Raw genomic sequence first — 288,358 nt, forward strand, 5'->3', positions numbered from 1 at the left:
GCTATGTAAGATGCTTATATAGGCTACCATAGCGTCTAGGAATAAAATTGAAGTCCACATAGGCTGGAGTGGACAAACAGGAAATTCATGTGTTCAGTCACTATTTGTTAAGTGCCTACTACGCGCCAGATGCTAGCGGTCTGAAGGATCCCCCTCCAGGAAGGTCTGTTCCTGCCGTCCCATTGAGATCATCTGAGTAAGGTCACTCTCAATACCTCCTTGCCCAACATAACGGGAAGCATGCATTTGATAAAGTTGAGCACTCCTTCCTTTGGGGAACTTTCTTTTCTAGAATGCTCTTACCTGGTGGGTAGTACTTTTTTTTTAAGGTTTATTTATTTTTGAGAGAGAGAGTGTGCAAGGGGGGAGGGTCAGAAAGAGGAGCACAGAGAATGCAGAGCAGGCTCTGAGCTGTCAGCACAGAGCCTGATGAGGGGCTAGAACTCACCAACTGTGAGATGATGACCTGAGCTGAAGTTGGACGCTTAGCCAACTGAGCCACCCAGGTGCCCGTGGTGGGTAGTGCTTTTCAGCTTCCTCTGAACCCTTCTGGGCCTCTGCTCCATCTCTAAATGATTGACAACTGCAGCTATTGCTATTTGACATGATCAGTGCCTGTATTTGTTTACTTGTTTAGCACTCCCTCCCTTTACCCCTGTCTTCCTTGTCCTTAGAGTATTGCCTGGCACACACCAGCTCAGTAAATCTTGGTTGACTTTATTTAAAAAGAGAGGGAGAGAGAGAGAGAGAGACAGCTCACTGTTTGAGGCGTCAGTTACATATATAGGTAATTATAATACAACAATTGCAGTAAATTGCAGCTACTCGGGGAAACGCTCTCTGAGCTGCGGCTAAACGGAGGCTTCGGTGTGGAGCTAGGTGAGGGTTTGCAGTTCAAGGGAGCATGCGGGAAGCAGGACCAGCGTGGTCCATCGGGAGGGAAAGCGCGGGAAGGTAGGCACGGCAGCCACGCGGGCCACATGTTTCTTATTAAAATTTGTATTTAATTCTTATGTTCTTCTCGAATCTATTTCGGGTGGTGTCCACTGACATGAACTGTAGACGCCACCATGAGAAGTTCACGGGCGCACCTCGCGAAGCCCTCTGAGCTGAGCACGTGTTAAGTCCCCGAGGCCAGTGCGTGCGCAGGCGCATGCGCGTCACACGCGCCGGCTTCGGCTTTGCCTTCTCCCGCCGCCAGCCGCTGCCCTCTCTGCAGAAGACAAGGTCTTCTGCAAGAAGACTTTCATGCTGCTAATTCAACAGCTCTGACATTCTAACCAGTCGCCTCCTTTCCCTTGCCCGCAAACATTTCACCGTTAAACTGCTCTCCGTCTCTGTGAGTTAAGGATGAGGAACGAAAAAGAAAGAGGTAGAAACAACCTGGCCTCTCTAGTCACTTTGTTTGAAAGATCAATCAGTTCCCTATGAGAAATTTTCTGGGATGGGAACCAACGTAGCTGACATCCAAAAGCAGCGTCTCCACTACGGGCTCTGACGGCGATGCCCCATTAGCTGTCAGCAGTAATCACCCTTACATCCTCTTTCCAGGCCTCCCGCTATGAGGGGACGCCATTAGACTCTCCCTGTCTAGTTGCAAAGCACTCGACGACAGACACACAAACAGACCAAGCCGAGCGGCGCTGCGAGCACGTCCCTGGCACAGGGGCCTCTCCGGCAGGTGTGCGCTAACTCACCTGCGCGGCACTTGGCACCGGCCATCGGGACCCGTCCCCGGGCACCCCCTTGAGGAATTTGTCTCCACCTAGATGTGAACAGGACAGCAAGCCGCTGCTGCAAAGGCGGGGGTCTCTCGATTAGCTAATGGCAGGAGTATCTGCGACCTCGGCTTCTGTGTAGGAGGCTGGCCAGCATTCTGAAGGAAGGCTTCCCTGCCCTGGCCCTTTTCAGGAATGCGCTGGTTCGAAAAACACACATAGACATGCACACGAGGTTTGATTCTGATGCTTTTTGCTTCTCCCCTTTAAATATTTCAGTGACCTAGCAAAGTATTCATTCATAATGAACCCCCTCAAGGAAGAACAGAAAAGCTCAGAACATATCGGGTTAACTATTTTTCCTCAGGCTTTTGATTTATGGAATGTATCTCCACTCGTCATTTTCAAATGAGAGCGGCTATGGCTTTGCACTGAGCCTTGAGCATTAACTCCTTATTAAAAAGGACTTGCAGGTACCCCTGGGCTCAAGGAGGGCCCCGGGCCAGGGTAATTAAAACATAGCCTTGAACAACATGGCCATATACTATGTGTCCCCGTGATGAGAGATTATCAATTTCTTTTAATTAAGAGAAAGGTGCCCACTTCTAAAATAAGAAATTGCCTCAGACCCCACGTTTTATCAAGAGGATGACTGTCAAAGGGGTTAATTTTCATCTGGAAAACTCCTATTCATTCTTCAATGCCCTTTTCTGTTTGCGAAGAACTAGGTCTCATTTGTGAAGTCTTGCCGGGACAGAGTTTGTCACTTTCAGTTTTACTCCTATTAAATCCCTCTCATAAATGTCTTTGCAATTTTCACCAACTGTGTAGACATATTCTCCCTCTCCCTCCAAATACTCTCTTTCTCATTTGTTTTGAAAGAGGCAACACTTCCAGTCCTTCTTGCGCCTCTCATCTTTGAAACATGAAAACAGAGCAAGTGCTTCACAAAGAACAGTCTAAGGGTGATGATTACTGGGGCCATGAAAGGGAGCGGCGGGGCTGGGAGGAAAAGGAGAAAGCATCACCCGATAAAGCCTTGCAGCTGTTTCTAGCATCAACAAATTGTCGTGTGGAAGTGGGTGAAAAGCGACAATCATTCGTTTCTCTAATAGAAAGCCAAAAATAAAGATTCTTTTGTAATGTTGAAACTATTTATCCTGAAACGTGGGCTCAAGGTTATGTTGGCAATGCCGTGCCAACCACAGACAGCACGCGTATGAGCACAGTCTGGCTCACAGGTTGCAGCCTGAAGGCACTAACTCACTGTTCCGGCTTCACCCTCGCTCAGCCCCTTGATTGCTAGCGCCACGTGTGGGCACCACGGAGCAGAGAGGACGAAGGTGCCTGGGAAAGACAGTGTGCCCTGCCACCCCAAGCCCACCCAGCCACTGTCGGGCTTGGGATCTGTCTGATCTTGCCTACCTCCCCGGCCCGTTTCTCTGCATGGAAATGTCTTCCCAATCTAAAATCCCGCTTGTGAGACAAGGTCCAAATGTCCCCGACAGCTCTTTGTCCTCTGCGTTCTTTTAGGAACTTTGTTAAGATTCACTGGCATCAGGGGCACCTGGGTGGCTCAGTAGGTTAAGCATCCAACTCGATTTCGGCTCTGGTCATGATCTTGGGGTTTGTGGGTTCGACCCCTTGCATTGGGCTCTGAGTTGACAGTGTGGAGCCCGCTTGGGATTCTCTCCCTCTCTCCCTCTGCCCCTCCCCCACTTGCGCTTGCTCACTCTTTCTCTCTCAAAATAAATAAATAAACTTAAAACAAAGAGATTCAACATCCTCAAATATCGGCATGCATCCAAATCACCCGGAGGGCGTGTTAAAACAGACTTCTGGGCTCCATCCCTAGAGTTTCTGATTCAGTTGGTCTGCGGTGGGGCCCACAAATCTACATTCTAACCAGTTGCCAGGTGCTGCTGGTCTGGGGACCGCAGGCTCATATTTGGCGCTGTGCATAGCTTATCTGTGGATCTCCAGAACAGGCACGGTCAATAACCCTTTTATTAATGGTAGTAATAACAGTCACTTGGACTTCCTTACCAAGCTGATCTAATGAACATCTGCCTGATGTCAGTGGGAAGAAGTGGGTTATCCACACACCCCCTCACATAAAACTTTCATAAACTTGTGGAACTAAAGAGCTTGAAGTGTCCTTCAAGATTGTCTAGTTCAATCTGAACATTTTATAAATGAAGACGCTGAGGCTGTCTGTCTTAGCTCGGCTTTTGCCTTTCCAGTGACGCTCTAATTTCCGAGGTCTGCCTTCTTATACCAGCTAAATCTCTCTTTTTCCCTCTAAAACACAGAAAAGCCGTGATAAGTTTTGGAGGTTTCCTGCTGGGATATGTGGAGTGGTTTAAAATGATAAACGTGACACAGAGCAAAATATGTTGTGACATTTGTTGCATCAGCTATATATTTACATTTTTTCCCTTGTCACTAATTTCACATGCCTAGGAACCATTCCAAATCTGGACCACAGAAAGTGAAAAATATACCTAATTACTTCTGCTTAAGCTATTTACATTTGTCTTTCAACAGTGCAACATTCTCCTTGCAAAAATGAGGATGACACAAAAGATACTTGCAAACCCTATTAGCGGGTCCCGTTGACCTCCAACTCTAAAATAAACTAGATGGCATATTTTAATATAGGTCTCTTATTAAAAATTTTCAAATGCAACAACAACCATTAACATGTCCATGGTTCAGTCTGTCTCCCCCAAATGGTCTTGTGATATCGATCCTCATCCCCACCCTGACTCTCACCATTAACTTTCATGCTGCTAATTCAACAGCTCTGACAGCTATTTATCTAGTGTCTATGGTACGCTGGGCTCTGTTTTAGGTATTACAGATCTAGTAGCCAAACAAGATAGGTTTAAGGTCTTGCCTTTGAGAAGCTCTGGTCTGGTGTGGGCTGGTGTAGTGTGATAAGCACTCTGAAAAAACCAAGCAGAGATGGTAATAAAGGGGGCAGGCCATTTTACATAGAGGGTCAAAGAGATGACATTTGAGCCTGGCCTGACCTGACCTGTAGGAGGTGGAGAAGGCACGTGGAAACCTTGGCTGAGGGAACAAGAGCAAGTACGATAACCCTGAGGTGGGAATTAACCTGTCATTTTCAAGGAATGGCAAGAAAGCCAGTGTGGATGGAGAAGAGGGAGGGAGGAGGAGGAAGAAGGCACCTCTGTGGAAGGGCCAGGAAGGATCAAGTCATAGGGTAAAATAAGGTAGGCCAGAGTCCTCACGGAAATGGCGAGCCTTTGAAGGGTTCTAGCAGGAAAGTCATGTAAACTAACTTGTTTTATAAAGTTCCCTCTCGTGGCTGAGTGGAGGGAGCATCGACTAGACGAGATACCAGTGATGGGAAAGGGTATCAGGAGGGAGGTTAGCCAGGAGGCTGCTGTGGTAACCCTGGAGGGAGAAGACGGTGGCATGAACTAAGTGCCAGAGTGGGAGACATGACTGACAGTGACCGGTGGGTGATGTATTTTGAAGGCATTTCAGCTGGAGAGAAAGGTCAGAGCACTGGATTGATCTACAGTGGAGAGAAGCTGGTTTCAGGACCGGGGTAAAGAAGGAAATGGGGTAAGAGCTTTGTGGGTGCCAGGGAAGAGAGGTTGAAATGAAAGGCCAGCGTTTCAAGTTGGGAGCAAACCACGAGCTGCCAGATGGGCTGATGGACTGAGAACAATGCAGGGATCAACTGTGGGATTAACGTAAGTGATGAAGATGAATGGCAAATATAATAAGAGTGAAGGATAACAGACGATAGCCAGAGAGTAGACTAGTACGGTTTGATTTTAGAGGTGTGACAGTTCAGAGTAGCTGGTTCTGTCTTTATTTGTAAATGTCCACACCCCACTCTATACAGTAGTTTATGTAGAAAGAAAGGCCACCTAGATCCCCGTTGGTGTAAAGTTTGTGCCTCCTGACCTGTGCTTCACTTCTCACTCCCCAGTTTTAAACTCCTGACCTGAGGTTATCCGTCTTTTGGCTCATCACCCATTTATGCCTCCATCCAAGCACCTTCAGTTTGGTGGCTGGTGAGTTTCTTTCTAGTCTGGGAGCCTAAGTCTCCTTGTTAACTGCTATGCTCTTTCCTCTATGGTGCTCTGACCTCTCTCTGGCTTGACCGGATCCCCAGTACCCCTCATTCCCAGGTTATCTCCCACAGGCCTACCTCTGATGGGACTCCTATGCAGATAACCACAGGGTACAGTGTGTGACTACAGTCATGGACTGTAGATGCGGATTGCAGGGCAAAGCCACTAGAGAACAGGAAGGTAAGAACTTGTGGAGCTAGGAGCATGGATGAATGTGATTTTCGGGTTAGCACCACTACTATAGTGGGCCTTCCTCACTTCCTCTCAACGCTCCAATCTTTCCCTGGGAAGTTTCTTTTTCTTAGAAAGATGATTATCAAACATGTCTCTTCTTCAATCTTCAAGAACTCCTGCTTCTTCTGATTCTCAGCTGATAACTTCACATATTATGTAATGGGAGGAAGTAGAAAATCAGAGACAACTACCTCATCTTGTCAACGGCAAATCTATCAATGGACCTTAATCTTTGGGCACTTCCTCTCTCCTCCGTCCTCTAACGATGTTGCTAAACGTACATCCACCACCACTCATACTGCTCTTGTCCTCACCTTCCTTCACAATCAAACTAGATAGTCCACACTCATCCCCCTTTCTCCACCCCCGCTCACCCCTTTTCCATCCCCACTCACCCCTTCTGCACTCCCCACTCACCCCTTCTCCACCCCTCATTCACCCCTCACTCCACTGCAGTCCTGCTTCTGACCCCACAGGACATTGAATGTATGTAAACCTCCAATATAGAGCCAACTTTTAGGCTCTTAATTTTATGCAGGGTTTCTCTTAGTGTTTAATTCACTCCTTCTTGGGACTTCTGGTGTAGCTGAGAGGGAGTAAGCTCACTATAGTCTATCTTTCCTACTAACTATGACTAAAGTCTCCATTCCAAATGCAAAATGCAAGTGTGTAAGGACTCTGAAAAAGAAACAAAAGTAAACAGACCAGGGAGAGGAGTCAAAACAAACAAAAAGGATCCATATGGACAGTGAGTGTGTCTTTTGTTGTTATTTCCTCTTTCCCTTCATGGACTTGAACCAAAGACAGTCCTCCAGTGGGCCTGACACAGCAGCACCATGGATATGTCACATTCTGAGATAAATTTTGTCTTTCTGGCCAAAACACTGAGATATAGCCTTTTGTGAGCCAAACAATATGGGGGGAATTTTTTTTCTCTGATGGTTTCACGAGGCTGGGCTCTGGTGGAGTCCGTGTGTGGGCCGCACAATATGTGTGAACTCTGATAGAAGCCATGTCCTCTGGATTGAGGAATTGGGCAAAGGGGCCCCTGCAGTCAGGAGAGTACTGAGGGGAACTCTGTTTTCTTTATCTTTTTCTCCCCAATTTGTCTGGGGTAGCTACAGTCATGGGAATTATGCAGTGATAGTGCGGGCAGCTAAAACTCCAAGATAAACTCCACCTTTGTGGCCAGAGAACCAGAGTAAGGGGTACCTTCCAAATGGAGAGTATGAGAGAAATTCTGAGGATGAGAGATTTGGAGAAGGGTTTCTCCTAATTCTGTGAATGAATAACTTTCAGGTTTGCTCTTGAGCTGTAATTAGGAGAGACCCAAAGGAGCACAGCAAAAGCTCTGAGAACTGAGCTTTGATGGAAACCATCACCCAGGTCTCAGACTACCTGTGCGGCACATGCTCACAGCAGACCCAAAGTAGCATATCAACAGCTTTGACAACTTAGCTGGTATTGGAACCATCACTCCCAGAAGGTGCGACAGAAATTGCAATCTGAAAGCAACTGGCTTGAAGGCTTCTCAAACAAACAGATAATAAACATTCCTCAAAAAATCTTAAAGGATTTTAACAGGATCTAGAATCTAAACACCATCTTAAAAGTGTCCATGATACAATAAAAAATATTCAATTTACAGAGAACTAGGAAAGTGTGAGTAATTCCAAAGGGAATCAACAAGTGCCAACTGCGATGACCCAGATGTTAGAATTATCAGATAAAGATTTGCAAGCAGCTATTATATGTATGTTCCACAAGGTCAAGACAAACACTCTTGAAATCAATGAAAAGATAGAGTTCTCAGAAGAGAAATAGAAATTGCAAATTAAAAATTTAGAAATGAAAATGATATGAGAAATAAATGTGTATTACTTGTGAAAATCCTCTCCTTTTGCCTTCTACTATGTGACCCCTTTCACAGTTCCATCTAATCTGAGAAATCCCTCTCTGTATTCCTCTTCCACCGTCTTTCTTCTTCCACCTCTTCTCTTCTTCCACCGTCTTTCACTTGCAAACTTGGCTTTCTTTTCTTTTAACTACATATTTTCATACATAAAGCTTGTGCACAACTTTTCTACTCTTACTGTTTCTTCCTCTTCACCCATCATCCATTTTTTATACTCGTGTTTTCAGGCTTTTGCTTTCAACATTCCACAGAAATTGCTCCCATTTAGGTCATCAGTGAAACTCCTCATGGCTAAACATAACAGACAATTTTCAGTCCACTTTATCTACACTCTTGTCTGAATACGGGCCACCGTGCTCGGCAGAGTAGATGCTTAATATATTTGTTGTTTCATCGCTTCCCAACCTTTTGGCTAAGATCAAGTGTAATATATTGGTTGTTTGAATAAGTGAATGACTGCTTCCTTAGCTCCCATATGAATAGACTTTGCTATTTTTTAAAATCTCTTTGGCCATTTTTCTAAGTTTCCTATATGTGTTCCTCTTCCTTTTCCCACCCGTTGGTTGCTGGGATTCATCAGAGTTTTACCCTCAGCCTCTGATCTTTCCTGTTGACGCATGCTTCTGGAGATCACCTATTCTCTTAGTGAACACACCAATTATTTATCTGTAGCTCTAAACTTCTCCCAGGCTCCAACTGATTGTTTTCACTTCTAAGTCTCACAAATACAACACGACCCTCCCCCCAAAATCGAATTTTTCTCCAGGCTTCTAACATAGTTTGTAGCGCTATCATCCTCCTGGAACCCAAGGAGGAAAGCTGAGAGAACATCCTTTCTCTCACCCTGGCCCTGTCTAATCACAATATTTGCCAGTTTTCCTTCCTAAGTGTTTCTTGAGTCCGTTCACTCTGCTCTATACCCATTATTATCGCTTAATTCAGTCTTAATCCATTTTTGACCTGCAAAATTGCAATATACGCTTAATGAATGCTTTGGCTCCATTCTTTCTCCCTACAGTTCCAAACAGCTGCTAGAAAGAGTCCTTAACAACATAAATATGATCATCTTTCCTTTTCCTAAAACCCATAAATAGGTGTTCTTCCAGTAGAGCAGTCCCCCATCTGGTGGCCTTTCCAGGTTCCTGTCTTACCTCTTTCTGACTCACACCTTAAATCTACAATAGCCAAATGCTTATAGCTATCAAAATAACCTATTTTTATGATTTTACAAACATTTGTTTTTCTCTATCTGTTGTATGTAATAGCCTTCCCCCATCTCAAATTGCAAATAATAAATGTAACAATAATAATGATGTTTATTGAGCACTGGCTGTATGTTTGGACTTGTACCTTGCTCTTTCATGTACCATGATGGCATCTAATCCTCAGTATTACCTCGAATGGGTATTGCAAAATTATTATTATCATCATTTTGGAGATTAGAAAACCGAGGTATAGAGAGGTTTCAGTGACTTGCACAAGAAAATAATTGACCCAGGATCTAAATCCAGGAATTTTAACTACAGTCAATTGTAACTACATGCTTACCTATGCCCAAAGTGCTTCTGTCCAACTTCCTACACTCAGCTAAGACTCACCTACAAGAAGACTTTCTTGAATAAGAAACACCATCAATGTTCTAACCTTTGTTAGAAGCCTGCTAGTCTCTCAGAGCACTCTACACAACTCTTATAATAGGGACCATCTTCCAGAGCTATCATTTGATGTGTCTTTTGCTCCTACTAGAATTAACTCCTCGGTGGCATGGATTATGTTTTATCTTTGTATCTGTATTGCAAAATACTCCATACAGTAGACCCTCTGTAAGTAGTTGCTCAACTAAATGTGAATGGTTGTCAGTAGTCCAGCCCTCTATGTGTAGGTAGTGACTGGACCGCTCTGCTTCAATCTCCTCAGTACTCAAGAACAACTTGGATCAACTGAAATTCATACATTCTCTCTACTCTTGCCCAAGATTGTTCTGAATGCTGTGACCTATTTCTTGATTAATGTACAAATATCTATCCAGATAACCAAATCAGAAACCTGAGAAGCATCCAAGATTTGTCTCTCTGTCATGCCCAATAACTAATCAGTCACAATTGCCTTTATTTATATCTTATGTATGTCTCTTAATCCTTCCCCTCGATCTCATTGTTCTGTGCTTCTCTCCATTCTGGCAATTATTACAAAATATTGTGGCTACTTATGTGCATATCATCATCTCCCTCCCTGCCACTGGTCTGAAAACTTGTTGAGGAAAAGGATAATCTTTTCATTTTCATACCCCCCTAAGTTCTGCCTCCTCTTGAGTGGTAAGTTGGGGCATGGATCAAGAGCCTAGTAGGTATTAGCTTATACTTTGCAGTAACCTAAAGAAGAAATTTCTCTTACCAGGGATTATGCTTATGATAGCCATTAAAACTGTTCATAAATATTGCAGTTCTCCTTTTAGGTATACTGTAGGGTTGCATATCCCTGCCCATTTTGAAGTCAGATGAGCATGACTAGCTTTAGCCAATGAAATAGAGGTGACTGGATAATCTCTGGACAGAAGTTTTAAGGGATAGCACATGATTCACTACATCCTCTTCCCTTCTCCACAGGGAGCAGGAAAGTACATAGGAATGCAAACATTGTCACATGAAATGTGAGTAAGACATAAATCTTTGCTATATTAAGCCATGGAGGCTTAAGGATTATTTGTTACTGCAACATAACTTAGCATATCCTGACCAACATGGTATCCTTGGGTACAAGCATTTTTCTCTTCTGGAGGAGTGGCGTTCAGGGCAAATCGTGCTGCTGTCCCTTTCTTGTCTCATAGATGTTTTTATCCAGATGAATTCAGGTTAAAATTAGCATCAAGGGAAACCTTGGAATGGAACACAAGTCCCAACTTGGCAATATTCAACCTAAGAATTATGTGTAGAATGAAAAGGGTAATCGTATTTGCTTTGAAGGATAATTATGAGCTAATTGTATGTAAGAATGGAGTAACCACTTCTTTTCTTAAAAGTCTTCTTTTCTCTCTACTGGGTGTGCAGCACACAGGAAGATCCAGTCAGGGATAATACGCCTCCCGGAGCACTGCTGTGACCAAAGAATTAATGCCACAAATATTTGATTGGGATTACTTAATTAGGACATTATGTGAAAAGTTTGTCCCCAAAATAGCTCAACATGGGAAACAGGATAACATTATAACCACACTTATTAAGCATTTAGAGTTTGCAGTGCAGCATTAGTTATGAATAGTCTACATCCTAAGAGAAAACTCTGTAGGTATTAATATTTTCAATCACCAGTGCCTCCTTGCTAGACGCACATAGCCTAGTCTGAGAAACTATTCATTTCCCATATTGTCCACCTTTCCTCTGCAGGGGACCAAATGTTCAGATAATCCCAGAGGGTTTTTTTTTTTTTAAGTTTATTTATTTATTTTGAGAGAGCAAGAGAACAAGAGCAGGGGAGGGGCAGAGAGAGAGAGAGAGAGTGAGAGAGAGAATCCCAAGCAGGCCCTGCACTGTCAGCACAGAACCCGATGTGGGGCTCGAACCCTCCAACAGCGAGATCATGACCTGAGCCGAAATCAAGACTTGGTTCCTTAACTGACTGAGCCACCCAGGGGCCCTGAAACAATCCCAGAATTTTAAGGCATTTCTTAAAGCCATTATGAACTCACTTCTCATTTTACTGAATTTCTTCTGATGTAGACATTCTGTTTCCCACAGCTTCTCATCCTTCCATACTTTTTTAAACGCTCTTTCATTTTTATTTCAGTCCTCCAAACATCGCCCATTTCTGTTCTTTATTTGCTGTTTCCTTGGTCTTGCTCCCATTTTTTTCAGGGTGGAGCTGGTTTTCACTCCTAAGAAAACGATCATGGATCAGAAAAGGCTTGACTTTGCGGTTCAGTCCAAATAAACTCTTGCCCTCGGAAAGCAAACCAAACTCTACAGCGCTTCCTGTTTGGGAATCCCAGAACACACCCAAATCTAGTGCCACCTTCTCCATGAAGCCTTCCTTGATTTCCTTCAGACAAAGCTACCTCTTGTATAAAGCAGCATTTCCCTCTGTTCTCTATAACACCACATCGTTGTATTTGCACTTACCCTCTCTGTCTCCTGCACCACACATGAACCTCCCGAGAAGCAGACAACTTGTTTTATTCACCTTTACACCTCTGGTCCCTCACCAAGCCTGACACCTTATTTTTAGGATACAGACCATTTAGTCACACCTGACGCTATAGGATGGAAGTCTCAAATTGTAGCTTTTGGGTTGGACGAGACCCACAAGCATGTTCTGTTTGGCTCACAAAGAGTTGCCCAGCACAAGTCTTAAATATTTTTAATTTATTGCCGATCTTAAGAATAGAGAAACGTATCATTTAAAAAATCTGCATTTCTAGCTCAGTCTTTAAAAACAACAACAACAACAACAATTAGGAGATTGGGCAATGGCGAGCTCAGGTTCCAACGTAGGAGCAACCACTGTAGCTGAGGGGCTGCTACCCTCCTTGGAGGGACCTCCAAGGGAGGACCTTGGAGGACCTCCCACCCTCCTTGGGACCACGGCTCTGGTCTCCAGGTGACCACAGCTTGCCAAGAATGTCATAAGCAGCCCAGAAGCCATCAGAATAGCACCGGAATGACAGGCTCCACAGGGACACTTTTTAGGTCAGTGGTTTCAGGACTGAGCACTCTCCTGATTGTCAGGCCAGAGATGAGGAATTAATGCTGACACAGGTGGGAACCCCTGGCCCGGGAAGCCCTGGACTTGCTTCCTGTCACCCTCGGGGTGATACTGCTTTGGTAATGACCGCTTCAAACTAGAGCACGCTCTCTGTTCTGCTGCTCTGGAAAACCTACTCAGAGTCCAGCCTCCAGTTTTAAGATGTGAGGATTTACATAATGAGAAGGCAAAATGGTAACCCAGTCACTTTTTAATCCAGATGCTTTCTGAAGCCTAGGGCCTCGGTGAATTTTGGGGTTTGACCCCGGGTCCTCACTCCTGTCGAAGCATTCAGTGTCTATCCATCTTTTTAAATTCCTTTTCTGGCTCTTCTCTCCTCCCTGCCACACTTCATAGCTAAATGCATTTCTGTTCTTCTCATGCTAGTGCTCTCAAGTAATGTCTTGATCAGCCTCATATTTTAATCTTGTCTTTTTTTTTTTTGTCTCTACCCATCTTTTATATCGTAAAGCATGTGGAGTTACACAAAGTAGAAAAAGTAGGACCACGAAAAATTAATACCTTTTTAGACTATGAAAGTAAGACACGACTTTTGGTAGACTTTCTAGAAAATAAAGCAAAGCATATGAAAGACAAAATGATCCAATCTTCTCTCTTTTCAAAGCTGTGACAATGTGCTTCCTAATGGAAATGTATTGCAAGTATAATTTGAAGTCCTGCTGTAGTCACTTAACTCTGTCTTATAATATTTTCTCCAAAATTATCTGAAAACATTATTTTTAGTGGAAAGGTAGTATTCCATCAAGAGACGTATAAAACTTACTCAGCCTTTCCCCTATACACATCAACATTGTATCTGGTTTATTTTTCACTTTATAAAAAAATTTCACCCTATATTTAGCTAGTTTCTTGGAGGAGATTTCCCAAAGTGGAATTTGTGGCTTAAAAATTAAGAATGATAAAAAAAATCTTATGAAATAGATTGCTAAATTGCTTTTAGAAAGTCCGTCCTTTTACAGTCTTGCTCGTTGTCTATCAGACAATGGCTATCTTGCCAGCATTATGAAATTAAAAAAAAATTAATAACCAGATAGTTGTAAAAGTGTTTTAATTTGTATTTGATTTTGCTGAGTATGAATATTTCCAAATACTTATTGTCCACCGTATTAATTATTTTGTTTCTTAATTGTTAATGTTCATTGCCCACTTTTCTGTTGGCTCATTGACAATTTTTCTGATCCCAACAACTTCTTATATATTTATGATAATAGTCCTGTGCTCTGTTATACTTACTGCAAATATTTCTCCCGATGTGCCAATGGCCTTTTTACTTTTTAGGACAATTTTGCGTACGTAAGTTAATTTTTTAAACTTAGCATGTCCCATCAACTTTCCTTTTCCTTCCTTTTATACTTAAAAGTTCTTTACAAAATGGTAATTACATGAGAGGACAGAGGTGTTATTGTGGTGATCGTTCCTCAATATCTATGGTTATCAAATAATCACCATGTACTCCTTAAACTTACATATGGTATATGTCAAGATCTCAATAAACCTTGGGAAAAAAAGGAAATAATTTTATTTTATTTTTTTAGCGTTTATTTATTTTTGAGAGAGACAGAGCATGAGCGGGAGCGGGGGGAGGGCGGGGGGGAGAGTGAGGGAGACACAGAATCTGAAGCAGGCTCCAGGCTCTGAGCTGTCAGCACAGAGCCTGATCCAGGGCTTGAACCCACAGACCACGAGATCATGACGGACTGCAAGATCATGACCTGAGCCGAAGTCGGTCATTCAACCACTGAACCACCCAGGCGCCTCCCCAAGAAAGTAATTTTTAAAAAGCCCTTTACATTCCTGAGATCAATTAGTCACATGTGTTTTCTAGCCTTTTGGTTTTAGGTTTTAAGCTTAATTTGACCAATCTGCTTCATACTTATTATGGGTCATGGTGCCCACTGGGTAGTAACTAAAATGACCAGCTGCCAAAGGCCAGTGTGAGAGCAAACACAATGCTTGGTGTAGAGTAAGTGACCAAAAAAGGCCACCAAGATCCTTCCAAATAGTTATTCTTATTTATTTTTATTTTTTGAATGTTTATTTATTTTTGAGAGAGAGACAGACAGATTGTGAGCAGGGGAGGGGCAGAGAGAGAGGGAGACACAGAATCTGAAGCAGGTCCAGGCTCTGAGCTGTCGGCACAGACCCCGACGTGGGGCTCGAACTCGCACACCATGAGATCGTGACCTGAGCCAAAATTAAGAGTCAGAGGCTTAACCAACTGAGCCACTCAGGCGTGATCCCAAGTAGTTATTTTTAAACAGCATTTGGTATGTGATGCTTTCTTATTGTGAAAGAAGCTATACAAGACTGCACATGCACTTTGCCGATTTTTCTATAATTCTTCTCTACTGCTGCTGCTTTATTAGTCTTGCTTTATACCAAGTCAAAAAGCTCTCTGAATCATTTTTTGGGAAATGTTCTTAATTAGTTTTCTATTCTTTCATATTAACTCAATAATTTTATTAATTTCTCCGTACCCCGCATCCCACTGGAGTCTTTGTTGTAATTTTGTTAAGTCTAAAAATTAATTTGTTATTTAAAAAGTTAATTTGTAAAGATAGGACATCTTTATCATCTTGATTTGCCCATAAGGGAAAAAAATAACAGCTAGCCTTCGTGAGGGCTTTACCATATGCCACTGGCCAATCGGGGTATTTTCACCTGTCAACCCATATAATCTGCACAGTGGTTTTCAGAAGAAGGTGCACGTTTACAAGTGAGGGGACTCAAGCACAGGCTGGAAAGCAATCCTTTAAACAAAATCACTGGTGGTAATGGACATTAACTAAATTTATCCTGGTGACGTTTCACAATATATACATATACCAACTCGTTAGGTTGCACACTACAAGTATTACAATGTGATATGTCAATTATATGCCAATGAGACTGGGAGAAAAATAAGGCATCAGAAAAAATTTTAAGTGTTTAAAAGTTTACAAAACCACTAGCCAGGTTTTTCTCCAGTACGATGATCACCGTTCACTCTCTCCACCTCTTTCCTGCTTTCTTATCCTTACATTTTTTCCATTTCCCATTCCATTCCGAACTCTCTCTGTACCTGCTCTGCTTCCTCCTTTTACTCCTATATAATTGGTAGTATTATGCTGTTCTGAAGCCTAAACTTAGTTGATTTGAATTGTTATGCTTCATTAAGGAAACAGTATGAGACCTCAGTCGACCTTTGTTGTTAGCCAGGGTCTCATACCCCACCCAATCCCCGAAGGAAGGTAGGAGTGACTTCAGAGGTATACACTGGAGATAAGTAGAAAGCCAGAACCTCTAAGATACGGGGAAGGGAAAAGAGGCAGAAGGGAGGTTTCAGGATGAAATTCCACCCCCACATTTAACTTCAAGAACCTGAGAATACGTTTACTTTGAAATTATTGAGCACCTACTGGATGCCAGGAAAAGAATCCTGAAACTTTATCTTTCATCCATTATGGGCGATGTATCTATTGGGGTTTTGCAAGTTTGTGGAAGAAAACTTCCAGGATCCTAAAGAGCCCCAGGCCATGCCAGGGAGGAGTGGGGAATTGTCTCCACCTTGCCCCTACAGAAGAAAACAGCATTCACTTCACTGCTTATCCTAGAGCAGAAAAGGGCTTGAATTTGTGATTGATCTGACAGGATGACAACGCAGTTCAATTAATGTAGATTCTTGAAACACTTCCAGGTTGATGTATCTATTCACAGCCCTCCATGGATTGGACTTTCATCCCCGGAGGGCTTCTTACAATTCAGTTTTGGCCCTTGAGACCAGGACCAGATCTAAGCCTGGCTGGGGGTACCTGAGGCCCAGCATGGCCCAGTGTAACATGCAGGCTTGTGGCCATATGGCATCCCCCGAGCCTGCCATTCTCTGATCTGTGCCAGAATGGGCATATGCGGGGATATTCCAGGATTTGAAGGGAGACTCAAAATGTCATAGAGCCAGTATGAGGTTAACCTTTCATTTCTCTTCTTTATGGCATGAGTAGAAGTGGAACCAAGAGGAAGCAGAAAATGCCATTATTTTTTTTTAATTTTTAAGTTTTTTAAGTTTTTAAGTTTTTTATTTTATTTTTGAGAGAGAGAGAGAGAGAGAGAGAGAGAGAGAGATAGCATGAGCAGGGGAGGGGCAGAGAGAGAGAGGGAGACACAGGGCCCAAAGCAGGCTCCAGGCTCTGAGCTGTCAGCGCAGCGACTGACGCAGGGCTGGAACTCACGAACCATGAGATCAGGACCTGAGCCCAAGTTGGCACTCAACCAACTGAACCACCCAGGCGCCTCTCCATCATTATTATTATTTTTAAATGTGTGTTTATGTTTGAGAGAGACAGCAGGAGCAGGGGAGGTGCAGAGAGAGAAGAGGACAGGAGACAGAGGATCTGAAGGGGGCTCTAGCAGAGAGCCAGATACCGGGCTTGAACTCAGGAACGGTGAGATCATGACCTGAGCCAAAGTCAGATGCTCAACTGATGCAGCCACCCAGGCTCCCCATGAAAATGCCATTATTGATTTTAAGGCATGACAGGTTGAGGTTAGGACACATAATATAAAACTTCTGGGCTCTCTGAGGTATGGCCTGTTTGTACGTATAAAATAGGTTTTTTAAAATGTCCCAAGATGAGAGACCTGCCATGGTTATGGATTTCACCCACTTGGCCTCACATATTTTGAGGAGAGAAATATCTAGAATCTGGCCGACTAGTGATTTCTTTTTTGAGGGAGTGCTTGGTTGGACGGTCAGATGGGAGGCCCACAGGAACAAGTCACTGCTTCTGGATTTGTGCTATTATCAAATATATATATATATATATATATATATATATATATATATATATATATATATATAATTTTCCCTGTGTTGCTATTTGGACTCCACAAGACTGAATGGCAGTTTGGCTCAATTAATTTTAGATGCTGCCTATTATGTAAGAGCGAAGTAAGCTTCCCAGAAAGAGCCACACCTTCCAATAAGCATCCTGACAAGCATATTGGGAAGAAGAAGGGAGAAATTGCATAGGGGTGTAGGGGCGGGGAGGCTGCCAGATGGTGGGGGCAGAAGGAGGCAATGCCTTGAAGGCCAAGTTAAAGGAAGAGCTTTGAGAGAAATTCCCATCTGTGGGGAGGGGGAGGGAGTGGCAGCACAGAGGAGTAGTAAGAAAAGAGAGCTTACAGAAGAATATCAGAATATCAGAAAACAGGAGGTCATTTTCAATCTGGACCTCCCACCTAAGGGACTAAGAAAGAAACTGTAAACACGAGAATGTACATCAAGGACATGTACATTTGTTTCATTCACAAATGAAGGGTGACTGTCCTCTGAGAGTTCACTTAGTGGCCTTGAGAAGGGAACTTTTTTAGTATCAAAATTGTGCCCATTTACCAGTGTTCACAAGTTGCTGTGAAATGCTGACAACTTGTTTCAATATTGTTTGTTTTTACTATTAAAGCCTCTGATGCATTTTAATGAAATCCACTTCATAAAACACAAAGGCATGTCTCTTCTCTTACTGAAAGAAAAATACTAGTGAAGCTCTTGGCCGTGTTCTTTCCGTATAATGGAATCTGAGATACAAATGCAATATTTAACACATCTGAAATTTAGAATGCCCGTTTTAACGTTCGCATGCACATCACTCCATGTGCGTTCCTCATTTTGCTAATTTTGACCAAAGAATTACTTACCGGTTGAACTAAACTCTTAATGAACGAATTTACAATTAAGATCTTCCTCATACGATGAAATTGTTACAAAGACTATGTAAGTACGAGGCTCCATTTAGATTTCATTAACAAAATGCTTGGAATAGGAAGATAAGGAAAGAGCAACATTCGAGTCTTCTAATGCATAAAGCAAAGCAGTATTAATTTAAAAGCGGAAGGGATACAAAGACAATGGAAACCAGCAAAGAGTTCTGTCTCTAGGCATGGGAAGGGGTTTGTGTGTATGTAGTGCGGACAGACACAAATGCGTAAATGGACGTGCACAGTGCAAGAAGCACTCATCACAAATAAATTTGCTTGGATTCAACGGTGGAGCCGAGACCCTTGGTCAATGTTGAGACCGCGCCACCTTCTGGTTGCCATGTGCATGGCAGGCACTCATATTTACAGACCTAGCATTTCTGTTTTATGCAAAACTTATATTGAAGGGAGGCTGCAGATACGTTACTTGTGCTGTGCACTCCGTCCCCTGGGAACCGTATTGGAATGAGAACACGATCCATAAATGTACTCCAGTGACTGCTCTGCTTGAAAATCTGAGTTTGCCTTTTAAGCCTGATCAACTGTAATGGTGTATGATAGGCCAGACAGAGCACAGGCACTAACGGCAAGCGCGAGCAGGAGGCTTCGGTTGCTTCGGTTGCCCGTCTTTTCCTGTCTTGTCCCTGGTTGCCACTTTGGGAACTTCCTAGCGTCGCAGAAATGGAGCCCCAGGAAACGCGGCAAGGCCTCTGCTGGTCAGGGAAAGCAGATGAGGGCTGTGCCGCGGTGCCTGCAAAACTGCGAAACAACAAGTAAACAGGGGCGCTAATTTCCGGACAACTGCTGACACACAGTTGTGGCCAAATGGTGATTTGGGGAATTACGTCCTGCTGAAATTCCTTCTTCGTTTCAGTTGGATCGTTTATGGTGTCATGGCCTTGGGAGTCTTGGCTGGAGAGGTGAGCTCACCAATGATACACCTTTGCCACCGCGCCAGGGCATCCTGACAAGAGGACTTTGGGAGGACACGTGACCACCCATTTTATGCGTGGATCTGCCATAGCCGCATATGAAGCTCCGCTGTTGGAAAAGATAGTCACAAAGGAAAGGTGGTGTTTTTCCCACGTGCTTTAATTAAGGAGTCTATATGTCTTCATCAAAATTAGGCCTAAAACCTTAAATGCTTGAGGTTAAATGCTTAAATGCTAGGAACTTTGTGAAAGCTTCTATAGAGGCAAATATATTTATATAGACAAAATAAGCCTAGTTGAATAATTGTTCCTTACATTTTATCAATGTAGACTTCTAAGATTCCTTGGGCAGGCAACCCTATGCCACCCCACCTCCCATCCTCTCCCATCTCCTGCTCACCACTCTGCACACGCACGCACACACACACACACACACACACACACACACTTAGCCCCGAGAATAAAACAGAGAGGTGGTAATACTTTTACCAACAGAAAGAAGTAAAATTCGTAATGATCCGGATGGCTTCTTCAACTTTCTATTTCACGTTGCCTATGTTGACAAAAACTGTAATAGTTTTGCAAATTGAACCACTTCTGAATCTACAAATAAAATGATCGAGAAAGGAGTGGTTAGAAAAAAAGAAAATGCAGGTTTAATTTTTCAAAACGAGATTTAGCTGTTGTGGTGGTAACTCATGGTCCTAAATTAATACTGGGATTTGCTCTATTTAAAGTTTGATTATGAAGGTTAAAGTCTTCTGAGATGGGTGTTTTAGAGGGTACCCCAACCAAAAGAACAGTGAGGTGAAAGTGTGAGATTGAACAGATGATGCAGTCAGAGCCCCCTGGAAGTCATGAACTTAGAAGCTCGCCATTTGGCAACTAGCAGCAGAGTAATTGATTCAGGGAAGTGTCATACGGGATGCTGAAAGTGGTGGGTGAAAGTATGAAGAGGATTATTATATGATATCATAGTATCTCTCTACAAAATTTATTAGAAAGGATGAAATAGGAACTTGAAAGTGGAGGAATGTGGTAAATCTCCCCTTGGCCAAGTGATCAAAGTTAACACCACCAGCAGATCTCGTCTGTGTTTCCCGGTATGAAGCACTGAGAAGAATTTAGCACCCCTTCCATGACATTGCCACAAAAGCTCAAAATCCAAAACTAAGTTCAGGACGAAACCTCAAGGCAACCCTAAATGAGGGACATTCTGTATGATAATTGGCTTCACTCACAAAACGTCAGGGCTATGAAATACAAAGAAAGACTCAAATGCTGTTCCAGGTTAAAGAAAACTGGAGACAGGATGGCTTGAACAAAGCATGTGGCTTTGGATTCTCTCTCTTACAAAAGGCGTGGAGTCAATTGGCAAAATATTCTATAGCTTAGCTAATAGCACTGTCTTGGGGTTAGTCTGTCTCCTGATCTTGTGGATTGTAGTGTGGCTACCTAAGACAACTTCTTGCTTTTAGGAAATACATCTCTGCAATTTCTCTTAAATGACTCAGTTAAAAAGATGGCAAGTGCTAATATCTAGACAATTTGTATATGAGAAGTCTTTGCATTTTCCCTTCAGTCTTTCTGCAAGTCTGACATTTAAAACAAACAACTTTTAAAAATCAACAAAATATGGACAAAAATGCCATTTCTTCCAGCTCATGCAGTACCAAATAACAAGTAACTCTAACTTTTCTAACCAAAAAGCAAGTTGTTTTAGTCTCAAGTACACTCAACTTCAGGCACTGAAGGTGGAATTTGGAAAGCAGATCTTTTCAGAGGACCCTCTTTGCACAACCAGCTGCAAATCAGCTTCCTGGCCTATTTGAGCCCCATACTTTCTCTTCTCTTCTTGCCAACACTGTTCCTTCTTTCATTCAAAGGACTTTTATGGCACAGCCTGACCCTGTAAACTGCTGGCTATTCGGAGAGGAGCCAGACTCAGCTTCCAGTCTATGGCACACAGAGAGAATTCCAGTGGACTATATTTCAAAGTGCCACCACAGTGGAAAAACAAGGGGAGAAAATGGTACCATGGACAATTTCAAGGAGGAGGCCCGAGTTGCAGGCCCCAGTCACAGGGAGATTGAAGACATTGAGGGGGAGCAGGGGTGCAGTTGTAGAGGGGTCTTTCCAGGACCCGTTATTATGGGACGTCAGCTCAGTGGTGAGGGGTGTGACTGCCCCCCAGGCAGGGGCTGGAGCACATCACGTTTGTCCCGCTAGAGCATTTGAGTTCTATATCTTGGTGGTGGAAAACCACTGAAAGATCATGCTTAGATTTATATGTTCAAAGGGCCCTTGTTTCTCAGGCTCCCTTTGTAATTCTTTCACTGGTCAATTGACTTTTCCTCAGTGAATGACTGTTTGAAGTCAGATGCCGTACTGGTTTGAGGTACACATGACCAAAAAAAAAATATAATTTTTGCTCTAACAGAGTGTCTCCATTCTGCAGTCTCTGTGGCTTTTTTCTTTCTGCTTTCTACCACTTAAATGTGAGCCATATTAAAGACCACTGTAAGTCGTACTTGGTCTGCCCTGTATTTATTTGTGCTTCTTAACCTCTCCCTGGAACTCCTAAACCTGCTCTCCTTATTAAGCTAGAAGGAGAAAGTACTCGAAACACACCACAGTGCAATAGAAGGCAAACTTTGCCTTTCCCTAACCAAAGTAGCCAGTTTAAACTATACTCAAAGCTTTATGCCCAATTCTAGCAGGTAATATTAAAATTATAGGATTCCTCGAAACTCATCTTTTTAATCCATTTACTTAACAATATTCCTGTCATCTTAACATTTATAAGATAAAATAATTGTATCATTTGTATAATTCTGAAACGTAGTTAGCCATTATTTTCAATTATTTTTTTCGCAATATAGCATGATCATTTATATTTCATGCTTAGTACACTAATTAGGTTAATAGCCTCTAGTGCTAAGCACTGTAGTATTTTATTTCATGGTGTTTGAAAGCTATCTTGTATGGAATATAATTTTCACTGTTTAAATTCACATATTATCATTTTTTGAAGTATATTTTCATTGTGAGAATCAGCAAGGGGAAAATACTCAAGGTAGCCTAGATTTTCTCAAAGAAAATAATATGTCATTCAACCAAAGCACCTACTGTGTACCTAGCATTTGGTTAGGAGCTCTCAGAGGACACTGAAGAAAGAAAAGCGGACAGGGAGGGGGAGCATAGCAGGGACTTCTTTAGAAAAATTCATTTGGCAGTTAAGGAAATAACAGGTTTCTCTAGTACATACTTCCATAAGCTTCACAGGCAAAATTTGAATTTCAATCCTCAAGCTGCTACTTTCTAGCAACACAAATACAGGCACCGTGACCACTCTAAGACTCAGCTTCCTTGCAGTAAAATGCAGCTAATAGTGACACATCGGTGTCTCTTTCTCTTCTTCCCTTCACTCTTAGACTCCAACACATGGCCCCCCTTAAGGGGTAAGTCCATGTTGTGGTCTCTGTCTACATTGTGGTCAACATGGCGACGCCTACGGCCCTCACACCTCTTGCTCATATGGCAGCTCCTGGACATTACACTCAGACTCATGTCAAATCCATTCCACAGTTCTTTGAGCTTCAGTTCCTTCAGGAAAGAGAGACTAAGGAGTAGAAAAGCAAGTGCATGGATTGATTTGAAATGTAGGGTATATATGGATCTTGTAATGAACTAAATAACGATTTGGGTTTTTTAATTTTTTTTTTTAGATTTTTTTATTTTTAAGTAATCTCTACACCCAACACAGGGCTTGAATTTACAATCCTGAGATTAAGAATCATATGCTCTTCCAACTGAACCACCCAGGCACCCCTGACTTGCAGGTTTTTAATAATTAGAACATTTGTGCTACTATTCTTCCCTTTTCTTGTCTCCCCCCCCCCATATATTCTATCCGGTTAGTTACCTTTTTAAATAGACGCCCGTAATTTTTATTCATTTATTCTTTGCATTTCCACCGCTACTCCCTTTCCCCGGGCCCCACTGCCGTCCTTCCAGACTGTTGGCAAAAGTTTTCTCATCTGTGGCTAGCATCCCCCTCTCTGGTCCATTCTATCCTTGGCAGCCCAGACTTTTCTGCTTGAAACTGTATCTCTCTTATGCTCCAGAATGCCCTATCATTTAAAGTGCTCTCTAATCTGAAACCAGTTGACTCCTCATATTCCTTATATTTCAGCAAAAACAAACAGCTTGCTTAGTTGTCCTTGTATGATTTCCATCGATGTTGTGTCCTCCACCTGCAAAAATCTTCCCTCCCTGTCCTACCCGTTCCAACTCAACACGGACAAATCCAACCTCCCTCAAGCCTCAACTCAAATATTACCTCCTCCCTGAGGTCTTTGTAATTGTCCCTACTCCAACATAATCTTAGCCCTTTTAATCTTCATACACTTCATATCGAAGAACCTGCTCTTGCATAAAACCTATAAAAATCCCAACGTACTGCACCTCTTTTGGGAAACCGTCACTTCTTCCCCTGCAAATGGGGTGTTAATGCAGGTGAAATCACTACTGTATAAGCTATAGGTCTTAACCAGCTTTGTATTTTCAAGGTATTTAGCATAATGTCTTTATACTAACATTTATTCAATAAGTAAATGGCTTTTAATCACAGCGTTTATCTGTTTATTTATTCAACAAATATTTATTGAACACCTGCTAGGTATGAAGTGTTGTCCTAAGTATGGGATTCACCGATAAGCCAAACAGACCCAAGTCCCTGTCCACAAGGAGCGTGAAGTCTAGTGTTTGAGAAGGATGTGGGAGGGGACTGACAGTAGGTCATGAAGTAAGAAAAACATACAGCATTTTAGAAAGCGACAAGTTCTGTGAAAAGGAAGTTAGAGGAGTTTCGTAGGCCCCAGACGTCAAGTGGGTGGTGGTGAGGATTGTGGTTTAAATAAGCTTGCCTCACTAAGCTCCGCGAGAAAACTGAGCAAAAACTGGAAGGAGGGAAGCCACTGAGTCTTTCAGAGACTGAGAGGAAGCGCCTTCCGGCAGAGGGAAAAGCGAGTGGAAAACCCTAAGAGGGGAGCCTATCTGGCATGTTTCGGCACCACAACAGGGCAGAGCAGCCGGGAGACATGTGAGAAGGGGACAGGAGCAGGGGCTGAGATTAGAGAGGGAGTGTGGGCAGGGAAGGGAGATCATATAAGGACTCCGGCTCTTCCCCTGGGAGAAACCTGAAGCCGCTGAAGGACTTCGAGCCAAGGAGTGGTGCAGTCTAGTCCAGCCTTTATCATATTTTACCCTCATTACTTTTTCACCTTTTGTGCATAAAGATGTTGACTTAAGATAGATGCATCTAACAGAGTCCAAATATTATAAGCATGTGCCATCAGTGGACACCAGAGCATGGGAAAGAGTCCATTCTCCAACATGCTGGCTCAGAGACCGGGGAGATGAAAAGGTGGCAGGAAAGGGGGCACAGTGACCTAACTGCAGTTCAGTCGGTGGACTGCTTCTTTCCCTTTAGTCCACATATGCTAACCAGAAGCCTTTAGTCTTTCTGAAATTTTATTTAAAATTTCAGGTATTCTACACCTGAATAGGCTTGTCAGTGCATGAAGCAACAGTAATGGTTAAGTTACTAAGTATTCCACGCAATTGTCAAATAAGCCATTGGTTTTAAGTCCAGTTTTGGAAACATCATTTTCATTTCATTTTACTGGCAAAGAGGGCAAATTTAAATTGGGTCTACGGAGGGGCGCCTGGGTGGCTGAGTCAGTTAAGCATCCGACTTTGGCTCAGGTCATGATCTCACCCTTAGTGGGTTTGAGCTCCCCGTCGGGCTCTGTGCCGACAGCTCGGAGCCTGGAGCTGCTTCGAGTTCTGTGTCTCTCACTCTGCCCCTCCCCTGCTCAGACTCTATCTCTGTCCCCTAAAAGTAAACATTAAAAAATAATAATAATAAATAAGTTGAGCCTACTGAATTTGTCTTGCTTTCCCACTGTATCCTCTCGTGTAACTACTAATGAGGAGTGAATTGACTAAAAACTGGTCATCCCAAGGAAAAAGTTCGGAAGGGGTGACAGTGCCTCATACACTGGGTCCAGGGTGGCAGATGTGGGGGCAGGACTCACTCTGGTCCCTTGCCACGGGTCACAGGTCATTCCCGAGGTGCTGAGGAAAGAGTCCTGATGAGGCCTCCTCACGAAGAACCCAAAGTGTCCTGGCGTCTTGTTCAGCTCAACTTTGTGCCTGAGTGACCTTGCCAGAGTGTGCCATGGGTGTAGAGCCATCAGCTCTACTGTATTACGGAGGGGATGGCGGAGGCTGATTTGGGACTGGTGCCTCCCTTCCCATTACTGTACTCATGGTCACTGACCACTTGTGGATTCACGCCTCTAAATTAGAGGAAAGGTCCAACCTTAATACAGAGTTTCCTCAATCACAGCAGAGAAACGGGCTTCAGTGGCCCGGGTCTAGCATCAGACTATTGGCATCTGGTGTAGCCTGAGTACCCTGGGCCCTCTGCCCTTCCCTTCCTGTGCTGTGTGACCTTGGGAAAGCTGTCCAGCCTCCCTGAGCTTCCGCTTCTATATTTGTCAGTTGGTTGACAAAACTGACTTTGTAATATCGTTGTCAGAGTTTCAGGAATAATCTTTGATTGTGGACCTGGAGAACGGTAGCTCTACAATAAATGCCAATTCATAATCTCAAATGGATCTAACGTTACATCGAATATACCTCTTCCCATTCACGTATTTTAGCAATTTGCCTTTCACCCGCATAAGAGACTCGTGACTTTTCCTGTGTTTCGATGGGACTGGCGCTATTGAGTCCACATACATTTTAGAAAACTTGATTTTCAAGGTAATTCTTCTACCGGGCTGCTAACAATGAAGTGGAAATGGCTGTTTGTTTAGCTATAAAGAATATTCCCGGAGGGAGTATTGTGAAATATCAGATGGGCAGAAGGAATCGGCGAGTGAATTTTACAGTTCTTTTTTTATCCCCAAAGACTTTCCGAGAGAGAGATACATTTTGCACACCGAGGGTTTTAGTCCATCCCTGTACCAATATTTTGGGAGATCTGTTATATGTCAGGCTCTGAGGGTAGCAAGGGACGGGGCTTTAGCTCCTAGCCTAGAAAAAGTTTCCAGTCTGGTAGATAAAACACTTTCTATTGTATTCTATTACAAGGTGATGAGTTCTAGCACGGTGTAGCCATACCTGAGGGCCGAGGGATGATTTTGACGGTCTCTTGCTGTCTAGTCTGGCTGAATGCTTTGGTGATGAGAAATGAGGGACCAGGATATTGTGACTTTAGGAGGCCATTCCCTGCCAAGACGGGACTGGGTTCTGGGTGCTAATGGGGGAAGAGTAACCGGGGTACAACAACCGTTGGGCACTTGCATTTTTCCAAGTGTTAGTGGTACCAGCATTTCCATTTTTTGGTGCGTTGTTCACTCCTTAACGATGATGAAAACTGTCCACTCTCCATAGGCTACTCTTTTCCCAACCGTGGAAATTGTGACCGTCAATTCCCATCTGCGCACACAGAAGAAACACAGGCAGGTAACCCAGAACATCGACGCTCTGATACTCGTGTGTCCTCCCTGTCGGAAACAGGGTCCAGGCTGCAACGCAGACGGAGTCTAAGGGACTTAAAACGACAGGGGCGTGGGAAGCCACCGCCGAAGGCGGCTCTGACACAGGGATGGGCCTTTCTCGTCCTGCCCAAACCCGAGCCGTTCTCAAGCTGTTTAACTTGCGGTTCTTTTCTCCGGTTGCCTTTTCTTTGAAAACTAATTGTAGATGTGAAATGGCCATGTTTAAATAATTCATAAAAAAAAATAATAAATCCAGAGGAAAGTGGCAGAGGTGCGGAGGAACCTGGTGAAGTACAAAGGAGGGGTCGAGCCCGGCGCAGTTTTCCAAGAGGCTCTCCTCACTCTGGAGTGCTTAATGAGGCCCGCCTGCCCGCGTGGCCCTGGGTTGGTTTTGTTCTTTCAAGAGAGCTGTTGACCTCACCCTGCATTAGAACGCACGGAGCGGTCGCTTCTCACGATTCGTGAAAACATTTGTAAATGCTGTTATTTGGGCATGGGGGAAAAAAATCGGTACCTTCTGACTGAGGGAAACTCATACATTTATAATTGTATTTTTTAATGTCGAGGAACAGCCTTTTAGCCCTAGCAATTATGCAAACCAGTTAGACAACATTGTTTAATGTAGGCAACTAAATGCCCAGAAGATCCTTCGCTAGAAAAACAAGAGCTTCTGCAACTTTTGGAGGCTTCTTCCAGCCAGACAATTAATGGAACTAACTCAACGGTGCCTTTGTAAGGTTTATAGCTCCTGGAACTACGGCCGTGCCTACAGAACTATTTTAAATGTTACACCCTTGAAACTTCTAGATCAATTAGTTTGTGATAGAAGGCAATCTCTAGGTCTAAAACTACTTTTTTTATGCTGATATATCATTTTCAGTAATAGGCTTTTTCTTTTTTCTTATCTTTTTCTTTCTTTCCTTTTTTTCTTTTTTTTTTTTTTTTTTTTTTTTTTTTCTGTAGAGCTAATTAGTAACTCCTGCCCTGGAGGAGCTGCTGCACATTGGTTAGACTTTCATCCCCAAACTTCGAGGGAATTTCCACCATGTTCTTCATAGCCCCTCATCAGATGTGGGGAGGGGGGTAGCTAGAATAGTAGGAAAAAAGTGGGTATTAGTGCTATGAAGAGATGACTCAGGTCTCTCTATTCTGTTACACCTGCTAAACACGTCAAGGTTTTAGAACCAGTGCTGTTCAAATATGCACTGTGTCAACTATTCTATATGCCCACTGTAGTTTCTCTTTTAAAAGTACCCTGGCATTTCCTCTGTCACATAATACCAAATATGCTTCTGCCCAATGGTTTGTGATTGAAAAAGTGGTCTTCAAAGTTGCCATTCAAAAATATCCATGTGGCTCCTCGAATCCTACCGCGTCTCTTGTTTTCCCAAGTCTCAGCCTAGGAAACGTTTGTCACTTAATTACTGCTGAGGATCACAGATGATGGTTTATAGGTTTAGGCAAATAGTGGGCAGCACTTTGTTAACCAACGGAAGAGCACGCTGGTACTTGATAATTATCCTACGGAGCTCAATTGGCCCTTAACGGCACCTACCCCCCCAGCATCGGGGAGCCTGTTTCAAAACAAAAGCTCCTTCTTGTTAATTAACCTGTGTGCACTTGTTACAAATGAAACCTATTTGTTTCCAGCTAATACATTTGCCGCTACTTTAAATATTCATTTATTATTATGCTTGTTAAGTGAAAGGTGGAGAAGAATGGCTTGGATGACTTCCATCAGTAGGCACTGAGCTTTAAGAGATCAGCAAATAGACTAATATGTCAATTATGTTGCCCTGTGCTCTGTGGGCCCCCAAATCTGCTTAAGAAAGATGAGCTTCTCTCAACCATGAAAACCAGATAGGGGCAATTGAGAAGCAAGGCACCCACAACAGTAATCTGTGAATTTTCATTAGAGGAGAATTTTCCTGAATGTGAAATGCAATTCATGTGAAGCTTGGTTCCATTTCTCAATCTATGTCGTGACTGTTTGGTGTCTGGGTGGACAAAAAACTGGATACATGCAACAGATATATCTTGATTTTCCCTTCCCCCAAATGAAATGATAAACCAAAATTATGAGGAATTTGCTTGCTTTTATGCAAAACTAATTTGAGAATCATAAGGAAATATAGGTACATACCATAATATGTCAGAAGTGTGGTAATTGAAAAAGCAGTAGAAACAAACAAACATGCATTCATTTAGCATATTTTATATAAAATCTAGAATAAAATGGTGATCCTTAGAAAGCCTGCCAAAATGATCACTTAAAGTTTGGGTGATCCTGTAATTGGTTTTAGGTATTTGTTATTGTTCTCCAAAACTCATGTTGGAAAATTTTCTAAAACACATTATTCTCAAAGTAAGAGTAACCTACGTTACAAATTATTTAAAGAGATGAAAAAATAATATTTTATGCCAATGTCAGGAAGAACTTTTAACTTTGATTTGGATGAAATATTGAAATGTCATGGCTTTAAAATTTGCCCTTCGGAATATTTTCTTTTTGTTTTTGTTGCATCAAAAATCACACTTGTGTGACTTCAGTTAGGTTCTCTTAACTGCATAACAGAGTTCAAAATACACTTGAATATTGATGGAAGCAACATTCCCACAGCCACCAATCAATTACTTTGATTCTTCCTTTTTAAAATTGGTCCAATAATGCATTTGAGAATAGGTCAATACTGCCTGCTACATGGAGTAATGTCTAATTTGTTTCTATTCATCATGATCATGTAGTTAAGAACAATATGCTTAAAATCCCCAGTTGTCACTGGGAAGAATGATATGTAAAATTGACAAAAGAATTTATAAAATTGCTATATGGGTATAATGTTTTTAAGAGATGTGGGGCACCGAGGTGGCTCAATCATTTAAGTGTCTGATTCTTGGTTTCAGCTCAGGTCATGATTTCATGGTTCGTGGGATTGAGCCCCATGTTGGGCTCTGCGCTGACAGAGCAGAGCCTACTTGGGATTTTCTCTCTCTCTCTCTCCTTCTGCCCCCACCCTGCTCTCTCTCTCTCTCTCTCTCAAAATAAAATAAACTTTAAAGAGATAGAGAAAGTGAGAGAGAGAGATGTAACATATCCCTGCATCATCTTTTTCCCATCACCAGGTAATATTCTGGGTATATTATACATTTACATTAACTTGATGGGTCAGCACACCTGAACACCCACATTCTCTGTTTACCAACTCAAAAGGGACCACTTCTCTATGCCCAGAAGGAATGTTTCTTGCTGCTCCCTGCAGCATCATTCAGAAAAATTAGAGAAAACAAACCTTTCACTCTCACCTTACCAAATCACTTCTCTTCTCAATACAAATTCTTCAGCAGCAGCACCAGCAAATATTTATGAGTACCTGTATGCGGCAAGGGATATGAAGATGGTACCAGAAGGATTGTGAGAACATCCACTACCATCACACTATAAGTTTCGCTCTCACCAACTAGGGATGGTTATCAGGGGACCACAAGAAGGGGAAGCATGGAAGTTCATCCTCTGGCTAAAGTCCTCTGTGTACTTCACCCATTAAAAGAATGTAAATTCACAGCACCTGGGTGGCTCAGTTAGTTAAGCATCCAACTCTTTATGTTGGCTCAGATCATGATCTCAAGGTTCCATGAGTTCGAGCCCTGCATCAGTCTCTGTGCTAAGTTGAGTGTGGAGTCTGCTTGGGATTCTCTCTCTCTATCCCTCCCCCATGCTACTCTCTTCCTCTCTCTCTCTCTCTCTCGCTTTCTTAAAATAAACATTTTTTAAAAAGACTGTAAATTCATTATGTAACACACCAAAGGAAAAAATACTGACCTGAAACTCTGGAAAACTCCACATGTGGCCCTTGTGAAGTAACAAGCACCTTGTGCCTGAGTTTATCATCTATTCCTTCTTAGAACTGAAGAACCAAAGGAAAGAAAACAACAAGCTATTTTCATTTGCATCCTGGTATACGTTGGACTCACATGGGGGATGCTTAACGCTTAGAACACTAGGGCTGTGTTTAGTGTGCTATAATCAATATAAAATACCTCATCCTTCTATCATTAAGTGGGTATTTGGAAAAAGTTGTTACATCCTCAGGCATTGCTTTAGTGCTAGGGAAGAACTTAAAAATTCATAGTGATCACTTACCTGGACTCTTATATCACCTATTGTCTACATCATTCTGATTAACCACACATATGCTGCCTTGAACTGCCAGGCACAATTGGATTTTTCTACTTACATAATAAATGTTGCAAATATATATTACTTATGCACATGTCTGGTTAGTCATTAATAGAAAGAAACTATATCAATCCAGCGCTCACTATAAACCAAGCAATCATATACTACTATTTATAAGACAATTATAACGCGTAAGTACTCATGTCTTTTATTAATATTGTTGCTACTGATCTAAGCCTATTTGAGCATTCACAATTATTTGGTTCTTTGGGTAGATACATATAGCTTCTAATAGTTAGAAGTAGGTGATGGTTAAAATTCTTCCCCCCCTCAAAACTTTGCTACCTAATGGTTTGTTACAATAAAAGCAATTGTGAGAATTAATTCTGCAACACATATATCTATCAGTAAGCAGGGACAAGAAAAAGACATACAATCTGCTCTGTAAAAAAACCTCACATAACTTGTGGAGATAAATGTGCGCCTACCAATTCGAGTCACACATATTATGCCTTTTACCCAATGGAACAGACAAAATGTGTTATAGGATTTAGGTGGAAGAGAATCCACTATGGATGGTGGTGGAGAACTGCAACACAGAAGAAGATAAACTTGACCAGACTCCCAAGAAAAGGCAGGTCTGAGAGGAACGGAGGGGGACCAAGGACATCCTAAGCAGGCAAGAACCAACAAAAGTTTAAAGGTGGAAACCCTGTAGTCAGTCTTACATATTTATGGAATTGCACTTCTCCTAATTCCAGCCGTCAAAGTTGGAACAACATTTTGAACATGAGGAAAATTATCATCAAATTATAGGTGTCTTAGCAGCCATACCACCAGAATTAATCTATTCTAATAGGCCACTCAGGCATAAAGATTGTGGATTTTCTACTTTTTATAGGCAACTTGACTTTCAGTTAGAATATTTTATAACCTATTCCCTAAAACATGAAGGGCTGTGAAAACACTACCTGTAATCCCATTAGCAGTGCAGAGCGTTATTGCTGTTAACAAAGCCAAGAAAGCAACAGTCTTCCCCATGTTCATTCATTCGCACATTCATTCAGTCAGTCATTCATTCAGCGATCTCGATTAAGTACCTACTGGGTCTCAAGCATTGTGCTGAATTGTAAGCAGTTACAGTGAGTTGAGAGAAATTCTGCTTTGTATCATCACCTGGTAACTGACGACATTAGTTGAGTAAGGCGACTGTCCAAAGCTATGACCAGGGAGAGGTGGGCAATGGTGGCAGGAAGGAGGAAATAGCAGCAACAGACTGAAGCACTACCCCCTACTGAGGCCCTCACCTGCAAAAGCTCGTAGCTGTTTTCCCGTTGCTAATCTGGAAGGCTAAGACTGCTTTTAAGGGTACCTAGAGTCCAGGCTTGTTTTGATAATTCCTAAAAGGTAGGCCTACCTAGGACTCTCCAGTAGGTTTTAAAATGCGATTCCAGTGTACAAAGTAGGAGGCCAATGAGGTGACTCCGTTTGCACATATTATTTGCTCTCATTTTCCAAGGGCATCCGGAGAATTGGCAAGGATTTCCAGCTGTTTTCCTGTCTGCACCATGCGGAAAGTTGAGCGTCCAGGCTTCGAGGGACTTTGCCAGGGTACCTATATGCTTAGGTTTGCCTGGGACAGTCCAGATTCTGTCAACTTTCCAAGTGTGTAACTATTAACAGCATCTAACTTCCTTCTTTAAAATGTCCCATCAACACAATAAATTATGTGGTCACTTTTAATACTATCTGACTTCAACCTTGAATAATAGGTCTCTAAGTCCACCAACAATTTGGGAAATAAGACTTCTGATACGTTAAAATACTTCCAACCAAGGAAAACTGCTATAGGGTTTTCCTGAGCTAGTTACATGATACTAAAAAAGTTTGGTCAATAGAGCCAGATGGTTGACAAATCAGGGAGACAAATTGCTATGACCTGGTGGTCAAGGGCATAGACTTGAGCCAGGCAGCCCAGTTCTGCCACTTCCTATCAATGTGACCTTATCCTCACTGGTTTTGGTTTCCTTACTTCAGAGTAGAGATGTTAACAGTATCTATTTCGTAGGTTTGCAATGAGGATTATATTAATTAATATATTAAAAGTGCCTAGAACAGTGCCTGAATAAAGTTTGCTCTCATTACTACCTCATCCAAAAAGGTAGGCACAGGAATGCAGATATCTCTTCAAGATATGATTTCATTTATTTCCTTTCGATATGCCTAGAATATGGAATTGCTGGGTCATAAGGTAGTTCCATTTTTAATTTTTTGAGGAACCCCCCCCACACTGTGTTGCATAATGGCTACATCAATTTACCTTCCCATCACCAACACACAGGGGTTCCCTCTTCTTCACATTCTCATCAACATTTGTGATCCTTTTTTGTTTTTCCATGCTGTCTTACCTTTAAATGTAAAGACTTCCAATCACATCACCGAAAAACCATTTTACCCACCACTCTGTTTGGCCACCAGTCTCTCGTCTCTCTCTCTCCAGCAATGGTGAGGTAGATACCATTTCCATGGGGGGAGGGAAATCCATGGTTCGTTGCCTTTGCCAACAACAGAAACATTGGACAGCCAAGTGACAAAGCAGTTGCCACTGGCATCTTTCATGTGAACTGCATCAAAAGAAGCAAGGTGTCTCTCTGTTGGTGATCACACCAATTCTTCCCAGGTTAGCACCTCCAGTCATCATACACAGACACAGATTACCAGTGTCAAACTTGATGAACTCAGCAATCTTTCCCTCCTCTAAATCAATCTGAGTGGTCTCATTCGCCTTGATGAGGGGATCAGGATAGCAGATGGTATGAACATCATGGGTCACCAGATTCCTTTTGCCCCCCAACAAAGGTATTTCTCCTTTGCACAATTTATACTTGAACGGCAAAACCAACACTTGGTGTCGTGGATCAGATGGAAATTCTCCCCGGTCTTGACAATGCTGATGATGCCCATAAAACTAGCAGGGTAGGATCTATCAGTTCAGAATTTGCCAACAGTCATAATAAATAATACAATTCTGCATAAAGATCTTCTTTACTTCATCTCCTGTTAGGACATACTTAAGTCTATTCCCTAGGAAAATGATGAGAGCTTATGGAACCAGTAGATAGACAAGGGGCAAACACACTGGTCAGTTTATCTAGTGTCCAATGCTTTAGAGCTGCTACACACTTCAGATGCTTCTTGGGACCATGAGCCCCAGCTGTGCTAGGCGTAGAGAGAGCTGTTATCATTTGTCTGTTTGAAGATAGCCATTCTAACAGGTGTGAGATGATCTCTTATTGTGGTTTTGATTTGCATTTCCCTGATGATTAGTGACATTGAGCACATTTTCATATATATACCTGTTGGCCATTTATGTCTTCTTTCGAGAAATGTCCATTCAGGTCCTTTGCCCATTCTTCAATCAGATTATTTTTATTTTTATTTTATTTTATTTATTTTATTTTATTTTATTTTATTTTATTTTATTTTTTTGCCACTGAGGTTGTACATTCATTGCAGGATTATTCACAATAGCCAAGATATGGAAACAAATTAAATGTCCATTGGCAGATGAACAGATAAAGAAAATGTGGTACATACATACAGTGGAATATTGTTTAGCTATAGAGGGTCAGGAAATCCTGTCATTTGCCACAACATGGTTGAAATTGGAGGACATCATCCTAAGTGAAAGAAGCCAGACCTAGAAAGACAAATACTGCATGATTTTACTTGTAGAATATAAAATAGTCAAAGTCATAGAAACAGAGGGTACAGTGGTGGTTGCCAGAGGCTGAGGGGAGGGAGACATGGGGAGATTTTGATCAAAGAGTACAGGTTTCAAGTACACAAGATGAATAAGTTCTGGAGATCTGCTATACAGCATGGTTATTACAGTTAAAAAAAAAACTATCATATACTTGAATTTTGCTAAAGAGGATAGATCTTAAGAGTTCTCTACACATACACACACAAGAAAAGAAAGCAAGAAAAGAAAATAGTAGCTATGTGAGGTGATAGATATGTTAATCAGCTTGATTGTGGTAATCATTCCACAATGTAAATGTTTATCAAAACACCAAGTTGTACGCCTTAAATATATACAATGTTTATTGGTCAATTATACCTAAATAAAACTTTAAAGAAAGGTAAGCATAGATGAGTTAACAGCTCTTGTATAGATGAGGCCTTAATTGAGAAATGTCAACCACTACTCAATAGCCTATAAAGCAAACTTACTCATCTTTGAAACCAATAGCAAGTTGCTATAAAACTTTAATGAATATATTTGGGCTATATAATAAAATAAAACCACAATTTTTATTTACAATAACACTTTGAGCTCACTTGAAGTGAAACTGTCTTTTATCTCACTGACCCTACAGAAATTTACTATGTTCCATTTTATTCCTCTCAAGATAGAAAGCATTCTGGTATCAATATATTATAGTATCTGAAATTTTTTTATCTTCTAATATTATAATATTGTAAGCCCCCATTCTTATGTCTCCCCAGCTCTGTGTAAAATGTATCGTATATATTTTTTGATTTGGATATGCCTTTAAACCAGATAAATTTCATTGTATACATTAGAGGCAATATAGGTTTAACATGGAAAAGAATCACTGATAATAATAGGATACATTAAGTTGGCAACAGTTGACTGTTGCCCTATTGAACTGGGATTAAGCTATCAGACAGTCCTCAAAAGTAAATACCTTGATAGAATGATCACAATGGAATTTAGAAATTAAATACAAAAGACTATGTTAATGTCGTATAAATGGGAACATGAGAAAATATCAAAGTTGAAGTTTTTGTTGGAAGATGAATTTGAAATGATCTCTTATGCATATGCAACTTTTAATACATACTCTCTGAGGTACATTTACACTCACATTTAGAAGTCTAATTAGTAATAAAAAGGAAAGAGTTCGTAATGATAGCACCCTGCTCTTAGGGTCCCTATTATAGATTCTGAAAACAAATTCATTAATATCTTAATATATGTGATGTCATTTTCTACACTTACATTCTTTCAGTCCCAAAGATGTAAGCTTCCCCCCACCCCCTTTTTTTTCCCTTTACATTGAATCTGTAAATTTCAAGCCTGGGGATCTTGTTACTTTCAAAGCCAGACTTTTGACATTTTTTTCCTGCAAAACAAAAGATTTGGGGGCGGTGGGGGGGGCGGATAGCCATCTTGCCCTGAAATATGTGCTTTTTCTAATGTGTGCTGTTTCTTGGAAAGGCTAACAGGCGTTTGGATAGTGAACCATCAAAAAAACACCACTTCTAAGGCTTCTCTTTTAGGCTATTATGGGTAGAATGCCTCTTAACCCTTGAGGCAACTCAACAATTGAGTTAAGGAGATTTTCATGTATCGGTTTTGCCTGTCACATGGTTGACTTAACTTCAGGATATACTTTGCTGCTGAAGGTTCATTTCCCTCCATTTGTTAAGTGGCTAATTATAAAGGTTCACAAAAGAATTGACACAAGGGAAAGAGAGGGGCCTGGCTTCTCTCCGCAGCCCCAAGAGGCCTGTACAAGTGTCATTTGTAAAAACAGAGCACAAATTAAGCAATGGCCATAATAAGCTGCCAGTAGCTGGGGTATAATGAAAGGGGAATTCTTATGTCGATGCAAAGCAGGCACTAAACTGTTAGGGTTTTTGTTTATTTTTTTACATTGACAACTAAGCCCAAATATAAGTCATCCTGTTTAAGCTTCTACTGCAAAAATAAAATTTTAAAGCTGAGTTGACCATAACAAGCTAAATAAAAAGACGATTTTAGACCTGCAGCTAGGATTTACAGGTTTATTTTCTCTCTATCATGTATTGAAAGTACTTTTGAATCCCAGTAAAAATTGCTTTTATTTCCTGAATAAACACATATTTTAAATAAAGTTATTAGAAATAATAACCAGAAATAGGAGTGTGACATGACATCTGTATTAAGAAACATTCTCCATCAGATAACAGTCGGCTTTCCTATTTACACCCAATACCATGAATTCTAAATACCAGCCTTTTTAACGTTTGAAAAAGCATAAACAACAAAGAAAACTCCCTTTACTTAGGCATATGAGAGCTAATGAAACAGACTGGAAATTGCTGCATTGTTTCTACCTTTCATCAAAACATCCCTATGCATAGTATTCGCATCATTATGTAAGACATTTGCAAATATGTATAATGCTTTTGCCTATGGGAAAACTCTCCTGCTCTAATGTATTCCTGAAAGATGAATGAACAATTCTTTAGGTATGATAAAAAGAGTCAGAGGGCTGGATAGAGCAGTGATATTAAAGCTACAAGCTCATCATTTAATTTTCTTTCTTTTTAATGTCAGCTGCTAACACTGCAGGTCTCTGTTTTACTTAATTTTTTCCCCTGCAAACTCACCACTTCTTTTCCAATTCCTTCTCTGATTCAAGATCAGCAACCCCCAATTTGCTGAAGGCTGCCTGCTTTGATACTTCAGCAGGGATCTTGTGAAGCTAGAAGTATTCTCTGGCTTCAGATCTCTGATCTGGATTTTCGCCTGATTTGGGATTTTCAGGAGCATCTGAAACAATTGTGGAAACTGGGGCATCAGCAGATATCCATCTCATTACCAGCTGAATTTAGTAATCAGACCAGGAGCTGATTCTTAGGGCGTATGGGGGCTCCACTTAGACTGAAATTGTAAAAATGTGAAAAGAATTTTCATCAGATTTTTGAAAGGAGATGGATGGGTAATAATGGTACTAACAGACTGGAGGAAATTAGAACATAAATACCAGCAGAGGTGGAGCCCCAACACAGGAGCACGCGTGAGAGGTTCTGCACTTGGGGACATCAAGTATCTGATGGGTACAAAGCCAAGAAGATATGATTGGGCTAAAGGTCTGTGTATAGTCATTAAATTTCCCAAGAACAGTAGAGTTTTATTTTTTGAGAGAAACTGAGCAAAAAGTCTCCATAATTCAGGTACAATAGGCCCAAAAGGGGTTAGGCTCAAGATGTGGGGCTGAAAACAGAGTGATTTGATTAAGAGAAGTAGGTTAGAAGAGTCCTTACCACCAATCAGAAAAAAGAAAAATAGAAAGACTCTTCTTTGGGGAAATTGAACTGACTTTAAAGAGAGCTTTTGATAAAAAAGGTGACTTTGCTTCCTGATGAGTCCGCAGTGAAATCTTTCAGTGGAAAAGTCCCATCCACACATATAGAGCCTCTGATTTGCTCTTAATGCTTCATTCATCAACATTGACAGACAATAAGGGATCATCAGGCATCTTAGTAAAGCCTCCAATATGAGAAAGAGGATAAAAAATAATCACACAAACAAAGGAATCCAGAGCTGATGGACAATTCAGGTTATAGAAGAAAGTTAAAAATAATAGTAATATCCTTAGAGAGTCCAGAAAAGATATTGTGTTCATAAAACAAGAACTGGGTGTTTTGAAAAAGAACAAAGAACAAGAAAGAGCTCTTTTAAATGAAGAATAGAGGGGCACCTGGGTTGCTCAGTCAGTTAAGTGACCGACTTAGGCTCAAGTCGTGATCTCACAGTTTGTGGTTCGAGCCCTGCGTTGGGCTCTGTGCTGGACACTTGCTTGGAGCCTGGAGCCTGCTTCCAATTCTATGTCTCCTTCTCTCTCTGCCCCTCCCCTGCTTATGCTCTGTCTCACTCTGTCTCTCAAAAATAAATAAATGTAAAAAAAAATTTTAATAAATGAAGAATAGAAAAGCCAAAATAAAAATGTAATAGAAAGGCTGATAAAGAAAATTCCCCAGAATATATGTCAAAAAGACAAAGAAATGGAAAATGGTAGAATAAAAAAGAAATTAGCCAATCGAGAAGATATAACCTTTATTAAGAACAGGTCTACAGAGAATAGAGAGAATGGAGGAAAGAAAATTATCTAAAAAATAACATAAGAAAAGCATTCAGAACTGAGGGCATTTATCCTCAGGTTATAAGAATATTGTAAGTACTCAGCCCAATAAATGAAAAAACAAAACAAAACAATGACAACAACAACAAAGTAAACCAAGTCACGTCAGCATGAATTTTCACAACATTAAGGATAAACACAAAATCTTAAATAGTTCAAGAAATAAAGAAGGAAAGGAAAATAGGACAAATAGATTAAGAAAAATACAAAAGACAAAACAATAGATCACATATAAAAAACACAGAAACAGAATGGCATCAGATTTCTCAAAAACAACATTGAAAACTAGAAGTGGAAAAATTGCTTCCAAAACTCTAAGGCAAATGACTTTAAACCCCAAATTTTACATTCTGAATATTCTTAATTGGCTCTGAGAATAGAATAAATTTATATTTAGAGACCAGGAATCCAAAAATTTTACCTACCATCAGCTGTTTTTAGGAGACTACTGCAAGTTATAATCCAGAAAAAGTAAGAAATGAATCAAGAGAGGAGATGCAGAATATAAACACTCATAATACTAGGGTAAAAAAGTCCTGGTTTGTTTGGAACAGTCTTGGTTAAGTCCAATTGTTTTGGCATAATTATTAATAGCACTCCTTTTATTCTTAAAGGTGTCCTAGCTATTTCTAAAGGGTGGATATCTCTATTCATATTTCATGACATTGAAGACTTTTAACCAAAATTTCTCCATTTTGGTTCAATGTCAAAAACCATGATGAAATCAGTGGATTAATTTATATACAATCTGAGAAATAGATCAGAAAATATACATGATTATCTCGAAGCTATGAAATAATTATGAGCAAACCTTTCATTAACAGGTGCAACTTTCTTCCAGGTAAAGTTAGTAATTAAACAAAAGCAGAATATATATATAAATAAGGTTCCAACACTCATAAATTTCATTCAGATGTTTTACTCATTTTTGCTACTCATATAGGTCAATAGAAAATGCTTAACAAAGGTTGCTTTCATCATAAAAGGCATCTGTAAGGATGACCATGAGATGCTAGTGTATGGATCCCATTGACGTAATCTCAGTTTCTTTGATTCACCATCAGTTGTCTTTATAGTTGAAATATGGATCTCGGGTGCCTGGGTGGCTCAGTCAGTTAAACGTCTGACTTTTGATGTCGGCTCAGGTTGTGATCTCCTGGTCATAACATTGAGCCCCTCGTCGGGCTCTGTGCTGATTGGAGCCTGCTTGGGGTTTTCTTTCTTCCCCTCCTGTCCCTCCCCCGCTCGTGCCAGCACTTTCTCTCTCTCAAAATAAATGAACAAACATTCAAAAACCAATATGGATCTCTTTATTTTGAGCCTAAAAATGAAAATGTCTAAAGTGTATATACATTTTTTTAAGATTATCTGAACATAAAAATTAACTAGTTCACAGATTGCCGAACACGGGGCACTAAGTGCTACCCACACACACCTAGAGATGGTTAAATTCTCGGGCTTCAGAAGGGCCAAAGCTCTGACTAGCTGTGTGGCTTTGGGGACAGTTACACAATCCCTCTATGCCTTAGTTTCCTCACCTATAAAATGTCCAACACCTCACAATTTGGTGTGCTTCGGATCAAATACCGTTTTATGTTTTGTTATAGGGATGTTTCCCAAATATTGTTGCATTCATTACTAAGTCTTTGTCAGAGTTGTCTTAACAATGTTGGTAAGTTAGGTCTTCTTTCCCCCAAAACATTGGAGAAAGCTATACTATGTAGCTTAAAATATGAGTGCATAGTGCACCATTATCCTACTCAACAGAAATGAATATAGAAGGGAAGATACTCACCTATGTGACTGTCACCCACAACTCCCTTTTCTTTTTCACCTGGAAGTATGAACAGGAAACCATGAACAGCTGGCCAAAGAGTTCACTAGGCTGCTTAGAGAAGTCATGGATGGAGTCCGGGTCTTTTTCTATGGATACAGTTAAGTACAGCACCCAAGAAGCCAAGAAGATAGAAAACATGAGAAATATCTTACCTGGCACACCATGATTCTAGCTGGTACCTGTTGTTCCTGAAGCCATGACAACGTGAGCCAGATAATAGGTGAAAGCTGGCAAGTTTCTTAATAAAGATGAAATGATAACTCACTTTCTAAATACTTATCAGTGTCTTCAAAACGTATAAGCTGTCTGATAATTTAAGCATAATTGTGTTGACATCATTTCTTCTAAGATTTGAGGATAAAAATATATGGTGTGTTGTTTTCTTTTTTTTTCTTTCTTTCTTTTTATATACATGAAGCAAGTGATGAGTAAAGAATTGAAGTTTTCTGGTGAATGAAACAGCCAGACCACTTTTCATGACAAAGTTGGTAATTAGAAGGCCAATTTAATGGTGAATCAGGCAGAAATATTCAAACCATGACAAATGACTTTAATAATGCAGCTTGCAATGCTTGAACAGAAATAAATTTCACTTCCTCAAACTCTCGCCTTTTCTGCCTGCCTGGAAGATAGAACTGTCCAGGAGGTATTTTGTACCCTTTATTCAGTAAAGCTTTTACTAGATTTTAAGCGACCAAATAGCTTGCAAATGCAAAACATCATTCAACTTCTTATGATTTTTTTTTTTTCCTGAAGGTAGACCGTGTTCAGAATTCTGAGTAAGTCAAGATTTATTTTTCTTCTGTTCTGCTTAGCCCTGCAATAGTGTTTTATTGTTGCCGCTCTGACTTGAGGTATTAAAGGGAGCTACATTGGCCTCAAAATTGAAAGCTAATTTTGGTGTTTGTCATAAGTTTGTTAAGACCACATGCATTCCACAGTTTGAAAAATTTCATTATTCTGTCCATGCTGGGGCTTCGTAATTGGATAGTAAGGATGTTCAAAGACTAATTTAGTGAATTGCACAATATTTTAAATGGAATTATGCAGGTTTATGGGTCCTCAGGGGATTCAGCTAGGAGCCTCTCGAGAAAATCTGTTTATCAGTAAATGATATTAGCAGCTTTCACCTAGCTTTTGTCTTCATTAAATTGCTGCTCTCCCAATTGAGGGTCACATCTGAGGCCTGCTTTGATAATTTGTCATTATTGTCTTGTTTATTGGAGCATAAAGTTGATACAGGCCAGGCTGTGCTGTTTATATACAATGTGCAAAGAAGTTTCTATTAACAATTTCACCAGTGCTAAATCAAAGTGGAATTTTTCAGGGTTCAAGAAAGGGGATCATTTGTAGCATTCCAATTTCCTCTAAAACTCTCTGAGTACATGCCATGCCCCCTTCTCTAATATGTATAACACATAATGGCTTGGCTAGAGCCAATCCTTTGCGGACTTTGTAAAAAATTCATTCTTATCTTTAAAAATAAGTGTTGAAAGTTGAAAGTCTTTCTATAGTATTGAGCCATCCTGCAAAACCCAATCCATGCCACAGACATCTCTTAAAGTATGGCATTCTCACATAGTGACCATTAACTATTTATCTTAATAGACTTGTGGTTATATGGAGATATTAAAATTGGTAAGAAACACGATGAAGCATACTTTCCACTGAACTTTCGAGTTCTAAATCCGGCAATAGAAGGGGCAATCCTGGAGAGCTTGTTCGGGGCATATTTGAACGTATCACTGAGTACGTCTAAAATCAGTTGGCTGCTGATTATGCTTTCTGCCATGAGGTATTCTTTGCCAGTGATGATATGGGATCTGGAACTGGGGAACAGGGCAAATAGACTCCATTTTCAACCAGGTCTGTGATTCAAGACATTTTTTTCCCTGGGAGATTTGCATATTTCATGACTGGCTCTGCTTCTTCTCAGCAAAATCATTTGGGGGACCTTGGTCTTCCCTATGTATATGATCTGGGGTTGTTCTGTCCACTGGTGGGTTCAGACACATCTCCCTCTCCCCCGACCATCTCCCATTCCTCCAGCCTCTATTCTCAGTCCCTATGCCCCCAGCAGCAATACTATTTATGTCTCTACAAGAGACTAGGCCCAGCAGGAAGGAGAACGGAAGGTTAGTGGCCAGTGTGCACCATACTTTTGTGGCTCAGCCAGCGAGAAAGGAACTCCCAGTCCCCTGCAACACGAAGGGCAAATTCTCTGTTGGAGTTCACACAGGTTAGCAGCAGATCCCACGGTTTGATCATACACATCCAGCGTCCCCATTGCCTGAACCACCTTTGGCCCTGCTCTCCCTGGGAGGGAGGTTCAGAAGGCCAGTGCTCATTCAGGGACCTAACTATATTTTAACACAAAGTGCGCAGGGGTTTTGGGGATGGAAGGAAGGAAAAGACCAACCCTTCAAGGGTAAGGACAAGTAGAAATAGTAAGTTCCACCCTCTTAAGGGCTCAGAATGATTGCTTAGGCCTTCCTTATGTAAGTTCTCAGGCCAGGAGCCTAGCCAACCTCATTTTTATATACTATTACCTAGCACATCCACAGCTTTCAAAGATTTATGGTTATTATCGCCATCCACTCACCCACATAATCACCAGCCTTTCACTTTAAAATGGTTAAAAATTGTTTCATGGATTGCAGATCATTAATGTAAATTAGACTATTTCTATATTTGATTTCTTAATTTTTAACAGGAAAAGAACAGCTCTCACACATACACTCTTTTTTTTTCACTTGAAAATTTTAAATGGCTCTCCAGACACCTCTTTCAATAACTCTTACCCTCCAAAGCTAGGCTGCCTTTTAATTTCACTTTAAAATAGCTACATTGGGACCATAATATGATTAGAACTAATGAATATTGTGGAGAGAAGCAAGAAAAATTTTATTTAAAATCTTTAAAAAGTATAAATACTTCATGTGAGTAAGGACCTGTGGTTTATCCCGGCTCGGTCAAGGACTCAATTTTGATTCTCAGGAACAGTCATCGGAGCTCATCAGGTTTCACCTTGTTCATCCTCCAAAGGATCATGACTCCAAAGCTTCCTCACTGGATGGTAGGAAGCAGTTGTGTTAAAATAAGTTAACATCTCATAATAATAATGATAATAGTAAAATTGTCTAAGTGAAAAGGCAATAGAAACTACTTATATAGTGGATCTAATAAAACCTTGCTCATTTTCCCTTTAAGGAGCTCTGGACACAGAGAGCATTAGCAGGATGCTACCAAATAGACATTGTATAAAATTGCCAACTTGTTAACGAATGTTCTAATTTTACCTAAAAAGTTCATTCTTTGGAAGGAATTCTGTAGTCTTGACTAGTTTCTTTCCTTTACACTGATTTCTCAAGCTTAACAAGCAGGCATCTGGAATTTGCTTAGTAGTCTCTGAAATTTAAGACTTGGATATCAAAATCTGCACTGCTTAAGGAAGTCGAAATGAACTGTTGTTGCCAAAACATAGTTCCACCTTCCTGAGACCTTTGCAACCCTTAGCCACTCCTCCATCCATTGTAACTTTCCCACCATGCAGGTTTTTTCTTAAGGCTTGGGCACTGTTGCCACTCTATTGTGCCATTGTTACGAGACAAGAGGCACTTAAAAATTTTTTCTTAATATTTATTTATTCTTGGGAGACGGCGGGGGTGGGGGGGGGAGCAGAGAGAGAGAGAGGGAGACAGAATCCGAAGCAGGCCCCTAAGTGGGGCTCGAACTCGCTGACCGCAAGATCATGACCCCAGCCGAAGTCGGATATTTAACCAACTGAGCCACCCAGGCGAGAGGCACTTTTTCATCACCTAAGCAGCTTGAGTCTGATTTCTCCATAGAACACTTTAAGAACGCTTGGTGACTTATTTTGGACAGAGGCAGCTAAAACTGTATTCATCAAAGCAGCAAGGTTAGCCCCACCTGCAGAGTTTGGAGACACAGCAGCGTGGAAGAACCCTGAACACTGCCGTTAGCCAAGGACCCGAGGCTACTTTCGATTCTGCAACCTGGGGCAAGTGTCCTCAAGACTTGGCTTAGTCCCCTCTGCTGAGGAGTGATGGCGGGGAGAAGAGGCTTTGGCCTACTGAGTACTCATGACAGCCTGTGGACCACCTCAGGGGTTCAGAGAGAAGAGCTGGTATTTTCCCCATTGTTCAGACCGGGCAGATGTGCTCGGCTCCGTCACAGTCCAGGGATCAAAGCTGGGATTCCAGCGCAATGGCCGGAAGCACACAACTTTGTAGGAATACTGTAGCCTCGAGAGAAGACTAGAAGTAGGCTTGTCAGCAGAAACAAACGAATCTATGTTCATTTTTCTTCTTCTAGCTTCGGTATTCTTATTTTCTGCTTAGGCTTGAGCTTATTTAATTCTGCTATGGAATTTTAAAAGCTAGGCATTTCTCTGGCAGTTCTCATATTTGGTGAGAAATGATGAATATACAGAATGCTTTTGGCTTTAAAAGCATTAGCTATTTGGAAGTGGCAGTATATATTGATAGATAGAATCCCAAACTGGGGCCAAAGAAGATCTAAAAGTTCTATTCCTTGACCCATAAAACCGAAAACTAGTTCCTACCTCATTCTCTCAAGGCTCATTGCAACTGAAGGACTTATCAGTCGCTGTATTGAACAGCAAACAAAAAAAAGTTTTGGAGAAAAGAGGTTTATGTTCAGCTTCTAAGCAAAAATAAAACAACACTATAATTTGATTTAGTTATCAAATTCAGAAATATAGACATTTCTACTTCAATGCAAGTAAGCACAACTTTGAAGAATTACTTGCCCATCGATATGATCATGTTCTGAAATGGAATTTACTTAATTTAGGAAAGAAATTTTTGCAGACACTGTTTTATGTATGTTTCTTTGTTGTGAATATGTATCAGCTTGATTTTTCAGGAAATTGACCATTGAAACATTTCTTTCCAAGTAAGTGCTTGTAAGCCCTAGAATATGGGGTCTTTATTCCCTGAAGAAGCAGAAAATGCCTCAATGAATTCTTCCCTTACCCTTTGAATCAGCTTGCACTTTAAAATGTTGTGCTTTTTTATTTTAGTTGGGAATCTATTTATATTCTTGTTAATGGGAAGATATTAGGGACTTTTGTTACAAACGCACCAGTGCTGTGTGTTAAGGGCTGGAAGCAGGGGCAGGGAGATAAAGGGAAGATGAGAAACAGAAAACACGGACAAAAAGAGCCAAGAATTATAAGATGGCTGATAATGTTACAGAAAGTTCAAAAAATAAGGAAAATAATAGATGGATAAGTAAATAACGACATAGGTTCTATTGTTCTATTGAGCATTTTGATTATGTAGCTTTTTAAGTTACTTATGTTAGCCTAAAAATGATAAGGAACTACAGTTCATATGCATTTTTTTCTATACCCAGATAAACCATATTCACGAGAATTCTTATTGGCCATGGATATATCTGGTCCTAGAACAAGAGGAAGTCTTGTTAAGCATTCCCCAGAGAGAAGAGGTCTTTCCAGGGCTACTAATGCTCTCTCCTGCAGGGTAAAGTGCCTTCTCAACTGGATGCCCACGCAATGACATTGCTTCCCTGGTGAGTTTCCCCTCTATGACAGCTTGCAACTCCTGAGAACTGCTTTGTTACAAGACTGTCATGCTTCCCCCCAATTTTCACAGTTGTGGGGGCATTTCTTAAAATCATGTTATCCCTGAAAGCCGACCAAGCAATCTGTGGGAGAGAAGGGCAAAGGGAGGTAAGCATGCCTTTTCCCTCCCTTGAATTTCTCTACACTTGTCTGGGACTTTTCCAAAACTACCCCATGGTGGCAGTTCACCCTAAAGTTTTACTTTTGTGTATTGCTGCCATCCAAATTATATTTATATTTTTATAGTCAGTTCCCTGTGCTAGGCATGGCTGATATTTTTCAGGACAGCGTGTATTTGAAATTGGACAAATTAATGTTTGGCCAAGTTATGCTCCATGGAAACACCACTCCCATGAAACGCACCTGGAACAAAAGAAATATTTGGACATATAATTTTAATAAATGCTGCATACTATCTATCCCTCTTGGTTAGCTGCAATGCACATTAGTATATCAAAGCTCTGAGAAGTCCTGTAGAAACGATACATTTCACTGCATTTAACCCAGTTCCCAATGAACTTAACATCCCTTTTTGGAGTAGCACCTGTGTATGTGCTATATAATTGGTTTGGAGAGGTATACCATTCAGCAAAGAACAGCTGAGGTACTCCAGACATGAAAAGAACTAACAGTTAATGAAATAGGACCAAGATCAAACAGGGATGATAAGAAGTATGATCAATCCATTTTCTTTTGTTTTTTTAATGTTTATTTATTTTTGAGAGACAGAGCATGAGCTGGGGAGGGGCAGAGAGAGAGGAAGACACAGAATCTGAAGTAGGCCCCAGGTTCCAAGCTGTCAGCACAGGGCCCGACACAGGGCTCGAACTCATGAACCATGAGATCATGACATGAGCCGAAGTCCAATGCTTAACCAACTGAGCCACCCAGGCGCCTCTGATGATTCCATTTTCTAATCCCACTTAATAGCCTGCTCCCTATCTATTCAGAGTTGGCCAACAGAAGAAGTTGATATCCCTAGCATTGTTGCCTAGAAACACTGGCACAAAATTAGCAACCAAAATTAAACTTAAATACGCTTTTGAACTGTCTGCCTGTGTAAGCCGAAACACCACTAGAATGTGCTTCAATTACTTAACCCTTAGATCAGCCAGTAGAATTTATTATATCATCATTTTTAACACCCAAATTACTATTCATATTTTTAAAGCCGGTGATGAAAGATGTTTCTGAAGCTGTGAGGTTGATTCATCACACAGTGTATCCCAAATTGACCTTCATCTTAGGGTTCATACTCCATGCTTCAGTTTCTTCAAAGAACACAATTATAAAAGTGCAACCCCCAAATCAATGAGATGACATATTAGTTAAAAATATTCAAGTCTCTCTGACAAGGGAGACTCTTCTGGCAGCTGTTTTCTAAATAGTACAGAGAAATTATCATAATAGTTATACCTTCCATACACCACACCCCCAGCAAGTTGGAGAGGTTGCCACAAACGTAGATACATTTAGTCCTGCATTACAGTTGAAGACCTGACCATGCAATGACTTTATACACTGTGAGACTGAATTTTCTTTCTTTTTACAAGCTACCTTGCCTAGTGAAATTGGACAATTTATCACACAATTGCCTGCAGCAAATTTAGTATATGCAAGTGATTAGTTTGTCTCTTCCCCAAGCAGCTTTGATGCAGTTGGGTAAGAGTGGCAGCAGAAACAGAAGGTCACTTATAACACACATTCTCTAGGGAACCACTAATGGGCTATTGACCCTTTCCCACATCAGGTCGATGTGTCATATTTGATTCTGGTTCCTTGAGATATAATTTCCAAGTGGTGATGGTTCAAAGTCCACACAAGATGGGTTGTCATATCAAGTTTTAAGCATGGCATTATTCACGCCCATGAAAGGCAGGTGCCAGCTGATTGGATTGGAGATAATTTTACCATTTCCATCTAGCCAAAGGCAAAGCAAAAATACACTATTTACAACATTGGTTAAGTTTAAATAACCACGTATGAATTATATTTTCATTCTTGGGTTACCTGGGTGGCTCAGTCAGTTGAGCATCCAACTCTTGCTTTCAGCTCAGGTCATGATCTCACAGTTCATGGGTTCAAGCCCCATGTCAGACTCTGTGCTAATAGTGAAGAGCCTGCTTGGGATTCTCTCTCTCTCCCTCTCTCTCTGCCCCTCCCCTGCTCATGCTTTCTCTCTCTCAAAACATATAAATAAACTAAAAAAGAATCACTCTTGTACTTAACATCTTTCCCCCCCTCTCCCTTTAGCCTATTTCCATGAGGTTTGGGAAAGCAAGTCAACATTTTTGGTAAGGTGTGTCACTGGTCTATTATTTATTTATTTCTAACGTTTATTTATTATTTATAGACAGAGACAGAGCATGAGCATGGGAGGGACAGAGAGAGAGGAAGACACAAAGTCCGAAGCAGGCTCCAGGCTCTGAGCTGTCAGCACAGAGCCCTACATGGAGCTCGAACTCACAAACCGCGAGATCATGACCTGAGCTGAAGTCTGATGCTTAACTGACTGAGCCCCCCAGGGGCCCCACTGGTCTATTATTTAAAGAAAATTTAATGAGTCCCTTTTTTTTTGGCAACTAATGGATTTTATTGCACTGCCATGAAAAAAAAATTTTCTGTGAAGGATTTAAAACTATTTCAGATAAAATATTAGGTTCAGTCAACAATCCCTAATGTAAGAGAATTGGTGCAGACAATCAGAAAGGTCAAATGGACAAGTGAGCCTTACTTTTTAAATTTAAAATGTGACTTTTTTTTTAATCCAGAATAGAATTACCTCTATGCATTCCAAGATCACATATTAAAGTTGATAGGTGTTTGAACAGCATAGTCAAACCAACACGTTATCTATGTACATCGTTTTTCTCCAACCGTAGAGAAGAGACCAAAGAACACTCAGAGGTGGGAGGAAGCCAGCATGGTGATGAAATGCTTTTCTTAGCTCAACGGTACGTTGGCAACTAAAGAACTGTTGTTGGGGAAGAGTGGGGGCTTTTTGAGGTGGAATAGTAGAGGTGGGTGAAAAGAAAGAGCTGGAGAACTACAGACGACAACACAGCGGGTGGAAGGAAGGTCCTCTCTGTCCAAAAAGGGTGCAGTTTTTCCTTGATCCCCACCCTGTGCTGCATGTGGAAGCAGATTTCTCTCCCGCTCACCTTGTATATCTTACAGCCTAGACTCCGGACGCACAGGCAGGAGGGTGTGGACATGGGAAAACAGCAACAGGAGGTGGAAATTGAAAGTTTCCTTGAATTTTCAAGACCTCAGGCCCCGGTAGTAGATTTAGAAAGCAGGTATATAACAAGCTTTCAATTTCTGGTGGCAGTAAACTTAGTTTGAAATCATCGATTTAGAAAGAGGGAGGTTTGAGCTCTCTAAGACCCACTAAATTACTGAGCCAGGCCAATTTATGATCTTCCGTGTGTTGCTGCAAAGAAAATTTTCCCTGCAGGTAAACTGTCTATCTGGAGCCAGAGTTATTAGAAGCAATTTTATGAGTGGGATCATTAATTATGACCTATGAAATTTTAATAAGTACCTTCTTCGGATCTTCTGTAGGAGCTGAGATCAAAGTGGCTCCAAACCATTGACACAAACTTGGTCATCAGGAAGTCTGGCAAGCTTGCAAGGATTTGGGATCTCTATGCATTCTTCTATTTTCTTTGCTGAGGTTTTGTTAAAGGCATATATACATACATATGGATGTGCACACACACACACATGCGCGTGCACACACACACACACAAAACCCACATACCCATGCATATATTGCAGCTTCAACAGATTTTTATTTACTTAATCCTGGTGGTCATAACTGACTTCATTCTTAAAATGTATTTGTATTTCTTAAGTACTACTTTTCTTTTTTAACTATAACTAAGAGAATCTATGGTGTGGTTGGAACATAAATGAACGTGAAGTAACGTACATTTATCCCCGGTCTGTCATATAACAGAAATATTCCCTTGGGCAACTGACTTAACTGAACTGGGCTTCTGTGTCTTACTCGTGTGAACCACTCGTGTGGCATGAGAGCTAGTGGGAAAACAGTGCTACATGTTTATTAATATGTTTGTCTTTCAAATCTAAAATTCAATGGATACATGTTTCTCTAGATTCCAGTAAAATGAGGGCAATAACAGTACCTGCTTTAACCTTCACCTGCTGTGAAGACAGAAAGAAGATAATCCTTGTAAGGCACCTCAAGGGGTATCTAGCACACAGCACATCCCACGGGTGTTCATTCTTCTTTTATTATCTTTATTATCTCTGCTACATGGGAGGGAACAAAGGCATTTTAAAGAATATCTGGTTCAAAAAAAGCTCTGAAAAGTGGAATAAGTGAAATTAAAGATCCATCATCTGGGGCATTGGGTGTTCCTAAAGCTGTTTAGTGACTGATATATGCTGTAGGTGTTATAAGTGTGTAATATCTTCCTCCCATTTCTCCAAAATTAATATTTTTTGTTGCACACATGGATAATGAAAACCCTCAATTAAAGAGTAAGGAGAGGAAAGGAAAAGAAAGAAAAGAGAAAAGAACAGAGAAGAGAAGAGAAAAGAAAAAAGAAAAGGAAAGGAAAGAAAGGAAAGGAAAGGAAAGGAAAGGAAAGGAAAGGAAAGGAAAGGGAAAGGGAAGGGAAGGGAAGGAAAGGAAAGGAAAGAAAAGAAAAAAGAAGAAAAGAAAAAAGAAGAGAAGAGAAGAGAAGAGAAGAAAAGAAAAGAAAAGAAAAGAAAAGAAAAGAAAAGAAAAGAAAAGAAAAGAAAAGAAAAGAGGTGCTCCTGGATGCTTTTCTTAGAGCCCTACTAAAATTGACTATACGATATAAGGTCTTAGTAGAGAAATCAAAATCATGGGACTCACCTGGCTAGTTCTCTATGAGACAAGGCTGGTCAGATCAACAGTCCAACAGATCACTTTCTTCTATATATGATAGAAGCAAGCAGAAATGATTTTGCTGTTTATGTCATTCCTGAGTCTAGCTTAGAAAATTGTACATTTCCTGCTATGTATCTGGAAAAAGTTTTATATGCTGAACTTTTGCTAAAGTTACAAATTACTATCAAAACCAGTTGGCTGTCTGGTTAAAATTATTTTAGTTTTTTAATGAATAGCTTACCGGTCAAAGCATTATTTTGTAATTAGCTCTCATGTCTCAGCAGTATGTCCAATGGATGACTAGTATATCCTGTTAGGCTGGGCTTTCCTTGGCAGACTAGCTCAAATTCTAGCTGTACCCGTGCCATCATGTTCAATCCTGTCTTCTCTAGACCCTTCTGCTGGCATTGCCAATGACCTCCATCTGCAGGATAGAGTCCCTTGAGTTCCACAGTCATCCTGATCTGGTCAGAAGGTCAGCACCAGTCTTCAGCCCACAATGGCAAGGTAGGGGTCCTGCTGACCTAAATCTCATCTCTGTTATTCCTTCCCTGCTTCCCTCACCCTTGGCCTAGACTGCAGACTGGATTTCTGCCTTCATTTCCCTCTAATCCTCCAGGTGCAGCTGGAACTGGAACTCTGTTCTATTCCCTGAGCTGCATGGATGAATCTCGTATCCTGGCCAGGAACTGAGCTGATGCTGAGCGGACACAGCAGCCACCTGGCAGCCTTTGGTACCAGCTGCTCCTTGATGGCACGTGCCTTATCCAGGTATTCATGTCTGGACTTAACCCAACTCCAGACCAGGCTCCAGAATGCCACCCCATTTGCAAGAATCAGTCTCTAGAACTGGTTTCATTTCTCCAAACTCTTTTCTTACCTGGCCCAGGCTCTTCCTCACCACCAGGGCTACTGACACCTCTGTAGGCTCTTGAGTCAGATAAGTAAGGTTATTACATCTGTCAGCCATTCCTCCTTCTCCACACTACCTTAATTACCGCCAGCAGGGATTAGGATGGCACTAACTTGAGCTCTCTTTCCTTTCTGCAATGCTAACATAACAGTTTTCAAGAACTCACTCTGGTACGCTTCTCACCCTCCACGCCTACTTCTGTTTGTGAGCACAGTCACTCTGTGGGCCTACCAAGGGTCACTGTCACTCCTGATCATGTTCTTATGACCCTGTCCCATACCCCTCACGGCCTCTTGGAAATGCACTCCAGGGAAGATGGCAAGTAAAGTAGGTTGTAAGTTGTGGCATTTCAGTGATTTCTTGGATAAATTGAATCAATGAATATTCCAGGGATGATATTTTATAACTGTCTCTATTTTCACGTAAAGGAAGGGTCTTTGGCTTGCTTACTTTGCAGGCTATTGAATGGACCAAATGAGATTAAGTACATGAAACCACTTGTCAACTCTCAAGTGCCATGCAGATGCAGTTACTCAATATAGTTGAGCTATATCCATTCATTACTAATTTTAGTTTCCAATATGGTATTGGATTTATTTATTCTGCTTATGTAGTAGATACAAATTTTTCAGAAGGTAGACGTCCATAAAAAGAGATTGTTACTTTCTAAAACTCAATCTAATCTCTGCTTTGAACCTCATTCCCCCAGGTAACAGAGTACTTAATTTTTGTCAAACACCGCTAAATTGGTGTTTTCTGACATTTCAAGATTTCCCCAGGCTCCATTTATGTTCTGGTAAACATCACAGCTGGGCTACAGGGAAAGAAGTAGGAGACAGACTCCTGGTTTTCAGCTGACATCACCCTTGTTTCAGCACCCCCTGCTGATGCCCGAGTTCCCATCAGCCTCCAGCGCCCCTTGCGTTCTCTGCTTCCAGTCCACAGTCCTTCTCTCAGGCACTCGTTCCTCTTTTGGAGTCAGAGAAGCATTTGGATTCCCTCACTCAGCACTGCTAGAGATTGGAGAAACTGACCCGCTATGCTGAAAACCACCACATAGCTCTTTCCACCACCCTTGTGCTCCACAAGATGGAAGCAAACAGGCTAAATCTTTGCTTTTCTGACTTGCCTCCATCTCCACAGACAAAAGAAATTTTTAGCAAGAGTAACATGAACTTACAGAAAACTCACCCAGCATTCTTCCCAAATCTATTGTTTGGCTAAGCGAAACTTCAGCTCTCGTATTCCAATGCTCAAGCTTTTGAGCCTAAAATTCCTTCCTCAACCAATAGCTTCTATTAAAACTTACAAAACTCTATCTGAAGAGTTTATGCTTTCTTGTTCCTTTTCTCAAAGCAGTTTTCTCCAGATGCTGCCTGTAAGGAGGGAACAAGTCCTAAGGTAAAAAAAAAAAAAGTTCTATATCTGGACTGTATGGGGATGACATAGGGATATATATTTTCAAAACTCATTGAACTCTTTACTTAACATATGTGCATTTTCTTACATGTAAATTATACTCGATCAGGTTGATTAAAAATATTTAAATACATGTGTGCACACATACATACACACTCACACATAGGACAATATTGAAATATTTCCCCCATTACACTGATCCGTTTTGCCTTCTTTCCTAATAAGCACATCCTAACTATATTGTGGAGATTGAAATATGCCTTTTTAAATTTGAAGATTTTTTTCCTTATGACATTCCTTTAGTTCTTAATCTTTCTTACTTTAGCATGCATCAAACTTACTCTCCTTGTTCCTTATTTTTCCTTTTTATAATTTTGATTTTATTGGCTTATGCCAGCTACTTTCTTTCTGCTCTGTATATGAATGAAATACATGTTGTTGTAGTTTGTTCCATAGACATTTGTGCTGAGCTAGGTGAGTGAGGGCATACTCCAGGGACAACTCAGATATTCTTAATGATTAAGATCCTTAGACTGAAGAGGCACCTGGGTGGCTCAGTCTGTTAAGCTTCTGACTTTGGCTCAGGTCATGATCTCACAGCTTGTGAGTTCAAGCTCCCCATCAGGCTCTAGGCTGACAGCTCATAGCCTGGAGTCTGCTTCAGATCCTATCTCTGACTCCCTCTGCCCCTGTCCCACTCACACATTCTCTCTCTCTCTCTCTCAAATATAAATAAACTTAAAAAAAAAAAAAGATTCTTGGGCTGAAGATGCCTAACCCTGAACAGGCATCAGACATTTTCTATAGCATGACTGTTCTTTGCATTGATGCCTTTTTTTCCCCAATAAAAATTTATTAATAACCCACATTTTTGCAAGAGTCATTAATGAGATGTTAATTTTTTTATTCCCCAAATGACTTGACTGCTAAGAACATGAAACATTAAAACAGTCTGCCTATATTTCTGGTTTGTCGTAAAAGTGTTGAACACCTATGTGTGTTCATGATTGAAATGATGGATTCTTAGATTGTACTTTTTTAAAAACATTCCTAAGACATTTTTATTTGAGTATTTATAAAATGGCACAAATGGCACAGTCTCATAAACCATCTGTTTACCACCTATCGGGACTCAAGCCCAAGATAGGCCTCTTCTTTCCAGCACTTTTTTTCCAATAAATAATTTGTCATGATGGTCTTGTTCTGTCTGAGGGGCACTTTGTTTAAGTCAATTCAATGCTCCTCCATTACTCTACATAACACAGTTAGAGGCATCAAGTTGGTTGAATATCTGTAAAGATCAAGACTACAAGATTTCTTGTGATCATTTGTATGCACTCAGTCATTTAGCAGGTTGATTTCAAAGACAATGGTAAAGAATCAATCCCAGACTCAATTCAAAACTATGGTTATGTGCTGCTTTGGGCTTCTTTTTTATGATACAAAAAAAGACTGCCTTTAAGAGTATACACACCTCCAAAGAATCGATGTCCTTGTGCAAATATGATGCTACTCTTTGCATTCCTGTATGGCTGGAGGCCTTTCTGCACCATGCATTAATGGACTTAGTTCTTTTGTTGACTGTTCCCATTGGTTTTTACAACCCAAACTTTGGGTGTCCTTTACGAAAGTACCTTTCCTTTTTTACACAGCATTTGCATCAAGACTGCTCTTTCCATTGCTCTGATCGTCCAGCCATCTCTTGTGCTGCTACAGTAATTACAATAAGCAACTTTTCAGTTTTCTCCCATTCATCATCATGAATATTAAATTTCCTATAACTATTCCTTTTCCAGAAAATACGCTGCTTTTTTTGTCAGACACTCAAAAGAGTTATTACCGTTACGAGGTCATTATTGATTTCTAAAGTGATCAGAAGGAATTTCCCCCAGTTTTATTGAAAAATAATTGACCTATACCACAACATGCATTTAAGGCATACAGCGTGATGGTTTGATTTACATATATTGTGAAATGATTCCTATAACAGGATCAGCTAATATCCAACATCTCCTATAGATACAATATAAAGAAAAGAAAGTAGAAGAGAAAAAAAATTCTCCACCTACTCTATTTTTTAATTCTACAATTTTAAGTTGGGTAAAATTGTACCAATATGTCATCACAAAAAAGTGTTTTTCCCTTTCACATATAATTTTGTGAGTTCTCAATGCATCGATATTATGTAGATTATAGCATAGATATTTATTTAAATAAATTAATCATTGAAAAGTCATTATATATCTTTGTCTTTGTTTCTAGTTCTTTTGCAATAACACTGATGCCAGTGAATGTCAGTCATTCTCTAGGGAGTTTGAGAGGATCCAGGGATCTGTAGGTAATTGATAACATCAGAAAATGTGAGTACATAAATTGTACACCAAATTTGACTTTAAAAATGGTGACAACGTGTAAAACTGATATCATTATCACTAAAGTCATTTATTTATTTTTTAAGTTTTTAAGTTTATTTCTTTACTTTGAGAGAGAGTATGAGCACATGAATGGGGGAGGGGCAGAGAGAGAGGGAGCAAGAGAATCCCAAGCAGACTCCACGCTATCAGAGCAGAGCCCAACTCAGGGCTCGACTCACAAACCATGAGATCATGCCCTGAGCCAAAATTAAGAGTCAGATGCTTAACCAACTGAGCCACCCAGGCGCCCCACCAAAATCTTTTATTAAATAGCCAATTGAGCATGACATCTGGCTTTTATCCTCCAAGAGAAATTTTTGCCAATAAGCAACTGTTCACTTGATTACCTTCGGCAATCACAAGTCCCTGGTGATTACAGAGGAGTGTCTGAATTTGATGAATTACATTTGGACTTCCGGCATTATATGTCATTGGCACATGCAATATTAGTGGCTTTCTTTTGCCACTTTCAAGTCTAAATTACTTTTATAAAGAATCAAATGATTTCTATTGAACTTGATATATCACCTGGAAAAAGTTACTCTCAAAATACAATTTGCTGTTTTATATCATTATGGATAGTGATGTATATAATTGCTACTACCATATTATATTGAGGTCCTAGGTCAATCAGAATTAACTAATTCAACAGCATCCCATAATCGGTATTTCATTTCCTTATTATATATAATTTTGTGAAAATGAGGGAAAGCACAAAACCCAGCTGGCATTGAGACATAGGGGTTGGTGGGTGGTAGTATGAGGGTCAACAGAGTCACAGCCAAATTCCATTTCTCCACATAGAGTAAAACTTTATCTCTATGATAACCACATTATGATTTTGAAAACTCTTGAATTATTTTCTATGTAGCTTTAAAATATTCTCAAGCCAAGGTTAAAACAATAATAGGCTTAATTGGTAGGTTCACCTTATAATTAATCTAAATATTCCACATTCCAGAGAACCAAATTTTATGATTGGTTTTCACTTCATATTAGTAAGGATACAGATTGGAGCAAAAAGAGTCCTCATATCACAGAACATAATTCTCCCTCTTCTATAATGTTTTAGATGCCCATCTCCTTAGAAAAACTTAAGTTAATTATATTTCTTGGCAGGATGGACCCTAAAGATTGCTTCCGGTCTTAAATTCTCAAGATTATTGATGAAGAATTAAAAAAAAATTAACGTTTATTTCTTCTTGAGAGACAACAAGAGATAGAGCATGAGTGGGGGGAGGAGTAGAGACAAAGGGAGACACAGAATCCAAAGCAGGCCCCAGGCTCTGAGCTGTCAGTACAGAGCCGGATGTGGGGCTTGAACTCACAGACTACGAGATCATGACCCGAGCTGAAGTCAGGTGCTTAACCAACTAATCCACCCAAGAGCCCCTGAAATTTTTTTTTAATTCCAATTCATTTCAATAAATTTCAAATCATACATTATAAACAAAAGAGTGCTTTGCTATATTCAAATATATACAGAATATTTGATGTGGTTTCCATTATGGAATCCATTATCCTGGTTGAATATTAAAATTTATCTCCTCTACACGGGATTTGTATTCATTCTAACATCCTTCATTCTTTGGAGATTGATAGAAATCTTCTGAGGCTTTTTTTCAGGTAGATATTTTTAAGGTAAAAAAGGAAAAAGACTTCAAATACAGCTTTGGCTTGAAATAAAAACCTTACGGTTTTCATAGTCAAACAAACTTCAAAAATGGAAGTCCTAGAAGAAAGAAGATTTGAAATTTGGCCAGTTGGTTTAACTGTGAGATCACAACATTACTTTTAAGGCTCACTGAAACACTGGGTCATTCTGTGGTACTCCCAAAGAAAGGAAAAGAGAAATTGGTTTATGCATGGCCAATGCACTCCCAAAGAGTTCATTGCAAAGTAATGCATATTGAAAAAGACAGTTTAAAGTTCCCACACACTAATGGGTCTGATGGGCTCTGAATTAGCTGGCACCTTTTTCGAAAAAGATCTGGGCGTCATTATGAACAGCTCAATTAAGATGTCTGCTCAATGGGCTACATTGGGCCAAAAAAAGCAAATAGACTGCTGGATGAATTAATAAAGGGAGAGATAATGTGAAAATATTATAATGGCCTTGCATAAACCTTGATGAGTGGGGGTAGTTTCAGTGCCTCCTGCCTAAATTTAGATGAGTAAATCAGCTTCTCCCATCATGGATCACTTGACTCATTTCCAGAGGAACTCTCTGGGTACAGTTTTTCTGACTCTGGGAGTCAGTAGGCAGGTGCCTGTAACATCAGAAACATCATTCTTACCACATCTGTTTGGCTGCTGATGCCTTTGGATGGGGTCTCCTCACCTTTTTTCTTCTGACTCAGCATAGGCAAACTTCCTGCCTGTTTACAGAGTGCCATGAAAGTTGGGAAGAGGAAATGTGATGGTACACGGAAGTCTAACATCCCAGGAGCAACATATTAATAAACACTTCACGGATTTATAACCTTGTGTAGAAATGGGTTCAAAAAGTTTTTGGATGCTCGAGAGGTTTCCCCAAATTTGATAAAACAGCCCACTGCAAGCTATAATAATCCCATTTCACCTAAGCCATACCTTTCCTTTCCAATGGTCCATGCCTCAGAATAGGGAAGACAAATAGATCTGCATAATTAGGATCCTCAAGTCATTTCCTCTGTGAGAAAATTCACCTTTCTTTGAAAAAGCTACAAGAATTTAAAAGAAGACAAAATCAATCTCATGTCCATTCAGGTTTCCTACTCCAATCCTCTCCAATGGTCATACACATTTATGATGACTATATTATTTGTGTGTATGTGTGTGTGTGTGTGTTGTGTGCATGAGTATTTGTGTATTCTTAGTTTTATTAATGACTCTTCTCAGCAGCTCAGTTAAGAAATGAATTTCTATAGGAAATGTTGAAAACAGATACATGGCAGTTGCCCCCAGTTATCAAATGAGCTGGAAACAAATTCTCCCATCAGGTTATGTACAGAGCTTGAAACATTTTTAATCAAAACCATTTAGCCCCTGAAATAAAAAATATATATATAGCAAACTAACATCTCTTATGATCCTAAAACAATCCTGAAAATCTTAAAGCCTGAAAACAACAAAGTCCTAGAAAAGTTAGATAATCTAACTGGGTCATTTGAACTTCTTTTTGGCCTCCAAGGAGAGATTAGTACCAGTCTCTAAACTTTCACACTAATGCTCAATCCACTAGACCAGTACTGTTACAGGTACCGTTTGTTACAGGTACAGAAATGGAGAATAAAAGCATAAAAACTTTTATAACAATTTGGCATCACCATGACAACCAAGAACATGATTTTGTATTTTAGCAAAATGTCAGTCTGTGATAGTTTGAGAATTAAAAACAAACAGATAAATAAACTGTCCTCCACCATGGATACTTTAAAGGCTGGAGTACTCGACTATGTTAAATCATAGCCACTGAAGGAGTAATTTAGCATTTCAGTCAGGATCTCTGCACTTTCAGGTTTAGCCTCTGAAGCTCCACGTAAGAGAGAAAATAAGCAAATCGACATGAAATCAAAACACATCCACATGGGAATGCTGAGACTCACCCTCCACACTTTGACATATTAATATGTTTCAACTTCCTATTTCCCTCTAGTGGCTCTTGGTTCAGAAAATTGAGGAGGGCCTGAGAGACTGAACACAAGCAAAAAGCAAGATCAACTAAGTGCCGTCGCCTTCCTTTTAAGTTGGTGAATAAAAACCTTGAATTCTTTTTGGTATTCTTGTTTGATTTGAGGTTAGTTTCTGATTTTTTTTACTTGTGAATTACCTGCCTTATTTGAGTATCATCAGTAGTGTCGTTTAAAAGACTGTAGTGTAATATATTTGCATATTGGTTTCTTAAGATTTACAATCATAACCATCAGGTTCACAAACAGGGGAAAAAGGGTAGAGTATCCTAGAGATCTAAGAAATAAAATAATGATTCTTTTGTTGATAGTTTATAATTCTCTCTTTGAAGGAGGGACATGCTGCTGGTTATTCCTATCAGATATCAAAGAGTTAATAGCCACTTTTTGGAGAAATGTTGACCAACATGAATGCAGAGTTGGGTCTAAGTGTGATCCTTCAGAGCATATTGATAAAGGAAATGCAGAACAGCATTGATTTCACTGCTGCCAAAGTGCCCAGGCTTCGATCTACGACCATATTGACCCCATTCCCAGAACAAAATGTAACAAAATTTACACAATAGCAGCATCAAATAGCCTCAGTTATGCTGTCTAGGATGATCACTGAGAAGTCGATTTTCAAGTTGTATCAATATTTTTGTTGAAAATGCTGTGGTTCCTGTTGAAATTGGGAGAATAGTACAGATGCATTTGATAAACAGCTTTTATTTTCTCTTGGGTAACAATGCCACACATATCCTCCCAGTACAGTTAGAGTAAAAAGATTTTAAGAGTTCCCGTTGGGGGAGGGGGGAGATAATGATGTTGAAACCCATTATAATTCTTAAATTAATACTATATATTTCACATGTTGATATTTAGTGACCTGGAAAGATGTTTATTAAATGTTAATAAGAGACAGGTTGTATAATGTGATTCTATTTTGCTACCATATATGTATTGGGGAAAACAATCCAAAAGATATATACTTCAGAAATTTAATCATGGTGTTATCTGAGTGATAGTATTATTATTGTTTCTTTTTCTTTATGTTTGTCTGTGTTTTCTCATATAGGTTTCCCCCCAGTATCTGAAAGTAGAGCGTTCCTATGAAACCTTTGGTAAGCCAAAATGTCATAAAGCAAAGAAGCAATTGCCTTTATATGGAAAAGTTTTTGAGCATCCTCATACCCCAAAAATAACCTCTCTTAGACTTTCCTGATACCTTAGGACACATCTTGCTAGCAGATCCACATAATAAATTGAGAAAAAGCACAGATGCTCACAGACACAGCTCAGAGCTCTTGATTCTGAGATGCTGAGATACCGAGTGTAGTTCCCAAGGAAGGAGCTCGGCAGGTCTGCTTTCTGCTGCCTGGGGAGGGCACTGCCTCTATGACAGCTCACTGGAAAACAAACACTGAATGCTTTTTAAATTTTTTTGTGTGTGTGTCTTTTTTGTAAAAAAAAAAAAAAGTGAAAATCCTCTTTGGGTTCCTCATGATTAGCGAAAACAGGTACTAAAGAAGTTTTTTCAAAAAGCAAAGTTGTATAAAGGGCAGTTTTGAAAAGCGAGTGATACCTGTATTTTTATCATAGGCATGAACTTCCCATTTTCCTTTTGAAAAAAAGAAAGAAAAGGAAATACTTTCATCCACTTTGGGGATGGAAGAATGATCTACATAATCTGCTGTTACTATTTCTCCAAGTAGAAGCTCATCCCAAATACTCAAAATTGTGTTAAGGTGTTATAATGACGGTACCCTCTGCCCCCCCCGCTCCCGCCAAAATGGGAAACTTGCTTCCTTTCCTTTCCCAGGTCACCGAAACTTTGCAAATATCAGCAGAAGCAAGTATAGGATTCAGTAACTAAATTACTGGAAGAATATAAAATAAACAAAAATATATGTGTAAAAGTGTATAGAATTGTCTCAAAGTAAGTAGAAATCTCTATTCTTGAATGCATATAAAAATGGAAAATCTGGAGAGCTGGAGGAGTGTTTTCAGTCAACTAAGTAGCAGAGTTACAAGTTTTAGAAACTGAAAGACCTGGGTGTGATTTATGTCACCATCACTTATGAACAGGTTTCTTAACAGCTCAGTCTGTTGTCTCTTCTGTAAAATGAGGATGATAGTAATAACCACCTCATAGAGATTTTAAAAAACTGTATCAGAATCTGTGCTGGAAGTTTAGCACATTGCCTTACGCATGTTGAGCCTTCAGTAAATCATCTCCATAAAAAAATTATTATTATTAGAAGAAAGTTTACATCTTATCCCCTCCAGATTCTCCCATGACCAGCACTATGCTCATCCCTCTGTCCCTTCCTTGGTCTTCCTCCCACGTCGGACCATATAACAAGTTCTATCTCTGCACCATAGCATTTGTACAGAGAGGGAAAGCCATTTCTCCCCCTCTACCAACATTTCCTTTGGGGAAAATTGAAGGCAATAAATTCCACATCCATTATAAGCAAATGTCACTGGGCCCAGTATACTCAGAGGAAAGAAAGAGAGCACAATATCAGAATTTTTGAAACATTAAATCTAATAGCCATGTTGATTGGGAATAGTGGAGTGATTTGTATGATCTGCTCTAAACATTCCTGAAAAGCAAAATCTCCTCCAAAAATCAGAGGAAGTAATAAAAAGACCACTGGACAAAGCAAGCAAGAGCACTGTGAATTTTACTTAAACTGGTTTGGTCATGCATAGATAGCTCTTAGATGCTTTTGGTAGGCAAGAGGAGCCCTCAAAGAAATCTGAGGTGGGTGAGGATTCCATTGCTGCACCAGCACACACAGCTTTACTGAGGAAACCCACCCCAAGCCCAATTCTGCTGCACATACAGACATATGTCAAATAAGCATTGATTAGCAAGTAAGCCTCAGTGTACCTCAGGCAATCTGTTCTGTGACCTCGGTATGCCTTCAGGCAATCGCGAGGTGTGACCGTGTTCTTGAAGCAGGTGCCCATTACTCTTATAGTTGGTATCAGGTGAGCAGCAGTCCTAAACCAGCACCTCAGGGCCACTTGGGGAATCATATCTTGTACCTGAAGATCTTAGCTACAGTCATTGTTGGAGTCTTTTTTTTCCTTTTTTTAAACTTTTTAATGTCTATTTATATTTGAGAGAGAGAGAGAGAGAGCAGCGGAGTGGCAGAGAGAGAGGGAGACACAGAATCTGAAGCAGGCTCCAGGCTCCGAGCTGTCATCACAGAGCCCAATGTGGGGCTCGAACCCACACACTGTGAGATCATGACCTGAGCTGAAGTCGGGCGCTTAACCAACTGAGCCACCCAGGTGCCCCTTTTGTTGGATTCTTAATCCATGTTCGTGCAAGAGGAACAGAGCAGGGGAAGGATATCTTGTAAATATTTTAGCCATTTTGCATGTTTTTCCTACTTCACGATGAGAACCCATTTCTGACGTTAAACATAGTAAATAACAAGCCATTAATTTCATTTAGAGCAACTCATTCTTGACATTCACTATGTTAATTAATATCACCCCAAGTGTCAGTTGGAATATGGGTCATTTTCTACACACTTTAAGGTAGCCGTCTCCCGAGTGTGGCCCACCTGATAAAATGTTAGCCACCATCTTTGGAGAATGGATTATTGATCAAAGCAACTCCCCATTCCTGGAATTAAACATTAAACTGGTTGGTACATACATAATACTCCACTCTTTCTATACTGAAGTATTAGCATATTGCATTAAAGGCATGGTAACAAAATAAAACCTAATGCATTTGAATTAATTAGAAATGAGTAGCTCTTGAGCACCTATATGTATGAAGTTTGCTAGACACTGGGGGAGAATAAAAAGGATAAGCAAGAACTTTGGTGTCTAGCCATTTATAACACCATCTTCAACAACTTTGACTCATTAATCTAGAGATAAATATCATTGAATTGCTCATCAGTTGTCTCCAGTCTCCTCTTAAATAGTCTTTTTGTCTGGATTCATTTTCTAGGATCTGATTTGTCATTTGGCCAGAATTCTCACTTTCCCAAGATACCAATAGATAAAGCCTACTTGTAAATTTATTGTTTGGTTGATATCACTTTACCTGTTCCCTAGAAAAAGAGATCAGCTGTCTCTCATCTCAATCCAAGGAGCCTATAGGAACTGAGACCTGTCCTTAAAAAAAAAAAAAAAAAAATACTGCTGGTATGTTCTGCCCCAGCCAAGATCAATTTTCTGGTTGCAATGGGCTAAAAAAAAACCTCAGTGTGCTAGCAGAACAATGACTTGTGTTGTATCTTTTCCTCGGTGTGAAGACTTACTAGTTTTGTGTGCATTTACTGCTCTCCTTGTTTTTATTACTTGTGGACATTTAAAAATTATAAAGCAAGAGTAAACACAATGTAGCCTCTTCATTTCACACATCGTTAGCATGTGTGTTAGGCTATCAGACTCTTAGCTACAACTATCTACTATTCGGTGACCACCTACCTTTTTAAAATTTTTATCTTAGAGAAGAAAGAGGAGGGGAAAGAGGCAGAGAAAGAGAGAGAGAGAGAGCATGGACCCAGGCACGGGGCTGTATCCCACAACCCTGGGATCATGATCTGAGCTGAAATCAAGAGTTGACAACCAACTGAGCCACCCAGGCGCCCCACTTATTATGATCTAGACATTTGCTAAGTACTGTACAGGCGTGTCATTTGACCTCCACACCCTTTGTGGAGGCTTTTATTATCCCTATTTTATAGATAAGATACTGAGATATAGGAAGACGATAGCAGTTGCCAAAGTTACACAGCTAGTGGGCAATGGAAGTGGACTTTAAGTCAGCTCTCTGTCTCCAGCCAGCACCCTAACTACCTTATGCTACCCTGTAACCAGTCCTTTCCCCATACTGCACTAGGCCATACACAGTCTTCTTAACTATTTACAACTTAGGGCAACCTCAAGCCAGAAACCTTTTCTTATCCTCAGCTCCAGGTTTATGACTTAGTAAACCATGAGTGAGTAAGGTGATACTTTCTGAAAACATTGCTTTTAAAGCAGGACTCTTTTCCTGCTTTTATTTTCATGATCATGTCAATAATCTTCCCCGTGAAAAGTCCAGTTTCTTTGAGTCATCAAATAAACAAAAACTTAACATTGCCAACCCCAACAGGCAATACCGCTTGCAGAGGAGGCATCTCTGTGGCCCCCTTCACAGCGGTCTGTGCAGAGGGTCCCGACACCCCTTGCAGAGATGCCAAAGCCCGAGCACTGTTACTTGTCCTTAATTGCTTCAATAGGAGAGGCAACCATGATGAGAAAGAAAGGGTATATTTACAGAGAAATAGAGCAATGGAGAAAGTTTCCAAAGTTTGGGGGGTTTTGTTTTGTTGCTTGAGAACTCTAAATATTTAAAGTATATCATGACTTTTTGGATTAAGTGCAGAACACACATCTTGCAACTCAGGGCCAACTCCAGGCAAAAACAGAAACTAGGCAAATGTCTCCTGGGACTCTCAAAATCTTTCTCTTGACTTCCATTCTACCCAGTTCTCCCTTTTCTAAAGCTCAAGTAATCCTCCCTATTTTTAAATTTAAAAAATATATTTAATTTGTTAAGTTTTGAACTTTAATTCCAGTGTAATTAACATATAGTGCTATGTTAGTGTCAGATATACAATATAGTGACTCAACAATTCTGTACGTTACTCAGCTCTCATCATGGTAAGTGTACTTTTAATCCCCTTTACCTGTCTCACCCTATTTCAAGTAGTCCCTCCCTATTAAACCTTACTCTTAAAAAGAAAGATATCAAATAGGTAATTAATAAATACTACTGTCCAGCATTAGCAAAAATATAGGAACCTAGAAATTCTCATAAAGAGTTTGGTAAAATTTTATATTGGTACATCCTTTGTGGTTATCACTTATCAACTGCCTTTAAAATGTATATACCTGTAAATTGAAGTATTCCAGGACTCTATCTTTAAAGAGTGTTAACGCAACATTCAAAACTATCGGAATATATCACAGAATTTTTTTTTAAAAAGCAGGCTAAATGAACAAGAAGATGAAATTGGTTAAATCAAATTATAGCTCAACCTTACATACTAAGTAACCATCACAATTATATTGGAGAAACACTTAATTTCCAATAAAACCTGATAAAAACAGATTATAAGTGACCTAGAAAAGTAAAATATTATCTGCATAAAATAAAGATTAAAGAGTGTACTCTCTTTAGAATTTAAACATTAACCATGTTTAGGTAATAGGAACGCAGATGACTTATTTTGTTCTTTGTTCATCTTTAGTCTGGAGTTTTTAAAGTGAAATGCACTTCCATTATGGTAAAAAAAAAAAAAAAAAGGAGGAAGGGTTCTATTTTGTTTTATTTTAAGAAGAAAAATCTGATATCCTGAGTGTTAATGTAAGAGACTCTATTACTTTGGTCCTTATTTGTGAAATGAAGGATTTTTTTTTTTTTTTAATCTGGAAAAGGAAAGCTTCAGCATTTGGGACTGTATGCAAAAGGATTTTCCTTAATAAGACATCCTTTCAAGGACGTATACTGGCAGCTGCTCAGAGGCTCAGTGGAGCCTCACAGGAGGCTAAGACTTGCTTCAAGGGCCTCCTTGCATTTGGAAGTCCCTGTGAAGCCATTTATATCTGCAACTCCAAACCCAGGATGCTGTGGGTTTCCCAATTTGTACTCAGTGATATATGGAATAGGTTTTTCTTCCCTGTAGATGATATACTGGCGACATGAGAAGATGAAATGATAGAGGATCTTTTGAAGGAAAAGAGCAAGTCCCCTCAAAGCGTGCTGCAATTCCTTAGGCGCCGGCGGCCCTGTCACACCAAATTCCCCGCCCGAACCGTGTGTGGTCCTGCACTCATGCCTTTGCTCAGGCTGGAATGTCTTTCCCACCTTCTTACCCTAGGGTAATTCTACTCCATCCAAGACCTAATCCAAACTTCTCCTCTCTTCTGGATACTACGTACTTCACAGCCCTCTCTTGTGTCCTTCACTATCTCCAGAGAGCAGAAACAGAATTATTTCTCTCTTCCATGAGCAGCTACATTACTTTTTATCATATTGCTAATATGGAATGAATCAGAAAGCATTGTGATATTGACTTGCCATTTTATTTCTCTTGGCCCCATTTTTTTTTCTTCTAATCTACTCCAACCATCAGGGGTCTTTAGCAGGACAGGAGGAGGGAGAAAAGAGCAATGAAGCTAATATGTATTCAGTCCCTACTGTTCATCAGGTGCCGTCTATAATAGGGGCTTTCCCGTACACTGCCTTATGCTATTATCAAGTCATCTAAACTGCATGAGGTATTGTCTTTACTGACTAATGGAGCAGGTAGGCTCTCAGAAAGGTTATGGACTTTGATCAAAGTGGCACAGCTGCTGATATGGACTGAATTGTCTCCCCCAACCGCCAAATCTGTATGTCAAAGCCCTACCCCCTAGTGTGGTGGTATTTGAAGATGGGGCCTTTGGGAGGTGATTAGGTTTAAGTGAGGTCATGAGGGTGGGGTCCTCACGATGGGATTAGTGCCCTTTTTAGAAGAGACACCAGAGAGCTCGCTCTGGCTCCTTTATGTGAGATCACCGAAAGAAGGCAGCCGTCTGCGAGGCAGGAAGAGAGCTGTCACCAGGACCGACCATATCAGCACTTCAATCTCTGATCCCAGACCTCCAGCCTCCAGAACTGTGAAAATGTAAATTTCTGTTGTTTAAGGCACCCAGTCTATAGCTTTTGTTATGGCAACCCAAGCAGACAAATATGCTGTTGAATATCAGAGCCAGCATTTAAATCCTGACTTATTTTTTCCTGTCATTCTACAGTGCCTCTCAATGTGAACTGTTTGTGGCACACTTTTATAACTCCAATACTGAGCAGAGTGACTGGAATATAGTAGACAGAAATCCAATGGACGGATGTTGGATGTTGAATGAATGACTGAATAATTGAATGGTTATACGTAGAAAGATAAGCATTGACTGCTGAAATTTCACAATCTAGACATATATCCATTCACAGAGTTTTAGTTTGAGGCACAGTATTTCGGATTACCACAGAGCAAATCTGTACCACTATCTTGGTGGCAAAGAATTTACTGGGGTGTTCTGGATTGCATACAGGATGCTGTGGGCATTTGTTGAACTATTTTGCTAAAGAAGATGAGAGGTGACTTGGGAATCAGTCAGAAATGCTGGGAAGCTACATTTATCTTTTGAGGTTCCTGGGTGTTTTTTTTAAGTTTATTTATTTATTTTGAGGGGGGGAGGGGCCAAGAGAGACAGAGAGAGAATCCCAAGCAGGCTCCACGGTGCCAGCATAGCCAACATGGGGCTCAAACTCATGACTTGAACCAATATCATGAGTCAGACACTTAACTGACTGAGCCACACAGGTGCCCCGAGGTTCCTGGTTTTTTTTTTTTTAATTTTTTAAAATGTTTATTTATTTTTGAGAGAGATACAGAGTGAGCAGGGGAGGAGCAGAGAAAGAGGAAAACACAGAAATGGAAGCAGGCACCAGGCTCTGGGCTGTCAGCACAGAGCCCGACGTGGGGCTTGAACCCACGAACTGGGAGATCATGACCTGAGCTGAAGTCGGAGGCTTAACTGACTGAGCCACCCAGGCACCCTTACCATTTTTTATTTTTGTATGAAATGAAAACTGAGAATATTAGAAAGTTTATCATTCATTGCATTAGTGATATATTGACACACATACTGGCCTATCCCCTATCTCACAAGCAGGGAGAGGTAGTGCTAACCCTCACCTGTAAGTTGTGGGGGGTGAGCAGCAGAGAATGGATCGTTAAAGTCCTTTCCTACTTTGACATTCAGCAACTCTACTCCTATGGTTGTAACAGTCACGGTGAGAGGAGAAGGCTCTCTCTCCCTACCATTTGTAGCATAATGAAATTCTACCCCATCTTCAAAACTCAATTCAAATATTTCCTTTTTCCTCCACACCATCCCACACTCCCTGAGTCATGTCCCTCAACTCTATTCCCCCAGGGAAGGGTCAGAATTAATCTCCCCTTCCGTGAGCATCCACAACACTTTGTTCATATCGCTGATAAAGAGTGGATCAGAGTGCATTATGAGAAGTGGCACCAGTCTATTTCTCCTTGCCCTACGCTTTCATCGGTTCCCTCCATGCTGGGAAGTCCTAGGGAAACTACCAGGAGGATACTCATCGTGAGTTTAACCACCCCAAGGCAGCAAATGAATGGTTCTCAGTCTGCTCTCTTAAACTGGAAAAGCACACAGTAGAATTTATCTCATGTTTTAAAAATAAAAATTGCCACAGTTTATGGTTTGTAAAGAATATTATTTTGAACTTTACACCATTCTTGATTGTAAAACACATAACTTTCTCTTCCCTGTTTAGAGTGATAAATCACACTGATTTCTTTTGTAATCACATCAAATCTTACTTTATTTTAATAGTGATTTTGACTCTGACACATTTGTTATCATGCTAGTCGTGTAACCATTAAGGAAACACAATTTCATAATCTTCTTCATGCCATTTGTTCAATGGTTATAATATTTAAAATACGGCCCTTGAAGAACAATCCAGAAAAAAATTTCAAAGGGTCACATGAGCTTTCCTGTCAGCTTCAAAACCTGCAAACTGAGAGTTAGCAATCCTCAATTCACACTTGGTGACCAGTGTTGTTAATGAACCATTGGGTGAATGTGAAAGTGGCAAGAAAAAACCCCCAGATCTCATACATCTTTTGTTCTCGCCTTTAAAAGTTCACTACCTTTGATGACTATTCATCTACTTCTATCTTGCTTCCCTCCTAAAATACAAATTGCTTACATACCTCAATCTTGTTGAGTTCCATAAATGTGTCAATGTGTGTGTGTGTGTGTGTACTGAAATCCTACCATATTAGCCTATATTTTTAAAAAGATATGAATGTTAAAAAAAGATATGAAAAGTAAAGTAGATATGAATCTCATAAAGAGCCATTAAGAGGCATAGCTAAAAGATTAAGGTAAATATATATTATGAGACATGGTAATAAGGTGGTCAGGCACTCTTGAAATTAAGTTGAAATGTAATATACGGAGATGAAAGGAAATTAAATATGAAGCCCTGAGATACTTATTAAGCCGTCAGTGGGAATCTGGTTGATGATGTCACAGCCAGGAGAGAAAAGACGACGCATGCAAAGTTGGACGAGATCCAGTTTGCGCTGTAGATTTATGCAGTTAATTTTGTCCCCTGACTGCATTCAGATGAGCATTTCTCCTCGACATACACCAAGAAAATTGCTGCATTATAGCTGTGTTAATGGTAATCAGCATGCTAATGAGCACCAGAAGGTCGTTACAGCAAAGAGAGGTTCAAAGATGTATAACCTAGAGGAAACAAGAACGTAATTCTTCAGGGAATGCAAGTGTCTTGTTTGTAGGTCATAGATTATTTGTTTTGGTCACTGCATTGCACAGGGAGTTTAATTTAAGCAGGAAAAAAAAATGAAGCTTTTTGAATTGTGAGAGCAGCCCAGCTTAATTAAGAAAAGTAACACCGGATAGCTTTGAATTTGTGGTAAAAATAGAATCTTTGGTAGACCTAAGACAGTACTTAATAGTGCTGTCCAACGTGGAATTCTATCTGTGGTTATGCAAAAGGTGAGATTTTATTTGTATTTATTTGTAAGCTAGAAGTTGCTTCACGGCTCTCTGGCAAGGACAGGGTCAAAATATCAGGGGTGACAAAGGTAACATTCAGAAATTAAGTCACGGTATTGTGCAAACAGTGTCAGGGTCTAAACCTTCTGAGAGAATTTAGAGATATTTCATTGTTTACTTCAGTTGCACATTTTGGCTTCAAAAGGTTAAGTATTTATTGATACTGACAAGGGAGAGTATTCAATCAGGAAATACTGCTGCTATAGCTTATTAAAAAGTTCAGGGACATAAATGATGTGCTGATTTTTAGGCTAAGCTAAATTCCTCCCAGCTAAGTTCCTCCCAGGATCTTCCTCCCACCAAAGATTTAGGGAATCACAGTAGGCACCAATTCCTACATAGTATCAGTAAAACAGAATCATAATATCACTTGCTTAAATCGTTATAGAGGTTCTGTGTTTTCGTTTAATGTGTACTTTTGAATAGACTGTTTTGCTAATATGCTCTTTGTGTAGGCTTGTAACCAAAGAATAATATCTTAGAAATGAACAATGGCAATAATTTGCATTTCCCCTGTTTGCTAGCACATGGAATTTGTCACAGGATTCAAATGAACGTTTTTGCCATCCCAAAAAGGACAAATAAAATAGCTTCTGATGATAGATAGATAGATAGATAGATGCACACACATGTATAGGACTGATTATAATGTAATGTAATCTACTATACTATAATATAATAATATACCATCATACTGTACTATACTAAACCACACTAAGGGCATTTTAAAATTTCCAACCTAATGACTCTCCAAATTAGAAGTTCCTACTTTTTATGGTTACCAGTTTCTTCAAATAAGTATCTTCTTTTGTGATATCAGGTAACTACCTTTCTTCTGAATTCTCAAGGTTAAACCTCAGGGGACCCAGTCCTCAAATTTTCTCCCTGCAAAGAAAAGCATATTTTGGATTAAAACCAATGTTTTAATTGTTTGAGTCTACCTTGTCACTTCAAAAAAAAAAATCTGATACATATCTTCTCATAAAGGTACTATCCCATCTATACAGAATAATTAAACTGGGGAAGAATAGGCTTATATGCCAATTGGGAAAGAAAAAGAAGAAGAAAATAAGAAAAGATGAATAACAGTTGCGGAGGGAAGGGGGTGGAAGGACGGAGAAGACAGAGAAGGAAGGGAGGAAGAGAAGGAGTGAGAGATTATGGCAGTATAGAAATACAGGATGAATAGGTAAGATACTTAATAATTTATCAGAATGGTGTTGGGAAAATGTAACTAAAAGACAAAAATTTTTTTCCAACACAGAAAACCTTTCCACAAAGGTAGGAAAGAAAAAAAACACTTTTATTACTGAATAAGCATTAAGCCACAATGTGATGAGCATCATAGGCAATCCACTGAAAGACTGCAGAAACAGAAAACAAACTGATCCCCTTATGTGGCCAAGCAGACACAACCCATTACATACATGTTCTCAAAATAAATAGTAACTAGTCCTTCAAGTCAGAGGACTTGACAGTGGCCGTTTGTCACAAGTAGTTCATCCTAACTTCACCTGGTAGTTGGGGTGACCATCCGTGTTGGCTAAGTGGCCTTATCTAGAGAAAAAAGAAACTTCTCATATCTCCGACAAGAAGTAGTTTTGGAACTTGGAACAAGGCGACTGTGGACATTACGCACAGACGCTGGGGGTTAGGGGTGCTGTCTTCCTTGATGCTTACATTTTAAATAGAGGACTCCTTAGTCCTTAAGAAAGACATTCCCTGTTCAGAAAGCTGACAAAAGTCCTATCCAGGTTTCAAAAAGGATTCTCATATATTTCAAACAGATGAGAAAGTATCTCCAATTACAAGTTTTCTAAGGAAAATGCTCTGAGAAAAAAGGGGAGGAGGGAAATCTCTTCCCTTATTTTCAACAGGAAAAATTAATCTTTTATCTTTAATAATAAAATAATAAATAATAAAATAATTTAAAAAATAATAAAATAAATCTCTTATCTTTCATTTGTATTATTTCTCCTTACCATGGGCACCACTCATTTTAACTACAAATCGACCCACTGGCTTCACTCTGAGGTTTGGGTGACTTGTCCTGATAGGACTGTGGGCAGGAGTCTGAACTGAAGCTGCTCACGTCCCCCAGGTCTGAGCTCTCATCGTCCGGGAGTTCGGATGTGGGAGTCCCCTAAGTCGCTCGCTCGGTGCTTCTCCCACTTTCACGCGCATACGTCTTGGCCCTGGAATCTCCGACTCGGCTCAGGGTTCCGCCCTTCCCGTGTGGTTCCAGGTGGGGCTGCAGCCACTGGCCCAAGGCCCATACTCTGAACGGCAGGCAACTCCATCCAGCTGTCCTCACAGGCATAAAACCCACCAATTACCAGACACGTGCCCTGGAGTAAATCGTTTAGCATCTTTAATTTCAGACAGAAAAGACCCACACTGAACAAATTCTTTACTGAGAAAGTTAAGAAATGGTTTCTTGGAGCAGGAGAGACTTGGGGGCTTTAAACAGTCATGACACACACACCTGGTTTCACCCTGCAAGACAGATCCGTCCCCTCCTTGAATACTTTCAGCTTCTGTTTCTCAGAGTAGCACATTCCACTGTTAGGAAGCCCACAATTTTACGTATGATGATGCAGCCTGCTCCCTTACAGTTTGACCCATTGGGTTGGCCACGTCCCCTGGAGCTACCTACAGTAAGATAAGATAGAAAGAGCTTAGCTCTCCATAACACTTTAGAATTATAAAGCAAATTTATGTTGATTTGCTGATTTTATCAACACACACGTGGCGGCTGTTTATTGTTGTCACTTTTTTTCTTTTTGCTACTGCCTTATATTCTACGGTGGAGCTCCCCCGGGTTTCCAGATCTTTCACCACCTTGATTTCCTTCACTTATACTCACTGTACTTTTTAGTCCCTATTTTAATTAGATACAAATTAATGGCAATTAAAGAATTAGGCCTTATCTCAGTAAATCCCTCCTAGCAAAGACTTTCTTGACACAAATGTTTCCTTTAGTTAATGCGCTCCATTAGTAATAAATATTTCTTCTTACAAATAGGAATAAACAGAATATTCTTATAGAAAAGAGCAGGCATCCTACGGGTTTGTTAAATGTTTTTCTCCTTCTTTTCCCAAGCAGATTTGTTGTAAACATGTTTGTATGTCGTATGCCATGCTATATGAGAGGAACCAAGACTTTAGGGAAGAAGAAACACCAGGCTTATGAAAAGCCTAACTGTCCCAGAGATCTGCTCCATGCCGTAGACCATGTGGCAGGGTTGCTGTGTTTATTGTCACTTCATCTCGGTTCAGACTGTCAGATACTCTTCTCTACCAAATGCAGCCTCCACAAATAAAAGGGAAGGGGAATGTGGCTTCCTGACATTAGAGGAGAGTGGAGGCTGGCTAGTCCTTGGCTGGCACCTACACATCTCTGCTATGTCTTGAATCCACCTTTTGGCTGGGAATCCTGCAGCTCATGAACCTGTGATTTATTCCTTTGGCTCCTGGAGACTCTGGGTCTCCACCATGTCTACTATCCGGTGTCTTGTCTCACGCAGAGACCTCTGTAGTGCTGTTCCCAAGACAGGCTATGTGTCGACTCAACTTCTACAATGCACGGAACTGCAGAAAAGCAACTGAGAAAGCTGAAAAAGAGCTAGCTAGATCTTCGTTCTGTCTGACCACACCCTCTCCCTCCACAGGGCTCTCTGCCGACTCCTTCCAGAATTCCAAACGGGCAGTGCAACACGGGCATCACTTGCTCACTGCTTCTCGTCAGCTATTTAACGCCAGTGTGACCTCCTCACACACCACAACACTACCGTTGCTTCCCCAAACCAACCCAAGAAGGGAAATCAGGACATAATCTCCTGGGGCCAAAAACGACAAGACAATTTTCCCCTACTTCCTTTTCCTGTCTGAACCTCATTTACGTGAAACTATGATCAGACTCGCTAAACCTATCTAATGACACACTTAAAGAGCAGAGAAAGAAATTCAGGTAATTTGTTCAGATGACTTGGTGCACGAGGCTGATCCTTGCTGCATAATCCTATTCTTTTAATGCAACAAGATGAATATTATGTTTTTTCTCTTTGTATTCTGGGAGAACACTGTTAGTTTTCTCTTTAGTGCCTCCTTCTTTCTTCCTTGCCGCAAGAACCTTGGTTTTCTATTAGGCAGTTAAATGTGTCGGGGGAAGTTGAACTCCTCCCTAATCTGTCTGCTGATTTTGATTCCTGGGACTGTGGCAGCCATTTTGAGACCATGAGGACACCTAGCCATAGGGCATACAGGTGATACTGAGAAACGTAGCACAGGTAAATGGGATAAAATGATTCCTTGCTATTGTCATTGAGCTCCTAAATTAACCAAACCGGGAAGTACCCTAGCTCAAAACTTTTATGTTGAGATAAGCCATTTTCATTTGGATTTTTGTTATCTAGAGCAGAATGTATCCAAATTGATGTCCTGCCTTTCTGTAACATTCTCTTCCAAGGCAGATAAATAACCTGGGCAAAATACTAAAGGAAAGGAAATAGTAAAAGAAACTGATGATATTAGTAAGATTAAGCCTGGGAACAGCAAGCATTTAGGTGTAGAGCTCTCTCTCCATTCGATTCTCACCACCATTTCCCTGGTTTAGGATGCCCCATCATTTCTCATAGCACGTTGCAATCATTAGTCTGACTGCTGCACATCTCTACCACTACCTTGAATCCATCCTTTCTAATGATTCTAGGGTCTCTTACTAAAACAAAAACTTCATATGACTCCCCTACTTAAAATGCTTCTGTGGTTCCCGATGGTCTCTGTGATGAAGTCCAAACTACACTTCTACAAAGCTCTTCTGACCTGGCCTCTGCCTACTTTCTCAGTGGTAGTTCTCTGGGAACCTCCCTATTCCCAGGACCACCTGCCTGAGAGCACTCAGAAATGGAGCACTAGATTTTGGGCGTGAGCTGAACCTTGCCTGAACCCCTCCTGTGGCAACTCTCACATGAAAAGCACTTCGTGTCTGTCTCTCCCATATAGGTTCTGGATTCATTAGGAAACAAAACCTTGGTGATTTTTCTATCTTCATCGCTGAGCGTAGCTTCTAAGATACAGAGAGGCAGCACAGCATAGCCCAAGTTCTGGCTGGGTTCAGATCTTGTTTCCATCACCTCCTCGTTGTATAACTTTGAGCAAATAATTAACCTCTCTGTGCTTTATTTTCCTTACCTCTTAAGTAGGGAAGATAATAATAGATATAATCAATAATAGTAATAAGAGCAATAGCACTTCTGTGTGTATTGAGTTGATTCATCTACAAATATTTAGAACAGAATCCAGCTCATAGTACACCTCCAGTAAATATTATTTTTGTAATTAGTATGGCACTTAATAAATATCTGCGGACTGTACTGAAGGCCTGCAGCTACTCTTCAGCTCCCCCTCTTCTCTAAGAAGCTAAATGGGTTTGCAAGTCACAGCTTATAAGGACAGTGAGCTCTGTTCCTAAACATATTTATACTATAGCCTATGATGCCACTTGTCCCACACAGAGCGTTTATCAAGGTGCCCAATGTTTGCAAGGACTATCGAGGCTGTGCCCACTACTGCTTCTCAAATATATTCAACAACAAACAATGAATGCAAACATTTAACCGGAGCCCCATTTCATCTCCTGCTTGATGCTTAGGGTTGAGATGATACGAGGGCCCCTGGAGAGCCCAGGAGGATTCAAAGGTGAGTTGACAGAAACACAATAGTGGAATCCTGCGCTCTGCATCCAAAAATAACACCATGAGCGGCGTAATCTTGGGAAGTCACTTAACCTAACTAAACCTCAGTTTCCATATGGAAAATGCAGGTGACAAAAACTGTTCCACCTACCTCGTTGAGCCGATAAAAGACATAGATGAAGTAAAGCATGTGAATATTCACTTGTCAAGCACCTGATACTTTATAAAAGCAAGAAACTTGCTAATTACCCCATCAAAACCCTTCTCTGAGCCCTGCAGTTTGTCTGATCCCTGGAGCCTTCCTGTAATACCCTCAAGGGACACCCCCAAGTATGAGACTTTGCATAGGACCTGACATTAATGTATTGTGTGTGCACGAATGTGTGTGTGTGTTTGTGAATGACTGACATGACCATCTACTCTTCATATTATACCTCACATCCTCAGAAATCAAATTACTTATTATATTCCTATCAGGAATAAAAGAGGAGAATTTATTCTAATGACTACCAGACAGTAGAGTAAAATTAGCTTCAGATGACTATGAAAGAGCATAATGTTCTAGTTTACCAGAAACCAAGGAAACCTAGTATATCCAGCAGCAATTTTTCTTCTTTCTTATTCTTTCTTTGTGGTGAAGCTGAGAATAATGCCCTTAGGTTTTTCTCACTATATATGTAGATGGGGAGCAGAAAGGAGCTGCAGTGATAGAGACTCAGAGACGGTGCAATTAAAAAGGCTGAGATAATTTGTTGGTCTTTTAACACAGCGTTTCTTTACTGTTGAAGTCACCTCAAATCAACAGTTTTAACATAATGTAATTCAAGAAAAATATTATTTCAGGAATAAGAAAATTTTATAGGAGGAAACATATTGGATGAAGTATCGCTTGTGGTATAATTTTAATTCTGAAAGATCTTGCTAAGAGGGCTTATTTAAATAGGTTCTCCCTGAGATGAATATTTAGGGGGAAAATTCCTACAGGATGATTTATAGCAAAATTATATGAACAGAATGAAGGACAGAAGAATTTTATTAGAAAAGGGTCTCATTTCCACAAAATATAAATTATACCTTTTAGAAAATATATTGAATTTTATTAATATTCTGTAGACAGCCTGAAGTGTTAATCTCCACCCCTACCTATAAGACTTTCATTATGATGTACAAGGTGTATTTACCCTTTAACCAAATAATTTTTGAGCAACTCGGTGGAGCCTCCAGTTTACATATCTTACAAAATATTTTCTTGGCAGTTACAAAATCTTATACTTTGTATTGTTGGCAACGTTTAATGATGAATATATGAGGCTATCCATTTTATATACATGTATGCATGCTTTTGGTGTTACCATGCAGGAACACAGATTAATGATAAACTCATTGTATTTGGTGACTGAGAGAGTATTTCTCCAATATCCACTGTTACTGTTGATACTGTTTTCCCCATTATTCTTAAGGAGAGATGAAATAAGTTCGAGTTTTTTCAATGCTAGGATTAAAATTCTGCCTGCTTCATCTTGAAATTTATAGTTACAAGAATTACTTAGGGTAGACCATTGAGTACTGTATTTCTTCCTGGCATTTGAAAGTGACCTCATTTAGACCCTGGTAACTAATATTTTTGATGAGGAAATTGACTCATTGTTATTCAAAGAACTTGGTGATAAATCCTTTTCCGGTCCCTATCAGTCTCAAAAATTGAGCCTTTCCTGGGGTGTGACTTTGTTGTAGCAAAGAAGAGTAAATTGACCATTGGTACAGTTTGAGGTTCAGCAAGGACAGCTGGAATTTAGATTTCATAGTATTCGAAAATGAAGATTGAGATCAAGGATGAGGACAAAGCCAGGAGATTAAAAAGACTAGACTAATTTTGAGTTCTAAATAAACGTTATTAAATATATTTCCCTTACACAAAAACACACAAAATGTAGCAATTGATATATTTAAACCCCCGATGGCATGTAAAAGAGAACACAGGCTCCCCGTCCTATTCAAAATGCCTCTAAAACATGCCATTGCAAAAATTATGGTTCTCTGTTTATAAAGTGGGAAGAAATTTCCTTAAAAAGCTGGACCTGAGTTAAAACCAGACACCAAACCTTCCTTCGCATCTTAAAAAAATATATATTTCACTGGTTTCTCACTGATTGCTAATTAAGGCCAGCTTCTATTCATATCTCCACGAAGAGGAAAATATTGAAGACAAGTCCCTTTAAAGTACCTGCGTATTTGAAACGATAATGCTCGGGCATTGCACCTAAGGTCTTACATAAATTTGAAGCCCCAGGGAACTTCCCAGGAGGGAAATCCTGTATTTATTATTGGTCAAAATAGCAAACATCTCCAGGTAATAAGATGGAAGTACAAGGGTATATTTTAGCACAAATATTTCTGGCTTACCCTTAGAATAAATGCTTAAATTCCAGAATCCATAGCCTCTTCCTATGGATAAAAAGAATTAAAATAAAACATTAGATATATCAAGATCTATGATTAGACCATATCAAGCTCTGCCTCTGAAAACAATTATCGGGATGGCACAGAGGAAAAAGTATTTTAGAATGGATGTTATCAGTCTATATGAAAATGCCAGCATCATTCTCTAACTATGGAATTTTAGAGCTGTAAGAATTTTGAAAAGACTACTCTATAATGCATGTTCTTCACATTTGAGGATACAGACTCAGAGCTGTGATGTGTCTAATGTCACACAGCCACTCAATGGCAAAGTCAGGACTTGAACTGGGGCCTACTCATATCCGTGTGTATCTTAACTTCCGCTGTTTTTCAGGACCACCTGGCTCAGGCAAAGTTCAACATGGTCAAATATATCAAATGTAGCCTTTGCTTTTAAGGGGGGGCGGGGGGGAACAAATTAAATCTATCTCCAATCAGCTAAATGGATAAATCTTCAATATATTTAAATCATTAGTTTGTATTATGGCCTCTTATTTTTTCTTGTAAATTTATTTTAGTTTTATTTGTTAATGTATTTACTTAACCCTCACCATATTCCAAAAAGAAATGAAAATGGCACAGAAGTTACCTATGCATGGGTTCTATACTCCTTTTCCTTCTTAGTCCCATTTGATGACCTGTCCTGGTGACCCATCACTTCCATGAATATTCTAAGATCCGTCCAAGACAACATGGAAAGGTGAAGTCACAGTTACCACATGATACGACTATTCAATAAATCAAACACCAACTGCTTGTTTCATTGATGTGGCTTATATCTCTGCAGAACTGACCCAATTAAGAAAATATGGATTATTCACTTATAAGGTTTATTACTAGGTATTACATAAAAACTGTGGGCCGTTATTTAAGTAGCATGATTTTCCCAAAGTCTGTAAGCAATTCTAAGCCCTAGGATAACCAGTCCTCAAGAAGCTTCTTACTCTGCCAGCTTATCATTCAATTGCATGCTTTGGTCACCCAAGCTATTGTCAACGAAAATTTGGAATATCAAAGGAAAACAGAGAAGAGATGAAATATTCTCTTTGGCAGCATTTGGTGACTTTAAAACAAAAAGTCAGCATCCCCTATGCTATGTAAGCTCAAAGCGTCACATTCGATGGCATCATTTCAAATGGCCTGAGTTGGATTCCTCGCTTTCCTTGATTTATCCCCCTGTTGGCCCCTGCAGGAGAGCATCATTTTTTTTCTCCTGCCTTCTGTCTTCTGTATTTCATTTCAGGTGTCTATCGAGGCAACGAAAGATAAAGCTCTCTGCTTTCCCTTGTACTAAAGTTCTATATGGAATCAGTTCACCTGTCTGTCACTCCTCATTAAATTCTTACCCTCTTCATTCACATCCTGATCTTTGCAAATGAACATTTGCTTAATAAATGTTCCCAAGACTAACAGTGCAGAGTGAAAATCCCACACAGCAGTAAATTATTAACTCAGTCACAGAGGGAGTGCCATATATGACTTTTCAGAATGAGTTATTATGTGGATCATCATGTAATTATGAATTTTTCAAGCCATGATAGAGGAAAATTGAATATTTAATATTTTATGGACATATTCTACACTGAGGACATCTTTCAAAATTTTATGATAATTTTTAGAGTGAGCGAAGAGCAGAACAAAAGTTACAAAATAATTGCAAACTTGAATATTTAATCACTAGGGACATTGTTGGTTATTTCTCAAATTATATAATGTAACCAAGGCTGTGAACTTTTAATCATAATGTATTCAAATGGGGAAAAAATTGCATTAAAATCAATCTATAAATATGTTTTGGTTGTTTAAGAAATAAGAATACAGAGCTTAATGTTGTCAAATTGAGACCTTAAGATATAAATATTCATGCAGGAGGTAATCTTGAGCGACTTGTTCTAGATGAGCTATTGTTGAACAAAAACTTTTTTAAATGAGCCATTTCAAAATGTTCCAAATCAAACCAAAGCGTAAACATTAAAATATTTTAAAACTCTTAGCTGAATATAAAATGGAAAAATGGAATTGGTGTTTATCAAAACGTGAAAAAAAAAAACTTCAAGGAATATGTTAGAGCGTTGGTGAAAAAAATTAAAGGAAAAATTAAAATAATAAGATTTTGATGTGAATTACCCTTTTATGTACACAATTCACGCGTTCCTAATATAGCATAATATGTAGCACTTCAATTATCACCCATGTTTTAACTTTGAAAATTAGAATATGTAGTAATTCCGAATTATTTCTTAATAGGTTCCTCTTGTTGCAGGAGAAGGTCATTTCCCAGTACCGGAATACTAATAAACTTTGAGGACGTTTGGACTCAGAAGTTCTCAACGCTGGCTGCACATTAGCATTGCTTAGTACTACTTCCCACAGATTGTAAAAGGTCCCGAAGTGAGGCTGGACTCTGATGGTGTTAAAGCTTTTCCAATTATTTTAGTTTTCAGCCATGGCTTAAAATCACTGATATCAATAGTGCTGCCACCCAGTTTCCAGAGGCCAAAACCTCATATACACTTTTAAAACCAAAAGACTCACCTTTTGAGTACATTGAGTAAATGAGCACCAGGGATACAGAGATGACTAGTAAATAGCCCTGGCCCTCAAGTTGCCTATAACCTAATGAAACACACACACATAAGGGCAATGCAGTGCAACTGCTGCTATTAGAAAGGTGTATGCCAAGTGACAGAGCAATGGAGAGAAAACCAACACTCAAGGCACCAAAATGGACTTTTGAAAACCTGAAATTTGGCTAAGAAAAAAGTATGACTGTATTGTTTCTTGCATTCATACATTCATTCACTTATTTAACACATATAATTCACTTATCCAACAAAAATTTATTAAATGACCACTATTTTTTATGTACTATCTTCTCCTCATGGACTATGGGTGCTTATTGAAAATTAAGAGACTGAGGGGCACTTGGGTGGCTCTGTCGGTTGAGCATCCGACTTTGGCTCAGGTCATGATCTCACGGTTTGTGAGTTCAAGCCCTGCGTCAGGCTCTGTGCTGACAGCTCAGATCCTGGAGCCTGCTTCACATTCTGTGTCTCCCTCTCTCTCTCTGCCCCTCCTCCACTTGTGCTCTGTCTCTCTCTGTCTCTCTCTGTCTCTCAAAAATAAATAAATAAATATTAAAAAAAAATTTTTTTAAGAAAATAAGGAGAATGTATCAGCTAGCTATTGCTGCATAACAAACTATAACAACATTTAAGTGACTTAAAACTGTAACTATTTATTTGTTCATGTTTCTGCAGACTGACAATTTAGGTGAGGGTCAGCAGTTTAATCATTAAAACATGTATGAGTTACTTCTTATGGTCTTTAAGAAAATGAGATTTCACAACAATGCCTGTAGGAGAAATTGAATGTTTACTGAAGTGAATTGATTCTTTAAAAAAAAAAATCAGATCTATACACCATGGAAGGCTTTAGGGAAAAAACACGAGTAGACGACCAAAGTTGAGATACCAATATTCTTCTCACTCTTTATCCATTAAACATTATTGTTTCACAGCCCTGTAAGTAAGAGGCAAGGATCTATTATTCTTTCTGCCTAAGACCTCCTTTCAATTGCAGATCCCTTCTTTTCTCCCTAGGACAATAAGACAGAAGCAGGATAAAAGAAACTTGCTAACTGATATTGGTCTCCAATTTCTACTAAACAGAATAGTGAAGGAGGAACAGGAGCCCAATGAGGTGTGGATTCTCAGTTTTTCCACTCTTGTATGGAGTTCTGACCCTTACACAAGTACACTGGAGATTGGGGAGGAGGTGGGGAAGTGCAAGACTTTGTACTTCAATACTGGCTTGCTGGGGACACAGTGCTGGACTTTTTTTTTTTTTAATTTTTATTTATTTTTGAGAGAGAGAGAGTGTGTGTGTTGGAGTGGCAGAGAGAGAGGGAGACACAGAATCTGAAGCAGTCTCCAGAATCTGAGCTCTCAGCACAGAGCCAGACGTGGGGCTCGGACCCACAAACCATGAGATCATGACCTGAACCAAAGTTGGATACTTAACCAACTGAGCCACTCAGGTGCCCCTACAGTGCTGAACTTTGAGGCTAGAGATTTTGTTTTTGTTTTTAGTATTTAGTCTTACTATCCTTTTTGTTTGTTTGCTCACTTATTTGTATGTTTGTTTTACAGATATGAAAACTGAACCTAGAAAAATTTTGCATATTATAGACTCACTTGTATGTTAGGAAGTTATTCAGAATAAGACAAGTACTAAGTACATTCCAGTAACTCCCCTAATCTTGGCTTTCTTTTTGGTTGGTTGGTTGGTTGGTTGGTTCACTGTTGAGTATGAGATTTGTGTTCTTAAATTTTTAAGTGTACATTAAAGTATCGTTAATCATAGCCACAATGTTGTATAGCAGATTGCTAGAATTTGTTCATCTTGCATAAATGAAACTGTACAACCATTGAGTAGAAATTCCCCATTTCTCCCTTCTCCAGTCCATGGAAACAATTATTCTGCCCTCTGCTTCTATGAATTTGACCTCATGTATGTGGAATCACATATATGTGGAATCACACAGTATTAGTCCTGTTACTGGCATATTTCACTTAACATAATGTCCTCAAGGTTCATCCATGTTATTACATATGGCAGAATTTCCTTCTTTTTTTAATTCCAAATAATAATTCATTGTACATATATAACACATTTTCTTTATCCATTCATCTATCAATAGACATTTAGGTCATTTCCATATCTTGCCTACTGTGACTAATGCTGCAGTGAACATGGGAATAGAGGTATCTCTTCAAAAGCCCAACTTAAATTCTTCTGAGTAAATACCCAAAAGTGAAATTGCTGGATCATATGGTAGTTCTATTTTTAATTTTTTGAGGAATCTTCATACTGTTTTCCATAGTGACTGCACCAATTTAAGTTACCACCAATAATGCACAGGGGTTCCCTTTTCTCCTTGCCAACACTATATTTTTAATCTGAACTCAAAACTATGGAAAACAATATACCTTGAAATAATCTCAGTGAAGAAAACTCCCAAACATCTTAAAAGAAAAAAAGAAAAGCTTGTATAACTGGTGTGAGAAATCATATGTCTAATGGGAAAACTAAAAAAATCACATACATAACAGTTCTCCCCAAATCTATTCTACATTTAATGCATTTCCAGTCCCAGTGGGAATTTTTAGGAAAACAAATTTAGAAAAAAAAAATTGACAAAATGTCCTGAAGTTCTTCTGGTAAAGTGTTTAAAATACTGCTAAAAGAAAAAGAAAACTGGGAATAGGAATATTTTCTTTCTTTTCTCTGTTTTATGAAAGCTTTTGTGCTTTTTAAAAACTTTTTATGATGAAAATTGTATTTTAATTTGTGAATATTTGATCTTTAGATATCCAAAATATTATTAAAGCCTTAATATATGTAGATCTACTGTTGAACTAAAAATAATATCTCCTATTCATTAATCTTTTAAAAATGGATTCGCTCAGTGCTAATCTTGAAACAGGGATTGTGCTAGGTTTGGAAGTTTCCAAGATTAATGAGATACAACCCCTGCTGTCAAGGGATTTCACAATCTTGTGAAAAGAGAGGGCTGTAAATATACAATTACCATGTGGTGTCCTCTGTGCTGGGCTAGAGACACTCACAGAGTCCTGTGGGAGCATATAGGAGGGAGCCCTGGGGACAGGACGTAGAGGGGGACTTAACAGCTAAGCAGACCAGTTAAAGGAGGGAACACTGACCAGTATGGCTGCAGAAGCAGGTGATCGCCACATCATACCAAGCACCCTGTACATTTTCTCCGTTTAAGCATCAGGCCTTGACTGAGGAGACTGACAGCCCATCAAGGTCCCTAATCCTCAACAGCTCTAGTTGGGATTACTGTCTACTCTAGTACAGATGTGCACAGGTGAGCACTCCTCAGGTGCATTTTCATCAAGCGCAGTTAGAGTTTGATCCAAAATAACATTTAAAACTTAGGGCATCAATCCTTTTTTTTTTCTTTTTAACTCAGTATTCACAGGTGAAGTCTTATTTTATAGAAGTGCTGACTCATTCACCTTTCTCTTAACTACCAGTCATCACATTGAAGACACCAAAGAACCGTCATGAGCCTTAACTGAGAAAGTGCCATAACAAGGTGAAATACTGCAAGGGCCAGTCCAAGCATCACTTCCGAGCTGTCACAAAGCATTCCCTTGCTCGCCTTGCCCAGGGCCATGAAGCATTTCGACCAGACCCGCAGGACTGAACACCACGGCAGAGAACCGACCGCGGCGCCTCAGGTTGGGATGTTCTTTCTCACAGGAATGGCCAACCCGTGGTGTACAGAGCAGCTTTTCTTCAGTGTAATGACTGAAGATCAGCAGTTGGATGGACAAGTGTTATAGAAGTAGGGGTGCTGGTTTTGAAAGGCAAGGAAACAGAAGAGCAAAGGAAAGTGTGCAGCAGGCAGCTGAACTCCCTCGCTAGGACCCAGGCCAGCAGGCATGGCCTGCATGGGCGTGAAGGCCCAGATTGGCTCAGAGACTAGCCATGTAAAGCACCGAGGTCTAAAAATAGATCTCCCTGCTCTGATAAAACGGGCTTCTTCATGACATACCCATCACACTGACTAACCTGCCTGGTTCCAGACTATTCCTCTAGGGTCATTTTCGAGGTGCTCTACGAATCCCCATGGTCACCAAAAAATCTGCCCTTCACCTGGACCTTGAAAACTTTGACACTAGTACTTTTCGGATTTATTGGAGTAAGAGGAGGCTTCCTAAAACCTAACTAAAGTCAAGAAGCCCTGTGGAGATTGTTACTCTTATTGTTTCTGCTGCTCGCATTGGATATTACCTTTGTATATTATGTGCTAGCACTAAATGCAGACCTGTCTTTCTCTTCAGTTTGTAAACTCAGCCTGAGTTCTTGACAGTGACCCCGGAAAACATTGTCTATATTTCTCCTGGGTCAGGCAAGTCTCCTGAGGATACAGAGAATGTACAAGGCAGAGTCCCTGCCTTAGTAGAGCATACAGATGAATAAAAAGGCAATAATTATATGTTTTATAAGTCTCATGTAACAGAGATATAAACAGGACAGTCTGAGGGTACCAAGAAGCAGCCCCTAACCCTGTTCTATGAGGTGAGGGGAGGTTTCCAAGAGGATGAGCTAGATTAGCCAGGTGAGAGGTGGAGGGGCCTTTATGACAGAGATTATAGCAAATGCAGTCTTGAGGGCAGAGACATGGTCTGTCCAGAGAATTTGAAACAGGTCAAAATGGTTGAATCACGAGACATGAGAAAGGGGGCAGTAAGACGTAAGAATGGAGAGATCAAGACAAGACCATGATACCATTTTACGAAGGCTGTATGATATCCTTAAGCCAGAGGGAAATTATCAGAGGTTCTAGGGAAAGGAGTGATGTGACCTTCAAAATTTAAGCTACTTCAGGGAATAGATTAGTGGCTGTCAGACATCCAGGGGATAAGGGTGGCTGAAATGGGTGAAGGTGGTCAAAAGGTACAAACTTCCACTGTTAAGATAAATAAATCCTGGGGATATAATGTATACTATGGTGACTATAGTTAATAATACTGTATCGTATATTTGAAAGTTGCTAAAAAAGGTTGTAACTATGTCAGGTGCTGGATGTTAACTAAACTTAACGTGGTAAGCATCTCTCAATGTATACATGTACCAAATCATTATGCTGTGCTCCTAAAACTAATGTTATACGTTAATTATAACTCAATAAAAAGAACTTGTTATTTCAGCCAGAAGTCGGATCTGAAAATATGATAAAAACAAATTGTTTAAATCAATGATCTGACTAATTTCCAGAATTCTCTTAGCTCAACATGGTGAAATTACCCATTTCCTGCCTTCAGTTCCACCTCAGACCTTCTGAGTCTCAATTACTTAACTCTCTTAGAGCAGAATGCTTTTTAAAAAATCAACATATCCGGCAAGCCCTCACTTGGGGAAATTAAGTCATGGTGCTTGGGCTTCAGCTTGAGCCCTGACACCACCATCTTCAGTGCATGTTAAAGCCAAGCAATCCACATTCTATTCACAGTTGATCATGAACTTCAGCAGTAGCTTTGGTCATTAAGAGACCTATCTAATTGTAATAGGTATAATGCCCACTTAGTGATAGCCAGTAAATTCACAGAGTGAGTCTCCACCTCCCCCTTTTTAACTCAGAGAACTGTAAAAGAAAACTTGTACCAGACATTTGTTATAAATGACAAGGATAACTTTATTTGATACTATTGCAATAGAGGCCAATACTATTGCAATAGGGAAAAGAGATTGAACTCAACTCTATTGAAATAAAAGATTGAAGATAAAGGAAGATACTTTTAACCCCAAAGTGGACTAATGGAAAAGTACTGGAGAACTTTTAGTGGGGAGCTTGGTCAATGTGGTTAGGCTATCTGTATTTGCTAATCGGCCCTTATTGAAGGGATGCATCTATCTTCCTACAGAGACTGGGAAACAGGGGTGCTATCTCCTTCGATGATTACGTTTCGGAGGGCTAGGCCTCAGTCCTTGAGAAACTTTTCTGGGTTGTAGAAGATTTACATCTCAAAGGGACATAGAAAGAATTTACAAGTTTTTGGTAATACTTTTTTTTCTTTGAGTATAGTGGACACACAATGTTACATTCGTAACAGGTGAACAACACGGTGATTCCACAAGTCTGTGCATTATGAGATGCTCTCCACAAGTGTAGCTACCATCTGTCACCACTATGCGACACATTACAATACCACTGAGTATTTCCTACACTGTACCTTTTATTCCCCTGACTTATTCATTCCATAACTGGAAACCTGTATCTCCCACTCCTCTGCCTCCCTTTTGCCCATCCCTCGACCGCCTCCTCACTGGCAACCATCTGTTTGTTCTCTGTATTTATAGGTCTGATTCTACTTTTGGTTTGTTTATTCATTTGTTCTGTTGTTTTTAGATTCCACATATAAACAACTGAAAGTTTTCTAAAGCAAATGTGCTAAGAAAAGGGAGGATGAGGACCTAAAATCAGGAAGAAGCCTATCTGAGTTGTAGTCAGGCTGAACAGAACATTAGGCTATCTTGGTCAAAAATCACTTCAAATTATGGGGGGCCTGGGTGGCTCAGTCTGTTGAGCATCTGACTTCAGATTGGGTCATGATATCACAGCTCCTGAGTTCAAGCCTTCCCCACTGATTCGGGCTCTGTGCTGACTGACACCCCAGAGCCTGGAGGCTGGAGTCTGGGGCCCAGATCCAGGAGCCCAGGGCCGCGTTCGGATTCTGCGTCTCTGTCTCTCTGCCCCTCCCATATTTGCACTCTGTCTCTCTCTCTCAAAAATAAATAAACATTAAAAAAAGTTTACAAATCACTTCAAATTTTATGAGCAAGGCTATTCTTAAGGCAGCATATTTAGAGGGAATTATTGTATTTCCTAGATGAGTAAAATAATTCCACCTGTCCAATTCTGGGATTATAACACAGTGTGAGCTGCAATGTCATTGCCAAGTCCTGCACTGCTCCAAGTGCTTTTTCCTTATGAGGAGCCTTGCCCCTGGCCTGGTTTCACATAACATATCCCTGGAAATGCAAAAAACACAGGTGACATTGGCTGATGTGCATGTGGACAAAGTTCCATCCTTTATTTTTTTAATAATTTTTTTATGTTTTATATTTGAGAGAGAGACAGAGAGCAAGTAGGGGAGGGGCAGAGAGACAGAGACCGAATCGGAAGCAGGCTCCAGGCCCCGAGCTGTCAGCACAGAGCCCGACGTGGGGCTCGAACTCACGAACCATGAGATCATGACCTGAGCTCAAGTCGATTGCTTAACCAACTGAGCCACCCAGGTGCCCCAAAAGTTCCACCCTTTAAAAAGAGGCTAGCCATTGACTTTTACCTTGGCAAGCATAAGCTATCTTTCCGATAAAGCCTATTAAAACATATATGACAAAATGTCTAATTGCCCCAAATCAGCTCCCTTCTTCCAAGACTTATTCATCCATTTATTCCTCAAACGTTTATGTGGCAGGACTTGTGCAAAGCAACAGATGAACCATGCACATTCTCCCAAAACAGACACAAACTGCACTATACCTACAGAACCACTAAGTTTCCCTGATCATAGCTAGCAAGATATTAATGCGATAATAAATGTTTATTAAATATTTCTGACGAGCCTTATGCAAAGTGCCTTTCATCATTTGTATCATCTCATGTTCGTAACACCTTATGAGCTCAGTGCTATTATTATCAGATACCTACTTTACAGATGAGGAATCTGAGTCTCAGAGTGGTCACATGAATTGTCCACGATTAAGGGGCTATTAATGGGTAGAATAGGGACTTGAACTCATGTCTGTCTGACTCTAAACCTGTGCTCCTGATCATTTATTATAATTCCCTGCTGAATGTGACACAGAGCATTACACGCTTCCTTCATGAATTCAATGTAAATTCAGCAAGTACATATTAAGAATTTAGAATTCACATTGTTAGTGGAAATGCCTCTGTTTCAGGGCAGAGAGGGCAAGAGATGATCTCTAAGATGCCAGTAGCACACAAGGCTTGATGCTAAAACTCAATCAAAGTGCTCCCATGGCACCAGCAGGGCACACAGTTTGGTGAAAAAGTAGATCCCTGCCCTGGAGAAGGCTACATTCATTAGTGCCACATGTCCCCAACTTCAGGCCATATTCATAATTTTTGCTATATCTACATCTCCCTGCACTTTTATTTATTTAATATTTATCTTTAAATAGACCCACTTGAAAAACTTGACAGCAAATGGAGGGGGGAAAGGCAGATTTAATTATTGCCATTGAATAAATGTAGCAATAGGAGAAGGTAAATATTCACCTGTGTACTAAGCTTATGTCAAGTGGCACTTTGGGAAGGACTCCCTGCCCTCCATCTTCCTTCGTTTTTCTCTTTCTCATCCCACTCTGGGGATCATTCTATAGAATCCAGGCCCTACTTCCACTCTGGGAAAATGCTCTAGATTGTTCTTGCTTCTCTCTACCCTCCGTCCACCTGCCACCCCACTGCACACTTCAGTGAGTGTTCAAACCCCAGTTACTCAGGACCTTCCTGGATAGCTCATCAGATAGTCTGATAAAGTAACTCTGCTTGGAGGGTGTTCATAGAGTAAGAGACGTCAAGAATCAGGAATTTGCAGATAAGCACTGGACAAATGTGTTGCCTGGATTATGCCATTTAGTCTTCACAACAATGTGGTGAGGAAGAGAATATGAACCTCTTTTTATATATGAAGAGACTGAATGCACTCCATGCTTTCAGACTATGTGAAGGGAGGTTACATGATTTGCCTGAGGCCCCACAGCTAGTACGTCACAGGTTTGTGCACCTCCAAACTCTAAATACCCTTCCATACTACGGTGGTCAACTTTTCTATATTGCAGCTAATGGAAGTCCTGCGCTTAGGCCTATGTTATTATACCTCACAGAAGGGATTGCCCTCCTCATCCCACCCACCCACTATCATCCTCTGTGCTCATCGGTCACATGGTCGCCATACACACACACACACACACACACACACACACACACCACTTTAAACCTCCATGGCTGATTTCCCATTGTCTACAGGATATAAGATAAAGTTCAGACTTCTTACAGCATTCAAGGCTTGTCACAATCTGGCCGTAACCTGACTTGCCTGAGCCCTTCGCCACTCACCTCACAGCCATTTTGGATCTCAGCTTTCTCCAACAGTTCACATTCCCTTACGGCTGTGCAGAAAGGCAGCCGTGAACACTGCAAGGTCAAAGGAAGGGCATGAGCTCAGGAATAGATTGACCTGTTTGAATCCCAAAATTAGGCAAGCTCTTTAACCTCCTCTGTTTTTTCACAGTGATAATATGTCTTCTGTGTTAGAACTGGGCTAGATGATCTATCTAAAGCATGCCACACAGTGTCTGGTACTTTACATGGCAACTGGCACCTGGCAGGCCTTCAAATACAAGTCACTGTTGTATCTGTGCCCACGTCGTCCCCTTGAAAATTACCTAGAATTACTTTTTCCTTTCATCTTGGTAAATGCGTATCCATTCTTCAAGCTCAAATATCACTTCCTTTGTGAAAGTTTTCCTGATTTCTTCAGGCAATGCTAATTCCTCCTTCCTCTGAATTTCTCTAGTACTCAGTACCCACCTCAACTATAATTCTTGAAATTGGCTTCTAATTATCTATCACCCCTGTTTCTTTCTTCCATTAGATCATGAATTCTTCAGGAGCCTGTATATCTACCAAATATAATACTCAGCACATAGTAAGCTGACAAATGCTTGTTGAATGACTTAATGTGTTTCCCCTTCATAGACATCATTTGTATTTGAATGATGCTATAAAATTAGATTGAAATTTTAGGCACTGAAGCAGGAGCAGTGAGGTAGGTGGGTGAAAAGTGAGATATTTCTTCAAAATCCCCAAACACATCTACTCTCTATGCATAAAGCCATTTCATTTCCAGAATCATTGCCTGCAAATTATATTGGTCCTCCCTTAGAAGCATGAGGGAATTTTTGTGACAGGAAAAGATAACGCTTACAAAACCTTTTCATTGTAAACGTTGATTATTTATGAACTCTTATAGGAAAGGGACCCTCTGGATGCTGGCACATGGGAGAAGCCATCCCCCCCCAATTTATAATAAATGAATGTTGGAGTAAATCTCTTCATTAAGCAGATAGAGAAAGGAATTTACGCTCCAAAGTAATCACTCGTCTCTTCAACCACAAAAGCCCCAAAGACTTCGCTTCCTGAATGTTCTGTCTAATGGGACAGACCTTTGGTGACCTGTTTAGCACAAGGATGACTTCAGCAGGTAGATTCCACAAAGCTAGCAGCCCAAAGCAAACACACAACAACACTGCCCGGAAACCGGTGGGTGGCCTTGGCTGGTGAAAGCCCGTCCTTCAAGCAACTGAGGCAGGAGCCCATTAAAGGTGTTAATTTTACATGATGTGGCACCGCAAGTTTATAAATAAATAACAAATGAACATTCCCCACGGTTCCTCTCCTCCGAATTTCTGTGTACCTGCTACAGGCCTGGCAACAGCAGGAGCTGCTCAGACGCCAGATCCGGAATTGCTCTTCAAAACGTGAGGGGGGAGGCATTTCTGTCACCAAGACTTGATAAGTTTTGACGCTTACATCACTGGATCCAGATACCTTAAAAAAAATAGCCAACTAATCCGTCCTCTGTGGTTGGATGTGCTCAATTTAAGATTATTATCATGAGCTACAAGAACAAAACACAGATGTTAGAGTTTCAGAAAAATGTACTGTGGGGGACTATTAGTAAAAAATACTGTTTAAAATATATAACATATGTAACTATTAAATACATAAAAATCCCATGTACCAAGAGGCAAAACATGATGAAAGTTGTTGAATATTTTAAGTACCTATATTGCTGCATAAAATGGTTCTGTGCGGTAGAATTTTCTATTGCAGGAGATTTATGAAATTTTGTCAAAGTGGTAGATCATGCTGAAGTCAGGGGAAATACTAGCACACTTTAGGTTGCTTTCTATTTTTAATTAAGTTTGGAAGTGCATCTTTGCACTTGTGAGTGTGCATATAAATATATGTAAGTGCAGATGTGATTAACAATAATGCTGATCTATGCAGACATTCAAATTCACTCACAAAATGACCCCCTCCCACTACAGAGCAAAATACTTAATTGAGGCTGGGTCTGTGTATTCATAACAAACTGGAAGGAGAATGGCGAAATTTGACCAGCATGTTTCACCCTCGCTCATTTTAGCAGCCAAGGAGGCAGGAATTAAACAAGCCCTATAGGGTCCTGACCTGAATTTCCAACCAGAGATGAGCCATGAAGACTAAATGTTATGGTGCTTGTCGTGTTTACCCATGTCAATAAAGATGGAGACTGATTGAGCTTGAGTGGTTGACTAAAGGCCATCTAATGCTTATTCTGAGGGATAATCTGGGAGAAAGTTTCAAAGGCACCTTTGAGAATTAACTGGGATCCAAGTTATTCAGGGCCCAAATTACTAGGCAAGTATTAATAACAATTGAGTCAAGGGCAAATAATCAGGTCAGATGCATAGCAGTGAAAGTCTACAATGAAGAAAGCAGAGGAAAAAAAGAGGAAAAAAAACCCACAATGCAAGCAGTAAACTCTCTCTAGACACAACCTAATTCACCTTAAACTCTCCTCTACCTCTGCCCCACCTCCATTCCTCCAGATCAACCTTTCAAAATTTCCATTGCACCTGCAGCCCACACCATATAACCTAGCATGTAATTATATACTCTTCTGTCCTGTTCATGTTGCTGTATCTGTAATTGTTTTCATCCTAACTAGGTTTAAATTCTATTTGGAGGTCAGTAACTACATCTCATATATCTGTATTTTCCCCAGTGCCTAGCACAACTTTATGCACAATAAAAATTTCAGAAACTTCTCATTGCTGAAATTTTTGCCCTCCAGCAAGGATTGATAGCAAGTGCCATCCATTCTTCCTCCATCATGCTGCACTGACACCTGTTCCAGTGTTCCTATAGAACACACAAGCATGTACACTAAAATATGTGAACATATTTTTCTATTTATTATACGCTTTATTCTATAACTTTTTTTTTACCCAACCATATCTATAATTCCACTCATGTTTCTACCAGTTGGGTAAAATTCCATCTTGTTGGTGTGCCACAATTTATTTAGTCATTTCCCTTATTGCCGTTTATTCCAAAATGATAACCAATATTACAATAAATAAATTTATCCATGTCATTTTGTACTTGTGTTGTTATTTCTTTGTAGATTCCCAGAGTATAACTGTAGAGTTAAAGCTTATTTCTCACACTGGATTACTGAAGATACCACCAGTTTATTTTTCCAAAAGATTTAGTCATTCTCCTACCATTCACATACTTGAATGTCTACTTCCCCACACTCTTGACAACACTGGATATTATCAACCTTTTTAATATTCACCAAGACAAAAGGGTTGGGATCAGGGTTAGAGCAAAAAATGGTATCTCACACTTTTGTTTTGCATTTATCTGACTGCCGGGGAAGGAGGTCTCTGCATTGTCTGTTTGCTTTTCTCCTTGTAAGAATTGCCTCTCATAGTTTCTACCCATTTTTTTATTTAATATACAGGAACTCTCTGTATATTAGGGATATTCATTAACAAATGTTACACCTATTATTCTCCCACGTAAATCTTACATGATTCTATTTTGTGAACCCCTTAAGGATAATGACCATATCTTAGAACTTATCTCCCAATCCCTTCTTGTTAGCAACCAGGCATAGTATATAATAACATGTCCATTGAGAGGATTCAATAAATACATCCAGCACTTGAACCAACATCAATCAAAAGTAATTTGGTCATATGGTTAGACTGACCAGACAAATACTCCTTGTACAGTGGAGCATTGAGTATCCTAAAATGTCTACTGGATCAAGGAAGGCATTTCCATTTTAGTCCACACTTGGCCTCCAGGTAAATGCCTAACCTTAGCCCCAGCCTCACCCCTGCTTAGTTCTAACACGGAGAAGACTTCATATAATGCCTTGGAGTCCAAATATAACAATTGAAAATATAACTGTGGAGGATATGTGATTAAAAAAAATGAAGAAAGGGATGAAAAGGGAGCTTTTCCTATGCAGGCACACACACCAGTGCAGACCAGCGTTTTAATTCTAACACAAATCTACTTATTGTATGGTATGTAGGCCCTGTGTTTGCTGATGCAACTAAGGCAGAACATTAAGATGCACACAAATGAAGACACATTAGAAAAATATCTAAATATGGTGAACATTTACACTGTGAATATCAAGAGGAACCTGCTTTTGTGCGGTGGCAAGACAAGTTAAAAAATCTTCATTCTAGGAAAATTCACTACTATTTTAGGGATTTGGGGAACCACCTAGAGTGAGGTAGGATGTGGGGAATTTGTGTGAATGAGGTAAAAAAGTAAACCGGTAAACTTGTGATGTGGGTGTAGGGGACAGCCCATCATGTTTCAAAAAGAACAAGAACTGGTAGATAGATAATCCAGAGTGCTCTGAAGAAAGATTGCAAAGTTTGAGACGGGGCAAATAAGGCTTATACTCCCACCAGAGAGAATGAGGTTTGAATCACCATTCTGGAGGCTTAGTTATTTTCATCCCCAGCTGATGGAGCGACCCGCATCTCTACCACGATTCCCCCTCTGAATGGCTTTATAGGGACCCCGTGAGTCCTGCTACAGAAAACCAACACTTGAGTGAAGTGACTTTGTGCATTGGATGCCACTTATTAATAGAGGTATTCCAAATGGAAGACTCCCTTTAACTGATGAGTTATATGTGCAGAAAAGTGTTGAATTATAGAATTCCACGGAACAGAATATACACAGAAAATAAAAATCATCGTTTCCAGAAATGTTTAATGACATAGGGAAAATGCTCATGACCGCTGAACTGAAAAAAGCAAGACACAAAACCATATAAAGACACTAACTTTGGGGCGCCTGGGTGGCTCAGTCGGTTAAGCATCGACTTCAGCTCAGGTCACGATCTCACGGTATGTGAGTTCGAGCCCCGCGTCGGGCTCTGGGCTGATGGCTCAGAGCCTGGAGCCTGCTTCCGATTCTGTGTCTCCCTCTCTCTCTGCCCCTCCCCCGTTCATGCTCTGTCTCTCTCTGTCTCAAAAATAAAAATAAAAAAACGTTAAAAAAAATTTAAAAAAAAAGACACTAACTTTATTTCAGTAAAGGACACACACATATATTTTGTATATAAAAGCGAAGAAAAAAGATGGAAAGAAAATACCACAAAATGTCAACTGTGCTTATCTCACTGGGACATTGCCAGTGATTTCTATTTTCTCCTTTACAGTTTTTTGTACTTTACAAATAATTTTAAGATGAGCATTGTTATTTTTAAATCATGAAAATGTATTTTAATATAAATATTCTTTTACACTACGTTTTTAACCGATTTTAATGATTTTCAGTCATATTCTGCCCTTTATTTTCTCTCTTTTAATTAATCTGAAGTCAAACTCCTCATCCCATTTTCCACTCCCTACAGTTTCCATTCCTTCACAATCTTCTTCACTACCTGGGGGGAGTCAGCTAGGGGGCCGGGAAATAGCACACCCACCAGCCCTGCTCCCCACATTCCTGCACTGCCTCCCATGTGGCAAAGATAAAATAAAAGAGAAGGAAAAGATTATGAAAGTTGCTTTCGGATTCAAATTTAACTACTATATGTCTGTCTTTTCCCACGAGAAAGTTTCATGCAAGAAAGGAAGTTTACAAGATTTCTAAGCAATAACTCACAAATTTGGTGCTGACAGTTTGAGGTTTGTTTGTTTGTTTTGAGAGAGAGAAAGAGAGTGCTACAAACTCAAGCATATTTCAAAGTGCCCTTGTATGTCTTACTACAGTATTGAAAAAAAAAAAAAAATGAACAAAGGCTTCAAGAAGAAAAATATGGAGGTATTTCATTATACGTAAAGTTTGTGCTGTGTGGATATTCTCCATGTGATTTTGTGGCACTTAATTTATTATTGTTGTTATTATTTAGGTTATGGACAACATGGTAAGATACATCTCCATAAACCCCACCAAAATTGGGGTTCACTTCATAGTGTTTCTGCTTATTTGTCATACTTGCAACATGGCACAGATTATTGAAAAATGGACAGACTATTGACTATAGCTCCACCAACAGGAATACTGAATTTTTACATATACAGTTATAACTAAAAGTCACTAGTGGGAAGGAAAGGGGGATAAAATTGTGGTTTTTTTCTTCATCTACAACATCAACAACAAACAAGGGTCTTGCTGTCATACATTTAGCTTATGTGGAGGTATTTTCCTTTTTTTAAATTTTAACCTTTTTTTAAAGTTTATTTATTTATTTATTTTGAGAGAAAGGGAGAGAGAGAGGTGTAGGGGCAGAGAAAGGGAAAGAGAGAGAATCCCGAGCAGGTTCCACACTATCAGCGTGGAGCCCAAGATGGGGCTTGAACCCATGAACTGTGAAATCGTGACCTAAGCCAAAACCAAAAGTTGGGCACTTAAATGAGCCACCCAGATGCCCCCAAGAATTTTCAAACACAGGAGAACAAATCTGGGTCTTCTTGGTTTTTTCTCAAAGGGTCATCAGGATGTGTGTGTTTTGAAATACTGGAATAGCTGGTGAACAGTCGAACCAGAATGTGAACCACACATTCTGACCAGAGCTCTCACACTGAAGCCCTACACTGCAATGACGAGCTAACTCCCAACAATCTGTGACACTTTCTACCAGTATTTGCATATAACAGGAGCCTGTCTTCACCACAGGAGCTGATTTTCAATGGTGAAATTTCTGGCACCATTAGAAGTGTTGATCCCAAATTCGAGAAAGTTAGAAATAGATTCTTGCTTTGCTTTGTTTTGCCTTCAACTTTTGGTGTGAACTGGTTTGAATGAAAAGTAACAGAGGGAGTCAGGATACCTGTGTCTGGTCTCAGTTCTGCCCCTGGATAACTTAACTGCTTTTGCACACTTCAGATTTCTCATGAACAAAATGACAGAACAGATGATTTCTTGTTTGATAAGTCTACAACTAGACCTCTGTCTTGCTGCCCTCTCCCGTCTCCACAACCAGTGGTCAGAACAAGTAAGCGTGTGTGTGAGTGTGTGTGCGCGAGTGCACATGTGCATCATCCGTAATTTATTCATGTAGTGTAAGATTGCTCCAAAGGATGGAAAAGTTGAAAATAATTAGGTAAGTGTTCATAAAACTGTGTCCAGACTTCGTGGAAAGGTAAAAGCGTTTCTTTCTTCTTCTCTCCGATTGCTAAAATTACAGATAGAGATTCACTTAAAATCTGCTTTTGTCAATTTTACTTTTTCTTTTAACTTCTGATACCTAGGACCTTAAATTGTATGTGACAGCACTAATTTGAGGAACAAAGATATGTCACAGAAGCGGCATTGCTTGTAACCCTCTACAGCTGTAGGTATAAACACACCAATTGCTGATCTGATTCAACCCTTAAAAAAATGAGCTGATCAAATTGGCCCAATTTGCTCCTAAGTCTACAAATCTGAGATGTGTCTTTCTTTTACCAATCCTTGGAAAGTACAAAATTAGACTTTGATTTGGAGAAATAAGACCACAAAACGCTCAATTGCCTTGAACATAGTTTGTGCTCGGTAAGTATTTGCTAATAAGTTATTTGATAGCAGTGGATCTTTTGGCCTGACTAGTCCTGATACTGCTTTAAACCTCTCCTCTGTGTATGTAGCTGTTAAAACATAAAAGCTACCATGAATTAAAGAGCAACACTTCAAAAATGTAGGGTTGGCCTATGGCCAGGAGTCAAGCCATAGGTGGAAAATGCAGAATAAAACCCTTGAAATCCAGCTCTCACAAGAAGACATGTTTGCTTTTTAGCTGACATAATATACTGCCACCCCAACGACATCCCCCCCCCAATCATGAGAGCTAAAATTTTTCATCCTGTTTTCACCATAAATTGCCTATATGTGTCTGTTTAAGGCCATTTGACTTCATAGTCCATTCAAAATGTGGTTTAAAGACACTCACCTAATCCATTTCTTCTAAACAATGATGGTAGAAAAAGAAATATTGAAGGATCTTCTAGGGAAGCTTTGAACACTCCCAAGGAAAGGGCACTTTCAGGGAATGGTTAAGTACTTTGAAAACCCTAAGGAGCTTTGTAGCTAGGGATGACCTTATAACCTCTCAACAGCTTTTTGCAAACAAAATCTTTCAAGCTGCATCTAAAAGACTGGTGAGCAACAATTTGAAGAATGAGGTTTTCTTTTGTGTCCGATTACAGAGCTCAGCAGTTCTAACCTTTTTGTTCTATTATATTTCTGATCTAAATAAGGAATTATTTATTACCAGAAAATGGTGGTATTCAGATCATAAGCCTCCTCAGAGCACTGACTTTGATCCTCAACCATATGTAGGGATTTAGGGAGGAGAAGGCTACTTATCTGGAGAGAATCCTAAAATCTACTCTGAGAAGCTACCTCTCCCTGCAGAAAGCATTCAGGGCTCTGGTCATTGAAAATGAACCTATCTTACAACTTCTTGTTTTCAATTTGTTATTGCAGTGCACGTTTTCACAGTACCTTGAAGTTTTAATTTCCCACATATATGAAATTTCTTCTCCATGGGAAGAAGTAAATGGATTTATTAAAGGTTTAATTCAAAGTGAGTTTTTGTCAAAATTACCAAGGGATTAGTTCATATTCCTCCACTAATGTTTCCTGGTAATAGTCCAGGGAATATTCACGATACAACAGAAGACAGACCCCTGGGAATATACATGTTGCACAATGTTTCACTCTTCCCCACGTGGAATTGGGGTACCATTGCTAAAACTGACTCCTGAAAATGTTTAAAAACTTAAATAAGGTAGCTGGGAAGATTATCATTTAAAAGCAATATTTAATACTCTTTGATACTGTTTTGGGACCAGACTATTCCTTGAGTTCTGGGAGAATCATCCAAATAGTCTTTTCAATTTTCAACATAAAGCATAGATGCTCTTCTGAAATGGAGATATTTGAGACTAGTGTCTACAAAGAGCTAACCTGCTCTGGGTGGTAATAGAAAGTTGCCTCTAGTAGAGACAGTGTTGGATCTTTGCAAGTTATATTCCCTTCAGAGAAATGTTTGCTTTCTTAGTATGGATTGAGTTTCCCTGTGCCTGTTCTCAGAGTCTGGGAGGGACAGAGGTAGGATGGGAGGGGTGGGGAAGGAAGGGAATAGGGACGGGAGGGTGGGAGAGGATAAGTAATATCAGGCAACCTGTACCTGTGGGCCCAAGGCTGAAGAAAAAGCTGTTTTCAGAGGAAAGTGTGAGACATGGGGAAATGTGGAAATGTTTTGAGTATCTGTTTTGGGAAGTGGGGACCCAAAGTCATTATAATTTCTGTATTAATGGAAATGTGACCTCATTTAAATATGCCCCTACTTTATTCTCACAGGTTGATGAAATTTAGACATACATATTACATACCAAAAGAATAAAAGATTCCCATGCTACAGATCTTTTTACCAAATTAATATTTGACCTGTTTTAGTAGAGGAGAAAATATGGTAGTTTTATATTAATATGCTGTAGGTAACATTTAGTCTGATATTTTAGTTGACTACATTAAACAGATTTTTAAGTTGCAAAATATCTTTAAAAAATTGCTTGAGTGAATGTTTTCAATACCTAATGATTTTTCTATAATCTGTGATTTATTTATAAAAAGGATATACTCTTATCGTAGTGACTCAAGCAGTTCGATAAGTATTTATTGATTCTCTACTGTGTGTCAGGAAACACCCCAGGTAAGTCCTCTTTTAGAAGCCCATACTTTCTTTGGCAGGTAGAAATGTGTACAGATAATGGCAAGACATAATGAAAACCACTGCAGTTGAGATAATCACATGTGTTCAGAAAGTCCTGAGGAGGGTGATTTCACATGGCCCTGGTGTCCTTGGGAGCTAGGGTGGGGATGAGAGGTCAGGGAACACCTTCCAGAGGTAAGACGGTGAAATAGCATTAATAAGGACAAGAAACAGGAATAAGGTATTCTAAGACAGAAAATCATGGTTGATGCAGGAGGTCATACATACGCAAGGTGCATGTGCAGCTGTAAGTACCTGGCTCAATAAGGGCATGCTGTTTGAAATGGAAGCCAGTAGACGAGGAGGTAAGAGGGCTGAGGAGTGGCCAATATGTTTGAAAGTATGGAAATAAAGATACAATTTCTACATGGCCAAGTAGATGCCACAAAAGTCAAAGCTGTGTCTAAGATGGTTAATTTGCTTCATATATATATATATATATATATATATCCATAGTAGTTAAGTTAACAGGTAAGTTGTTCTATGTAGGAACCTTGATAGCAATGAAGAGACAACTTCTTGCTAACAAGGAGACTAAGGAGAAGGATAAAAAGCAGACATAAGAACCTAAACACTCTGCACATTAGGTCACTGAGTAGAGTCGACTCCATAAACTGACAAACTTTTTCTATAAAGGCCAGATGGTAAATATTTAAGGCTTTGTAGGTTGTATGGTATCTGTTACAACTCTCTTCAACTCTACCATTGTAGCATAAGGCAGGCACACATTAGACACAAATGAATGGGCATGACTATGTTCCAAGGGGGCTTTGTTTAAAGAGCAGATGAAGGGCCACATTTGACCCCAGCTGTATGTTGCCAACTCCTGGTCTAATGACCCCCAAAGACAGTGCTGTGTTAAGACACAATACCATAATTAACATTTATAATTATGACCTTAGTTCAGCAAGAAACGTTTTGATTATGTTCCATGTTCTCCATTTAAGAGGTCAGTGAAATTTGTAAAGTGTATCAGAAAGAGTCTTTCCAGAATTACAGAAAATATTTGGCACTTAAGGGATAAATACTAAGCAAATGGGAGAAAATAATCTAAAAAAGAATAGCATATTTCCTGTACGTTTTCAGAGCTGAAGTTTTAAGTTGCATGGATTTCTGTGCCAACATGTATATAATATTCACACATGTGGTCTAGACCTGCACCGTCCAATACAGTAGCCACAACACACACGTGGCTAGTGAGCACTTGAAATGTAGTTAGTACGACTGAGGAAATGAACCTTTAGCCTTATTTATGTTTGAGTTAAATTTAAGTCTAAAAGTAGATACTCATTTCTGTGACTGGAAAACGTTAAAATATATTTGAGACAACTGGGGTAAATTTTTTCAACATACCTTTTAGAAATCTAAATACAGACCAACTATTTTTTCATGGACACTTAGTATCTGACTTGAGCTGTGAATTGCATTATATTTGTCTTGGACAAAATGACCTGTCTATCTCTATTGACTAGACCATCCTGTGAAGGAAGTCAACAATTTTTCCACCTGTGTTTGAAGAGTCGAGAAAGATTAGACCACAGAGAATTTGTGCCCCAGTGAGTTATTGGGAGAAAGGCAATTAAGTCCGTAGTCCTGTTATTCTAGCTCTTCACTCATCCCATTGAACTTTGATGCCTTACTAATTCTTAACGGAATCAAATCCCCCCTGAGATATCTTTAAATCCACATTATTTGGCTAATGTGAATTCTGATGTTTGTGAATAGACCAGTAGCTGAAGTGATCAATTGTAGATCCCAAGAGACAGGGCCCCTTGTCCTCCTCGGGCTGCAAGACTCAAAGGGTGGCCCGGCACCTGCAGTTCAATCAAACACACACATTTTGAGGACTCTTTGAGAAAGAGCCAGTAAGATCCAGATTTGCTCTTTGTGAGATTTGCTCTTTGTTGGCCATATAAGCTAAATTTATGGCAATAGCAGTAAAACCAGACCCAGGTAGAATGACTCCCAGGTAAGTTTTCTTTCTCTTTTTTTTTTTTTTTAAGTTTATTTTATTTTGAGAGAGAGAGAGAGAGAGAGAACACACAAGTGGGGGAGGGGCAGAGAGAGAAGGGGAGAGAGAGAGAATCCCAAGCAGGCTCCACGCTATCAGCATGGAGCCTGATGTGGGGCTTGAACTCGCAAACTGTGAGATAGGACCTGAGGTGAAATCAAGAGTCAGATGTTTAACTGACTGAGACACCCAGGTGCCCTAAGTTTTCTTTTTCTTGGCCACTTCTCAATCAAACCCGGTAACACCATAGGTAAAAATCAAAGGCAAAGAAAAGCAACGATTTCTTTCTAAAGTTCTCCAATTTGAGATCTCAGCAAGAACATTTTGGATAAGTTTATAACAAAAGTTATAATTGTGCTATACTTCCTCCCTGCCCGAAGCCAAAAGGATAATCAAAACCTTAACAGGGAAGGAAAAATAAGTTAAAAACAGAAAGAGGCAAACCATAAGAGACTCTTAAATACAGAGAACAAACAGGGTTGCTGGAAGGGAGGTGGGGGGGGGGGAGGATGGGCTAAATGGGTGATGGGCATTAAGGAGGGCACTTGGGATGAGCACTGGGTGTCATATGTAAGTGATGAATCACTGGGTTCTACTCCTGAAACCATTATTACATTGTATGTTAACAAATTCAGACTTAAATTAAAAAATATATATATATTAACAAGGTATACACACTGAGCACCAACTCATCAGAATGAATGCTGGCAGGAGCTGGGAGGGACTTTGGAACAGTCACTTCCTTCCAGGTCTCCATCATTCCTTACCTCCTACCACATTTGTTTTGTATTCCCCCTAGATGACCTCTAGAGGTCCGCGCTGAGCTTGCAGCCACTTTGACAAAGACTCTGGAATCCTTTCCAGCTCTCCCCAGGTCTCCCTGCCTGTGGTACTGGAGCTGGCAGTCATTGCCCCAGACCTGCAGTTTCTGGCATGGGTCTTAGGCTAAGCTGCTCATCATCCAGAACGACAGCACCGCCTCACAACCATCATGAGGACACTGCTGAAGACCCTGCCACACCTCTCCTGCTCAGCCCCATCTTCCAACTTCACAGCAGTTACAAACTCACATGGAGACCTGCCCTGTCCGTCCCCCTCCCCATCCTCCTCACCCCCATTCCCCCCATATCCCCGTCAGGCCAAATCCCAGCCTTCCTCCAAGATCTGAAGTCCTATCCGTGTGGGAAGACTCCCTCTGCGCTCATATACCTTTATTCTCATTTGCCTCTGGGACGTAAAGGGGTGGAGGTTTTATTTCATTGGTTGGTTATTTCTCACCTGTTCTGTTCCTTCTCTACGTGTAACTTGACAAAGAGCTTTTTAAAAAACTGATGTTAACTACCTGGAATTGAAGTAAAAACTTTTTTTTAAAAAACTCGTGTTTTTTCTAACCTAAGTATCTGTAATTGGTAAACTGGATAAACAAAGACTGGATCATGATCTATGCATTCCACGGAACAGTATTAGACATTAGTAGTAATTAGTAATACTGGACAATAGTAGGAGGCGCTAAGAATAAATGAGTTAGTACCACTACCTTCACCAACAATTTCACAAACATCGTGATGAAGTTTGGTTCCATTTACATGAAGTTCAAAAGCAGCCTAAACTAATCTGTGGCTCGAGAAATCAGGGTAGTGGCTACCTCTGAGGAGGAGGAAGAGGAAAGGAATTTTACGGTGGCTCAAGGGAATATTCTGGAGGCTGGCAACATTCTATTTCTTGCCCTAGGCGGTCATTACACAGGGGAGTTCACTTTATCACAGTTTATTGAACCATACACTTATGATTTGTGCATTATTCTATATGTGTTACATTCCAATAAAAATGTTGAGAGATTTGTTTTCTAATACACAGGAAATAAAAATAAAATAAACTATGTTCAGCATTCAGTGATGAAGACTGTTCCTGAAGTGTGAAATAGGTAATGAGTACCTTGATTTGATGTAGGGAACCTCATTGACACGTCTAATTGTGCCAGAAATTTCACCATTACAAATTCAGCCCTTGGGGTTAGGGCAGGATCTTGTTATATGCAAATTTTGCACAAAGTGTGTCTCGTATTCTTGGAGGTTAGCTCACCCTTATAGTGCAGAGCTTAAATGTGAGAGCTCTGGGGTCAGAAGGTGCAGCTCACATACTGTAACTACCATTTACTAGCTGTTCCAAAAAATTTTGTTTTATTAAAAAGTTCTTCAAAACTTAGACTGAAAACACAAACCATTTTGTTTTCTCACAGATTGTGTGGGTCAGGAATTTTTGGAAGTCCTCATCTCAGTGGTCCTTTTGCTCCCTCTGTAGCCTTGACTAAGGTCACTCAGTGATTCTCAGCTGGAAGATGAGCTGGTCTGGAGGGTTCAAGATGGTTTCATTCACAAGTTTGTTATTGGACATGAAATGACTCAAAGGCTCTGACTGCCAGCCCGAACATCCATATGTGACCTCTCCATGTAACTTGACTTCTTCACAGTATGGAAGCCTCAGGGTAATCAGACTTCTCACATGGCAGCTCAGGGTTCCAAGCACAAGGATTCCAGTGCTCAAGGCAGAAGTCACATGGCCTTTTTTGTTCCAGATGCAGAAGCCGAGCAGTGAGATATCAGCCATTCTCTGTTAGGTGAAGTAGTCATAAGTGACCCAGATTTAAAAGGAAGAGACAAAGGTCTGATTCCTTCATGGAAGAAGTCACAAGGTCACATTTTCAAAGAACATGCAGGATGAGAGATGTTGTTGCAGACATTTGTGGAAATAACCACCTACAATACTTGTTGGGTGACCTTGGGCAAATCTTTTAAACTCGCCAAGATTGTTACTTCATTTGTAAAATGATGGTAATAATAACAGCCACTTCAATGGATTACTTTGAGGACAGATGAGAAATACACATTAGGTGCTTAGCACAGTGCCAGGGTCATGGTAAGAGATCAGGACACATTATTTATTTACCTCTGTATTAAGGTAGCAGGAGCTGAGAAATAATAGAGGGGGACAAAGAGATGGCTCCAGAAATAGTCAGAGGCTAGGCCAGGGCAGAAGTGCAGAGAGGAAAGGAACAAGCAAGTTGCGCAATAAGGAATGTTTTCCAGGAAGGCAGTGAGGCTCAGAAAACCATGCTGGGAAAGAGCAAAAAAGCGAACTTTCTCAGCTTCCCAATTTTTCCTAGGCTTGCCTCAGTGTCTTGTCAAGCAGGCAGCCGGAGATGACTTGTTTATAAAAGTCACTTTCATTAGCAACATCAGATTGTCTTCATTCTTAGGGTTGCCAAGGAAAAATAAAAGAGGGACCCTGCTTTTGACACATTCTGACACTGATAGCAAAGAGTAATCTTTCTTGAGTCTCTAAACAAATGAACACCAACCCTTCTGGGCCATGGTGGTACCCAGGGACTTGCCACGGAAATGGAAGAATGTAACAAACTTTAAGTGAAATAAATGGATCTCTTCCAAACAACTCCCAGAAGAGCCAGGTGAAGGGAATCTGTATTACAGGATGTTTTATTAATACTTAATGGAAAGAACCAAAAACACTTTGCCACTTGGCGGTTGTGAAATGAGCCTTTTTAGCCAATGATAAAAACAGGAGGCTATGTAAATTAACACTTTGCCTGGAATTAATGTAAGATTTTCAATCATAGAACTGACTTAGCAGGCATGATGCATCAGTTGACAACTAGTTAAATGGTTCTATGCCACTTTTAATTGAAAAAAAAAAACAGAAATATATGAAATAGTAGATAATAAATACTATCACAAGTTCTCTACATAGATTAAAAAATTTTTTTTAACGTTTATTTATTTTTGAGACAGAGAGAGACAGAGCATGAACAGGGAGGGGCAGAGAGAGAGGGAGACACAGAATCTGAAACAGGCTCCAGGCTCTGAGCTGTCAGCACAGAGCCCGACGCGGGGCTCGAACTCAGGACCGTGAGATCATGACCTGAGCCAAAGTCGGACGCTTAACCAACCAAGCCACCCAGGTGCCCCTCTACATAGATTTAAGGCCACCCTTTCAGCTTGTTAATCAAGAATACTTTAGAAAAAATTTTTTAATGTTTTTATTTTTATTTTTGGGGGGGGGGGAGAGAAAAAGAGAGAGAGAGAGAGAGAATGAGCGGGGGAAGGGCAGAGAGAGAGGGAGACACAGAATCCAAAGCAGGCTCTGCTCTGAGCTGTCAGCACAGACATGGGGCTCGAACTCATGAACCTTGAGATCATGACCTGAGCTGAAGTCCACACTTAACTGAATGAGCCATCCAGACACTCTGTAAATCATGAATACTTATCAAGTACCCACTGGATACTAAATTTGAGCTGTGTGGAAGCCATAGCTTCTACAGTCTCACAGTGAATATACAAATTTGAGAATGACAAAGTCGTATTAATTGTGATTCTGCACCAAAGGAGATGGTTGCGATCTTGGACTTTGAGCTTTCTATCAAACAATCAAAAATCTTAAGAAACTACAAATATTTGCTCAGTGCCTACCATGGGCACAGGTCTTACTATGCACAGGGAGATATACAAAACTGAGGAAGATCCAATTGTTATTGTCATTAGTGTCATAATCGAGTATAGGAGACAGGAGCATACATCAATAACCCTTTTATGAAGCTCATCAAGATCAAATATCATAATAGAAATAAAAACATCATTCTTTGGGGGATATTTGGAACCGAGTGATTCATTCCAACAAGGGTATAGTGAACAGAGAAGGCTCATTAAAGAAAGTGTAATTTGAAAGAGAGCTTCAAAGAGTAGGTAAATAGCCAAATAGAATAAGAATAGCCAAATAGAGTAAGTAAATTAAGCAGGCTCTAGGAACAGGAAATTACAGGGAACATTCCAGGAAGAGGGAGTTCAATGTGCTGTGAGACCCTTAAAGTCAGAGGTTGCTTTTGTTTATTTTCAACATGTTGCTGGCACACTATAGAAGCTCAAGAAATGTTAAGTGAACAAGGCATGGAGGGAAAGATGTAGAGTTAAAAGGATAGAGACAAAGAGCAAGACAAACAAAAAAAAAAGAACAAGAAAATGAAAAAGAAAGAAAAGGAAAAAAAGAAACTCATGAATGTCCAGTCCAAAAATTCCGACCTTAGTTCCTGTGTAATGACATGATGGATTGATGCCATAGGACAATCCAACCATACGGTACATAATGAATGAGTATAAGGGGATAGCAGCAGAGATGAACTTCTCTTCTGTTTATTTCCCACCAACTGGGTGTATTCTCCTGAGTATACAGAAGAGGTGCTTGCCTAATACACTAAATTATACGAATAGTGTGGCAGACTGAGAGCTAAGCTATCATGATCTTATTTCCAACTCTGTAGTTAGGCGTGCTCCACTGTATTTTCAAAATTCCCAGGACTTGTTCGAATCCATCTTAATATGAGATAACTGTGGGAATAAAAGGCACAGCACAAGGAATATAGTCAATGATATTGTAATAGCATTGTATGGTGACAGATGGCAGAGACACTACACTTGTGGGGAGCAGAGCATAACATAGAGATTTGTCAAATCACCATGTTGTATATCTGAAATGAATGTTACATCCTGTGTCTACTACACTCAAATTTTTAAAAAATTAAAGAAAAATGAGATAACTGTGATAACGTTTTAAGCCTTGAAGATGCAAGGGGGAAAAAAAACACTATAAGATCAACGCATTTGACTACATAAGAAATAGAAACTTTGGTACAAGTTAAAAAAGGCTAGAAAAAATATAAACAACAGAAAGTAAAAAAAAAATTGCAGTAAATAAGACAGACAGAAGTATAATATACTTGTTACACAAAAAGATTATTCAGTTTGGTAAGAAAAATAGTAAGAAATCAATAGATAGATGGTACAAAGCCTAAAATAACTGAGAAATTGCTCACATAAAAAGAGATATAAAACAAAGTGGGAAGCATTCAACCTGGACAGTAAGAAAAATAATGCATGTTAAAACAGCTAAATGCCATTTTCTAGATGAAGAACAACTATGCTTTAACGTTAATAGCCAATTCTGCCAGGGTACAATAAAATTGTTATATTTTTGCATTGTTATGGCAGTATTATTAATCAGCACAACTCTTAGAAGCCTACTTGACAAGATGTACCAAGAGCCATAACAACTGTGAATCCCACTCATGGGACTTGGCCTCAAGAAAAATCCAAAAGAAGGGAAATTTATAGATTTGAAGAAATTAATTTCAGTGTAATTGTAACAGTGAAAATCTGAGAAAGGCAAAGCAAATTTAATAAGTTATTGAACGACTCTCTACATTGTTCTCTGTGATAACAGTGAAGGAAGCCAGGGAGATATAGTTGCTGCCATGTTCAAAAACGAGTCATTAAAATAATTGAAAAAGGGAGACTATGAGCCTGCCAGGAGCCACACACTCTCCTCTTGCCTCTGAAGGCTGAGGTTCTGATTACAGGAAGCCCCTCAGAATTACTTGCAGAGCTTTTAAAATATATACCCGTCTAAGCTCCACCACAGGAGATTCTGACTCAGAATCTACAGATTTCAGTCGTGGGGTGTTTTTTGGGCCCAGTTTCCTACACTGAGAAGGTGTAAAGAAAATACACCTGCATACAGATGTGTTTGACATTGCTGATCAGATCATTATGTTTGTCAAATGCTCTATAAAAGAATAGCAACACACAATCATGAAAAATTAAATTGTTATAAAATATGACTTCCATACATAGGGTGCTGGTGATTCTAAATGGATGTTTTGTTTGCATAAATGTTAAACCTTTAAGTTACTGAGAAAGTATTATCATAAGTGTAAGTGGTAAATTTTGAACCGGGAAAAATACAAATAAAGGACTAAATTCTAAATTGATTTTATGGCTCTTCTTTGCTTTTACCACTTTAAAAACTTAGTGTCTATTATTAAAGATATTCATAAAAATATGTAATTAATGTGGAACTCACCAGCATCCCTACCTTCTGCTCTCCCTCTCTTTCTCTCTATTTCTGTGCCCATTACATACTGTCCCCAAACAGAAATTTCACTTTGTCTATATTGTACAAGAGAACTGTCTTAACTGTTCCGTTTTTCCATGCTGTAATTCTCACGTTGTTTCCAATGTGTGCGATATTAACAAATCTTAATTGGTTGCATAATAGGAGCAGACAGCCTATACAGTATTAAGCCACTTCTACACCACCTATTTTCTGTATGCAAATCAGACAGAAACAAATGTTTGGCCCCAGCTGGGCAAAATGTCCCATTTAGAATTCTTTTCCTCTTCTTTGTTCTTTGATGTTCTGCAAATGAGCTTTAGAACTCCACTCTTCACACAATTCAATTTTACAGACCCATTATCTGAGATATAATGTGGAGGTTAAATATATCAGGGCAGCCATTATGTGAAAATAATTAACAGTAATGAATAATGCACTAATTCCACTGATGAGAGATGGTTATATGTGTAATGAAGTGTTGGGGCAGCCCTGACAAATGAAATTAAAATATTTAAACACTGTTTTATGATATTACTTTGCTCATATAATTTCCTTTACCTACAATGAGCCACTTGGATTATCGTCATTATCTTGACAGCTCTGAAGGATGAAATAGTGCGGGTTAATGTGACAGCGATTAGTCAGAGGGAAAATCCATCACCCAGGGCAGAACGGGCTGAGGCAGAAAAGGCCTCTACACTGTCCTGTTTCCAACACGAGAAGAATGATACTATCAACATCACTTCAATATTAAATGGATAGAATTATCTTGTCATTCAGTTACAGCCTCTGAAGAACTACCTATTTGTACCTGCAAAGGAAAGGTCAGCCTTTCTTAATCACCCATAAAAATATGTTGATGGATTCTTTATATCAATAATAGTGACAGGAGCAGAGGAAAGAAGCGTGACAATTTAAAGCCAAGAAGTTTCTCCCTCAAGTCCTTACAGCTCTTGCCTCATAATTTCTACTCGAATTAAAATTGAATTTCAGAGTCCAATTTGCTGAGAAGGACTCGGGTGCTTGCTTACTCTCCTTCCTCTGAGATTATTACATCTGACTCCTATTCTGAAAGTGAATTCTACCTCTGCTAAACTTTATTCCATGAATACCCTTCGGAATAATTATTCTGAAGCCTGCGTGTTACGGCCTTTCAAGATGCGCGAGTTTGAATTTTTAAAACTCGGTGATGTGATAATCTATCTGCTCCTCATTAAAGTTGATACTAAATTCCGCATTAAAATACGTGATGGGAGAGGAAGTCATTGGTCACGTGCGCGGGAGCTGTTACATCGCCAACAGCCACTCTGCTTCTCATCCTTCTGGTTTCTAACCTGACAGAGGGGATATCGTCTCCAGAAATCTCTCTAGGAAAATACGTAAAAAACTTAAAATCCTATGTTTTCACTTTATTCTTCTTTTGCTTCAAAACAGTTGTGAATGAGTAGAGAAATTGCTGCAGTTAGAACAGATTTTCAGAGAGTCGTGGTCTAGTTTTCTCTTTGCCTTTGGTTACGAGATGACTTGCTTTGATTCTGCCCCCACGAGAGCAAACAAGGACACGCCCACTAAAGAATAAGGTTTATGTTCTGCTCCACTTTCCTTTAATTAGTTCCGGTGTGCTGCAAATCCTCCTAGGCAGCAATGCGTCGTTATTCAGAGAGGGGAAAACAGCATGTTTCATTGGTTAATATTCAAAGTTAAGTTTGAAAGTCCATTTCCTGTATTTGGAGCCGGAATCTATTTCCAGAATGACAGGGCATCAGCTCTGCCAGAAGACCTCTGCTGGCCTGGTCCTGCTGGGCATCAGGACACAACAGCACAACCAGGAAAGACTTGCATATTCATAAACACTTCTCGAAATATAAAATACGTAACTCGGTATCTCCTCTAATACATGGGTATAGCAGTAGTATACCTATCCCCACGTCAATGGGATAAATCTACAAATACCAAGAAAGCCTCATTTGGGATTGAAATGCTCGTTATTCTCTGAATGGACAAAGTTTTGGAGAACAAAAAGCACAACATGATAAAACACTTGTTAACACCAATACTAGGGGAACAAGATAATACTTATGTTAGGGGTAAGATTAATTCTATAACATCAGTCTATATGGAATAGAACCTGAAGTTAAATCAAAATATCAAGACCTGTTATGTAAGGGTTGTTACTGTAGTTACTTGATAATTTATGTGGATACCTAATTTGCAATGTCATTTTGAATGCTAATTTATTACCAGCTCCTATTGCTACCTCAGTCATACTTGAGGAAAAACCCAAAAAGGGAAAATTTATGCACCAGTCAAAAACAATCTATGTGTGCGAATTTGAAAAACGTATGACATCAGGGGTAACATACGTCCCTATCCCAATAGGTAATAACCCTTGAAAATAATATTATCCCTTTCCCGTACCTCTTGCATTTGTTTTGGAAAAAAAATTATAATTTGCTTCAATTATCTGACAATGAAGTACCCAGTAATAAATCTAACATTAAAAAATCATTTCCAGCAAATTACTCCCATAAAATCAATGAAGGTCAGGCTCAGCTGTAGCAACAAATAAATGACGCGCTATTGACAGACTAGATGGCCTTAATTGTCATTTATAAAGGTTAAGGGGATAAAACAATCTAGTAGGAAGCAGATGTTTACCAAACAAAAACAAAACAAAATAATGGAGACAAGTGCGATAAAGGGAGGAAGTTAGGCACGAACGGCCTCAACATTCTTCCAGCCCGGTCCCAGGGCAAAATTGCCAGTTATTCCAAGTCTCGGCAGCACACCTATTTGATTCGGTCAATATTTATCTGCTTCGGGGCTGCTTTGTGATCTTTCTACCTTTTATATATTGAAGTCATGAAACAGATTCTCTGCTAATAGAAAATGAAGAATTGATAAAATTGAATAACGGTAGCCAGGTTAAAAGCAGACTGACCCACTTCCAAATTCCAGGGGCTACATCTCTGAGAACAGCAAACACGGAGAGAAGACAGCTTGCTGTTTCTCCGATATGAAAGAAAGTAGCTTGCTAATTGTGACAGCGTCTTTACCAGACAAAACCTAGATTTTAAACATCAATACTTTGTCCAAAAATTTTTTCAAAAACCAATATCTTGTTTGTAAACACTGTGGAACATAACCAAACCAAATAAATCTGGAAGGATCTTTCTAGCTAATAATCTCTCCCTCCTATAAATTTTAGCAACGTTTGCTATGGCGTGATGGGTCAAATTGCTCTGTCTGTGCAGATTTCTCAGAATTGACTCCAAACTTGTCTTACCTGGAAATGTCCAGGATCTTTCCTCTGAATCATACACAGGCTTTCGGCTACTGCTTTAATGGAAAAGGGAGCATACTGAAAAGATCCAGGTCTCCTGAAACCATAGCTTCTCTAAAAGTGAAAGAGGACTATAGATCATTGAACCCAACGGCTTCAAGTTTCAGAGGAAGAAACAGAAGCAGAGGGAGTAAGAGAGTCTTCCCCTTAGGGCCTAGGTCACATCCAGGTCTTGAGTCACCTGGCTCCCAGGGCAATGTTCTTACCACACTTAGCCTTGACCTAAGATGTTAAAAGGGCAGCAGTATTGTCTGTGTCCTACAGACAATTGTTTATCAAAATATATCATCTGGCGCTCTCTAGTGTGTCCACAATTACATTCCTCATTGCTTAAAAGAGCAAGGACCAAATTTCTCAAATGAAAAATTTCCTCTCCTCCCCCCAGTGAGCAACTCCCAAAAACTCTGGTCCTTCCTCACATGGACACCCCAATCACTTTCAAGCCTTAAAATAAGAAAGAAAACAAGGAAGGAAGAATGGAAGAAGGGAAGGAAGGGAAGCGGGTGGGGGGAGGTAGGGAGGGAGGAAGGAAACCTCAGTTAACCTTAGTCTCTGAAATGGACCTAACTGTCTCAAATCCTTTGCAGAAAGCTAAAAAGCAAATAAAATTCTTCACACAAAAAAGGAAATAAATGTGAATTTTACGTGTGTTTTAGTAATACCTGAAAACTATTTATTCTTATCTTTTAAGACATTTCCTAGAGAAAAACATAAGATGGAAATTTCTGAACTTTATTTGAAGCAATAAATAAAAACAGGAAAATGACTCTGTTACACGTTAATTGGTACAACACGGACGGACTCTATATTTCATTCTCTTCTTAATGAGTTCCTCAATGATGAGAAGCCAAAATCACTAAGCCTTCCTTCAAATGCTAATAAAAGAACATTTGTTCAAAATTCAAGCATTAATTCTCAATCCACATTCTTATGTGAGTAGACCCCATTTCATATACTATTTCATTTATAATCAAAATGTTAAAAAAACAAAAACAAAAACAAAAACACCAGGGGCAACCAGGTGGCTCAGTTGATTAAGTGCTCGGCTTCAGCTCAGGTCATGATCTCATGGTTCATGATTTCGAGCCCCGCATCAGGCTTTCTGCTGTCAGCACAGAGCCGGCTTCAGATCCTCTGTCCCCCTTTCTCTCTGCTTCTCCCCCACTTGTTCTCTTTCTTTCTCGCTCTCAAAATAAACAAATAAAAACTTTAAAAAAAACACCAAAAACAGCTGTATGCACAAAAGGCACAATTTATAACAGTCCCCAAATTTCTACTGAAACAATTGCTTAAGAGAACTTTAGTTTACATATATGCCTGAAGGGTGTTTTCCTAGAGACAACCAAAGTGGCAAAAGGGAATTTGTTCTCTCTTCTTTTTTAAGTTTATTTTTATTTATTTTGAGAGAGAGAGATAGAGAACAAATGGGGGAGGGGCAGACAGAGAGGAAGAGAGGAAACCCCAAGCAGGTTTTGCAGTGTCAGCACAGTGCCCACAAACTGTGAGATCATGACCTGAGCCAAAATCAAGAGTCCAATGCTTAACCGACTAAGCCACCCAGGTGCCCCAAAAGGGAATTTCTTTTTAAAAGGAAAGCTATATTATAATATAACCCCAAACTAATACAACTTTCTCATGTGGAAAACTTGAATTTTGGAGACTAGGGCTCAAGAGGGTCTTATTAGTCCCATCTATCAAGTGGACATAAAAATTTCTTTAATTTTTTAAAAAATTTTATTTATTTTTGCGAGAGAGAGAGAGAGAGAGAGAGAGAGCGTGCACGCGTGAATCGGGGAGGGGTAGAGAGAGAGGGAGATACAGAATCTGAAGCAGGCTCCAGACTCTGAGCTGTCAGCACAGAGCCCGACATGGGGCTAGAACTCGTGAGCCATGAAATCATGACCAGAGCCAAAGTCAGATGCTTAACCAACTGAGCCACCCAGGCATCCCTATTTCTTTAATCTTCTTATTCCAGTTGGACTTTATAAAGATGGATAAGTCCAGGTTTGGTACCCCCAGCATATAGGGGGTCAAGACATATAGAAAGACGTGGACAAAGTCCAAGAACAATCACAAATGATTGAGTTGCTCCCACTTTACACCTCCAATTCACACTCCACTTTCAGGCACACCCACCACGAGAACCCAGTGTACTCACAGAGAGCATTTAGCTGTCTTCAATTCAAATGTGATATCAGTATAAAAGATTTTTGAAACTACAACTCAAGCATAGATTTCTCTCTCAAGATCATCATCACCTTTCTTGATTTCTACCAAGATGGCTTCCACATCAAGCCTGGAAACAGAAATCGTCCCCTTCTGCTGGTCACTTGCTACTGGCAAATTCACTCTTTCTCCTAGTGGCACTATCAACCTTACTTCAGCTTCTCCATCCTTTTCTCTTTGCCCAAGCAATCACATACCACCAATTCCTATTAAATGTTGCATGATCATTACCACATTTTTCTTTCTTTTCACTTCCAACACACCAATGTGGCTCAGCTCTCACTACTTTATAAAGAAACATTATCCCAAGAGATGGGCCTCCCATCTTTTCTCCACCTTCAAGGATCAAGTTTCTCAAATGAAAAAAACTGCAAGATTTGATCCTGACTACAGAATCCAAACACTTCAGTCTCCATTCCAAACCTCAAAATTTGACCCCCATCTTTCCCAACTAATATAGAACACTTTCCTCCCAGTTCTATCCATGGGATCCCTGCTGCTCATCATGTACCACTCCCCAGATGCAACTTACAAGTTCTCTCCTCAGCACTTGGCCCACATGATGGACCGAGATTCCTGTACTGTGTACCTCCATCAGTTCCGAAGTGCCCTGTCTCCATCTCTCCCATCCAAATCCCACCCATTCCTCCAGGCCATTAGTCTCCCTGTTCTCTGCTCAGAGATGATTGTTTATTCTTGCATTTATTCATGTCTACCATGGGAATGATACTTCTTTAGGCACCAAGAAGACATGAAACAGAAGGACTTGGAAAAGTCTCTCAAGGTCACCAAGCTGTGAAGTAAACGAGGCTTCTTCTTAAAGATCTCTCTAGCATAAGGTGGAAAGTAAGAAGCACCACAGCAAAGAGCTGCTAAGTGCCACAGAGGCTGAGGAAGGAGAGAACCCTTTAGCTGGATGAAGAGGTAGTGACATGTGTATTGGAAATGAGGTACAGGCAGTGTTTGAGCCGGTGGAGGTGGAGGGAAAAGATGTTTTCTATGGAGGAAACTGGGCACAAGAGGACTCCAGTGAATGGGAGGTAGTGGTTTTCTATAATCACCTTGACACTGGGCCTCTGATGTTGGTTCCTCTGTAAAGGCAACAGCTGCTAGAAAGCTTTTATTAGGGAGTTCTTTCGTGCCTAATATTGGTAGGCTCTGCAGTCACAACTTAAAAAGAAAGACCTGATAATCAACTTTATGAACCCTCAATTATAAACTTGTGTGCAAACCTGTATAATTTTCAAACCTGATTGGTGGAGAAATTAATACAAACACTGTGTTCAAATTTCAAGCTCCTTTAGATATGCAAGATGTAGGAAACGTGACAAGATTTTCAAAGAACATGCTGTCCCCTCCCCTGTACCTGATGCCTTTTGATTGATGCAGAAACAGTTTCTGGTAAGGAGAGTATGATAACAATAACTTACCCTGAGAAAGAAAGGCTGAGTCACTACCTAATAACCATCGTGGAACACAACATGTCATGAGACATGTGGCATGAGATGATACAAGTAATCTAAGACATAACCCTGAATGCCACTAAAGCCATGATTTATTTTTATTTTTATTTTAGAGAGGGAGAGAGAGGCAAAGAGAGAGAGAGAGAAGGAGAGAGAGAGGGGGGAAAAGAGAGAGAGAGAGAATCCCAAGCAGGCTCCATGCTGTCAGTGCAAAGCCTGATGTGGGGCTTGATCCCACGACCACGGGATCATGATCTGAGCCAAAAACAAGAGTCAGATGTTCAACCAACTGGGCCACCCAGGCACCCCAAATTTTTAAAATCTTAATTCCATAGGCATAGGGATCATGGTAGCTGTAAGTATAGTGCAGGTTATACAAAAGTCAGTCAAATTCTCTTTATTTTCAAGTTCAGTCTTCAGCAAAACCCGACCTGGTGATTGGCAATTTGAACCAATTGAAAGAGATAGTTGTCAGACAAACACAATTGCTCAACTCTATAATCAGGTTTCTTGGAGGGAGGGGTTTGTTCCACATAGATTTAAATGACCAGGCTTAGTGCCTCAAAGGCAAACTGGTATTGACTACATCTCCCCCACACCATCACTTGATTGCAATCCTGGCTCTGGAGCATTCTCTGTGTACTTCAACATATTTTTACACTTAAAATATTTTAAAAAATAGTAGAAAGGTTTGAGAAAAAATTAATCTTTAACTGAGTTTTAAATTTTTTTCAATTTATTCTGAGCCAAATAATTTCATTCAAGGTCCTCAATGCACTCCAGGAACTCAATATGATTATGCTACTTGATAAAAAGACTATGGTACAATGATGACACGTTTCACTCTACCAACTACCAGGTGAATAGAGGAGTCAGAATTGTCTATCAATTTTTCCCAATGCCCAGACCAATGCAAAAACAAATAAGAAAGCGAATTTAAACAAAGAAAGTAATAATGCATTCAGAAAGCCCCAAAAATTGCACATAAACGTATTCAAGGATAAAATTAGGATTTCCCACATATAGTGTGTTTAAAGATGCATTTGGCTATGAACACCAGAAGGCCCAACTAATAGAGGCTAAAATAATGAGAGACATTTAATTATCTCACATAGCCATCAGTCTGCAGTGGTTCCAGAAAGGTCTTAAGAGCTCAATCAAAGAGCTGGGTCAGTGTCAATATCACTTCAGGCTTTGCACGTGTCATAGAAGGGGAGCTACTGGAGTTCCAAGTATCTTATACACACAGAGTGATCTGAACAGGAGAGCAGCCTGGGATTATCAACACGGCTACACAAGTAAAACTGGAATTCTGCTAGCAAGACAGAAGAGTGGACGGCTATTCTATAGTAGGACTCGCAGGGGCTGAGGATACTTCATCTTCGAAGAATGTTCTCACAAACTTACACTTGCAATCAATAAACTCCTCATGTCTCACACTACAGCTCCCCAATCCACACAGCTCTTTGAAAAAGCACAGCGGAATCTCCCCATCCATCTGTCTAGTTTCTTCTTTCCAGAAGAGAAAGAAAAGAGAAACTATCAACGTGATGTTTTTCCTTGTCAGGTATAATGTCAGGGGACAGCAGACTGAAAACAAGCAACAGGTAGTCTGATCATGGGAGAGGCTGAGAACTGATGCTCACTGTGGAGGAGGGATAACACGGCTTTCCTAAGATCCTGGAGATAATTGCGGCAAAACTGGTAACCGAGCCAAAGTAGCTAGAATGGCCACTCTATACTCACACTGCTATCAGTCATCAATTCATATATTTCTACTCACACTTCATCATCAATTCAAGCATCAGCAATAACTTGTTAAAATTTCCACAATTTTGAAAATGGTAAATAGTGATAAACCTGCAATTCTGCATTTCTTTATTTTATTTTTCCTGGAGTTGTAAAACTTTCAGACAACATTTGTTTACTGAGGATATTTCCAACAAGGAAAACACTAAGAACACAGAGAATAGAAGTTATGATTTAGTGCTCAGAAAATTACTTATAAAAATTTTAAATGTACTTTTGGGATCTGAAAACATGTGAGGGCCTAAGGTTCCAAGACATTCTGAACTAAAATAGATTATGTTTGAAAAATGCAAGCCAGGTTTCTAAAAAATATATAAACAGAAGTACAAATTTTCAATAATATGACAATATTGCTAAGAGAATGTAAAGGTGACAGTGACAACAAACTGATATTACTTTGAAAAAGCTATAGAAAATGTCAGGAGTTGATCTAATTCCAACCAATTTATCTGATTTATCAATCAGAGATACTGTATTTTTTTTAAAACCCTCTTTTGTTAGTTAAGAAAACACAGCTCTCTAAAATAACAAATCTTGTCTTCATATCAGGTTTTTTTAAAAAATGTTTATTATTTATTTTGAGAGAGCAAGCGAATGAGTAAGGGAGGAGGAGAGAGACAGAGACAGAGAGAGAAAATCCCAAGTGGGCTCCATGCTATTAGTGCAGAGCCTGACACCGGGCTCTATCCCATGAACCGCGAAATCACGACCTGAGCCTAAATCAAGAGGCAGACGCTTAACCGACTGAGCCACCCAGGCACCTTGTTTTTGTTTTTGTTTTGTTTTTGTTTTTGTTCAGAGCTCAAAACTCATCCCCATGAAGCAGCTTTAGAATTGTACCGGTGAAACTATAGCACGGATTTTAAGAGTAGATCAGGTGTGCTGCTGGGCTGCATAGAGAATGCAGAAGGCATGAACTTTCGATTCAGAAAGAACTGGATTTGGATGCCTACCCTACCACTTATTAGATGTCTGACTTATAGCCAGGTACTTAAGCATTCTGAGCCACTTTGTTTTTTAATGTTTACTTATTTATTTTGAGAGAACAAAAGAGCATGTGAGCAGAGGAGTAGCAGACAGAGAAAGGGAGAGAGAATCCCAAGCAAGCTCCATGCTCAGCATGGAGCTCAACATGGGGCTTGAACTCACGATCGCGAGATCATGACCTGAGCCGAAATCAAGATCTGGACACGTAACCGACTGAGCCACCCAACTGGAAAGTAAAGATGAATAAAATAGTCATTTTATTGGGGTGTTATAATGATTGAATTTGATAGTGTACATCAATCACTTCCACAAGGTAGACACTCAGAAAAGAGTAGCCATTCACAATAATAAGAGAAGACTAGGTTTTTAAAAAGAGAGTTTTACACTTCCTATAATTGTGAATAAATGTCTGCAAAAGTGGGGACTCTTTAAACAGGAAAACTACTTTGGAGAACCAGGTTTTAGTATGCTTTGAATCTTTACCATATGAGATAGATAGGATTACCTTTCAGAAAAAATCTCTCGCTCCCCTTCATTTCCATAGGAGGCATACCTTTCTCATTCCATTGATCTTGGGCCTGACCATGTGTCTTGTTTGGTCCAATGGGATGTTAGTGGACATGAGGCAAACAGAGGCTTGAAATACTCTTGAGCAGTTGGCCTGCTCTCCTTACCTCCACCTCTGACCTCAAAACAACATGACTGGATTAGCCCACTGATCCTAAAGCTCCAAGAGAGATACTTGGAGGAGAGCCAAGTTGTCTTCAGCATTCCCCTCCTAGATTTTCAATGCTCTCCAAACAGACATGGATGAGTCCAGCTGAACCTACCCTACTGGAGCCAAACCACATTGTAAGAATAAAGGATTGCTGTTTTAAGCCACTGAGTTTTAGGGACAGTTTTAAAGTAGTATTTCTTTGGTATTAACTAACTTACATATCACATTTTTGTTATTGTACTTGGAGAGTTACTGTGGGTGCATTCATCTGATTATACCGTGGAATTTATTTAAGATCGAGGACATGAGTACTTGCCATATGGTAGGACGATGCTAGGCATGGAGTTACCGTGTACACAGACGGGCACGATCCTGAGTCTAGGCCAGTATTTAGGATCACTGGCCTAAGCTAGAAAACAGATTCTCCAAATGATCTTGCAGCTAAATATTGCCTAGGATTGTAAACACCAGTTAAAAAACAAGAAAACAGGGGCGCCTGGGTGGCTCAGTCGGTTAAGCGGCCGACTTCAGCTCAGGTCATGATCTCGCGGTCTGTGAGTTTGAGCCCCGCGTCAGGCTCTGTGCTGACAGCTCAGAGCCTGGAGCCTGTTTCAGATTCTGTATCTCCCTCTCTCTCTGACCCTCCCCCGTTCATGCTCTGTCTCTCTCTGTCTCAAAAATAAATAAATGTTTAAAGAAAAAAAAAAAACAAGAAAACAAATATCAAAAGCATCACATATTCTTGCCTTCTCTCTGGATGGAATATAATGCAACAGCAAACTCCTCTCAATCAGGCCCTTTGTACTTCCAAAGACAGTAAATACTTTTTGTCTTTCAAGTTAATGTGAGGAGGGTAGTCGTACTAAATGGACAAAAGCAAACAACTTGAGCAAATACTGAGAGCAAGACAAATTGCTGATTAAAAAAAACAATAAAAAAGTGGAATCAAAAATAAATCGCTGGAACCTTAACTTCTTAACTTTTTTTAATAAAATATGTTTACATAATCTATTTTATTTTCTTTTAAAGAATAGTTTAATTCATGTTGGCATCATGGCAGATTGAGTTAATAGGCAATCCTCTCTAACAACAACCCATAGATGCAATAATATTTAACATGCTAGATTAAAGATTCTAAAATTATGTTTGCATACACTAGTCAAGCTAAGAAAGAAAAGAAAAGCTACATCCTCCAGATGTAAGAATGAAGAGAGAACTCAAAGCCAGGGCAACAGTTTTCTCAAAAGCTCAACCACCCAGATACTTTTTAAAGCCAGATATGATCTCAGGAGTTGGGGGACTTTTTAAAATGCCAGTGTAGGAACGAGCAAGGTAATACAGGGATAAAACCTTAGACAAAGACCTTTCAGAAAGCCAAAATCTTTAAAGTCCCACCCAGTTAGTGAAGAGGACTGGAAAAATTCTTACTTGCTGCTAGACATAGTATAGAAAATTGTTTATATGACTTTGTCTCTTGGAAGGGAAAAAAATTGCTTATAAAAATAAAAATTCCTACCTTGTACCTTGTGCATATGTGGAGGGATAAATTTATATTGCCCCTATGTTGTGAGGGTCTGAAGTTGAAAAATTAACTACCAGAACTTCCAGAAGCAAACTGCACAAATAACACAGTGGGGGGAGGGGGGGAAAGATGACCCATAAAAAAAAGCCAAGAAACAAACTATAGTGATAGAAACTAAAAGTCATAGAAATACCTTCAAATAGTTCATGAAAATAACTGTCAACTTAGAACTCTATGGAAAGCAAAACCATAATTTTCAAATGAGTAGAAATGAAAACATTCTAAGAAATATTGAAAATTCTACCATTTACAGAGGACTATTAAATAACAAACCAAAAAAAGTGTGTTTCTATTTATTAAAAAGAAATTAACAATTAATTTCCTTAGTATGCAAGAAAAATGGTTTGCAAAGGAATTGTAAAAATGTAGGTGAATATAAAGAAAGAGTACCTTTTAAAGACTGAGAATAAACTGAGGGTTGAAGGGGGGTGGGAGGGAAGGGAAAGTGGTGATGGGGGCATTGAGGAGGGCACCTGTTGGCATGAGCACTGGGTGTTGTATGGAAACCAATTTGACAATCAATTTCATATTTAAAAAAAAGAAAGAGTAACTTTTAAAATTTAAATTTTTTAAATTTAAAATTCAATAATATTAATTATAATAATATAAAGTATCTTGAAAGCATTATAAACAAAGTGGAAGTAAAATACTGAACAATAACATAAAATATGCAATTGATTAGCATTAAAATATTCTAAGAACCTTATTGTTCAATAGAAGAATAGAGACATTGATTTATTTTTTATTTTTTAAATTTTTTTAATATTTATTTATTTTTGAGAGGGAGAGAGTGACAGAGCATGTGCAGGGGAGGGGCAGAGAGAGAGGGATACACAGAATCTGAAGCAGGCACGAGGCTCCGAGCTGTCCACACAGAGCCCAACACAGGACTCGAACTCATGAACTATTAGATCATGACCTGAGCCAAAGTCAGTCACTCACCTGACTGAGTCACCCAGGAGCCCCATTATTTTTGATATTATCAAATCAACTATGCTTGGTAAAAATTTAAGGATCATTGCAAGAATAGGCGTCAAATGTATAACTTCCAAATTAAGACAGAGATAAATAGAAATAAAAACAAAAAACTCAGTAAATTAAAAGAAGAAAAAGGAAACAATGAAAAGCATGGTGAATATAAACCACAAAATAATGTGTCGTTATTTAGTCCCTCCAAAATCAGTAATCATATCTAAAATAAATGGACTAAACTTCTTTGTTGAAATATAGAGATGTTCAAATTAGAGTTAAATAAGAAAAAAATAAAAAATCTTTTGTCTGTTTACAAAAGAAATGTCAAAAGGCAATGAAACAAAAATATTAAATTTAAAGTAATAAAACACTTGTGTGTAGAAAGTAAAATTAATCAAAATAAAGCTGGTCAGGCAATATTAATATAAAACAGAATAAACATTAAGGTAAAACCAATTTTTATGGTTAAAGCAGTACATTTCCTAAGATAAAAGAAAAAAATCACTTGATATATAGAGCAATCCTGGAGATTTATACACTGAACAATGGAGCCTCAAAATACATAAAGCCAAAATTTCTTGATAATAAGGAGCAACAGTCAAATCTACCATCAGATTGGTTTTTTTTAATTTCCTGGAAATATTAGATCAGCATTCAAGAAACAGATGGAGAAATTTTGAATACCACATTAAAAATCTCAAACTAATAGAAATATATAGAGCCCTAAACCTAACAATTAGTGAACACATTTTTTTAAGGCATACCTGGAGCATTTGTAACAATGTCTATGTTGAAGGCCAAAAAGAAGGTATCAATAAACAAAACAGAATTAATTTCCCTGATGACATATGATATGGACCATCTTTTAACCCTAGAATCAGTTTGTCAATATCCACAAAATAATTTGTTGGAAGTTGACTGGGATTGCATTGAATCTCAAGATCAACTATTGTTTTAATTTGAATTCCCCCTATACTTCTTTGATTCTAAAGTTTACCTGAGAGGCAAAAGACATAGAATAACCAATACAATATTGAAGGAGAAGAACAAAGTCAGAAGACTGACGCTACCTGACTTCAAAACTTACTATAAAGATATAGTAATCGGAGATTCTGGGAAGATGGAGGCATAGGAGGATGCTGGGCTCGCTGCGCGTCCTGCTGATCACTTAGATTCCACCTACACCTGCCTAAATAACCCAGAAAACCGCCAGAGGATTAGCAGAACTGATTCTCCGGAGCCAAGCGCAGAGGAGAGGCCCACGGAAGAGGGTAGGAAGGGCGGGGAGGCGGTGCACGCTGCACGGACTGGTAGGAGGGAGCCGGGGCGGAGGGGCGGCCCGCGGGCCAAGCAGAGCCCCGAGTCTGGCTTGCAAAAGTGGAGCGGCCAGAGTGTGTTCCGACAGCAAGCGGGACTTGACATCTGGAAAGTTATAAGCTAACAGCTCTGCTGGGAGAACGGGAGGGCTGGAGGACAACGGGAGGGAGAGTTGTTGAGCCCCAGATGACAGAGCTCAGCTTGGCGGGGAACAAAGGCGCTCGCCAGCACCATCTCCCTCACCCATCCCCCAGCCAAAATCCCAAAGGGAACCAGTTCCTGCCAGGGAACTTGCTTGCACCGTGCAAACACCCAACGCTGTGCTTCTGCGGATCCATTACTCCGGCGGGTCTGACTCCCTCCCAGTGCCGCAGGGCCGCTCCCGAAATGGATCTCCGAAGGAAAAGTGAGCTGAGCCTGCCCCTCCCGCCCCTGTGCACCTTGCCGATCCACCCCAGCTAATACACCAGATCCCCAGCACCACAAGCCTGGCAGTGTGCAAGTAGCCCAGACGGGCCACGCCACCCCACAGTGAATCCCGCCCCTAGGAGAGGGGAAGAGAAGGCACACACCAGTCTGACTGTGGCCCCAGTGGTGGGCTGGGGGCAGAAATCGGGTCTGACTGCAGCCCCACCCACCAATGCAAGTTATTCAAGACAGCACAGGGGAAGTGCCCGGCAGTCCCCCACCACCCCAGGGACTATCCAAAATGATGAAACGGAAGAATTGCCCTCAGAAAAACATCCAGGAAATAACAACAGCTAACGAACTGATCAAAAAGGATTTAAACAATATAACAGAAAGTGAATGTAGAATAATACTCATAAAATTAATCGCTGGGCTTGAAAACAGTACAAAGGACAGCAGAGAATCTCTTGCTACAGAGATCAAGGGACTAAGGAACAGCCAGGAGGAGCTAAAAAATGCTATCAATGAACTGCAAAATAAAATGGACACAACCACGGCTCGAATTGAAGAGGCAGAGGAGAGAATAGGTGAACTAGAAAATAAAATTATGGAAAAAGAAGAAACTGAGAAAAAGAGAGATAAAAAAATCCAGGAGTATAAGGGGAAAATTAGAGAACTAAGTGATGCACTAAAGAGAAATAATCTCCACATAATTGGTATCCCAGAGGAGGAAGAGAGAGGGAAAGGTGCTGAAGGTGTACTTGAAGAAATCATAGCTGAGAACTTCCCGGATCTGGGGAAGGAAAAAGGCACTGAAATCCAAGAGGCACAGAGAACTCCCTTCAGACGTAACTTGAATCGATTTTCTGCACGACATATCATAGCGAAATTGGCAAAATACAAAGATAAAGAGAAAATTCTGAAAGCAGCTAGAGATAAACGAGCTCTAACATATAAAGGGAGACCTATAAGACTCGTGACCGATCTCTCTACTGAAACTTGGCAGGCCAGAAAGGAATGGCAGGAGATCTTCAATGTGATAAACAGAAAAAATATACAGCCGAGAATCCTTTATCCAGCAAGTCTGTCATTTACAATAGAAGGAGAGATAAAGGTCTTCCCAAACAAACAAAAACTGAAGGAATTCGTCACCACTAAACCAGCCCTACAAGAGATCCTAAGGGGGATCCTGTGAGACGAAGTACCAGAGACATCGCTACAAGCATGAAACCTACGGACATCACAATGACTCTAAACCCATATCTTTCTATAATAACACTGAATGTAAATGGACTAAATGCGCCAACCAAAAGTATAGGGTATCAGAATGGATAAAAAAACAAGACCCATCTATTTGCTGTCTACAAGAGACTCATTTTAGACCCGAGGACACCTTCAGATTGAGAGTGAAGGGATGGAGAACTATTTATCATGCCACTGGAAGTCAAAAGAAAGCTGGAGTAGCCATACTTACATCAGACAAACTAGACTTTAAAGGCTGTAATAAGAGATGAAGAAGGGCATTATATAATAATCATAGGGTCTATCCATCAGGAAGAGCTAACAATTATAAATGTCTATGCGCTGAATATGGGAGCCCCCAAATATATAAAACAATTACTCACAAACATAAGCAATCTTATTGATAAGAATGTGGTCATTGCAGAGGACTTTAACACTCCACTTACAGAAATGGATAGATCATCTAGATACACGGTCAAGAAAGAAACAAGGGCCCTGAATGATACATTGGATCAGATGGACCTGACAGATACATTTAGAACTCTGCATCCCAAAGTACAGAATATACTTTCTTCTCGAGTGCACATGGAACATTCTCCAAGATAGATCACATACTGGGTCACAAAATAGCCCTTCATAAGTATACAAGAATTGAGATAATACCATGCATACTTTCAGACCACAATGCTATGAAGCTTGAAATCAACCACAGGAAAAAGTCTGGAAAACCTCCAAAAGCATGGAGGTTAAAGAACACCCTACTAAGGAAAAGTGGGTCAACGAGGCAATTAGGGAAGAAATTAAAAAATATATGGAAACAAACGAAAATGAAAATACAACAATCCAAATGCTTTGGGATGGAGCAAAGGCAGTCCTGAGAGGAAAATACATTGCAATAGAGGCCTATCTCAAGAAACAAGAAAAATCCCAAATACAAAATCTAACAGCACACCTAAAGAAAATAGAAGCAGAACAGCAAAGACAGCCTAAACCCAGCAGAAGAAGAGAAATAATAAAGATCAGAGCAGAAATAAACAATACAGAATCTAAAAAAAACGGTAGAGCAGATCAACGAAACCAAGAGTTGGTTTTTTGAAAAAATAAACAAAATTGATAAACCTCTAGCCAGGCTTCTCAAAAAGAAAACGGAGATGACCCAAATAGATAAAATCATAAATGAAAATGGAATTATTACAACCAATCCCTCAGAGATACAAGCAATGATCAGGGAATACTATGAAAAATTATATGCCAACAAACTGGACAACCTGGAAGAAATGGACAAATTCCTAAACACCCACACTCTTCCAAAACTCAATCAGGAGGAAATAGAAAGCTTGAACAGACCCATAATGAGCGAAGAAATTGAATCGGTTATCAAAAATCTCCCAACAAATAAGAGTCCAGGACCAGATGGCTTCCCAGGGGAGTTCTACCAGACATTTAAAGCAGAGATAATACCTATCCTTCTCAAGCTATTCCAAGAAATAGAAAGGGAAGGAAAACTTCCAGACTCATTCGATGAAGCCACTATTACTTTGATTCCTAAACCAGACAGAGACCCAGTAAAAAAACAGAACTACAGGCCAATATCCCTGATGAATATGGATGCAAAAATTCTCAATAAGATACTAGCAAAACGAATTCAGCAGCATATAAAAAGAATGATTCACCATGATCAAGTGGGATTCATTCCTGGGACGCAGGGCTGGTTCAACATTCGCAAATCAATCAACATGATACATCACATTAATAAAAGAAAAGATAAGAACCATATGATCCTGTCAATCGATGCAGAAAAGGCCTTTGACAAAATTCAGCACCCTTTCTTAATAAAAACCCTCGAGAAAGTTGGGATAGAAGGAACATACTTAAAGATCATAAAAGCCATTTATGAAAAGCCCACAGCTAACATCATCCTCAATGGGGAAAAACTGAGAGCTTTTTCCCTGAGATCAGGAACACAACAGGGATGCCCACTCTCACTACTGTTGTTTAACATAGTGTTGGAAGTGCTAGCATCAGCAATCAGAAAACAAAAGGAAATCAAAGGCATCAAAATTGGCAAAGGTGAAGTTAAGCTTTCACTTTTTGCAGATGACATGATATTATATATGGAAAATCCGATGGACTCCACCAGAAGTCTGCTAGAACTGATACATGAATTTAGCAAAGTCGCAGGATACAAAATCAATGTACATAAATCAGTTGCATTCTTATACACTAATAATGAAGCAACAAAAAGACAAATAAAGAAACTGATCCCATGCACAATTGCACCAAGAAGCATAAAATACCTAGGAATAAACCTAACCAAAGATGTAAAAGAGCTGTATGCTGAAAACTATAGAAAGCTTATGAAGGAAATTGAAGAAGATATAAAGAAATGGAAAGACATTCCGTGCTCATGGGTTGGAAGAATAAATATTGTCAAAATGTCAATACTACCCAAAGCTATCTACACATTCAATGCAATCCCAATCAAAATTGCACCAGCATTCTTCTCAAAACTAGAACAAGCAATCCTAAAATTCATATGGAATCACAAAAGGCCCTGAATAGCCAAAGTAATTTTGAAGAAGAAGACCAAAGCAGGAGGCATCACAATCCCACAATTTAGCCTCTACTGCAAAGCTGTCATCATCAAGACAGCATGGTATTGGCACAAAAACAGACACATAGACCAATGGAATAGAATAGAAACCCCAGAACTAGACCCGCAAACGTATGGCCGACTAATCTTTGACAAAGCAGGAAAGAATATCCAATGGAAAAAAGACAGTCTCTTTAACAAATGGTGCTGGGAGAACTGGACAGCAACATGCAGAAGATTGAAACTAGACCACTTTCTCACACCATTCACAAAAATAAACTCAAAATGGATAAAGGACCTGAATGTGAGACAGGAAACCATCAAAACCCCAGAACAGAAAGCAAGAAAAGACTTCTCTGACCTCAGCCGTAGCAATCTCTTACTTGACACATCCCCAAAGGCAAGGGAATTAAAAGCAAAAATGAACTACTGGGACCTTATGAAGATCAAAAGCTTCTGCACAGCAAAGGAAACAACCAACAAAACTAAAAGGCAACCAACGGAATGGGAAAAGATATTTGCAAATGACATATCGGACAAAGGGCTAGTATCCAAAATCTACAAAGAGCTCACCAAACTCCACACCCAAAAAACAAATAACCCAGTGAAGAAATGGGCAGAAAACATGAATAGACACTTCTCTAAAGAAGACATCCGGATGGCCAACGGGCACATGAAAAGATGCTCAATGTCGCTCCTCATCAAGGAAATATGAATCAAAACCACACTCAGATATCACCTCATGCCAGTCAGAGTGGCCAAAATGAACAAATCAGGAGACTATAGATGCTGGCGAGGATGTGGAGAAATGGGAACGCTCTTGCACTGTTGGTGGGAATGCAAATTGGTGCAGCCACTTTGGAAAACAGTGTGGAGGTTCCTCAGAAAATTAAAAATAGACCTACCCTATGACCCAGCAATAGCACTGCTAGGAATTTACCCAAGGGATACAGGAGTACTGATGCATAGGGGCACTTGTACCCCAATGTTTATAGCAGCACTCTCAACAATAGCCAAATTATGGAAAGAGCCTAAATGTCCATCAACTGATGAATGGATAAAGAAATTGTGGTTTATATACACAATGGAATACTACGTGGCAATGAGAAAAAATGAAATATGGCCTTTTGTAGCAACGTGGATGGAACTGGAGAGTGTGATGCTAAGTGAAATAAGCCATACAGAGAAAGACAGATACCATATGGTTTCACTCTTATGTGGATCCTGAGAAACGTAACAGAAACCCATGGGGGAGGGGAAGGAAAAAAAAAGAGGTTAGAGTGGAAGAGAGCCAAAGCATAAGAGACTGTTAAAAACTGAGAACAAACTGAGGGTTGATGGGGGGTGGGAGGGAGGGGAGGGTGGGGGATGGGTATTGAGGAGGGCACCTTTTGGGATGAGCACTGGGTGTTGTATGGAAACCAATTTGACAACAAACTTTATATATTGAAAAAAAAAGATATAGTAATCAAGACAGGGTGGTGTTTGCAAAAGGATAGACATATAGTTTGATGGAACAGAAAAGAGAGCCCAGAAATAGCTCCACATGAATATAATCAAGTGATCTTTGATAAAAAGCAAAGACAATAGAGAAAAGATCATCTTTTCAACAAACGTTTCTAGAACAACTGAATATCCACATGCAAAAAAGGAAAAAAAAGGATTCAGACACAAATCTTACACTCTTCACGTAAAGTACAAAACTATAAAACTCCTAGAAGAGAGCATATAAGAAAATATAAATAACCCTAGGTTTGGTGATTACTTTAGATACAACACGAAAGTCATAATCCGTGAAAGAAATAATTGATAAGCTGGACTTCATTAAAATTAAAAACTTCTGCTCCACAAAAAAAAAAGTGTCAAGAGAATAAGAAGACAAGCCACAGACTAGGAGAAAGTATTCTCAAAAAACATATTTAAGAAAAGGCTATTATCCAAAATACACAAAGAACTCTTAGCATTCAACAATAATAAAACAAAAAATCTGACTAAAAAATGAGCTAAAGACCTGAATAGACACTCAGCAAAGAAGATATACAGATGGCAAGTAAGCATATGAAAAAAGTTTGACATCATAAGTCATTAGGGAACTGCAAATTAAAACAGTGAGATATCACTGTACATCTATCAGAATGACCAAAGATCCTAACCATTGGCAATATCATGCTGGCAAGGATATGAAGTAACAGGAACTCTTAGTCATTGCTGGTAGGACAGCCATTTGGAAGACAGTTTTCCAGTTTCTTACAGAACTAAACATTCTCTTACGATACAATCCAGCAATCACATTCTTTGGTATTTACCCAAAGGAGTTGAAAACTTGTGTCTACACACAAAACATGCGTACAGATGTTGACCGCAGCCTTACTTACAATTGTTAAAACTCGGAAGCAACAGAAATGCTCTTCAGTCGGGGAATGGGCAAGCAAACTAGTACACTCAGAAAATGGAATAGTATTCAGCAGTGAACAGAAAAGAGCTATCAGGCCATAAAAAGACATAGAGGAATCTTAAACACAAATTACTAAGTGAAAGAGGCTTCAATCATGTGATTCCAATTATATGACATTCTGAAAAAAGGGAAAACTCTGGAGACAGTAAAAAGATTAGCAGTTGACAAGGATCAGCAGGGAGAGAAGGATGAATAGGTGGAACCAGAGGGATTTTTAGGGCAATGAAACTACCTTGTGTGACACTAGATGGTAGATATATGTCATTTTACCTTTGTCCTAACCCATGGAATGCACAACGCCAAGAGTGACCACGAAAGTAAACTAAGGACTTTGGGTGATAATTGATATAGGTTCATCAGTTGTAAGGAATGGACCACTGTGTTGGGGGATGTTGATGATGGGGAGGTTATGTACATGTAGGGCAGGGGCATATGGGAAATCCCTGTACTTGCCATTCAACTTGGCTGTGAACCTAAAAGTGCTCTTAAAAAAAAAGTTTTATTTTTTAAAAGTTTTCTATGATAAAAATGTTCTAATTTAGTTCTATTAAAAAAAGAATCACATGGATGATATTCTCTGACAGCAATATCAATAGTGATATCAATAACAAAAGGTAGTTTATTTTTTAAAAAAAAGAATATTTATTTTAGGGGCGCCTGGGTTGCTCAGTCAGTTAAGCATCCGACTCTTGGTTTTGCTCAGGTCATGATCTTCGGGCTGGTGAGATCGAGCTCCCCATCCATCTCTGCACTGACAGCATGGAGACTGCTTGGGGTTCTCTCTCTTTCTCTGCTCTCCCCCACTAGTGTGCTCTCTCTCTCTCTCAAAATAAATAAATAAACATTTTTTAAAAGTTGTCTATAAATAAATAATTAAATAAATATAAAATGTTTATTTTATTTTTGAGAGAGAGAGTGCAAGCAGGGGAGGGGCAGAGAGGGGGACACAGGATCTCAAGCAGGCTCCGTGTTGACAGCACAGAGCCCAACACAGGACTCCAATCTACAAACTTCAAGATCATGACCTGAGCCAAAGTCAGTCGCTTAACTGATCGAGCCACCCAGACACCCCAACAAAAGACAGTTTAAGTGAAAAATCATTTGTTGAATGAAATAGATATTCTAAATAATGCGTTGGTTACAAAAAATAATAGAAATGGGAAAATACTTAAAAGTGAATATTGTAATCAAGCATACTTGGCTTCCACAAATGGTAGAGACTAAGGGAACCCAGTGAAGATGCTTCTAAGTAAAACCCTCTGAAAATGTATGTTGTAAGGTCTAGAATTTAATTGTCACGACTAAAAATTATTATAAAATAAATTGTCTAACCAGAGAAAGTTTTTTCATCAATAGATTCAGCATAATACCCGAGGAGAGGAGAATGAGCAAATCTAAGACAAAAAGTCTGGCAAAAACCTCTTAAATATTTGTAGTCAAAATGCAGTCTTCCCTTTTAAGTAAAGCCTACTTCAAAATCAATGGAGGCAAACGTAGTTACCTCCACCTTCTGCACCCCATTTCATTTCTGTTAAACCAACATTTTTTAAGGGCCTCTGATGTCCAAGACACCAAAAAGGGGCACGCTGATGAATCGGACACATTCATCACACCCATGAATCCTGTCCTCAAGAGCTTTCAGACCACAAAGAGAGATAAGATCAAAGAGGTATCCATTGGATAACATGAGGTAAGTGCACAGAGGTTTTTCCTGTATGTTATGTGACCACAGAGAATGGACACAGAGCCCAATTTGTGGTTCAAGAACTCTTTTGAAAGACAAGGCATCAAATTGTTTTTTGTATGCACAATGTAGCCCTCACATTGTGGGCTCTCACAATTTAAGCAAAATGTACTAGAGAATTTAAATGTCTCTGAATTTTCCTGAAATATGTAAAACAGGGCCCTCACAATTTAAGCAAAATGTACTAGAGAATTTAAATGTCTCTGAATTTTCCTGAAATATGTAAAACAGGCTCACAAGTAATTCATCAGCTTCTCAATTGTATTGCCTTATGTAACTCCAAAGAAGGAAAGACAAAAAAAAAAAAAAAAAAAAACAATGGTTACTTATTAGTAGCCCTGAGCAGATAGAGGGACTGAACTGGGACCTCTCTTGCAGGATCCTTGCTGAAACTGAGTAGAGCTTTTGGAAACAGTTCCTTAGGGTAAGCAAGCACCAGCATATGACAGCACAATATTACTTTTTTGTATTCCGATGTAAACATTAACATTCCAACCATCAGACTGGAAAGAAGACAGGGATGCAGGTTACCATTACAATGTCTGTTTCTAAGTACTTGGGAAGGACAAACAGAAAGTGACCAGAAAGAACACAGCTCAACCTGATAAGATTGCCTGTTACAAAGCAAAAAAAAAAAAAAAAGTGACTAAATCATTTGAAATTTTTTATTTAATCATATGTAATTTTTAAAAAAATTTTTTTACCATTTATTTACTTTTGAGAGAGAGAGACAGAGCGTGAGTGGGGGAGGTGCAGAGAGAGAGGGAGAACACAGAATCTGAAGCAGGCTCCAGGCTCTGAGCTGTCAGCACAGAGCCTGATGCAGGGCTCGAACTCATAAACCATGAGATCATGACCCGAGCCGAAGTCAGAGGCTCAACCGACTAAGCCACCCAGGAGCCCCTAATCATATGTAATTTTTAAAGCAAATCTGACTAAACTCATTCATGTAAATTTCAGTGTCTTCTGTCATTCACATCTGCCCATACACGAAGCTTTTTGAACTTCCCCCTGGCTCCAAAACCAGAATGAAAAATTATGAATGAGGAAAGCAGCAGACAGTACTTTGTTTACCAGATCTCAGTCACCTTGCTGGCACATGGTTCTCCTGGGACATCCCGGTTCTAAAATGAATGTGGCGCATTGGGACAAATATCACCCAACCCACTGTATTTTCAGAGGCCGAGCCTCACTCAACTGAGCCCTATTGGTACAGTGCATGCTTCAACAGCGGCCACTCCACAAAGGGCTTCTCTGTTACACGTTCCTGCCAAAGTTGCTGGCTGTCTCCACTTTAATTCCTCTCAGGCTTTTCTTCTCTGAAGACTGGTATTTGTGCCAACCTAGTTCATTGTATTTATTTTATGTATTTTCTACTTCGTATGTGTCAGGCTGGCTTGAGAGAGATCATGCTGCTTTGGGGAGGGGGCTAGCCAAAAGATTTTCAAGGTAGGTTATCACACTTTGAACTGTGTGTAAGTGTGGAGAGGGTGCAGGGGAGAGCAAATGTGCAGGCACAAGGGTGATTTGGAATTTGAGTGTTGCAAATAGTTACATCTCTCAGAGTGTGTTTTGTTTATTTGCCGATCACTCCGGCTTTCTGAGGCTGATTAATTTCCATGGCAAGAGCTCTGAGGAGTCAAGAGGCAGCATGTCCTCTGGGAAGCTAGTGGAGTTCTCTCCAGGGAGGCTCAGTGAAAGACGAAATAAAAAAATGTAGAGTGCACCAAAACTCACCAGCACCCTGCCAAACCAGACCCAGCAATTTGCCACTTGTTTCTTGGAATTTGGATTGTACTGGGCTTTGGGGGCTTTCTGATTCTTTGTCTAGACTTTCTTTTGCAATTATTGACAATTAGATCTGATTTTACTTGGCTTCCCTTGGTTTTCAAGCATGATCACTGCCATTATTTTAAACAAAGGTCAATTCTCCCACTGGTTAGGGAAAAGCGAGACGCAGCTGCTGTTCTGATGACAATATGATGCTTGGTTCGATTTCTATGGTTAGTGTGGAGGAGTGGGAAAATCTGAGGCAAAAAGGCACATTTAAGTATCTCTGTCATGTAAACTCAATGTTAGAGGAGGTTTCTATAACTATAGTACAGACATTTGAGTGAGGATTTTTATCCTATGACCAACCTTTTATTTCTTCTTAAAGGAGAACTTTCCAGTCTAGGGCCACCTCAGTAGATTTCATGGAGTCAGAACCACACCATACACACACACACAGAAGGCTAGTTATAAAACTTGTGAGATATATATATGTGTGTGTGTGTGTGTGTCTGTGTGTGTATCTATATCTATATCTATATCTATATCTATATCTATATCTATATCTATATCACCCAAGGAAAGAAAACATAAAATGCCTTCTCTTTTTAGCTTGGCTAATAACTTCTTTTGTTTTTAATGTTTATTTATTTTTGAGAGACAGAGTACGAGTGGGGAGGGCCAGAGAGAGAGGGAGACACAGAATCCAAAGCAGGTTCCAGGCTCTGAACTGTCAGCACAGACCCCAATGTGGGGTTCAAACTCAGGGACTGTGAAATCCTGACCTGAGCTAAAGTCAGAGGCTTAACTAACTGAGCCACCCAAGTGCCCCTAGCTTGGCTAATAACTTCCAATCAAACCAGTTTTTAAGTAAAGGAGAGGACTTCACTAATCTTGACTCTATAACTGTAGGCTCTAGAGTCACAAATCAATTACTTTTAAAAATTAAATTCTAATAGTTAAGCCACTTAGAAAAGAACTATTATAATAGAATTTAATTGAAATGGTAAATAACATGATGTATGTAAGATTCTACGCCAAAGAGTATGTCAAAACAGAAAGTTCACCATTACTCCATCTAGGTGTAACAGAGAATTTCCACGTGTGGAGAGAGAAGCAGTGAGGTACGGGAAGGATCATGAAAGGACTAGAGTAGTAAAGTGAAAAGTGAAGAAGCTAGGCTAATGGTTTTGAGACCTTGCAGGGATGAGAGGGTGATGGGAATGTTTATATCATCCGTTGGAGATAGACATAACAAATGCATGAGGTTGTAGAGGGCCCCAATATTCAAGAGAATATACAATGAGGGCCCGATATTCAAGAGAATATACAATGGTCTCACTTGAGCTTTTGAGTGAAAAAGCCCAAAGTCTGAACTAAGACTCAGTCCTTTGCCATCTTCGAAGTTGGGCCAGTCCTGTAACCCCTAGGAGCCTGCATTCCCTCATGGGAAACACACAAGACAAACATGTCTTCCTTGAAGCTTTGTCATAAAGAGTAAATAACAGAACTGGCCAACAGGTTAGCACAGTGCCCGGCACACAGCAGGTAGTCATTGCACATTAAAGTTTTTCCTTTCTGCTTTCTCCGCCCCACTCCCCACCATCACCACTAGGACCAAATGTGAGAGTTTGGGAATGTCATCATCCGTAATAAAGATTCCATGGGTGCATTTTTACAGTAAGCTATGCAGTTGCCCAGCCATTCCTGTCATCGCCTGCTTAATAAGACAATTTTGAATCAGCCCCTTGCTAAGAATTATGTCAGGGAGCTGTAGTGTCTCTATCCCGTGTTCCTGCTTAGACAAGATCCCTGGAATGCTCAGGGAATGGTGAACACGGCGCCAGAGTTGGTGCATTTCAGTGGAAGAACAACTGTGACATCTAAAGGCGGTCAGCCAGCTGAAACACAGTGTTGGTTCAGAAACGTGAAAAAAGCTGTTATGCAAATGGCAAATGCCACTGCTGTGTACTGAAATAGAGACTAAATTCTCTTTCCTTCTATTCTTTTAATGCACCTTCCTATTCAGTACATATCCCTTTTGCAATAAAACCATGAAGTCTTTCTGAAAAGTAAATATGTCCTTTCATTAATCATCACTTTCCACTCGCTTTTTTTCAACTTGGCGGCTGAGAAGTCTGCAGGATCACAAACCTTCAACTAGTGTGCTACCTTGATTAAGGCACAAAACGTTAAAAGCAAATTACTATGAAAGTATGAAACAATTTGCACTTAATGTTTCAGTCATATCTGTAAAAAATATGACTTAAATATAGTTTTATTAATAATACATATTTTAATTAAACGGCTGGAGGTGCATCTAGCAGGAAAAATTGAATCTTCTCTGGATTTCACATACTGGTATGATTCATGGGCAGTAAATATGCAAAGCTTTATGCCCATAAGGCAATCAAACTCCAAAGCTGATATGCATGTTTTTATCTAGAAGAATGAAATCTAGTAAGGCTAGAAATAATAATAATAACAGACTGCCAGAGCAGCGTAATGAATTGGCTCCAGCCAATAGTATCCTTTACTATGTAATAAAATCATCCTTTCAGTCACAATTACATCCACTCCAACATTTATTATTACCTCCATTATTCTCATTACACAAGAAAATCCTGTATATGTACTTATGCATATTGAAAAACTTCACAAATATTAACGATCAAATCCTGGGGTAGGAGCGACTGCCTTCACAAAGCAGGAAGGCTTTCCTCTGCAGACCGGGTAGGTGCTGCTTAGTCAGAAGGATGACGCTTTACTCTTGCTGCTTCCCTAACATTTGCCTAGATTATTAGTTTGCTAGCACCTGCCAGAATAAAGTACCAAAGACGGTTGTTAAAGTCACGTAACTGCAGAAGGGTATTTGCTCACAGTTCTGGAGCCTGGAAGTCTGAGATCAAGGTGTCAGTATGGTTAGTTTTTGTTTTGTTTTGTTTTGTTTTTTAGAGGCCACTCTCCTTGGCTTGTAGGTGGATGGCTGTCTTCTCCTTGTGTATTCATATGGTCTGCTCTCTCTGTGTGTCTGTGTCCCACTTTCCTCTTTTAAAGATAGCAGTCATATTGGATTAGGACCTACTCTAGTGATATCATTTTAAATTATTTACCGCTTTAAAGATTACTGTGATCTTCAAATACCCACTTTCTGAGATACTGTGGGTTAGGACATCAACATATGAATCTTGGGGGGGGGGACACAATTCAGTCCTAAGATCTGAAAATTATTTCTTAGTTGCAAATGTCATATTCCTGCTCCTATGCCACCAGGCACTATATTTTGCCAAAAAGAAGAGCTGGGAAAATTTATAAAACAATGCAGAAGAGACTCAAATGAAAGTTAAGGTTTTCATTTCTTCATTATCTTTACTTTGAATTTCTCTGAAAAAAAAAATCTCTTCATTCTATTTGTAGTGATCACTGTAATACACTTGCAAAATTAAAAATAGAAACTTGACTACCTCTTACTAGCTTTCCATTTGTTCTCTTCCTGGGAAGAAAAGATGATCTCCTGGAAGTGATGAATGTCTAGAAACAAACGATGCTTTGTATGGATAACGTGTTTTAGTTGTATTCGGTGGATGGGATTGGCTGTCGTGGCTTTACCTTACCACAGTGAAACAGAAACTCACTTACTTATCTGGAAGCCCCTTTTGGGACACAGCAAGGGAGACAAGATGTGAGTTCTCTTCCTGTGTAGCTACCTTCACTCCACGTGTGTCATGAGAAGCCCAGGACTTACCTACAACTAGGTGTGGACATGGAACAAGGTGGGCCAATAGCCTGGCATCCACCTAAAGAGGGAGGCCATCACCCAGCTTTCGGATCAGATTCGGGAGTAGTTAGTTCCCAGTGGCTTGTTTTAATGGACCAGATGTATGCATTCAAGTAACTTTTTTGATATTGTGGATCTAAATTTCCTACTCTGATATCCAGGCTAATTTTATCTTATTTATTTATTTATTTATTTATTTTTTAAATATTTGTTTATTTTTGAGAGAGACAGAGAGTGAGCAGGGGAGGGGCAGAGAGAGAGGGAGACACAGAATCAGAAGCAGGCTCCAGGCTCTGAGCTGTCAGCACAGAGCCCGACGAAGGGCTCAAACTTATAGCCGTGAGATCATGACCTGAGCTGAAGTCAGACGCTTAACCAACTGAGCCACCCAGGTGCCCCTCCAGGCTACTTTTAAACAAATCTACCAAACAAAAATAAAAGCAAATAAAGAACACAGAAACCAAGCGCCCCACCAGGCTACTTTTAAACAAATCTACCAAACAAAAATAAAAGTAGATAAAGAACACCAAAACCAAGCACCTGAGGAATAACACTTATTCCCAAGTAGCAAGCCACACACAGCCCAAAATAGGGTTCAAAAATCAGGAGTTCATTTCCATGAGTTCATTATTACTCCAAGGAAGCAATTATAATTATTAATTTGTAGGGAGTCAAGGAATGAGTATTGACAGAGCCTGGAAATTCATTCATTCATTCAACAAGTTTTTATTAAGCAGCCAAGTAGGCCAGGCACTGTTGTAGGCATCAAAATTTTCTTGAGAGAAAAGCATATTGAAGACTCTGAAACTTGTTGCAAACTTCTGAATGAGCAACAGTTCTGTCCCTCTTTTTCTCATACAGTTACATGATTACTTCTACAATTCGTCTTTTGTTTATGGCAGTGCAGTTTTCTGATTTGATTAATGCACTTTAGATGAGGTAGCAGTGCAGTTATAAGTAGTCCGAAGAGTGCAGAAAATCACTGATCTGATGCCACAACGATGGCTGGGTACGTGTACCGCTCTTCACCACATGCTGCTACCATGTGACAGCTAGTGGTAATCAAAAATACAGTGAATATATACAGAAGACTTAAAAAAAGCAGTGGAGCCAAGCCATCATTCCTTCTACCAAAACTGAAAGAGGAACACAACGCATTCAACGCCTCTCCCTCAGCAGTCTTCGCCCTTTCCTACTACCTGGAGTGCAGGAGAGGTTGGATACCCTGTGTCTCCTGGGCATCAGCTCACGGGAGCCCCTTTCAAGATCAGTAATCTGACAGCAGCTGTGCGGACTCATCAGCCTACTCTCGCCACTCAAGGGACAGAGCTGGGTCTTCCAGGTCTCCAGAAACCGCCAAGGATGTACGCTGCTGGGAAAGAATAGGCACCCACCCATCCACCCGAGCATTACGCCAAACGTGACCATTCGACGATGCACAGCTTGCCAGGAAAGCTGAGGGCCAATTCGGACGCTCAGTGATTTATAACCGCTGTACTGGCCCTCCTGTTTGGCGGCTTTGGTCTGTCTCCACTCTTTCCGACGTCCTCACTTTCTACTGACAACCTTACCTCTTTTGAGTTCTTGGTTTCAAGCCATTCAAAAATAGTCTCGGGGGCCATCATTCATTCAGTAAACATGCTCTGTGGACTAGTTTTGCGCCATGCACTGTGCCAGGCCTGGGGATAAATAACAAAGAGACATGAAGATCCCAGCACTCAAGATGTCCCCCCGGATCACCAACAGCCCTGTTGACACCCTGGGTCTTTTGTGCTCTATCTTCTCCACCGACCTTCTCCTATCCCCTGAGGATGTTGTTGTGGGGAGAACTATTTGCTGTCTGACTCACATTCCTCCTGTCCTTCCTGCCACCCTCCTCTGCCTCAGGAAGGGGAGACTGCTGCTGACTCCTGCCAAAAGTTCTTTTTGTCACTACGTTCATTAAAAAGATATTAAGTCCAAGACTCAATTCCTTCTCCTTCAAAGCCTAGAGCGTAACAAAGAGCTTATTCCGCAGAAATTAAAAGCACAGAAGTTACAAAAGTACCAAGTTCAGATTTTTCATGTTTCCTACATCAATGAAAGTAAGATGCTCTCCCCATGGAAATTAATTCAATTTTAATTCTATTTGTATTAATAGTCTATTTTTCTTGGGGAAGGAAGATAACACTTCTGGAGGAGACGTCTCTAAAAACCATCTCCCTTCCCCCCTCCTTGACCCCAACAGAAGGTACTGAGTTAATCTCTGCTGATGGAATGTGGAATTCCTTTAGCTTGCCCTGACTGCTAACTAGGGCACCAGGCCCTGTGCTGGACATACCACCACCCACCTCTCCTTCTCAACACATCACAGCTGATTAGCTTTAATTTTGTGAGTCTTTCATGAATGTCTGTTCCCCCTCCAAGTCTGTAAGTCTTAGGAGGCCAGGGCTGCATGTTTTTTCTTTTCCTCCCCATAACCATTACTTCTCTAGTGCCAAGTACAGTCATGTAGATTCTTACTAAATTATACAGCAATTTTATCTGCAAAAAGAACTAACCAGTTAATGTCCATGTCTCCACCTTGAGGATACATTAGATGGCCAATAGCTGCACAGGTACACTCTCCGGTATTACAGATGGCAAGGAAAACCTGCATGTGCCTTTTAGAGCTTAGCACAACTCTGGATAGAGTAGATGTTCAATTAATGCTTAAGGAGCTATTGAATGATTCACTGATTGATTGGTTAACCTGGGCTGTCAGGAAAAATGTCCCAGCCTCTGAAAACCTCCTGTGATGTTTAATGCCAGGAAATAAAGGCCTGGAATTGTTGGTCTCAGCAGCTTTCTCTAAACTTGAAGCAACTTTCAATCTCTGAGATCCTGAGAAGATGAAGCCCTGGGACCTGCAAGGGTGAAGCTCTGAGGCTTCACCAGGGTAAGCCCAGTGCTTCTGTGTCACGTAGGCGAGTCCTGAACTCTTGTAGCACATCCTCAGAGCCTCTCTAAACCTCCAAGACCAGCCTGGATTTAGGAGATGATGTGCAACCTTGGAAAGCCATGTCCCTCCTAGATATTGTGAAGTCTTACAGACACTTTAAGTCACAAACCAAACGTCAATTCAGTAGTTAAAATTGCCCAGTCCCACCCAGAAATGAGGACTGTGATCTTGATTTTGAATTTAACGTTTGCTCTCTTGTCCTCTTTCTCCTAACTGAAGCTGATTGCACACAGGCTGCCTGCCCTTGAAATGGGGTGTGTGGCTCCTGTCTCTCTCTCTCCTCAGTTCCTCCTCTTCTTCTCCCTCTCTCTTACTTACCTCCTTCCCTGTTTCTTCTCTCTCTCTTGCTTATCTCCTCCACTTGCCAGACCTATTTTTGAGAGAAAGAAGAAATGAATGGGGACAGGATGGTTATTACTTGACTCACACTACCAGCGATGGCTTCTCAGTATCTAGGCTGGAGAAGTGTTTAAAGAGGACTTTTCCCAATGGTGGTACCTGCACATATCCTACAGAGTTCCCAAGCATTGGGCGCCTCTCCCGAACTTCTGTTGACAAGGACAATGTATTCTACTCCTCCATCAGTGCTCCCTCAGTCCCCAGTTTGCCGGGTGGGATGTATGTTCCTCTGCTGGAATCCCATGGCCTTTCCATAGAGGTCTTGAGAAGAATTTTTTAACATTACGGTATGGACATTTGCAAGCATTCCCAAAGTAGAGAGACTGATACAATGAACCCTTATGTACTGATCATCCAGGTCCAACAATTATCAGCAATTTGCAACCTACGCCTGGGGGACATTTTAAAGCAATTCCCAGATTATCTATATTTCTCTGAGTAGAATTTAAAATGGTTCTGGGCCAGCCTTTTCTCCTGCATGACCCTCATCTTGCCCAAAGGAAACATTCATCTACCCTGTGTCCTGACCGACTCTGAGGGACAGATCGACTCTGCCCAGCAGACACGCTCCTTCACTGTGCTGCCAAAACAATTCAGTGATCTGTCTCTGCTGCCATCTGGACTTCCTGGGCAGTATGTCAGAGTGCACACCCAACTACAGGAACTATGCAGTAAGCATTTTGGGTGGACCTGAGGAAGCCCCTTTCCTCAGGCTTGGGTACAGGAAATAGCGGCCGTCTATGTCCCTCTCCTCTACAGAGGGCAGCACCCCCTCTCAATCCCACACAAATAGCTCCATCTCTACTCTCTCAATAATTTTATATTTTTAGTGGATGAGGTAGCTCAAGAAGCTTCTTTGAGGTGCCCTGGTGGCTCAATCGGTTAAGCGTCCGACTGTGGCTCAGGTCATGATCGTGTCACAGTTTGTGGGTTCAAGCCCCGCGTTGGGTTCTGTGCTGACAGCTCAGAGCCTGGAGCTTGCTTCAGATTCTGTGTGTGTGTCTCTCTCTCTGCCCCTCACCTGCCCACTCTCTGTCTCTGTCTCTCTCTCCCAAAAATAAATAAACATATAAAAAAATTTTTTTAAAGAGACTTCTAATCAATGTTCTGATGTCTCCTTGGTAAAGTCTGCATAAGGCCCAACACATATCCATCAGGATGTAGCAATCATTGTAACTTAGTATTTTGCCCAAAACTTCAATTTAATATTCTGATTTAACTCACTTCCAAAGACATTTCACAAAGTACATGTCTAGCTGTCCTTGTTTCAGTGACGTCAAACAGACTAAAATTTTACCTTCTAGTATTTTTATTATCCTCAATTGCAGGCATTTATAAATTTTTCCCCTTGTAGCTACCACCAAGTCACTGTATCCTGACACTGATCTGTCAGCGGTAAACTATTATTGGTTCCCCCCTTACTCTATTCTTGCTTTTGAAATTAAACTATGATTATCTGCAGAAAGGACCATGCTCATTGACATTAAATATGATTAGCTTCTGAGAAACTGATTAGTTACAATTATGTTCTACAGCCACCATTCCACTGAGATTTTCAACTTATTAACTCATGATACAACTAAAACTAACTGAATCATTGTATGATAATGAATAAATTCACATGCCATCGGTGAATTTCCTTCATGTATAGAGAAACATGATATGCTGATGTGGGAGGCATAGAAGACCACCTTAGCCTTCTGCCTACTCTTTACCTCCATTCAAATTTAGACTGAGGTGGCTAGTCATTGAAGCCATTTTTCCCACAGGCAACATGGCCAAAAGTTCTGCCAGGGACTTGAGGAGAGATTTCGACAACCACTGTCTCCTGGCTGAAGGTTCTCTGATCCACACAAGGTGACAGCCTCTCCCGGATCAGAAGCAGCGGTCACTTTGCTCCCTTCTATCCTGTCAGCTCAGCTTAGTGCCCAGGATATGACAGGTCCTCAGCAAGTACGTGTTGGATGGATGTGCATATTGAACAATCAGAACTTGTGGAATTTAATCATAATGCAAATTAATTTTGTCTCCCACTAGCCCTTTAAAAGATATGCTGCAAGGAAAGATTTTTTCCCCTCTTCTGTATAAAAACTTGGGCAGCTCTGTGACTATGCTGGTCACATTAGGTAATTCAAAGTCTTATGCTGACTTTTAGTCACCAAAGATGCTCTTAGCTCTAAACTTCAAATGTGTAGCCTCCTGTAATTGTCAAAGTTTCCATCTTTGTCTCAAGTTACATCTTCACTTGGGGCCTGCAGCAGAAAGAAAGCTTGGGCAGGGAAGGGGTATGCTCAGCTTTTTAAACTCTCTTTGCTTGTCCTTTCCCACTTTGTTACCCAAGACTTCTGACTGGCAGAAAGGAAGAGAGACTTGGAGTAATAAAGTGCTTACTCTGCAAACCAAAAACTAGGAGACAACACACACAAGTGACAGAGGATTTGTATCCAGACACATTTTCTTAACTCCTGGGAAGGAAATAATATGCAAAAGACTAACAACTACTCAAAAACTGAGAAATAGACAAGAATAGTCACCTTACCAGAAGTGAAACATAGATGGTCAATAATCATATAAAAAGAGAATGAGGCAGAATACATGAATAGACACTTTTCCAAGGAAGACATCCAGATGGCTAACAGACACATGAATAGATGCTCAACATCACTATCAGGGAAACACAAATCAAAACCACGAGGAGATACCACCTCACACCCGTCAGAATGGCTAAAATTAACAACACAAGAAACAACAGGTGTTGGCGAGGATGCAGAGAAAGGGGAATCCTCTTGCACTGTGGGTGGAAATGCAAACTGGTGCAGCCACTCTGGAGAGCAGTGTGGAGATTTCTTAAAAAAACTAAAAATAGAACTACTCTATAATCCAGCAATTGCACTATTAGGTATTTACTCAAAGGGTACAAAAATACAGACTCAAAGGGGTACATGCACCTCAATGTTTATAGCAGCATTATCAACAATAGCTAAACTATGGAGAGAGCCCAAATGTCCATCAAGTGATGAATGGATAAAAAAGATATTGTGTGTGTGTGTGTGTGTGTGTATACATACACACATATATATGTATGTATATACACACACACATACATTGCATATATATATGCAATGTATATATACACACGTTGTGTGTGTGTGTATATATATATATATATATATATATGTATATATATATACACATATACACACAATGGAATATTACTCAGCCACCAAAAAGGAAGAAACCTTGCCATTTGTAACAATGTGGATGGAGCTAGAATGTATTATGCTAAGCAAAATAAGCCAATCAGAGAAAGACAAATACCATATGATTTCACTCATATGTGTAATTTAAGAAACAAAACAGATGAACCTATGGGAAGGGGGGGAAGAGAAGAGAGGGAAACAAACCACAGAGACTTTTAAGGATAGAGAACAAATTGAGGGTTTATGTAAGGATGTGGGTGGGAAATGGGCTGATGGGTGATGGGTACTAATGAGGGCACTTGTTGTGATGAACAATGGTGTTGTGTATAAGTGATGAATCATTGAATTCTACTCCTGAAACCAATATTGCACTATATGTTAACTAACAAAACTTAAATTTAAAAAAAAGAGAGAGAATGAAAATTGGTGTAACCACTTTAGAAAATAATTCATCATGGGGTGTCTGGGTGGCTTGGTCAGTTAAGCGTCCAACTCTTGGTTTCAGCTCAGATCATGATCTCATAGTTTGTGGGTTCAAGCCCCACATTAAGCTCCATGCTGACAGTGCAGAGCTTGCTTGTGATTCTCTCTCTCTCCCTCTCTCTGTCCGTCCCCTGCTCATTCTTTCTCTCTCTCTCTCAAAATAAATAGAAAATAATTCAGCAGGGCCTAACTAAATTAGAAGGCTTACATGCACTATGAGCCATCAACTGCATTCCTGGACAAGTACTCTGGAGAAGTGTTTGCAAATGTGCTTTAGGAGACATGAACAAAGGTATTCATTGCAACCATATATGGAGCAGCAAAAATGTTGAAAAATCCAAATGCTTACTGATTAATAGGATGGATTGGTTGTCATATATTAATACCACACATAGTATTAATAATATACTATGCAATGAAAATGGAAAATTACAATTACAAGCATTAAAATGGATGGATCTCAGAGTGCCTGGGCAGCTCAGTTGGTTGAACAGGTGAGTGACTGACCGATTTAGGCTCAAGTCATGATCTCACAGTTGGTGGGATCAAGCCCCACCACAGTATCTGTGCTGGCAGTGCAGACCCCACTTGGGATTCTCTTTCTCCCTCTTTCTCTTCCCCTCTCCAGCTCACGTGCTCTCGCTCTCTCGCTCTCTCTCTCTCAAAATAAATAAACTTTAAAATGGATGGAATCTCAAAAGCCTCATGTTGAGTTCAAAAATAAAACAACACCATAAATGTATAGGAATGCCTACACATAGAGTACAGCCATGAAGAAAAGCAAGGGAATGTTATGTACACAATTTCTGATGATGATTCACACAGAGAGGGAGGGAGAGACACATATTCCAGAAAGAGCAAACACGAGCTTCAAGACATTGATATTGTCCTATTTGGTACACTGTGTTGGCAAGTATATGAATGTTCCTCTTCTTAATTCTTTTAAATTACATGTACATATTATTTAACATTTAAATTACATACCTATTAAACATTTAATTAAACATATAAATTAAACATTTATAATGTTTTAAATATATATTTATCAATTTTTAAAGTTTGCAAAAGGAAAGGAAAACAAGGAAAGGAAATAATCTAAATAATCCAGGTTGATCAAGTTTACTGAATCAATAATGATTTAATTCTCCACTTTTACAAGTGTAGGCACAAATTCTCAAGTAAGCTCAAGGGAGATGATAAAGAAAAAGAATGAGAAGAAAAATATATTTTAAAAAACTAACAGAAAAGAACAGATTGTTACATTTTGTCCAAGACTTAGATATTTTTAAGTACATAATGACCCTCTGGGTCATGTAACTCAGAAACATATACATCTCACATAACACAGAAAGAAACTATGCAGAGTGGTCATCAGGATTTTTTGTGAACACTCCAGTGAAAAAAACTACCATCTTACGTTGAATTAAGTGGAGTCACTCTCTACCACTGTTCATACTCCCTGATCCTTTATGACTAATGTCCTGTGGTCAACAGAAGACCACAGCCTTTGGCAACAGGCAGAATGTTTACTCTAGTCCTGCTACACACTTTTGTGACCTTAGGCAAGTTCCTCTGTCTCTCTGTGCCTCTTTTCCTTCATCTGTAAAGTGGGAGTAATGCCTAAATTGCAGGCATTAGGTGGGAAGGTTAACTGGCACAGTGCACATATGGTAGAAAGTGCCAAAGTGCTTGTTAGGGATAAAGAACTGACAGCCATTACCCTCATTGTTACCACCAGTATAATCTCATACCACCGTGTGATTGGTAGAAAGAAGCAGATGTTTCTATGAACTACTTTTCATAAACATGGCTTAATATAAACTTGAAAGGTTGCTCAAAGCATCTTTGTAATTGTGTAAATTTTAAAAACTTCAAGTACATATATATATATATGTACACATACACACACACATATATACACGTACGTATGTGTGTGTGTGTGTGTGTGTATACACTGAATTACTAGTTACTAATGCAGACTGTATAAAAATCTTGCTATATTTATATGTTCATACCCTGAGTATAGTTCGTACCTGAACTAATAAAATGGCATTAATGGCTGTTTACATAAATTCACAACTCTAAATTAGACCTTTAATTTCTGTAATAAAACAGAAAGTGGCTTGTACAATTTCCCACTTTTATTTTCCTACATGGAATACAGTAGCTCTAACATAATGTATGACTTTGTGAATATTTCCAGGACTGCTGATATTTTATCTAATATTATATCTTATGTTTTCTGATCTCTGACCCTCATTCATACTCCCAGAACCCTCATGAGCAATGCTCACTATGATAACCCTTGGTAGAAGAAGCAGGATTAAATCAAAGTGAAATCATCCATGGCTAGAATATTTTAAAGAGGCCTCTTAGGGTCAGTAGTTATTTTTTCCATGTATATTTCTCCACTTAAAGAATGTTTCTTAAATATTTGATTCATCAGGACTGAAATATATGTTTTATTTTGAAATAGATCACTAGTAAACACTGTAGAATATGAATACGACCCTAAATTCTTCTTAGGTTTTTTTTTTTATTTCCACATTGTTCATTATATCAATATATATTCTTACATCCTCTGGGGAACAACAAAATGGAACAACAAGAACACAGGAAAAAAATATGAGACAATACGGCTTTAAAAGAAGACAAAGGTAATTTATTGACAGAAGAAATAGAAAAACATTATTTTTAAATTAAATTGAATCGTTGCCTTAATATTTACAAAAGGTGATGAGCATTTGAAACCAAAACTGGATATACTTTCTTCAAGGGAAGAAAAAGAAATATTAGAGAGAATCAGGAGAATACCAGATTATAAGGAATTATAACACATTAGGAGCAAACACAGGACAGTTGTGATAGAAATGGTAGATGGGAGAAAGGATTTAAATAGTCAGTGTAAGCAAATAAGGAAAAGGCATTACTTAGCAAAAAGAAACTTCACCATCCTAGCACAAAGAAGGCCATAAAATCACTTGGGTGAGTTTTAATTTACCCAAGAGTTGCTACTCAGAGATGATTTTAAAATACCAATGTACCAACTTTCTTTGTGTCCACAACCCAAATCAAATGATTGAGTAAGTCAAACATATAGGATCCCCCACTTACCCGCCAATGGAAAAGCGGCCTCAGCTTCCAACTCACAGCAAGGTCTTCCTGCACCCCAAGTCTCCATTCTTTCTCCCATCCCCACTATCTACCATTGATCCATTTTCCTCTTCAATATCCATACACTGTTTCTAAAATGCAAATTCAACCCTAAGAGTCTCCTGCTTAAAATTCTTTGCTGGTTCACCATTGTCTACAAGCAAAGTCCAGGTAAAGCCAAATGCCCCAATTCAAGATTCTCCTTGATTCTGTCTCTTCCACTCTCCTGTGCTTTCCCTTCTGAAATGGCCCCTGGCCCTCCAGCTAGACTGAAACACCAGCAGCCCTTAAATGCACAGACCTGCCTGCTGGTTGCCTTTGGACCTGCTTTTCAGTCTACCTGGAAGGCCCTTTCTTCTCTTGTCCACCTGAGAACTTTCTCACGCTTCATGATCCAGAATCTCCTGAAAGACAGAAAGCTTGTTTCTCTCTTCTTTTTATGCCCCAAGGACACAGCACAGCATAGTGCCCCACACCGAAAATAAGATTCTGTAAACGCACATCAGATGCATAGCAGTAGGTAATGCTCAAAGGTTTTATTAACAGGTTTCTCATTGTCTGCTGTTTTCCTTTTCCTAAGGAACTGGGATATCATGGCTTGAGGCTTCCTACCACAAACATTTCAAAACTGAGAAAGTGACAGTGAATAATGGGCTGATATGGAGGAGAGGGGGGAAGGGAGAAAACAGTGAAGCAGGAATGGCTGCCTCTTATTAGTTATGTGATTTGGCTCAAATTACTTAAAATTTCTCAACCCTGATGTCCTTATCAGCAAAATGGTGATACTCGCAGAGGGAACTATTATGATTACAGAACGTGATTGTGAAAATGCTTGTTTGCTTCTTTGCTTGCTTGTTTGTTTCTAAAGACCTCACCTCTCCTCTACTACTGATTAATTCTGGCCAATGAGTTCCCTCATCTGTGGCCTATTTTTATCCCTTCAAATAGGTCAGGGCTATTATATTATCCTCCCCAGGATTTTGGTATTGCAGTAGCCCTTGAGATCAGAGTCATAGGTAACTGGTAGCATTAAAAGGTTAAGAATTTGTTCTTAATCAAACAGTAAGACAGTAATGGCACTACAAATAGAACCACATTTTTTATATTCTCATTTCCTTCCATGGAAATGAGGATACTTTTCATTTGCTAATGAACTACACGAAGGTCATAGCCATCGTCATGTTGAAATAGACACTCATCAGGTAATGTACTCCAGAAGTGTTTATAGGTGGAATAATTATTCAATCAATCAACTCGCTATTAAGTGAGTGCCTACTCTGCACAAGGCATTTTGCTAAATCATGTAACAGGCGCAAAAAAGCATAGACACATTCCTCCATCTCAGAGCCCACAATAAATAACATACACTTTGAAAAAACAAACAATTCTCTCTCATAATACTGTACCTAAAGGATAGCTAAGTAGAATTGCCCATGAAAATATAAATGTTTTTACCAGATGCGGTATATCAATATATTCAATGATCCAGCCTCAAGGACAGTTTTGTGGGATGGCTTAAAATCACATAAGGTAGGTCTAAGCTCAAATCTTCAGCCTGGATTTATTCACTCATTTACACCTTCATTCATTCATTCATTCATTCACTCATCCATCCATTCATTCAACTGTAATGGAATGGCACACTATTTGACAAAATTCCAGGATGTCATAAAAAGTCATGCCTGTCTGGATGTTGAATATGGCAGGGAGAGTCATGGGTTTGGGATTCAAGGTGGCACAGCATAAGAGGGAAACCAGAAAGAAAGAGGATGGGAGGCTGTGAGTGAATAGCACAATCCCTCCTTAGAAGTCCTCAAGACTTCAGTAAAATTAACAAACTCATGACACCATAAGCATTTTTTGAGAGAAAAAAGCTAAAGATAGGACTTAGGGTTAACAAAGATGGCAAGCTACAATGCAGAAGCAGAGAGAAGGGACCATGAGTAAATAGGACTAGAATTAGAAAGCATTGGAGGAGGAATGCTAGACCTCCAAAGACTATGGATAGCCAAAGAACAGTGAAGCCCTAAGACATCTGGGTTATATGTCAAATATTTAGTAAGCACCTGCTACATTCTAGTCACTGTGGTCAGTGCTGGGAATACAAGGACAAACAGTTCCTGATTTTATAATGGTTACAAACTAGTTGGAGACACAGAGGATGTTACAAATGATTACACTATGGCATGGTAAGTGTATTAGACTATTTCTATGGCCTAAATGTTTATGTCACCCTTAAAATTCATATGTTGAAATCCTGATTCCCAAGGTGACAGTATCAGGAGGTGGGGCCTTGGGAAGTAATTAAGTCATGGAAACTCTTGTGAATGGGACTATTGCTGTTATAGAAAAGACCCCACAGAGGTCCCCAGCACCTTCAGTTATGTGAAGACACTGAAAGACAGCCATCTATGAATCAGGAAGCCCTTACCAGACACCAAATATGCCAATACCATGATCTTGGATTTCCTAGCCTCCAGAACTATGAGAAATAAATGTTGTTTATAACCCACCCAATCTGGGGCATTTTGTTACAGCAGCCCAGATGGACTGAGACAAATAGAGACAGTGTGATGTGTACATGAACATGAAGGAGAAATGACCAAGTCCTTACTAGACAATATCTAAAGAGAACAGGCTCTGGAGGGAGGGAGTAAGAGAGACCTAGGTCTAAATCCTAACCCCTCCATATACAGGCTCCATCACTTTGGGAAAATTAAACTCTTTGGCCTCAGAGTCTTCTGGTGTAAGAATGGGAAACCTCCACAGAGTTGTAGTGAAAGTAAAGAGGGATGATGTATTTGAAACACTTATCATAGTGCCTAGCACATGGTAAGCATACACTAACTGTTTGCTATCATTATCACTGTCTTCATTGATATTATTGTTGGTGTTGCTTTTGTTAAGCAGAGACCTAAAGGATAAAGAACAGTAAGCTGGTCAACAAACAAGAAGAAACTATTCCAGTTAGGAAACAGTATGCAAAGTCACAAAACCAAGAAAGAACATGGTGTGTTCAAGTAACTAAAAGAAGTTCATTATGGCTGGAGTAAAAAACGAGGAGCATTGAGACAAAATGATTCTAAAGTAGCAAGCTTGAACCATCAGATTTCCATTGTCAAAATGTGTCTCATTACTAAGAGGGAGGTCCCATTAATGCTTCCCAAAACTAAAGAGATGTCACTGAAGGTGGAGAGTGATGGACTCCTTTGAAGAATATTTTAGAACTTGGGAATTAGAGATGGGGTGGGGAGAGAGGGTGAAGCAGTCAAGGATAACTCCAAATTTCTGGTCTGAACAAGGATAGTAGCATCATTCCTTGAGAGAGGGAACACTGGAGGGAGAGAATCTCAGGAGAACATCTTAGGAGAGATGGTGGGTTCATTCTGGTTGTATTGCGATGGGCGTGTCTAAGGGATCTCCAGGTGGGAACATCTAGTAGGTAGGTAGATATATAGGCTGGAAGCTCAAGAGAGATAGCTGTTTGAGAGTCATCAGAGAAAATAGATGATAATTAAAGCCAAGAGAGTACTTGAAACCACCCAGAGAATATGTGCAGAGCAGGAAAAGCATCCTAAGTAGACAATGAAAAGTAACACCATTTAAGAAACAGATTTTTTAAAAAAGACTACGGATTATGTGAAGGAAGACACTTTCTAGAATACCATAATATCAGAAGAGTAATTTTCTTTTGTATGCAAACCACATCTTTAAAGTAAATGAAGAGTACTCTTTCTGACAACTTTGTGGAAAGTTTCCACCCCTGTGAAATTACTTGCTAATATTTACAGAGTGTTTATCAGGTGCCAAACACTGTGCTAAATACCTTACACAGGCCTTTTCATTTGATCCTCACTGTTAGAAAAATGAAGACACTTTGGCTTAGTAAAAATACATAAATTGCCACAACCAGTAAGTCTTAGAGCTCAAATCCAAATCCAGGAATTTGACTGTAGAGACCACACTCCTAATCAGTTACGTAATTCAATAGCTGTCAATGTTAGGGTTGGATGGGACCTCCCAAGTCATCTAGCTCAAATCTCCAAGTCAGAGGAGTATCCCCTCTACTATAAATTCAGATAATCCAATTTATGATACAAACAAAATACCTCAAAAGACATCTCCTTTGTTGTTAAAGAAATAGGTTTCCTTGTCTAGAGACAAAATTGCCCCCATCTAGCTTCTACTCTTCGGAACCAGAAAACAAAGGAAATTAGGTATGAAAAATGAAGCAAACAACCGTAAAAGCCACTACCAGGATATCAAAGCTTGATAAAATAGTACAAAAGGAAATACAGATAAAATTTTGAATTGTGATACAAATAAAAATTCTAAATAAAATAGTAATTTAATTGGATCCACAAGAACTATGACAAGTAGGGTTAAGTCCAGGAATACACAAATGATTCAACAACACAATTGCATCAAAAAATTAAATGAGGGGTGCCTGGGTGGCTCAGTCCGTCAAGTGTCTGACTCTTGATTTAGGCTCAGGTCATCATCTCATGGTTTGTGAGATCAAGCCCCCACATTGGACTCTGTGCTGACAACACAGAGCCTGCTTGAGATTCTCTCTCTGTCCCGACCCCACACTATTTCTGTCTCAAAATAAATAAACTTAAAAAAAATTAAAGGAGAAAACCCATATGATTATATTGATAGATTTTGAATAGATGCTTGAAAAAAAATCAGCAATTATTTCATTAAGAATTTTAAATATAAAAGAAATAGAAGGTTGCTATTTGCAATAATGTGGGTGGAGCTAGAATGTATTATGCTAAGCAAAATAAGTCAATCAGAGAAAGACAAATACCATATGATTTCACACATATGTGGAATTTAAGAAATGAAACAGATGAACATGGGGTGGGGGAAAGAGACAGGCAAACCATAAAACAGATTCTTAACTATCAATGCCAAACTGAGGGTTGCTGGAGGGGAGGTGGCCAGGGAGATGGGTTAAATAGGTAATGGGTAGTAAGGAGGGGACCTATTTTGATGAGCACTGGGTATTGTATGTAAGTGATGAATCACTAAATTCTACTACTGAAACTAATATTACATTAAATGTTAACTAACTAGAATTTAAATAAAAACTTAAAGAAAAAAATAAAATAAAATAGAAGCACATATATTGAACTTCCAATGATATTAAAACTAGGTGAATTTGACAATACATGGAAAACATTATTAAAACATTTTCAAAAATTTTAAAACACTTGCATATTAAAAAATAATAATAGGGGTGCCTGGGTGGCTCAGTCGGTTAAGCGTCCAACTTCGGCTCAGGTCATGATCTCCCGGTTTGTGGGTTGGAGCCCTGCGTCAGGCTCTGTGCTGACAGCATAGATCCTGGAGCAAATCTGTCTCCCTCTCTCTCTGCCCCTCCCCTACTCATGCTCTGTCTCTCTCTCTCTCCTTCAAAAATAAATTTTAAAAAAACATTAAAATTTTTTAAAAAATAATAATAGTAATAAGGGTGACTGGGTGGCTCAGTCTGTTAGGCGTACAACTCTTGATTTCCACTCAGGTCATGATCTCACAGTTTATGGGTTCAAGCCCCACATTGGGCTCTGCATTGACAGTGTGGAGTCTGCTTAGGACTCTCTCTCCCTCTTTCAGCCCCTCCCCTGCTCATGCTCTGCCTCTCTCTCTTTCTCTCTGTCTCAAAATAAATAAATAAACATTAATTTTTTTTAAATAATGATAATAAAATAAAATAAATAGAAGGAAATTACTTAAATGTGATACAGACTATTATTATAAAAGCCAGTACAAAAATCATAATAAATGGCTATATGTTTAAATCATTTTTACCAAAATTAACAATAAGACAGAGATGATACCAACCTCTGCCAGATTTCACATTGTTTAGAAGATTTTTCACTTACTCAACAAAATAAAAAATATCAAATAATTAGTATAAATATTAGAAAAGAAACAATAAAATTTCATTACTGGGCCCATGAAACTGTGGTATTAAGCTATAATAATAAGAGAATTGGGGAATCTGTTTTGATGCAGGATAAATACACTAAAATCAATTGTTTTGGTCTACACTACCAGTCACTAACTATCACTTGAACTGGTAGAGTATTCCTGTCACGATAGCAATAAAAAATATAGGGGTGCCTAGGTGGCTCAGTCGTTTAAGCATCATACTTCAGCTTAGGTCATGATCTCTCAGTTCATGGGTTTGAGTCCCGTGAGCTCATGGAGCTCATGTCGAGCTCCGTGCTGACAGCTCAGAGCCTGAAGCCTGCTTCGGATTCTGTGTCTCCCTCTCTCTGCCCTTCCCCTACTGGCTCTCTCTCTCTCTCTCTCTCTCTCTCAAAAATAAACAAAACAATATTTTTAATAGCAATAAAAACTATAACTTACCTAAGAATTAAACAAGAAAGATAAATGACCAAAATGCAGAAAGCTACAACAGACCTTATTAAAAGATATAAGAAAATAACTGAGTAGAAAGACAGACCGTGTTCTTGGGGTGGGAAGACTTGGTCTCATAATGTGGTCAGTCCTTACCAAATTTAATGCAACTTCGATTGCAATTTGTTTTCTAAGAACTGAGAGAAATTACTTTATACAAAAAGTAAATGATACAGCAATAAAAAGCAATAAAATCTCTACTATAAAATCATTATTAAAATAAAATATGCTGTACCTATCAAAACTATAAAATGTATTAAAAACTATTATAATCAAAAAAGTATAAATTTGCACAAGGATAAAATATAAAAGTGAAAGTAGAGAGTCAAGAAATATATCTAAGGTCACTATAAGAATTTAATGTAATACAAAATTGGCATTTTCATTCACTGGGGGAAAGGGCAAGGGTTTTTGGTGCTGATGTTAATCTGAAACGAACTTAGAGTCCAATTCATATACAAAAATAAATTTCATATGAATTAAGATCATGTAAAAAGTAAAATTATACTAAATTAAAACAATTTTTTATAACCTTGGAATGATAGAGAACTTCTTAAGTAAGGCAAAACCTAGAAGCCATAAAGGAAGAGAAACATCATTTGCTTACATCTTTTTTTGTAATTATGTGACTGGAGATATCATCAACAAAAAGCCAAAATACAGACTAGAGAAAAACATTTGTAATTCGTAACACAGATAACGGGTGCAGTGGGCATCTATCATTTGTGGTGCCTAAATTCTTTTGACTCTTTACCTTACATTTTATAGCTTACCATGTTATGAACCCATCTTCAGAAACCCTACTTTCCTAGCCCCACGGCAGTGGGCCACAGCCATGTCACCTGGTGCAGCTTGCCTGAGTCTTAAGATCCCAAACCAAACCACCTGAGAGTTTAAATGATTTTGTGGGAAATGGGCTACAGCAGAGGCCACAGCTGTAGTAATCAAGGTTCTCCTCAGGCCCGTTCTTTAATGCCTATGTTGCGTGTTGTTCCTGGGAACTCAGGCTCAAGCCTGTTTCTCAAGCCCTTCCACTGATTCTGGGAACTTACTCAATATCCTTCAACAAATTACTGACTGCCTGCACTAGCCAGTTTCCATTGTTATCAGCTGAAAGCTCTAATTAATGCAAAGGGCTAATATCCCTGATACAGGAAGAAGTTTCTACAAATTGATTAAAAAGAAAAGACAACTCAGACATAAATGGGAGAAGGACATAAATAGGAAACTCGTGTAAGTAAATACATACATACATACAGACAGACAGACATACATAGCACATGTCCTCGTGAATGCTGAGGACATTCAGATTTAAACAATGGGATAGACACCTCCTTTTTACCCATTATATTGGCAAAAATCACAAAGAACAATAGGATCCTGTGTTGATGAAGTCACCCTCATACATTGCTGATAAATATTTCCATATCCTTGCAACAATCTGGCCATTGTTATAAAGATATCCTAGACAGGGGGATTTATTCTTGAGAAACGAAAGGTGTAGTACATAGGACTTATGTAGAAAGATGTTTGTTGCAAGATTTTCTTGTAATGTCACAAAGCAACTAGATTGCCTACTGATAGAGAAATAGTTGAATGAACTTGACTTTATCCATTATGGAGTTTCATGTTACTTGTATCATCAAGTTTACAACAACAAAAATCTACTAATGTGTTCGAATACACATGCTAGGATGCATAATAAGTTGATTAGTATGAGCACAGAGAGAAGTGCAATTCAGAATGACCAAAATGTAGGGCAGGTGATCAAGGTGAGGAGGAAGGGGTGGAAAAGGGGGAGAGAAGGTGAGAAAAGGTATATCCCATTCAGTGGAATTCACATGCTATAATTATAACTGATAGTGTAAGAAAACAGAAACAAGAAATTGAAAACATTAGCAATTTGTGTTGGGGTTTTCTAATACTGTAATGAGGTCTTATAAAGTTATCAAAGAAAAAGCAATTATACAATAATCTGTATAGTGTGATCTCATTTTGGGGAAAAAGTATGTGTAATATCACCTTCTCTAGTTACCACAGAAAATTATTATCTGGAGTGCATAATGAGGAGTTTATTGTTTTTAGTATTTAAGCATAGTTGACACACAATGTTACCTTAGTTTCAAGTGTACAACATAGTGAATCAACAACTCGACATGCTATGCCATGTTCCCCACAGGGGTGGTTACCATCTGTCACCAGACATCGCTATTACAATACCATTGACTATGTTCCTTATGCTGTACCTCTTATCCTTGTGGCTTATTCATTCCATAACTGGAAGCTTATATCCTCCACACCCTTTCACCTATTTTGTCCATCCCCCCACCCCCTTCCCTCTGGCAACTATCAGTTTGTTCTCTGTAATTATAGGTCTGAATCTGCTTTTTTGTTCTTCTATTCATTTATTTTGTCTTTTAGATTCCATATACAAGTGAAATCATATGGTATTTGTCTTTCTTTAACTTACTTAGCATAATACCCTCTAGGTCCATCCATGCTGTCTCAGATAGCAAGATCCCATCCTTTTTTATGGCTGAGTAATATTCCCTTGCATATATATACATTTCCCATCTTCTTTACCCATTCATCTATCAATGAACACTTGGGTTGCTTCCATATCTTGGCTATTGTAAATAATGCTACAATAAGCATGGGGGTGCATATATCTTTTCAAATTAGTGTTTTCATTTTCTCTGGGTAAATACCCAGGAATGGTATACTGGATCATATGTTTCTGTCTTTTGAGAAACTCACATACTGTTTTTCACCATAGCTGTTCCAATTTACATTCCTACTAACAGAGCATGTGGGTGGAAATGAGGAGCTTATTAATCTTTGCTTTCTCCATCTCTGCATTGTTAGATGGGGTACAAAAATCAAATAATGCTTTTGTAATTTTTTTAATCTAGAAAAATGAAAAGGAAAAGAGAAGAAGGAGGCCAGAAAAGATGGAAGGAAGGAGAGATAGAATAGGATGGAAGGTGAAGGGGAAGATTCTAAACTGAAGATGGAAACTTCACGTTAGTGTTATTCTGTCTACGTAGATTTTCCTAACCAAGGTGGACCAGATAACTCTCCTGTGTGTTCCTATAACGTTCTGTACTCACCACTTCTGTTTCAAGGAGAACATTACACGAGAAGGGCTTTCCCACTTCTCTATATTCCCTCGAATGCATAGAGCTCTACCTTATGCACCCCCACATCTCCTGAAGTAAGCACGGTTCCTGTCACAAAATAAATGCTGAATATTTTTAGCAGAGATGGTAATATATTTAAAGTACTAGAGGCAAACAATAAGCAGCCAATAAATGTTCATCACCCTTTGCTCTCTAAATGGTCTCTCATATTTATAAAGACTATTTTTATAAAATCCAATACCTTTATTGCTCAAAATAACTTTTATTTATCCTTCAATTTTACCTGAATGAAAATAAGATTTATTCAAAACCAAATGTTATGAGGCTAATCAAAGCATCTGAGTAAAATTATATTCAAATGGGCAAAAACTTATTCTATTTTCCAAGTGCTTAGAAAGAACGCAATGTGTACATGAAATGAGTAGAACGGAATTTGGCCTCTCCCAAGCACTCAGTGAGTGTTTAATCTGAATCTAAAACACAGCAGATTGCAGATTGCATGTGCGTCGCTTGAGCGACGCACACAGTGGACACACTTTGGGAGTCTCCTGATTAGGGTTGGCAATGTTAATGCAGCATAAATAGCACTCAATCGCTAAAGGGATGTCAGAGAAGTTGAGGACTTTTAAAAACTAAAAGAATTTCTATGACTTTGCAATGTAATTAAAACAATAAAATTTTCCAAGTATGGATTTTAAAGTTCTGTGGAAACTCGAGTAAACTGCAGAGAGGAGGCACATCTCACAGTTCCCTTACCAAAGGAATTTTCTCCTTTGCACTGAAATGAGCTGCTGGTGAACAAAAGAAATTAAAATAAATCTGCTTTTGAAAGAACATAAGCCTAACAATTATCAGTAAAGTAACAATAATAGTAACAATAATACGAGCTATAATTTCAAGACACCAAGATTTTAAGAAGATACCAAATGCTTTGCAAGGCTTCAAACCAATCTTATCCCAGCACAAGCTGCCTTTGAAACTCATGACTTATGAGTGAGGAATTCATGCAGGGTTTTGGTTCAATGGGAAATAGCAAGTGGGTGAGTGGATAGATGTGACTGAAAGTCACATTCTTAACTTGTGTGTCATCTGTGAAGAAACAGAAGAGGAAAGTCCAATGACAGGTGGAAGAAGCAGGGTAGATGAGAGCAGCCCATTGTTTAAAGTTGGACAGCGCAATGTTTTACCACACCTACTTCTACCCAAGAAGGTAATGAACATGGTTCATGGCCAGGTCATGACACATTTCCTTGTCAATGATACATTAAAACCAGACAACATTTCTTTTGCAAAACTTCAATATGACACTACCTCTAGGTAATTTAATATACACTGAGTTTTGTCACAGCTTGCTCACCATCTTGATCAAACACAAGACTTAAATAAGGTATAATAAAATAATTAAGATGAAGGTAGTGAATGAATGCTGTTGATTTCCTTCATTCCAAAATTGGACCCATGAACTTAATGCTTTTCCCCATCAAATTGTACCATGTTGAAAGTCAAAGTGAGATGCGATCAGTACCCACATAGCTTCTAAGTGCTTTGATAAGGCTTTATCAATGCCATTTATTTTTCTTAGAATGAAGCCATTACTTTAGCAATGCAGAAAGCATCATTTCATTCCAGTATCATACACACACAAATTGAAATAAAACTTGGTTCCTCTTCTTCCAGAATTTGCAAACATGACGTTGTCAAACGGGAGGAGGCAGCTACCTGCTTTCAGGAGTTGCAAATCTTCTGTGCTCAGGCAGGCCACGTGATGTCTCCCATTTATTTATGTTTTTCCCTAATTAAAGGATGCCCCTTTCTGCTGCAATAGATAGTTTAGATTTTTTAATATTGTTAGTGTTGAGAGATAAACACTTTGGTACATATTGGAGAGTAATAAATTGTGTTGAACATTGATAAACTAACGCAATTACCAGCAAGGTCAGAGAGTCAGCTAATTTAGAAATATCAGTTCTAGGATTTTGAGTTGTCCCCTGGAGAGCTGCAGCCACTTTATTACAGCAGGGGGGTGAGGAGAAAATGGTACATTACGATTGATCTTTTGATCTAATTGTGGAACTCTGCCATTCCTCGTTTGACCAAAAATGCTTACCTAGCAAGAGAAAACATAGCACAACTAATTGAGGACTATCCCTTATACACCAGACAAAGTAACAGAATTCTGGGAAGTAAGGGACAAATCGTACTTGATATTATTGGCACGAGCCTGTTGTCACTGACATGCATATTTGAGTCTTTTTTGCAATGTCTTTTTTTTTAATTTTTATTTATTTTTGACAGAGAGAGACAGAGACAGAGCATGAGTAGGAGAGGGGCAGAGAGAGAAGGAGACACAGAATCAGAAGCAGGCTCCAGGCTCTGAGCTGTCAGCACAGAGCCCAACGAGGGGCCCGAACTCATGGACTGCGAGATCATGACCTGAGCCAAAGTCAGATGCTCAACCAACTGAGTCACCCAGGTGCCCCTGCAATGTCTTTTAAATCATAATTCCAAATCTAATTCGATAGTTCCAACCAGCTTAGGGGGGAAAAAATTCATTTTTGCATCCATCACCTGTGCTGGTAAAATTGTAACAAAACTTAGATGAATGAAATGTTTGGTGCCCTTCATTCAATACGGGACTTAAATCAGCTGTAAATGTACTAGTTTTCAAAAGATTTTCAGTCCTGGGAAAAGTTTGACTACCCTTATGTATTCATCAATATTTCTCGCTTTGTCTATCAATAACACAAAGAATGTGCACTGCCTAACATACCTAAAGATAATTTATTCTAGAATATATAAATTCATTCTAGAACTGTAAGTCTAATTTCCTATTTTCATTAATATTGTTACTCTTAACATGATTTGGTTTGACTAACCCAGTATCTATCAGGTCCTGGGCCTTTAGGAATAGGGCAATTTGACTTATTGTGTTAAAGTCAAACTGTGAATGTCCTGATTTGAGGGCGTAAATAGAGTTCAATTGAAATAAGATTCCTGTTTCGCTGGCAGGCACATCATAGACACCATCAAATTGTATTATTTGGGAAAGCTATTTCAAATGTAGTCTCTTTTAATATGTAATCCCAAGGAGTTTCTTGGGAAGCACTGAAAAATGGTTAAAGGGTGTATATGCAGCATCCTGGGAAGGCATGGAATTGGGCAGCATTTGGAAAGCTGACATTTTCAAACAGGGCAATAACCAAAGTATCTTAAAACACAGCCCTAGTATTTGCACACAAGCCTATAAATGATTTTCAACTTGCAAATTCTAATAATATAATAAGGTTGGGTTGTATCTGAAAACTTTCCCCTTGGGTGTTATATTTCCCAAACAAAAACCCTTTAAATACATGACTTTCTGTTCAAATGGTTATAAGACAACCAGAAATACAAGTAAAAGCAGTGATATTGTTTACTACAATTCCAATTTCAAATGGAATCAAGTTTTCTGAATGGTAAGGTAATTAACAGGAAGGAAAATTTTCTAAGAAGCTGAGTGGCGGGAAAAGGCATCGCTGTTAAGTGATCATAGATGATACTTTCAGCTCTTTGCCAAGGTTCAACTCTGTGCCTGTACTTTTCAAACCCTCAAACATGTCTTGCAAAATCCAGAGCCTTTCCAACTTCATTAAGTTTCCCTTTTACACCCTCCACTGCTGTGAATTTAACTCTATTATTGAGTACTTAAAGCCCACTGAAGGATGTTAATATTTTAAAAACAGGGTCCTGAGAATACAGCTCGAATGTTTACAATTCTGTTCTGCGGCAGCAGATTGTACTGATGTACGTAGCAAATAAGCGATGTCAGATTGATGCAGGCGGCCCAGCTGTCTGCCCTTTGTCTGTAGGTTTAATTCCCAGAAAGGGACTGGGGTAATCCCTTTGTGATACAATCAGCTCTAGGGGTTTAGCAACTTATATTACATTATTGAAAGGATGAGGAGCTGATGATGGCTGATAACATGAAGATTGCATTAGGCAGAATATTAGCCCAAACACCACTGAGCTGCTGAGCCACTTCTATTGCTAGAACATTATACACAGTTTTTGTTTTTCAAAAACAAGTTGAATTTCTCTTTGGACAAGTCTAAAGTAGCTTGGCTAGGAAGGGAGTCCATATTTAGACTCCGTGAAGACGAGTTATCTTCCATAAAGAAGATAACTTGCACAGAAAATGGGTAACAGAAAAAATTTGGAATAGAGAGTACATTTACATAATGTATTATATATTATATAAATTACATGTATCATACATATATATTATATACACATACTATAATAAAATACAATGTTACTTTGTAAAGTAGTCACATAAACCAATAGATTTGCCATAAATGATATCATGATTTAAAATACACATTGTGGGGGCACCTGGGTGGCTCAGTCGGTTAAGAGTCTAACTCAGCTCACTATTCGTGAGTTCGAGCCCCACTTCGGGCACTGTGCTGACGGCTCAGAGCCTGGAACCTGCTTCGGATTCTGTGTCTCCCTCTCTCTCTGCTCCTCCCACTGCTCACATTCTGTCTCTCTCTCGAAAATAAATAAACATAAAAAAAAATTAAGATACACATTGTGAAAGGATTTCCACCAAGTTACAACTTTGTCAATTATACTTCAATAAAGTTGGAATAAAATAAAATACTGGCTGCCTTTAATTTTGTAAAGTTGAAACAAACTTCACTTCTTTTGAGACTGACATCATGAGATAATGTGTCTTTCCTCTAACAGATTTCTCATCAACAAAGATATTTCTGCCTTGATTTTCTGAGGGGAAGCTATGGCATGTTCTCTGAGTTAGTTAAGCAGTACTGTGTGTGATCTTAGATCTTATCAAGAGTGGGCACTTCAGAATTTCTGGAAGCAATCTCTTTCCTAACAGCCAATACTACTTTTCTACAAAACAGAAATCCCTCAAATAGATTGTTTAATTGGCTTTAAAAATTATTTAGGACATATTTTTCATTAAAAAATTACCTTAAATTGGTTTTTGAAAAATTGATGAGTTTATATGATGATTATCAATGTGTTCATCCATTCAGAGATACCGCCAAGTGAACTGCTCAGAATGAAAATAGCCCAGAGATAGTATCAGTCACTTCTGGCAGTGAGGTAATGCTTATTTTGGGAATTTATTCTAGAGAAAGTAGGGAGAGAAAAGAAGTGAACTGGACCTCTGTCCCCAGAATCTCTGCCTAATGGCCCATCCAGTGCTGCTAATGGGTAGAAATCCAAAGTGGGTTTACTTTGCAAAGGCAAAGGCTTTGAATTTTTTATTCTCTTCCTCCTTGAAGATGAGGCATCGTCCCTTCAGTCAAGAGTTTGGGATCTTCCTGTTCAGTATCAAGTCTAATCATATTTGCAAATAAATAAACTGGCATGCCTTTCCTCCATTTTCTTATCCAAAACCTGATATCACATTCTTCAGTCAGGATGAAAAAAAATATCTTACTACTGTTAATAACTTACACAACCGTTTCTCAGTTTAGACCCTTATGACATAGATATTTTGTGATTCATAAGTAAAAGCAAGCATCTCTTTGTTTTTTGTCTTTGTTTTGAATATTTTTATTAACTTGGTTTTTTTTAAGTAGATTTTATTTTTTTGGAGCAGTTTTTGATTCACAGCAAAATTGAGCAGAAAGTCAGAGTTCCCATATACTCCTGCCCTTTCATACACACAGCCATCCCCACTTTCAACACCAGAGTGGTATGCTTGTCACAGTCTATGAACCTACACTGACTTATCATTATCACCCAAAGTCCATATTTACATTAGGGTTCACTCATGGTATTGTACATTCTATGGGTTTTCACAAATGTATAATGACATTTATCCATCATGTGGTATCTTACAGAATAGCTTCACTGCTCTAAAAACCTTCTGGGGTGTGCGTATTTATCCCTCTCTCCTTACTAACCCCTGAAAACCACTGACCTTTTTTTACTGTCTCCCTAGTTTTGCCTTCCCCAGAATGTCATAAAGTTGGAATAATACAGTATGTAGCCTTTTTAGATCAGCTTCTTTCACACAGTAATATGCTTTTAAGGTCCCTCCATGGCTTTTCATGGCTTGATAGATCATTTCTTTTTAGCACTGAATAATATTTCATTCTCTGGATGTCCCACAAATTGCTTATCCATTCATCTACTGAAGGGCATCTTGGTTGCTTCCAAGTTTTAGTAATTATGAACAAAGCTTCTACAAGCATCCATGTGAGAGTTTTTGTGCAGACCTAAGTTTTCGGCTCCTTTGGGTGAATACCTGGGAGCATGATTGCTGGATTGCATGGTAAGAGTATGTTTAGTTTTTAAGAAACTGCCAAATGTCTTCCAAAGTGGCTGCACCATTTTACATTCCCACCAGCAACGAATGACACTTCTGTTGCTCCACATCCTTCCCAGTGTTTGCTGTTGCCAGTGTTCTGGATTTGGGCCATTCCAATAGGCATGGAGTGGTATCTCATTGTTTCCCTAATGACAGATGATGAGAGCATCTCTCCACATGTTTATTTTCTATCTGTGTACCTTCTTTGGTGAGGTGTCTGCTAAGGTGTACGCCATTTTCATTTGAGTTGTTCTCTTATTGTCGAATTCGAAGAGTTCTTTGTACATTTTAGATAATAGTCCTTTGTCACATGTCTTTCTGCTATTATTTTCTTGCAGTCTGTGACTTGTCTTCTCATTCTCTTGACATTGCCTTTCACAGAACATAATTTTTTAATTTTAGTCAAGTCCAGCTTATCAATTGTTTCATGGATTGTGCCTTTGGTTTTGTGTCTAAAAAGTCATAGCCATACCCTCCCATGTTATCGTCTAGAAGTTAAATTGTTTTGCATTTTATGTTTCCATTTTGAATTAATTTTTGTGAAGGTATTTGTCTAGATTCATTTTTACATTTTCATTATGTGGATGTCCATCACCATTTGTTGGAAAGACTATCTTTTCTCCATTGTATTTTTGTTGCTCCGTTGTAAAAGATCAATTGATCATATTTGGGTTGGTCTATTTCTAGGCTCTCTATTCTGTTCCATCAACCTATTTATCTATTTTTTCACCAATATCAATACCACCAGGACACACTGTCTTGATTAATAACTTTATAGTAATCCTTAAAAAATTTTTTGCCATTAAAAAACTTTATTTTCATTTTTTTTTTACAAAGAATACCCCGCACTTGGGGTGAAAATATATCGGGTTAAGTACAAAATATAGTTTTTATCACACAAAAAGATAAACATTTAAAACAACAACAACAAAATGAACCCAATTTCAGCCCACATACTTTCTCAGAAAAGGGTGGAGCTCAGTGGTCTGACACAGGACAGTGAACAAAGTGCTAAGGCTGAGGGGGATGGACCAAGTGCTTAAGGGCTGCAGTGAGAGAGGGCTGTCATATCCCTGTCTCGTAACACTGCGCAGGACAGGGCTGGGGGCTGTGGTGAAGGCCCGCCCGCTCAGCTCTCATGGCAATGTCTGGAAACTCTGATCACAGTGTTGGGGGCATCTTGATCTAGAGTTCCTCTTCGGGTGTGGAGAAGTCACAGTAGGCAAGGCTGATAGCAGCAACCCTCCTCACATAAGCAGAGTGTTAGAATTACAGAATTCTGTACACTGGGACAAAGTGTCAAAAGCGAGGAGGAACACCTTTTTCTTTCTTTTTTTTTTTTTCTTTGTCATTGTGCTTATCCCTAGAGACATAGTAGACCAGTTTTCGCTTACATTTGAGATAAGACAAAGAATATTTTTGACAGGACCTAAGTGCTAAGAGTTATCACCTCAGGATCAATTCCAAGGAGTCACATGAAAAAAAACCAAAAACCATATTCTCCCATATGAAAATGTTTACAACAGGAGAACACAGTGCAGTAGGCTCTAAAAATGGCTTTTAAGACCTTTGGTGGGGCATAGTTACAACTGCTTTAAGCCAGATTAAAGTACATTCTAAGCAAATCCTTATGAACTTTTTCTCCTTCAGTATTGTATAGGCTATTCTAGATCTTTTACCTCTTCATACAAATTTTTGAATCAGCTTATTAATATCCATAAAATAACTTGTTGGGATTTTGATTGGGATTGCAGTGGATCTATAGACGATCAATTAGCTTTTACTATGTGACAAACTATGTCAAAACTTAGTGGCATAAAACAACAACCATTTTATTTAGTTCATAATTTTGGGGGGCTGGCTAGGCCAATTCTACATCTGTCTAACATGACTGGAACCAGCTGGAAAATTAATTGGAGGTTGGATGATCTAGAATGGCCTCTCCTCATGTCTGTCATTTTGCTATCTGTCAGTGGAGTGATGGTTGGTTAATGGGGCTACATGTTTCACACTATTCAGTGCACTAGCTTAACTTTCTTCACATAGTCGTACTTGCAGAGTTCCAAAAGCAGTGAGTCCCAGTGTAAGTCCCAATGCACAAGCACTTTCCAAGCCAGTGCTTATGATGTATTTATTAATGTCCCTTTGAGTAAAGTAATTTTATATGCTCAAATTCAAGAAGCAAAGAAATAAACATTACCTTTTGATAGGAACATATGTAAAGTGACCCTGGAAAGAGGCGTGCATACCAGAATGGGAAGAATTTATGGCCATACATATCATATGCTTCTAGGACCTATGACAGACTGAAACAACATTGTAATTGCTGACTCTAGTGGATATGTATTAGTGTTTGTGTCTGCACAGTATCTAACTGCCCTTCCTAGCTTTAGAGAACTCTCTCTTGTGGCAATCACATAGTCTTGGTAGTCTTGGTATCCAATTTGTGTTATAGACTTAAGTGATCAAAAGGTACAGAATTCCACTTACAAGATAAATAAGTCCTGGGGATATAAAGTACTAATGGTGACCACAGTTAACAATATCATATTGTATATCTGAAAGTTGCTAAGAGAGTAGATCTTAAAAGTTCTCATCACAAGAAACAAAACTTATAACTATGTGGGTGGTGAATGCTAACTAAAGTTATTGCAGTGATCACTTCACAAAATATACATCTATCAAATCATGTTGCATACTTAAAATATGTACAGTGATATATTTCAATTATATCTTGATAAACCTAGGAAAAAATTAAATAAGTGCCAAAGTCTTTAGAATGGATTTCCAGGTCCTACATAATAATCTAACCCTTAACCCCATCCCCAGTGTCACTGATCTTGTCACCTCCCATTATCCCCTCCCTAACTGTCCCAACCACATTGGTCTACATGTTGTTCCCCCAAATTCTTTTGTCTCAGAGCCTTTGCACTTTCCATTTTCTCAGTCTGAAACACTCAACACTCTTCCTCCACATACCCACAAGATTTTCTACTATTTTTTCTTCAGTTCTCTGTGAAAAATGTCACATAAAGCCACCTTGAATATCCTATATCAAGTTGCAGCTATGTGTCCAACTCCTGACAGCTTATAACCCTTTACACTGGGGATAGAACATATTTTTCCCATAGTATTTATCATCATCTGACATATATTTACTTTTCTTATTACCTAGAAACAGAATCTAGCCTGTGGTAGGTTCTCAATAAATATTTGCTGATTAAATATATGAAAAACTGAGTGTCTGGATTCTCCATGGCAGTGGCCTATGGAAGCACTCCTACCCTTGGCATATTGTCCCTACCAGATGATAGCTTTGTACCTTCCACATCCTACTTCTTCACACCTCTGAAACTGCCCAAATTTCAAGCACAGTCCTCTAACATCCTTGATTCTGTGATTCTTGATATCCTTCCAATCAATTGCCCTCTTTGTCCTCTAAAATAGCCCGTTGGTTTCTGTTGCTTGCAGCCAAGAATCCTAATTGGCACGCCAATGTTCTGTGACCTCTGTCACTACATGCCCCCAATTTTCTTGCACAACATCCTTCTCTTAGAACCCTCTCAATTCATCAAGTGCAATCAAATAATAGCTACATATGATCTTAAACTGGTTTTTATCTTAAGTTGAGTATGGAGTGAGAATGGAAAGTTTCTCTTTTCTAAGTTCAGGAAAGGAAGCACATGACTAACTAACTGTTCTTTGGCTGTAGTTCAAGCTAGAAACTAGTAGCCACAGTTTTAAAGCCATCTAAGGCTATCCATCTTAGATTATCTTTAGTACTCCTGAATGTCTGCAATCCCTAAACTCCACACTTCCTCAAACCCACTATAAGTTTACTCTTGGCTTTGTTCAGAGATTTTGCGTTCTACAAATACAGTTCCCTCTTGCATAACAACGAATAAAAAATTATAATAAATGTAGCTTTCTTTCGTATGTATTTGAGTAATGCTCTCTTCCTTTAACAGAGGGCATTTGTTCCTCTACTGAAAACATTTTGTGGCAAAATCATAGTTAATTCAGAAGGTAGTCATCATGTTTTCTACCTTCTTCTCTATAAGAATTAATCAGAAGTTTGGGTAAAATATCCATGGTGTCTTCCAAGCGACCTTAAAGGGAAATGTCATAAACTTCTCAAAAGTCAAAGAGACTTCCAGCTTTGGTCTAGGAGGTAAAAGGTGGAGAAGTTTCCTCCCAACCTAACAACAAGAGAATTCAGATAATCTACAAAATCATAACTTGGGGCGCCTGGGTGGCTCAGTCGGTTAAGCGTCCGACTTCAGCCAGGTCACGATCTCGCGGTCCGTGAGTTCAAGCCCTGCGTCGGGCTCTGGGCTGATGGCTCAGAGCCCGGAGCCTGCTTCCGATTCTGTGTCTCCCTCTCTCTCTGCCCCTCCCCCGTTCATGCTCTCTCTCTGACCCAAAAAAAATAAAGGTTAAAAAAAATTTTTTTAAAGAAAATCCATGTGCTCTCCCTAAATGTCCATCAACTGATGAATGGATAAAGAAGATGTTGTTTATATATACAATGGAATACTACTTGGCAATAAGAAAGAATGAAATCCTGCCATTTGCAGCAACGTGAATGGGAACTGGAGGGTATTATGCTATATCTCAGTCAGAGAAAGACAGATATTGTGTGCTTTCACTCATGTGGAACTTGAGAAACTTAACAGAAGACCATAGGGAAAGGGAAGGGGAAAAAATAGTTACAAATAGAGACGGGGGGGTGGGGAGGCAAACCATAAAAGACTCTTAAATACAGAGAACAAACTGAGGGTTGATGGGGGGGTGCAGGGGAGAGGAGAAAATGGGTGATGGGCACTGAGGAGAGCACTTGTTGGGATGAGCACTGGGTGTTGTATGTAAGCAATGAATCATGGAAATCTACCCCCAAAACCAAGAGCATGCTGTATACACTGTATGTTAGCCAACTTGACAATAAGTTATATTTTTAAAAATCCATGCTCTCTCAATAACTTTTCAATAAATGCCTGTTCTATTTAAGTCAGCCAGGGTCCCTTTCTATACTTTGAATGTATGAAGAATGAATAAATGGGAAAAGGAGGAAGAATACTCAAAATTATACCACTGAGAAGTCATCCACATTCTGAAAACCTTATATGTAAGTACTCAAATTTCCGACAAAGTAACAAGTCCAAGTATTTATTGGCTGGAAAATTCATGGTACAAACTTCAATGCAGGCCAGTGGGACTTGTTTAATGCACCAGGGTGCATTATCACGGTATAGTATGTATTACAAGCACCTGCTTCTTTGTCAGGGAAAACAGAGTTAGTTCTTAACTTATCTGTAAATCTCAATTTCCTCATAATATTATTGTGAGGAATAAGTAAGAAAAATGTAAATTGCTTAACATAGTGTCAGGCACACATTACATGCTCAATTAATGTTTGTGGAAGTAGAGACGGTAATGGTAAGTTTTGTCTGTTTGTTATACAGAACAGCTAATCTCAAGAAATCCTTAATAAATAAATGAATAAATGGAAATCCTTAAGGACTTGAGTATTTATATATGGGAATATAATGGAAAAGCTCAAACTTAGGAACTTCATGATAAACACAAAAAAAATCTTGTCCCTCAATGTCACAATAAGGTTTTCAGAAATGTGGATGACTTCTCAGAAGTATAATTTTGAGTATTCTTCCCCCTTTTCCTATTTGTTCACGGTAATGGTAAGTTTTGTCTGCTTGTTATACAGAACAGATAATCTCAAGAAACTGGGTTTTCCCCAATTAAATTTATATCTATTTAATAGAAAATATCTCTACAGGGGTGCCTGGGTGGCTCAGTCGGTTGAGCGTCCAGCTTCAGCTCAGGTGATGATCTCGCAGTCTGTGCGTTCGAGCCCTGCATCGGGCTCTGGGCTGATGGCTCAGAGCCTGAAGCCTGCTTCGGATTCTGTGTCCCCCTCTCTCTCTGCCCCTCCCCACTCATGCTCTGTCTCTCTCTGCCTCAGAAATAAATAAACATTAAAAAAAATTTTTTTAAAATAATAGGGGTGCCTGGGTGGCTCCGTCGGTTAAGCATCCGACTTCGGCTCAGGTCATGATCTCGCGGTTCCTGAGTTCAAGCCCCGCATCAGGCTCTGTGCTGACAGCTCGGAGCCTGGAGCATGTTTCCGATTCTGTGTCTCCCTCTCTCTCTCTGACCCTCCCCCGTTCATGCTCTGTCTCTCTCTGTCTCAAAAATAAATAAACATTTAAAAAAAATTTTTTTAATAATAATAATAAAAAAGAAAAAAAAAGAAAATATCTCTACAATCTTTTCTGGGAAGCATCTTATTGAAATCAATAAGTTCTATCTAGAACTCCAGTTCAGGTGCCATCTTGCCCAAATTCAGGGAGTGCTATTTACATTGTAGTACAAAGAAATGGTACTCCCTGGAGTTGTGCAGTATACAGCCTACACCTGTGTATAGCAACTCTGTTTCAACTTTTGATTTTAGCAAATAATACAATGATCATGAGCTAAAACTCCTTTATTTTTTAATCATCTATCTTTTTTTTTTTCAACGTTTTTTATTTATTTTTGGGACAGAGAGAGACAGAGCATGAATGGGGGAGGGGCAGAGAGAGAGGGAGACACAGAATCGGAAACAGGCTCCAGGCTCCGAGCCATCAGCCCAGAGCCTGACGCGGGGCTCGAACTCACGGACCGTGAGATCGTGACCTGGCTGAAGTCGGATGCTTAACCGACTGCGCCACCCAGGCGCCCCAATTAATCATCTATCTTAAAACAAGCAATAATTAATATAATATCAGAATAGCAAATATAGATTCAATATTTTGTTGCTTGTGTTTTTGTTTTAATTATAGGCATCAAAAAGTATTTTGATTTTCAGAATGTTGGGGAAATACTTGTTAATAAAGCATTTTTTTTTGTTCAGATTGAGTAGGACTTGCAATCTTAATTGTATGCCTCTTTATCCAGAGTGGATATTAATTCTATAGGTAGGTTATTGAGCATCTAAAATTTTGTTACTCTCATGAATTATATATCAAGCTTATCATTAACAGAGAAAAACCTCAATTTATAGGCCATGTTAAAAATACAAGATTCATTTGGATTAAAAAATAACTAAATAATACTGTGGTTTTCCCTGAGAAATTTTCATTTGTTAAAAAGAAACTAATGTTCAATTTTGGGAACACATGTTGGAAATCACTTTCTTTATTCTCAGAGGATTTCAAGCTGAATGATGTCTCTTCAAAGGAATATGGAACTCTGGTAGAACTTGTGATGTGATAATCTAAATATGTAATTACGTAGCAGATTCTTCTTTATGTCTGTAAGCAAAGGATTTAATATGCAGTGGAATTCCTTATTTAACACTTTTTAATGGCCTAGTCTAAGCAGTCTTTATTATTTTATCATAATTATCATTATTATACACTTCTACCAGAATTGAAGTTTGGTGAGTCAATGATGGTAGTTCAGAAAATAGGTGCCCTAATCTGTATTTGTGCCAGATTTAGTGGGTGGCAGAAAGCAGTGGAGGGAAGGATTGAGGGAAATACCCAGACATAGTGCTCTTAAAAGACATTATCCTTGCTTATATGAGTAAAAATATCAAAAGCAGCAGATAATTTGAGCCAATTTATCCCTAAGAATCAAAACCAGAATTTTCTGGAAAAACTTAGTATCCTGCTTACATTTGTCTTTTTGCCTTGTCTTTTTCACTTTGCAATACTTTTATCACCACCTAGGGGCAAGGCAAACAAGCAAGAAGCTCTTTTTTCACCACTAAGTCATTCCTAAATTATATGGTATCTGAATCAAAAAGACATTTATGATTTCAAATGATTGCTTGCCTTTTTTCTTCCAATAAAAGTCAATCTTTTATTATGTACTTCTTCTTTGTCTCAAATATGATTTTAAAATATAAACTGATTTTTGTAATACATGAATATCATCTTTTAGTTTTATCATTGTGTCTCTTCTTATATGTCAACTTGTCAAAAACTTTTCTATTTATTTTGAGCAAATTTCAACTCAAAAGAAGAAGTCTACTTTTATAAATGTTCAGCGCTTAGTCCTTTAAATTAAATCCTATGAAAGACATTTGCAAAGTGTACAATACAGTAACTTTGGATTATACATAATATCAAATCATACTAATAAAGCTCTTTTGATAAAATTATTAAAAAGTAATCTAATTTCAATGGGACAACATTGAGTGAGGTAATATTCATATTATAGGAAAAGAGAGAAAAGGGGGAGAAAACTATCAGAAGAAATAATGGCTGAAAACTTCCTTAACCTAGGGAAGGAAACAGACATCCAGAGCCAAGAAGCCCAGATAGTTCTAAATAAGATAAACTTGAAGAGATCCACACCAAGACACATATAATTAAAATGTCAAAAGTTAAAGATAGATAATCTCCAAAGCAGCAAGAGAAAAACAAATTATTATATACAAGGGAAACTCTACAAGGCTATTAGCAGATTTCCCAGCAGAAACTGTGCAGGCCAGAAGGGAATGGCATGATAAATTCAAAGTGCTGAAAGCAAAAACCTACCAACCAAGAATACTCTACCTGGCAAGGGTATCATTCAGAAATGAAGGGGAGATATAATTTTCCAGACAAGCAAAAGCTAAACGAGTTCATCACTACCAAACCAGCTGTACAAGAAATGTTCAAGTGTCTTTAAGCTGGAAATAAATGGCACTAACTAATAACAATAAAATATATGAAAGTAAAAAATCTCATTGGAAAAGGTAAATATATAGTAAAGGTAGTGGATTAATCACTTATGAAGCTACTATGAAGGATAAAAGACAAAAGTAGCAAAATTAACTAAAAGCATAACAATTAGCTAAGAAATACATTAAATAAGATGTAAAATGTGACATCAAAAACATGAAACATGATGGGAAAGTAAAAATGTAGAATTTGGGAATGTGTTCAAATTTAAGCTGCTATCAACTTAAAATAGACTGTTAATTACATAGGATGATACATGTAAACCACACAGTAAACACAAAGCAAAAATTATAATAAGCACATAAAAGAAATTTAGAAAGAAAGCTAAACATAACACACATAAAGAAATTTGTCAAGATCCTGGGAAGATGACAGTGTAGGAGGACGCTGGGCTCACGGCGAGTCCTGCTGATCACTTAGATTCCACCTACACCTGCCTAAATAACCCAGAAAACCGCCAGAAGACTAGCAGAATGGAGTCTCCGGAGCCAATCACAGACAAGAGGCCCACGGAAGAGGGTAGGAAGGGTGGCGAGGCGGTGTGCGCTACACGTACTGGCAGGAGGGAGCCAGGGCGGAGGGGCGGCCAGCCAGGCAAGGCAGAGCCTCTGAAGTCTGGCTTGCAAAAGCGGAGGGGCCGGATGGAGTGCATTCTGACAGCAAGAGGGACTTGACATCTGGAAGGTTATAAGTTAACAGCTCTGCTCAGACAACGGGAAGGCTGGAGAACAACGGGAGGGAGAGTTGTTGAGCCCCAGATGACAGAGCTCAGCTTGGCAGGGAACAAAGGCACTTGCCAGCGCCATCTCCCTCGCCCATCCCCCAGCCCAAATCCCAAAGGGAACCAGTTCCTGCAGGGAACATGCTTGCACCCCGCAAACACCCAACGCTGTGCTTCTGTGGATCCATCCCTCCAGTGGGTCTGACTCCCTCCCGGTGCCTCAGGGCCCCTCCCGAAGTGGATCTCCAAAGGAAAAGCTAGCTGAGCCTGCCCCTCCCACCCTTGTGCGACTTGCCAATCCACCCCAGCTAATGCCCAGATCCCGAGCACCACAAGTCTGGCAGTGTGCAAGTAGCCCATATGGGCCACACAACCCCACAGTGAATCCCGCCCCTAGGAGAGGGGAAGAGAAGGCACACACCAGTCTGACTGTGGCCCCAGCAGTGGTCTGGGGGCAGACATCAGGTCTGACTGTGGCCCCGCCCACCAATGCAAGTTATTCAAGACAGCACAGGGGAAGTGCCCCGCAGTCCCCCACCACCCCAGGGACTATCCAAAATGACGAAACGGAAGAATTGCCCTCAAAAGAATCTCCAGGAAATAACAACAGCTAACAAACTGATCAAAAAGGATTTAAACAATATAACAGAAAGTGAATGTAGAATAATAGTCATAAAATTAATCGCTGGGCTTGAAAACAGTATAGAGGACAGCAGAGAATCTATTGCTACAGAGATCAAGGGACTAAGGAACAGCCTGGAGGAGCTAAAAAATGCTATCAATGCGCTGCAAAATAAAAGGGAGACAACCACAGCTCGGATTGAGAGGCAGAGGAGAGAATAAGTGAACTAGAAGATAAAATTATGGAAAAAGAAGAAGCTGAGAAAAAGAGAGATAAAAAAATCCAGGAGTATGAGGAGAATATTAGAGAACTAAGTGATGCACTAAAGAGAAATAATCTACACATAATTGGTATCCCAGAGGAGGAAGAGAGAGGGAAAGGTGCTGAAGGTGTACTTGAAGAAATCATAGCTGAGAACTTCCCTGATCTGGGGAAGGAAAAAGGCACTGAAATCCAAGAAGCACAGAGAACTCCCTTCAGACGTAACTTGAATCGATCTTCTGCACGACATATAGTGAAACTGGCAAAAACAAGGATAAAGAGAAAATTCTGAAAGCAGCTAGAGATAAACGTGCTCTAACATATAAAAGGAGACCTATAAGACTCGTGACCGATCTCTCTACTGAACCTTGGCAGGCCAGAAAAGAATGGCAGGAGATCTTCAATGTGATGAACAGAAAAAAATATGCAGCCAAGAATCCTTTATCCAGCAAGTCTGTCATTTAGAATAGAAGGAGAGATAAAGGTCTTCCCAAACAAACAAAAACTGAAGGAATTCGTCACCACTAAACCAGCCCTACAAGAGATCCTAAGGGGGATCCTGTGAGACGAAGTACCAGAGACATCGCTACAAGCATGAAACCTACGGACATCACAATGACTCTAAACCCATATCTTTCTATAGTAACACTGAATGTAAATGGACTACATGCGCCAACCAAAAGACATAGGGTATCAGAATGGATAAAAAAACAAGACCCATCTATTTGCTGTCTACAAGAGACTCATTTTAGACCTGAGGACACCTTCAGATTGAGAGTGAGGGGATGGAGAACTATTTATCATGCCACTGGAAGTCAAAAGAAAGCTGGAGTAGCCATACTTACATCAGACAAACTAGACTTTCAATTAAAGGCTGTAACAAGAGATGAAGAAGGGCATTATATAATAATCATAGGGTCTATCCATCAGGAAGAGCTAACAATTATAAATGTCTATGCGCCAAATACGGGAGCCCCCAAATATATAAAACAATTACTCATAAACATAAGCAACCTTATTGATAAGAATGTGGTCATTGCAGGGGACTTTAACACTCCACTTACAGAAATGGATAGATCATCTAGACACACGGTCAAGAAAGAAACAAGGGCCCTGAATGATACATTGGATCAGATGGACCTGACAGATATATTTAGAACTCTGCATCCCAAAGTACAGAATATACTTTCTTCTCGAGTGCACATGGAACATTCTCCAAGATAGATCACATACTGGGTCACAAAACAGCCCTTCATAAGTATACAAGAATTGAGATCATACCATGCATACTTTCGGACCACAATGCTATGAAGCTTGAAATCAACCACAGGAAAAAGTCTGGAAAACCTCCAAAAGCATGGAGGTTAAAAAACACCCTACTAAAGAATGTGGGTCAACAAAGCAATTAGAGAAGAAATTTAAAAATATATGGAAACAAATGAAAATGAAAATACAACAATCCAAACGCTTTGGGATGCAGCGAAGGCAGTCCTGAGAGGAAAATACATTGCAATCCAGGCCTATCGCCAGAAACAAGAAAAATCCCAAATACAAAATCTAACAGCACACCTAAAGGAAATAGAAGCAGAACAGCAAAGACACCCTAAACCCAGCAGAAGAAGAGAAATAATAAAGATCAGAGCAGAAATAAACAATATACAATCTAAAAAAAAAAAACTGTAGAGCAGATCAACGAAACCAAGAGTTGGTTTTTTGAAAAAATAAACAAGATTGATAAACCTCTAGCCAGGCTTCTCAAAAAGAAATGGGAGATGACCCAAATAGATAAAATCATGAATGAAAATGGAATTATTACAACCAATCCCTCAGAAATACAGGCAATGATCAGGGAATACTATGAAAAATTATATGCCAACAAACTGGACAACCTAGAAGAAATGGACAAATACCCAAACACCCACACACTTCCAAAACTTAAATAGGAGGAAATAGAAAGCTTGAACAGACCCATAACCAGCAAAGAAATTGAATCAGTTATCAAAAATCTCCCAACAAATAAGAGTCCAGGACCAGATGGCTTCCCTGGGGAATTCTAGCAGACATTTAAAGTGGAGATAATACCTATCCTTCTCAAGCTATTCCAAAAATAGAAAGGGAAATAAAACTTCCAGACTCATTCTATGAAGCCAGTATTACTTTGATTCCTAAACCAGAAAGAGACCCCGTAAAAAAAGAGAACTACAGGCCAATATCCCTGATGAATATGGATGCAAAAATTCTCAATAACATACTAGCAAATCGAATTCAACAGCATATAAAAAGAATTATTCACCATGATCAAGTGGGATTCATTCATGGGCTACAGGGCTGGTTCAACATTTGCAAATCAATCAACGTGATACATCACATTAATAAAAGAAAAGATAAGAACCATATGATCCTGTCAATCGATGCAGAAAAAGCATTTGACAAAATTCAGCATCCTTTCTTAAAAAAAACCCTTGAGAAAGTCGGGATAGAAGGAACATACTTAAACATCATAAAAGCCATTTATGAAAAGCCCACAGCTAACATCATCCTCAATGGGGAAAAACTGAGAGCTTTTTCCCTGAGATCAGGAACACGATGGGGATGTCCACTCTCACTGCTGTTGTTTAACATAGTGTTGGAAGTGCTAGCATCAGCAATCAGACAACAAAAGGAAATCAAAGGCATCAAAATTGGCAAAGATGAAGTTAAGCTTTCACTTTTTGCAGATGACATGATATTATACATGCAAAATCCGATAGACTCCACCAAAAGTCTGCTAGAACTGATACATGAATTTAGCAATGTCGCAGGATACAAAATCAATGTACATAAATCAGTTGCATTCTTATACACTAATAATGAAGCAACATAAAGACAAATAAAGAAACTGATCCCATTCACAATTGCACCAAGAAGCATAAAATACCTAGGAATAAATCTAACCAAAGATGTAAAAGATCTGTATGCTGAAAACTATAGAAAGCTTGTGAAGGAAACTGAAGAAGATATAAAGAAATGGAAAAACATTCCCTGCTCATGGATTGGAAGAATAAATATTGTCAAAACGTCAATACTACCCAAAGCTATCTACACATTCAACGCAATTCCAATCAAAATTGCACCAGCATTCTTCTCGAAACTAGAACAAGCAATCCTAAAATTCATATGGAACCACAAAAGGCCCCGAATAGCCAAAGTAATTTTGAAGAAGACCAAAGCAGGAGGCATCACAATCCCGCACTTTTGCCTCTACTACAAAGCTGTCATCATCAAGACAGCATGGTATTGGCACAAAAACAGACACATAGACCAATGGAATAGAATAGAAACCCCAGAACTAGACCCACAAACGTATGGCCGACTAATCTTTGACAAAGCAGGAAAGAACATACAATGGAAAAAAGACAGTCTCTTTAACAAATGGCGCTGGGATAACTGGACAACAACATGCAGAAGGTTGAAACTAGACCACTTTGTTATGCCATTCACAAAAATAAACTCAAAATGGATAAAGGACCTGAATGTGAGACAGGAAACCATCAAAACCCTAGGGGAGAAAGCAGGAAAAGACCTCTCTGACCTCAGCCGCAGCAATTTCTTACTTGACACATCCCCAAAGGCAAGGGAATTAAAAGCAAAAATGAACTACTGGGACCTTATGAAGATCAAAAGCTTCTGCACAGCAAAGGAAACAACCAACAAAACTAAAAGGCAACCAACGGAATGGGAAAAGATATTTGCAAATGACATATCAGACAAAGGGCTAGTATCCAAAATCTATAAAGAGCTCACCAAACTCCACACCCAAAAAACAAATAACCCAGTGAAGAAATGGGCAGAAAACATGAATAGACGCTTCTCTAAAGAAGACATCCGGATGGCCAACAGGCACATGAAAAGATGCTCAACGTCGCTCCTCATCAGAGAAATACAAATCAAAACCACACTCAGATATCACCTCACGCCAGTCAGAGTGGCCAAAATGAACAAATCAGGAGACTATAGATGCTGGCGAGGATGTGGAGAAACGGGAACGCTCTTGCACTGTTGGTGGGAATGCAAATTGGTGCAGCCACTCTGGAAAACAGTGTGGAGGTTCCTCAGAAAATTAAAAATAGACCTACCCTATGACCCAGCAATAGCACTGCTAGGAATTTACCCAAGGGATACAGGAGTACTGATGCATAGGGGCACTTGTACCCCAATGTTTATAGCGGCACTCTCAACAATAGCCAAATTATGGAAAGAGCCTAAATGTCCATCAACTGATGAATGGATAAAGAAATTATGGTTCATATACACAATGGAGTACTACGTGGCAATGAGAAAGAATGAAATATGGCCCTTTGTAGCAACATGGATGGAACTGGAGAGTGTTATGCTAAGTGAAATAAGCCATACAGAGAAAGACAGATACCATATGTTTTCACTCTTAGGTGGATCCTGAGAAACTTAACAGAAACCCATAGGGGAGGGGAAGGAAAAAAAAAAAAAGAGGTTAGAGTGGGAGAGAGCCAAAGCATAAGAGACTCTTAAAAACTGAGAACAAACTGAGGTTTGATGGGGGGTGGGAGGAGAGGAGGGTGGGGGATGGGTATTGAGGAGGGCACCTTTTGGGATGAGCACTGGGTGTTGTATGGAAACCAATTTGACAATAAACTTCATATATTGAAAAGAAAAAAAAAAGAAAAAAAATGAATCTTCCTTGAATTAAAATAGGATTACCATATGATCTAGCAATTCCACTACTGTGTGTCTTTCTGGAGAAAATGAAAACTCTAGTTTGAACAAATACATGTACCCCAGATGCCTGGGCAGCTCAGTCAAACATCTGACTCTCAATTTTGACACAGGTTATGATCTCATGGTTTGTGGGATTCTCTCTCCTCTCTGTCTCTGCCCCTCCCCTGCTCATGCTCTCTCTCAAAATAAATTTAAAAGTATATATATGTACCCCTATGTTCATTACAGCATTATTTACAACAACCAATATAAGAAAGCAACTAAAGCATCCATCAATGAATGAAAGGATAAAGAAGATACGGTGCTCACACACAGCCACACACAGACACACACACATACCCACACACACACAGACATATACACAATGGAATACTACTCAGCCATAAGAAAAAATGAAATCTTGCCATTTGTAATGATGTGGATGGACCTTGAGGGTATCATGCTAACTAAGATAAGTCAAACATAGGAAAACAAATACTGTATGCTCTCACTTATATGTGGAATCTAAAAAATAAAACAAGCAAACAAAACAAAAATGAGGCTCACAGATAAAAAAAAAAAATAAAAATAGACTGGTAGTTGCCAGAGGGGAAGGGGTTGGAGGGTAGGTGAAATGGGTGAAGGGGATCAAGAAGTACAAACTTCCAGTTAACTAATTAAGTAAGTCATGGGGATGTAATACACAGCACAGGGAATATAGCCAATAATATGGTATTAATGTTGTATGGTAACTAGACTTATTGTGGCGATCATTTTGCATTATACAATGTCAAATTATTATGTTGTAGACCTGAAGCTAATATAATATTATATGTCAATTATACCTCAGTTTTTAAAAAAAGACTTTCTCTACTAATTAATTAAATAAAGAATGTCTTTGAGTTTTCTTTTGTTTTTTAATTTATTTATTTAAATTCAGTTAGTTATTTAGTTAACATACAGTGTAATACTGGTTTTAGGAGCAGAACCCAGTGATTCATCACTTACACATAACACCCAGTACTCATCCCAACAAGTGCCTTCCTTAATGCCCATCACCCATTTTGCCCATCCCCCACCAACACCCCTCCAGCAACCCTCAATTTTTCTCTGTCTTTAAGAGTCTTTTATGGTTTGTCTGCCTCTCTATTTTTGTCTTATTTTCCTTCCCTTCCCCTATGTTCATCTGTTTTGTTTCTTAAATTCCACATATGGGTAAAATCATAGGATATTTGTCTTTCTCTGACTGACTTATTTCACTTAGCATAATTCAGTTTGGATCCAACCACGTTTTTGCAAATGGAAAGATTTCATTCTTTTTGATCACGTAGTAATATTCCGTTGTGTGTATATACTATCATATCTTATTTAACCATTCATCAGTCAATGGAAATTTGGGCTCTTTCCTAATTTGGCTATTGTTGATAGTGCTGCTATAAACATAGGGGTGCATGTGCTCCTTCAAATACACATGTATCTGGAGGCAAAGGAAATAAAAACAGAAATGAACTATTGGGACCCCATAAAGATAAAAGATTCTGCACAGTAAAGGAAACAATCAACAAAACTAAAAGGCAACCAATGGAATGGAAGAAGATATTTGCAAATGACATATTAGATAAAGGGTTAGTATCCCAAATCTGTAAAGAACTTATGAAACTCAACATCCAAAAAACAAATAATTCAGTAAAAAAATGGGCAGAAGACATGAATAGACACTTTTCCAAAGAATACATCCAGATGGCTAACAGACACATGAAAAAACACTCAACATCACTCATCACCAGGGAAATACAAATCAAAACCACAATGAAATACCACCTCACACCTGTCAGAATGGCAAAAATTAACAACTCAGGAAACAAGAGATGTTGGTGAGGATGTGAAAAAAGGGAACACTTTTGCACTGCTGGTGGAAATTCAAACTGGTACAGCCACTCTGGAGAACACTATTGAGGTTCCTTAAAAATTTTTTAAATAGAACTACCCTATGACCCAGTAATTTCATTTATAGGTATTTATCCAAAGGATACAAAAATTCTGATCTGAAGGAGCACATGCACCCAATTTTTTTTAGCCTTTGAATTTTTTTTTAAATGTTTATTTATTTTTGAGAGAGAGAGTGAGACAGAGTGTGAGTGGGGGAGGGCCAGAGAGAGGGAGACACAGAATCGGAAGCAGGCTCCAGGCTGTCAGCACAGAGCCCGACATGGGGCTCGAACTCATGGACAGTAAGATCATGACCTGAGCCGAAGTCGGATGCCCAACCGACTGAGCCACCCAGGTGCCCCTAGCCTTTGAATTTTTTAAAGAGGAATGCTGTTTCCTTTTTTGCTTATTGAAGTGGGGCCAGGCCACTTCAAAAACTACTATCACGGAAGAGCCATGCTTCTTTGAAGATTTCATAATTGTTGAATTATCAACTCTTGATGGGTTTGAATGGCATCCTCTTAATTGTGAAGCATTCAACCCTAAACCTTGGTTTGAAAGGGACATAAGAGAGGCTTCAATCAAAAGATTTAGAGGAGATATCTTCTCCAATAACTTTAGAATCATCATTAAAACATTCTCTATGCTCACTTTACTTATTCCCTAAAGTAAATAAATTTCTGCAGCTTAATCCCTACTAATGCATGTTTTTGAAAGCAACAAAAAGGCATATACTTTTTAAAATTAAATCCAAAAAGAAAAAAGAAAAGAGATCTACTTCAGATGATACAAAAAACAACATTATTGTTTTCAGGGTAAATATTAAAATTTCTCAGTTTAAAGTGTTTTTATTTGATGATACATAATAACAGATCAACAGGAATTGAAAATAGATTTGTGATTTATGACAGTAGTAATGCAATTTCAAATCATTTATCAACTGAACTATTATGAAATACAAATAATAACCAGAAAACAAACTTGTAACATTCTATGCGTTTAGGAAAACCCCTGAATTTCAATACTTAACTAGAGAATTCCAATTCAGCATAGTGCTAAGGCTGTTTCATAATAACATGAGAAAAATCTGCTCTTCAGATGTCAATTTTCAAATGAACACAGTTTCAAAAACTCCAAACTAAGCAACCCTTCTCTAGGTCTTTTATTGGCTAAGGTATAAATAGTTTTTTACGTAGTTAGGGAGGTTACATTTTAAAGATTTTTGATGGCACCGTGCTCAATATTTATTAATATTTTATCAACAGATTACAAAATCAACAAGAGGTTAAACAAAGCACTGTGAATACACCTGTTATATTGCAACTAAGCCACATGTTTTCAATCCTTCCATCTTAATAAATACATTTGAAAATATGCATGACTCTAAAACATTCTATTTTTGTTGGATTCCTAACAATTTCTTGTTTTTCAGCAGTGTTTTAATTAAATTTCCAATGGTACTTTTAAAATGGTTAATCAGCAGAATTCCCCAAAAGCATTATTTTTCTTTTCCCAATGAACACAAAAAGGAAACCTGAGCACTCAAAACAACGAAGAAACAAATTTAAAGTCACAACTTAAAACACAGACTTAAAATTTAGCATGCCAACTGTGTGCCATGTTGTTCTGTTGATATATATGTGATATATTTTCAACATGGACATATATAATAAAAAAAATCCAGATGCCAATTCCAGATGCTGTCTTAGACAGCTGCAGGCCACAGAGTTCCCTGGCTCAGCTGTTAAGGCAACATTTTACATTTTGAGGATATTTTTCAACAGCACTTTCTCAAACCCCATTGTAGGGACTGAAAAGACCAACTAACTGCCTTAAGTTGGGCCTTTATTTAGCCATTCTGATAAATGTATATAAGTATAAATAAAAAGAAAATTATCAAATACCCAAGTGGGAGAATTTGTTTTGTTTTTTATTTAAGTTTTAAGTTTACTTAAGTATTGATAAGTACTATCGTTATTCCTAAGCAAGAGGAAACCCTGCCCTTTGTCATCACCCAGAGCCCATGCACACCCTCTACACCATATTATAGGTACAAATATAGACATGAACCCATTAATAAAATGTCAGTAGTGGGGCACCTGGGTGGCTCAGTCAGTTGGGCATCCAACTTCAGCTCAGGTCATGATCTCACCCTGCGTGGGTTCAAGCCCCGCATCAGGCTCTGTGCTGACAGTCAGAGCCTGAAGCCTGCTTTGAATTCTGTGTCTCCCTCTCTCTCTGCCCTTCCCTACTCACGCTCTGTCTCTCCGTGTCTCTCAAAAATAAATAAACATAGAAAAAAGATTTTTTAATAAATTAATTAATTAAAAAAATAAAAATAAAATGTCAATAGCAAATCCTTACCTATCAATAATGACCTTAAATGTAAATGGATCAATTTTTCCAATCAAAAAGCACAGAGTGGCTGAATGGATAAATAGCAATATCTAACAGTATGCTTCCTAAAGAACACTAGCTTTAAAGAAACACACAAAGGCTGAAAGTGAAGAGATGAAAAGAAATAACCAAAGAGATCAAGAATGGCTATACCTACATCAGATAAAATAGACTTTCAGTCAAAAGTGGTCACCAGAGACAAAGAAAACTACCATATAATGGTAAAGTGGTCATTTCAGGAGGATATAATTGTAAATATATATGCACTGGGGCACCTAGATGGCTCAGTCACTTGGGTGTCTGACTTCGGCTCAGGTCATGATCTCACAGTTCATGGGTTCAAGCCCCACATTGGGTTCTGTGCTGACAGCCTGGAGCCTGGATCCTGTTTCATATTCTGTGTCTCCCTCTCTCTCTCTCTGTTCCATCCCCACTCATATTCTGTCTCTCTCTCTCTCTCTCAAAAATAAATAAAAGATTAAAAATATTTTAAATATATATGCACCAAACATTGGAGCACCTAAATATTTAAAGCAAATATTAACAGAACTGAAGAGAGAAATAGACAGCAATGCAATAATGGTAGTGGACTTAAATAGCCCATTTTTAACACTGGATAGATCATCCAGACAGATTATTAATAACAAAACAGCAAACCTGGATAACACTGTAGACCTAATTGCCCTAAAAGACTTACAAGGAACATTCCATCTAACAGCAGCAGAAACATATTCTTCTCAAGCACACACAGAATATTCTCCAGGATAAATCATATCTTGGGCTACAAATCAAGTCTCAATAAATGTAAGAAAGCTGAGATTATATCAAGTATATTTTCTAACCACGATAGTATGAAACTAGAAATCAGTAATGGCAGGAAAATGAAAAAATTCACAAATACATGGAGATTAAACCACACACTCCTGAACAACCAATGGATCAAAGATGAAATAAAAAGGAAAATCAGAAAGTATCTTGAGACAAATGAAAATGAAAACACAACATAAACTTACGAGATACAGCAAAAGTAGCTCTAAAGGGGCTATTTACAGCTATAAATGATTACATTAGGAGAAGAGAAAGATCTCAAATAAATAACCTAACTTTACATCTCAAAGAATTATAAAAAAGAGGAAAAATCTAAGCCCTAAATTATTAGAAGGAAGGAAATAACAAAGATTAGAGCAGAAATAAATGAAATAGAGGCGAGAAAGGCAACTGAAAAACTATCAGTGAGACAAAGAATTGGATATTTGAAAAGATTTTACAAATTGACAAACATTTAGCATACTAACCAAGGGGGGAAAAAAACATAGACTCAAATAAAGTTATAAATGACAGAGAAGTTACAACTGATACCATAGAAATACAAAGAATCACAAGAGACCATTATAAACAATTACACACCAAATTCTCTTGGTAATGAGGATCAGTCACCCTGGGAAGAAGAGCAGGGACTGCTTTCTTCAAGGATTCAGTGTTATGAGAAATGAGATGGTAGCCTCGGCTTCCATATTATTGAAGTCATCTCTGTTCACCAGTGAAAAACTTCCTCCCATGACAACGCTAAACTGTTGGATCCCTAAACTGTTGAGCACCAAGTTGCAGAGACAAGAAGCAAAACTTCTCTAAGTGAGTTATTAGGTGTGAAATGACACTACCCCATTCCTGGTACCAACAACGTTATCAGGATCCCAGAAGGAAGAAAACCAAACAAACAAAAAGATTCACACCAATGGTTTAAGTGAAGATATTTACAGAGATATGAACAACATACAAGGGATGTTGAGGCATGGAGGGATTAGCTAAACCAGGAAACTATTAACAAGAGGAGGAAACACTGGAGCCCAATGAGAGTTGAAGCCTTGAGGGAGAAACTACCCTTCAGTGTTTGTTTTTCATCAATTTTGTTGTTTTATTTTGTTTACAATCTGGCTTTGATTATTTCTATTTTCTCTTCAACATAAATCAATGAATCAACTTTCATCAAAAAATACCATTGGCAAAACAGTGTGAAGGTTCCTCCAAAAATTAAAAATAGATCTACCCTATGACCCAGCAATAGCACTGCTAGGAATCTACCCAAGGGATACAGGAGTGCTGATGCATAGGGGCACTTGTACCCCAATGTTTATAGCAGCACTTTCAACAATAGCCAAATTATGGAAAGAGCCTAAATTTCCATCAACTGACAAATGGATAAAGAAGATGTGGTTTATGTATACAATGGAATACTACTTGGCAATGAGAAAGAATAAAATCTGGCCATTTGCAGCAACGTACATGGAACTGGAGGGTATTATGCTAAGTGAAATAAGTCAGGCAGAGAAAGACAGATACCATATGTTTTCACTCATATGTGGGTCTTGAGAAACTTAACAGAAGACCATGGGGGAGGGGAAGAGGAAAAAAAAGTTACAGAGAGGGAGGGAGGCAAACCATAAGAGACTCTTGAGGACTAAGAACAAACTGAGGGTTGATGGAGGGTGGGGGATAGGGGAAAGTGGGTGATGGGCAGGGAGGAGGGCACTTGTTGGGATGAGCACTGGGTATTGTATGGAAACCAATTTGACAATAAATTATATTTAAAATAAAACCATTGGCATTTTTATTGGAATTTACACCAAGGTACAGATAAATTACAGGGAAATTTGATGTCTTCATACTAGTGACTCATTTCATCCAAGCGCATAGTATCCTTTACATTTTTAAGGTCTTTTGGTATTCTTCAACAAGATATTATATGTTTCTCAATATATTGGTATTTTAAGGGGCTTGTTTGTATTGTGAATGGGCTCTAATATTATTGCATTTTCCAACTGGTTACTTCTGCTATAGAGAAAATCTTTTAATATTTGTGTTTTGGGTCTTGTATTTGGCCAAAATACTAAACTCTCATTAGTTCTGGTAGTTTATCATTCATTCATCTGGGTTTTTAGTTTAAACAGCCTTTTCTTCTATAAATGGACACTCTTTGTCTCCACCTTTCCTATGTGTTTATGTCTTGTCTCCTTTCTTGCACCGATTAGACATCAAATGCAGTTTTAAACATTACAAGTGTAAACTGAGAGGCATCTGGGTGGCTCAGTTGGTCAAGCGTCTAACTCTTGATTTTGACCCAGGTCATGATTTCACAGTTGGTGAGTTCAAGCCTTGTGTTGGGCTCTGCACTGGCAGTGTGAAGGCTGCTTGGGATTCTCCCTCTCTTGCTCTCTGCCCCTCCCCCACTTGCACACACACTCTCTCTCACTCTCTCTCTCCCTCTCTCAATATAAAAAAATAAACTTTTTTTACAAAGAGTGAAAATTGAAATTCTTTCCTAGTTCCTGGTTCAAAGGGAATGTTGCTAATGTTGCCCATGTTTCCTTTACAATGTTTGTTCCAGCCATGCCTGCCTTTACACTGAGTCTTTTCTCCCCTTGCTAAAAGTTTTTATCAGAAATGAATATTGAACTGTATTACATGTTTAAGGTATATTTTGGGCATCTATCAAGATGACTAAATGGATTTTTAAATATTCCTCTTAGGCAAGCTCCATGAGATCTTGTCTGTCTTGTTCACAGTTTTATCCCAACACCTAGAACAGTGTCTTCCTCGTTGTAGGAAATTTAGAAATATTTTTGAAGCATTAATAAGTAATTAAAAGTATTTTTTATTGTCATTAATTACACTGATGGAGCTCTGATGGTGACTCATGTTTGTATTCCTGGAATAAATCTTAGTTGGTTGTGATATTCTTTCCATACATTGTTGGATTTGATTTAGCACTTTTCCATTTAAAGTTTTGATATCTATGTTCATAAGTTTAACTGTTGTACAGTTTTCTTTAGAAGCTATGCTTTCCCTAATTTTGACACTAAGGTTATACTATCCTTATAGAATAAGATAAAGAAACTTCATCTTTAACTTTCTCTAAACAATTTTTTTTACATAGAGTTAATTTTTTCCTTGAAGGACTGAGAGATCTCACACATTAAACTGTCCTTACCATTTTCCTCTATCTTTGTTGAGCTACTTATATTTTCTTGTCTCTCTCTGAGTCATTGTTAATATACAGGCCATGAAAACCATTAATTTTATAAGATTTTCATATTTCCTGGTGTAATTTGAATAATGAATTCTCTCAAAACTTTAAAATCTCCACAATGTATAGTTTATGTCAAATTTTCTAATTTGTCATATGTTCTAATTTCTGATGTTGTATATTCTCTCCTTTTATTTCTTGATAAAACTCACCAAATACTTTTTAAAAGTTTACTGATTGTTTCAAAGGAACAAAAGCAGGTTTTATTTGTTATTTACCATTTGCATTATGTTCGATTTAATTTTATACGGAAAATGTAAGATTTTTATTTTTTCTATTCTCTTTGATTGACTTGGTTTTCCTTTTTCCAGCATCTTGAGTTGAATGCCTTATTTTCAAACTTTTATCTCCTCATCAGTGCATTTATGTCCATAAAATTTCCTAAGTACAGTTTTGGCTATATCCCACAGATCTGATATAGAATCCACTCGCTGTTGCTTGTTTCTAAATGGTTTATAACTACAGTTTTGCTTCCCTCTTTAGGAATTTTTAAAAATATTTTTTCTTGTCTATTTCTGGTATTATTTGCATTATGGACAAATACTATGGCCAGTATCATTTTAGCTTTAGGTAATTTTTTTGTGTTTTTCTTCGTTGCTTAATATGTGGTCAATTTTTATAATGTTGTATGTATTTTGTAACGAATGTGTATGTACTTGTGACTTGGATAGATAATACATCTAGAATGATAATTGTAATTCAAATATTCTGTTTTCTTATTTTTTTCTTTGACACATTCATTTTTTAGACATACTTATTTTCCCCTGTCCTAATTTTTCAATTTCTCCAATAAAATGTAAGGTGAGAGATAAACTAGTTTGTTCACTATTGAATCCCCAGTACTTAGAACAGTGCCCTCAGTATGCAAAATATGTGATTTACACTCAGTGCTTTGCTATCTTAGTTTGTAAAGCTTTTTTCAACATTTTCAAATCTTTAAATTCTCTCCTGAACCATCATTTTTATGTTATGCCTGCATAGGCAAAGAGACTGAATAAGACCCAGACAATTTCATCTGTCTGTTAAATTAAACAAGAAGGACATTGGACTGAGGTGATGCTAATGCCCTAGCAGCCTCCATAAACAAACCAAAACCCAGGTTTGTAAATGCCTGAAGGCCAAGAAATCAAAACCTAATGGGGCACCTGGGTGGCTCAGTCTGTTAAGTGCCTGACTCTTGGTTTCAGCTCAGGTCATGATATCGCGGAGACTGCTTGAGATTCTCTCCCTCCCTCTCTCACTGCCCCTCCCCAATTCGTGCTGTCTCTGTCCCTCTCAAAATAAATAAACAAACTTAAAAAAAAATCAAAACCTAAAGACAACTAATCACTAACACCCAGCTAGGCTCTACCAAATAAGGCAGCCACTTAGGTAACAGCCAATCAAGTAATTTCTTTGCTGTGCTTCTGCAACCTCTCTATGAAGTATTGCCCCTAGCTCCTCTCAGTTGAGCATTCCTAACCACCTCCGGTTTGGTGCTGCCTGATTCGAATCGATTTTTGTTCAAATAAACTCTTAAAAATGTTATTATGAGTTTGTTATCAGTTTATCTTTTAACATGTCTTAAGAAGCTTCTTTTTAACGTTTATTTATTTTTGAGACAGAGAGAGACAGAGCATGAACAGGGGAGGGTCAGAGAGAGGGAGACACAGAATCTGAAACAGGCTCCAGGCTCTGAGCTGTCAGCACAGAGCCCCGCGCGGGGCTCGAACCCACGGACAGTGAGATCGTGACCTGAGCCGAAGTCGGAGGCTTAGCCGACTGAGCCACCCAGGCGCCCCTTAAGAAGCTTCTTAAATCAGCACCATTGTCTTAGTCATCAGTGTATCCTCCAGAAGTTACAGTATTTTCTGGCTCATGGTAGGTGCTGAATGAGTGTTTGTGGAATGACTGAATTAATATTTAGCCCACCAGGATATAGGTGGGTCATTTCCAAAGTCACAGTGTAAAATTTGACTTCATTTTCAGCGCAAGTGCCCTTTCTGTATCCAGGGTCTATGAAATCATTTTTGATTCCCAGAGCAAGAAATCTAACTTTATCAAATTGGAAATAAATGTTCTGTTGTAATCATTTCACCATGTAGATGGAGCTATAGAAAGGCCAACTAGGCTTCCTCATTCTTTAGAAAGTTTAAGCCTCAGGGCACCTGGGTGGTTCAGTCAGTTGAGTATCTGACTCTTGATTTCAGTTCAGGTCATGATCTCACGTTTTATGACATCAAGCCCTGTGTTGGGTTCTGCACTGATGGCTTGGAGCCTGCTTGGGGTTGTTTCTTTGCTCCTCACCCCCTCTCCCCGGCTCTCTCTCTCTTTCTCTCTCAAAATAAATAAATAAATATTTTTAAAAAATAATGTTTAAGCCTCAAATGATCCTGATCCAACTGAGGCTGACCCTCAAGCTTTGTTTTCTAGGCTGGTAGCAAGACCTAAGGGAAAAGACAGATCAGGACATCCATTCACTTTAGACAACATTAACAATTGATTCAGATCACAACTAATGGATCCAACTTTGGCTGTCAGTGTATATTAAATGTGAAGATGGGCTAAATTAACAGATAGAGCCTGTTTTTCTCACACTCCACTAGCCTCTTGACCCCCTCCCCGATTCATCTCTGCCTCCTTAGTTATGCACCAAAAATTTGGAAGATGGGTTATCCAAAGAGCATAGAAGTAGAAGGAGCAAATTTTTCACCTGTGTTTGCCAGAAGCCAATGCCTGCTTTCCTTTGTACACATTCCTGAGCCTAGCCTTAGAAAATCCAGAACTAGCCTTCCCCAGGCCTAATGGATATGCATTCTAGGAGCATTCCAGACTCTAACAGCATTCTAGACCACATAAAGCCCGTCATATGCCAATGAATTTGTGAAGCTTGTTGATAAAGAATTTAGAACCCTGTGTAAGCTCCACCCATTCAACACTATTAGAGAATTTCATTTTTAACCTAACATCAAGTTCCCATACAATTGTAGGGTATACTCCTTAGGAAGCAGGATCTGAGATAGAGTTTGCTGTACAAGCTATGTATTAAGAAGGGACCTCAGAATTAACACTTGAGGAAGAGAGGGAAAGGAAATAGCAGAGGGCAAAGGAAGAAGTCAAGCATTGATGCAGGCCAATTGACACCTCAGCTGATCCCACAGGAAGCTCTGAAGCTAGGACATAACTTTGGGGTTGTCTGAGTTGGGCAAAAGTGGCCATGCCCTTATACAACTGCATCCACCAATCATTAGATGTGGGCCACCCTGGGAAGGGATATGATGTTTGATGAGGAAGCTCTCTCAAGCTGAGACAATCCTGAAGGTGTTGACAGCTGAAAGCTGTTGGTGGCAGCTCTCCCAGCAGCTGAGGTAGTGAGTCTTCCCTTGAAGGGGAGATCTGCAGGGCACATCACAGTGTTCTCACACATGAGTGAAGTAGGCTTGATATTAGGATCTCTCCATTTAGCAAGTAGAACAGCAATACCCAAACCTTTTGGTCTCAACACCCCTCTCCACTCTTAGAAGCTATTAAAGACACAAAGAATGTTTGTGTGGATTATTTTTTTCCTTAACAGAAATTAAAACTGAGAAAATTTTTAAATATTTATTAACCTATTTTAAAATAGCAACATAAATCTACTCTCTATTGAAAAAGAAACTCTATATTTTCAAAAACAAAAAAAATAGTGATAATAGTGACATTGTTTTCCATATTTTACTCAGCTCTTTATGTCTGGCTTGATGGAAGACAGCTGACTACATTACTTCTGCATTTAATCTATTCCAATAGCCTTTTTTTTTAGTTGAAGGATATGAAGAAAATCCAGCCTCACACAGATATGCATCTAGAGAAAGGAAAAGTATTTTTACACCCTTTCAGGTAATTTAAGATGTTGTTATTCAACACTACACCAAAAGTCAACAAATGGTAGTTTCTTAAAAGATAGTAGTAACATGGAAATGGAAACCATATCAATGAACTTTACAACTCCGATTACTACTCTGTTACATTGAATATATTAATCTATCTTACCTTTCAAACGAATCTTTACTCCTGCATGTTTTTGGTAACTCATGCATTCCATCATACAACATCAAAAACTGACATTTGTCAATGTCTCCACCAATCTTATCGGAAAAAGTGTTTAAATATTAAAGAGTTGTCAAGTTTGGGGGTGACATATCCAAGTTTTTCAACATTCTGTTTTATTTGGAAGTCCAGATTTTATTCTTGGAAACAAAATTTGTCAGTTGTTCTCCTTAAAAGGGACAGGTTAATTTTGTTTATTTTCGAGAAACATCTACCAAATACCCATCTGAATAACCATGGTTTATTTGTCAGTCATTCTTCCGGTAAGCATGATGTTTCATGAAGAAAGGAGCCAGTTGAGCAACTAAGGCACACCAACACACCAGTTCTTTCTCTTAAGACATCCATTGTACCTTGGTGTGCAACACCATTGTATTCATAGGCACTTCCAATTTTATCGATAGAATATTGAAAAGGTATGTTCTTAGGATTGAGATTTAATAATATTAGTAATTTGTATTGCTTCATCAAATATATTCTGTGAGTGACAGTGAAGAACATGACTATGGCCACAGTTGGCGACACGGTCAAACTGTGCTGAGGTTCCAGCACTTGAACCCACCATTGCTTTTTCACCAACAGTGCAAATATCAACACAGTGAAACATGCGAATAATGTCTTAGTATTATTATGTCAACAGTCTTGACCACGTGGATTCCTGAGAGGATCTATGTGAACCCATAAGTGTTCACAGACATACATTGACAAGAACTGAGAAAAAATATCGAAAATACAATATAACAAGCCTCAAAAAAGTCACTATAATAAACCAGACACCTACATTAAGAGTCCCACAAACTTATATGTCTTGATTCTGGATTTTTTTTCCTACCCTATACCTGAAAAATATTTTTAAATTTTATTATTAAGTGTCCAGGACAATATTTTTTTCTCTCTCCCAAATAGGGGATGGTTTGGGGAGTTTTTCCCTAGAAAATTCTAAGGTGGCTTTGAGATCCTCTTCTAAAAAGCATAAGATAATGTCGAGGGCAGTGTGGTCTCAGCACAAAATCATGGAAATATCATTTGTGCTAAGTTATCAGACCTACAAAAGTTCTTAGAACTTGAGATCCAATATAATTGATTTTTTTCAGGGAGAGAAGGAAAAGGTAAGGAGTTTTACCAGGTATTTGGTCTTTGACAGAGCAGTGCTAGGTCTTTGCTGTCTAAATCTAAGTGTGTTAGTTTGTGGTCTAACTTCAGAAAAAAAATTCTCCATTAATATGCAGAAAAAGAAATTTATAGCTACTCTAATAAAATAGAAAGCAACCAGAAATAAATTTGTTTAATAAAGGAAATTGAGAATGCTGTATATATCCCTAGATATTCCAGTTACACTACCTCACCAACTTAATCTAGTTACCTAGTAGTAAGGCAATTACACAATGAAGATTTAGGGGTAATATAAATTTAGGGTTCAGTTGTGATCTTGGACGCTTATAACAAAATATTTCTTGTGGGAAAGCAAGCCCCTTGACAATCTTTACATTGTTGTGTACAATTAAGTGACAATTTATTCTGGTTTTGTTTTTAATGGGACTCGTCATTTACTGTCATTACCAGTCCACAAGAGAGAACACTTCAGTGTTGTCTTTATTTTTCTCTTCAGAACAGAATCTGCACTAAACCATCAGAATTTGCTTTTCTAGCAATGAAAAAAGCTTGTGACTTATGGAAAGCCAGCTCCATCTAGCTGTCCATCCTATATCATTCCTCTGTCCATTCCACAAATATAAAGTAATGTGTATGAGCTATCATCAAAATGTAGGTTCTTCTAAAATAGGTCCTTGCCAAATGGACAGATTAGTGACCTCATGTATAAATACTTTTAACGATATTGATACATATCCATTTATTTCTATCATTTTTCTCCTCTTTGCCTTTATTGAAAATAGAGGTGGTTATTCTAAGGAAAGACTCTAACATCAGCATTATATTAAAACACACACACACACAAATGCACACACCTTGCTTCCTTTATTAAGTTTGAAATCTAGGTCTAGCATTTCATGATGGTTAAAAGATAACTAGATTAAATGTTCAAATGATATTACATTTGAGGTTGTTTATTGTGTGCATATGAATCTTTATAAAAAATATGCTAAAGCTCTTCTCCTGAGACTTCTGAAGGAATGGTCTCCAATCTCTCTTGTTGAAATCAATCTAAAAATATTTAGCATTGTGTAAATCTTGTGGTAGCAACATGCATCTTTATTAGGTCATGCCAATATTAAAGAGATTTACCAAAAAAACTCAGTCCTTGCAGCATACATTTCTTATATTGTTATTATTAAATTATTCTTAAATTGGAAAATTAATAAATCCCATAGGTAATTATGTTCTTGGTTGAGGGTAGGAATTTCCATTGTCACTGCAATTTTATCACTAAAAAGATGCACTAACATCTTCATGAATTCACTTAAAACCATTATTTCACTTCAAAGAGCTCCACGTACATTTCAAAATATGTTGCTTTAACACATTTTCAGTGCATTTTCATCAATATTTCATTTCACTATCACCCCGCCTTACCTCTAGTCACAAACAATAAAGCAGGGCAGTCAGGCAGTTTAACACAGCTTGAGTTCAGCAACCACCTTACACTACGATCTTCATTCAAATATCAAAATGCACTCTACGGGACAAAAGAATTTCTTCGTAGTCGGAAAATATGACTTTATAAATTGTTTAAAGTTTAAAAACCTCTGAACATACTCATCATCATATTGGATTTCTTAGACGCCACCATGTTCTATTTGGCTCACAGCCTACATTTGTAAAGATGGCATTGCTATTCATGAAGAGTAAAAAGAAGGATGTCACACGTAGAAATCCACTTAAACTGCCTTTCTGTTGAGGCTGAATGCTGTCCATCAGCTCATTCATTCATCCACACAATACAATTTTGCAAGCCTGCTATATACACAGAGCTCTTCAGTGTGCTATATCCTTAGACTCTTAAAAGAAAATATAGCCTAAGTTTTCCCACCTTCAGGTATTGTAAAAGCAATGCAAAGAGTGATGACAAGCTTTACATTTCTTCCACTAGCTCTCTTCAGGGTTAAGACATATGCCTTGTTAAAAGACATCGATGGCCATTAATAAGGTAGCATGATTTTGATCATCGGAAGAACCAACAGGAAGAGATTCACTGAGGAATGGAGTCAGGACTCATAACTTTGAAACATGATAGAGTGCCAGGCAAATATATATGCTAATGGTGAATGGCATGGTGAATAGTGTAAGAACAGAAAGAACATGAATCTAGAATCTAGTGTCAGGCACGTGTGTTGACTCCCAGCATCACTACCACTGACTGTACGAATGAGTGATACATCTCATTTCACGGAATTTCTGTTTCTTCATAGGCATAATGGAAATAATAAAGTATTTCTCAAAAGGCTAATGTGATAATGTATGTGTAACTACAGGCACAGACAGTACACTCAAAATTCTGTAGCTACTTTTGCCTCCTTTTTTATGATAGACACAAGTGTAACGCAGAATGGCTACTAGAAGACACTAGTGTCATGGATATGGGGAGGAATAAATTTGGGTGATCCAAATTCTAGCAATTTAAGGATCTGAAAACCAGCTTCAAACTTGCCTAGAACAAGGACACAGACAATATTAGATCCAAAAGTCAAAAAGTGTTTTGGTTAATAAGAAACTCTTATATAGAGAACAAGTTGAGGGCTGCTGTAGGGCTTTGGGGTGGGGGGATGGGCTAAACGGGTGATGGACATTAGGAGGGCACTCGTTGGGATGAGCACTGGGTGTTATATGTAAGTCATGAATCACTGGGTTCTACTCCTGAAACAATACTACGCTGTATGATAACTAACTTGGATTTAAATATATAAATGTGTTTAAGTGTTTTGGTTAAAGCACATACTACAAAAGGACTTTATAGGTCACTCTGAGTAAAGGCTCTAAACATTTACAATACATACCCCAGGTATTCCCAAAATCAGTTTAAGCCTCTTATAAGTATTCTTACTAGGTCAAATTTGTCCTTAGAAAGCAGGACACTCTCAAACTCATGTTTTGTGCTTCCTTCTTCTTTCATCTTTTCTCTCATCCGATAATCTTCTAAATGTACCTTTAAATGGTTCCTAGTATCACAGAACCACCACTTTTTGTTTACAGAAAACAAAGACATTCCCCTTTACTTAAATTTCAGGATGCTCAAGATGAGATTAAAAAGAGCCAAATACACATGCTAATTGAAAATGTTTCAAAAGGAAATTTCAATCATTGTACAAATCCATTAAATGCAAAACCTTCATGAAACACAATGGATTAGAAACCGTCTCCTCTCTCCTATTGGTTTGTGTTCATGAGATTACTAATATGGAGCCTCACACGGGTTAGAATCTACCTATATATATATTGCATAATTATAGACAGATTAGCCAAATCTCAGGGTTCTAAGGTCTTTGGTTCTTCTATTTTATATAGTCTAAGCACCTAATGTGGTAGGACCAATCTCCATAGAGACATGTTATACCAGGGTGCCAATGCACAATCTTTTCTTCCATTCCTGAATTTGACAAATATCTTGAGCACCATTATGGTGGAGTCTTCTTCATATTAGCAATATCATCTTTTATCCATAATAGAATCACTTGGCCTTCAGTTAATTTACCATAAACTTTCACAAATCAATATATAAACTCTTATTAGTCTTCTTTATAACTTCATTACATTTATAATGATTTCTAAGTTTGGATAACTCCAAGGAGGATGTTTGTGGATAATGTTCAACTGATGTTGTGGAAGAACCTTGAAACTGGCAGTATCAGAAGTGATTCTGCCAATCCCAAATGATGTGAAACACAGGGAAGATTACCTGAACTGTAAATGATCAACAATGCCAAGATTCACAATTTTCATTTGTGAATTTTGGCAAATGTGGCTTGCTTTACTTCTAATACCTTATTTATTTAATAAAAGCCTCATTCAGTGCTCACCGTGTGCCAGGCATTGCTCTGTGTACTTTACAAATAATGTGCCACGTATGCCAAAGTTACTTTTTAAAAACATGATACAAAAACTACCAATATCCTTTCATTTGAAAGCCTGGTGGCAACAACAGCACAAGCCCTCCCAGCAGCTTTGTTGCACCGTGCACAAAAGAAAGCAAATTAGCATTGACAGCACTTGCTCTCATTTAGAGAAGAATCCCCTCTCTTGGTACTCTTACATATTCATAGCATTGTAACAATTGATGATCTTTATAAATTTCTCTAGAAATCAATCCAGATTAGGAAACTTGGCTATCACAATACCAAGTTGTCGCCAATCTGACTTTACCCACAGGAACAAAGTGTTGCTTCATTACATTTCTGTCTTACATTGATCGTGTTTCATGATGAGAATCCAACTCCAAGCACTCACAGACTTCCAGTGGTCCACACCTCCTAGAAAGATTTCCTTGGAGAGCCATTTGCTCCATATTTAACTCCCAGGAGCTCCCATAAGCTGCACAGAGGCAATGCTATGCAGAGAGGACTGAAAGATGAGGGGTATGACTCCCTAAAATAAATGCAAAGGTAACTTAAATGTCTCATAATACCTCGACACCCTGCAAATGGGGAGACCAGATAAACAGGTCATCACTTTCACACTCGTTCTGCTAAAATGCAAGCATACCAACCTTACCATTCATAGACTCTACCTACTCTGAATACCAAAGACAGCTGGAAGGTGCCAGTGTGGAAGATGGCAATTGCACCAAGGACTCAGACACATGTAGTTCCTACATTTCTGCATTCTGCTTCAAAATTGAGTCCCCTCTATAAGGAGAAAAAAAAACCCAAAACCTAAAACTGGGTGGATGAAGATGAGACATCCATGGTCAAAGGATAGTGGCTGGTCACAGGTAAACTCCCTGCTGAAAAGCTGAGAAAGTACAATGCTGGAAACAAAGGACAAAGCAATAGTTGAAAATAAAAAGAACTGAAAAAGCAAAACCATCCATACGGATATTTAGAGTTCCATTTGAAAAAAAAAAAAAAAAGAAATTAAGTGAGAATAACTTGTTCCAGGGAAATGCTTTTCTCTTCCTTCTTTCTTTTGCTTCTTCCCTAAAAAGCAAGGATATTAGTGTCTTCCCAGTCTCTCACTGCCCACTTCCTCACCACAGCCGGAGGAGGAGTGGTGTATGTGCTTGGCAAATGCAGACAAGTGTTCGGGGACTTATCCTTATGGAGTGGTCCTGCTCTAGTCTAGCGCTGCCAAGATGGGGTGTGGGGAGACAGCCTGCCCAGTCTGGGTTCAAGATCAGCAAGCTCGCTAGAGTAACAGATTTAAAGTTCTCTCACTCAACCTGAACTCTACCGGAGGCAAAGTGGGCATTTTGTATTCGATATTTACCGTTTTGTTTCTCAGTCTGCTTGAACCCAGGTAGGGAACAGGGTTGCTACTAATGGGAGACCACCTTGGAGATGCCTTAGACGTTCATCGTTCAAATGAAATATGACTCACAGGGCACTCTTCCACACATAGGACTACTTCTCGAGAGAACCGAGTCGTTAACTTGTTCAAGGTCCCTATCCTTCAACTTCCCCACTGCTTTTTCGCCAGTAAATCTCCAGCCATCTCTTTCCCAAGCTCCTCCTACACTCTTGTCTGTCTTCTTGCCCTCTCAAAAACGACTTCCATTTGCTTCATTCACACCAACATGTAAATGACTGAGAATAGTTTATAGTGGGTTAGCTCATCAGAATCCATCTCTTCAGATCACTCAGGAATCTTTAACATACCAGACCCGGAAGACTTCAAAATAAACCGAAAGTCCCTGTAGGAAAAGTGTGGCAACTGGGGCAACCAGAAATAATAAATGCATGTGAGAAAAGTTACCTATTTCACCCAATGTGTCTTTATGTGGGAGAAATTTGGAACTATGCATTCCACAGTGTATTTTTACCAAATAAGCAAATAATTGAGAAGGAGAAAGACTATGTCAAAAATATAATTTTTTTCTAGCCAGCCTGTAGTCATTCTTTAAGACTGATTTTATTTTTTTAAATATAATTCATTGTCAAGCTAGTTAACATACAGTATATGTAGTGTGCTCTTGGCTTCAGGAATAGACTCCCATGATTCATCGCTTACATACAACACCCAGTGCTCATCCCAACAAGTGCCCTCCTCAATGCCCATCACCCATCTTCCCCACCCCCTTGCCTGCCCCATCAACCCTGTTTTTCTCTGTATTTAAGATTTAAGACCGATTTTAAATGTTGCTCCATTGTTAAGATCTGATTCTGTTAAGATTTTTCCACATGTGGCAAGTTTCTTCCTCATCCATGCCTCTCACAAAGACCACAGGGCTCTTCTCCCCTAATTCTCCACATTGTCTTGATTTGTCTGCAGATCTATCTACCCCATTAACTTATAATGTCTTCAAGGATGCAAACAGTATCTTGTTTGTGCATTTCCAGCTTGATACCCAGAAGTTTACCATAAATGTGTGGGAAATTTAATGGAATTTTACCGGATGGTCAGAGCTCAATGAGAAGGAAAAGAAGAAGGCTCACATATCTTGAAAAAATTAATCTTGGGAAACCAAGAAGTATCAAAGAAACTCTAAGGGTCAGAAAAAAACAGAAGGATGGAAAGGAAAGAAAAACCTAACACAATAGATGGGTGTCTGGCTGGCTTGGTCCAAAGAGCATGTGACTCTTGATCTTAGGGTTGTAAGTTCAAGCCCCACATTATTACTTAAATAAATAAATAAACTGGGGCACCAAGATGGCTCAGTCAGTTAAATGTCCAACTCTTGGTTTTGGCTCAGGTCATGCTTTCACGGTTTCATGAGTTTAAGCCCCGTGTTGGGCTCTGTGCTGGCAACAAGGAGATGTTGGGATTCTCTCTCTCTCTCTCTCTCTCTCTCTCTCTCTCTGCCCTTCCCCCATTTGCACTGTCTCTCTGTCTCTCTCAAAATAAATAAATAAACTTAAAAATAATCATAATAAATAAATAAACTTTAAAAATAAAAATAGGGACACCTGGGTGTCTCAGTCAGTCAGTTGAGCAACCAACTCTTGATTTCAGCTCAGGTCATGGTTTGTGGGTTTGAGCCCCATATCAGGCTCTGTGCTGGGAGCATGCAGCCTGCTTGCGATTCTCTCTCTCTCTCTCTCTCTCTCTCTCTCTCCCTCTCTCTGCCCCTCCCCAGCTCATGATCTCTCTCAAAATAAAGAAATAAACATTTAAAAGTAAGTAAAAATAAACAGTAAATTTGCTTTTTTTTTAAAAAAAGTACAATAGAAATAACTTCAGAGGCAGATATGATGATGACAGGCACATTTAGAAGTGTCAGAGAGGTTGGAATACTCAGAACTGTGACAACAGAGAAGACAGTTCCCCGTAAAGACAGAAGGGAGAGTGGCAGGCACCAGTACAGCAGGCAGATGGTTAGAATCTCTCTGACTTGGGAGCAAATAACCATAGCCGGGACCTTAAGATGTCCATCTTCTTCCATCTAGGAAACTTGGCTGTAAAAGCTGCTAACTCTCTTAAGCAGTATAGCCAAGGTCAAAGACCTATAGCCTTAAGCTAAAGAGTTAAAACCCCAAAGAGGAATTTTAATAAGTATGAAATAATTTGAAGACATAAAGCATCTCGATTTAAGGAACTGGACCTTTTGATTAACAGAAAGCAAAGACAAAACTGAATAAACACCCCAAAAAAGTCAAGTGTTAATAACTTTTATATTATTCAGCCTTAAAAAGGAAAGAAATTCTGACACATGCTATAATATGCATGAACCTAGAGGTCACTATGCTAAGTGGGATAAGGCAGTCATAAAAAGACAAACAGTATGATTCCATTTATATATCAAAAGTAGTCAAATTCATAGAAACAAAAAGTAAAATGATGGTTGCCAGAGGCTGAGGTGAGGGGGAGTTGTTGTGTAATGGGTATAGAATTTTGCAAAATGGAAACATTCTAGAGATTGGGTGCACAACAATGTAGATATACTTAACATTACTGAACTGTACACTTAAAAATGGTTAAGTTGATAAATTTTATGTTATATACCCTTTGCCACCATAAAAAATAAAAATAATTTTTCATTTTAATAACTTTGTTATAAATCAATAATATTATCACAAATGATTTTTGTTCAACTGGCTTCAAGACACAGAAAAAAGGAATAGAAAGAAACATTTCAATTATAATCCAAATCAGATGAACATATTGAAATCCATTTACTGTCTTAAATTTTCACAGAAGTAACACATTTAAAAAAAAAAATCAAAAGTCTAAACCTACAACCAATATGTTTTCAGTCTATTTCATAGTTAAATCTTGTGTTTGGTTTTAAAAAAACACAAGATAAAAACTCTCTGATACTGGAAGCATTTACTGTTTTCCCACCCACCCCAATACTAGTTAAGTTTTGCATTCTTGTACATTTCTCTCAGATTTTGTGCTTGGATTACTTTTTTTCTTTGGGCCTTTCAGAAGTGCCTGAAACCTATTTCTTTATACCTATGCTATGGGGGGGGGGGGGGAGGGAGGAATCACAGACACATTTGTTTGATTGGAAATATTTAGGGGTGAGCAAAAAAATTTGCATTCTTGCTGACAATTTCTACACTAAGTTTGGCCCAGTGGGATTAGAAGTCCCTCAGATATTAAACCTTGGAAAGAAGAATTTGTAATGGAAAGGCTGAAAGAACTTAATTATAGCCAGTAGCACCACTTGAATACTTGAAGCGTACTCAAATGTGCTGCGTTATCAGAAGATCTTCAAAAAAGAAAAAAAAATCGGGGGAAGTTATGGATGATACATTATAGACATCGCTAAAGAAGCAGTTTACCTCTGGGTCATGTGGGTTGGTCAGCCTAACCACAGAGGAACATGTGCAGTGCTAGTCAGGGAGCTCAGAGAGAGGCCACCCTTGCTTAGACTCCTAGAGTCACTAGAGCCATTTTCAAATAACTTTAGTTAACTCCTCTCAGGTATTTTGCTCAGGAAACCTGTGCTTTGTGTCCTTGGTGTCTAGATTGGGAAGAATCCATTCAGTTTCTCTTCTTTTAAAGTACAGGGCACCCACTGAAAGGTTTTTGTGTTTATTTGCAAGAATACAATCCTCTTATATCTCCAGATTGCCCCTAGAATAGATCATTCTATGTCATCTTCCCCATTTCTTGTTTTTCCTCCCTTTCAGCTACAAAGCCTTGCCCAGTTCCCCCGACCAGTGCCGCTTCTGAGCTGAGAAACATGATGATCTGTTCACAGGAAAACACACAGGAACATTCCTGGACTTCCCACTTTCCTACCCACATCCCAGCTGAATGCAGGCCTCTGGGCCCATCCCTGAGGACCCATCCCTGGCATATGCACACAACATAGTGCTGGGGAATCAGTTCATGTACCTGGCAAGAAGAAAGTAGCCTTCAAGCCCAATAATCCCTATATAATACTATTCAGATAGTGCTATTTTTCTGAGAGGTGCTGTCATTCCCTTGACCTAACTCCTGCAATCTAGTCTCTCATCTATCTTAACCACCTTTGTTGAAAGTATTTTCTCACTTCGATTGATTTCATGACTATTGTCACTTCAGCTTTTTTTTTGTTTTGTTTTGTTTTGTTTTGTTTTGTTTTGTTTTGTTTTGTTTTGGATCCACGATCACAGACTTCCAGACTCAGCTTGATTTCCTGGCCTCCAAACTAGAATCACATGACATGATTCTAGTCTGTGACTGCTATCAATCTTATGGCCCTGATAGGTCTTATTGTTTTCCAAGCCTTAGTCTAGACCCTTGAAAACTATTAGAACGTAATTTTCTGGAACCTGAACTCCCCTCCCAACACAAACCCCAATCTCTCCTATTCCTGATTTTCTGCCTGGCTCAACATTTGTCCTCACTCATCTATTCCATGGAGCAACACATCCTTTCTTGAATTTATGGGAATTGAGGGGCGGGGGGAGAGGAGAGAGGAGAAAGCCAAAGTTGCAGATAAATCTTCCATGCTCTTAATTTCAAGTCATAAATCCAAATTTGCAAAAGTAACATGATGAAGTCCAGATTAAAGTATTTTCTTTATCATTCAGATGAATTTCTACAGTCAGCTGGTGTGAAATGATTAAAGTTGTAACCAGGAGCATACTCCAGGCCATTTCTTGCTTGCCTGGGAAAACTTTTTAATGTAACAACTTCAGATCACTCTCCCTTGAGGCATCTCTCCTGCACCTATTAGCCCATAAAGAACACCTTCAATAGAAATATCTACTTAAAAGACAACTGGAAAATAGAGGAAGTTTTATAAAAAGCCAGCCTCTGTCATGAGGGTCAAATAATCTAGAGTCTCTCCCACCCGCCCCCACCCAAAAAAAGTGAAGCCACTCCCTTCTAAGTATATATTATTTATCCATATATATTCTTTTTTTTTTTTTTTTTACTCTCAAACAGTGAGAACCTACCACATACCCACCGCATTCCAGCCACTGGGCACGCCTCACATGCAACTAGAAAGGAGCCATGCCCTCAAGGAGCGGATCTTCTCATGGCTATTTGACTGATTTGATTGGTACTTTGCATTCTCTATCTTTTTTATTGATATATCAGGAGCAGCTGTGAAACCAATTTGTGCTTGTAGCTACTCATCTTTATTCATATGGTCTCTCCTCATATCAAAACTTCTAGGCTAAGTTGTTTTTTTTTTTACTACTAATAAGCTTATCTAAAATAAATTGCTCACTTTGAGGCAGTTTTTGCATCATAAAAGACACTTTAGTGGCCCTCCTTAAAGCTGTCCATAGGTGCCCAGCTAACCAAAGATAGTCTGTTGATACTGAACCACATCTACAAATCTGATGTAAAATGATGTAATGGGGTTTCAAATAGGTTTGTAAGGTCATCTTCCACTGGAAGGCATTAGTTTGCCTTTAAACCAAATCAAACCAAGCCAAATGAACCACCGCCACAACAGAAACACTGTATGTATAGAAAATTTAGTAACTCTTATCACTCTTCAGATTATCTGATCAAATCTCTCATAAAAGCAACCTTTTCTTAGCCTCTGAGCCTGCTCAACTTTCCCTACTCTGACCTTGCCCAGCCTCAGTCAGTGAGAGCTACAGAAATACACTCCTTTTAGTACTAGCCTAGAGAGTCTAACAGAGGCAAGCATTCTGAAAAATGCAGACAATGCATTTTTAAATCACATACGAGATTTTTTAATTGCCTGCTCTAAGGATTCTCTGTGGTGTGGTTCTATCTCTAATACAAAATACTTTACAGAAATTAAAATTCCTTAATAATAACTCTTTAAAAAGAGAAGAGGGACTTCCTTCTCATGTTTTCTGGGTTCCATGGTGCAATAGCACATTCAGGCTAATGAAGATGGGACTCGTGTTTATTGAGAGAGCCTTATGGGTTCGCTGCAGCATGCACTTCTGAAGTTTACCATTGTTGTCTTACTCATCTTCACACAACTCTAGTGAGTAGGTATTATTATCCTCCTCACATAGATGAGGAACCAGAGGGTTAAAAAAATCAGAGTAGTATGGGGCGACTGGGTGGCTCAGTCGGTTAAGTGTCTGACTCTTGGTTTCGGCTCAGGTCACGATCTCACAGTCTGTTGGGTCCAAGCCCTGCATCAGGCTCTGTATTGGCAGCGCAGAGCCTGCTTGGGATTCTCTGTCTCCCTCTCTCTCTACCCCTCCCCACTTTCTCTCTCTCAAAAAAATTTTTTTAACTCAGAATAGAAGAAAATTAGTCTTATGTTAGACCTTAATTAGCAACATTTTCCTCTTCTTTCCCTTCTCTATATGCCACTACTCCTTCCCTCACACACACATACACAAACACACACACCACAAAATTCAGTGTTACTCAAAATAACAGTGTTATGTTACCATATACCTACTAGAAAGTCAAATTAATATATAAGGAAATCACTCTGTTGTGTCAAAACTGACTGAACCAAAGACAAACTTGGAAAGGTTAGAAATCAGTATATTCTGAATTAACTTGAAAAACTTCTTCTAGACTGCAAATCAGATTTCCAGCTGATTTTTAGTGATGAACTTCACATATGCACCGCTTAGGTGGAATACAGGGAATAAAAAATACCAATACCTAGTTCTCTTCTATTACATTTAGATCAAGGCAAAGCTTCCCCTGCCTGATAATTCCCATGAAATTGGAGTTCACCTCTCTTGGACTCAATATCTTCCTTGCCCCCTCCCACCCCACAGCAAAGACATGTCACCAGTCAGATGACCCATGTGGAGGCTCAAGGCCTTGGTGTTTTCTGCCTCAGGCCTTTCACTAAGAAAACTGAGTGTAAGAACTTTATCTCCAATAGTTTCTGCCTATTGTGACATCTCTCCTGGGTCTCTTCACCCCTAAATTCTTCATTTCTTTTCAGAATTTAGCAGCAAAGCACTTTTCCCTGCTTGTTTATCTCAATGTCTGTCTCTCACTGCTAGTATTTATTGCTTATCACCGTAAGTCTTTATTGAATGTAATCTGTTTGGGGATATAGTTGGCATGAAAGATGCTCCACCAAATGAAGTTGTAAAGTATTATACATAAATACTTAATTCCTGGATTTATTTATTATCATCATTACTTATTTACCACTCTAGGCATACAGGACACCTTTGAAAGAAATAAATCTGGTCAGTTGCTCTCCCAAATTTTATCAGAATATTCCTTTATCAGAATATCTCCCAAAGTGTATCAAAATAGACTATAATATATAAATTAATGTCAATATATATTTATTAATATTCTTCACATGACTAGCACACATTATAGTTTATAAAAACTTATACCCGTATAACATCTCATTTAATCTTTTTAATCATTTAATCTTCCCAGCTAGCCAATGCTGAAAGAGTTTTGGTTGCTGTGTGACAGTCCAGGAAAGTGAGGCTTTTGAAAGTTTGAGAGCAAAAGTCACAGGAATAACGAGTTTCAAAGCTGGACTCAAACCTAGGTCTCCCCCTACAAGCGCAAAGCATTTCTCCCTCCCATGGCTCCCTACAGGATCAGCAGGATGAAAGGAAATCAAGCAAGGTCAGGGGAGAAACAAAATGGGCTTCATCATCTCCTTTGTGAAGTTGTTGTAAGAGTGTGTGGTCATTGAAGCCTAAGTTTAAATTTGAGATCCCCTACACTGAATTTTTATTTGCCACGGTAGTCATGCTAGAAAGAATGCAATTAGCCCCAATTAGTACCCTAATTAGTATAACTAATTTCTTTTCTCTATGTGCCCAAGAAATACTGGAGATACCTGGGATACAATTATGTCATTAAGTGGAATGGGCCCATGTCATTAAGTGGAAGTAGGATTGGGATCCTGATCAAAGAGGGGTGTGCCGAACAAAGGGGTTCCAAGTCCATATGGAATATAGAAATGGTATTGGTTCATATGAGTGGATATGCATACTTGGAAGTCTGATGGGCCTTGGAGTTAGAATCAATTCCATTCATTCTATCCCACACATTCTCACTCCATCAATGGTAGATACAGAGAAATAGAGACAAAAACTCTATGAAGACGTATCCATTTTAGAGGATTCTTAGAAGCATCCTGTTGGGATGGTAAACCCATAGCCTCCTGCAACTTCTTGTGTTTGTCTGTTTTGTGTATATCTCTCCTTCTTCAGGAGTCTTTAACACAGCAAACTATTTTTCCATCCATTTGGGGGGAGTACTCAAGATTTTGCCATTCTTCTTCAGAAAATTCCTACCTCTCATTCAGGAATTCCTACACTAAATTCAGCCTCCAATCCTCACTTATTCTTTAAAAAGAATAGGAACATGAGTTCTAAATTCCCATAGGAAGCCTACTGAACAAACCAGAAAAGAATTGCTCTTGTCATTGTCAGCTATGCAAACAATCTTTGCTTATATAATACTTTTCAATCTAATGACGTTACAATGAAATTCTAGCTCTAGAAACTATCTCACCTTAAAAAGTCATCCCATATTATTACCTCTTCTAAAGGAATGTTTCAGTGCAAACCCCAAAGGCTGTAGACATGCTATTCTGCAAAAGAAATAAATTAACTATTGAATCTTACACTGGCAGCCAATGGAGCACATTAAATCCCTGAAAAATACATTGCATGGGAAATAGGATTCAGTTCATAATAAAATAAATTAAATTGTCACTGTGAACTGAAAAATAATTATGCTTCAAGTATAACAGACCAGACACATGCATTTTGGACAAGAAAAACAAAGAAAACATGGTTAAGTAGAAAATGTAATTTCTCAGTTCATATAGAAACCAGCAGAAAGAAAAGAAATAAAGAAATGGAAAATATGACTATAATAAATCATGTATATAGGCAAGAAATGTAAATATTTTACATATTTTTTACTTATGTCATTGATTTTATTTCTGTAATCAAAAAGAAGTTAGGAAACATGCAGGTTCAAAACTGGACACCAAAATAATTAGCTAATTCTTGATGTGAAGTGGGTAAAAATTAAGCTATTATGTGAGACCATGTGATATATTAATCCACATGTCATTAATAGAGTGAATAGTAATTTAATTTACCAATTTACTTATGTCCCAGAAATAATAACTCTGATTTTATATCTTAAAATTTATAAGTAATTTGCTAGTTGAAAAAAATAGTTAAAAGTTAGTTCCATTTCAAGATTATAGACCAATAACTTTTTAAAGAAAAAAATATTTTATAAAATATAATTTACAAAGTCAAAAAAAGTATCCTCATTTAGCCATGACATCTCTCTATGGTTTCTGCTTTGAGTTTTTAATTGTCAATAACAACTAAATTTTTCAAAGTTTATTTATTTATTTTTTTTAATGTTTATTTATTTATTTTTTAACGTTTATTTATTTTTGAGACACAGAGAGACAGAGCATGAACGGGGCAGGGGCAGAGAGAGAGGGAGACACAGAATCGGAAGCAGGCTCCAGGCTCTGAGCCATCAGCCCAGAGCCCTACGAGGGGCTCGAACTCACGGACCGCAAGATCGTGACCTGAGCTGAAGTCGGATGCTTAACCAACTGAGCCACCCAGGCGCCCCATTAATGTTTATTTTTGAGAGAGAGAGAGCACGCACGAACAGGGGAGGGACAGAGAGAGAGGGAGACACAGAATCTGAAACAGGCTCCAGGCTCTGAGCTGTCAGCACAGAGCCTGACGCGGGGCTTGAACTCATGAACCGTGAGATTGTGACCTGGGCTGCAGTCGGACGCTTAACCAACTGAGGCACCCAGAAGCCCCTAAAGTTTTCAAAGTTTAATTCTACATTAGCCAAAATGGTTTGATCACTCTACTCCTATTAACTGGCTAACATCTAATATCCACTGTCTGTGTTTATTAAGTTAACTTGGCCTAATAATTGGTCCAGTTCAAACTATTGTTTGAATAGTTGTTTATTTAAACAAACTAAACTGAAAATAACTGTATGAATTCAACTAATTTGGTCATACTTTAGTCAGCATGCAATCAGTAAATATGTCAAATCTGGCTTAAACTATACTCTGAAAGAAAGGCCAGTGGGTCTCTGTGATAAAATCAGTTTTGGTGCCCTGTTGGGATCTCCTTTACTGGGACAATATATCCATCTCTCCATGAGACCAATCAGCTACTTACTGGCAAATTGCCTGCATCAGACTTCTCCAACCAGGAAAGGGGAGAGATGCTTTCTGACCAGAACTAACACACACAGTATGGAATTGCCTTTCTTGCCACAGGTTCTCAGCCAGCACCACTATCCAAGGGTTCACAGAGTGTCTGATCTAGAGTCATAGAATTCTGCACAATACCATTCCTTTTTTTTTAATGTTTATTTATTTTTTGAGAGAGAGACAGACAGAGAGACAGAGAGACAGAGCACAAGCAGGGGAGGGTCAGAGAGAGTGGGAGACACAGAATCCGAAGCAGGCTCCAGGCTCTGAGCTGTCAGCACAGAGCCCGATGTGGGCCTTGAACCCACAGATTGTGAGATCATGACCTCCAAAGTCAGATGCTTAACCAACTAAGCCACCCAGGTGCCCCTGCATAATATCATTCCTGATTGAGAATCCCACTTTATGGTCAGGAAGGTACAGCATGAGCATGTTTATATGGGAGTACACAGTCTTACCACTTTCTATACCATCAAGAAGCTATTATCCAAATAGAGTGATGAAACAGCATCTAAAAAATGCAGCTGAGGAGCACATGGGTGGCTTAGTCGGTTAAGCATCCAACTCTTGATCTCAACTCAGGTTTTTATGTCAGGGTTGTGAGTTCAAGCCTCACATTGGGCTCCATGCTGGGCATGAAACCTCTTCTAAAAAAAAAAGAAAGAAAGAAAAGAAAAAAGAAAGATGCAACTGAGATACCAGCTTGAAGATTATACTGTGAGGATAGATGCTATCCTGCAAGATTTGGTAAATTCCTTAAAGCAAGGGCATCACATGGTATTGTGTCCCTCGTAAATAAAATACAGAGGTCCACATATCAAGTAGTTGAGGCACTCACTATCACTTCCAATGACTCACTTGAAGAATTCGTGTTTCCCATCCCCAAATGTTATGGCTTCTGAGTCTGAGGTCCTGAATGCAAGATGGAGAGCATTCCTACCCATAGAAGGAAGAATCAAAAAACACAAGAACACAGTAAAACTTCAACTAAACTCAAAGCAATGGCTGCCACGAATCACATTGGGTTCCTTATGTCAGTAGTCCAGTACAAAAAGGACGTAGCAGGAAAATCAACCCTGATTATCATGAGGAAAAAAATACTACCTAATAATGAGAATGTACATAATTATGTCTGACACATCTGTTGGGGCATCTCTTGGCACATCCATGACCATTTGTGACTATGAATGGGCAAGTATAGGAACCCTACTTTCAAAAAGGCATAGTATACAGGGGCGCTGGGTGGCTCAGTCGGTTGAGCGTCTGACTTCAGCTCAGGTCATGATCTCACAGCTTGTGAGTTTAAGCCCCGTGTTGGGCTCTGTGTTGCCAGCTCGGAGCCTGGAGCCTGCTTTGGACTCTGTGTCTCCCTCTCTCTCTCTGCCCCTAACCCACTTGCATTCTGTCTCTGTCTCTCTCAAAAATAAATAAACATTAAAAAAAAAAATTTTTTTAAGGTATAGTATCCAGAGACCTAGACTCCTCAGAGACGAAGTCTGCACCAACCCAGTAAGCAAGTTACATAGACCAGCTGCAACTGCTAGCTAAGGGTGAGGGGAATCAGAAATGTGGTAGAGGGGGGAGATGATTGGTCCACTAGTACCAACTGCAGTAGCAGCGGCTGTAGTTTACCTCACCAACCCTCCTCTTTTGTTTCTCAAGGAATAGTGATCACAAGATCTGTATGGTTGGAGTAAAATTAATGTGAGAAGCAAATGGACCTGAGCAGTGCAAGGGGTAGACTATGGCGAATGCTGTTTTGATGTCCTGCCCAGATCCTCTTAGCCAGACCAGAGTACTCATCTCTCAGGTGCTGTGAGTGTTGGCTGCCAAGGGGTTCACAACTATCCATCTTCTTCTCCAAAGAGTGCCCTCTGCTAATAGGAACTACTTCATCAGGGAAGGTCTGCACTTACCTACCCTCCACCCACAGACAGCCAACAACCTATGACTGGCTTAAAGCAGGGTACTAAATACTGATACCATTGCCTCAAAGGGAGATAGCTCATTAGCCCACCCCCTCTGGATCAAACCAACGCTAGATTTTGACTTGAAACCACACCATTCATTGTTCAGCTCTTTCTTCTTCCCTCATCCTGCTTCACTCTTAGCTGCATGGATTTTGTTGAAAAACACTTCCTCAATAAATCATGGGCCATGATTATCAAAGGCTTTTCTCCTAAGGAATCGGAACTAAAAAAATCTCAAACTTTATCATTTATAGGAACAATAGGAGAGTTTGTTCTAAATGCACATTCTTCGGCCCTACTTCTAGAAAAGTAAATGTAATAGGTGTATGGTGAGCCTACTGACCACTCTGAGATGCACTGGACTAGACTATCAGCAGACACTATCCACAAAAGAAAGCCAGGACCGCCAATGGCACAGCAATATTCTCAATCAATGCACTTGAGAGCAAGTTGCTCAATAGTCACTCTTAAGATTTTGATTTCCCAACATAACAAACCTCTAAGCTCAACTTTGTGATATGGCTTTCACTCTTCTCATGTTTACAACTTCAAAATGTTAATAAAACATGATAAGTGCAAAAGTCAAAATAAAGTAGAAGAGGTGGCATGTAAGTAATGGACTGCACATTCTTAATTTAAATCGTATGTATTTATTCACTCACTCAGTAACTGAATACTAACCAAATGAATTTGTAATATATTCCAGTCTAGTTTTATTAGGATTTGTGCTGTATGTGTAATGTAAAAACAAAGAAAATATATTGCTACATCAACTTATATTATTCATGCATATAAAGTTCTGTGTATCTGCCCATGTGGTTGAGAAGATGCATTAGGAAGTCGATTACAATAACAAGAAAAGGTTATTTGAGTCAAATCAAAACAATAAATGGGGTAGAGAAAAATTGTAAAATATTTGTTTTACTCTTTCCTCCAGTGACACATAAAACATTATCTCCTTCTCTAAGCGATTATGAACATTCTATTCTGTCATCTGGCATAAAGTGGAGATTTGTTTAAAATCATTTACGTCTGGGAAGTTACACAAACCTCCTGTACTTCAGAGAAACTATATTTCTGATCACCTCAATTGTTAAAAACTCACAGTTCTTATTTGTAGTAATACTCAGACAGATGGAAATATTAAAGCTGCTGTAGCCAACCTCTAATTAACTAATCTGTCAAATTTTCCACACTTTCCATTTTCTCAGTAAAATATACCAACAGTTGCCGACAGGATGCAGAACACTCTCAACGTTAAGCTACTCTCCACTGTGCCCGCCCATTTCCTCTCCTCCAGATGGGCGGCACAATCCATCAAGAGTCAATTGTGTTTACTCACAAACTTGTCTATGATCCCCGTTATTATTATGTTATTTAATTTTGCTAAAGATTTCACAAACTATGAAACATGAATTCTACAACAAGTAAATGTTTCTTTGAAAACTAAGACGAATACTTTGCAGAGACTTGATAATGGAGAATTGCTTTAAAAATTGCTCTCAAATTACAGAGAAATAAAAAATAAAGAGAAAAATAGTAAAATTAAGAGAATTTTGTATCCTTTCAAATTATTATACAGGAATCTCTATCTTGTTTGCTCCACTTTAAAGAATCCCAAACTGGAAATCATTAAGCATCCAAAATGAGTATGATATATGCAAAAAATTCTAGAACTTCCAATCAGATCCATACACAAAAACAGACCTCAGCCTTTGTTGCAATGACTAATAAATTCATATGTATGCAGATCTATATACGAAGATTTAGTCAGTTTTAATAATTTTTTACTTTTTAGTGATTTCAATTAACTGACAAATGACCAGTCCCAATCACATCCCCATCAAAAATTTCTACCATACCAGGTGGTCCTGGTGACAGGAACAGACAAGATGTGAAGTCATAGGACTTTGTAAATCCTTCTATAAAACAAAGAAAACAAGTCAAAATAAAGAAATACATTCATGGCATTTCTTTTAAGGTAAGCTATAGAACTCATAGAGGATAAAGGAAAAACTGAACCTTGGTAGAAATGAATCCAGTCAAAATGTTAATTTTTCTTGTTAAGATGCAATAAGGCACATGATTAAAAGATTGTTTCCTTTTAAAATGCAAACATCCTGTTTAGGAGCAAAAGTTTGTGAGGAAAAACAAACACACTTCCTCACTAAGAAGGCAAGTATATAATTCAGAACTGTGGTCAAGGTCTGTAGGTCCGAACCAGGTCTATAATTCAGAGAGCGTCAGAAGAGAACAAGCTATACTGTTTTGTTATCTCAGAATTTGATATTACTCAAAGAACAGTGTGATTTGAACATTTATAAGGGCCATGGCACTTAGACAAATGGTTGTAGGTTTAGTTCTAGAAGGAAAGAAAAGGAGAAAGGAAACTCTGAAAAGCTACCATGTCCCAAGCACTCTTCGTGCTTCATTACGGTATGCCATCCCATATTTCAGAGTTGAGAAAGTGAGGCCAGAGGGAATTACCATATAAATAGGAAAGACCTGTTCCAGGTTAACTCAGAAATTAGAACTCAACACGTGGTGCCCTTTTCTGTTATACACCCACACTGATCCATTGACTTCCTGGCTAGCTTTTCCACTGCTTCTTCCTAAAGAAAGAGGGGAAACTGACAGAAAATCTGGATTCAAGCTATGCTGCTGTCACAATGTTACATGGGACAAATTATTCAAATTCCTAGCCTATTTTTTTTTTCTAAAGAAAAAAATAATTAAAACATAAAAAAAGGGCAGAGAAAAAGGCATTAATACTATGGACCCAATATACAATTTTTTTGTATTTGCCTCAGATCTTTTTAATTCAGTAAATAAACATTACAGAGTTGATGACCCCTTCTCTCTCTAGAGGTAACTGCTTTCTTAGAGTTGAAATGTATCACCTCCATCATTTTATATTACATATGATGTTATTTTATATTATCTAACAGCACAGTAGATAGTACTATTTTCTGTCTTAAACTTTGCATACATGATATCATCATGTACTTATCACTTTACTATTTTTTTATTTAGTATGATATTTTCAAGATTTATTTATGTTAATACATACATATATTAATGTATATGACTTATTTCAATAACACTCTATTGTATCACAATTTATCCATACATCTGTTAGTAGATATTTAAGTAATTTGCAAACAATGGTTGTTTAAAAACATGCAAACCCCATAAGGCTATCAAATGGATTTTTCAGCAAAAACTTTGCAGGCCAGAAAGGAGTTTCATGATATATTCAAACTGCTGAAAGGAAAAAAAACCTGCAATCAAGAATATTCTATCCATCAAGGCTATCATTCAGAAGGAGAACTAAAGAATCTCCCAGACATACAAAAGTTAAAGAAATTCATCACCACTAAGACAGCCCTACAAGAAATGTTAAAGGGACTCTTTGAGTGTAAAGGAAAGAAAAGTAGAAAGCACAAAAGCAGCAAAATTAAGTATATCTATAAAAATCAGTCAAAGAATTCACAAAGTAAAAGGATGTAAAATATGACACCATATACCTAAAATGTACAGGGGAGAGGAGTGAAGAATGGGTTCAAACTTAAGCAACCATCAACTTAATATAGACTGTTATATGCATAAGATATTATATATAAACTTAATGGTACCCACAAATCAAAAACCAGTAACAAAGGGGCGCTTGTGTGACTTAGTTGAGCATCTAACTCTTGATTTTGGCTCAGGTTATGATCCAAGGGTCATGGGATCAAGCCCCACATCAATCGGGCTCCATTTTGGGTATGGAGCCTGCTTAAGATTCTCTCTCTCTCTCTCTCTCTCTCTCTGCCCTTCCCCTGCTCTCTTTCTCAAAAAAAAAAGAAAGAAAAAAAGAAAGAAATGTATATATATATATATACACACACAAATATGTATATATATATGCACACATATATTATGTATATATATACTAATATATATACTAATATATATATACTATGTATATATATATACTAATATATATATACATAATATATATGTATATACATTATACACACACACACACACACACACACAAATAAAGACAAAGGAATCCAAGAACTATCACTAAGGAAAGGCAGCAGCAAACCATGAGAGAAGAGAACAAGAGAAGAAAGGAACAAAGAAGAACTATAAAAACAACCATAAAATAAGTAACAAAATGTCAATAACTACATACTTATGAATAATTACTTTGAATGTAAATGGACTAAATGCTCCAATCAAAAGACATAAGGTGATGGAATGGATAAAAAAGCAAGATCCATATACAGATGGGTGCCTATAAGAGACACTCATTTTAGACCTAAAGACATACACAGATTGAAAGTCAATGAACGGAAAAGTATTTATCATGCAAATGGAAGTGAGAGTCAGATAGCAATATCTGCATCAGAAAAAAGTAGATTTTAAAACAAAGACTGTAACAATAAACAAAGAAGGACACTATATAATCATAAGGTGAACAAACAAGAAGATATAACAATTATAAATATATCCAACATGGGAGCACATAAATACATGAAGGAGCTAATAAGAACAAACATAAAAGAAGCGATCACTAGTAATAAACAATAATAGCAAGAGACTTTAACACCCCACTTACATCAACGAATAGATCATCCAAACAGAAAATCAATAAGGAAACAGTGGCTTTGAATAACACACTGCACGAGATGGATCTAACATATATATTCATAACATTTGATCCTACAGCTACAGAATACAAATTCTTTTTGAGTGCACATTGGACATTCTCCAGAAGAGATCACAAATGGGGCCACAAAACAAGTCTTAACAAATTCAAAAAGATTGAAGTCATACCATGCACTGTCATGACCACAATGTTATGAAACTGGAGATTAACCATAAGAAAATATCTGAAAAGAACACAAATACACGGAAGTTAAATAACATGCTACTAAACAAGGAATGGGTCAACCGAAAAATCAAAGAGGAAATTTAAAAATACATGAAGATAAATGAAAATGGGAAAAATAACAGTCCAAAATCTTCAAGATGCAACAAAAACTGTTCTAAGATGGAAGTTTGTAACAATACAGGCCTACTTCAAGAAGCAAGAAAAATTTCAAATAAACAACCTTACCTTACACTTAAAGGAGCTAGAAAAAGAAAAACAAACAAAACCCAAAACCAGCAGAAGGAAGGAAATAATAAAGCTAAGAGCAGAAATAAATGAAATAGAAATTTTTAAAAAACAATAGAACAAAACAATGAAACCAGGAACTTGCTTTTTGAAAATATCAACAAAATTGATAATCCTTTAGCCAGACTCATAAAAAAAGGACTCAAATAGACAAAATCAGAAATGAAAGTGGAGAAATATAACAACCAATACCACAGTCGTTCAAAGGCTTATAAGAGAATATAATGAAAAATTATATGCCAACAAATTCGACAACCTAGAAGAAATGGATAAATTCCTAGAAACTTGTAATCTATCCAAACTGAACCAGGAAGAAATCTGAAATTTGAATAAACTGATTACCAGCAATGAAATTAAATCAGTAATCAAAAACTCCCTAACAAAAGTCCAGGACCAAATAGCTTCACAAATGAATTCTAACAAATATTTAAAGAAGAGTTAATACCTATTCTTCTCAATTCCAAAAAATACAAGAAGAAGGAAAGTTTCCAAATTCGTTGTATGAAGCCAGCATTACTCAGATACTAAAACCAGATAAAGACACTATAAAAAAAAAAAGAGAACTACCGGTCAATATCTCTGATGAACATAGAAGCAAAAATAGTCAACAAAATGCTAGCAAAACAAATCAAACAACACATTTAAAAAAATCATTCACCACAATCAAGTGGAATTGATTCCCGGGATATAAGGGTGGTTCAATATTTTGAAATCAATCAATGTGACACAACACATCAACAAGAGACAGGATAAAAAACCATATAACCATTGGAACAGATGCAGAAAAAGCATTTGACAAAGTACAACATCCATTCATGATAAAAACCCTGAACAAAGTAGATTTAGGGAAACATACCTCAACATAATAAAAACCATATATAAAAACTACACAGATAACATCATATTCAATTATGAAAACTGAGAGCTTTTCTCCTAGGTCAGGATCAAGACAAGGGTGAACACTCTCACCACTTTTATTCAACATGTATTGCAAGTCCTGGCCACAGCAATCAGAAAAGAAACAAAAAATGAAAGGCATCCCAATAGGTAAGGAAGAAGTAAGATTTTCACTATTTACAGATGACATGATACGCTGTATAGAAAACCCTAAAGACCCTACCAAAAAACTACTAGAACCAATAAATGAATTCAGTAAGGTTTCAGGATACAAAATCAATATGCAGAAATCCATTGCATTTTTATACACTAAAAAAGAAGTAGAAAAAACAGAAATTAAGAAAAATGAACTTTTGGGACCTCATCAAGATAAAAACCTTCCACACTGTGAAGGAAACAGTCAACAAAACTAAAAGGCAACTGACAGAATGGAAAAAGGTTATTTGCAAATGACATATTGGATAAAGGGTCAGTATCCAAAATTCTATAAAGAACTTACCAAACTCAACACCTAAAAAACAAATAATCCAATGAAAAAATGAGAAGACATGAATAGACACTTTTCCAAAGAAGACATCTAAATGACCAACAGACACATGAAAAGATGCTCAACATCACTCATCATCAGGGAAATACAAATCAAAATCACACTGAGATACCACCTCACACTGGTCAGAGTGGCTCAAATTAACAACTCAGGAAACAACAGATGCTGGTTAAGATGTGGAGAAAGGAGAACCTTCTTGCACTGTTGGTGGGAATGTAAACTGGTGCAGCTGCTCTAGAAAGCATTGTGGAGGTTCCTCAAAAAATTAAAAATAGAACTACCCTGTGGCCCATCAATAGCACTACTAGGAATTCATCCAAAGGATACAGGAGTGCTGATTCATAGGGGCACATGTACCCCAATGTTTATAGCAGTGCTTTCAACAATAGCCAAATTATGGAAAGAGCCTAAATGTCCATCAATTGATGAATGGATAAAGAAGATGTGGTTTATATATACAATGGAATACTATCTGGCAATGAGAAAGAATGAAATCCTGCCATCTGCAACAATGTGGATGGAACTAGAGGGTATTACGCTAAGTGAAATCAGTCAGTCAGAGAAAGACAGATATATTTTTTCATTCATATGTGAAACTTGAGAAACTTAACAGAGGACCATGGGGGGAGGGAAGAGGAAAATATAGTTTCAAACAGATAGGGAGAGAAACCATAAGAGACTCTTGAATGCAGAGAACAAACTGAGTGTTGATGAGGTAGGCAGGGGAGGGAGGAAATGGGTGATGGGCATTGAGGAGGGCATTTATTGGGATGAGCACTGGCTGTTTTATGTAAGCGATGAATCATGGAAATCTACACCCAAAACCAAGAGCACACTGTATATACTGTATGTTAGCTAACTTGACAATAAATTAAATATTAAAAAATTAAAAATAAATAAAAATTTAACAATAATAAATAAATAAAACAATTCCATTTACAATTGTACCAAAAATAATAAAATACCTGGGAATAAACCTACCATAGAGGTGAAAGACCTATACTCTGAAAATTATAAAACATTGATAAATGAAATCAAACATGGCACAAATGGAAAGATATTCTATGCTCGTGGATTGGAAAAACAAATATTGTTAAAATGTCCATATTACTCAAAGCAGTCTACAGATTTAATGCAATATCTATCAAAATATTAACAGCATTTTTCACAGAACTAGAACAAATCATCCTAAAATTTCTATGCAACCACAAAAGACCCTGGATAGCCAAAGCAATCTTGAAAAAGAAGAACAGAGCTGGAGATATCACAATTCCAGATTTAAAGTTATACTACAAAACTGTAGTTATCAAAACAGTATAGTATTAGCACAAAAATAGACACATAAATCAATAGAACAGAATAGAGGGCTCAGAAATAAACCCATAATTATATGGTCAATTAATCTGTGACAAAGGAGGCAAGAATATGCAATGGGAAAAAAAGAGCCTCTCCAACAAATGATGTTGGGAAAACTGGGCGGCTACATGCAAAAGAATGAAACTGGACCACTTTCTCACACAATACACAAAAATAAACTCAAATGGATTAAAGACTTAAATGTGAGACCTGAAACCTTAAAAGTCCTAGAAGAGAAAACAGGCAACAATTTCTCTGACATCGGCCATAGGAACATTTTTCTAGATATGTCTCCTGAGGCAAGGGAAACAAAAGCAAAAATAAACTATTGATGGGACTACATCAAACTAAAAGGCTTCTGCACAGCAAAGAAAACAATAAACAAAACTAAAAGGCAACCTCCTGAATGGGAGAAGATATTTGCAAATCACATACCTAATAAAGGGTTAGTAACCAGAATATATAAAGAACTTAATACAACTCAACACCAGAAAAACAATGTCATTAAAAAATGGGTAGAAGATACTAACAAACATTTCTCCAAAGAAGACACACAAATGGCCAACAGACACATGAAAAGATGATCAACATCACCAATAATTAGGAAAATGCAAATCAAAACCACACCTCACACCTGTCAGAATGGCTGAAATCAAAAACATAAGAAACAACAAGTGTTGACAAGGTTGTGGAGAAAGGGGAACTCTTGTGTACTATTGTTGGGAATGCAAACTGGTGTAGCCACTGTGGAAAACAGTATGGAGACTCCTCAATAAATTAAAAACAGAATTACCATATGATCCAGTAATTCCACTACTGGGTATTTATCCAAAGATAATAAAAACCCTAATTTGAAAAGATATGCATACCCCTATGTTTATTGCAGCATTATTTGCAATAGCCAAATTATGGAAGCAATCCACATGTCTATCAATAGAGGAATAGATAAAGAAGTACTGTGTGTGTGTGTGTGTGTGTGTGTGTGTGTGTGTAATGAAATGTTACTCAACTATAAAAAACAATGAAATCTTACCATTTGCAATAACATGGATGATGGAGCTAGAGGATATAACACTGAGTGAAATAAGTCACAGGAAGACAAATATCAAATGATTTCACTCATATGTGGAATTTAAGAAACAAAAGAAAGGCCCAGCTCCCTTCACATCTAGCTATGGCTCTGTGATTCACATTGGTCAATGGATGTGAGCAAAATGAATGTAAGCAGAAATGGCAAGTTCAGCTTCTGAATCATGCCCTTCAAGGGAAGGTATGTGCACAATATGTATCTGAAATGGCCAAAGATGGCCCAGTCATCTTAGATCTTAACATGGAAGCCACATGTTGAGAATGACAGAGCAACAAGAGAAAGGGAGACTAGGTCTCCAAAAGTTTTGAGTTCACTAGACCACCTGTCCTGACATTTACAGGAGAGAAAAATAAACATTATCTTTAAAAAATAAAAAATAAAAACAAAGGAACAAATAAGAGACATACCAAAACAAACAAACAAACAAACAAAGCAGACTCTTAACTGTAAATAATAAAGTGATAGTTACCAGAGGGGAGGTGGGTGGCATGATGGGTGAAGTAGGTGAAGGGGATTAAGAGTATACTTACCATGTGGGGCGCCTGGGTGACTCAGTTGGTTAAGCAGTTAAGCGTCTGACTTCGGCTCAGGTCATGATCTCTCCATTTCCATTCCAGCCCTGCATCGGGCTCTGCGCTGACAGCTCAGAGCCTGGAGCAAATTCCGATTCTGTGTCTCCCTCTCTCTCTGCCCCTCCCTCCCTCTTTCTCTCTCTCTCAAAAATAAACATTAAAAAAAATTTTAAGGGTACACTTATGATGAGCACTGAGTAACACACAGAATTGTTGAATCACTATACTATACACCTGAAACTAATATAATACTGTGTATTAACTAAAGTGGAATTAAAATAAAAAATAAAGTGAAATAAAATTTCCAAGAGCTTTTTCTTGTTCTTTGTTCCTTTTGTAGCATTCTGTTCATTTTTCATGAATGCAACATCTCATCTTTCTGACAATAGAATGCTTTCTCATGTATCCTGCATTACATCTGTTCCCTCCAAATGATTGCGTTTTCATTATGTTTCATTGTTTATGTTTACCTCTTTAGTGTTAGAGGCTTTCCTCAAATGTGTGATAAGGCTTGATTGTATATTCATATTTAAGAGTGAATTACTTTTTAATAATTTAGTAACTTTAGAAATAATTTTTAGCTTATTGGAAGCTTTGTATAAGTGGCCAAGACTCATTGACTGTAAGTTTACATTGTAGAGTAATTTTATTTAGCAGAACCACAAACATGTCGTTTAGTGTTTTCTTTGTTATTGTTTAGTTTTTTCAGAGGGATAAAAGCCTGGTCTCCAGTAGGCTAGCTATAGGTCAGGGAAGCTGGGATGGGATGTCTCTCAATTCAGCTAGTAGAATTTAATTTAATCCCCTGCTTTCAACAAGGAGCCTCAACATGACCCTTTCTTGTGCCAGAGACTGAATCCAGTCTGGAACAATTCCTCTGGAGAATAATCTGAGGTCTCTTCCAGGTCTGGGGAATGGACATTGGGCAATATGGGATGAGACTGGGAACCAGGGGTATACAGACTCCTTATATAGACTCTGAACCAAGTCCTATGTTTTCTGCTCCAATCCCTCACTCCTCCCAGTCAGTCCCAAGTGCCTCTCCTCCCTGAGCCCTTCTGGGGTCCTATGAAGAGAATCACCTTGTTTGTGTCAGCCTCCTCTCCAGACACTTGGGATTCAGTTTATTCTATTCTCCTACATCAACTACCTCTCATTCACTGGTTTTCCATTTTTTAAAAATGTGAAATTGTTTCTTGTCCTGAGCCATTACCTTGTCTTGTCCTGATGGATCTTATAGGAGGGCGTATAGATAAATGCTTAGGTTAGATATGTCACCTTTATTTTTTTTAATTTTTTTAATGTTTTTATTTATTTTTGGGACAGAGAGAGACAGAGCATGAGCTGGGGCGGGGCAGAGAGAGAGAGACACACACACAGAATCCAAAGCAGGCTCCAGGCTCTAAGCTGTCAGCACAGAGCCCGATGCAGTGCTTGAACTCACAGAGTGTGAGATCATGACCTGAGCTGAAGTTGGATGCTTAACCGACTGAGCCACTCAGGTGCCCCTAGATTTGTCACCTTTAAATGGAAGCCCATTGCAAATACCTTCTCCCTATCTGTAATTTGTTTTTGGACCTGATCTTCTCCCACAAAGTGAGCATAATAATAACAATGACAACAACAATAATAATAATACTCCTTCTTTAGAGTGTTCTTGTGAGGTTCCAAAAGTGGTAATGTATGAGACAGCACTTTATAAACTGGAATATGCCATATGAATTTTAGTTACTATTAAAACAAATAGGGGCTCCTGGGTGGCTCAGTTAGTTGAGCATCTGACTCTTGATTTTGGCTCAGATCATGATCCCAGGGTCATGGAATAGAACCCCATGCTGAGCATGGAGTCTGCTTAGGCTTCCCTCTCTCCCTCTCCTTCTCCCCTCCCCCACTTGCCTTCATTCATTCTCTTTCTCTCTCTCTCTCAAGAAAAAATTCATTTTTGTATCCCTCGTAGCAGGAAACAGACTACATGAACATTTTCAGAAATGTTTTAGGCTTATTTATAACAACTAGAGAACACCTTTTTTTGGTGAAAATATTCCACAGAACTGTTCTTAAATAGACATTTAAAGTAATCATTGACCTCAATGATCTAAGAGTAACATCCAATACATTAGAGATAGAACATTAGTAATAATATATTCACAAAAATATCTTCAATATTTTAGTGTTAGATGTTATAGTTCTGACTTTCAAATAGAGGCAATCTACCTGTGTTTTAAGTTACATCAATTCAAATTTATCCTTGAGTCTAAATATACTAATTTAATGCCAGTTCTTGTTAAATACAAAAAAATAGAAAACAGGAAAATCGTAATATTCTGGCAGTGCTCATTATGTTTGGGATCTTTCTCTCTTCTTCATTACATATCAAACATTTACACCTGGGTCAGATATTATGTACTGTTTTTTAGTCCAAAAGACTAAAATATTCAAACTAATGTCAGGTGAAAAAGTGCCAAAGAAGATCACTAAGCCATTCTGTTCGCTAAATGAAATTATCTGTCCACTTAGCCAAGTCAGAAAGGTGCATGTCTCAAAGGATTTAGTTTGGAGAATACATTTTTATAACATAAAGAATGAGATAATTAATAAAAAGAGAAAGACTGGTTGTTCAGATAAACATTAGGTTGATAATATAGAATTCTATCTTCCCTATGAAGAGTTGAGATAATTGCTTTCAGAAAAGTTTCTGCTATTTTCCAGGTAATTTCACATAGAGAATCTTACTTAATCCTTCCCTTAGTTGCTTAAAGTATCTGGATTCAATCCCATTTTGCAGATAAGAAACTGAGAGGTCAAAAAGCTAAGCTATTTATTAAACTTAGAGTCAGCATTTGAACCCAAGTCTCCAAGTTCCAAGGAAAATGCCTGATTGACCACTCCACTCCAGGGATAAATCACCTGCTGAAATCTTGCGATCTGCTGAAAATGCATTGAGGCACACATGGGATGAAGGATAAAAGTGGGGACCTCTCACAGCCCACAGCATTGTCAGCAGATGTCCCGTGGCATATGCCGGCACATTCTGTCAGCCCCTTGGGGGCACCAGAGTATCAGACGACCAAAATGACAGGTTGTACAAAGATCCAGACTCATTACAAATGGCCCTTCTTTTCCTTTTGTTTCGTTCGTTCTGAGCAGCTGGCATCTTTCAGCGAACTGTCGGTATTATATTTAAGACATAGTACATCATTAAAATAAAGCTCGGGGCTAATAATTATGTCTTGTTCAGGTGTTTTATGACTAAAGATTCTGACTTTCCCCCAAGGTTTCCAACTCACTCTTTTCCAAATTGCTTCTCTAAGGGCATTTGTTACATTGTGGACGTGTCCCCAACAATTAAATAGCAGTTTAATCCTCCCTCTCTAGATCTTTCTTTTTGAGGTAGTGTCCCGGAGCCTAAGCTGCTTCCGCTTTCAAGGCGGTATTTATGGAGTACTCACCTGGCTGCCTGAGCGTGATTGCACACACAGGTCAATCCCAGTGGAAAGCCAGCGCCCAGCCTTGGTGCTGCTCACAGGAAGCAATACTCCTACCCTCCCTGTTCGGCCTCCATCTCCCCCTTTGTTCAACAGTCATTAAGACATCAACACACCCAATTTAACTATCAGATGGGGAGAAGAGCAGCACAGGACCTGGATTACACAAGTGTTGAAACTCTAAGCTTTATTTTATCTATAAAATGAGATTGATGGCAGTCCCCACCATTCAGAATTATTGTGGAGACCAAATGAGGTCCCGTATGTGAAATCACTTTGTCACTTGTAAAGAAGGTAGTACTTTAGAATTGGCAAAAGCATTCTCATTGAGGTTGCCTCTTCAGCGCTTGGTAAACCGTTTTGTGGTGGGAGGGAGCAGCTCTTTGCTAGTTTACTTCTAAAGTGGAAAAGCCTCTTGGGGCGCCTGGGTGGCTCAGTCGGTTGGGTCTCAGACTTTGGCTCAGGTCATGATCCCACAGTTCAGGAACGGACTCTGTGCTGACAGCTGAAACCCTGAAGCCTGCTTCCAGTTCTGTGTCTCCATCTTTCTGCCCCTCCCCTCCTCATGCTCGCTCTCTCGCTCTCTCGCTCTCTCTCTCAAAAGTAAATAAACATTTTAAAAAATTTTAAATATAAAGCCTGTTGGACCATTTCCTTCGTTGGCTTGGCATGTAATATGGCTGTGCAAGGAGGCAAAGCAAATAGGGCAAGGGGACATCTCCTCTATGCAAGGCAGCAAGAGAATTAGATTGACTTTAATGACCACCCCCCAGGTGCCCCTCTTAATCCCTGAAAAAAAGAAACTCTCTTGAAAGCAGGGTCTGTGTAAGTATTCCTTTACAAACTCTCAATTTTCTTGTTAAGCCTCTTAGTTCTCTTACTGTTTAGAATTCACAAAACGCATTTTGACACAAACATTTAAATTAGCACTACTTAACCAAGATTCTCTTAGGTTATTTCTACTTAGCTCAATCTAGTTGGATATCCAGTAGCAAATAGCTGAACTACTTAGATTTTACAATTTGTAATCAGAAACAAACACCTTGATACGGATATCCAAATCTCAGGACCACATATACATAATTATTTCTTTCTAATGTAAATGATATATTTGATATATTTTTTATATAACTTAGAACTCTCAAGGAACTTGAACCCTGAATCACTCTTCAGTTCTTTTATTAAATATTTTCAGCCTCTTTTCAGGGCAGGTGCTTTTCTATGGGCTGAGGGTTCAGAAATGAATAAACACTGAGTTAACCCAGCTTTCCTAGGTCTTGCCAAGTAGCAGAATTATCTGTCTCCTCTGCCCAAAGACATTCTACCAGAGAACTGACTTGCTTGGTCTTCGGGTTACATCTAGGTCTGCCAAACTCAGGTAAGTTCAACTAGCTATAAACTAATTGTTATAAACTATTTTAATGTAAACAGAGTAAATTGAAAAACCCATTTATTCATACAAGTTCACTTTGGCAGTTTGATTCTGTTCAAACTGACAAAATAAACAAAATTCCAAACTTTCACAGGCATTTCGACCTCATTCTCAGACTTGGTTAGCTTTGCAAAACAGCAACAATTATTAGATTTGCATAAATCGTATTACCTAACATTTATTAAGCCCTAACAATGTGGCATGTTCTTAACATGGATTATGTTTCTTAAGCCTCATGATAACTATTAACATGATGAGAGATTATCTCCAATTTACAGATGGCAAATGTAGCAGGAGTGAAACCAAGAATTTCTCACCAGGTCTAGCCCTTGACACGCTAGTGAAATAAATGAAATATCTCCTCACTCTTAAATATGTTTTAATTTAAAATTTATTGAGTACCTACTATGTATAAATTACAGTGCTAAATTCTGGAGAGATACAGTTCCTACCCCCAAAAGCAATTAAAAATTTAATAGAGCATATGACATGTACAGAAATAATATAAGGTATTAAATTAAGTCGGCAGAGGCAGCAGTGGAAGGAGTCCTGGACATGAGCCAAGAATGGAGGTCCCACACGAGAACACCGCTATTGTGGTGGAGTGGGTGCTCGGGCACTCTTCATCCTCTGCCAGTGACAGGCTTAATGGTGTGTACCACACCACTGAGAGTGTTGGACAAAAAAACAGAGAGAGTGAGAAAGGTCCATCTTGAATCTCTCCCAGCAAGAAGGCCAGTAGAGGAGCATCCTTCCTCTGCAGCTATTCTGGGTCAGGCTTCAGCTCCCTCCCCCACATCCCTCATCTGCTCTCAGGTTCTCCCCATGGTAGTCCCATTTACTCAGACCACTCACACTGAGCTTCACTCTCCCACTGAGCACCCATGGGAGCAGGCTCTTTCCTGTGGAACCTGAGGAACCTTCCCCCACCACTTAACCTCTTGTCTTAGTCTGTTTAGGCTGCTAGGTTAGGGTCTGGGTGGCTTATTAGCAATGCACACTTATTTCTCACAGTCCTGGCCACCAGCGGAGCCCAAGATGAAAGTGTGGCATATTTGGTATCTGGCGAGACCTACTTTCTGGTTCATAGACCACCGTGTTTTCGCTGTGTCCTTACATGGTGGAAGACGAAGGAACTCTCTGGGGCCTGTTTTATAAAGGTGCCGATCCTGTTCTGGGGGGCTCCACCTTCATGACTTAATCACTTGCCAAAGGCCCCACCTCCAAATATTGTCACATTAGGGATTAGGTTTCAACATATGAATTTGGATACGACACAAACATTCGATCTTCTTTTTTTTTAATGGATCTTTCCCTTATTATAAAAGTAAGGTGTGCATATTTTTAAATTTCAAACTATTCAAAAGGAGAGGAAGAAAAATACAGACTATGTTGTTTCCCACGCTCCGGCCGCCCAGGACTAACGGGCCTCTGGGCACTGGTCCCTTGAGCTTCTTCTCTTTATACACAAGGACACCCACATCCACACACACCTTCACACATACACACACGCACACACACCACGTGCGCTTACATAGCACAGTCACTTCAGACAACTGACGGGAGACCCAGAGTCCTGCACCACCAGAGATGCAGCAAGGATTGTCACAGAGGCCTCAGAAAAGGACATCTAAGTCCTAAGAGAGCGGACAGTTCGAAAAGGTTAATCTCCTGTCCAAGGGCAGTATCTGACTCACAGCGAAGCATTCACAGTATGGGTGCCAAAACTTGTGGTAACAGAAGAAGGGTTGTCTGCTGAGAACTTTTCCTCAGTGGACACCAGCACTATGAGGACACAGAAGGCATTTTATGCCCCGGCTTCCCTCAGTGGGCACCAGTCTCAGAGATGGCATTGCTGGGGGCTATAGGGACAGGGTAGCCATGCATAGTTTCCCAGAAAATAGGAACATTATTGAAGCGAGTCAGGTCGAGAGAGGAGGAAAATGCTGGACACGTTTGTGGGTAAAAACTACAGTACCTGAAACACTCCCTGAGGACTCTAGGATTGCTGGAAAGAAATTTGCCATGAGTGTTAGGTCCCTCAGAACGCACTGGGACAGATTTTGAAAGAATGACTGCTTTGTAGCTGTCCTTCTGACTCTCGGGATTCTGATGTGGGAAACGTGGGAGACACAGCAATACAAATCGAGCACTCCTGACAGGGCAGATAAGACCTGGAATCTGAGATTGCCAAGACCCTGACATCAGCGGGCTGCAGAGAAGATACCTCCCACTGTTCGCTGCGGCTGACACCAGATAGCATAAAGAGACAGCCAGCCCCAAAGAGTCAAAAACAAGAGCTGCAATCAAACAATCTGGGGGATACAGACGTTTTCCCTGAGGCAAGTCACAAGATACTCTATAACAGAATACAGCTGCTTAAGTAAACCCTCCTCATTGCAAAATCTCTCCACTGGCAGAGTTCTAGAGTGTGAACCATGCAAGTCTTCAAATAAATCCATGCCAAAAATATATTTTTTTTCCTGTCTTGTTTTTTAAAACAACAAAAAAGGGTAGGAATGCAAATTGTACTAAATACTGGCTGATTACCGAGAGTGACTCCGGTATGAGCTAGGGAAAACACGTGCAATTAGGAGACAAGGGGAGAGACCAGACTATATCTTGGGATACAATATCACAAAATGAGGCATCATCCCTATTCTACAAAATACAACTCTTCCAGGAGATAAAACATAATTTGCTGAAACATGTTTGTAAATGTTTTTAATAATCTGATTGACGTTTGTTTTAAAATTATATCCATTTTCTATTATTACTTCCGGTAAATTTTTACTTTTAGTTCCATAAAACAGTAGCTTGCTTCCTTTTTTAAATAATTCAGTTCATGATTTCTATCTTGATGTTTGCTGAGAGGTTCAAGATAGAAATGTCGAATCTAAATAAAAAAGAAAACTGAAAACAAATCTTAGAATGAACCAGAAATTCAGAGTAATAAGGGTATATATGGTCAGGGGGAAAAAAGTTCTCATTAGCCAGAGAAATCCTGCATGAGTAAAAAATTAACAGGCATCTCCTTTGGTCTTCTGTTCTCTGATGTCCTCGAGAGTGTCAGACTCACCTTGGTATGACATGACTGCACAGAGCCTCTTCTGTCATGGACTGATGCCCTTTGGTTTCAAATAAGTGCTGTTTTCTGGAGACTTTTACTCCTTTTCTGGCCATCATCCCAGAAGTATTGATCAGCTTAGTGCCGTTGCCCTATTCTGCCTCAGAATGGCGCCGGAGTTATCTCTTAAAACCCAAATTTCATCATGCCACTACTGCTTAAACCTCTGTGGTCATTCCCTATCATCTCCCAGTAGCAATGCTCAATGTCCTTAAAAAGTCTAAAAGAATCTTTATAATCTAGATGCTGCCAAGCTTCCAGTTTCCAATGAACAAACTGAGAACCAGTCTGGTAAAAAAAAAAAAAAAAAAAAGCTCACAAAGGTCACCAACTGGTGATGGAACTGGGCTGGGTTTCGAAAATTGAACTTCCCCTCCCAGAACTTCTGCACTGCCCCCGGTGAAAACAGAAAGTTAGCCTTTTCAGTTTTATTTAGAAAAAAAAAATAGGAATCACACACTATTTCTAGCATATTACAGTAATCATTCCTTATCCATGAGGGATTCGATCAAAGACTCCCCAGTCTTACCATATACCGTAATGAAAGTTACGTGAATGTGGTTTCTCTCTCTCTCTCTCTCCGTCCCACGCACACACCCTTTCTCTCTCAAAATATCTTATTGTACTGCACTCACCCTTCTTCTTGGGACGATGTGAGATGATAAAATGCCTACGTGATGAGATGCTACTACTGACCTGATGATTCATCAGAAGGAGGGTCATCTGCTTCTGGACCGTGCTTCACGCGGGTGATGAAACTGCCGGAAGCAAAACTGCAGGTGAGTGGGCACCACTGGAGTTATTTGAAAACTTCGGGGAGGGTTGAGCTAGCCCTCTAATGACGATGCTCAGGAAGTTATTCCAACACATTTGAAAATGATTTAAACTACTCTTTTTTGTTTTATTTCTTTCATCTGGTATACTTTAATATTGTCTTGTTTGCTTAATCCCAACATGACTAACTAGTCTCTTTTTACCGTTTTTTATGAGGCGGCATTTCCTAGATCATGATTATCACACTGACTCTGGAATTTCACTACTTTAAGGGGCCCACCCTCCCCCCGCCCCAGAAGAGGTCTAGGTTGTGTTTCTCATCTTCTGAGGTCATCAGACCCTCAGCAGTAAAAGAACTCTATGGGAGCCCTCCTTTCTGCTTTTTTCTCCTATTGTTCTAAGAATTTCCTCTCCAAACTGTGGCCTCCAGCTCTGATCATTCCTACAAAGATATTGAAAGACCCAAAGCCCAACCATCTCTACACTGTACTCAGTGAAACCTGGGGTCCAGAGTCAACCATAGAATAATACTGGATTCACTGGCCCTTTGCCTCTACAGTGATGTCCCTTGTTCTGCGGGTGGCAGTTGTCCCATGGGCAACCAGAGCTGCTGTCTGTCTGACGCGGTGTCTCTTGATGTGGCCAGAACCCGGAAAACCTCAGCAAACAATTCGGCCCTGACATGGAGGCCCTTTGGCTCTGCAGCCCTGTCCCTGAGCACCTGATCCTACACTGGATACCTTCTTAGGAATGTAGCTCTAACATTCTTGCAGGCCTAGCTCACCAATAAGGGCTATTTGTTCCCATTTTACATCTATTCATAGATACGTATTATTTTAACTTTTAGTCAAAAGAATTTTATTTTGAAATAATTTTAAAAGAACTATTTGACAATGACATCAAAATAATAAAACCAATTTATCATTCAATAAAATCTTTTTCAAAATATTCTATAATTTAAATTATTTTAGCACCCCTTTTCAGTCTCAAAAGTGTCCCAGTTTGTGATGGTTACCAGAGGGAGGTGGGGAGGGATGGGTTAAGTAGGCAATGGGGGTTAAGGAGGGCACTTGTTGTGATGAACACCGGGGGATGTATGAAAGTTTTGAATCACTATATTGGACACCTGAAACTAACATTATACTGTATGTTAACTAACTGGAACTTATATAAAAACTTTTTAAAAATTAAATGTAATTTTTTTAAAAGTGTCACTGTTTGGACATTAAGTTACATGGTTGCCTTACTTGACGATGTGGGATGAGAAGGAGCAGAGTCCCAAATCCACATCAAGAGTGGTGTTACCAGGTCGTTGCATAGTGAACCAAGAGCCCTTAATGGCACCACACTCCAGTGACACTCAGCCACAGCAAACAACCTGCACAGTGTCCAGGCAGAAGGTAGCGCTTTCTTGGCTGCTTTTGGGTCCCAGGAATATAGACGGTGCCCGATGTGCCTCAAATACCTCCAACTAGCTGTGTGTCTGGATGGGGGTTGCCTGAGGAAAAGATGGGGCCAGGACACACATGGAAGACTTTCAGGTCCCGGCCAAGGAAGAGAGACGAAGGTCATATAGACAGCAGCCTGGATGGGCAGTGGGGCAGCAGCTACATGTAAGACAAGGGACAGTGCCACAGGACAGAGCAGCTATGGAATAGGCCAAGGGCTTTGCAGGAAATGCCAAGGGCTCCTCACCCACATCAGGAGATATTCTAAGTTCCCAGAACAGATACTATCTTGGGGTAGAGGAGGAATGAGAGCAAGCATAAAGAAATGAGCTATTTAAATTATATCTAACAGGATTTAAACTAGTTTAGACCTTTAGTTACCTTCTACCTTCTAGAGCAGACTATTTATTTTTCTGGGCACATCTGGGTATAACGCATGCAAATTTGCAACCCTACTATGCAAGTGGGCTTTGGCAAATGTATTTAACTTCTGAAGCTGCTGCTTCCGAATGAGATTAATCAGTTGGCTCTTCTGGGTGATACCAGCTTTAGATCAGAGAATTTCCTCCAGTTGTCACTCAGAAAAGTTAGATTTCTTGAGGTCTATGAGTAGTAAGATAAAGGGTAGAAGAGAGAGGGAAGGGACTCTAGGGAGATTAAATAATGGGAGAAAAGTATTAAAGGAGAGGTAAAAGAAACTGTCTCTATGTTTCCTTAGTGTTCGTCCTGCTGAATATTAACAAAGGCGGTCTTTTCAATTACAACATGTTACAAATGTGAAACTGGGCACTGAGGAAACAATCTGAAATGCTTCCAAACACTGAGGAGTAAGAGCTCTCAGAGGCAGAGTCTATGGGCCCAGATACCTTCAGGGATTACTGCGTGGGCTGTGTTGATTTTGTGCTGGAACACAAAAGATATCCTGCACCCAAGAGTCTTGAGGAGTTTAGAAACTTTAGATCCTACATATCACTGTCTCAGGTGTAAAATTACCATGCCCTATGCCTGATCTCTCTGTGGCGCTCTCGCTCTGATGACACTGTGGGAAATATGAGAGACACGTGGTAATCTGTTTGGGGAATAAGGGAAAGGTGTTGGAAAAACAGAAAACGTATTCCCTGGGAAACTATTTGAGTTCCACTAAGCAGAAAAATGTACAAGCTCACTCCTAATTCACTCTGAAGTAGTGTGTTTCAATTCCCTTGTAAAATACAGAAACACAAAATCGGAATGTGTGTCCCAGCAAGAGCTCTCTTTTGAGAGCTTAGGCCAAAGAGAGCAAAATTTACCCAACTGCCATATGCCATAAATCATAGTTCTACAAAACACATAGTTCCTGCCTGCCGATTTTTTCCCCAAAAGAAACAGTATTATTGTGCTTTCTCCACAAAACTAAAATACTATGAAAATTTTTAAAGAAAACAGAAACAAAAAACATTCCTTTCACCCATCTGCCCTTTGGTTCCACGCCTTACTTAATTCATCTCTATCCTCATCATCCTCACTCTCATCCAAGCTGGAAATCTCAACATTGCCTTTTGCTCATACCTCTCCTGGACCCTCACCACCTGACTATTCTCCCAGACGGTCTTTCTTCTGTTCCTATTGTCACTTCCCGAGGGGACTTGGTTGGGATCTCACCCAGCTGTCTGCCTCTCTTGAGCTGCCCTTTTCTTCATTCTTAGCCTCTCCCCAGGAAAATCTCCCCTCTTTCCTCCTTTCTGTAAACTGCCCATGGGGCAACCTTCCCCACACACAGCTCAGTTAAGTCTCTCCTCAGCAACAAATCTTGACATCCTCCTGTGCGAGAACAACAAACACCACAGAAGCATTTAATGGTCTCCATGACCTGCCCCCAATTCCATGTGCTATTTGTTTCTTGCCATATATATGTATACATATACATATACATATACATATACATATACATACACATACACATACACATACATATACATATACATATACATATACATATACATATACATATACATAGGGAGAGAGATAAAGAGAAAACACACAAACAGGGAAGAGGGGCAGAGGAAGAGAAAGAATCTTAAGCAGTCTCCACACTCAGTGAAGAGCCTCATGTGGGACTCAATCCCACAACCCTGGAATCACGACTTGAACCAAAATCAAGAGTTGGACACTCAACATACTGAGCCACCCAGGTATACTGATTCTCCTATACCTTTTTCAATCACCTTCTGCCACAGTGACATCAGACTATAAGTATTTATTCAAATACCTTCCTACTTCTAGTGTTTGCACTGCATTCTTCTTTCTAGAATGTTCTTCACCCCGCCTTTCAGCCCCAAACAAAGACTTACTGAAATCTTACCCATATGGCAAAACTCAGCTCCAAGAAACCTCCTTCATGATCCTTTCCTGATTTCTGTGATTAAAATTAATGTACCCCTTTCCCACACCTTCATATGTCTGGGCCTTCCCATCAACACTTACCACTTTGTACCCTATACTACAGATATTTGGGCTCCCTTGTCTTTCTCATTAGACTATAAGCTGCTTGAGTGCAGAGATGTGTCCCAGCAATGTTTGTGGAATGGAATCTACTAGGCCTTGTGCTGGTCAAAGCTAACTTCACCATCACTATCACGTAAAGAAGTAAAATGAACTTGTTCTTTATTAACAGGCTCATGTCTACCTCAGAGATGTACAAATTACATTTTTCTAAAGGGGTCACATCTTTGGTGAAGTTATTCATATAACTGTAATTAACAATGTGCTTAAATGCCCTAATTATATATATATATATATATATATATATATATATATATATACACAGAGAGATAGAGATAGAGAGAGATTCAAAGTTAAACCAGAAATACAACGTGTTATCCTTTATTATAGGAAATTGCAGGAAGAAGTTAATGTGTCTGAACAAGAAAAGGTGCTTAAAGTCAAAAAAGATTTAAGTTTGAATCTTGCCTCCTCTACTGTGAGCTGCCTGGTCTTAGGCAAGGCCCTAAATTTGAGCCTCAGTTTTCTAGTCTGTAAAATAGGGAAGAAAATGCCTACCTACCTCTTCTAGGTAAGTGAGTTAAATAATAGATGTAATAGTACTTTCTGAACTGCAAGTTTATTAACAAAGAATATATATTAGTATTATCCTGACTAAAAGACTTAACCAAAGAACATACTTCAATGGTACTACTGTTTAGGGGCACCTGGGTGGCTTAGTCGGTTAAGCATCCAGCTTCAGCTGACAGGTCGTGGGTTCCAGCCCCGTGTCGGGCTCTGTGCTCAGAGCCTGGAGCCTGCTCCGGATTCTGTGTCTCCCACTGTCTCTGCCCCTCCCCCCTCACTCTGTCTCTGTCTCTCTCTTAAAAATAAACATTAAAAAGTTTTTTTTAATGTTACTACTGTTTTAAGAGGCTGGCTGGTACCACTTGCAAAGGCAGTGTTTTGTCTAGATGACTCGCATTCTGCATTGCTATTCCAGGCTGGTTGGTAACTCCTAACAGAGGAATTTATGCAGAGCCAAGGGCATTTCACATCACAGTCTGCAGACATAGATTGATCTGCCTCTCCTGACTTTTCCAAAGTCACATAAGCTATCCCAAGAATACCTAACATGTGACTTAATTCTGTTTCTACAAATCTAGTCTGCTGTTTTTTCAAAACACAGAAGGACACATAAGCCTCCTGCTTACAAATTCTATAAGTATTGGGGCGCCTGGGTGGCTCAGTCGGTTGAGCGTCCAACTTCGCCTCAGGTCAGGATCTCGCAGTTCATGAGTTTGAGACCTGTGTCAGGCTCTGTGCTGACAGCTCAGAGCCTGGAGCCTGTTTCAGATTCTGTGTCTCCCTCTCTCTGCCCCTTACCCACGCATTCTCTGTCTCTCTCTGTCTCTCAAAAATGAATAAACGTTAAAAAAAAAAATCTAAAAAAAAATTCTACAAGTTTTGTAGTAGTCACACAACCACACTGAAGGAAAGAAATTAGGAATAGATAATAGTTGTAAATACCACTAAGAAACACTTTAGTTTGGGCAGTGTGGGTAGTGTAGAGTCATAGTTTAACCCTTTGGGTGCCCAAGATTTCAAATTCTTTTTACTAGTTTAAATGGTTTCCCAACTTCCCCACCTTGGCGATCGGATTACATGAGAACTCTTGCTGGTCTTCCAATCCACCACACTTTCAAAAGACTCCCCCTTCAGCACTACCTGGAATGAAATGATCCACCTTTTCCAATAGCTGAACTTCCATTCCTGCTGGTCCCCTCGGGTCTTCGGTAAAGTCATCTCTGATACTCTCAGGAAAAGTTATTGACTCCCTCTTCTGTGTTTCAGGTAAGTTTCTCCTGTCATTACTTTAGCATTTATTTTGGGAGTGCTACAACTCTTTCTGTACACATCTGTCTCTGAATTCCATGATGGTAAGGCTTGAGGGTCTTTTTTTAATCTTGCACATAATGGTGTCAGAGATGAGTACGTTTTGTTTACCTGCTAAATATTTAGAAATGTTTGTTAAATGAATGAATATGTTATCACTAGTGAAATTCAATTATTGTACTACTATATTTAAGTGATGACACTGAGATTTAAGCCCTACTTGCTTCTCTATGAGTTTACATAAAATGGTATGTATTCTATGAAGTGTCTTTTTTTTTTTCAAGTCCTCTGCTATGAATATCATTTTTCCCCCATGTAATTTAGGTTCTTTCTCATTAGGTATGATCATTGTCTCTTTAATTGCTATTGTGTTTATTCTCTGCTCCTTCCTTCCTGCTCCCCATTTGTTTAATATGTCCCATGTCCTCTCTTTCTCATTCTTATGAATCCTTGAAATGTCATGGCTTAATGTATTTCTTGACTTGGCATAATTCTTTATTTGGTTTTCATACCTATCATGTACTAATGGAAACACATCTTTATACTAGGCAGGATTGTGACATGTCCAGTCATAATCAAAATATTCTAGGAGTCTCCCTCTCTTTTCTGTTTCCATTGCATCCACCTTCACACTGGTTCTACCTCGCCACACCTGAGTTATAACTGCAACAGCCTCCTAACGTCTCAGTCTGCATGCAATACGCCCTATTCTAATCAGAACATATATCACTCCTGAGTTATTCTTCCTAAAACACTGGTTTCGTTTTATTAATCCTATGAATAAGGGCCTTTAATTTCCCTGGGACAACACCTGGCATTCAAGATTCTCACAATCTGGCCACATCCTGTCTTTCTAATTTTATTCTCTATTTCTCCATTCTCCATTACTGTTGTAAGTGGTTCAGAAGAAGTTCGCTCTAATAACCACACTGATGTTCATCCCTTTGTGGCCCCTCTTTTGCCTCTGGACTGGCTCTGTGACTTGCTTATTACCACTGGACCATGGTGGAAGTGAGGCTGCAGGACTTCGGAGAGGAGGTCTCAAGAAGTCTTGCACTAACTTAGACCTCCTTCCTCAGGAAGTCTGTTTGACTGGGATCACTCTGATTCTACCGTAGCCCAAACTACAGCTTTCCTCTGAGGTCTATAAACAGAGGGGAGAAAAAACTAAATAAAAAGATCCTTTTAATCTTGTCTTTCCAAATGTAATGGCAGAGCTCGGGGAAAATACAACCCGATCCACCATCTGATCCCCTGGACTGTGCTAACTGTTTGGTACACAGATCACATCTAGAAAATCACTTCACTTCACCAAGCCTCCATTTCCTCAGTCAGTTGCATGCATCCTTGTGAGCGATTGTTGAGGAGATGATGAGGAGAGCCCAAAGATTGCCCCACCTACTGCATTGAGAGCATTTCCAGCACACAGAGGAGGAACTTAGGCAAAACCCAGTGAAGAACTTGAATTGAAGATATAGAGCTGATAATTCAGGGTCACTAAGGAGGTTATAGTTAGAAGGACAAAGTAAAAGAGAGGAGAGAGCAGGGCAAAGAAAGAACCTTCAGGGGCGCCTGGGTGGCTCCGTTGGTTAAGTGTCTGACGTCAGATCAGGTCATGATATGTGTGGTGTGCAAAGGGACCTGGTAGAAAGTGGATGTGAAGAGGGATGCCTGGCTGGCTCAGTCAGTTAAGCGTCCAACTCTTGATTTCAGTTCAGGTCATTATCTCATGGTTCATGAGTGTGAGGCCCACATTGGGCTCTGCGCTGACAGTGTGGAGCCTACTTGGGATCCTGTTTCTCTCAGCTCCTCCTCCACTTGCGCACATTCTCTCTCTCTCTCCCTCCCTCTCTCTCTGTCTCTGTCTCTCAAAATAAATAATCTTTAAAATAGAAAGAAAGAATCTTCAGAGATTTGCAAAGGGTCCCCCTCAGGTATTTGCATATACTGATCGGCACATGCACGTGAGGGAGCTAAAATAAAGTCAGATGTTTACCTTTTACCACACACAAAAACCAGTATCAGGTAAATTAAGTAAAATAAATTCAAGAAGCAAAACTTTAAGACTTTTAGAAGAAAATAAAGAACATCTCCATCACATCAAGGCAGGGGGTTTTTCTTACACAGACACCAAAAAGCACTGACCATAAATTAAAAGATTAATAAATTTGTGTACACAGAAATTAAAGCACAAACAGCAACATATTAAAATGGCACTGACACAAGCCAGACACAGAGAAAAGATGTTCATAATCCATAAAACCAGTAAGAAACTTTTGCTCAGAATACACAGTAAAATCCTACATACCCGTGCTTTTGAAGACAACCCAGTAACAACAGCTAAAAAGATAAATCGAAATAAAAAATAAACCAGGGAAGTGATATAAAAAGCAATTGTTTTAGAAAGTGAGCAACACATGAGATATATAAAAAATTTTCCAGGAGAATAAAACTACAATAAAATGCCATTTCACACCCACCTCATGGATAGGCAGTCATTCATTCATTATCACGGGTTCATTGGAACCCTACTAGATGTAGTGCTCAATTAGGCACATGGAAACATTAAAGGGTGAATACATAACAATTATTTCATTTACCTTCTCTACTAGAATGAGAACCCAAAAGGGCAGGCACAGCTTTTTATTCTTCATTGTATCTTCAGCATCTTTCTGTCATTAAGCAGAAAATTATTTAATGGCAGAAAAATGATGCAAATCCTACTCTGAGAATGTCACAGTGTGGGACAAGGAAGCAGCAAATCCTAACACCTCACAGGGATACCTGGGACTTCCACAGAGGAACTAGGTTTTGGACGATGTGCAGTTCTCCAGCACTTTGGCCAGACTCAAAATGAGCCTTGGGAAGAAGGTTTTCCTGGCATAGCTTCTTTCTTTTCAAGTCAGAACAGAATATGTACCATTTGTACCATACTATCACACACACACACACACACACAGGCACGCACGCACACACGCAAATCTCAAATAACTAATTCCCTGATAGTAAGTAACTTCATCTTCAAAATTCCAGAATAAGGAGGAAGATGAGGATGAGAAGAAGAAGATTCTAAGCCATCTATATCCATACAATTTACCATGATGCTAATGTGGCTTTGATACTGGCCATCGTCACTAACTTAACTTGATTATTTCACTGCCTTCATCGACCTTACTTTACTACTTCGGACAACTTGCCCAAGAAGAAAACAGTTGCAAATAACTTTATTGTTAGTTCCAGAACCTTCCCAAATATCCCACTTAAGTGAACATCAAACTGCTCAACTCTTCAATCCAATGACTATGTACTCTCTAAGACCCTTCAAAGCTCTCAAATCCACCAATCCTAAACTACCACATCATGACCTTTACCCACATTCCCCATACTGCTGTCTGCCAGCTCCTTCATCTCCACTACCCCCCAAACTTAAAAGACCTGCCTTAAAGCAGACTTCTATTCATTATTAGAACTCTGAAGAGGTGCCCTGCCCCCTTTCAGCTTTGTCTTATGAACAGGTTGTTTGGTGATATTTTCAAAGACCCAACAGTCTATTCTCCTCCTTCTCTTCCTCCTTCTGATCATCATCATCATCACTAACATGGATTGAGCCCTAACTACATGCCAGGCACTTGCTAATTAGTTTAAATACCTAATAATCACATCTCTTACATGAATAGAGTATTTTTAAGCAAGTAATTAACTAAAGTATAGGAGATATATTCAAATGAGATGTCAAAACACCTCCAAAAAAGGTTTATATTTCCCACTGCCCTTCCTCATAAAAATTATGGGAGCCATAGAGGTCCATCCAAGTCTAAAAGATACTCTGGAGCAGATTTCCTGGGTGAGCACCACCGGAAGCCATCTGTGATTGCAGTAGCATTGGCCTTCATGGCTTGGCTAAGTTGAGTTCTATTAAAAGAATTCCACCAAGGGAAATAAACGTGCCTCTCCTCTCAACAGTAAAGGGAGGTGACCTTCTCACAGAAAATATTAGCTGTTGAAATAAATAACGAAGGTACTACAAACATGAACAAAATAAATGTAGGAAGACTTTAAGGAGGAGAAATGTCTGTGTTTTGCTTTTCACCTCCAAATAAAGAATAACAGATGTTCCCCTGGCAAACTGCGAGAGGGAAATGGGGTGACTGAGCTTTGCAACTAAAATAATATCAACTGTATATTGTAATTTCACTTTTGCAACGCCACACTTTTGACTCTGTGGCACTGCCAGTAAAAATTCATTTTCAAGCAGCACATCTGAACAGCCTGGGCCTTTGCCTTAATTCACTTTTGTTGCTAAGAGCCAAGAAGAGAGGTAGCCTAGTATAAGGAGGATGGACGGCAGAGCACTCCATCGGAAGAGGCCACATGCTAAATTAATCATGTTCCAGCCAGAATTTGCAATTCTTTGAGAGATGCTCAAGACTGTATGAAAAATTTAGAGGTAACAGGGAAAGAAGGAGAGAGGTTGTGAAGCAGAAAGCTTCAGAGGGCACTTTAAATGTGAAAGATGCATTAGAGCTTCTCACACGTGAACAAGATATCTTGCCTTACCAGACGCCATAAGTAAGGACCACGATCTCCTAGGTGTGCTGATGAAGGGGTGCTCATGCTGGAACACAGACGTTTCAGACTGGATGGCCATTCTCAGGGATGAGGATAAACATGAAAATCATCCATCTTAAATTTAGCATTGATTCATCAAAGACAGCATGCAAGGACAATGTCAATCCAAGGTGACAAGTTCTGTTTAGGGAGATCTGAGCATGATTGCTTAGATGAGTTTCAGGGATATTTTATGATTATTATTTTCATATATATTTTCCCTTTGTTTCTGCTGTTATCTAATTAGTTCTATTTCTGAGTGCCTAGGATCTCTACTTTGTGTTGTAGACTTCACCACTGGTTAACTACATGAATGTAGTCAAATATGGTCAGTTCTGAACTTTCTTCATCTCAAAAATTAGATAAAATTCTTGATCCATCATAAATGAAAACCATGAAAAGTTTTTTTTAAGAACAAACAGATTGTCTAGAGGGATTCTTGCTTTTTAACGTATTTTTTAAAAAGGAATAAACAAAATAAGTGCCCTAACTACAATGACAAGAAACTTACCATGAATGCAATGCACTTTAGTTGTATTCCGTGTCAGTGGCAAGTCCTTCTCTCCGGAGGACCCTCAAGTAAGTACCCTTGCAGAACTGTCCTGTCACACCTCACTCCTGATTCCAACCACATCTCTTCCTACTGATAACTGCAATTTCTCTTCTCGTGGTAGGAAATTGCTTCCAGGGGCCATAGAAGAGGAAACTATAGCAAACTTCATACTTAAGAAATTACAAGGACTCCACTCAGGGCTGTAACTGGAGGTACAAACTGTCAGGCTAAATGGACTCAGGTAGTCACAAGATGAACGAGTTAAAGCCCCCCTGTCCTCCAGAGCCTCTGACTGCCCAGGTCTTCTAACACCTTCTCCCTCTCTGACTCTGTGATTAAGTCTCATCTCGTCCCCATTGTCCAACAGAACTTCCCTGCCCCAAATCCCATATTCTTAACCCTCAGCCTTCAACGAGCACCTAAAACTTCATTCCCAGCAAGCTACTAATAATGGTAGACAAGACGTCTGAAATACAATCCATGTCCACTTTCAGGAGCTCAATTATTCCTTGGTTGTGGAGGGACATTTTCCTCTTATCATCAATTAATATTTTATTGAGTTACTGTTTCTTTATATTAACTGCATCCCTAACAATTATTTTTGGAACCCTCTTTCCCCTCCCCCATCCACTGCTTCCCCTGGGGTCTCCCCTTCCTCCCAGCGAGACCTGAATTCCAGATGGCAAGATGCTCCTAATGCAGCTCATGTTTTCCAGTCATTTAAGGAAGCCACTTGTAGCCACTCAAGAGCAGCCCCCAAAACTCACTATTGGAATGAGAAAAAAGAACTGAGTCTTACCTAGCGTCGAGCTTTTCTTTAATTCCTTCAGTACACCGCACAACTCAGCCTTCACACAGCTGTGTGCCATCTTCCCGGGACACTCCATTCTCTACCACCCCAAGCTGTAACCTGGTCTCATGACTCTGAGCTCAAGGTAAATTTTATTACTTCAGATAGATCTTTGCTAACCCTCGCACAGACATCTGGTAGCCTGTACTATATGCTCCCATAGCCCTGGCACCCTCTACCTGTTCGACAGCCAGCACAATTTACTCTGCTTCTGAAGTGTCCATCATCACTTACCCAGGTTGTCTTTGCACCAGACTGAAAAGATCAGTGGGTCTGGTTCATTGCTGTTCTGCCAGTGGATAACAAGCATTTATCAAATGAATGAATAAAGGCACAAATTGTGTTTGATTGTGTCTTATATCTGCCATAACATCAAGCAGGGTTACTGAAACATAATAATTAGCGTTCAGTAAAATGCTTATGGATTAAATGCAGGAATAAGAACCCTGAGGATGTCAGCTGAATTCAGCATACCCCAAATCAACTGGGAAAATCCTTCCTACAATGGTTGTTGCCTGATCTCTCAGTGGGCCTCTTGCCTTGCTACTTGGCTCAGATAAAAGAACAGCACTACAGGAAAAAAAAAAAAAAAGTAATATGCAATGGAAACTAAACTGCCACACTCAGAAGTGATATTCTCTTTTTCTTTCAACTCCTACTGTTGAACATTTTCCCCCAATCCCCCAAGAGGGAAAGATCACTGGAAGCACACCCATAAAAAAAAAAGTCACCCTGATATGTTTTTTTTTACAAGATGTGTGCTATTTAAATTCTCACCCATGAATATGTAGCTAATATTGACTAATGGGAAATGTAAAAGGAAGAAAGCTAAGGGTTTTTTTTTTTTTTTAAGCACATCCATTGAAATTAGGGTCAAATGTAAGAAATTTGTTTAAAATTTTTTTTCTGAACCACATCCAAAACTCCAGAGGGCACATTAAATAATGGAAGTGCAAACTACTGGGATTTGGTGCTGGTTAGAATGTTGGCACAATACATGGCTTCCTGTGTGGTTTAAAAAATTAAGGAATTTTTCCCTCTTCCTTTATCTAGTAGCCTCCAAAATTAAAACAGTTTTCTTTTCTTTGTGGAATAATACAAGCTAACCAAATTATACTCTAATATTTTCATTCAATGACTTTGAAAGTCATGAAAATGTTTGTTTGGGGAGTTGTGTATACAGAAAAAGAAAGAGAGGACCATATCAGGAGGATTAAAAAAAAGAAGATAAAACAAAGAATTCCAAGGATTGTCACAATCTGATCTGCATAAATAAAAGATAATAGCTTCCGTGAGCTGGCCAACCTTTGTGTGGAGTGATCGGTCTGTGGAGAGTCGTGTCTGAGAGGCTGCAGGTCATTATGGCAGGATAAAGCCTATTTCTCATTTATATTAAAGAATCTTGCCTGTTAAGGGCTTGATTTGGATCTCAGACATAAATGCGCCCAGGGCCGCTCACCTAGTTAAGTCAATTGCTACATATGCATTCTCTCCCTAATACACACACAGAGTTTATCATTCACAATTCAACCATTACACCTAATGTTCTTTTCTTGATTTAGAAAGAATAACAGTTAGGTAGATCAGAAGGACTCAAACTGAGGGGATTGGATCATAAAATTTACACCTAATATAGAATTTTGTTTCTAATTTTGTATAGAAGATGTGAATTTTCTCCCCCTTGACTACTTCAAGAGAAGACAATAAAATTGTTTCTGGTTTTGTTTTCTATGTTTGATTCACATTATTATCTGGTTTCAGGCAAGATGGATTGTTCTAAGACAACATCTGGAGATCTAGGCAATGGAAACTTCTACATGTCAGAGAGAGAAAGAAAGGAAAGAAAGAAAGAAAGAAAGAAAGAAAGAAAGAAAGAAAGAAAGAAAGAAAAGAAAAGTCCAGACAATATAGTAAACAAAGCCTGACCACAAGAGTGGATAAATATGGACCATGAAACCAAGGTTCATGGGGTCTGGAGAAGAACTATGGGTGTAGTTGGAAGGCTTCCTTGGGCTGGGCCTCATAAGGTGGCCGTTGCTTTAGTGGGTCCCCACCTTAGAGGTCTGCAGGTCTAGAAATTCAATGTATAACTTCACCCAGGCACAATCAGGCCCTACTGAATTGACTTGCATGATCAATATAAATTAAATTTTAATTTATAAATTATAATTTTTATATATAATTTTTTATAATTTTTATTTTTATAAATTATAATTTAAAAAATATTTGGACACAGACTTCCAGTTAAAAGCCAATGGATTAATTTATGAGGCAATAATAATATGACACAATAGGAAAATTCTCATCAGAAGATTGGGGCTTTGGTCTTTATGTACTCTTTGTGAGACACAGCCTTGCTAGTTCTTAATTTTCCTAATCACAACTGAGAGGTATTAAGAGTTAATTCAAATGCTTGAGAAAATAGTTCATTAGACAAATGAGCAAATGACAGGAATAGAAGGCAGTATAGTATGGTGCTGTGGTTCTCAAACAAAACTTTGGCAACCAAGGAGTCCCCAGATATATCAATAATGAGGACACTTGTATCAAGAAGTTCCATAGAACACATGTCAAGATGATTTGAAAGTAAATGAACGAAGGGCTCATTCTGCAGAAGTTTGCTAAACCCATGACCTGCAGACCCAGGAAAGATCATAAACTAATTTTATTGGAACGTATGCCTAAAACAATAGTTTTCAGGGGGAATGGTACTGCTCCCTAGGAGAGGTTTGGAAAAGGGGAGAGGACAAGTTGTGACAATAATGGGTGCCTCACTGGCATTTAGTTAGTGGGAGACAGGGATGCTGTGTCTTGGAATGCACAAGACAGTTCTGCACAAAGAACTGTTCCCAGAAAATTGTGTACAACATGGCATTAATGAAGGTGTTTTTATAATGATCTAATTTTCGTTTACATAAAGATAGTGTTATTTGCCCAGTTTTAATATGTACTGATTTTCCAGGATGGTAACGGCAAAGTAAATCAAAGAACAAATATACTCTGTTATGATCATATTTTTATCAAGAACGTTCACAGTTTTGAAAAAAATCTTCCCACTCATGATATTTGAGCCAATGGTAAGACAGTTTTATCAGTCTGCATTCATGGCTGTGGGATTCATGGTGATTCTACAACTAGAGACAAACATCCTTTTTAGAATAAATTACTTTCATTTTATTCTCCCGTGTAATAAAGTTAGGCCATTGCTTCAATACTTATAGTCAAAAGGTATTACAAAATGTTTGTTATATAAAAAGGAAGCATTGGATATAACTATTTTTTTTAATGTTTATTTATTTACTTTTGAGAAAAAGAGCACAAGCCAGGGAGGGGCAGAGAGAAAGGGAGACACAGAATCCGAAGCAGGCTCCAGGCTCTGAGCTGTCAGCACAGAGCCCTACACAGGGTCTGAATTCACGAACTGTGAGATCATGACCTGAGCCAAAGTTGGACATTTAACTGACTGAGGCATCCAGATGCCCCATGACAGTGTTGAAAACACTGATCGAGGACAAAGATTATCTACACGGTAAAAACAAAACAAAACAAAACAAAAAATCAAGGAAAGTTTGCAACAGACCTAAATGGGAAGAATTGCCATTTCTAGGAACAAGCAAAATTTCATCGCCTTTCTGGGGACAAAAATACAAAGGGAGAAAGTAAGAGGAAGGGCATTACTGGACCCAGAAGACCTAGTGAATATATAGCCATCCCAGAAAGATGGAATATTAGGCTACAGGCAGGAGTCTCTGGGCCTATTTTCCATTTGGAATCCTGGGGAGATGCCACTTTGTACCATGCGTCTACCCAGAACATGGCAATTATAGCAGATTAAAAACGGCAGTGGAGGACATATAAGCAGCAGACCAGAAATTGTGGCCCTGAGATTCCAGGGGCTCCATGGGAATCCAGTCATTCGCAGATGATCTCAGTGAGGGAGTCAGATCACAGCCAAGAGTAGCAAGCAAGAATTTTGCCCTCCTGAAGACAAGGTAACCCTGAAGGAGGGTCTGTGCCATCACGTGGATGGCCAATGCCAGGGCTTAATGGAGACCATGGGTGAGATCAACAGACCAGAGTATATGCAGAACTGGAGGAAGGAACCAGGATCAAAGCAGCAGAGTCATCAGGACCCAGCAACCAGGTAAACAGTGAACAGCCAGCATGCAAACCCAAGACCCTTCCCCTTCAAGAAACTGCTATCCTCACCAGACCTGACACTAACCAGCTAAGCAAAAAATAAAGAAGTGACAATTTCTTTGGACACTTCTCAGTATTCCAAGGACTGCATTTTTATTCTTGTCTTAGGTATGTGCCTCTCTTTTCTATATGCATCAGAAGTTATTCATCCTGAACTTAGACTGTGGGAACCAGAACTGAATGTAAGTCCAGCCCACAGCATTACATTTATCATGAATCTAAGACTATTAAAATAAAAACAAGAATAAGAATGCCATCTACTGGCATGGATAGCAGCAAGGGCTCTAGCAAATCTGCATTTAGTTTAAGTGGGGAAAAGATAAAGAAAAAGGTTTTTTTACTATATCCTGTTATGAAATGGTGATAGCCACAGAATGGAGCACCACATATAAATAATATGAAGGGGATTGATCACAAATAAATTCTTTATTAACTAGTAAATCTCTCACCTTCATATCTCAATTTTGTATTTCCTACTATAGGCTCCATCTCGACACAAAAGAGGTAAATAATAATGACACAAATGTTTTGTTTTATTAATTTGGCAAATTGTCTCAAAACAACCTACTCTTGTTCTTTTTTTCAACCTTATAAGATATGTATTTCTAAATTGGTTTGCCTATGTAGGCAGAATGATAGAGCATGTGACTCTCTTGGCTGTTTCTATTTTCTATATATTGGAGTTATATTGGATTTTTTTCGCATAATTTTCTAGAAGGCAAGCCAGACACCAATGAGTTGTATTTGTCAATAGTGATTATTATTTATATGATCATTTGTATGACTTTTCCTCAGATAACTAGTAATAATTTGAATTGTTAAACGTTTCAATAATGAATCATTTATTTCTAATCTTTTGTTATTTAAAAAACCTATTCAGGGGCGACTGGGTGGCTCAGTCAGCTAAGCATCTGACTCCTGATTTCGGCTCAGGTCATGATCCCAGGGTTGTGTGGTTGAGCCCCTCACTGGGCTCCATGCTGTGCATGGAAGCTGTTTAAGATTCTCTCTCTCTCTCTCTCTCTCTCTCTCTCTCTCTCTCTCTCCCTCCCTCTTCCCCTCTCCCTGCTCAAGCGCTAAAAAAACAAAACAAAAACAAAACTCTATTGGGAGCCAAGATGGTGGAACAGCATGAAAGTTTTTTGTGTGTCTCACATCCATGAAATACGCCAGACCAACACTAAACCATCCTGCACACCCAGGAAACTGATCTGACAATTAACACAACAATCTGCAGAACCTGAACCACAGTATTCAGCAGGTACATGGCACAGAGAGGTGACCTGGGGGACAGAAGCCATGGAGGACAGGGAGCCACTTTTGCGTGTGGAGAGAGGACAGAGACGGGATTGGGGAGGGAGAATATGGGAAAACCACCCCCCCAAAAGCAGCTGGAAAGAAAGTAGAAAAGTGGAAACAGCAGCAGGGACTGAACTAAAAAGGGAGAAAGGAGAAAGGAGAGGGCTTAAATTCCATTAAGACTATAAACAGGGGGAGCACAGAGTCTGCAACTCCACAGCTCGATACCTGGCAGTGCTCTGGTGGGAAGGGCGAATCCCCAGGAGCAGAGTGGGGCCTGGGGTGTCAGGCCACACAGGGAAAAGCAGTTCCACTCCTGGAAGGACATTTGGTAGAGACCGTTGAAGCCACCTGGTCCCAGCAGACCCCAGAAGGTGGCTACATTCGCGGGTGCTGGGGCTAGGTCGTTAAGGGTGAAGCCTGGTGCCAGATGTGTGTTGTGATTTTCCATAATCCCTGAAACGCTGCTGCTGCATGATCGTATGAACTTTTTCTGGGGTGGGCTGGCACCCAGCCGCAGTCTCTGGGCGATGGAAGCAGCATGGTCCTGCAAAGTTTCCTGAGTGCGTCCAGCATTTGGCCATTGCTCGGTGAGACCCTCTCACAGAGGGGCAGAAGGGTAAAAGCCACAGTCCCTCTGAAGTAAGGGGTCAGGAAAAACAGCCGCATCTGAGACAAAACTCAGGAGGGAAGTGCTGCCTAGGACTTGGTCACAGACAGTGTGGAAGCAGGGAGCAGACGAAAGCTGAAGACAGAAGACAGGTGCGCGATTGCTGATCGGAGAGAACAGAGTTCTGATAGAGACTGAAGAGCTGGGTGACGCCATTTTTAATGGTCCCGCGCAAGCACATACGCACCTACAAGCGCCACAACAATCCACCCAGTAAGCTAAGCAGCTCCATCTAGTGGAGAATGGAGCCATTACACTAAGCCCTGCCCAACTACGCCAACCTTACTCTTCAGGAACACAAGTCTCTCCACTTGCTCAGTTTATGGACTATAAAGCGCTTCATAGTTTGACTTCTAGGGAAAAACGAAGTAATTTCAGTCGTATTTCAGTCTGTTCGCTGGTCTATTCAATTTTCTTTCTTTTTTTTCTTTTTTTCTTTTTTCTCTTTTTTGTGTCCTTTCTTTTTCTTGAATACAGAAAGAGAAAAAATTCATTTTTAGTTTCAATTTTTGTTAAAAATATTTTTAACTTTTTTCTACTATATTTTTTACTTTTGTGTAAATTTTTTCAACTTTTATTTTACTTCCATCATTTCATTTTAGTCAACTTCAGTGTATTCCTTTTTTCAAATTTTCAAATGATTTCCTTTTTTTCTTTCCCCTTTTTTCTCTAGTCTACCAAGCCTCTTTCAACATCCAGACCAAAACACACCTAGGATCTAGCATCATTTATTCAATTGTGTGTGTGTGTGTTTTAATTTTAATATTTTTTTAATTTTAATTAAAAATTTGTTTTACCTCATTAATTCCTTTTCTCCCTTCAAAATGACAAAATGAAGGAATTCACCCCAAAACAAAGAGCAGGAAGAAACGACAGCCAGGGATTTAACCAACAAAGATACAAACAAGATGTCTGAACCACAGAATTTAGAAACACGATAATAAGGGGGCACCTGGGTGTCTCAGTCAATTGGGCATCTGACTTCAGCTCAGGTCATGATCTCATGCTTGGTGGGTTTGAGTCCCGCATCGAGCTCTGTGCTGACAGCTCAGATCCTGGAACCTGCTTCAGATTCTGTGTCTCCCTTTCTCTCTGCCCCTCCCCCACTTGCACTCTGTCTCTCTCTGTCTCTTGAAAATAAATAAATGTTAAAAAAAATTTTTTTTAAATCACAATAATAAGAATACTAGCTGGAGTCAAAAATAGATTAGAATCCCTTTCTGCAGAGATAAAAGAAGTAAAAGCTAGTCAGGATGAAATAAAAAATACCATAACTGAGCTGCAATCTCGAATGGATGCCACGGCAGCAAGAATGGATCGGCAGAACAGAGAATCAGCGATATAGAGGACAAACTTACAGAGATAGTGAAGCAGAAAAAAAGAGGGAGATTAAGGCAAAAGAGCACGATTTAAGAATTAGAGAAATTAATGACTCATTAACAAGGAACAACATCAGAATCATAGGGGTCCCAGAAGAGGAAGAGAGGGTATGGTAGGGGCAGAAGGGTTATGTGAGCAAATCATAGTGGAAAACTTTCCTAACCTGGGGAAAGACACAGACATCAAAATCCAGGAAGCACAGAGGACCCCCCCCCATTAGATTCAACAAAAATCAACCACCAACAAGGCATATCATAGTCAAATTCACAAAATACTCAGGCAGGGAGAGAACCATGAAAGCAGCAAGGGAAAAAAAGTCCTTAACCTACAAGGGAAGACAGAGAAGTTTTGCAGCAGACCTATCCACAGAAACTTGGCAGGCCAGAAAGAAGTGGCAGGATATGTTCAATGTGCTGAATCAGAAAAATATGCAGCCAAGAATTCTTTATCCAGCAAGGCTGTCATTCAAAATAGGAGAGATAAAAAGTTTCCCAGACAAACAAAACTTAAAGGAGCTCGTGACCACTAAACCAGCCCTGCAAGAATTTTTAAGGGGGACTCTCTGAGGGGAGGAAAGATGGAAAAAAAAACCCAAATAAATAAATAAAGACCAAAAGCAATAAAGACTAGAAAGGACCAGAGAACACCACCAGAAACTCCAACTCTACAAGCAACATAATGGCAATAAATTCATATCTTTGAGTACTCACTCTAAATGTCAATGGACTCAATACTCCAATCAAAACACATAGGGTAACAGAATGGATAAGAAAACAAGACCCATCTATATTCTGTTTACAAGAGACCCACTTTAGACCTAAAGACACCTTCAGATTGAAAGTAAGGGGATGGAGAACCATCTATCATGCTAATGGTCAACAAAAGAAAGCCAGGGTAGCCATACTTATATCAGACAATTTAGACATTAAAATAAAGACTGTATCAAGAGATGCAGAAGGGCATTATACCATAATGAAGGGGTCTATCCACCAAGAAGACCTAACAATTCTAAACATTTATGTGCCAAATGTGAGAGCACCCAAATATATAAATCGGTTAATCACAAACATAAAGAAACTCATTGATAGTAATACCATAATAGTAGGGGACTTCAACACCCCACTCACAGCAATAAACAGATCATCTAACTAAAAAATCAACAAGGAAACAATGGCTTTGAATGACACACTGGACCAGATGGACCTAACAGATATATTCAGAACATTTCATCCTAAAGCAGCGGAATATACATTCTTCTCCAGTGCGCATGGAACATTCTCCACAATAGACCACATACTGGGAAACAAGTCAGCCCTCAACAATACAAAAAGATTGAGATGATACTGTGCATATTTTCAGACCATAAGGCTATGAAACTTGAAGTCAAACACAAGAAAAAATTTGGAAAGGTAACAAATACTTGGAGATTGAAGAACATCCTACTAAAGAATGAATGGACTGACCAAGAAGTTAAAGAGGAAATTAAAAAGTTCATGGAAGCCAATGAAAATGATAACACCACAACCCAAAACCTCTGGGATGCAGCAAAGGTGGTCATAAAAGGAAAGTATGTAGCAATCCAGGCCTTCCTAAAGAAGGAAGAAAGATCTCAGATACACAACCTAACCTTATGCCTTAAAGAGCTGGAAAAAGAACAGCAAATAAAACCCAAAACCAGCAGAAGACAAGAAATAATAAAGATTAGAGCAGAAATTAATGCTATCGAAACCAAAAGAACAGTAGAACAGATAAATGAACCAGAAGCTGGTTCTTTGAAAGAATTAACAAAATTGATAAATCATTAGCCAGTTTGATCAAAAAGAAAAAGGAAAGGACCCAAATAAATAAAATCCAGAATGAAAGAGGAGAGATCACAACCAACACAGCAGAAATAAAAACAATAATAAGAGAATATTATGAGCAATTATATGCCAATAAAATGGGCCATCTGGAGGAAATGGACAAATTCCTAGAAACATATACACTACCAAAACTGAAACAGGAAGAAATAGAAAATTTGAACAGACCCATAACAGTAAAGAAATCGAATTAGTAATCAAAAATCTCCCAAAGAAATGAGAGTCCAGGGCCAGATGGCTTTCCAAGGGAATTCTACCAAACATTTAAGGAAGAGTTAACACCTATTCTCTTGAAGCTGTTCCAAAAAATAGAAAGGGAAGGAAAACTTCCAAACTATTTCTATGAAGCCAGCATTACCTTGATTCCAAAACCAGAGACCCCACTAAAAAGGAGAACTATAGACCAATTTCCCTGATGAACATGGATGCAAAAATCCTCAACAAGATATTAGCCAACCGGATCCAACAATACATTAAAAAAATTATTCACTAAAACCAAGTGGAATTTAAACCTGGGATGCATGGCTTGTTCAATATCTGCAAAACAATCAATGTGATTGATCACATCAATGTAAGAAAGGACAAGAACCATATGATCCTCTCAATAGATGCAGAGAAAGCATTTGACAAAATACAGCATCCTTTCTTCATAAAAACACTCAAGAAAGCAGGGATAGAAGGATCATACCTCAAGATCATAAAAGCCATATATGAAAGACCCAACACTAATATCAGCCTCAATGGGGAAAAACTGAGAGCTTTCCCCCTAAGGTCAGGAACAAGATGGGGATGTCCACTCTCAGCACTGTTATTCAACATAGTATTGGAAGTCTTAGCTTCTGCAATCAGATAACACAAAGAAATAAAAGGCATCAGCCAGGAGGAGGTCAAACTTTCGCTCTTCACAGATGACATGATACTCTATATGGAAAACCCTAAAGATTCCACCAAAAAACTGTTAGAACTGATCCATGAATTCAGCAAAGTTGCAGGATATAAAATCAATGCACAGAAATCAGTTGCATTCTTTTACACCAGCAATGAAGCGACAGAAAGAGAAATCAAGGAATCGATCCCATTTACAGTTGCACAAAAAAACGTAAAATACCTAGAAATAATCTAACCAAAGAGGTGAAAATCCATACACTGAAAACTATAGAAAGCTTATGAAAGAAATTGAAGAAGACACAAAAAAAATGGAAAAAGTTTCCATGCTCCTGGATAGGAAGAACAAATATTGTTAAAATGTCAATACTACCCAAAGCAATCTACATATTCAATGCAATCCCTATCAAAATAACACCAGCATTCTTCACAGCACTAGGACAAATAATCCTAAAGCTTGTACAGAACCAGAAAAGACCCAAAATAGCCAAAGCAATCTTGAAAAAGAAAACCAAAGCAGGAGGCATCACAATCTCGGACTTCAAGCTGTACTACAAAGCTATAATCATCAAGACAGTATGGTACTGCCACAAAAACAAACACTCAGATCAATGGAACAAGATAGAGAACCCAGAAATGGACCCAAAAATGTATGTCCAACTAATCTTTGACAAAGAAGGAAACAATATCCAGTGGAATAAAGACTGTCTCTTCAGCAAGTTCTGCTGGGAAAACTGGGCAGCAACTGTAGAAGAATGAACCCAGACCACTTTCTTAAACCATACACAAAAATAAACTCAAACTGGATGAAAGACCTAAATGTAAGACAGGAAGCCATCAAAGTCCTCAAGGAGAAAGCAGGCAAAACCTCTTTGATTGCAGCAACTGCTTACCAACACATCTCCAAAAGCAAGGGAAACAAAAGCAAAAATGAACTACTGGGACCTCATCAAAATAAAAAGCTTCTGCACAGTAAAGGAAACAATCAGCAAAACTAAAAGGCAACCGACAGAAAGGGAGAAGATATTTTCATATGACATATCAGATAAAGGGCTAGTATCCAAAATCTATAAAGAATTTATCAAACTCAACACCCCAAAACCAAATAATCCAGTGAAGAAATGGGCAAAAGACATGAATAGACACTTCTCCAAGGAAGACATCCAGATGGCCAACCGACACATGGAAAAATTCTCAACATCACTCAGCATCAGGGAAATACAAATCAAAACCACAATGAGATACCACCTCACACCTGTCAGAATGGCTAACATTAACAACTCAGGCAACAACAGATGTTGGCAAGGAGGCGGAGAAAAAGGATCTTTTCTGCATTGTTGGTAGGAATGCAAGCTGGTGCAGCCACTCTGGAAAACAGTATGGGGTTCCTCACAAAACTAAAAATAGAACTACCCTACCACCCAGCAATTGCACTACTAGGCATTTATCCAAGGGATACAGGTGTGCTGTTTCAAAGGGACACATGCACCCCCAGGTTTATAGCAGCACTATCAACAATAGCCAAAATATGGAAAGAGCCCAAATGCCCACTGATGGGTGAATGGATAAAGAAGATGTGGTATATATATACAATGGAGAATCACTTGGCAATCAAAAAGAATGAAATCTTTCCATTTGCAACTACGTGGCTGGAACTGGAGGGTATTATGCTAAGTGAAATTAGTCAGTCAGAGAAAGGCAAAAATCATATGACTTCACTCATATGAGGACTCTAAGACACAGAACAGATGAACATAAGGGAAGGGAAGCAAAAATAATATAAAATCAGGGAGGGGGACAAAACAGAAGAGACTCATAAATATGGAGAACAAACTGAGGGTTGCTGGAGGGGTGGTGGGAGGGGAGATGAGCTAAATGGTAAGGGGCATTAAGGAACCTACTCCTGAAATCATTGTTTCACTATATGCTAACTAATTTGGATGTAAATTTTTAAAAAGTAAAAAATAAAATTAAAAAAAATAAATTAAACCAATAAGCTACTAGATTTCACACACTTGTTTAAATATTGAACCAATCACCATGGCTCCAAAATGGAACACTAGTTATTGTGATGTGCAATAATCACTTTCAAATCCCATTGTAATTGCAATAGTGTTACTTAAGGTGTTACTCTTTGTATTTGAAGCCAGGAGAACAGATAAAAGTTTCTTTAAAATGTTTGCATTGTTTCTTAGTAGAATTTCCTTTTTCATTTCCTCCTAGGTCTTTTATCATAATGCATTCATTCATTCACTCACTTTATTAACTAATTTGGCAAAAATTTATTAAGATTCCATTATGTGCCAAAAACTGTGCGAGGCACGTGGAATTCAAAGATGAATGAGCTGCATTCTTGGGATTCAAGAGACTCACAGTCTAGGGAAAGAAACAACAATGTATCAACTGTGATACATTACTGTGTCATGGGACAAATTCTGTAATTGAGGAATGAAGCAGGAATATATGCATAGTTTTCTTTGAATTAGTTCTTGTTTGTCTCGGGGAAAAATGAGAAGTTTGTAATACATGTATTTGTGCCCCCTCAGTGACCAGGGCATTTCTGGAATCCTTGATTTTTCCACTGTATACACTCTAGGCCCTTACCTTAAATACCATGCCTATGACACAGTTTGTCTTTTCACCTGTCATCTAATCTACCCCCAAAGAAGTATTGATTACTCTGATGTGAGATTTCCCCTCTTTCAGAGTTGGAGTCTCAGTAAGTATATCTTGAAGAAACAACCATCTAAATACAAAATGAGGACTGGATGTGACAGTTGACCTCTGGTTAGGGTTCCAGACTCCGGGGGGGGGGCACCTGTCCCATCACAAAGGGTCTGTGTCATATGGTGAGATGAATGGACCTCAGATGACAGATCTGGGTTGTAATTCATGCTCCAGCTAAATGGGTGCTCTTGGGCAAGTTTCTCAGCCTCCTTGAGTCTGTTTCCTTATTATTACAAGAGGGGAAGAATCTCTATTTCAGAGAGGCATTGTGCAAATCAAATGAGGTCAACATATAGAAAATGCCTAATGTGATGCTTTGTATGTCGCACGTAACAATAACTTATAACGGGGAGAGGCAGACAAGACTAAGAACTAAAATAGGGAGTGCCGGGGCGCCTGGGTGGCGCAGTCGGTTAAGCGTCCGACTTCAGCCAGGTCACGATCTCGCGGTCCGTGAGTTCGAGCCCCGCGTCAGGCTCTGGGCTGATGGCTCGGAGCCTGGAGCCTGTTTCTGATTCTGTGTCTCCCTCTCTCTCTGCCCCTCCCCCGTTCATGCTCTGTCTCTCTCTGTCCCAAAAATAAATAAAAAATGTTGAAAATAAAATAAAATAAAATAAAATAAAATAGGGAGTGCCATGGTAAAAAAGGCTACTGAGGAAATGAAAAGTATGGAAAGAAGGAAGGTAAAGGAAGGGGTGGTCCGCAATTTTAAACAGGGTGGGCAGTGAAGGCCTTACCATAATACGATATTTGAAGAAAGCCATGAAAGCAGTGAGGGAAGAAGTCATGTAGAAATCTGCAAGAAGAGAATTCCAGGCAGAGGGAATAGCCAGTGCAAAGCCTGGTGTGTGTTAAAATAAACAAGGGCACCTGAGGTGCCTGGGTGACTTGGTCAGTTAAGCGTTGGACTCTTAGTTTCGGCTCAGGTCATGGTCTCATGGTTTGTGGGTTTGAGTCCCATGTTGTGCTCTGTGCTGACAGTGCAGAGCCTGCTTGGGATTCTCTCTCTCTCTCTCTCTCTCTCTCTCTCTCTCTATCTATCTATCTCTCTCTCTCTGTCTCTCTCTGTCTCTCTCTCTCTGTCTCTGTGTCCCTCCCCTGCTTGATCTTTATTTCTCTCTAAAAGTAAATAAACAAACATTAAAAAAATAAAACTCCTTTAAAAAATATAATAAACAAGGTCACCAGCCCTGCTGGAGAGGAATGAGCTGGGGGTGTATGTAGAGTGAAGCAGGCAGGAAACAGTAGGATACGAAGGCAGAGACAGTGGGATGGTGCAGATCATTCGGGACCTTCTCGGTTGTGACAAGCATTTGGCTTTTCCTTTAAAGGAGATGGGAAGTTTTTGGAGGTTCTTGTATGGGAGAAAGCAACATAATCTGAGTTACACTTTAAAAGAATTTTTTGAGGGATAGACCGTGTGATAAAGCAAATATTATCATGATAGAATCAAGGTTGTGGATATATGGGTTCACTGTAAAATTTTTTTTTCTTTGCTATTTGTTTGAAAGGATTCATAATAAAATATTGGGGGAAAAGATTCATTCTGAGAGAGGGTCTCAGAAGAAGTCAAAGAAGTCAAAGGCAGAGCAGGAGACCAGCTGGAGGACACGGCCATAGGGCAGGGGAGAGGTAGTGGCCTGGAGAGAACCAGTGGTCCCAGACATGGGAATAAGGTTTCGAGTCTGGATATAATTTGAGGGAAGAGACATGAGAATTTAAGAGCAGGTTGGCTGCAGGGGGTGAGAGAGACAGAGGAATCCAGGGTGATACCAAGTTCTCTGGCTGGAGTGATCGGACAGATGTGATTACCTACACAAGACAGCTGCCAGGCTGCTGCATTCCATGCTTTAGTTTCAGAAGAGCCCTTCCTACTGTGTCTTTGTGTCATCCTTCCTTAAGGATCTTCCTCGTCTTCCTCAGGCCCAGTCACTCTGGCTGCACACTGCCTGCTATGATCCCGAGCTTGGTGTCGCTATGGAGCAGAAATAGCACTGAACTTGGAGTCAGAAGACTGCAAATTCTCTGCCTTCACACTTCACTTAATTTTTCTGAGTCTCAGTTTCCTTATGAGACTACAAACGCACATCAGGAATATTGGGGAGTTGAGAAAATGAGCAAGAAAACATCTGGCACAAAAGTCTTGTACATTTTACGTTTGCTCTTTCTTGTTTTATTTTTCTCACATTTCATGCCCCGCTGAAATTTGTCCATGTTGTATCTCATGGCCCTGAAGGTCTTTGATTTACTGGAAAGTCCCATGAAATTCCTGGAGTTCCGTGCTGACATTCTCAAGTGCGGAGAACTGGTCTAGGAGGCTACATGAGTTCTAGCCCTGCTTCTTCTCCTCGTGAGCTGAGTGACTTTCACAAGTTGCTTCAGTTTTCTGTGATTCTGCTTTATTATCTTGATGCTCCTTAAGGTTTCTTGCTTCTGGATATTGCCTATGAGAGGTGAATACCTGCAGAAATCTCATTTAATGCTCACAATGACCCTGCGAAGTAGATATGCTCTGATGTGGAGACAATATTCTCATCTGTTTGGTTAAAACCATTTTGGATTCTAAATGTAAGGTTTTCAGTCCAGTTTGTTTATGTGTGAGATGTATTTAAGTTATACATTGATTTAACAGAAGTTTATTGAACACTTAGGCTCCGGGTGAGCAGAGAGGTGGACCTTTTGGAGCCCCTCAAAATCATGCTCATCCAGCTGGGACTTCCAGTGGAGAGCCACTCATGCAGCTAGACTGTGGAGAGCTGGGACAGCGTTCATAGGCAAGGCTTAGAAAACACTGGTAACAGACCCCGAAACAAGAGAAAACTGTGCGAAAAGACTGAAAGTAATGAGCTCGTTGATTCTTTTTTTCCACGTTTTTATTTAAATTCCAGTTAGTTAACATGCAGTGTAATATCAGTTTCAAGTATACAATTTAGTGTTCATCATTTACATACAATACCCAGTGCTCATCACAAGTGCCCTCCTTAATACCCATCACCCATTTAACCCATCTCCCCACCCACCTCCCTCCATCAACCCTCAGTTTGTTCTCTATAGTTAAGAGTCTGTTTTCTGGTTTGCCTCTCTCTCTCTCTCTCTCTCTTTCCCCCCTATGTTCACCTGGTTTGTTTCTGAAATTCCATATATGAGTGAAATCATGTGATACTTGTCCTTCTCTGACTGACTGACTTTGTTTAAGATAACACTCTCCTGCTCCATCTGTGGTGTTGCAAATGGCAAGATTTCATTTTTTTCATGACTGATTAATATTCCACTGTGTGTATACACACACACACGCACATACATATACCACATCTTCTTTATCCATTCATTCATCAGTTGATGGACATTGGGCTCTTTCAATAATTTGGCTATTGTTGATACTGCTGCTACAGTCAAAATGGCTAAAATTAACAACACAGGAAACCACAGATGTTGGTGAGGATGCGGAGAAAGGGGAACCCTCTTACACTGTTGGTGGGAATGCAAACTGGTGCAGCCATTCTTGAAAATGAGTTCATTGATTCTTTTTTCTCTTTTAATGTTTTGTTTTTATTTTTTTAATGTTTAGTTATTTTTGAGACAGAAAGAGACAGAGCACAAGCTGGAGAAGGGCAGAGAGAGAGGGAGACCCAGAATTGGAAGCAGGCTCCAGGCTCTGAGCTGTCGGCACAGAGCCCGACGAGGGACTCAAACCCACAATCTGTGAGATCATGACCTGAGCTGAAGTTGGACACCCAACCCAACTGAGTCACCCAGGCACCTCCTTCCCCCTTTTTTTAAGTAGGCTTCATGCCCAGTGCAAAGCCCAACATGGAGCTTGAACTCACAACGCTGAGATCAAGACTCGAGCTGAGATCAAGAGTCAGACACTTAACCGACTGAGCCACCCCTGTGCCCTAGAGCTCATTGATTCTTAAAGAGTGTCCCTCAGAGTTGTTGAAACTTCAGCCACGGAGCCTCAGCTGAAAAGGACATTTCTAAAAGAGATAAAGGGTATGTATCTTTTCTGAAGATTTGAAGACTCTTGTAAATGATTACAATCTCTTGGGACTGTTTAAAACATTCTTGTTGGGATAGAGAGAAATGGACCAAATGGGCTCTTTTGTCTTAGAAGGCATTTAACTAGTTGTGCTGTTATTTGTAGTGTTGTTCTGGGCCACTTCTAAACTCTTAAGCTCCGAGAGAGGAAACTCTTCCTTTCACCTCTCATGTCCACATGAATAAAGGAAAAAGGCCCACTTACTGTCACTAATTTCATCCTCAGTGAAGAGGAGCAGGCCCAGTTGCCACTGGAAAGGAAACAAACTAGAGGAAGCTTTGGAAGCTTTTCTTTGACTGTGTTAACATGGCCAACTGTAAGTAAATGGGAAGTGGCTTCATTTTTACACTAACTTGAATTGGCAGTCATCTGAGGTTGTGCTGCGGTTCTGTGGGTGGCTGTATTTTAATGAATGCAATCAGCCTGGTCATTCAGAAGCAGGGGAGATGCTGAATGTTACATTTTCACATCTATCAGCAGAGACAGATTTAATAACTGAATGGTCAGACTCAATAGTGGAGATAATCTGTAAACTCTTATTTAGTTTATAGAAAATATAGGTATAGCCCAGTGATGGAGTTTTGGGGGAGGAGGGTGTTCCGGCTTGTAAACACCATCACATTACTCCGTACCTCTACCCTGTGCACAAGTACCAGAGTACAAGGTCTATTGTATTAATACTGTGCTGATAATGTCACTGACAGTTAAAACACCAAAAATATATTGGTCAAAGTAAAGAATAAAAAATAGGGGCTCCTGGGTGGCTCAGTGGGTTAAGCATCTGACTTTGGCTCAGGTCATGATCTCACAGCTCATGAGTTCAAGCCGCACATCAGGCTCTATGCTGACAGCTCAGAGCCTGAGCCTGCTTCGGATTCGGTCTCCAAATCCCTCTCTCTCTGCCCCTGCCCCACTCACACTCTGTCTCTCTCTCTGTAAAATAAAAATTACCAAAAAAAAAATTTTAAAGAATAAAAAATTTTAAAAAATAATATTTTATTTACTCAGCTTTTTTGCCACAACTGAGTGACACTATTTTTAAAGCTTTATTGAAGTATAAGTGATACACAATAAACTGCATATATTTAAAATATAAACTTTGATGAGCTTTGGTGTATGTATACACCTGTAAAGCCATCAGCACAGTCAAGATCAATGAACCCATCTATGTTCCTAAACGTCTCTTTGTGCCTCTTTGTAATCTCTCCGTTCCTTCCTTCACCAACCTCCTTCTGTCTCCTGATCAGAGACAACCGATCTGCTTTGGTCACTAAAGTTCAGTTTGCATTTTATGGAATGTTACATAAATGGAATAAGATGATATGCACTCTTGTTTGTTCAGCTTCTCTCATTCAGTTTAGTTATTCTGAGTTAATCTGTGTTCTTGCATGTATGTCACAGCAGTGTATTATTTTTTATTTCTGAGTAAATTAATTCCTTTTTATTACTGAGTGGTAATCCACTGTATGGATATAGCATAATTTATTTATCCATTCATTGTTTGATGGACATTTGGGTTGTTTCCAGTTTGGGCTAATACAGATGAAGCTGCTTGAACATTCCTTTACCAGCCTTTGGAGAGACTTATACTTTTTATTTCTCTTAACTAAATGCCTACCAACAGAATAACTGAGTTGTATGGTAGGTGTGTGTTTAACTTAAAACTGTCAGAACTGTTTTCCAAAGTGATTGTACAATTTTTTATTCCTTCCATCAGTATTCTCCCCAACATTTGGTATAGAAAGTCTTTAATTTTAGCCAGTCTGCTGAAAAGGTACTGAGGATCTCATTGTAGTTTTCATTCACATTTCCCTAATGCCTAATACTGGGCATCTTCTGATGTGCTTATTTGTCCTCTGTGTCACCTGCATGTCTCCTTTGATCATATACTTGTTCAAATCTTTTACCCATTTAAAAAAAAGTGAGTTGTCTTCTAATTGAACTGTAAGAGTTCTTCAAACATTCTGGATACACCTTTTCTTCATATATGCACTTTGCAAATGGTTTCCCCCAGTCTGAGGCTTATCCTTCATTTTTGTAATAATGTCTTTAGAAGAACAAAATGTTGGGGCGCCTGGGTGGCTCAATCGGTTGAGTGTCCGACTTCGACTCAGGTCATGATCTCACGGTTTGTGGATTCGAGCCCCCAGTCAGGTCTGTGATGACAACTCAGAGCCTGGATCCTGCTTCAGATCCTATGTCTCCCTCTTTCTCTGCCCCTCCTCCTCTCACGCTCTGATTCTCTCTCTCAAAAATAAATAAAATGTCAAAAAAAATTTAAAAACTTTAGAAGAATAAAATGTGAATTTTGATGACATCCAGGTTATTATTTTATCTTATAGTTTGTGGCTTTTTGTGTCCTATTAGAGAAATCTTTACTAAATGTAGGGTCACTAAGAATTTTTCTGTTTTCTTCTAGAATTTTTGCAATTTTAACCGTTACATTTAGGTGTATGATTCATTTTTAATTACATTCTGTACAAAAATCATTGCTTAGCAAAATTTTAAAAAGACTTAAATAAATGGAAAGATATATTAATGGATCAGCAGACTCAGTATTGTTATTAATTCTTCCCAAATTGATCTATAAATTCAACCCAATCCCAGTGAGTTTAGCAACCTTTTTTTTTTTCTTTTTTTTTGGTAAACATTGACAAGTTGATTTTAAAATTTACAATGGGAAGGACCTAAAGTAGCCAAAACAACTTACAAAAGAACAGATTTGGATGACTTACACTACCTGATATCAAGACTTAACTACAAAATTATGGTAATCAAAATAATATAGAATTTGTATATAGAGGAACAAACAAATTGATGGAACAGCATACAGAATTCAGAAATAAACCCACACATATATGGTCAATTGGTTTTCAACAAGTGTGCCAAGGCAATTTAAAGGGAGAAAAGATAATCTTTTTAACAAACAGTGCTGGAGCAGTTGGCTAGTTTTAGGCAATGAAATGAACCTTAACTTTGTGGACATTTTGTTGAGTCATTATCAAGAACCTAAAAAAGGACTCTGGTTTGAACAGGTTTTTGTTTTGTTTTGTTTTTTAATTTTATTTATTTATTTATTTATTTATTTATTTATTTTTAAATTTACATCCAAATTAGTTAGCATATAGTGAAACAATGATTTCAGGAAACAATGATTTCCTTAATGCCACTTACCCATTTAGCCCATCCCACAACCCCTCCAGCAACCCTCAGTTTGTTCTCCTTATTTATGGGTCTCTTCTGTTTTGTCCCCCTCCCTGATTTTATATTATTTTTGCTTCCCTTCCTTAGGTTCATCTGTTCTGTGTCTTAGAGTCCTCATATGAGTGAAGTCATATGATTTTTGCCTTTCTCTGACTGACTAATTTCACTTAGCATAATACCCTCCAGTTCCAGCCACGTAGTTGCAAATGGCAAGATTTCATTCTTTTTGGTTGCCAAGTAATACTCCATTGTGTGTGTGTGTCTGTGTGTGTGTGTGTGTGTGTGTGTGTGTGTGTATCTTTATCCATTCATCCATCAGTGGGCATTTGGGCTCTTTCCATATTTTGGCTATTGTTGATAGTGCTGCTATAAACATTGGGGTGCATATGTCCCTTTGAAACAGCACACCTATATCCCTTGGATAAATGCCTAGTAGTGCAATTGCTGGGTCGTAGGGTAGTTCTATTTTTAGTTTTTTGAGGAATCTCCATACTGTTTTCCAGACTGGCTGCACCAGTTTGCATTCCCACCAACAGTGCAAAAGGGTTCCTCTTTCTCTGCATCCTCACCAACACCTGTTGTTTCCTGAGTCGTTAATGTTAGCCATTCTGACAGGTGTGAGGTGGTATCTCATTGTGGTTTTGATTTGTATTTCCCTGATGATGAGCGATGTTGAGCATTTTTTCATGTGTCAGTTGGCCATCTAGATGTCTTCTTTGGAGAAGTGTCTATTCATGTCTTTTGCCCATTTCTTCACTGGATTGTTTTTTGGGTGTTGAGTTTGATAAGTTCTTTATAGATTTTGGATAGTAACCCTATATCTGACTTGTCATTTGCAAATATCTTCTCCCATTCTGTCGATTGCCTTTTAGTTTTGCTGATTGTTTCCTTCGCTGTGCAGAAGCTTTTTATTTTGATGAGGTCCCAGTAGTTCATTTTTGCTTTTGTTTCCCTTGCCTCCGGAGACGTATTAAGAAATTGCTGCAGGCAAGATTGGAGAGGTTTTTGCCTGCTTTCTCCTCGAGGATTTCGATGGCTTCCTGTCTTACATTGAGGTCTTTCATCCTTTTTGAGTTTATTTTTGTGTATGGTGTAAAGTGGTCCAGATTCATTCTTCTGCACGTCGCTGTCCAGTTTTCCCAGCACCACTTGCTGAAGAGACTGTCTTTATTCCATTGGATATTTTTTCCTGCTTTGTCAAAGATTAGTTGGCCATATGTTTGTGGGTCCATTTGTGGGTTCTCTATTCCGTTCCATTGATATGAGTGTCTGTTTTTGTGCCAGTACCATACTGTCTTGATTACGGCTTTGTAGTAGAGCTTGAAGTCTGGGATTGTGATGCCTCCTGCTTTGGTTTTCTTTTTCAAGATTGCTTGGCTATTTGGGGTATTTTCTGGTTCCATACAAATTTTAGGATTTTTTGTTCTAGCTTTGTGAAGAATGCTGGAGTTGCCTTGATAGGGATTGCATTGAATATGTAGATTGCTTTGGGTAGTATCAACATTTTAACAATATTTGTTCTTCGTATCCAGGAGCATGGAATCTTTTTCTATTTTTTGTGTGTGTGTGTCTTCTTCAATTTCTTTCATAAGCTTTCTATAGTTTTCAGTGTATAGATTTTTCATCTCTTTGGTTAGATTTATTCCTAGGTATTTTATGTTTTTTTGTGCAACTATAAATGGGATCGATTCCTTGATTTCTCTTTCTGTTGCTTCATTGTTGGTGTATAGGAAATATTGGTTTAATTTAAGTGTGAACCTTTGTCTATGCATGACAGTTCCCCTCCTACATGCAACCCCTTTCTAATTCTCTGTCTTGTATGACAGTATCTGTATCTGTGTCTGGGTACTATAATATACTATAAATTCTTGAAATCAGAGACCATGGCTTGTTCCTACAACTAAAAAAGCAATGGTTTGAAGACACTGGGCATTCACACAGCATTATTCAAAACTAATAGCTAGATTTACTCTCTTTCCACCTTCTCCCAGGGTGTAGACTTTCACTACAATAAGTCAATTGTGATTACTAGGTCCAGCACATATCAGGGAAGGACAAAAAACAACAGGCTACCAATCACATAGCTTCATAAAGATCACATCAGACATTCCACAAGACAATGTAATGGGCCATATACAATAAAACAACTGTCACTATTAATTATAATATAATAATGATATTAATTAGTATTAACTAAGATTTGCTATAAGTCAGAACTGGTACTAATGTATTTATATACTTCAGCTCACTTAGTCTTCACAACACAAAATTCATTATGTAAAACTATTATTATCCCTCATTTACTGAATGAGCAAATTAAGATATGGAGACATTGAACAATTTACCTAGGGTCATCCTAAGTGTTGAAGTGGGGAGTGAGCAGGTTTGTACGGGCTCAAGTGTTCCACGGATCTCTGAGTTTGGCACTATTTTTATTGCTTTACTTTGTCGGAATTTGGCTTTTGTTTTTTGTCTCCTTTTCATGTGATTTGTTTATTTTTATTTCATCAGGGTGTTCTTTAGACTTACATAAATAGTCTTCAAGTATAGGATCTGTATCATTTTCAGAGAGCCTGTGTGGACTTTTGTAGGAATGGAGAGAGCTGATTTCTTGATTACCCTGCACTGTTCTATCACTTACAGTAATAATTACAGAAGTAAAAGTGTAATAAAATGGGAGGATTTAACCCATATTTTATGAGTCACTAATGGGCTCTAAAAAGCTGCCATTTTATTATTTCCTTTAGAGATACTTAATAGGTAATGTCAGTAGTAAAGTTTAGTGCCCAACCAGCACTTAATATTCCATGTCTCCAGAATTATCCACACTCCTCAAAGGAAGAACAATCAAAAGAGGTCTGGTGTGCGTGTGCATGTGTGTGTGTGTGCATGTGCGTGTGTGTGTGTGTGTGTACATGCACGCGTGCATCTAAATTCATATCATCTAGGTAAATAACTCAAATGTAAAGGAGCAGGAATCAAAGGGGTACCATCAACTATATAGATTAGGCAATGAGAAAAATGTAGGAAAAGAACCAAAATGAGAATATTATCCAGAAAATTAAAATTGTATGTGGCTATACATATAGCTTATACCACCTGGAAGAAATGACCTTAAATTGTAGACACAGCATGAAACAGCCATTGCAGAGTAGGTTAGTTTCACATTAACTCATATTATCTGACCTCCTTTGACATAGTTCAACACCTAAAAATTTTTCATTCCTCTCTAATAAACTAAACATCTCTTCATCTTGGTTTAGCTAGATGTCCAATAACTACCCTTGCTAGAAGCTGCTGACTTCTTTTCAGCCCCTGCCTAGCTGCCTGGTTTCTTTGCATTTTCTGGAAAACAAGTGCGTATCTTTATAGCTAGGCACCATTGGAAGTAGTGTATCACCTCATAATTAAATTTGCTACAAAGCCTATTCATCCCCTTTCCCAACACCACCAACCCAAAGTTGTAGATCCATCTGGCCACTACCAGAGTCTCTCCAAGTGGAATTAACCCACACAGTTGTTGTTGCTCAAGAGTTTACTAGAAGGCTCCAGTATTTCTGAAGATCTAGGAGATAATAGGTTATAGGTCCGTGTATATAACACTGATTCTTTGAAATTTGTGGAGACTTGCTTTTTAATCCAGTTCACGATCATTTTTTGTAAGTGTTCGATGTGTGCTTAAGAAGAATGTGTATTTGGGGCACCTGGGGGGCTCAGTTGGTTATGTGTCTGACTTTGGCTAAGGTCATGATCTTATGGTTCAGGAGTTTGAGCCCCACCTCAGGCTCTGTGCTGACAGCTCAGAGCCTGGAGCCTACTTCAGATTCTGTGTCTCCTTCTGTCTCTGTCCCTTCCCTGCTTGCGCTCTGTCTCCATCTCTCTCAAAAAGTGAATAAACACTTTTTTAAAAAAGAAGAATGTGTATTCTTTAAGCATTTGGTACAGATATCTATTAGATCAAACTTGTTTACTGTGTTGTTCAAATTTCTAAATCTTTATTAAATTTTTTGTTGAATATGACAGTAATTGAGGCAGTGCAATAAACTATTACTAGAAGTCTGTCTTCCTCTGGTTCTATCAGTTTTTGCTTTATATATTTAAGATGTTTTGTTAGAGCCATATGAGTATATGAGTTTAGAGTTGCTAATCTTCCTGGTAATGTCAGTATTTAATCATTATTTGGTGACTATATATATATATATATATACACATATTGCTTCCTTACTTAAAACCTATTTTGTCTGATAATATGTCTGTGTCACTTTTGTTTAGGTTAACACTTGCTTCGTATATTTTTTTTCCATCCTTTAAGCCATTCTATGCTTTTATACTTTAGATGTAAACTGGAATATTTTTAATCTGATCCCCCCGTCTTTAACTATTATGTTTAATCTATTTTTCTTAATTGTATTATTGATATAGTTAGGCTTGCTATCTTTTTGTATTTCTATTTGCCCCACCTTTAATGCTTCTTGACTCTGGGATGCATTTATTTAATTTGTTCATTTTTGTTTGTTTCTTATTTTGTATTGAACCTGTCTTATGTATTGCTTCAAAGTCTCTTGCACTACTTGTCTCTTAGTTCAGCTCCTGCTGCAGTGACCTTTTCTATGTGGATTCCAAGAGCTTCACGTAGGTACAACACAACAGCACGTTGTCTCAGCCCTGTGGCATATGCTTCTCACTTCCTGCCTGATAGCTTCTGGGGGAGCCACACATGCAGGCATAATCTAAACATTTTAGGGAGAACAGGGAAAAAGGACCAATGGGTAAATGCTTTCTGTTTGTTTGTTTGCTTGTTTGTTTGTTTGTTTGTTTTGAAGGACAGCCATAAAATGCACATCTTATAACCTCCCAGCTGTATACCTAATGTGAGATTAAGCAATTACTTGACTGGACCAGTGAAAAAGAAGAAAGGAGGAAGAAATTTAAATTAAAAGATCCTGACTTCTTACCATTCAAAAGCCACTGGTAGTGGACAGATGTTGGCAAGTCATGAGCCTCCATAGCTTTATAAAATAGGGACAATAGGGGCACCTGGGTGGCTCAGTCAAGCATCCAACTCTTGAGTTCAGCTCAGCTCATGACCTCACAGTTCATGAGATCGAGCCCCATATCAGGCTCTACTCTGGCAGCAAGGAGCCTGCTTGGGATTCTCTCTCTCTCTCTCTCTCTCTCTCTCTCTCTGCCCCTATCCACTTGCATGTGCTTTCGCTCTCTCTTAAAATAAATAAACTTAAAAAAACTAAAATAAAACAAGGACAATAATGTTTATCTCACAAGATTCTCATAAGAATTAAATATGTAATGCAGACATAAACCTCTTTTTAAAGTGTATCTCTAATTTTAAGTGCTATTTTATTCTGAAAGGGTGTTATTTAGCATTGGCAGAATGCTTGGGGAGATAAGTAATTTCTGTGATTTCTGAAGATCATTCTAATGCTGGGCAAAAGCAAAATATCTCTTATATGCTCACAACAGTGGACCTGCCATTGGGATCATTCCATTTACTTCTTAATTTATTTCTACCCTGTACCGTGTGACTTGGACAGATTACTCAACATCTCCCAGCCTCGGTTTTCTTTTCTCCTCTTTCAAATGGTAACAACACCTACCTTGTATAATTGTTGGGGAGATGAAGACTAGCTGCTTTTGACAATAAAGTGCTGTATGACAATAAAGACTATTGAGTCAAGGCATGTTCAGATCAGCCTTGAATGCTTCCTTAAAGAAGGTTTTAGAAAACACTTGAATCATAACCAGAAAGGGCTTTGGGTTTGGATCGGCCTGTCCCCCTGGCTACCTCTTTTACCCCATTTTGGCAAAAAGGCTGTAAACAAGCGTAAGGGCTGCTGGAAGAAATTCACTACTGAATTCCTCCTGAAGGAACTCTCAGCCATGAGGTGCAGACTCTGAAATCCCCATAGTTGGGCTATGAGGAACAGCACACACGTGAGTAATTGCTGAGACTTAAGTACTGAGCCACTGTGGGAGAGTATTATTCATAATTAGTGCCAGTAGGACTACACACCTATCTGTCTGCTCCAAAGGCATGAAATGCACACGATTTACCTCCCATCCCAGCATTTCGTCAAGAAAGAGCAGCAGACACCTCTGTGCTTAAAAAGCACTGCAGAACAACTCCCTGCTGACCCCTGCCCAAGTTTTGAGTTGATGCAAAATTTCCATTTTTCTAGTTTTCTCTGTTTTTTTTTTTATGGCCAGGATATGTTATCTAGATCTTTGTACTCCTCATATTAATGTGGTCTCTAAACACAAGTCAAAATTCATTCTCTGATCCCAAAAGAGTCTGTAACTACTTTAAAGAATTTCTCTCCACCAATTCTTTTTTCAAGGGAATCGAGCTGACAGGCCTGAGTTATTTCAGACAGTTTAGATACGAAATTTTATGCACACATTTGTTTTTATATATACTCACAGGTGTTCACACATATCTTTCATTTCCTTTAAAATTTAGAAGGAATAAAAACACAAGCCTTGAGTAAATCATACAAGATCTACTGTCTGTCTGGCATATCCTTTGTTCAGACATGTCTCCTTCCCATGTTTCTTTCCTTGCCTGGTCTATTTTATTCCATTTGAAGAAGCCAGTGTAAGTCTGTTCAGTTTCTGCTCACTAAGGACCTTGTACTTCTACATAACCTGGGAAAGTGATCTGAAAACCAGCATTCTTTCAGGACCTCAGAAGCACCACACCATAATAAACTCCACAGAGAGAGGAAACTAGAATGAGGAAACAGACCAATATTTTACTCCCATTTCTATGAGGAAGACTGCTAAGGAAACTTGTTTATGCAAAAGTCAATATATCAAGATATTCTTTATGCTTTCTAGGTAGGGATTACAAGGTGAAAGAAAGCATTGCAGCAAATTATTTACCAATAAAACAGCGCTCGGCCTGAAAATGAACGTACAACTCCAGTGGTCCTGCGTCGTCTCTTTGGCAACTACATTGCACAGTATCAATCACATTCCTTTATAAATTTAATTTTTAAATGGCGCAATAAATTTACATGGTATAAAAATATCACCATGTTTAACGTTTCCTATTTGTTCTGACATTTTTATTATTCCAAACATAAAGCAGTTTATATGTAAATTGCCATATGCTCTTAAGTTAAACTGATAGAATCTTGTCCGTAAAGGACTCATCATTTTGTTGTAAATATGTGTAAAAACGCATCGCACAAACAATTCCAAGAAAGAGAAAAAAAGTGTCACACAAAAGTAGCAAACGAACTTTGTGCCCAACCCAACTGGGTCATGAAAAATATTTTGTGCTTGTCTTTAATTATGTTCCAACAATGACCACGTTCTCTGTTTTAAATGAAGGCCATTAGGTAATAAAACATTATTCTTTATCATAACGCTTAGCGATTAAATGTGCTAAATGGGTTGGGCAGATTGTGTCTTCCACTATGCAACTGTCCCAGCTTCTAAGACAGATGTGCACCCATACACCCAGAGTTAAGGCACAGAACAGACAGCTGAAGGTTAAAGAAAATTTTCTGTATGATGAAATAATTTCACTCAAATTTATCCCCCGCAAAACTGTCCTAATAAAGTTTTGTTCATAAACAGACTGTTTTATAGAAAAATCCATGAGAGCCATATTTTATGTCACTTAATCATCTATTTATTATATACTGTATTCCATTATCCAGCACTCTAAACTAATATTTAAATAAATTGCATAGGGTAATAGAACAAATCGCATAACATTAAATTTTTATATATTGAAGAGATCCATGGGATAGTGGCTATTTAGGATGAGACGGGAGGATGAAGTAAGCAATGGTATTTGAAGAAACAATTACAGGATCCCAGGAGTGGGCTGCTTCCAAGATCATTTATTCATTCATTCATTAAATGTTGACTAGCACCTCCTCTAAGTACCCGGCACTCTTCTAGACATTGGCAATAAGGAGGTTGCTATAGACTGTTTGTATCATCTCAAAATTCATATATTGAAACCTAATCACCAGTATGATGGCATTAGGAGGTGGGGCCTTTGGGAAGTGATTAGGTCATAGGGGCAGAGCCCTCATGACTGGATTTGTGTCCTTATAAAAAAAACTTCAAAAAGCTCCCTCACCCCTTATGCCATGTAAGGATACAGCAAGAAAATGGCCATCAATGAACCAGGAAACAAATCCTCACCAGACACTCAATCTGCTAGCCTCTTAGTCTTGGACTTCCCAGCCTCCAGAGCTGTGAGAAATAAATTATTCTTGTTTAATGCCACCCAGTCTGTGGTATTTTTTTTAGCAGCCCAAATGGACTAAGACAGAGGTGAACAAGACCAACAACGTTCCTTAAATTTTGGCATTAAAGTTTACTTTTGGCAGGAAAGAAAGTAAATAATCAAATTACCAAATAGTAATATATGTCCTGTAGTGCTGAATGCCATGAAGAAGAGAACAGAGAGATAGGATACTTTTAATGAGAGTATATCATTATCTCATTTAGACTCTTTGACATATCATTCTGGCTACCACGGAAAGAATAAACTGCACTAAGACAATTATGGAAGCAGAGTGACTAGTTAGGATGCTATCATCTTAGACAAAGCAAGAAATAAGGACAACCTGAATTTGAGTGCTCGTGATGCACACAACAAGCAGGGGTCATATGTGAAATCTATTTTGAAGGTAGAGGCAACAGGTTTGCTAATGGATTGGATGTGGAGTGTGAGAAAAAGAGATGCCTCACAGATGATTTCAAGATTTGGAGATGGAGAAATACTGGGTACAAGAGAAAGCATTTACAGAAACGAAGGACACAAAGTAAAAATATTAAATTTACTTTTAAAAAATTTTTTTAAAAGGCGGGAGGTGGGGGGGCGCCCGGGTGGCTCAGTCGGTTAAGTGTCCAACTTCAGCTCAGTTCATGATCTCGCAGTTTGTGAGCTCGAGCCCACATCGGGCTCTGTGCTGACAGCTCAGAACCTGGATCCTGTTTCGGATTCTGTGTCTCCCTCTCTCTCTGCCTCTACCCTGCTCATGCTCTGGCTCTCTCTGTCTCAAAAATAAATAAAACATTAAAAAAATGTTTTTTAAATGAAATTTTAAAAAAACTTTTTTTAAAAGGGACACTGATGGAAGAATGGGTAAGAAGGGGAAAAGTCAAGAGTTTTATTGGCCATGTTAAATTTAAGAAGCCTGATAAACAACAGGGTCAAGCTGATGAGCAAATAGTTAAAAATGCAAGTCTGAGGTTCAGAGAAAAGTTCAAGCTGGAGAAACAAATGTTGGCATCATCAGTATATCGATGATATTAAAGCCTCAGGAATGGATGTATCATCTAGGAAATAAAAATTCAAAGAAAGGAAAAGAAGGCCAGGGACTGAGCTCTGGAGCAGTCCAGTTTGTGGAGGTCAGGCAGAGGAGAATGACCTGGGAAAGGAATCTACAATGGCTAGCCCACAAAAGAAGAAAGAAAAATCTATGAGGGTACAGCCAAAGGCAGACAGTGTCTCCAGGAGAAGGCAGAAACCAATAGAGTAAAATTCTGCTGGTCTAGTAAATGAGCACTGAGAATCATCCAGTGGGTTTTGCAGGGGTAGTCCCTGGTACACCTAAACCTTGGTACAACTATACTTCAATAAAATACAAATAGTAATAGTAATAGTAATAATAAAACTGTGTCTTAAAAACCTCAACAGAAGGATTGGAAGATGAAGTAACATTCAAAAACCTAAGACAAAAATCAAGGTGGTGGATACTGTGACAAAAGAAATAATTTTTTCTTTTAAATTGAGAGATTAGGCTAGGAGGCCCCACAACCAAACAATGAAGTCCTGAAGAAAAAAACACAAAGACAATGAAGAGAAGGAAATTATCAAATAAATAATTAAAGGGTATTTCTCAGAACTGAAAAAACAGGGACCTTCAGATGGGAAGGGTCAACAAGAATCTAGCACAATAAGTGAAAAAGGCCCTCAGGTCGTTAAATTCCAGAACACCTGAGAAATGAGCAGATTCCAAAAGTTTCCAGAAAGAAGACCATGTATATATGAATAAACAAGCATCAAAATGTATTGGACTTCTCAACAGCAAAGTTAGAAACCAAAAGAAATGGAGGAATAGATTTAAAATTCGAAGGCACAGTTATTTCCAACCTCATATGTTATACCCACTCAAATTATCCAGCAAGAGTGAGGGTAGGAGAAAAATATTTTCAGCCATGCAACTTCCCAAATCATTTCTTTCCCATGTACCCTTTCCCTCAAATTACTGATATACTCTCCACAAAATGAGAGAGTATATCAGGAAAGAAGACATGGGGTCCAGGAATCAGGGGATCAAACACAGGAGAAATAAAAAATAATTTCAGGCAGACAATAAAGGGAGGACCCACGAAGTGATGACATTACATCAGGTGAGAGAATTCCTAGATTAAAGTAGGTGGATGAAGGGCTGCAGGAGGGATGTTATAGGTGAGGAAAGGGGGAGAAGGACTTGCCAGACCATCGGATATGTACTTTAAAGGGTGTCGGTAGGATCAGGAAGCTTCATAAAAATAACACAGAAAAATTAGCAAGAGAAAAACTGGCAATTATGAATACCAAGAAAATAACTTTAATTGGAAAAGAAATGGATCCATAGTATGCTATTTTGCCCAGAAGTGAGAAAATATTTATACTGTCAGAACAATGTAAACACTAAAGTTTTTAAATAAAAAATTATGATGTAGCTATACTGAAGGAGGGGAATATAACTATATTGGTATGGGGAGGAGGGTGAAGAGAAATATATCTTCATCTACCACAATACCAAGTCAATAGATATTTCCAAAATTGATAAATCAATTTAAAGTTGATTAACTTAATTTGAATAAATAGCAATAGAAGCATATTATGTAGAAATACAGAGGTAAAAACCATAAAAAATAATTAAAAGGCTTCACAGTCGTGGTCTCTGGGGAACAGGACTAAGGGGTAGGAAAGAACATGGTAGAGGGCTACAGTATCTATTGTAAGCCTTCACTAAAAGCCTTGACATTTTAAATTGTGTGTGTGTTATTTTGATAAAAATAGAAAATACTTTTTTGGAATTCATTTTCCTTTTCAACATTCCATTCCTTTCTCCTTTCTTTTTCTAAAGTTCTAAATGCCCATAAACACATACCATTGTAATGGACAACACAGGGCAGGGAGGCAACCATCATATTGGTTATTTCAGTAGCATATGCCAAATGTTTGTTGAGCTGCAATGGGAATTATCTGCTCTTTTTAGATTGATTTCATATATGAGATACTTAAATTCGTATCTTTATTTTCAAAAGATGGAATTAGGTAGACATGAAAGTTTCTACATTCCATGTAAGGTTTTTACATAATCAGGATCCAAAATATAGTAACAAGTTCGATTCTAAAACTAGGTCTGCATGACATTTGATCATTCATTTAAAAAACAAAACAAAATCCGGAACATTTTCACAAAAGCAATAATGTCATAAACACAAAATTCACCAACCCCTACTTACAGAATTCCATGGAAGGTTATGAATCAATACAACCAAGAAGAGAGGCCTTTGTTCTCTTCATAGGGGGCAGGAAGAGGAGAGTTCACCAATATCATGAAATAAAATAAAGAATAAACCAGTAGGTACATCTCCTGGAATATCATTTCCTTAAATTGGAAAATATAAAATGCTTTCTGTGTCTTACAATTAATCAAAATAACCTACATTCAGATGCTAGAAAATACTTGCCAAATCTTCCCACAAAGAAAAAACATCCGTCTTTACCCTTCATCCTCCCAAGATCTTATGGGGTTTTTGTTTTGTTTTGTTTTTTGTTTTGGATGGCTAAATAGCATTGAAAATTGATAATAAATCAAGCCAGCCTAATATACAATCTCAAAGTTAACTGACATTACATTAAACAGATGATCAACCATCAAAATTACTACAGCAGTGTTTATTTTCTAGATCATATTTTGTAGTCTTTGAAATGTCAAATATGCATTCCCACTGAGAGGCAAATGTGGATATACATATGCAAGGATGTCATCAACATGGAGAAGATTGAAAGCAAACTTACAAGGATTCATTATAGACCTAATCCTTCCTAAAATTCTGATTAAACAAGGGACTGACAGGTTGCTTGATTCTGAGGGATTCGAGTTATTGATTACTGACAGGAAATAGGGCTCCTTATTGTCTGACTGAATGGAATTTCAGATTGGAAAGTCTGAGGCCTCTAAAGAACATTCACTTAGGCTGTGCTTTATGGAAATTAACATTATACAGTCTCTTACAATCTATTAACAGACTGAGAACTGTCACCTGAAGAGCTGTATTCCTTTTTATCACATTAAAGAGCAAAAGGCCACAAACATGCTTATTAGTGAGCCTAAAAGGTTTTCAAAAATATATAGGCCTTTCAGAATAATGATGGGAAATGTTATACCAGACTTCTATGCCGATCAACTTTTCTCAAGCATTTAAATTTGCCTTTGCTTTCTGGCTTAGCCAACCTCACCCTACCCCAAGTACACACACTTTAAAAAGTATCCATAAATATCTATGAATGTGTTTAGCCATGACACTCGAGTATTGACTCTGGCAACCACCATCTTGTCTTGATCCCAGTCACAAAACTCCAAGGCACTAATTGGGAATAATGGCTCTACTCCAGACTACTTGTGCCTTTGTCCCTACACTCTGTCTGGGGACAATAGCATAGGTTTGCCTCTTTGAAGGGGTCACAGTTTTTGTGCAGAAACAATAGCCAAACAGACCATTGCAGATAATGGTTGAGTGATAGACGAAAGCATGAGGGAGGAGCAGGGAGAAGGAAGGTGCTCACTGGCTCCATTTGAGGCAGCATTTAAGCTTGGCCTTGAAGGCTAGGGGAGGGATGGCACCACCAGAAGCTGAGAGTAACATTCCAGTCCAAGGAACAGTTTCTGAAAACAAAGGCATTGCCTGAAAACACGGTGTTTTCAGGAACTATAAATGGGTTCCATGTAAATCAGACCAGAATGCACTGGTAGAGAATATAAAAGAGAGGTCAGAAAGATAAGTTTTAGAAATAAATTACAAGGTGTCTAGTATGCTGAGCTAAGACGCCTGAATTTTTCTCTTGTAGGCAATAAGGAATCATTTAGAATTTTTAAGTAAGAGAATACAGTCCTATACATTTCAGCGTTAATCTGCTTCTTCATGTTGTAACACAAATTCACCTAAGAAGACCCTGAAAATGCTCTTATCTGCATTTTGGAGTTGAAAAGAGGATTCATTCACCAGTACAGATTCCCATAGTGCCTTAGATCAAGTGCCTATTAAAGGAGAGAATACAACTCCTCTGTGTTTTATACCCCTTCTAATTCTGCTTAGCCCTAAGCAAGAGGGCCTTAAGTGCATGCTAAATCTATTCCTAGAATTTCCCAAAGTAATCTCCAGCTTCAAGTCTTCTACAAATGACACTCACCAAGAAAACTTTCAGAAACATCTCATTTTCATTCTACATATCGCTTCATTTTTTAGAATCAATGTCTCCCTATAAAAAATGTCAATATATTTGGATTTTTTTTGCTCTTTCCCCAAAACGAGTGTGTGGTTGTTTGTCCTGACAGTGCCTCCATTCCTTTGCATTCCACCTCAGAAGCCAAACATCTGACTCTGGGTCACCTCTTCAACTTAAGTGAACACCATTTTCTTGCATTCCTATGAAAAGAGATCCTTCTGAAGGGCAAAGTAAGTGTTCAATAAATGCTGACTTCTGGACTTGTAAGCACCACCTGCTAATTTCTAAGCAGATTAGAGCAGAGGCAGATCTCCAGACAAGGCCACATTCCCAGGACTGACCTAACCAGAGAACACAAAAACAATCAGCACTAGAATGAGCCACAGCTGAACTTCCAGTTAGGGATAGTTCTTTGAAGAACCTAGCTGCACAGTGCCAGATGGACAGATATAGTTTATTCAGAAATCTCTCGAGAGATTCCCAGGCTAAAAGTTGCTACTGGGGCTCAGGAGAGGCCAGTCCAAGCCTGGACGCCACGGCCTCAGGCCAGTGCATGTCACAGTGACAGCCTGGGCTTCTTATATTACAGAGGAAGCAGTGGGAGCAATGGGCCCACCTCCGGCCCCACACTGGAATCCCCCATGCATCCCCTCTGAATCAATCAATACCTGTTAACAATGACCCCAGGCATCATGTTGATGGAGGTGCTCTTTGGGTACCTTTAACACCTACAGACATGGCCACACAATCACTCAATCAAAATATTGGGGTTTTTAAATTTTCCTTTATAATTTTTAATATTTAAGGTTATTTTTCAGCTTAATTAAATATAGAGAATTAAACTACTTTCTAAAGCACTGTTACATGTTTATGCCATACATGCAGCATACCTAGCCCTTATAATAAACATTGTGTCCATTCTAGAGATGAGGAAAATGAGTCTCTGGGAGGGTAAGTGACTTGCGCATCACACAGCTTTTAAGCAGTAGAACCAGAGCCACCTCCCGGAGTTTTCTGTTCCCTTGGTCAAGGCTATTTCCCCTGTGCCACACTAACTCTTGGGGCTTGCTGAGACAAGTGTAATCAGTGAGAAAATTAGAGAAGATTAGAGATTTTCTCCTGGAGATTCAGGTGTGTGGTCAAATCTTGATAGATAGGAGGGATGGAGAGGGAGACAGAGAAGAAAAGGAGGGAGGGAGAGAAAGAGAAGAGGAATAGAGGGAAGGGGGGCAGGCTTAACTTGCTGATTTCCATCCCTCCAAGTAAACTTTTTGATACATTGACACAAAACTTATGTTTCATAATTAGAAATATGTCTAGCTTCAGCCAAAGGAACTGAGTTTACAAACGTGTTGAAGATTCATCTCTTGATTTTAGAGAGATTTTTGTCAAACTAAGTGTTTGGGGTATTGATTCCCCCTTCTCTCTGCCACTGACCATTGCTGCCATATGTGATCTGATGGTCATCAATGACACAGAGGCAGGAAATTCCTGAGGCATTAGGAAACTCCATTCCAGGAGGCTGCTGAAGGCCTTGAGTGTTGTGTCCTGGTTAAGAGTGTTTAAGATGGCAAAGAGAACCATGAAAGTCACCTTCTCCTACCAATTTCCTTCACTACAGAATCTCATTTTGTTTTCCTAAATCCTTGGCTGTGAAAAAGCCACTATTTTTCTCCCTTTCTTCAGAACCCATGTCTTCTTCTAATGTTGTACTCAGAATTTTTTTTTTTTAAGGGACCATCTGACTTGGGAAATATTTTCTTGAAATACAATAAGACAGACAATCCCTAACTGTCCCTTACATAATAGCACTTTTAGGGACCAATCTTGGAAACATCAAATTGTGAATTGTAGGCCCGTTGATTACTGAAGTATAATAATTAAATTACATAGAAATTTCCTTAACAGTAGGGTTGAAACGAACAAAATAACTGGCAACTGGTCTCAACCAGAGTAAATAATGTCCTTCTTTTTATTTACATTTGGCTTTCCTATAAACTGCCTACTGGGTTGTGTGGAACTAAGAGGCCAGCAAAAAACTGAATCCCCATCCATCAGTATTAATCTCACACTTTACTGTGGCTCCATCCATTTATCTTTCCGACACAAATTAGAAATTCAAGAGTTTTAACAAATGAGCCTGCAAATGTAAACTTATTAGGCCATATATTTTTACTACACACTGTGCAGTGCCCTCCGCAAAGCTGTCCCTTCAGAGAGCATTTTCCTATTTTGTGTTATTGATGGCAGCTAACTAATCACATTTTTAATGTTGTCTTTGGGGAGGGCTGTTTGAGTGAATGTGCAAGCTAAACTACCCAGAATAAATCTACCTTATTAAATGCTTGAAATTATGTGTCTTTTACGATAAAGAAACTCCCGAGCATTGTTACATTTGCTAACCTTCTTTCTGCAGGAATCAAAAGACTGGGATTAATTAAAATAATACATCAAAACTGGGGTGTTGTACAGAATGTGTCTATGTGTGAGGAAAGGCCAAGAAAAATTGGTTAATTGGTCTCTTCATCCCTATTCACTCCCCTCCATCTAAATAGCTTTTAAGTGTTGCTTTCTGAACTGGAACTATAATCACATGAGCTGATGTTCAGACAATGGCTGATCCCCATCCCTACCTCCACCAGAGGAAATTCCTTCTGGTTTACATAGCGCCTCTCTGATTAACAAAGAAGTCCAAAAAATTGGTCCCTAGACCTAGATTCTCTAAAACATAATGTATAGATACATTGTGGTCCCAGCGTTGTAGCTCATCTAAACAAAGATGCACTGATTTAAATGCCTCTGAATGATACCGTTTATCAGAAGTATCAAAAGAAAACATCTGCCAGTCAATGCTTCTCTTAAAGCACAGGTCCTCCTTTCCTGTAGCTGTAGTGGTCAATCTAATGATGGGGCTCACTCTGTACCGTGTGCAACCATTTCATTATTCTGAGGTGGGTTCATTACTGACAGGTCCCTTATTACTGAGCTCAAGTGCTGATCTGAGCCCTGAGTGCATCTGCTTCCCACCTCTTTGCTTTGGAAGTTTTGCACTCTCAGAAGCAAACGCATACAGGGCCACAATTCTGGCTTGTCACTTAAATCTCAAGGATAACAAATGATGCTGAAGCTAGAGTAGAGGGAATGGAGATCGTCTGGGAACCAGAGCTCTCAACGGCACAAGTGGTAGAAACTTTGGAATCTGCATCAATGCATGCACTTCTGGATTTAAAAAGACTGTAATGGAAATTTACCTAAAAGGAAAAAAAAATTCTTGCATAGTAGGAGTTGATAAAGCAAGAACTCATTTTTTTTGCAAATTATTTTCCTATTACTTGATTATCCCACTTGAGATGTATGGCTTTTGTGAAACTGACATTTAAACACAATAAGCATATGCTCTTTGTAGAAATTAAAGTCACCAGCATTTCAAGACTGTGTAATAGATGGCCCTAGTGTTCCCTGCAATCAGAGTTCTTCTCTATTACTTAGCTTGGAGGGGAAACATAAACTTGATTAGTACTTAACTAGAGTGTAATGGCTGATAAATTGGGCTTAATGTTTCAAAACCAGACAACTATGCTAAGGTTGCCTAGAATTTATTTCTTGACTACACAGATACACTCATTTTTCTCACTCAGTCACAGGAATCAACAATTTAAGGATGCACTGGCTCTCTTGAAGTGTATTTCTTATTTGTCTTGGATTACTTAAAGATTTAGCTGTTCTCCCCAGCACAGGTGAAATCCCAAGGGAGGTGAGGACTGATAAATTAAAAAGAAACTATGGTTGGCAAAGGTGACACCCGCTGGGAAAGCATTCTGCATTAGAACTTGGTTTGAAAAATGCAAGGTGTTTATTTAGTCCCTCAGCAAATACTTACTGAGCACCTACTAAGAGCCAGGATCTGTGTCATGTGCTGGAAAGACCAAGTTAATGACTCCTGCCATCAAGGAGCTAGTGAAGAAGACAACCATGTAAGCAGGTAATAAAACATGGTAAGGGCTATTATAGAAACATAAACCAAGAGTTTGGGAGCTCAAATAATCACTAAAGACATGTCTCTGCCTATCAAATTTGTATGTGTTACAGTGCTTAGCACCTAAATTACACTTGCTTTCATTGCATTCACCTGGAGAAAAGAAAATCCATTTTGCTGTTAATGTTAATGGAAACAACATTCACATTTTAATGTTACACTGTTACCTTCCTTGTGCAACAGGCGGAACTCCCCACCCCAGAAGAGCTTCTAAAAAAGTTGGGTTTACACAGAAGTAAATAAATGTTCGTTTCAATATTTCAAACAGTACATACTAAGGGATATTTATACTTAAAGAGCATCTTAAAATTAATCCTTTATTTAAGCAAAGAACCCTTTTGCAATTTGAACAATCCCCATGTGTATTTGCAATATAAGCCTGGATTTTCATATATTAGGTTTGAATCACAAAAATCTTAGTGATAGGTTCCCCAGGCCACATATTGTATTATCTTCTTAGGCCATGACACTGCCTTGTTTGCAATGAATAGAACAAAAGGCATTAAAAGCACTAATCCCTCTTGCCCTCAGGATAAGGTCCAAACTCTTTAACCTTTCATGGATCTGGTTCCCCTTAATCCTCCAGCCTCCAGTTGACTGACATAAAATAGTGGGACCTCTGTCAGTCTAGCTTCCTGAGAAACTGCATGGAACAGAAACACCTCCACCCCGCCACTGTCTCTTCCAGTCCTATTAGATACATAATGTGAGCCATAAATAAACAAACTGTTTTCCTGAAGCTCTTGGATTTAAGAGTTGTTTGTTACAACAGTGTAGCCTAGCCTCAGCTGTCAGCCCTTGGGCAGCCAAGGTACAGTGTGGCCTGGAACACTGCTTTCCACACTTAAGCCCTGGACTTCCATGTTCACAACTTTTTACATCCCTGAATACTATTTTTATTGAAATCAATTTAATTTTTCCATCTAAAAATATGTATTTTAAAATAAAACTACATATAGTAAAACCTTGGTTTGCAAGCATAATTCCTTCCAGAAACATGCTTGTAATCCAAAGCATTTGTGTATCAAAGAGACTTTCAAGAATCATTGGCTCAGTTGTGATCATGTGACGTATGACATCACATACTACTGGTATTGTTAGACATCGGTCTTTAGCAAGTTAAAATTTATTAGAAATGTTTGCCAATCTTGCGGAACACTCACAGAACAAGTTACTCACCATCCAAGGTTTTGCTGTATTACTATTGTAAGCGGAAAATCAGTATCACTTCCAGTAAGTAGAAACTGTAAAAACATTAACTCTTAAAATAAGGTATTTATTTAGGTACTACATTAAAATAGGTAATGTACCACTGACATGGATCTAACACACTTTTAGAAATACTAGTAAAGTAAAGAAAGGCATTAGCCTTGACGTCTAATTGACTGGACATCATCTCCACTTCCCACACTGTATCCTCATGTAGCTTAACTGACCTCTCTGAAGCTCAGATATTTTATCGATTTTATAACATGGAAAGTGATTACATAAGATTAATTTGAAGATTAAGTGAGAAATGTCTGTGAAATTCCCAGCACATACTTAAAAAAATATACATTTTTTTAACCTTTATTTATTTTTGAGACAGAGAGAGACCAAGCATTAACGGGGGAGGGGCAGAGAGAGAGGGAGACACAGAATCAGAAGCAGGCTCCAGGCTCTGAGCCATCAGCCCAGAGCCCGTCGCGGGGCTCGAACTCACGGACCACGAGATCGTGACCTGAGCCGAAGTCAGACGCTTAACTGACTGAGCCACCCAGGCGCCCCTCCCCAGCACATATTTTTAAGTGCACAGTTTAATAGTTTTTAGTATACTGGCTCATTTTTAATTGTCAAAAATATTAGATTTATTGCTATTATTATCAGCATCTCATATCACTAGAGTGTGAGCTTCTTAAGGTATGACGCTTATTCATCTCTGAATCCTCATACCTAGTGTTGTCCTTTTTTGAGGAGGATAATATACCTGGTATTTGTCCTTTGTTTTCCATCCCTGTACATATAGAATCAACCAATCGATTAAATTACTTCTCATGGTTCCACTGTAAATCGCTTTAACCAAGCTGTGCCTGATTCCTACCTATAGGCTAATCAAGGGTTCTCATCTTCACAAACTGCTTTCATTCTTCAAAATAACCTAGATCTTGTCTTTTAGCTCAATGGTTTACTAATTAGTAGCAAAAGGATCTCAAGTTTGAAAGTTTGATGTAATTATAATAAATTATAATAATTATAATTTTACTATATAATTATATATAATTATATATAAATTATAATAAAAGAAAAAGCCAGATTTTACACTGGGAAACCACAGGATCCAGGACATTCAGACATTCAGAGTATAAATTACAGCTCACCCTTCCTGCAGACATCCAGAGGCCATTTTGCAGTGGCTAAGCACACAGCATCTAAAATCAGAGACTTACGTTTGAACTTTGAACCCACCATGGACAAGTCACAAATCCTTCTGTCCTTAGTTTCCTCATCTGTAAGTGGCCCTATTAATAGGACTCTCCTCTTAGGATTGTCAAAAGGGCTAAAAAGAAATGCACAAAGCTTACAAGGGTTTAGAACAGGCCATGGCACACAGCAAGAGCTCATTAAATGTTAGCTGTTATTACCATCCTTTGTATACATGATTATTATGATTATAAAACTATACATCTGACAAAGTATAAAGATTCACACTTTGAATCACGATAAAAATTTCAGGCAACTGAAGGGAGAGACCTTTTAGACATCCTACAACTGCTTTTTTAAATATTTTTTTTCCAGTTCAGTCATTTTATTAACAATGATAAACTAGATTATGCTGTGGTTTAAAAAGAAAAGTCCAACAAACGTTTCTCTCGCTCTTCCAGATGACAGAAAATAGGACACTCCAGTGTTGCTCATCTCCACATGCAGCCTTCATTCTTACCTGCTTGAACCGGAAGGCATCTCTACCTCAACATGCATGTGCATGGCTGATGGGAGGGATGAGCAGGCTGGGTAGCTGAGCTGTAACTGACACACTCTACTCCCTTTCACAGGCCTTGGCCAAAGCGAACTGTAGAGCATACCTATCCTCAGGGAAGCAGGTGGAGAAAAGCCGCCCACCCAACTGTCGGGAGGCAAAGGAGAACCAGACACTGAAGAGGAGTCCTAATGCCTGCCACAGTTGTGAGTGAGTATGACAATCACTTGTGTGGTGACCAGGTCTTGGCATTTATAATGTCTCGAAACTCTTAATAGAAAGCTGTCATTACATCATAAATCCAACAGAACACTTAACAAAATTCCAAAGCAGATGTTAAAGGTTGCAAAAAAAAAAAAAAACAAAAAAAAAACAAAAAAAAAAAACCCTGCTAAAACATACTTAATTCACATACAATTCTGTGATTTATAGTAGCTTATTTTCCCACCCTAAACTCTGATCTTAATTCATGCAAGAAAAAAAGGGGGTTTCCTCTTTTTTTTATCCACAGAAAAGCAAAAAGGGCTGTTCTAATTCTCAGGTCCAAGGAAATGTGGGTTTGGATTTTAGTCAATAGGATCGTGTGATTTGCATTGGGCAGGCAAAAAAACCAACAATTACCTTCACACAGGAAAGAGGTGCCCCTATTTTTCTGGCTCCTTCCAGTTTCCCTCCGCTTTCTTCAAAAATGATAACTTTCTTATAATTCTCCTGCTTGTTCAAGCTATCTCCCCAGTTTTCTTTTTCCTTTCACTGTCAAACTACTAAAGCAAGTTATATCTCCTGACTCTTGTTCATTATTCTCTGTTTCCTCCTACCATGTAACTTTTGAATTTGATCCAAATCAGCACCTCCAATCTCAATCATCCAGCTACATGGATGTGACGTCACTTGAATATCTTACTCCACAAATCTAGAATCGCACCCAGAATTTCCTCCAAAGCCAGGTCTCTCTGTTTCATTATTTTAGTTAATATTCTGCCCAAGTTGTAATTGTCAATTAACTCTGATTTCCTCATGTTTCTTGACTCTAAATTTTATCTGGTCCCAGGCTTACTTAATTCTTTTTATGAAATCTTTTTTTGCATACTCCTCCCTCTCCGGTCTTTATCATCATTATACCTAGTAACTCATACCTGGACCACTGAAATCATCTTCTAACTAATCTCCCTTTCTCTAGGCTTTTCTATCTCCTGATTTCAGCATGCTACCTGCACAGTCATTCCAAAACATTACCTTTATTAAGTTAATCTCCAGGAAAGGGAAAGACTCTTTTATAACTACCACTGCATACAGTATAAACAACCATCTCCTTTTCATCATTGGGAGTTTTGTCATGGGGCGTGACTCCCTCCCAAACAAAACCAAAGCACTCACTGATTTTAGGAAAGATCACCTAATTTCTCTTTCTCTGCCTTTCCCCATCCATTGTCCCTACCTAGCATATTATCTCCCACTTCAAATCTCACTTGTCATTTAAAACCTAGAACCAATTCATCCATAAACTCTTCCTGAACCATGGTTGGCTCTGTAAATAGAACTTAATTTGTATACAACTATGTAATCCCAAAGCAGCATCCCACAGCATGACACTCAGGTGTATTCTGTGTAGTCAACATGGTGTTGCTGTTGTTGTTGCTGTTGCTATTGTTTAAAATTTAATACTCTGAGGGACTACATATCCTCTTCAGCTTCCTTACCACTTGAGTTTGAGAACCCTGGTCTATGCTGTGCCATGCTGGTGGCATCATTTCATAATTTTTGTCTGTGATTTTTAAACATATGCTTTGTTTATTTTTCCAACTTGTACGTTTCCTAAGGTCAGAGAAATGTTTTTATACAATTAAAATTTTAAATAGGGCAAGATGAGAAAACATTTATAAACATAATTAGCCAAAGAGTTGTTGGCTGTTCTGTTTCTTTTACCCCAAGTTCTGCCAGCACCAACACCAGGAGACATCTTTAAGCCATTCAGGAACCAACATGGTTTTATTACTGGGGAAGAAAAATCGTTCCATAAATCTCTTCTTTCTTCTTTTCTCCTTTCCCCACCCAACTGATAACTTTTATTTTTGTATTAATTCATAGATTTCTTCAGCCCTTGATCCCGATTTAATATTCAAACAAAAAAATCTATATGTAAAAGCATCCATTTGGGAGCTCTTCAAAGCCCGTATAAGACAAGTAGTTGTTAGAGAGAGTAGATCCAATATAAAGAAATGAGCAAAAATCATTTCAAAGAAAAAAAATATGGAAATTCAGCAGAGAGGGGAAAAGTAATCTTAGTGTTTATAATGGCTTGGAAATAAAAGAGGAAAAATATTTACAGGAAATACTTTGAGAAAAGAGCAAAAATAGGAATATAGTAGTGATTGAAAGAGCAAATTAACTAATATTTTTGAGTATCTAATGCCCGCCAAGATTTCACACACCTTCTATCATAGTGACCATACAAGGTTGATGTGATTGTTCTTATCCTCAGTAAGGATCCTTTGTAGAATTTACCTGAGGCTACACAACTCGGTAAATAATAGCATCATGACCCAAACCTGGATCTGTCTGACTTGAAGCCTGCATTCTTGGAACTTGGCTACACAGCCTCCTAATAAAATAAAGTAGAAATAGTAGGCTTAGTAGATGACAATTGGCCCAACAGTTTATATTAATTAATAAAAGCTTTCAACTTTATTCAAAAAGAAGTAGAAGCCCCAGAATAAAAATTCTAACACTGGCATAAGAAAAATTATGATTAAGAAGAACTATTCTAATGTGAAATGAGTAAGAAGTGGGCATCAGGCATAGCAAAGCAGCAGTCTGGAGAGTCCTCGACCTGGGACAGGACTTGGAGATAACGAACACACAAAGGCAGGAAATTCTAGCGAGACCACACTAGTGAGGGCCGAAATTAAAGTTGACTTTGTAAAGTGGTTCAGATTTTTTGGATGAGGATTTTGCAATATAGTTCGATATCCATTAAAATTTACATGCCTTATGTGAAACAGAAATCTCAACCTCTGGAAACTTAACTCAGAAAAATAATACAAAACGTAGGGTGCTGGGAAGACAGGAGCCTGCATGAAGAGAAATGAACATAGCTGTGCTTATATACAAACAAAAACAAAAACAAAAACAAAAAACAAAAAAACAAACAACAAAAAACTGGTAATAATATGAATATCCAATTTTGGGGAAAATATTGGTAAACTATGGGATATTATATAAGCCATTGAAGTGCTAAATGTGATTGCTTAGAAACCTTAGAAAAGTACTTAAAATAGGCTAAAGGCAAAAAGAAAAGCATTAATCATTTCGCAACTATAATAATGGCTACTATTTTTGAGTACTTACTATGTGCCAAATTCTGATCTAAAAGCATCACATGCATTAACTCATTTAAACCTAATAACTACTCTTTTCTATGAGGAAAGTGTTATCATCTCCATTATGTAGAAGGGAAATCTGAAGGTAACTAACAACAGGTTTGTGCCCCAGGTCACACAGCTACTGAAAGTATGGGACAGGTTTCCAGCCCATGCAGTTTGGTTCTAAAGCCCAAACAATTAACAACCACAGTGTTAATGCTGCCTCCATAATTACAAAATCTGCAATTTAATGAATGCGGAAGTGAAATATATAGATAAATATTAAGAAATATTTCTGAAGAGGAATTAGTACAACTTGGAAGTAAGATGAAAGTAGGCAATGGAGTAGATTTATTAATTTATTTTGTTCCTAATCTGTGTAAGGGCCTGTACTGTCATAATAAGAGAGCTCTCTGGCAATGCTTTCATCCAATCCTTCCTGGAGTGTTAAATTAATCTTGTGGTCCTTTCCACATTTTTGTTTTAGAGACATTAAAATCTCATAGTTAATACTGATCATAGGTAACTAGCCACATCTAGTTGAAATTTATACATACAGGCTCACAGAAACTTTCATCCACAAAACAAGACATTATAATGACATAAAAATAGTGAAGTATAAACAAACAACCAGTAATAGGAATAAAATTATTCCCCCAGCTCCGTCAAAAAAAAAAAAAAAAAAAAGTTAAACTCTTAAATTTATCACGTATGCCTTAAAGTAGTGAGCATTTCGTACCATAATCTAATTTCTTTGAACTAAAATATGATTCAACATTGTAAAGAGATTAGTGAACATTCGAATTTTCAAGTTAGATTTAATCCCTCAGCATCTTGGGGGATTATGGTAAAGAGAACCACATTGTTTTCTTTAGGATAGGACTGTATAAAATGATATATAATCAAATATTTCTTCAATTAATCCATGTCTTATGACCTACTACAAATAAATCCCAAAGGACTACTGCACTAAACGATGTTACATCTAACGTCTGCAAACCACAAACTGTCACTGTAATGTGACATTTCACTTCAACCCAATTTCAAGACTATAACCCTCCAATTCTCAAAGGTAATTTAAACTGTACTCAACTTTAAAAGGTTTCAACTTCAGTTAATGCCATCTTCATTGTTGCTTGGACATTACATACCTAAAATATTAGGGACAAATTAATGTAGTAAAGCAACCAGAGGCTCTGTTATCAACAAAAGAGACATTTTTCTCGTGTGACTCCTGGAAAACGAGTTTTTTTCACTTTATAGACACACCATATGTATTGTTTTCATAGGCATCAAGAAATTATCAACCTAACACCTATAAAAAGAGAATAGTTAAAGCCTCTGCATAATGAACACTGAAGCAAACCATATATATTACACATACAAATTTTCAAAACACTCCTATCACATACCATTTAAAAGGAGCTCATGTGATTGAGTGTTGTAAGCCAAGGAATTTTATCCATTGTTTCTAATACTGTTTCAAATGGAATCATTTGAAACCTTGATTAAAAATGTATACTGGCATGTCAGGTAAAGTATTAGGGAATAGAAATGTGCTTTTTAAGACCCATGATACAATTTTTTGCTATTGGAGGAACAGAAAGTAAGAAACAAAATACCAACGTAGGTTTCAAAATAGCAAAGCTTGCCACAGCACCCATCCTCAATTTTCTCCTACCAGAGGTTATATAAAGAAATAAAATTACCAAATGGAAGAGCATACCGAGGCATACAGCAGCATTGTAAAAATCAATTTAAGAAGTACAGCTGCAGTTGTCTTTCCTGGGTTTTTAATTATGTGTTTGTTTGCCATGGTGGCCTAATTTAGTCAAGAAGATGAGCCAACATTAAAAGCTGGTAGGAGAGGTAAGTAATCCCCAGGGTGGGCTGCTTGTGCTCAAGAGTTTAAAAGCTACATATACAGAGGCAGAAGCCAAGGCACATTTGAGAAGGGGGTCCACATGACAAACAGTGAAAGGCGAGCAAATCAAATTTTTCACCATTAGTTGAACAACAACTGTGACAGGTTTAGCGCTTAGCATTTTCATTTGTGTGCTCAAATTTGGTTATCTGTCCTCTTTTATGCAAATGCGATGTGACAGGAGAAGCTGGGAGCAGTGGAGCAGGCCAATCACTCACAACAGGGGCGAGGGGCTGCTCAGCTGAGAGGCCGGGATTAAATGGACTGAATGCTGATGGATAAATGACAGGAGCGGAGCTGAAAGCCTCATGAACTGATTTAAAACTTCTAAGGGAGGATGCCAAGAATATAATTATGCTTTATGCCCCAGCCTAAACTGTCAAAAATAAAAAGATAAAAGAAGAATATAAATTGTACCAAATGAATATTATCAGCATTCATAATTTAACTAAACCCAACATGTTTATCCTACCCTGGAAAATAGATAAGATTGGAAAGCTGTGCTTTTCTACCACAGGCCTTGGGACTGAGGCAAAGTTTAAAAAATTTAAAAGCAGAGCACGGTGGAAGGAAATCCATGTCGCAGCCCTCTCCTTAAAGGGCTTCCATCTCCAGCAGCGCAGAGGCCCTCTCTGCAAAGGGGGTACAGTCAGTTCACCTTCCACTGTCTCTCTGCAAAGAGCTGGAGGTTCAGGGTGGCACCTCCTTCATGCCTGGAGCCTCAGAGCACAGTCACCAGCACCTAGGAGATCCTGAGTGACATTTCCATGAGGTTGTAGGCTGTCTGCATTCTGCCCAACCAGCACTAACAGTCCATGATTCTATCAAGCCAGAAGGGTTGGAAAACACTAGAGCTTATTGTCTCATTTGCTTCATGTAGGTCTTACAATGTTATTGTCTCTACAAGTTCCTAATAGAATGTTCTATAACACTAAATTTCTCAGAAGGTAGATTCTCCTATCTGAAAACAGGGGTATGAACTATCATCCTTGGTTTCTTTCAGCATCTGACTACAATTTCTCTATTATCACTTCACTGCACGCGCGCGCGCGCACACACACACACACACACACACACACACACACACACACACATATCCCTTTCTGGGAAGACATCAATGATGTAAGACAAAAAGACAGAAAAACCCATGGTTGTGTACTCTGTGGATAAATACATACATGAAGGGAAAATATAATCTTAAATTCTCTTCATCAAACAGAAGAATACCAAGCAATACGATACAACAGGAAGAGACACAGAAAGTAAAGATGGTAACAAAGGCAATCGTGTTTAAATGAGCTACATAATACTCATACTGAAGAAAATAAATACATAAATTTAAAACATAATTTGTCCCAATCAATTGATGCTATTAGCTAATAGACATTATTTTTACTTTGTAAGAAACATTTCTTTATAAGAAACATATTTTGTTACCTTGGTCTACCTCTTAAAGTTCATCATGGTTTACCACAAAATTAACTACTGTAGAGAATGTCACAAAATTCAGAAAATATTAATTGCTATACATAACGTATTTAACAAAAACAACAGAATAAAAATACCAATTCTTGTGCAAAAGACTTGACCTTAATATGCTCCTAAGAAATAATTAAGCCTATCTTTGCAAGACTAGAATAATATAAATAAAACATTTATTACTAAACTAACCTCTTAATATTTTTTATGAACGTAAAAATATGTATGCAGAAAAGCATTCAAATCATATATATCGATGACATTTTACAGAGTAAATACACCTGTAGCCACCATCAAGATCAAGAAATAGAGCATTACCAGCACTGCAGAAACCCTTGATATGCTCCTTCTCAGCCACTAACCCTTCAAATGTAACCACTCTTTTGAATTCCATCAGCACAAATCTCTTTTTCTGTTTTTGAAATTCATACAGATCAAACCATACAAAATCTACTCTTCTGGTCTGACCTCATTTTTAGGAAGGTGGGAATGTCCGACTTCTTTACGCAGTATTATATCTGGGACATTTATCCATGTTGTTGTGGAAGGGCAGTTTATACTTTTTCATTGCATAATATTCCATTGGATGTACAGAATATTCTACTCTGACAAACACTTGGTTTGTTGCTGAACATTCCTGTACATTCACTTTGGGACATATATATTTTCATTTCCATGGAGTACATATTTAGGACTGAGATTGCTGGGTCATTGCCTCTGCATGTATATTTTAATATGAATACACGGCTTTAGTAGATCTGGCCTAATAACTTTCTAAAGGAGGACAAACACTTTTTATATAGTAGGAAAATCTCACCATGCCCTGTGAAATTTTC

The 288,358-nt window shown here is 39.0% G+C and overlaps 1 pseudogene; it reads right to left on the minus strand.

Moving 5' to 3' along the window:
• Window positions 1–33,607: 33,607 nt before the first annotated feature.
• LOC102960620 lies at window positions 33,608–34,401 on the minus strand (annotated as a pseudogene).
• Window positions 34,402–288,358: the final 253,957 nt, after the last annotated feature.

This window comes from Panthera tigris, chromosome A1 (genome assembly GCF_018350195.1).
Source record: "Panthera tigris isolate Pti1 chromosome A1, P.tigris_Pti1_mat1.1, whole genome shotgun sequence".
In the NCBI taxonomy this organism is placed as follows: domain Eukaryota; kingdom Metazoa; phylum Chordata; class Mammalia; order Carnivora; family Felidae; genus Panthera; species Panthera tigris.